At 42.6% G+C, this 238,925-nt stretch overlaps 1 protein-coding gene and 1 non-coding gene across 4 annotated transcripts; one reads left to right on the forward strand and one right to left on the reverse strand.

Moving 5' to 3' along the window:
* Positions 1–87,357: 87,357 nt before the first annotated feature.
* Positions 87,358–229,288, forward strand: NLK (nemo like kinase). 3 transcript variants are annotated; one of them, XR_192168.2, is made up of 12 exons: positions 87,434–89,009; positions 156,102–156,231; positions 167,680–167,735; positions 197,250–197,356; positions 198,676–198,761; positions 205,682–205,891; positions 208,629–208,730; positions 218,925–219,011; positions 224,034–224,232; positions 225,103–225,196; positions 227,480–227,606; positions 229,084–229,288. XR_192168.2 is itself a non-coding variant. In XM_004593899.2 (11 exons), the coding sequence occupies exons 1-11, from the start codon at positions 88,552–88,554 to the stop codon at positions 227,532–227,534; spliced, it is 1,584 nt and encodes a 527-aa protein (XP_004593956.1). In that variant the 5' UTR covers positions 87,358–88,551; the 3' UTR covers positions 227,535–229,288. The 3 variants fall into 3 exon arrangements, 2 of the variants coding, with proteins under 2 accessions (XP_004593956.1, XP_058531519.1); XM_004593899.2 differs by having other exon boundaries at positions 87,358–89,009; positions 227,480–229,288; XM_058675536.1 differs by lacking the exon at positions 218,925–219,011 and having other exon boundaries at positions 227,480–229,288.
* Positions 229,289–236,997: 7,709 nt separating this feature from the next.
* LOC131482457 (U6 spliceosomal RNA) lies at positions 236,998–237,101 on the reverse strand. The gene has a single exon (XR_009247013.1). It is a non-coding gene; the product is annotated as a U6 spliceosomal RNA (small nuclear RNA).
* Between the last annotated feature and the right edge of the window lie 1,824 nt (positions 237,102–238,925).

Consider the following 238,925-nt stretch of genomic DNA (forward strand, 5'->3'; position numbering starts at 1 on the left):
TGCTTGTTTTCCTGCCACCCACTCAAAAGACTTGGGCTGAGTTCAGGCTCCTGGCGTTCCATCCCTAGTCCCGGCGTTTCCTCTCTGGAGCTCTGCAGAGCTCTCTGGAGGGAAGCAACAGAAGGGAACACACCCCAATTGCACATTTGTCTCTCTGGCTCTCAAGTAAATACATAGACACAGTTAAAAAACGATCCTATTTAAATTTTGAAAACCTTTTAAAAAAAAGATTTATTTTTATTGGAAAGTCAGATATACAGAGAAAAGGAGAAAGGAGAGACAGAAAGGAAGATCTTCCATTTGCTGATTCACTCCCCAAGTGACTGCAATAGCCAGAACTGAGCTGATCTGAAGCAAGGAGCCTGGCGCCTCTTCCAGGTCTCCCATGCAGCTACAGGGTCCCAAGGCTTTGGGTTATTCTCCATTGCTTTCCCAGGACACAAACAGGAAGCTGGATGGGAAGTGGAGCAGCCGGGACACAAACCAGCACCCATATGGGATCCTGTTGTTAGATTCGCAAACCACCCATGAAGGAACATATCAGCAGAGTATCAAAAAGAATATAGATGACCTTTATTCAAAGAAACCCCAGTTCATGGACCTTTCTCCCTTGCAGCAGAGAGACAGACACGGAGAAGGGAGCGGCTAAAAGGGAACAGAAAGAAAGGCAAGGAAAGGAGTGTGCAGGGAGTTTTAAATCCCTGTTGCCACAGAAGTCACTTCAGTCCTTATTTGGTGTTGGATATTGGCCTATGTCCATCGTTGGTTCAACAGTGGCTCTGTTGCCTCAGAGATATGACGGATTTCTGCTGTCCTTTCTGGGTTTCAATTTGAGGTCAGAGTATGGGGTTCGAAGCAAGCTCTGCCATCCTCTGGTAACTGTGGCAACCATCTCCTAGTACATGCAAGGTGAGGATTTAGCCACTAGGCTATCATGCCTGGGCCCAAAAACTTTTTAAATAAGGAAGATTGTGAGGTGTCAGCTCGATTCCTTGTGCCCTTTCCATGGAAGCAGAGGGCTGAGGTCAATCTGGGGGAAAGACTGAGGACAGAGAGGACCCTCCTTGCCCAGGAGGTGCTGTCTTTCCTGGCCTGAATCACGAACCCTGCCCCTAGAGAGACAAACAGAACACCCCGGACAATAAACGAGCATGACCCCAACACTGGGAATTTCCTAGTTGATCTAATAGGACCTTATCGCGTTTTCTTCAGTAACAATAGAGCGCACCCACACCAGCAGCAGCCCTACAGCAAGGAGCTAGCTTGGTAAAGCTGTTCTCACACCAAGAGCGACAATGTCAAAAACATTAAGGTCACAAAACAGGCCTAGGAAGGCTTTCTTAGAATAGGACTCTCACTCCTTTCCTCCAATACAGACAACCTGTTCATAGAAGACCCTGGGTGTCTTCTGCTGGGTGCTAGGTTTTGGGAGCGATGGACAGCAGACCGCGGGGCCTTGGATGACGCGTTTCCCTGAACTTTCACTTACTTGTCTGACTGTGGGACTGGGAAGGCCCAGGCCAGCTTGGACAGTCTAGATCTATGTCTCCACATTAGGATAGCTTTCTGGAGACCTAAAGTGGTCCTGAACCTCACATGGATTCATGAGCTGCTGCCCCTCCATAGCCACTTTCAAAATCGTTATATCCACTTTTTACAAGTCCCAGTAGAGGGACTTGTTAGAGCTAAGGAAATAACAGCATCAATTATGAAAGCTAAAGGAACAGACGGGGGGATAAGTTTTCCAATCAAGAAAATCTACCCAAACAGTAGAGGCTCCCTCTGGACCACATCACAGGAGAACAACCGCTGCTTCCCCATGGGAAGGTCAGCCTCTTGGTCATTCCCACCCTGCTTACCTGCAGCAGCTCCTCATTATCATCAGGCAAACTCCTGTGCCAGGGGGCAGCAGGTGGCACTGCCAGCACCAGACTGTCACATACTTGGTGGGAGAAGCTTCCAGAATGGTTCTTTCCTCAGCTCCTCCAGACCAGCCATCACAGCCCTCCCACCTGTCACTTTCTCATGGGAGACTGGCATCCCAGTCTTCATTGATGGTGTTCTGTGCTTCTGATAACAAGTGGCCATTTTCACTGCCCCCTGACATTTCCATCTGCTGAGCATGAAACAGAAGCTCATCCTATCCTGTTTAGGCTTTCTTCACGATGCAAGTGTCCTTGGTGCCCAAAATTTAGTTTGTTATCCTTCATATCAATTTCTATTTTTTTTTAATTCTAAAATTTATTTGAAAGGCAGAGTTAGAGAGAACGAGAGAGAGACAAGGAAATCTTCCCTGGTTCACTCCCCAAATGTCTGCTAAGGTTGACGCTGGGCCTGGCTGAAGCCAGAAACGTGGAACTTAATCTGAGTTTCTCTTTGTGGGTGCAGGGGTTTAAGTACGTGGACTGTCTTCTGCAGCGTTCCCATGTGCAAGACTGAAAGCTAGATCAAAAGTGAAGCAACCAGGACTCCAGATGGCAATTTAACCTGTTATGCTACCACATTGACCCCTTCTGTGTTATTAGTAACATCAGAAATCAACCCTGAGTGATTTAAGGAGATGAATTTATTAAAGATCATTGGAGAGGCTGATATGTTGGCTCAACTAGCTAATTCTCCACCTTCAGGCACAGGCATCCCATATGGGCACCAGTTGTGCCCCAGCTGCTCAACTTCTCATCCAGCTGCCTGCCTGTAGTCTGGGAAAGCAGCAGAGAATTGCTGAAGTCCTTGGGACATGCACATTCATGTGGGAGACCCAGAGGAAGCTCCTGGCTTCAGATTAGCTTAGCTCCTGACTTTACAGCCATGTGGGGAGTAAACTAGCAGATAGAAGATCTTTGTCTCTTCTCTCTGTAAATCTGCCTTTCCAATAAAAATAAAAATAAAAATAAAAATAAATCCTTAAAAAACAAAGTCATGGGAATGTACCAGAATCTCAGGGTGGGAGGGCTTGAAAATCTGACTCTTTGAGACTTGTACCTGGTAGTTTGGGAAGGCAGTCCGTGGCAGCGTTAGCCACCAGGAGCCATTGGTGGCTAGGTGTCTGCTAACACACCAGAGCTGAGCAGAGGGAACAAAGCCACCCACTCAAGGGAAGAGAAACTGAAGGTGTGCGGGGCCCTGTGCCATAGGCATGAACTCCTTCCAACCCCCACCTAGCCATTCACAGATGCTTCGGCACTGTCTCCTTCTTCCATGACTGAGGTGAGTGGGAAAGGAGACTGCTCCCGGCCAGTTCGCAGGGCTGTGCTGGACTCTGAGCTGCACAAGGCCCTTTCCAGATCCTTCTGTTACTTCTGCAGCCATGATGCTCTGCACCGGTCAGAGATTGAGGGTAGTGCTGACAGCGACCCCTAGGACCCAGTTGTCCAGGGGAGATGAAGGGCAAATTGAGAGTGCAGACCCAGAACAGCAGCTGGGAGCAGAGCTGCGGCCTCCGGAGCAGGCCATGCACATTGGTGAGCAACAGGACTCTGCGATTTAAAACAGGATTTTGTAGTTTGTAAGGCCCCAGATTATAGGGAGGAAGGAACAGTGTGCTCACTGGGCACCATCCAATCAGCTGCCTTGATGCATTTGCTCAGCACAAGGCATCTGTCTCGGGTTCCCAGTATGCCTAGGATACCTGAGACCCTCCCCCACAGCATGCATACACCTTTTCAGGAATTGCTTTGTTATACACAGGGAAGAGAGGCATCAAAAAGAAGAGTTGGGGGAGTTGACAACTTGTGCCTACAAACGAGTCAAATAAACACACATTTGAAAACAAAAGGGAGGGGCTAGCCTTGTGGCACAGTAGATTAAGCTGTGGTCTGCAAAGCCAACATCCTAGATGAACAAGGTTTGGCATCCTGGCTTCTCTCCTTCCAGTCCAGCTCCCTGCTAATGGCCTGGGAAAGCTGTGGAAGATGGACCAAGTGCTTGGGACCCTGCACACCCATATAGGAGACCCAGATAAAGTTCCAGGCTCCTGGGTTCAGCCTGGCCTAGCCCTGGCTGTGAAGGCCATTTAGAAAATGAACCAGCGATGAAATATCTTTCTGTAGCTTCCTCTGTCTCTATCACTCTGCCTTCCAAGCAAATCAAATATTTGTAACAAGAAAAGAAACCAAGAGGAATTGGAATATTGGGTGAACACAAGGGAAACTTGACCCTGAAGACCTGGATGTGGTCATGAGGGTGGATCAGAGGAATCATTAAGGGTCATTTCTGTCAGTTTCATGTTTATATGTGTATTATTTATTTTGTAATGGTCAGAGAGACAGAAGACAGAGTGCTCTCTCATCCCTTGGCTCACTCATGAAATGCCCTCAATAGTCAGGGCTGGGCCGGGGCTGAATCCCGGAGCTTTAAGCTCAATCCATGTTCATGTGGCTCACAGGAACCCAATCATTTGCGCCATTCCCATGGCCTCCCAAGGTCTGCCTTGTCAGGAGGTTGAGAATCAGAGCTGAGGTCAATCCCAAGCACTCCGGTGTGGAAAGCAGGGATCAGAACCACTAGGCTGAACCTTGGGCCCCTGCTTGGGTTCTAACTGACTCTTGAACATGAATGTCTTCTGATTTGGGAAGGGTATCCTCCTAACTTGCCTGGATTCTGCATAAATGTGTCTGTTTACAGGCTGGCCACGGCAAAGGGTGAACCCCTAGAGGGGAGAGAGATACAAAAGGTGTCCCCCAGCATCCCCAGCTACAGCTACCATACAGGTAAAGGCAAACTGACAAACTTTTGGATAAATGCAGCAGCTGAGGGTAGCGCAGGCAAGCAGCCTTCCACAGGCAGCACGGGTGGATAGGTGGGTGGGTGGGTAGAGGAGGTGGATTACAGTTCTTTAAGTCTGAGCATGGACAAGTGAAGAAATAAGCACAGATTGCATCTTCACCCTTAAAGGGCTCCAGACAATCCAACGGGACTGAGGAGAGACCCCTGGCTGACCAGACCACTGCCTCAGCCCCTCTGGGCAGCGAGGACCTGCCACAGAACCGCTGGGAGGCCCAGCATTCCCAAGCTATAAATATGTATTACACGCCACATCTAGGTCTCGCTTCAGCGTGTGGGCTCTTTTCCCCTTAACAAATCCTTTTGCCACTTTCAAAAAGGTTCGTAGCTGCCAGGAGCCTCTACTGTTATAAATAGGCATCAGGTCCCAGGAATATACCTGATGTCCAGAGAGTCCAGACACTACTGGACAAACAGGGCAGACCCTGCATCGTGTCTCATGAGCACTGTCTTAACAAGATTCCACTGGCTTCTGTCTGTGTGCACCCTGCACATATACTCCACATTTTTCTCATGTATGCTTTGTCCCTGGTGTTTGTGTGCATGTATGCCCATTAGGAACCGTTCAGCACCCATAATAGAAAACTTCACTTAGTTTGGCTTTAACCCATAAATGAGCCTAAACACCATGGAGGACCCACCCTGGAGCTGGGGATGGGGCTGAATCTGTTCCAAACACCTATGGAGAGGCAAAGTCCTAGAAAAAGAAAAAGGCTGATACAGGCAGCAGAAGGGTGAGCAGCCTGGGAAGTGAGCAACAGATAGGCACCACTGCATATGGACACTCTCCCAGCTCTACAGGGAACCCTTCCCCTTGTCCCCTCTTCACTCCAGCAAGCCTAAGAGCGCACACTAGGTTGAAATCCCAGGCCCGTTATAGGGCATGCCACCTAGCCTGTCTGTGTCTGTTTCTTCATCGGCCAAGAGAAGCTGAGGATAGGAGTCAGTGAGTTCATGACATAACCAGTGACCACCCCAGGGCAAGCAGGCATTCAGCACTTGCTAAATAAATACATTTGGAATTCATGGGGAACTGGTCACCCTGTAGGGGTTACATAAATGCTTGCAGAGTAGAGGTAGGTGTAGAGTGACACCCCAGTCAACTCAGCTCTTGGGGTTACTCACTCTCCCTGGGCCACTGCTTTAAACTGTTTTCCCAGGCAGCTGGGCAAAACGAGAGTCAACCCTCACCCCAGGCAGATGGAACAGTTCTAGAAGGCAACATAGAAACAGATTTTTCCCCTCTACAAACCTACAAGAAATTTACAGGGGTGGAGCCTGGGGAGCCAGACTGGCTTGGAAGAAATGATTTCCATCAGCCAGGTTATCTGCATGGTGGTTTAGGGCTGGTTTCGCCCCAGCCTGTGACTTTTCACGCCTCTCAGACTATATGAAAATGAACTGCAATCAGGCTGATCTATAGATAGATGGTTCCTGTTTCTGAGCCTGCTGATGGAGGCTGGGTGTTTTGGAGAGATTTGCATAGAGCTGATAGGTGAGGAAGGCTATTTTTCCCTCCCCTAGGAGTTGGGGTATCTTCCTGGAAGTGGGAAGAAAGAGGGGGGGGTTGTGGAGTGAGAAAGGGGAGAATCATAGCTTTTCCAAATGAAAAGGAAGGGGACAGGAACTACAAGCTAGGTACTATTGATAAAGTTTATCAGTATTCCTCCTGCAAGCACAGAATGGGCTGGTTTGATAAAACCAGAACACCCTTGACCTGCAGAGGGCAGAGGAAGGGGTGTGTGGTCTTTTCTTCCTGTCCATCTCCTCCCTGCCCTTTTCCTATATATGCAGAAGGCTCTGTTTTCTGTGCACAGGGATATTAAGACATTCAAATGAGCATAGCATGTTAATGAGCTGAGGGTGATTACACCACAGGGAACTGCCAGCCCTACCCTGAGTTGAATAATAGGTGAGTCTCCAGGTGCCTCCAAACAAGGGGAGAGCCGCTGCCTGGACCCCACCGACCTGTCTGCAGAGAACAAATGTCTGGCCAAACTTTTACTTGTGTTCCTTCTAGCTTCAGGATTCTAAATCCCATGAGTCAGGATAAGAAGTGGGAGACCAAGTAAGTTGGACCCAGGACCCAGCGGGAACAGGAGAGGTAGATGCAACTACTAGGAACCACACAGCTGCCCCAAAGGCAGGAACCACCTGGCAAGTGCCATGGAGTCAGGGCACCCGTGGAGTAGGCGGGTCCCTGGGTACCTCATTAGGACACATTCCCAGCTGACCACTGGCATTCTGCTTGCTTTCTTGAAGTCAGGCAAAGTTGTATAGTGGGCAGCTACTAGTAAGGAGCCTGCTGAGCAGTCCCAGGCAGAGATGTTGCTTAGGAGGGGACTTTCAAAAAGTTCATGGAAAATTATGGGGTGACATGCCAAAATTTTTGCACCAAAATTGTTAGTTATTTAAAAAGATTTGGAGAGTTCTAGTTCATAGGATATTACGATATTATTACGCGCAGCTAATTCCCACAACCTGGTTCTTTACCGTGAGCTGAAACACACCATTACACGCAGCTAATTCCCACAACCTGGTTCTTTACCGTGAGCTGAAACACACCAGACGCAACGAGGTATCTTAGGAGGTTTATTCCAACGGAGCAGGAACAGCAAGAAAGAGGGGGAGAGAGGAGAGGGGGGTAAGAGAGGGATAAGAGCGGGAAAGAGCAGGGTAAGAGCCGGGATAAGAGTGGGGTAAGAGAGGGAGGGATAAGAGCCGGGAAACAGAGCCGGGATAAGAGAGCGAGCCGCACCTGGGGGAGCCTTTTTGTCGGCCAGGTATAGGGGGTGGGGATTGGGAGGGATTGAGGGCAGGCCCCCAGGGGATTGGCGCCTGCAGGTGAATGCCTAGGGATGATTGGCAAGTGGGCGGAGTTGGGGAGGGGGCTGGAAGATGGGGGGTGGGATTCAGGTGGAAAGCCAGGTTACATCCGATTGGTGGATAGCTAGGCCTGCGGGAACTTCATGAGCTGTGAGGAAGAAGGAATGGCGCCGTCCAGGGAAGGGTATTGGAATAACTCCTTACAAAAATAAACTTCCATTTCCACATATCTTTTAAAGTCCACTTGTGTTATTGAAAAGGGTACAGACTTTGGAGCTATGCATTCTTGAGTTAGTCTTTAGCTGTCTTAGATCTGTGAACACTGGCTGATAAAGTGCCAACAGCATAGCTAGACCCTGCCCTACTGATAAGATACAGAACTTGGCCTATCATGTATTTTGTTCCTGACAACCCCTGGAGGGCTCCCAAGAATAAAAAGCCATTGTAGAACATCCTTTTGGAAACCATATTGTTCAGCCAGATGCCTAGCCGGCCCTCTTGGGTCAAAAGGAGTGGTAAACCTCAGCTCAGACAGGAATACATCTTCTGGTTTGGGGTTTTGCTTATTTTTTGTAAGAAATTTTCTTTTTTTTTTTTTTAAGATTTATTCATTTTATTACAGCCAGATATACAGAGAGGAGGAGAGACAGAGAGGAAGATCTTCCGTCCGATGATTCACTCCCCAAGTGAGCCGCAACGGGCCGGTGCGCGCCGATCCGAAGCCGGGAACCTGGAACCTCTACCCGGGTCTCCCACGTGGGTGCAGGGTCCCAATGCGTTGGGCAATCCTCGACTGCTTTCCCAGGCCCTAAGCAGGGAGCTGGATGGGAAGTGGGGCTGCCGGGATTAGAACCGGTGCTGATATGGGATCCCGGGGCATTCAAGGCGAGGACTTTAGCCGCTAGGCCATGCCGCCGGGCCCCACTGGTTCATTCTTCAAATGTCTGCAATAGCCAGGGCTGGACCAAGCTGAATCCAGGGGCCAGGAATACCACCTGAGTCTCCTATGTGGGTGGCCATCACCACTACCTCTCAGGGCACACATTCACAAAAAACAGAATGGGAGGTAGAGAAACCTGAACTCAAATCATGTGGTGTACCAAGTGAAGTCTTTTTTTTTAATTTGTTTTCATTTGCAGGCACATTTACAGAGAGACAAAGATCTTCCATCCACTACTTTACTCTCCAAATGGCCACAACTGCCAGCGCTGAGTTGATCTTAAGCCAGGATCCAGGAGCTTCTTCTGGGTCTCCCATATGAACACAGGGTCCCAAGGCTTGAACCATCCTCTGCTGCCTTCTTTCTCTGCAAGAAATGGTGTAGCTGGGGCTAGAACCTGTGCCCACTATGGGATTCCAGCATCACAGACAGAAATTTAGCTTTCTATGCCACAGTGCTGGCCCCCTAAAGGCAGGTTTTTTAACTCCAGTGGTAGACCAAAAGAAGTGGCATTTTTCCTGGGCCAGCACCAATCAGCTAGTGTGTACAGACAAAATCAAGATGCAGTCAGTGGGCCTTGGAGGCTCCTCTTTGCAGAGCCAGCCATTCAGTTGCCTCAAGGACCCATCATTTCAGTTGCATTCACCATCTGCCTGTGTGCTCATTTTTCAAAAATAGCTCCCCATTCAAGGACAACATCATGGTGTAATAAGAGCTGGTCATGGAGGATCTAAAATACTCCAAGTTAGTTGTTATTCCTTCCTTCAGGAGGCAGAGCTTAAATTCCTCTTTCCTTAAAAGTGTATGGGTGTGGACCCGGTGCATTAGCCTAGTAGCTAAAGTCCTCACTTTGTAAGTGCAGGGATCCCATTTGGACACTGGTTCGTGTCCTAGCTGCCTACTTCCCATCCAGCTCCCCATTTGTGGCCTGGGAAAGCAATAGAGGGAGATGGTCCAAGGTCTTGGGACCCTGCACCCATGTAGAAGATCCAGAAGAGGCTCCTGGCTCCTGGTTCCTGGCTTCAGATAGGCTTAGCTCAGGCTGTTGTGGCCATTTCCATCAACAGATGTAAGATATTTTTCACTGTATCTACTTCTTTGCAAATCTGACTTCCATATATTTATATATATATATATATAGATAGATAGATAGATAGATTTTTTTTTTTAAGTGTATCGGAGTGAGCCTGGTGCGATGACTCAGTGGCTAAATCCCCACTGGGATCCCATATGGGCACCTGTTCATATCCCAGCAGCTCCACTTGCCATCCAGCTCTCTTGTGGCCTGGGAAAGCAGGGAAGGATGGAACCCTGCACCCATATGGGAGACCCAGAAGTTCCTAGCTCCTGGCTTCAGATCAGCTCAGGTCCAATCATGGCACCAGTTGAGGAGTGAACCAGTATATGGCAGATCTTTCTCTCTGTATCTCTTTCTGTAAATTTGCCTTTCTAATAAAAATTAAATATTAAAAAATAATAAAAATAAATACATACTTTTTTTAAAGATTTATTTTATTTTTATTACAAAGTCAGATATACTGAGAGGAGGAGAGACAGAGAGGAAGTGGAGCTGCCGGGATTAGAACCAGTGGCCATATGGGATCAAGGCGAGGACCTTAGCCACTAGGCCACGCTGCCGAGCCCCATAAATACATACTTTTAAAAGTGTGTGGGAATTAGTGGTTCCCCTCTAAATGATAATACACAAAAGAAGTATTATGATGTCCAGGAAAGATCTGAATGAAGCACCTAGCTTGGCTCCTGGCTTCAGCCTGGCCTAGCCATGACCATCACGGCCAACTGGGAAGTGAACCAGCAGATGGAAGATTTCTCCCTCTCTCTGTCACTTCTACTTCTCAACTAAACAAGCTGCATCGCTATGAATGTGACCTGCTTTGGAAACAGTCTTTGCAGAGGTGATTAAGGTAAGGATCTCAAGAGGAGAGATTAGCTGGATTTAGAGTGGACCCTAAATCCAGTGACTCATGTCCCTATAAGACAAAGGGACACACAGGGAAGCCGTAGGCAGGCACCTGTCCACTGACATCTTGCCCCTAGACTTCTGGCCTCCACAAGAGAAACAAGTTTCTGTTGTTTCCAGCTCCCCAAAGGGTGGGAATATGTGGGTGGGAATGCATTGAGACTTTGGGTCCCTCAGCTCCTGGCTTTTCTCAGCCCCAAATTCGGCAGCACTGTGGAGGGTGAAGGTGGGGGTGAGGTGAGCTGCAAGGTTTACTGAATACACCTTTATCTCACATGTGTCCAGTCACCACCTTGTTAACATCGTGTTTCATAGGTAAGGCAGTGCTATGATGCTTCTCTTTCTTTTTCTGTTTAAGATTTATGTATACATCTGAAAGGCAGAGCTACAAAGAGAGGGAGAGAGAGAGAGAAAGAGAGAGAGATCTTCCATTTGCTGTTTTACTCCCCAGACAGCCATAATGACCAGAGCAAGGCCAGGCTGAAACCAGGAACCAGGAGCTTCTTCCAAGTCTCCCATGTGCGTACAGGGGTACAAGAACTTGGGCCCTCCACTGCTGCTGTCCCATTATCAAGGAGTCAGACCAGAAGTGGAGCAGCCAGATCACTTACTGGTGCCTAAAAGTGATGCCAGTGTCAAAGGCAGTAGCTTTTGCACTATTCCACGTGCTAGCCTTCTAATCCCACTCTTTTTAACAGTTGCAGAAACAGTTGTCTCCAAGGTTGCCCAAGTAAAGGGCGCAATGGTATAGATGGTGTCGACCTTGGATCTCAGTATTCCAAACCTAGAGCTATATAGTCCAAGGGGAGACTGGCAGGAATGCAAAGATACTAGAATTTCTTCCTTTACTGTCTATAACTCATTTTTAAAAGATTTATTTTATTTATTTGAAAGGCAGAGTTAGAGAAAGGGTAGAAAAACAACTTTCATCTGCTGCTTCACTCCCCAAGTGACTGCAACAACTGGGGAACCTGGCTAAAGCCAGGAACCAGAAGTTTCTTCTGGGTCTTCCATGTGGCTACTTTCCTAGGTGCATTAGCAGGAAGCTGAATGGGAAGTGGATCAGCTGGAACCTTAACCAGTGTTCATACGGGATGCTGGTGCTGCAGGCAGTGCTTAATCTAGCAAATCACAACACCAGCCCCAACTCTTTATTTTCAAATGTAGACATAGAATAAGCAATTGGCACAGTTGTTGACATCCATTTGGGAGGCCTACATTCCATATCAGAGTTACTGCTTTTGTGCCCTGGCTTCAGCCTCAATTCCAGCTTCCTGTTAATGCATACCATGGGAGGCATCAGCTAATGGCTCAAGTGTTTGCGTCTCTGCTACCTACATGGGAAACATAGAGTTCCCAGCTCTTCAATTCAGCCTGGCTGTGACTTTTCAGTCACTTGGGAGCATGATGCCATGGATGGGAAGTTTCTGTCTCTGTCTTTCTGCATCTGAAACAAATAATCAATTAAGCATATTTTAAAAAGAGATTCTAGGGCCTCCATTTCAAAAGTAAATGTGGGGTGTAGTGGGACCAGGGAGGTGGGGTCTAGGTTATCATCCTTCTGCTCCTGCTGGCATATAATGTCTCCCATAAACTACACAGCAAAGTCCAACTCAAACATTTAAGTGACAAGTGATGCCTTCAGTTCTTTAATGATGCTGTAAATGCCATGCTGGTGTGAGTTATAAAGCTATTGAAATAAATGCTGCCACTAAAATGAACACTGCTACTTCTTAGCACGTGTTTGTCTGCATCATGTAAGCACAAACTCCCCAGAAGGGGCAAGACCTTGATGGTCTGAGTGCTACCCACCACTGAACTGGGTGTGTATGTGTCATGAAGTTATCTTCAACTTATTTATTTGAAAGGCAGAGAGAGAAAACGAAAGAGACACACAGACTCCAAATGCCTCCAGCAGCTGCTGCTGGGCCAGGCTGATGCCAGGTGCTGGGAATTCAATCTGGGTCTCCCATATAGATGTCGGAGGCTCAAGTACTGGAGCCATTCCCTGCTGTCTCCTAGGGTGAGCATTAGCAGGAAGCTGGAATTAGAAGCAGAGTCAGGACTCTTAGCTGCTGCACCCGACACCTGCCCCTGGACAGTGTCTTTTAAGGAAAGCTGATCTTCCTGTTGGACAAATGCTTCTGGCACCTGATTTGCAACTGGTGTTGCTCCATCTGTGAAGGCATGTGGTGTGCTTTTCAAATGCTACCTCCCCCTGCCTTGGCCCGTCTGTGTGTTGGGCTCAGGTGGAGAGTCCCACTTGGGTCTTTTCCATTCCCCATGCCCTAGAAATGTATGCAGGGTATGGGGCTGGGGAGAGAGTAGGATGCGCAGCATGATGAGGAGGAAAAGGGAGTCAAGAAAAGATGAGAAAAGGAGTTCTATAAAATTTAGGGCCTAAAAAATCCAGCTTTAAACCCGTGGTTCCCCTGCTGGGTGACTGTGGAGGTAACCTCTTAGTGTCTTGCGTTTCCATTTCCTTGCTCTGAACTGAGGACAACAGTATTTTCCGACTCTAAGGTTCTTACAAGTCTCACACGATGTAGTTTGTATAAAAACATCTAGAACAGAGCTGCACAGAATAGGCTCTCCAGAAGACTCACTGAATGAATGAACAAATGAGCAAGTGAATGAATGAAGCCTGGCTATTTCCCTGTGGCCGGATGGCCCCGGAGCTTGGGAGCGTTGAGCAGGGGGTACACAGACAAGCTGCTTCCCTCCCGAAGCCATCAGTGCAGGGCTGCCTGCCTGCTCATTCAGGTGCCAGGTTTTCATCATTTGCCATCCACACTTAGGGGATAAATTCCCTGGGAAGCTGTGCCAGCAACAAACCAGCCAGGCAGACGACAGACACAGATAACAGCAGCGAAGGTTGTAATTCCTATCCCACTGACAGCCCTTCATCGACTACAGAAAGACAGGAGCAGCTGAAAGTGCCCTTTCAAAGCCAGTGACAGTAAGTGACAAGTGCCTGTGTTTGTAAAGGGCAACAGAGCGGTGGGCAGCCAACCCAACTCTCTGTGCTGTCACAGAGTGAAGAATAGAGGGCCGCTTAGGAATGGAACCTCATTTTCCAATTTATGAAACAGACTGTAAGACTTTAATTTTCTCTTCTTTTGCACACAGTGCATTTGGAAATTTGAAACTGCCATAACTACATGGCACTGGCATTGTGGTGTAGCAGTTAAAGCCACCAACTGTGGGGCCAGCATCCCATACGGGTGGGTCTTCTGGACCTAGCTGCTCCACTTCCAATCCAGCTCCTTGCTAATAGCCTGGAAAAAGCAGCAGAGAACGACTCAAGTACTTGGTTGGGTCCCTGCACCCAAATAGGAGACCCAGATAAAACTCCTAGCTATTAATTTCAGCATGGCTCAGCTCTGGCCATTGTAGCCATTTGGAGAGTAAATCAGCAGATGGAAGATCTGTTTCTCCTTCTCTCTATGTAGCTCTGTGTTTCGAACAAATACATACATCTGTTAAAAAGAGATTGTCTTAACTATCATGTAAACCGGTCTAGCTGCTGTGGAAATAGGACTGTGATACTAGGTTAAAACTACCACTTGATCTAGCAATTCCATTAGTAGGTACATACTCAGCAGGATGGAAAACTGTACCCAGACCACATACTCAAGCCAGTATGTGGTCACGCAAGTTGATCACAATAGCCAAGAGGTGGAGGAAGCCAAATGTCCACCAACAGATGGACGCACAAATGATGGTATATCCAAATAACAGAATAGTACTCAGCTATGAACAAGCATGCTGCCGTGTGGATGAACCTTGAAGACACACAAAGTGAAAGAGGCCAGACACATAGGTTATGTGGTACCCAGTTCTATTGTTAGGACATACCCAAATACAAGCAAATCTATTAGGGATGTAAGGAAGAGTGGCAGCTGCCAGGGCCTAGGGTGAAGAAAATACAGGAAGAAATCCCTTAATGGGTAAGAAAATTTACTTTGGACTTATGGAAATGTTTTGAAACTTTATAGTGCTGGTAGTAGTTGTACATTTTGTATGAACCAAATGCTAGATGTCACTGAATCATCCCATTTAAAACTCTGAATGGTGGTGGGGGGAAAGGTGCTGGCTGAGATGTGTGCCTGGGCTCAGTACTCAGCTCTGACTCCTGACCAGCTTCCTGCTAAGGAGGGCCTTGGCAACTGCATGAATGGCTCAAGCATGCATTCCTGCCATCCATGTGGGAGACCTGGACTTGCCCCTGACTTCTCACATCAGTCCTGACCCTTGGCTGGCCCCTGTAGGTTTTATTTTGAAGGATTTACTTATTACCCTGTAGATTTTGAGGAATGGGCCAGTGAAAGGGAGCACACACTCTCTTTCTTTCTCTAAAATAATTTTTTAAAGGTTAATTAATATTGGGCCCAGCGGCGTGGCCTAGCAGCTAAAGTCCTCGCCTTGAACGCCCCGGGATCCCATGTGAGCACCAGTTCTAATCCCGGCAGCTCCACTTCCCATCCAGCTTGCTGCTTGTGGCCTGGCAAAGCAGTCGAGGACGGCCCAAAGCTTTGGGACCCTGCACCCGTGTGGGAGAGCTGGAGGAAGTTCCTGGCTCCTGGCTTCGGATTGGCACAGCACTGGCCTTTGCAGTCACTTGGGGAGTGAATCATCGGACGGAAGATCTTTTTCTCTATCTCTCCTCCTCTCCGTATATCTGACTTTGTAATAAAAATAAATTAATATTTTTAAAAAAGGTTAATTAATATTATATTCATTTCATTTCAATAAAAATTTTTAAATGTAGTTATTTCAGTACACATACATAATAAAGAAAATTCCAAGCCCAGGGCTGGATACAAATGTAAAATATTACAAAAACAAGGGCCTGGCACAGTAGCCTAATGGCTGAAGTCCTCACCTTGTATGCACTGGGATACTATATGGGAGCCAGTTCTAATCCTGGTGGCCCCACTTCCCATCCAGCTCCCTGCTTGTGACCTGAGAAAGCAGTCGAGGATGGTCCAAAGCCTTGGGACCCTGCACCTATATGAGAGACCCGGAAGAAGTTCCTGGATCATAGCTCCGAATTGGTGCAGCTCTGGCCGTTGTGGTCACTTGGGGAATGAATCATCGGACAGAAGATCTTTTTCTCTCCTCCTCTTTGTATATCCACCTTTCCAATAAAAATAAAATAATTCTTTAAAACAACAAAACAAAACAAAAAACTGCCTTCTTATTTGTCTCCAGTTCTTTGGATAGACAGTTACCGGAGTGTGTGTGTGTGTGTGTGTGTATGTGTGTGTGTGTAATACTTTATACATACACAAAATAGTAGTATATTATTCACAGTGTTATGGAAAAAAATTTTTAAGATGTATTTGCTTTTATTGGAAAAGCAGATGTACAAAGAAAAGAGAGAACTTCCATCCACTGGTTCATTCCCCAAGTAGCTGCAACAGCTGGAACTGAGCCGATCCGAAGCCAGGAGACAGGAACTTTTTCTGGGTCTCCCACGTGGGTTCAGGGGCCCAAGGCTTTGGGTCATCCTCCACTGCTTTTGAAGGGAACCAGCGCCCATATGGGATTCCAACACTCACAAAGTGGGGACTTTAGCTGCTAGGCTACCGCACCGGGCCCAGTAATTTTTGTTAAAGATTTATTTTATTTATTTGAAAGGCAGAGTTAGAGACAAAGAGAGAGAAAGATCTTTCATCTGCTGGTTTACACCCCAAATAACCAAAAAAGCTTGGGCTCGGCCAGGTCAAAGCCAGGAGATTCGTCCCAGTCTCTCATGTGGGTGCAGTAGTCCAAGGACTTGAACCATCTTCTACTGCTTTTCCCAGGCATATTAGCAAGAAGCTGGATTAGAAGTGGAATATTGGGTTCTTGAATTGGTGCCCATATGGGATGCCAGTGCTGTTGCCCACTATACATACAGTACTTGCCCCATGAATTTTCTTTACATACAATTTTGTGGACCTAAACGCAAATCTTTACAATCAAAAAAAAAATTTTTTTTTAAATGGTGGACCCTGGGATCTTGTTTTACACAGCTCTTCATGAAGAGAATGTGCAGGTGGTTTGTGGGGTCCCTGCCCTTTTTAAAGACTAAGGCCTCCCACCTTCAATTTGGTTGCTTCCTGGGGTCTTCTCAGAGCTGATGACTCAAAAGTCCCCTGCTTCTCAATCCTCAAATACTCCTCTCCTTCACCGTTCACTTTAACCCAGCGCCTGTCCCAAAGCCCCCTGGCCACCTAGGCCTACCAGGCCCATACTCCTGCAGAACCACACCGTATCCCACCTGGCTGTTCGCAAGGCATGCCCAAGGACCAGCATTTTGGCTCTAGATCCCTAGAATCTGATGGAAGTCTCCATTGCTATTTAAAAGGCCAACTTACAAATGAAAATGGCCAAGTGTTTTTAAATCTCTGCTGCTTGTGAAGTCCCTGCTGGGTGCCTGTGGAGAGCGGGACTTTGCCCCAAGATGGCGCTTGTTATTGTCTTCTCACGGCACAAAGGCAGTAAACAAGTTTTAGGAAGTTGCAGAAGATTGGTTCAAGGTCTCATGCAGTCTGCATGGTGTGCGCGTGATCAGAGTTGTGATTGGTGTGTGTGTGCATGATCAGGGCTGTGATTGGTGTGTTTGATGCGTGGCCAAGCAGCCCTGTTGCAATTGGCTGTTGATAGGGTTTTAACCTAAGTTTGAGAGAGAACAAAGAAGAGAAGAAGAACAAAGAGGAGTAGTGGTAGAGTAGTAGTAGAAGAGGAAGCCTGTAAATATGCTGTAGTTACTGCCCTTCTGTATTATACTTGGATTTCTTGTTTTGTTATGTTATGTAATTAGTTTGTCCTTCAATAAATCCTCATAAGAGCAAGCACCTGTGTCGGAGCTTCACTCGCTGGACGAGGGACCCCGTTAGGTGCCGGGTTCCACTGTTCCAGTCCATCAAGATAGGCCGTATTAGCCCCACCTTTTAGGTGGAGAAGGTCACTGTCACATAGAGAAATCAGGGACCTTCAGCACTAATGGACAGGTGGCCAGTCTGGCTGTGTAGTCCACTCGCTTCTGTCTGTGCCAGTTGCCACAGGGGCCTAAGCCTGTCATTCCTGAAGGGACTGGGGTCGCACCAGCATGTGAATCCAGGACAATTTTTCCTGCTAGCAAGGTCCAAAGGAATGATAATATAGACTGCAGATGAGCAAAGATTGAGAACGCAGCGGGTGGAGTTCACCAAGCCATGGGCCACAAACCTTGGCCCACAATACAATCTTCTCTAGTGCCCTTAGCACTGGCATCTTTCCAATCCTGGGAGCCGGACCACTGCAGAAGGCTGGAGAAACTTCCCTGGCAGATTTCCTGTTTTGTCCCTATTCCATCCAGGTACTGCCCCATCTGTGAGAGAAAAGCCGAGCTCTGAAATTCTCAAAGCTAGGATCAACTCCCAGCTCTTCCTGCTTGTTAGCCGTGTGGTTTCAAATTCAGGCACTTCCCTTCCGCTCCACCAAGCACGGAGAACACTCAGAGCCAGGGCCCATCCATGGTTCGTTCCCTCTGCCACCTGCCAGCGCCAAGTCCCCAGGCGCCCAGTCCACTCCTTTTTCACCACAGCCCAGTTTTGAGGGCTGGCTTCGTTCATGTTTACAGAACTTGGGTCATTCTCACTCCTCTCCCTCCCTGCCCCTGGCCCCTGTGCCCTCCGTCCATAGAAGCATATGATCAACGAGTGGCCCCAACGCAGGGGAGAGATACAAAAAAGACATTGTATCTGAGACCGGGAGCCCTGAGCGCCTCGGCTCAGATTTCTACCTCCCACGGCTCAATAATCAGGTTCTGGGCGTCACATGAGGACCCGTGACAACACCACCTCCCCCCAACACACACACCCGGCCCCAGCCCAGACGGTCTTTCATGGCGCCACGGACTGGACAAGCCGCTTGGAACAAAGCAGCTTTGCCCTGGCTGACCTCCGGCAGCCCTCATGTTGGCCTCCTCTCGCCTGCCTGAGAGCTGGCCCCCGAAAAGCTGGAGAGCTCGGGAAAATCATCAAGCAAACCCTCATGGTAGCTGTTAATTCTGGCACCCTTGCCTCTCTGTCTCAGCAAGTTGTTACATTCCATCCTCCTACCAATCTCCAGCCGGAAGACTATCCCCCTAGCTAACATGGACACAGCCCCAGGTAGCAAGTGCGGTGCTCTACGTGGCCTGTGATTAATTCATCCTGTCATCACTGCAATCCAAGGCAGAGATTCCATATTCCTCCCCAGCCTGCCCACCCCGCACCCACAGCTCCATTAAGTGAGACTTAGAAAGGTTGGACAAGTGACCCTGGGTCTCTGGTCCAGCCACGAATGACAGAAGCTGAGATGTAAGTCAGCCAGTCTTTGGCCCCCAAGGTTGCCAGCCATTCTGCTACAACAGCCTCCCATTATTACCGAAGCTGGTCCCGCATGCAGTTCCAGCAGCCCGAGGCTACCAGGGCAAATCGATCCAGTGTGCGCCAGACGAGGTCAGGCCCAGCCCCACGGACTCCCGAGGTGCTGAAGGACAGACCACACTGATTGATTTCTCCTCTGGGTGTTTAAATGTCAGAGTATGCGTGACCACCGCAGACCTTGGGCACCAAATAAAATGCGGAAGGAAAGGGCATGCTGATGTGGAGGATGAGAGTGGAGAGAGCAAAGGAAGAGACGTGGCCTAGAGAGCAGGCCGGGTGGGCTTCCTAGGCAGTGAGGAGGAGCCCCTTGTTGGTACTGGGGGATGAGATGGATGTGAGTATGTGACCTCAGATTGCCGTGACCATTTATGGCGTGACACCTGCCCAGGAGAGGGCAGCTTCTCTTGACACAGAGTAATGGAGCAGGCTTCAGGAATGGCAGTTAAGACACCACTTTGGAGACCTGTGTCCAGTATCAAAGTGTCTGACTCTGCTTCCAATTTCAGCTTTTTGCTGACGTCCATCCTAGCAAGCCACAGATGATGGCTCAAGTACTTGGGTCCCTGCCACCCACATGGGGAACCCAGATGGAATTCCAGTGTCCTTGCCTCAGCCTGGCCCAGCCTCAGCTGTGGCGAGCATTTGTGAAGTGAACCACCAGATGGATGATCTCTCCCTGCCTGTCTCTGTCTCTCTGCCTTTCTAATAAATAAATATTTTAAAAATAAAATAAAATGGAGGCAATAATCTCAGGAATGTTTATCAGGATTAGCCAATATCCGGGAAACTCCCAGCCCACGATAGGCACTTCCTGTGTGTTGCTGGCATGGGGATTGCTGTGGTTGCCACTGTGCCCTCTTCAGCATCCAGCGGGGGCTCTGGGCAGAGTGGATTCTCTAAAGCTCTGCTCCCCAACAGCTGTGCCAGCAACCTGGATTGATGGAGCTGCAGGGACACATCTCTCCATTCTGAAGCTCCTGGGCCACTGAAGCCATCTTTCCCTTGAGGACTGGGTATTTTTAACTCTGCCTGCACATCATAGTCACCTGAGAACTTGCAAAAAAAAAAAAAAAAAGAAAGAAAGAAAGAAAGAAAGAAAGAAAGAAAGAAAGAAAGAAAGAAAGAAAGAAAAGAAAGAAAGAAAGAAAACCTGGGTCCCACTCCCAAGGGGATGTGGTTTAATTGGTCTGGGATGACGGCTGGGCAGTCTGGGCTTATCACAGCTCCCCTGGAGGTTTACACAGTGCAGACTTGAGGATGAACCAAGAGCACAGGATTGGGGACCCACAGACATAGGATGTATTCATCCTGTTCCCCTTCGATCCATCCCAGTTCTTTCCTCTGCTACCTCCTTTGAGTTGCAGAGCCCTAGCTTCTGGGAAAGAGGCAGCTGGAGGCCCTAGGGAACAGAAGCCCTGTTGTCCCCTGCTCTAGAGGTCAACCCCCGCAACACACACCACACACGCACTTTTTGCTCCTGCCAACACATGTCCTCCCTGTCCAGTTCGCTCAGCTTTGTGTGCAGACTCTCCCTGAGTGTTCCCCCAATGCCACCCACTCAGAGAGGTGTGGGGTACAGGGATGCTGTAGTCTGTGCTGTCCCCCTCCCACGAGGACACCTGCTAGAAACCTGCTGATTGGATACTTGCTGTGCAGTGGGGAGGGGCAGTGCTTAGGAAAGGTTTGCTGGGCAGTCCTCCTGGGATTAGAGGGAGAGGAGGGGCTGCCATTTAAATGAGGATTGCAAGTCTCCAGGGAGTAGGCTAAACAATCTGAGAGCCATCATGATGTTCCAGGCCAGCCATGTGCCAGGACCCTGTAAGGGCTGATTTCATCTCATAGCACTCCTGTGAGGCAGGTGAGGAAATGGAGACTGGGGAAGGGGAAGTGGCTTGCCCAAGGTCATGCTTCGCGGGGAGCCAGGATCACGATCCAGGTCATCTGGAGCCTGAGCCTCCTGTCTCAGCCATCCCATTATCCTGCCTCACAACCATGCTCTTCGTGATCAGAGAAAGATCAGAGCAGTTGCACATGGGGGAAGCAATAGGCCATGCTTGGAGGCCTGGACTGCCTGCCTGCTTCTGACAGTCCCCAGTGCCTTTGCCCCAGACACTGCTGTGACCCATCCTTCTGGGTCACAGAAGCTTGTCCTGGTACATCCTCCCCCACTGAAGACTAGGTCTTACCTGCTTCCTGTTCAGCCTGGGTATGTCTCAGCCTCAGTGTGTGTATGTAGGGGGCAGAGGGAGGGGGAAGTCTCCCTGTTCTAGGCCCCTGTGGGTACTCACACGATCATTGTGTGTCCGGCCTAAGTGACACTGCCAGCACCTAGTGGTGAACCCCCAAGTATGGCCTGATGGAAGGTCTTGCATGTCCATTTCCTTATATTTGCAACCAGGGCTGTTGTAGCACCCAGGAAGTCTGTGCTTTGTGCCTGTATCTGGCACCTGACAGCTCCTTGGTACCCAATTGGACAGAAGCGGGAAACCACTCCTTTCAAAAAAGTCCAGGAAGGCTTCTCTCCACACTGAGAAAACGTGGTTGCCAACCCAAGGGCTTGTAATGAACCAAATTATGCTGAATTAACTGAATGTCACTAGCAGTGTCAGGGAATGGGTGGGGAGCAGCAACAGCCACCAAGTCTAAAGAAGGGAAGGCGGGTGAGGGGCAGCAAGACAGCTCACAGCTTTGTGAGAACACTCCTCACCCAGATCACCTGCACACTCACTCTCCTTTCAGATGAAACTGGACTCCTAAGTCTGCGGCTTTGAACTTTGTGCCATGATGATGAAGACAAGCCAGCATGGCCCCAGTTCTAATCCCAGTGGCCCCATTTCCCAACCAGCTCCCTGCTTGTGGCCTGGGAAAGCAGTTGAGAATGGGCCAAAGGCTTGGGATCCTGCACCCATGTGGGAGACCCAAAAGTAGCTCCTGGCTCCTGGCTTTGGATCAACTCAGCTCTGGCCATTGCAGCCATATGGGGAGTAAACCAGTGGATGGAAGATCTTCCCCTCTGTCTCTCCTTCTCTCTGTAAATCTGATTTTCAAGTAAAAATAAATAAATCTTTAAAAAGAGAGAGAGAAAGTATGTGAAGACCTTCTGTGACCAGTCCCTGGGAAGAGATAGAAAGTTCCTGACTTCCCAGAGCCACATCAATCATCACTACCTACACCGTGCAGTCAAGCTCTGCTTGACCTGACGTAAACAGCTCCATCTGCACTCTAAGCTCATTTCCCCTGGCTCTGTTCTCAGCAGAGGTCATCTTAAAGACTCTAAAGGTGAGCTGGGGAGCTCCAGCCAGCTGATCACAAGCAGGGACTAATCCTCTTTGTCAGGCCAAACACTCTCTATGCCTTTGTATACCTGCCCCTCTGATCTACATTACTTTAACACTAACACGGAGGTATCACAACTTCACTGTTGATTGTCTCTGACCCAGAACTTCTTGAGAACTGATGGCTTGCTATGCCCACCTTGGTACCGATTATATTCACGGAGCACCAAAAATATGTGTAAGGCAGTGCCTGGCACAAAGAAGGCATTGAAGAAGTCAACTGAATGGGTTGAGTTTTTAAGTAAACAGATGAAGGAGCCAGAAGCCCAGATTGACTAACGGGACAGGCTGAGGATCCAACAACACTGATCAGACTGGGAGTCACACCTGTCCCCCACTTTGGACCCACCCCACTTCCCTGGGCTGGCAACAGCCACACCATAAAACTTCCCATCTCTCCCTGGGAAGAGGTGGGTTTGATTTACATCAACTATCAGGCAGCAAAAATATGGGCCTTCCAACTTTTATGGCCTCTTTATTATTCTTGGTAAAGCACTGAAATATCATTTGAAACATTAGCAATGACTTTGAAAGTGCACGTTTCAAAGGTTTGCAGGTGGGGTGTTTTCCAAACGGGTAAGTCAGTGTTCACTGCCAAGCAGGTGCAGGGGCATCAGCTGGCTTGGAGCAGATTCAATGCCAGAATTGATCCTTCAAGCCTCATTTTCATTCCCATCAGCAGCCTACCAGACACCTTATCCCTGACCAGTTCCCATCCATGTATAATTTATACACTTGATTTCAACAGATTAATCTGCCTTGTGCACAGGGGTGGGGGCTGGGGCTGAAACAGGGAGAGCTTCCTCACTTGCTTTCTGTAAAGAGAATGATCAAGTTTAATTTCACTGTTTTAATTCTGTTTCCACATGGAACTTTTTTTTTAAAGATTTATTTATTTTTATTACAAAGCCAGATATACAGAGAGGAGGAGAGACAGAGAAGAAGATTTTCCGTCCGATGATTCACTCCCCAAGTGACCGTAATGGCCGGTACTGAGCCGTTCTGAAGCCAGGAGTCAGGAACTTCTTCCGGGTCTCCCACGCAGGTGCAGGAGCCCAAGGCTTTGGGCCATCCTCGACTGCTTTCCCAGGCCACAAGCAGGGAGCTGGATGGGAAGTGGAGCTGCCGGGATTAGAACTGGCGCCCATATGGGATACTGGCACATTCAAAGCAAAGAGTTAGCCGCTATGCCATGCCACTGGGCCTAACCTGGAACATTTTTTAAATTTCAATTTGAAACTCTTGTTCAGATTTACTTAATTTGAGGGAATGTGCGGAAGGGTGAGTTTCTATGGTGGTTTCTGTTTATGAAGGAAGTGGGCTTGTCCCCCAGGCAAGCCAGAAAGAAGGCCAGCCTAGCACTTCTAATGCTTAGTAAGGACTACCCAATTTGGGAGTGAACTAGGGATGGTGGACAATAATGGGTCACTCTCCGATGGTGCCAGGATCAGTACCCATTAACCTCGGACCCAAACACAGATTCTGAGACTGAGCTCTCAGGCATCTCTTCCAGTGGCTGGAGCAGGGCTTCTGGAAAAACACCAGCACATTGCCAGAGACATGAGATAGCCTTTCCTAAGCCTAGCCAATTCCCCAAATGCCAGGCTCTGTGTTCTGTTTCTTCATTTGTCTCCCCCTTTACCCCCTGGGACGGTCTAATTCAGTCGTAGACTCCCAAACTTGCAAGAACCATCTTTGCAGTGTCTGAATCCTTCCTCCCTCCCCCACCCCTTGCCCCACGCTAGCAGACCCGTGCTTCTCCACATGGGCGCTGCTTGCCGGGAGTCCAGCCACAGCCTTCTGGGATGGCCGGATGGTAGATTGCATGTTCCAAGATGGTTTGCATCCCATGTGTTCATACAACTTGACATTGACATTCCTCCACTTGAATTTAGGCAGACTTGTGGCTGAAATGAGACATTTGCTTCTGCCCAGCTTTTTGGCACTGTAACTTCTAGAGCCCAACTGCCTTGCTGAGGAAACCCAGGCCACCTGGAGAGTCCACGTATAGGTAACTGGGGCTAGGTCCTAGCCAGCAGTTGGATACTCTATCCAGGTCCTCCAAATGTGTGACAGGGGCCCAAGCTCTTGGCCATCATGCTCTGCTTTTGCAGACACATCAGTAAGGAGCTGAATGAGAAGCAGAGCAGTGGGAACTTGAACTGGCATTCTCATATGAGCAGCCAATGTCGTCAGCCACAGTACCAACCCCTCAACCCAATTCTGGTTCTTACCATTCACAGGACCTGTTACAATTTCAGCAACCTATCCTTGGTTCAGTTTCCCCATGTGCCAAATGGGGCTAATGAGAAAATCCACAGTATGACGTGGTAGGGACACAGCAAACCAGTGCTTGGAGAAGCTCCTGGTATTGTAAAGCAGCTATGGCTTTACTCTGATCTAGACCTGCCTGAGCCCACGTCCTTCCTGCATAGCTCCCTGCGCTGCAGACCAGACTCAGCAGCAGCCCTCCTGGCTCCCCACCCAGGAGTATGCTCCTGGAAATGAATCAGGTGTGGACTGGTTAAGTTCCACTTTGCATTGCACAAACTGCTGCACCACATTTAGAGTTCCTCTTGAACCCTCGGATTCCTCACATTGCTTGGCCTGGCCTGGAGGCGGTGAGTGGGTTGTAGTAGCCACAGCTCACAGTCTTGCCTCCTCCCCTCCATTATGATGTGATCCTCCCCCACTCCCTTCCCCTCCCCAAGAGCTGGGACTAGGCCGCCAGAGGCTAGGCAGGTGACTTCAGTGACCTCACTGCTCGGTTCACCAGGCTCCAGGCATCCCAGCATGCCGTTGACCTTTTCTTTCCCTGTGATGTGTTCATGCCAGATTTCCAGGGGTCTGAGACCCCCTCCTCCAGCCCCAGCCCAGCCCCAAGGCACGGGTTAGAGTTGGCTGTGGAGCACGGATTGTGGAGAACAAAAGCCAAGCCACAGAAGCAGAAATGGCATCTACATGATACATCTCTCCTTCCCAGAATCCACCCATCTGGAATGCACTAAGGGAACGCACTGTTTTCATCCCGTTAGGCTGGAGGCAAAAATCCTGTAGACGATGCTGTTTAACAGCAGAGATTCAGTCCTTGCAGCTCTGAAGCCTGAAAAGCCCTAGCTAGAAGGCTTGGAGGAGTCTCGAACGGGATTCATGGAGGAGGGGTTCTTTCTGTGTCCTCCCATGCTGGGAGCGCTGTGCTCCACCCTCTCAGCCTCTTCGATCAACACACTCATCCCTTCCAAAAGCCCTGGGCCACCCACAACCTCATCTCTCCCCAGGAGTCAGTGGTTAGGATTCCAGTGAATGAGGCTGAGGGGGACATAAATGTTGACCTAATCTATCCCAGAAATGGGTTCGAGGCAGACTCCTTGAAGCTTAGCAGTCTTTACGGCCATACAGCAAGATGCAGATTGACTACCTAACCTACAAAATGAAGGGGTTTTAATCGCTCAGACCACATTCTAGGTAGTAAGACAAACCAGATAAGGCAGTGAAAAACAGACACTGTTCATCAGATAAGGGCAGGTGGGAGTGGTAAGCAGTGTTATCAGGGTTGGGGTTACAGCCAAAAATAGTCTTTTAACCAGAATAAGCATGAGTCATGGGCCATATATCTGGGACTTGTCCTCTCAGCTGTTGTTCAAGGAGGTGGGAGCTTGGGTCATTAGGAGATTAAGATGGAGTCACAGTTGTTCACAGTCCAATCAAGCCCTATGATGGGGTGGGGGTTCAGGAAGGGGGTCTGTTACAATAAACACTCAGACCTTAGCGGTCGTTCCTTCCCTAGCCACCTGGCTTCTCCCAATAGGTCTGTCTTGGTGTCTGTAATCAAACTTTTAAAAAGACCTCGGCTGAGCCCCTGACCTGAGGCAGGTCATACAGTGCCTCAATTCCTCCATCCTGAGACGTGAGGGATACGGACACAGCTTCAGAACAGATCAGAAATTTGCCTGGATTCCACATCTGGGAAGCAGGATTTGTGTGAGGTCTATCCAACTCCAGAACCCAGTTATTATTATTATTTATTCAGATTTTCAAAATTTATTTATTTGAAAGACAGAGAGAGAGCTTCCATTCCTGGGTTTACTCTCCATGTGCCACAGCAGTCAGGACTGTGCCGGGTCAAAGCCAGGAGCCTGAATTCCATCTGTGTCTCTCATGTGGGTGGCAGGAAGCCGAGTCTTGAGTCATCTGCTGCCTCCCAGGTGCACATGAGCAAGGAGTCAGGTCTGAAGCAGGAGACTCTCAGAGTTGAACCTAGGCACGCTGCAGGGGTCCCAGGGGCAATCTCAGCTGCCATGCCAAATGGCGCCCCCTAGGGTCCAGTACTTTTATACTACACAGGATAGCTCCCTTCCCCTCCGCCTGTCAGGTTCCTCCGGCCTGCAAAGTCAGCCTCACACACATTGGACTGAAGTTAATCATCACCAGAATCTGCTCCAGGGCACCTCTTAGCTACTACTCCACTTCACCACCTGAAGTCCTTGTGTCATCCTGAAAACACTAGCTTAAGAACTGAGGTCTTGTTCTCACACCAGAAGGTTCACATCCATTGATTGTGTTACAGGAACCAAAGGTGAAAGGCCTTGAGTAGCCAGGTTCAAAATCCAAAGTTCTGGCATCAGTACTTGAGTGTCCAGCTTGGTTGTGTAAACCAATTGCGCAGTAGGGAAAGCATAGGGCAATGTTTTCCAAAGTACCCCAAAGTGTATTTTGTGGAACCATGATCCAAGAAAGCCTATTCCAAAAAGTTTCCATAGTCCAACAGGTTTGGGCAACACCATATACCTTACTCTGTCAAAACATTTATAGCACTGTGTAGCAAATTAGAAGTTTGAGTTCTTGAGGCCAGTGCCATGGCTCAACAGGCTAATCCTCTACCTTTGAGCACCAACATTCCATATGGGGTGCCTGTTCACGTTCTGGCTGCTCCACTTCCAATTCAGCTCCCTGCTTATGATATGGGAAAACAGTAGAGGATGGCCTAAAGCCTCGGAACCTTACACCCATGTGGAAGATCTGGATAAAGCTCCTGGCAACCTATTGGCTCAGCTCTGACTGTTGAGGCCACTTGGGGAGTGAACCAGCTGATGGAAGAGCTTTCCCTCTGTCTCTCTAGCTCTCTGTAGATCTGTATTTCCAAAAATAAATAAATCTTTTAAAAATAAGTTTGAGTTATTTCAGTAAAGAAATATGTTTTCCTAGGGCATGGCGCTGTAGCTTAGTGGCTAAATCCTTGCCTTGCATGCTTTGGATCCTGTATGGGCACTAGTTCCTATTCCAGCTACTCGCCTTTCTTTCCAGCTGCCTAATTGTGACCTGGGAAAGCAGTGGAAAACTGCCCAAAGTCTTGGGACCCGGCACCCAAGTGGGAAACCCAGAAGAAGCTCCTGGCTTCGGATCAGCTCAGCTCCAGTCATTGTGGTCACTTGAGGGGTGAACCAGCAGATGGGAGATCTTTCTAACAGTATCTCCGTCTATCTATACATCCTTTTCCAATTAAAAAAAAAAGTAAGATAAAATCTTGAAAAGAAAGAAAGAAGTTCCCTTCATTTGACTCAGTGTTTCTCTATTCCAAGAACTCGTTGATCCTTTTCAGCCTCTGTGAAAGTGACTTTGAAGAACCCTGTTCTGATATCTCCACCCTCCTCTGAATGCGGAACGGCAGCCTGCTCCTACTACCCACCCCTCAGGTGGGGCCGACAAGGCCAGTGGCCTGTGGCCTGGAATCATCGGTCAGCACAGTCAACACCCTACTGCCAGCAGAGCTCTTTGACCACCTCTCTGAACCCTGGACTCTGGAGCCAGCTGCCAGCTGCCAGCCCAGCTCGAAGCTGACCTCCCTGCACTTGATCCCTTGCATGCAGGCACTTCCTGCCTCCCCGCACTCCTGTAGCCCACTGGAAGGACACAGCCCCCGCAGACTGCGCCTACTCCCTTCCAGAGGGCAGGGGGCCAGCAGCGGCGATGGCTCAGCCGGGAGGAGAAGCACTGCCTAAGGCAGTGCCAGAGCAAGGCTGCATGATGCAAGTCAGAGCTGCTCAGCCAGGTGTCCAGCCGTTGCAAGTAAAGCAACACCCAAGCATCGTTCACTTTCATGTGAAAGAACCTGCCAGCCTCTCTCACACTCCATCCACCGAAGGATTCGACAGCAGCAGAACCACCGCTGTCTCCAGCCACAACAGGCACTAGCACGTGAAGGCCGTGCCACCAGCCTCACCCAGCAGACCCGGCGTAACTGATCCACCTGCCCAGCCCTGGACAAAAGAACAAGAAGTAGTCGCAATCACCAGAGGCCCAGGACAAGGGAAGGAAGGGGAGTGGAAGTCTGGGCAGAGGAAGGCCAGTAAAATCAGTTCAGCCTTCACTTCTTTGTGAAATGTACATGCTCAAGTCAGAACCTGGACCTACATTATCCATGATGGAGTTATCCTGTGTGCAACATGTGTCTACAACTAAGACCAGCCCAAGGCTTTGTGGACTGGCTCAATGTGTGTGTGTGTGTACTTTGTGGATGGAAGCATATATGAATATGTGAGTAGGGTGCGGGCGACAAGGGGGTTGCTGAGGGAGAGGAGCCAAGAACACAGGACAAAGTCGAAATGGCATTGCCTGAACAGGATATGAATTTCTCAGGACTGATCAAGACATTGGCACTGGTGACTGCTGGTCTTTCCCATATCCCACTCCACTCCTGAGTAGGTGCCCCCTGCCAAGAAATTCATCACCGCTTTCAGAATGCTCCACTCTGCCCTGCGCACAGAACCCAAACAGTAACTAGAGGGCAAACCAATTACCTATTTCCCTAGACTGAAGTGCCAACCTCTTATTACCTTGGCAATTTACTCTCTAAAGTGGCAGGCCCCTTGGCTCAGAGTCACTTTCCAAATCTATTTAAAAGTCCTTGAATTTTGCTGAGTCTGTTTTCACTCCATGCACAGGACAAAAAAACAATCAGGTCTTCAACACCCCATTGTTTGGTGCTGAATATCACCCTAGTGCTTATTCAAAGCGTGTAATTCTACCACTACTCAGGTTTCCCACAAAGTTTTAATTTCCTGGTATTAGCTAGGAGACAGAATTAGCGGATCTCATTGTTTCAGTGTAGGAAGACTTGGAGCAGTGAGCCAACAATGATACCCTGAACGTTGTTCTTTCTCTACCACGTCGTCCCATTTCTACTGGAACCTCAGAGCTCTAGGGCACAGCTGCTTGCAGAAGTGACGGAGGTTTCCAAGTTATCAGGGAAAATACAAGGAATGGGAATGCCAGGTCAGACAGGAGCCAAGATTATGTCACAATCCATCCAGTTCTGAAACTGTGAGTTCATCATCCGCCATCACATCTCCTTGCTCCTAACAGCTCCTCCCCCTACTTCCTGTGGAATGGTTATGAGCCATCTGCTCAAGGCACCAACAGGGGACTATGAGGAAGTGGCTCCTCCTCTCCCTCACCGCCACCCCCCTGCCAGGTCCCACAGTCTCCTCTGCCCCTCCGAGGTCGTCCTCTCCCATCCTCTCTTCTACTGTAGCCTGGCTTCTGAACACTGTCTTCTTCCCTCCCTCCTGTAACAGTCCCTTACACTGCCACCTGACTCCACTCTGTGGCCAGAAAGACCTTTCCAGAAGACACGATGATGTCCCCTCTTGAGTTTCAACCCTCCAGACACTGACTGTGTTCACCAAGACACAACCCAATTCCAGGCCAGGCATTTGGTGCAGTGGTGAAGGCAGTTGGGATCCCCACATCCCATCCGAGCCTGCTAGTATTTAAGTCTCAGCTCTACATTCTACCTAAGTCTACCTTCCTGCTAATGTGCACCCTAGGAAGCCATACTGATGGCTCAAGTACTTGAGTCCTTGGCACCCCATTGAGAGACCTGAACTGAGTTCCCGGCTCCTGGTTTCATGCTGGCTTAGCCTAGCCACAGCTGTTCCTGGCATTTGGGGAGTGAATCATTCAATGCAAGATGGCAAAAAAAAAAAAAGTTTCTTCTAAAATCAAGAGCCTGGAAATCCATCAGGAACCCCAGTGTGTAGGCCACCTCCTCTGCCTTCCCAGGCACATTACCAGGCAGCACAGTTGTCAGAATTCAAATGAGATGTGGAATGTGAGCATTCCAAGTAGCGACTGCACCTGCTTTGTCACCACACTCGTGTCCTTGTCTCTTTCAAGAAAGTCACCAGAGAGCGTGGCTACTCTTCTTCCACACCAAAACTTTTTACCTCTTTTTGGTTTTTTAGATTTTTGCTGTTGTTGTTTTGCTTTTTTTTAAAGATGTGTTTGTTTTTATTGAATAGGTAGATCTACAGAGAGAAGCAGAGACAGAGAGATCTTCTATCTGTTGGTTCACTCTCCAAATGACCACAATGACTGGAGTCGGTCTGAAACCAGGAGCCTCCTCTGGGTCTCCCAAGTGCATGCAGGGTCCCAAGGCTTTGGGCCGTCCTCGACTGCTTTCCCAGGCCACAAGCAGGGAGCTGGATGGGAAGTGGAGCAGTCCAGACAGGAACTAGTACCCATAGTGCTGGTGCTTGCAAGTGTAGGATTAGCCAGTTGAACCATCACGCTGCCCCCCATTTTTTGTTCTATTTTTGATTGCCATCCTTTATTTCACATTTCATTTTGAAAATATCCAAAAATATACACAAGTAGAGACCACAACAAACTTCCATTTTTGTACTGTTTCCTCCATTAATACTTGCCCATTGATCATCCATCCCCCTCTTAAATTTTTTTGCTTACAACAGGCCTTTTTTTTCTCCTCTATTTTGTTTTTACTTTTATGGTACAATTCTATTGGCTCTGGGATTTCCCCTACCCCTCCCCTCTTACCCTCCCCACATCTTATTTCCCCCATATTATTACAATAGTATAGTCCTTCATAAGCAGCCTCGGGATGCTGGTACAGACAATGGCAGACATTCCAGCATCCTGTTGTCAAGATATAGCCAACAATTTCATTGAGAGTCCATCTTTGATTTGGAAGTAGAGATGCATACTGCATTGTATCTTCACAACTGGATATGATAGTATGCTGGCCCCTGTTGTTTTGTTGACAATAGCACTTTGACAGGTCAAAGAAGGCACTTAGAAGAAAGTTTTTAAGTCAAATGTAAACAACTACAATGGATCACTTAGTCAAATATTAAAGCAACATATCTAAAATATAATAATATAGACACTACTTCACAAATACATCGAATATCAAACAGTAGTGGTGGGCCTAATAACTATGTTCACAGTTGCAACGTTACGTGAAAATACTTGTGATTGGCAGTGTGAAAACAGTATGATGCCAGTATGTTGCATGCCTGGTAATGGAAGGAAATGTCAGGTTTCACTTAAAGGTTGGTGATGTCATTGTCTTTCCCACTCAGGCTCACAGTTCCCTGAGATTGTCCTTGGCGCCCACATTAAAATTCCTGATCTGGACTGCGTGCCCCCTGGCTCTGATGTCTGGAACCACTGTAGCCATCCTATCAACAAACTGATGTAGATTAATGCCGTATGAACAATGAAAAGAACCCAGGCTCTTAATGCTTTTTCCCTAAAGCCTACCGACTTCAGTTACAATTTAAAAAAAAAAAAATCATAAAAGAGGGTATTCAGCCCATTTGACCTAGGACCAATTTACAGAAAAGGAAATACGCTTAACGCTATCAGAGTCAGGGTCACAGAATACACGGAAGCAGCTACAGCGAGTTCCAGATCCAAGCGGGAAGCCCCTCTCTTAACAACAATTTAAACGACCCCGCTGTGTTCACAGCGTAGAGAAAACGGTCCCTCAGCGCTTCTGTAAGCGCGCAGCCCCTGGGGGTCAGAGAGGCTGCGGGGAGAGTACCGCAGCTCCGCTCTGCTGCCTAGGCTTGGAACTCCTTTCCTAAGCACGGCACACCTGGGGGCTATCACGTGAGGGCGTTCTGCTCAGTAAAAACTGACACCCATCCCCCATAAGGAACACGGGGCAAGTAACAACGAGGGAACCACCAAAGACCGTGACTGCTGCAACGCTGGTTCGCAGAAAGGAACGTGGGGCCTGAGGATGCGGCAGGGATATCCTGAGCACGGCCCGGGACACAGCAGAAGCAGCCCAGGTGGCCTGAATCAGGAGTTATAGTAAACCGAAGGGGGAAATAAGATGTGAGGCTGGGTGTTCCGCATAGGCTGCCGCTGCAGGGACCACACTGTAAGAAGCACCAGCTGAGACCAGCCACCGTGTCTCAAAATAATGAGTCCCATGGCCATGCAGCGAATGACATCCCTTAGGGAAGAGAAACTGGCCTTAAAAGCACATTATGTGTTAAGCTGAGCAAGCTCTCTTTACCAAGTTTGGTTTGAGCCAGGTGCAACTATTTTTGACAAGGGAATGCTAGAGCCAACCTTCAACAGCTCATAAGAGCTAACGGCTATGTTTTCAGGAATTTTGCAAACCGATTGTTAAGCAAAGCTATTATTGCCAGTTAAAGGAGGGCGGGAAGCTGGTATTGAGGCATGGTAAGTTAGGCCTCCACCGCAGTACTAATAAACCATATGGTGCCGGTTCAGGTCCTGGATGCCCCACTTTCAATCGAGCTCCTTGCTAATGGCCTGGGAAAGCAAAGCAAGATGACCCAAGTGCTTGGACTCCTGCACCCACATGGGAGACTAAGAGGAACCTCCTGGCTCTTGGCTTCTGCTGGTCCAACTCCTGCTGTGGGAGCCATTTGAGGAGTAATTCTCTAATTCTGCCTTAATAATAACAACAACAACAACAACAAAAGTACTTGGGGGCTGGCACAGTAGTTCAATAGCACCGTCAGCGCTGGCATCCCATGTGGGTGCCAATTTTAGTCCTGGATGCTCCAGTTCTGACCAGTTCCCTGCTTGTGGACTGGGAAAGCAGTGGAGGACGGCTTAGATTCTTGGGCTGTGGCTCCAGGCTCCACATTTGTGGCTTCTGGCTTCCAATCAGCTCAGCTCCAGCCTGTTGAGGAGTGAACCAGCAAAAGGAAGATTCTTTTCTTCTTCTATGATTCTGCCTTTCAAATAAATAAATAAATCTTTAACAAATTTAATGATATATACTTAGAGTAAAAGAAATTCCATTAAAAACAAAGGTAGTAAAGACTAAAAAAAAAATCACTTCCTATTTGTTGCACTACATTTCATTATCAGCTATGCCCTGGAGGCTAATTACATCTATTATATCTGTATAGTGAAAGTAGGGTATAATGATGTATTAGGGGACTCTTAAAAAGTTCATGAAAAAGTGGAATTAGAGGATACATTTGGGGGATGGATGTTGTGGCACAGTTGTGGTACCTAACTCTCATATCAGAGTGCCAGTTCAAGTCCCAGTTGTTTCGCTAATGATTCAGTTTCCTGCTGATTGTCTGGGAGGCAGCAGATGATGGCCCAAGTTCTTGGGCTCCTATCACCCACATGAAAGACCAGTGTTAAATTCTTGGAAGATTGCTGTCTTTTCTCTCCATGTTACGCTGCCTTTCAAATAAATAAATACTAAAAAACAACACTTGGGGCTGGCTCCATGGTATTGTAGGCTTACTTAGCTTCAGCTTGCAAGCACCAGCATCCCATATAGGCTCCTGTTTGTGTCCTCGTTGCTTTCACTTCCGATCCAGTTCCCTGCTTGTGGCCTGAGAAAGCAGCAGAGGACGGCCCAAGTCCTTGGACCCCGGTGCCCATGTGGAAGACCTAGAGAAAGCTCCTGGCTCCTGGCTTCAGATTGACTCAGCTTTGGCTGTTGCAGCCACTTGGGGAGTGAACCAGTAAATGGAAGGTCTCTCTCTGTGTCTGTCCTTTCTGTAACTTTGCCTTTGAAATAAAAATAAGTCTTTTAGAAAAAAAACTTAAAAACAACCAAAAAGATACATTTGGGACAGACAGTAAGCTTATCAGTTAAGATGCTGTGTAAGATACCAGCGTCTTGTGTTGGAGTACTGAGTTTGAGTGCTGGTTTGATTTCTCTAATGTGCATCATGGAAAACAGCAGTCATGGCTCAAATAATTAGGTTCCTGCCAGCCATTAGGGAGGCCTGGATTGTGTCCCTTGCTCCTAGCTCCAGCCCTGACCCAGGGCCAGCAGTTATGGGGGTGAGCCAGTGGTTGAGATTATTTCTCTCTCTTCATCTCTGAAATGTTAATAAAAAATAAATGGCTTTTCTGATGCTAATTTTAAAAGATTTATTTGTTTTTATTGGAAAGGCAGATTTACAGAAAGAAGAAGAGACAGAGAAAAAGATCTTTCATCCACTGGTTCACTTTCCAAATGGCCACAATGGCCAGAGTTGAACTGGCTAGGAACCAAGAGCTTTTTCCTGATCTCCCATGTGGATGCAGGGTCCCAAAGCTTTGGGCAATCCTCCACTGCTTTCCCAGGCCCTAAGCAGGGAGCTGCATGGGAAGCAGGGCAGCCAAGACACAAACTAGAGCCAATATGGGATTGCTGGCACTTGCACGTTGAGGATTATCCTATTAAGCCACCACGCCAGCCCCTGGTGCAAAAATTTTTGAGATCAAACATGGATACTACCATGCATCTCTTCTGAACTCTTTATTTTTTAAAGAATGCATGCAAGTTTCTTAAAAGATTTATTTTATTTTTATTCCAAAGTCAGATATCCAGAGAGGAAGAAAGAGAGGAAGATCTTCCATTTGATGATTCACTCCCCAAGTGTCCGCAACAGCCGGTGCTATGCCGATCCAAAGCCAGGAGTCAGGAACTTCTTCCAGGTCTCCCACAGGGGTGCAGAGTCCCAAGGCTTTGGGCCGTCCTCAACTGCTTTCCCAGGCCACAAGCAGGGATCTGGATGGGAAGTGGAGCTACTGGGATTAGAACTGGCGCCCATATGGGATCCCAGGGCACGTTCAAGGCAAGGACTTTAGCCGCTAGGCCATACCACTGAGCCCATCTTCTGAACTCTTCACTTAGTAATTTAATATTGCTAGATTGAATCCAGCCACAGTAGGCCACCCTGGAAATTGTTAATTGTATACAAAATGATGGAGAAAATGTTAATAATGCAGATTAGACCAAAAGGCATGTGGTTTCTAGAACTGTGCACAAAAAAATTAAATATTCTTCCAGCATTTGGAAACCATTGCCTGGCTTAGAAAAGAATTCATTAGGTCTCTGTTGGACAAAGTTCTGATATATGTTGTCTATTATTTCTTACTCCTTATTGCAGATTAAGATATCAGCCAACATTCATGTTAGAATTACAGTGACTTATTAGTGACAAGCACACTTTCTTAATTGACTTGCCTAGCATTTTCACAAATTTGGTCTGATTGGGCTATGCACACCCTCAATGACGGTTAACATAATCCTTGTGAGCATCAACTGGCTATGTGGCATGTATAATAAAGCGAAGTGTATTGGATTCCTATTTATAAATTTGGTGCTACTCATGGGTGTTAGCTCAGGCTACCTTAGCAAAACACGAGGGATGAGAAGATCAAGCAGCAGAACTGTGTTTTCTCACACTTCTAGAGGAGACTCCAAGGGACTGGCCTACTTAGTTTCTGGGAGAGGGGCTTGTGGACAGACCACCTCTTCTGTGTGTACTCACAATGGCCTTTCCCTGGCATATGCGTGGAGAAAGAGGGGAGAGCTCTCTGAGTTCTCTTCTTTGCAAGGCTCTAATCCGATCAGAATAGAACCCATCCTTATGACTTCATTTAACCTTAACTAGTTTCTTCAAGTCTGCATCTCTGCAGAAGCCTCAGTGCAAGCTAAGGCTTCAATATAACATTTTTAGGAGGGTGAGGTGGAGTGGACAAAATTTTCAGCCAACAACAGCATCTTTTCTATCTGTGAAATGTATAAGCATTCATAATAAAGGTGCACAGATATGGGAAATGTGTGAAGAGCATATTTGTCCTGAAAGGCCAGTTTTCAATCACTTTCCAGCAACACTTGTTAGTCATCCTCAGTTCCTCAATGCTGTGAACTCATGTCGGTTAGGAAGCTGATGGTTCTTTTGCCCAGAGTGAGCAAAGCTGGAGGGAGCCACTGGCTTGCAGAGTACTGCCTCACCAGGTTGATTTCACAGAATGTGCTGCTCATAGCAACAATATCTTTGACACTTGTTATTGTCCTTCTGTGGGGACACTAGCTCTTTCGTTCTCCCCTGTGTAGGTCAGTGCGACTCCTTAGGCAGAGAGAGCCCATGAATGCAGCAAAACTTGCTGAGCCAGGGCTACAGGCAAGCTCCCCACAACTCAGCCTCTGTCGTTGCTTTCAGATTATCATAACACAAACACCAGACAACTCCCTCTCTCTGTAAGAACAGGGAAGGGGCATCCCATCCTTATCAGGGGCCGCAGGGCAGCAGAACCGTCCTTCAGCACAGAGTACCAGAGAAGGGTATTCTGGGTAATAGGGGTAGTGTGCGTAACACCAGATCTTTAGCTAGAGAAACAGAAGGTCTGATAGAGCAAAGGACCCGCAACAACTCTCAGACATGCCAGGGGAAAAGAGACTCAGACCTGCAGGTGCACAACTTAGGAGACCTCATTTGTGGGCTTTCTTCTCATTTTAGGGCTGAGAAACCCCAGCTCAGGGGCAGAGATGACTCAGACAAAATGGTTGTGGCATGGAGAGTCTTTCCAGTGCTCTGGGTTTGTCTTGGTTTCATTAGACCTCTGCGCTTGGCAAGCTTAAAGGTGTACATATACATGTGTGTGTACATATGTGTATATGTATATACATGTATGTGTAGATATACATACACAAAGACACATACATATATACATCTAAGTGTATTTCAGCAGCTGCACTATCCTAGGACAGAGCTGCAGGTTCCTGGTGTGGCTTGACTCTGGGAGATGAATGATGCTCTTGGGAACCAGTCTGCTCTCTCCATCTCTAGATGCCACTTTCTTTGTGTTGGCTGCAGTACTGTATGGGCTTTGAACTCAAAGTGGGAGAGGATTGTCCAAACTGAAGTCATACATACTCAGGTTTCCACTCAGCATAAACAAAACAAGCTCTTCTCAAAACAGCTCATGCAAATCATGTTGGACCCATCAGGGTCACATCCCTGAACCAATTTCAGTGGCTCAGTAAACATAGAGAACTGAGTGGCCACGTTTCAGTCATTTGCTTATCTGCTAGAACAAGCCATGAACCCTGGCCCAGAGCAAGTGAACTGTGAATGCAATAGGGTGTGGTTACCCTAAAAGAAATCCCTTTACCTACGGCAATGTGTTCCAGGATCTCCAGGGGATATCTGAGGCTACAGATAATACCAGACCCTACATACATACTCAGAACTTTCAACTTTTCACTGATAAGCACACTGGCATATCGTAAAGGCCAGTATCAGTACCTCTGCGCACTTGGGCCTCTGTTAGGTAAAATAAAGGCTCCTGAAGCACAAGCTTTGTGCTATTGCTACAGTTGAGGCTATGAGACTGTTAAATGACTAATGTGTATACAGCATGGGTACACTGGACAAAGGATGATTCACCTCACAGGCGGGAGGGAGCAGGGCATCCTGAGAGTTCAACAGATTACTCAGAACAGCCTACAGTCTGCAATGTATAAATAGTGTATTTCTAGAATCTTCCATTTCATATCTTTGGACTATGGCTAGCTGTGGGTAACTAAGACGATGGAAAAAAAAACCTTGAGTAAGGAGGATTGCTATAAAAGGACAGTTACTGAGTAAGGGGCAATGAGCTGTGGGCAGCCAAAGAGTCTTTTAAAAAAACCACTGTACCTACTACTTGTCAGGCTCTTGATCTGTTTCTTTTGCCGTTACACCAGAACAATATAACTTAGCTTTTCAGAACTTGCTTTTAAAAGAATCTTCTCCTTTTTAAAATGAGGATAGTGATACCTGATGATCAGGAGAGCTACCAGTTATTTAGTGCTTGTTGTGTACCAGGCACTGGGCTAAGTGCTTCATGGACTCCAACTCCAATAATTTATGACCTGGGATTAGCCTGGGCATAAATAAAAATAGATGACATTAAGTGTCCTGGGCATAATACCCAGCGTATAGCAGGGGATAGATTTTTAAATGCATTTTATTTTACCAGCCACTCATCTACTACAGTGTTAAGCACCGATCAGATGTTTATTTTAAAAGCTAAAATACGAATCCTTATATAAATTATTTCAGTGTTTATGTACTTATTCTTGTATAAAAGGGCTGATGTAACATACATGATATATATTCAATGCTACAGTACAACATAAATAGAAAAACATTCAGAACCAAGGGAATATGTAAATTAGGATAGAATGATGAAACAGGTGAGAAAACAGACGTTTGTAGAGATCCATGCCATTAGTTTGTGAATTTGGTCTGACTTTCCAATAAATTAAAGAGAAAAGGGGAAACCCATTAGTTGCCATCCCACACTTCAAAAATGAAAACAAAAATCATTCCTCAGGGCAAAGAGTTTATTGCTTCGGCTTTTGAAATAAAGGAATGCTTCCCGGGAAAGCTGCTGAGGGGGCAACAGAAGCAGACACTGAAAGCTCCTGTTGGGGAAAGAACCGTAACATCTCCAGCACAAGAGTAATCAGAAGATAGTGTTTCATCTTTTTCTTAAGAAATGCTCATTAATTAGAAAGGCAGAAGAGGGGGGGAAGGGGAGAGAGGAGAGAGAGAAAGAGATTTACCTACTGATTCACTTCCCAAATGCCTGTAACAACCAGGGCTGGGCCACAGTGGAGTCCCCACATGGATGACATGGGAGTCCACACATGGGAACCCACATACTGGAGCCATCACCTCTGCGCCTCACCCCTACCACCATTGTACATTAACAAGAAGCTGGCATCAGAGGCAGAGCCAGGACTCTGCCTAGGCATTCTGGTGCCAACAGAGAGTGCCTCAAGCAAGGTCTTAGTCACTGAGCCGAACACCCACAGCCCAGCGCTTCATCTTTCATAAGACAAATGCCAAAGGATGTTTGATAGCAGGATGAGGTAGCACTTTAGGCCTCTGACCAAACAGTTCAATTGCTAGAGGCAAAAGCCTGCCCCAGCTTTGGGCGGGTACACATTCAGAGGGAAGTCCAGAGAGGCTGACCCTGAGGGCCTGAGCTCCATCCTCCAGAATGGAGGCAGAAAATCCTCTCCCTGAAGCCTCAGGAGGACAAGCCAAGGCCAATTTCACCTTCACCTTTTCTGGCAGGACACCTGCTCTCAGCTGCCAGGCCCCCTGCCAGCCGCCAGGAAATAGTTAATTGTGGTGACCCAAATCTGCAGCCCCACTTTCAGCAGGCTGAAAATTACTTTATAATCCTGGCTTTCAAGGCTTGCCTGGGGAGCCATCTGCTGCACCCTCTCCCCCCCCCCCCCCCCCGCCACCCCCTCAGCCCCACCCTACTCCACCCCACCCCAGGCACACGGGATTACTCCCACCTGCCTGGCCTAACTGGCTTTTGTGGAGCCTCTTTCTGCCCCTGCCCTTCCAGACAATAGTCATCCGGAGGATGACAGTTTCATTTGTAGGCTTGGAAGAGAGCACGGATTTTCAAATGAAAAGCAAGGTCTTCTAGCCCAGATTAAATAGAAAGCACTGCAGAGAGGGTCAGACTCCTTAGAGGTGAGGGTCTAGGATCATCAGACATCCCAGCCTTGTTGTGCCATCTGCTGCAGGCGTCTGAGGCTGGGCACTGTGGTGGTTGGGGTTGTTTTTCCTGGTTCCAATATTTAGTGACCAGAGGACTGTAAAAGTAGGCAAGGCACCTATGACTGAGAGTTGCCCCACTCCAAGAAGCAGAGCTGCAGTCCCTGGGAACGAGAGCCAGAGGTAATAATACTCTGAGCATCTGGTTGGCCACCTACTGTGTGCCTCAAGGACCATCACTAACCAGGGAAAGAAAGAGAAATAAACAAACAGGACCCAGTGCTGCAATGGAGTTTTTCAGCTGAGCTTTAAAGCATAGGAGTAGACCTGAGGGACCAGGTGAGACGGGACGTGCCAGGGGAAGACAATCACACAGAAAGAGGCAGGAAGGGATTCTTGCTAGGCAGTTGGTGGTTGGGAACCATTGCGTGGGCATGGCCTCTAAGGACAATCTCACAGTAATCTTGGAAACTATAAATACTCACGTCCTTCCACCCGAAAATGCCACTTCCAAGAATTTATCTAGCAGATACACTCCCCCATGTGCCAGATGACATCCTTACAATGTTATTCAATGCAGCATTGTTTGCAATCACAAAAGGTTGCGAATGACCTAAATGTCCACCAACAGGAGACGGGTTAAATGGATTATAGTACATCCATGCAAAGAATACTTGGCCATGGGAAAAAGAATAAAGTAGTCCTTTATGTTCTAGTATGAAATGATCTCTGAGAGTATTGTTAGGTTTAAAAGAAAAGGAGAAATGTGTGGTACTTGCCTGAATTTTGATTAGAACAAGCAGCAGCTAAGGAAGGGAGAGGAAGAGGGGGAGGAGGAGGGGCAGAGAGAGCTGAATGTTAACAGGATAGTCTATGGTATTAAGTAATTATCCCTGTTATTTTGGCTTATGGTGATAGTTATGGTTACTTTTTTTTTCCAAATCATTTTTCTTTTAGAGATACATGTTGAAGAATTTACAGATGAAATGATGCAATATCTAGGATTTGCTTTAAAATAATCAGGGGGACAAGAACAGCAGTGGGGAGTATAGTTGCTACAAGATGGGCCATGTGTGGATAATTGAAGTATGTTGACAGCTACATGGGGGTTCACACTATTTTCTCTCTTTCTACATGTGTGTGAATATTTTCTAAGACCAAGTTTTTAGATGGAGTGGGTACAGCAGCTAAGATGTTACTTGGGATGCCACATCCTATATTAGCGTGCTTGGGTTCAATGCCTGGCTCCAGCTCCTGATTTCAGATTCTAGTTTCCTGCTACTGCACATCCTGGGAGACAGCGGCAATAACTTTAGTACTTGTAGGACCCTTGGAATCCACCCAGAGTGATAACTGGCCCAACCCCAGTTATTGAAGGCATTCCAGGGGTGAACCAACAGATTGAAGGTCTCTGTTTCTCCTCTGCCTCTGTCTCTTTGTCTCTCAAATATAGGTAAATAAGATAACAGAAGTTAAACATTTTTTAGAAAGTAAGGTATACTTAATATGCTTCCATTGGAACTACAAATAAGTCACATTCACACACCAAAAAAGTGTATATATAATGTATATCCTCAGAACCTATGAGTCTATTTCGGGAATGTACCCCATTATAGTTTAGAACAAATAACGTGGCGATACAACAAAAGAGAGGTATGAGCTTGAGAGTGGTAGTGGATGGTTAAGGGAGGTTTCCCAAGAGCAGGTGGCATGTGTGCCCCATCTAAAGGATGTGCAGGAGTTTGTTGGGAGAGGAATGTGAGTGAGGAGTCGGATTTTTAATGCTCAAGAGAAGTGGGAGCAAAAGACAGGAAAGCTAGGTGAATGCAGCATGTTTAACTTCAAACACAGCTTGGCCGACATCAGAGCTGTTCTGTTGTCTTGTATTCAGAAGTTGAATACAATTTCTTCAGTGAACAGATATTTGTGCACCACACACACAGATATGACATACCTGCCTATTTGCTCGTATGTACAAAGAGACTTCAAAGTTTGTGCAAAATGGTATTAAAAGATAATTTTATTTTCCTGCCACAATTTTTTGAAATCCATGTATAGGATTCTCCAAAAAGTTCATGGAAAATGCATATTCTGGGCTTCAAAACCTTCCTCACTAAAATACCTTTAAATTTTATTGTTTACATATTTATATTTATTTTTGGTTGAAGAGCCTAGTTGGAGAAAAGGAAGAGATGAACCTCCCATCTGCTGATTCAATCGCCAAATGCCTACAGTGGCCAAGGATGGACCAGGCAGAAGTCAGGGGTCTGAAACTCAATCTGGGTCTTCCAGGTGAGTGATAAGAACTCAGTCACTTGAGCCACCACCTGTCATGTTACCTTCCAGGGTACACATTTGTAGGATGCTGGAACTGGAAGTGGGGATGAGTATTGAAACCAAGTACTCCAATACAGCATACAGGCATCCTAACCAATGGCTTATTTGCTAAGACAAACATCAGCCCCTAAAATATTCTCTAATTCCATTTGCCATAAAGTTTTGAAAGTATATATATGCAGGCATGTACATGTATATACATGAAATCTCAGGAGAAAAAAACAGAGGAAGCTGATCAAGTCCAGGAAGGTGGACCCAGGCGTGGAGACAGGAACAGAAAGATCGCTCATTATTTCCTTCTTTGAACCTTTTGGATTTTGAACTAAGGAATTATATTGCCTATTTTTTTTAAAAAAGCTAAAATTTAAAAAAAAATATTGGAATCATAAAGAGGAAGCCTGTTAACTTGGGTCTGTTAATTTACCTTCTATCTCTAGTTTTTCTATCTGTGAAATAGGAACAGAAAGGTTAATGTCTGCTTCATGGGAGTGTTGTGGCATTAGATGGAATAATGTATTTGCTAAAGCACCAAATTAAGTTATGTAGCAAATTAAATCCTGCACGGAGGGCAATACCAGGGTGCAACCCATAACCATTTGACTCCACAGCCCACGTTCTTTGCACTCCCAAAGTTCATGATTGAATCAAGTTGAAGAGGGACTGGTCATAAAGAGAATTGCTGGCAAGTTAAAGCCAAAGCTTAGGAGTTACAGCCCCATGGAGTGTGTTTTTCCTTCCCTTCCCTTCCCTTCCCTTCCCTTCCCTTCCCTTCCCTTCCCTTCCCTTCCCTTCCCTTCCCTTCCCTTCCCTTCCCTTCTCTTCCCTCCCCTTCCCTTCCCTTCCGTTCCCTTCCCTTTCCTCTCCTCTCCTCTCCTCTCCTCTGCGCTCCTCTGCGTTCCTCTCCTCTTTTCCTTTCTGACTTGTTTACTTATTTGAAAGACAGAGTTATAGACAGAGAAAGAGAGACAGATACATCTTCTATTTACTGGTTCACTCCCTAAATAGCCACAATAGTCAGGGCTGAACTAGGCTGAAGCCAGGGGCCTGGAATGTTACAGCGTGAGAGGTTAAATAGCTGCCTGAGACTCCATCGTCCTATATAGCTGCTGGTTCAAGTCATGGCTACCCCATGTCCGATCCAGCTCCCTGCTAATATGACTGGGAAAGCAGCAGAAAATGCCCCAAGTGTTTGGGTCCCTGCACCCACATAGGATATCTAGAAGAAGCTTCAGACTCTTGACTTTGGCCTGGCCCAACCCTGGTCTTAGTGGCCATTTGGGGAATGAACCAGTGAATGGAAAATCAGTCTCTCTCTTCTTGTCTTTGCTGTAACTCTTCCAAATAAATAACTAAACCTTTTAAAAAAAATAATCTCTTCACCTTACCCAAGTATATTCTTTGGTTTCACCAACAGTTAAGTCTAAAAATATGACCAAAGGGACATTAGAAAGGCTGAAGCTGCATTAACAAGCCAGAGCTATAACCTTGATGCTCCTTGCAGCTCACACAGGTGGGTGGGGAGAGTGGCACGCCCCATAAACACATGTGGGCAGTATCTGTCCATGCCAAGTGTTTGTCCCCAGCAGGAGCTGCAGCTGTCTCTTGACGTGGCTGACTGAAGTATGGGAAAATCAGGAAAATGTAAATGAGATTCTTATTTTAGGCAAATCCATCTCAGCAATGCTCACATCTGATCAAGCTTATCTTTGGGATGATCATTAAGATAATGGATTAATGTGCAAGTTTATTTTTACCCCATCAGCTTTCTCTCCTTAAAACACTTCAAACCTCATCTTGCTTCTATCATACACCTCTGGAGGAAGGAGACCCTCCCCAGTCAGTTTGGGAACAATATTCCCAGCATGAGTGTTCACCAGGACCCAGCCAATCACAGTCCAGCTCACCACAGGGTCACACAGCACCACACTGTCCCCACCTCCATTCTGTGACAAGAGATAACTGCAGGCACTGTCAGACTCCGAGCATTTCCGCAGGAAGCCAGGTTGGGAAGAGCAAGATGCAGGGACTACCTTTACATGGAGGTCTTTGACAGGCAGCGCAGTGAGGAAACTGAAAGCATCAGCTTTGGAGTTGGACAGTCCTGGTTGCATTCTAGCATTCTCTCTCTCTCTCTTTCTCTCTCTTTCACTTGCTGTGAGACCCTAACTTCTGTGAGACTTGATTTCTTCATCTGGAAAATGGAGCTAATACTGACATGTATATAATAGGGTTGCTGCGTGATCTAAATGAGCATTGCATAGGTAAAGTGACTGAGAGTGGGAGATGCCAAAGACATAGAGATCTTCTATCCAGGAGCTGAATCCCTTGGTCCAACTTCTGCTGCTTTCCCAGGCACATTAGCAGGGAGCTGGATCAGAAACAGAGCAGCCAGGACTTGATCTGGCACCATGATGGATATGGGATGCCCGTGTTGCAGATGGTGGCTAAACTCTTTGTATCACACAATGGTCTCTCCCACAAAGCCTCTATAGTCCCTACGGAAGGGCCTGATTTTCTTTCTCCCTTTGAAGATTTATTTTAATTTTATTTAAAAGGTAAAGTTACGCAGAGAAGGAAGGCAGAGAAAGATCTGGCTCATACCCCATTTGGGTGCAATGACTGAAGTTGAACTGATCAGAAATCAGAGGCCAGGAGCTTCCCCCAGGTCTCCCACATGGATACAAAGGCCAAAAGACTTGGGCCATCCTCTGCTGCTTTCCCATACCATAAATAGGGAACTGAATCAGAAGTGGAGTGGCTGGACACAAACCAGCACCCTTATGGGCTGCCAGTGCTCCATGCAGAGGCTTAGCCCTCTATGCCATGGCATCAATCTAAGGGCTTGATTTTCACCTGAGGGGCTGTGTAGAAGCTAGCCTCAAACAAGGAAAGCACAGGTCGAGGTGCCAAAAAGGACAGACCCAGGTGTGGAGGGTGTGGACCAGTGTAGAAAAGCAGCTGGGACACAGTAAGAGTCCACAAAGGGAGGGAGGGCAGGCCTCCCTGCCCCACGGAGATCTCAGAGGGTCCCATTCCTCCCCCTCCCTCCATCAGCACGGCATTCCAATTTGTCTTGTACTCCGGGGCTGCACTCCATTACACATGGAAATTTAGCTTCATTGATATGAAGGGGCTAATTACTACATGAAACATAATTACAAGACAGGAAATGGATTTACAGACGCTGTCAGTGGGAGGGGAAGCTCGGCAAGCTGCTCCGATGCCTTCCTAAAGGCTACGGAGGCTCCCAGCACACTCGGCTCCTGCCCTGGGAGTTCTTAACCCCAGAGATGTACTTCTAGGGAGATAGGCAGTACTACAGATTTCTGGATCTCCCCCTGAAATCCATCCCCCACGCCCCTGGATCTTCTGACACAACAAAAATCCTATTTTAAGATACTGAAGGGAACATTCAAAGCAGCACATGATAATCTTATTATAAAGATTCAACAAAGAACCCAAAGGAGAGAGGTTGGCAAGGGCACTATTGGGCACTGGCACCTGCTCGTATGTGAAATCAGGTGATTCCTAAGAAAGGAATATGAGCCTGCTAACTTGCTTAATAAATGGTTCCTTTTAGATTCCTGATTATGAAGTTTCTTAGTGCTAGAATAATTAGGACTAATAATGTGGCACAGTAGGTTAAGCTGCTACATACAGTGTTGGCATCCTGTATCAGACAACCGATTTGAGTTCCCTCTGTTGCCTTTCTTTTTGTCTTTTATTTTTATTTTTTTTCCACTGATGCCTTTCTTTTCTTTTCTTTTCTTTTTTTTTTTTTTAGGATTTGTTTGTTTTTATTACAAAGTCAGATATACAGGGAGGAGGAGAGACAGAGAAAAAGATTTTCTGTCCAATGATTCACTCCCCAAGTGAGCGCAACAGCCGGTGCTGCGCCAGTCCAAAGCCGGGAACCTGGAACCTCTTCTGGGTCTCCCACACGGGTGCAGGATCCCAAAGCTCTGGGCTGTCCTTGACTGCTTTCCCAGGCCACAAGCAGGGAGCTGGATGGGAAGTGGAGCTGCCAGGATTAGAACCAGCACCCATATGGGATCCTGGCGCGTTCAAGGCAAGGACTTTAGCCGCTAGGCTATACCACTGAGCCCATCTTCTGAAGGCTCCCATGGGGAGGGAGACGCAAAGAGTAGCCATGTGTGGGCTCGGGAACCCAAGAAAAAGCTTTGCCTGCATAATGTTGGCTAAGTGTTTTCTAAATGTCTGAGTTAGCCGGACTGCCAGAGCAAAAGAGGTGACTCTTGTAAAGAGGCTATGTCCCAGGCCTAGGTATTTCAAGGGCTGCTTCTAGGAAAGCCAGGTGGCTCACACGTGGAGATTTTCTCTCACTTTAGAATCGTTAGATTCACATATGTAATGTCAATGCACATGCAATTTTCAAGACATAGTAGACCAGGAATGTAGGCCTTGCAAAGCTTAGAAGTGGCCATAAGGTTTTTCTTACTCAATTCATCCATCCTTAAAATCTTCACACCCCGCTGTGCTCAGTCATGTCCATCCTTTATAATTAAGGATTTCCTGTGTTGTTTTCAACAAAAACTTTCACATCATTTCTCTTCTACTATTATCTGGTTTTCCAACTCGTTAGTCTGATACTGTCTCCGCAGTGTGAAATTGCTGACATCAATGAGCTGTGAATTTACCCTCCTGGGTTGTGCTCCTGTGTGAATACTCTACAGACCCATGAGTCATGACTTTTAAATGAGAACTTTTACCCATTTTTGCTCACTGACTTCTTGGAGGATTGAAGTATAGTGGAAAGCTCACCCCATGTCCAGTAGGAGTTTCCATAAGAATTCTCTGAGGTTGCAATCATTCCTTTCTTAAGTAATTAGGTGGATTTTTTTTTCTTTTAGTATTTATTGATTAATTTGAAAGGCATTTACGGAGGAGGGAGCGGCAGAGAACATGCCCAGGAGATCTATCCACTGGTTCAATCACCAAATGACTACAACAGCTGGGCCTAGACTGAGCCAAGGCCAGGAACCAGAAACTCCATCCAGGTTTCCCATGTGGGTGGCAGGGGCCCAAAGACTTTACATTTTCTGTCATTTCCTGTTGATTTCAAAGGCAATTAGCAGGAAGCTGGATTGGAGGTAGAACAGGTGAGACTGGAACCAATGCTCACATGGGACTTCAGCATCAAAAGCAGTGGCTTACCCTGCTTGTCCAAAGTGCCAGCTCCCTGATTGCCTCTTTTTTTTCTTTTCAAAGATTTATTTTCTTTTTATTGGAAAGTCAGATACACAGAGAAGGAGAGACAGAGGAAAATCTTCTGTCCGATGGTTCACTCCCCAAGTGACTGCAATTGCCAGAGCTGTGCCAATTTATAAAGCCCGGAGCCCAGAGTCTCTTCCGGGTCTCCCACACGGGTACAGGGTTCCAAGACTTTGGGCCGTCCTCAACTGCTTTCTCAACCACAAGCAGGGAGCTGGATGGGAAGTAGGGCAGCCAGGATTAGAATCGGTATCTAAATGGATCCCGGTGTGTGCAAGACGAGGACTTCAGCTGCTACACTACTGAACCAGGACCCCTGATTGCCTTTTAAAGTGGTCTCTGGTTTCACAATTAGCCCTTTATTTGCTTGTGTATTTGTTTATTTATTTTTTAAGATTTGTCCATTTTTATTGGAAAGTTGGATATACAAAGAGGAGGAGAGACAGAGGGGAAGATCTTCTATCCAATGATTCACTCCCCAAGTGACCGCAATGGCTGGAGCTGAGCCAATCTGATGGGAGTCAGGAGCCTCTTCCAGGGTCCCCACGCAGGTGCAGGGTCCCAAGGCTTTGGCCCATCCTTCACTGCTTTCCCAGGTCATAAGCAGGGAACTGAATGGGAAGTGCAGCCACTGGGACTAGAACCCGCACCTATATGGGATCCTGGCACATGCAAGGCAAGGGCTTTTAGCCACTATGCCAATGTGCTGGACCCTGTACATCAGCTTTAAACTCCAAAAAAGCAACACTGAGACTAAGAGATTGGTGTTATGATGTAGCCGGTTACACCAGCATCACCACGTCCAAGTCCTTGGTGTTCTGCTTCCAGTCCAGCTTGCAGCAAATGCTCTTGGGAAGGCAACAGAGGACGGCCCAAGTACTTGGGTCCCTAGTATCCATGTTGGAGACAAGGGTAGAGCTCCTGACCTCAGCTCTACACAGCCCAAGTTGCTGTGGCCATCTGGGAGTAAGCCAATCAATGGAAGACCTTTTTTTCCTCTCTCTCTCTCTCATTCTCTCTCTCCCTTTCTGCTTTTCAAATAAATAAGTGAATAAATATCTTTTTGAAAACTGAAAGCAAGACACAAGGCCAGTGGATCAGGGTCAGAGCAGGGCAGGCACAAGCAGAAAGCCTGGGCAAGCACTGAGAGCAGAATAGGAGCTTTGAGGTCATGGCCCTGCGGTGCAGAGCTGGGTCTGGCCAGACTAACAGCTTTTTTTTGGTTGCTGTGCTCCTAAGAGGAGTGCTACCCTTGCCCACCACTTCCCCTGCTTTCACCTTCCTTGACTCTCACTCAGATTTGCTGAGATTGACAGAGCTGCCAGGGGAGCCAGCCCGGCTGTCTAGTGTGTGTAGTTAAAAATAATCTTGAGAGTTTGCTAAGCTTGCTTCTGAATATCAGTGGCTGTAACTGACGGACGATCTCCATGCCGTTCTATGAATTGAAAATACTGCTTCCAGAAGGCATGGTTGGCTCCTACCACTGTGTGCCAGGTTTCCCTGTGTTGCCCCTGTCACCTTCCAGACCCAGTGCACTGACTCCAAGAAGGGCCAGAACCCGTGCTTCCGACCAGTGTGTTGTGAGTCTCCATGGGTTTACCACAAGATACCCTGGAAAACAGCTTTGCATGTTGAGCATAACGAGAAAGCTTCGTCATAGTTTATTTTGCTTCTCGATTTTTCTTGCAGCTTTCTCTGCTTCAGCTGCCTCAGGGGGCAGGTACAACAAAATGACAGAAATGAAAACACTGAGCCACATTAAAATGCTCTACCAGCAACAGCCAAATCCCGAGCCTTCGGAGATTAAGCTGATGGCAAGCGCAGCTGGCCCTCTGCTAGCAATAGGGAGGGCACGCACAATTGGTGGTGCTGGGCTTAAGCCCAGGAGTTTAATGACAATGATGGTGGTGGTGATGGTAATTATTATAAGAACTAACTTTTGTTGAATTTTCTGTGTTGTGCCAGATACTGTTTTAGGCACTGTGTATATTTATACCTATGCCTCTCCATAAGGTAAATACAACTGTGTTCCTAAAACCTCCTTGAATGCTGACTATCATTCAGTAAGATAAGCAGTATCATCACCTCCATTTTATAGATGAGAAAGTTGAGGCACAGAGCATTTCAATACCTTGATAATGACTAATGGAGTGGCGATATAAATAGTTCAGCCTTCCCCCTTACTCAAATCTTCTGGGAAATGTGAGGGAATACATTGGAGTGAAAACCACTCTGAGGCCTGCTCTTTAAATTTATTCCTGGGTGGGCCCGGCGGCGTGGCCTAGCGGCTAAAGTCCTCGCCTTGAACGCCCTGGGATCCCATATGGGCGCCAGTTCTAATCCCGGCAGCTCCACTTCCCAACCAGCTCCCTGCTTGTGGCCTGGGAAAGCAGTTGAGTACGGCCCAATGCATTGGGACACTGCACCCACGTGGGAGACCTGGAAGAGGTTCCTGGTTCCCGGCTTCGGATCGGCGCGCACCGGCCCGTTGCGGCTCACTTGGGGAGTGAAAACATCGGATGGAAGATCTTCCTCTCTGTCTCTCCTCCTCTCTGTATATCCGGCTTTCCAATAATAATAAAAAATCTTTAAAAAAAAAAATTTATTCCTGGGTTCACATACTTATTCCAACATTTGCAAATAGTGTGACCCTGAGAATACTCTATGGCTTTATTTTTTTCAACCGTAAAATACCAAATGCCTTGCTTATTCTTTCCTGTAGTTCTTTGTGAATTACAGATTCATTCAACTTAATGGGATTTTTCGCTACAAAAATGGGACTTTTTTTTTTAAAGATTTATGTATTTTTATTGGAAAGGCAGATAAACAGAGAGGAGAGACAGAGAGGAAGATCTTCTGTCCGATGGTTCACTCCCCAAGTGAGCCACAACGGCTGGAGCTGAGCCAATCCGAAGCCAGCAGCCAGCAGTCCGGGTCTCCCATGCGGGTACAGGGTCCCAAAGCTTTGGGCCACCCTCTACTGTTTTCCCAGGTCACAAACAGGGAGCTGGATGAGTATTGGAACAGCTTGGACCTGAACCAGGACCCATATTGGATCCCAGTGCCTGCAAAGTGAGGATTTAGCCATTGAGGCATCATGACGGCTCAAAAATGGGAATTTATTGAAAAGATTATGCTGGCGCAAAGCACGATAGCATAACGGTTAAAGTCCTCGCATTGAATGTGCTTGGATCCCATATGGGCGCCGGTTCTAATCCTGGCAGCCCTGCCTCCCACCCAGCTCCCTGCCTGTGGCTGGTAAAGCAGTGGAGGACGGCCCAAAGCCTTGGGGTCCTACACCTGCATGGGAGACCCGGAAGAGGTTCCTGGTTTCTGGCTTCGGATTGGCTCAGCTTCAGCCATTGCCGCCACTTGGGGAGTAAACCATCAGATGGAAGATTTTCCTCGTTCTCTCCTCTCTGTATATCTGCCTTTCAAATGAAAATAAATAAATCTTGAAAGAAAGAAAGAAAGAAAGAAAGAAAGAAAGAAAGAAAGAAAGAAAGAAAGAAAGAAAGAAAGAAAGAAAGAATTATGCTTCCCTGACAAATCTGTAACGATTCCTCTAAGTGCCAGCAACCCCACTCGGAGCTACATAGTACAAAAAGGAGAGCGTGTCCATCAGCTCAGAAGCAGGGGATGGAGTGCTGCTTAGAGATAACTTCAGGTGCAGTTGGGTCCAGGAGCTCAGGGAATGGCTCCTAGTGATTCGGCTACTGTTCCCTGCTCTCTAGTCATCCTCCTTCTTGGCAGCTCTCATTGGGCTTCCTCCCTTGAGCCCACCAGATGATTATGAGCAACCATGGTTTTCGCAAGTAGAGAAGACATAATGAAAGATCTTAGCCAGAGCCTGAAGGGAAACATGACCCTGCTGACGCCTTACCTTTGGTCTTCCTGCCTTCAGAACTATGACACCATAACCACCTATTGTTTTAATCTCTCTGGTTTGGGATACTTTAATAGCAACCCTAGAAAGCAAACACGTTCCCCTCCTCTCTCCTCTTGGTCTCATCTCAGGAGGTAAGAACCGGCAGGTGATCAGGACCCTCTCTCAGTTGGGCTCCATGTATCCAACCACAGCCTCGTCTCCTTTTTGGGCTCTATGACCTCTGTTCCCAGACACCTGTATTGAAGGGAGTTCACAGCATGGACACAGGCCCAAACGTGCCTCCTCTCCTTTAAGTGAAGTCCTGATGTGACACAGCAGATTGCCACCCTGAGCTTGATTCTCGGCAAAAAAGCTGGATTTTCTTTCGTGAAGTGCAGTTCTCCTGTCCAACCTGGGCACAGGTCTGGAATCACCCTTCGCTCCTGGGAAGTCTGATGACTTTTACATTAATGGGCTTTAATGAAGCAAAAACATATGGTGACATCGAATGATGTCCAAGATAAACTGGGTTCCAGGACAAACACGCATGACCACATCCATGATTATATTAAACTGTACTTGAGAATTTCACCAACTTCTCATTCTTTCTGTGGCTTATTTTTTCAGCCACAATTTCCAGTTCCTGGCAATTCAGCTTCTCAACAAGGACTTCAGCAAATAATTACTGAAACTCATTGTGTGCCGGGACTGCTCTAGGTGTGGGAAACCCAGCTGGGAGTAAAACAGATAAATACTTGCTTGTCCCGCCTTCATGTTCTAGTGGCGGCATGGGGGAGAGAATGGGAAGTGGTTACATTTGTAACATGTCAAATGACTAGATGTTGTGAAGAAGAGTGAAATGAGGTAAAAGGGACAGGGGTGATGAGGATGTTTTTTAAATGCAGGACAGCCAAGGAAGGACTGTGGGATGAGGGGACATTTAAAACTGAACAAAGTTCAGAGCTGAACAAAGTTGAGGAGGCAGCTGGCAACACCAGAGAAAGAGCCTTCCAGACAGAGGGAAGGAAAAGTCTAAGAGCCCTGAAACCCAGACAAGCTTGATTGCTGGAATAACAGCAGGAAGCCAACATGGCTTCAATGTGAAGAATGAGAAGCCGGAGGTGGGGGGAGGGGAGAGAGACCTGAGAGGCAGCCAGGCCCCACAGCATTTAGGGCCTTGCAGACCATGGCACTTTGAGTTACCCTCCCCACCAAATGGGGAGCTCAGTTGCAAGCAGAGGAGCAAGACTCAGGGAGTTGGATGGGAAATGGAGCAGTCAGGACACAAACCAGCACCCAGGTAGGATCCTGGCACTTAGAGGTGCAGGATTAGCCTGTCTAGCCATGGTGCTGGCCTAGCAGTTTTTTTTCAAGGATCCCCCTGGCTGCCCTTTCCTGTAGAGCAATGAAGGAGCAGGGAGAAGAGTTAGGAGGTCACTGAAGCTGATGGCAGATTGGAGGGGAGGTCCCCCACCGATAATAGGATGGCTGAGATGTGGCCAAGGTCTTAACAGTTTGTTGAAGCTGGAGTCGATTAGATTTGATAATGGATAAAAAGAGTGGGAGGGAGAGTAGAGTTAGGGTAACTTAACATTTGGGGCCAGGGTGGAATTGGTATTCTTAACTTCTCTCATGTTTATTTCCTCTTGATTTGTTCCCTGTTGAGACTCCATAGAATCTGGCTTACTGGAGTGCTCTGCTAAGTCTCCTGGCTCCAGACTTGCTCCTTCAGCCCTTCCTCTCCTAGCAGCCAGATCCCCCAAGGCACCTCTCTCTCTCTCTCTCTCTCTCTCTCTCTCTCTCTCTCTCTCTCTCTCTCTCTCTCTCTCTCAGGTTGCATTTGTCAGAACTGAGAAATTAGCATGGTGCAGGCAATGAACTACAATTTTGACTCTTTGTTTAGCTTTCTCCTGTTTTGTTTTAACTTTATTTACTTGAAAAAGCTGAGAACCAGTCATCTTCCACCTGCTGGTTTACTCCTCAGATGCTTACATTAGCTGGGGCTAGGCCAAGCTGAAACCAGGAGGTAAGAACAGAAACCAGGCCTCCCTTGTGGGTGACAGAGACCTAAACACTTTAGTCATCAGGCTCTGAGTTGGGGAAAACTGGCATCGACAGTGGAGCTGGGGCCTCACACAAGCACCCCTAGGTGGGAAGTGGGAATCCCAAGCAGAGTCTCCTGCACCCAACACTGCCTCCACTTGCTCTCCCAGGAATGGTGCTTTTCTTCTGTTACAGCATGAAGTCTAAGACACTACACTGCCCAGACTGCAAGCCAGGATCAAAAGAGGAAGAAGTGAGAGGGAAATGAGGCGAGGAGATGGGGTAGAGATTGAAGGGAAGAGGAGATAGAGGGAGAAGAGGAACCCAGCTGTGCTGTGGGTGACCCTTGGGCTACTACCCACACTGCCCCATGCTCATGTGCATGCTGACAGGAAGAGTGTTCATGAAGGACCAGGAGGAAGCAATATGCTCAAGCTCCTGTCTGGAAAGGTCTAATGCAAAAGAGAGGCCACACAGGGAGGGCAGAGGAGCCTGGAGGGGATTTGGCTCTGGGAGGCCAAGTGCCCAGCCTGGAGGAGTTGTACCTGCACAGGCTGCAGGGACAGAGAGCAGCTACATCTTGAGGAATAGAGAGGCCACGAGCCGACAATTAGTGCTCTAAATGCTTCCTAAGAGTAATGTGTCTAATACAAAGATCCCTTCTGAAAGGGTATGACTTCTGAAAAGGTGTGACTCGCCCTTCAGCTGACTCTAGGATTAGGGAAGATGGTGCTCCTGTCTCAGGCCTCGTCAATTTCATTACCCACGAAGACTTCCCGCAAATCACATAAATTCACTGCCAAGCAAGTCTGCTCCTTGGATAAGGTGACAATGATTCGAATAATCTGTAGGTCCTCAGGTCCTAATAACAATGGGAGAAGATGAACAAGTTATGTCACAAGGGTAATAGTAACCATGATAATGGCCCCATACCTGCAGCTCTGAGCTTGTACAGTAAGATCTTGGCCTTCCCATCCCTTCTTCTCCCCTCTCCAAAGCCTGCCTCTGCATCCCTTCCTCTAAATCTTTCTAAATTCAGGGGTGACCCTGAGGAGGTCACAATCTCTCTCTGCTATAGAGGACTTATGCAGAAAATACTGCCCCAGGGGCCAAAACTAGAGACTGAGTTCCAGTCCCTTAGAGTCCGGTCCCTTAGAGTCCAGGACCCTAAGTCAGTCCCTGTCTCCTGGACTTGATAACCCCCCCACACACACTATGCCCTAGTTAGCTGCCATCTGATTCTTCCCCCCTGCCAAAGCAATTCCTCGGCTCTTGGTGGAGCTGGTAGAGCTGGTGAAGCTGGTGGAGCTCAGATTTAGAATAGAGAGAATTTCCCAGATGTCAACATTTTAGCCTGAACAAATTTATTTGAAAACACATTTCTTCAAAATAATTTATTCCTGAATAGTTAAAGCAGGGGGCAAGTCGGTTGTCAAAAGATGAATTAAACAGACAGGAGAACAGACAGGTTAAGGAGAATAATTAGAAGCTTTTATCTTGTTATTCAACAGCTTCTTTTCCAGGCCTGTCAATCACTGTTTATCACACTTCAAGCAAAACAATGATTTTTGCCTCCCCTTGGAGCCCAGGAGGACCTACTGGGGAGACAATGTGACAGAATCAGTGTACCACACTGGTCACAGCTCCATCAGCTCACACTGGTTCACAGAAGCCTGGAAACCAGGCAACCTGGGCACACGGGCAGGTCCTAGACTCAGACAATGTCTGAGGCCCTCCTGGGGGCCAGCATTCTTTTTCTCAGCTTCTCAATGATCCTGCCAACTGTATACTTTGATTCCCACTTCACATACAAAGACATTGAGGCTTGGAGCAATGAGAGAGCAGGTGCAACAATGAAAATACCCAAAGCTCTGGTGCTGTCCAGGTAGGAGGCTGAAGTGCAGGTAACTGCCTGCCCTCTGGGACCTTTGAGACCAATGCCAAGAAAGTAGCCCAGCTCCAGGTAAGGCAAAGGAAGAGCTACTGCTTGACACAGGAATAGCAGAGTAAGGAAAGGAGCTCATTTTCACAAAACAAATAGCCCACACGCAAGACTTTCTGGACCTTTGAATAAAGCTCAGCCCCAGATCCACTTCAAAAGAACAGAGCATCATGGTAGAAGAATGCTAAGCGAGTGTGGTAGGGAGGATCTGACCTGGGAAAAGTTAGAGAAGACTTCCTGGAGGAAGGGGCATCTGAATGGACTGGTAGCCACTCAAATAAGAGTGGAGAAAAGGAAAGAGATGAGAATTCTCAGCAGAGATGATAAGCAAAAGTGCACATACCAGGAACATCATGGGGAGGAAACTACAGTTGGATGTAACGTGAGTGTTAAACTTGAAACAAGAAATGGCCATTAATAAAGAGATAGCTGATAACAGCTAATATCTATTGAATACTTACTACATTCTGGGTACTTCTAAGAGATTTGCATATATTATTCATACTTTCTTTCCACAAATATTTCTTGAGGGTTAGCGAGATGATGTGCAGGTGAAATTTTTCTATGCACAGTGAAATTGTTGGGTCACCTGTTTGGAGCAGGAAGAAGCTTTTTGTTTTCTTCCACAGATTGTCATTCCACTAAGTCATGAAATGTTTTGTTTGTTATTTCATGCTGTGTTCCGGGAGCACAGTGATGCTGGCAAAGCAAGCACAGACTCCTCAGAACCACCTAGCTCCTGACCCTGAGAACATGCATATTCTACTCTGACCCTCTCTGATTCACACTCAGGGCCTATGAGGGCAGAGGATGGCAGCAGCTACTGACGAAGGCAAGGGATCAGACAGGTGAAAGCCCATTTGGAAGAGAGGGGAACGGCAGAGGTAGGATCTCATCTGTCTGGAGGTGCCAGGCCCCCAGAGAATGCACCGTTGTTTTGTCAAGCTTCTTTTATAAAAGGCAATGTCAAAGATAAAATCCTTGTGCCTTTCAAGAGTCTTAAACTCTGAGTGCAGGGTCTTCCTTCTGCAAGCAGGCCATGAAGCAGCTGCCCTGGTTGCAGTCCTTTAGAGCCAGCGCTGGAGTACCACCACATGTTAAGAACTGTTCTGGACTCCAGACTACAGCAGTAAACAAAGACAAAACCATGCTATGTCATAGTTTACACTCAAGTTGGGGAAGAAAACCAACAAAATCAATGAGACAAATATGCGGTATTCCCTCTGGGATGAAGTAGAGGAACTTGATGCAAGAGGGCGAGGGAGAGGCTGGTACTGTGCTGTAGTGGGCTAAGCATGCAGCACTGGCAACCCATATGGGTACCAGCTTGATCTGGCTGCTCTACTTCCAATCCAGTTCTCTGGACAGAAACCAAAGATGGTCAAAGTGCTCGAGTCCCTACACTCACATGTGGGAGACCTGGAAGAAACTTCTGGATTCTGGCTTTCACCTGGCCCAGCCCAGCTGTTGCAGCCATATAGGGAATGAGCCAGCAGAGAATTCTTTGGAGGATTTTGAGGAAAGAAAGAATAGGACCCTGGTGTATTTTAGATCACTCTGTCTGCCATGTGAGGAGGGGATGTATGAGCTGAATTTCTAACTTCAGTGGTAATGCCAGCAGAAGAGGAGTATAGGGACAGGGAAGAGAGAACAAGTGATAAATCTGGGTGAGAGATGGCAGGACCGTGTCTGGGATCAGGATGAGAGCAGTGGAAGGTATGAGAAATGTTCTTCTCCTGGATGTATTTTGAAGAGACAACACATTTGTTCACAAACTAGGTATGAATACAGAAAAAAAAAAGAGGACTCCAAAATTACTTCTTCAAAACTTTAAAAAAATAATAAGTTTTCCTTCTTATTTGAAAGAGTGACAGAGAAAGAGAGAGGGAGATCTTCTATCCGTTGGTTCACTCCCTAAATACTCTCCACTGCTTTTGCTGGGTCCAACTAAAGCCAGGAGGCAGGAACTCCAAGCACCGGAACCACCGTCTGCTGGCTCTCAGGGCACACATTGGCAGAGCAAATTAGAGGCAGAGAGAGGCGAGAGTGGATCCAAGGCACTGATATAAGATGTAAGCCTCTCAAGCATCAGTTTAGCCTACAGTGTCACAATCTCTGTCCCTAACATTTTTTTTATGCATTTAATTTTATTTACTTGAAAAAGAGAAATCTCATCTGCTGGTTCACTTGCCAAATGATGGTAAAAACTTGGGCCGGCCTAAGCCAAAGCCAGGAGTTTACAACTCAATCTGAATCTCCCACGTGAGTAGCAGGGACTCAAGTATAGAAGCCAATATCTGCTGCCTTCCAGTATGTGAATTACCAGAAAACTGGAATCAAGCGCAGAGCCAGGACACAAACCTGGGTCCTCCACTGTGGGATGGAGGCATCCCACATGGCAGCAGGTGACTACCCACTCACAGAATTTTAATCCAAGTAATTGGAAAGGTGTTGCCATTAACTAAAATAGGGAAGAATGGGGATAATCTGATTTTAGGGGGAAATTAGAAATTTGGTTTCACACATGATAAGTTTAGATAGAGACATCAAGCAGGCAGTTGTAGATGCAGATGGAATTTGGAGATGGTATTTGGGTTGGAGATATCAATATGAAAATAATTATCATAAGCGAGGTGTTTTAAAACAGTAAGACTGGAGGAGAAATTGAAAGTTGGGTTTAATCTAGAAACAAGAAATTTTAGGACAACTCCGGGATGCTGCACCATAAGAGTTGGAGGAGATGACAATTAGCATACAGGAAGGCTGAAAAAAAAAAGGGGGGAGTTAATCATATAAAATAAAAATTGGGAGACTCTGGCATCCTCCAAGACCAGTAAGGAAAGCTGCTTCAAGCAGAGGCTAACCCTCCACGTCCACGGCTGCTGCTGGGTCAGTATGAGGAATGAGAGATTAGCAGCATATAATTCACTGGTGATGCCAGGAAGAATAGTGGTGTGACAAGGTGAAATCTTGACGTCAGTGTGTTTAGAAGAAAATGGGTGTGAACCAATTGGTTGTCTTGAAAACTAGTAAATAAAGTGGAAAAATCAAGCATTTATTCTCCTTTTCTTCAAGTTAACCAAATGGTAGATGAGGAGAAAGTTCATCTTTCTAGAAGTATTCACTTTGTAAACAAGGAAGGAATAAGAGAATATCACTACTTTGCAACTCCCAGTGAATTAAATGAATCTCCACAAAGCTCACCAATGGCACCATGAAAAGACATTGTGTGCTCCTGAATACAAAGGAAGCTAAATCTGATTAGGCTTCCAGATCTAACTATCAATTTACAAAAACCACAGGGAGAGAAGAATCCATTTAGCCACACCACAGGGATGCAATCAGGAAATTCAGTCTATGGGAAACTCTCCAGGAAAAATGGTCTTTTTTTTTTTCAACAAAAACATTGCAAAAATGAAAAAGAGATGGAGAAAGAATCCTGTAGCCTAAAAGAGACTGAAAGATAAATTAACAAATTTCAGTAAAGATCCTTATTTATATCTTGATTCAGACAAGCAAATTGAACAAAAAAAGCATGAGGCTTAAAATAATTAAAAATTCACTGAAATTTTATTAGAGTCATTGTTATTTTTAGGATGTGATATAGCATTGTGGCTCTTTTTGGTTGAGTGTTCTTATCCTTTGGAAGTACATATTGAAATATCCACAAATGAAATTACATGTCTGGGATTTGTGGCAAAATCACATAAGACAGAGTTGGGAGGTTAAAAAAAAATTGGTCAATAAGTGATCATTGGTGAAACTTGGAAGACGAGCATATCGGAATGTAGTAAGCCATTTTGTCTTTGTGTGTGTAAGAATGTGGAAAAGAATTTTAAAAATTATTTTTGTTACTCTTATTTATTTTTATTTATTTGAAAATCAGAGAAAGAGAGATCATTCATTAATGGTTTGATTCCCAAATGTTTGTCCAGGTGGAAGCTGGGTTCTGAGAATTCGGTCTCCCACAGGAGTAACAGGCACACAAATACTGCCTCCTGCTGCCTCCCAGGGTACGCATTAGAAAAAGCTGAAATTGGAAACAAAACTGGGACTCCAATTTAGTTGTGAGCATACAAAGCACCAACTTAATCACTGTACCAAATCCTTGCCTCAGTAAAAAGATATTTTTTAATAAAAATTAAAATGAAGGCGGGGCTAGTATTGTGTCATAGAAGGTTAAGCCTCTGCCTGAAATGCTGGCATCCCATATAGTCACTGGTTCAAGTTCTGGCTGTTCTACTTCCAAACTAGGTCCCTGCTAATGCACTTAGGGAAATCAGTGGAGAATGGCCTAAGTGCTTGGGCCCCTGCACCCATGTAGGAGAAAGTTAGATAAATTTCATACACAAAGGTTGAACTTCAAAGAAAGTGACACATCATGTACTAACTGTATAACACTGGGTAAAATCTATTTAACTTTTATCTTTTTAAGATTTGTTTTTATTTGAAAGGCAGATTTACACAGAGAAGGAGAGACACAGAGAAAGATCTTCATTTATGCTGGTTTACTCTCCAAATGACCACAATGGCCAGAGCAGAGCTGATCTGAAGCCAGCGAAGAGTCTCTCCTGGGTCTCTCACTTGGGTGCAGAGTCCCAAGGATTGGGCCATCCTCCACTACTTTCCCAGACCTTAATCAAGGAACTGGATGAAAGTAGAGCAGCTAGGACAGAACGGGAGCCTGTTGGGGTTCAATGAATCCAAGCAAGACTCCAAGGCGAATGAGATGATTTTGTTGTCTAGTCCAAGGAGCAACCTCTTGCCATAAGCCAGAAGCACCCCGAATGAAATAATCGTGGGGTTTTTATAGTAAAAGAATCAAAAAAGATGGGTCTGGTGGCGTGGCCTAGCGGCTAAAGTCCTCATCTTGAACACCTCAGGATCCCATATGGGTGCCGGTTCTAATCCCAGCAGCTCCATTTCCCATCCAGATCCCTGCTTGTGGCCTGGGAAAGCAGTTGAGGACGGCCCAAAGCTTTGGGACACTGCACCCAAGTGGAAGACCTGGAAGAAGTTCCTGGTTCCTGGCTTCAGATTGGCTCAGCTCCGGCCGTTGCAATCACTTGGGGAGTGAATCATCAGACGAAAGATCTTCCTCTCTGTCTCTTCTCCTCTCTGTATATCTGAGTTTGTAATAAAAATAAATAGATCTTTGAAAAACAAAAGAATAAAAAACGTTACATGACAGTGAGCAAGTACATGATTAGGGGCTAGCAGTGACACAAAATAGAAAGCATGCGACAGGAATTTACAACGTATAGGCTTGGGGGTCCTGGTCATATCACTTCAACACAGACAGTAATAAAATAGCATGCCTCGAAGGTAGCTGTCTTTCCCACAAATCCAAAAGCTCCAAGACTATCCCTATCTCCTGCCTGCCTCCTGGTCTTTCAGGAAACAGGAGCTTTGCTCGTAACAGGATGCAGGTGTCTCTTTGGAGATTCCAGACTTTCAGGAGTACAGTCACTTTCACAATTAACCTGTACAGGAGCCCATATGGGATGTTGACACTTGAAGGTAGAAGATTAGTCTGTTGAGTCACTGTGCTGGCCCCCTCTGTTTAACTTTTCTAAGTCTAGTTTCCCCCAACTTCAAATGAGGATAATTATATGTGTCTCTCAAGATTAAATGAATGATGATGATTAAAGAGCCTACAGAAGCAATTGTGTGTTCAATGACTGGTAGTTTTAAGTCACATATTCTTTGTGGGATTCACGGGTTGTGATAACTCTAACCCTGAGGATGTCTGTGAGTTTTATTTTATATATGGGCAGAAGAAGGACAACAGGCTTTAACAGCCTTCCCTGATTCAGATACATTTCGTTCTTCTTTAGTATGCCCTCAACTCTATTCATCAGGTATGGCCCTCCTGGGCTTACTATTTCTTGTAGTCTGACAGTACTATCCTGTTGAGGTCATCAGCACCAGGTAAGTGGACAGCTCCTGCAGGCCTTCCTCAAATCTAATTTTGGACCCCATACTCTGGTTCTTTTTGTCACAGCTTTAAACACTTGAGTACAAGCCCTTAAGTCTGGCATACCAGATGGTAACTTATTCAAAAATAAGCCAGATTAGATAATATTTTTAAGGACCTGTTCAGATAAATACATTTCATCTTTTTCCAAGTCTCCCACGTGGGTCCAGGGCACAGCACTTGGATCATCTTCTGCCGCTTTTCCCAGGCACATTAGCAATAAGCTTGATTGGAAGTGGAGCAGCCAGGCAGGTCTTGAATCTGAAGCATTGACAGGATTGAGTCCATCTGAGAACCCCAAATCACCCCCAGGGTTTCCAGCATGGGTACAGCAGCCCAAGCACTTGGATCATCCTCCTCTGCTTTTCCTAGGCCATTAGGAGGGAGCTGGAGTAGAAGTAGAGCAGTCAGGACATGAACTGGTGCCCATATGAGATGCCAACATGTCAGGCAAATGCCCTGCCCACATTTTACGAAAGGTTGCTTTGTTATCTTACTGAGGCTTATCCTTACATGAAGTTTATGTTTTAAAAACAATATAACTTTTTAAAGTTCTTTAATGAGCTCCTCCTGGGTTGAAATTAATGTCTTTTATAATTGCATTCTCTTGATTTTTATTTCCATGTCTTAGAAAATGCTTACATAGCTACCTCAGCATTTCACAAATTATCAAGGGATTGCCAGCACATTTGGGAAAGTGGTTCAGTATTTGAGCCTTATTTTAAGGATATGTAGTTTAAGCAATTCTCTCTCTTTTCCCTCAAAGACAGATGTGGATGTGGAAGGAGGAGAATAACAACTGTTTACAGTGAAGTTGTTTTTGCTTTGTTGGAGGTAACTGAGCTAGCACAACAGAACAGAGTCCCACACATTATCAAATAAGGCCACAATATTAAAACGTTTAAATTGTCTTCAGCTATTTAAATTGTATCCTTTCGTCTCTAGATTGAGTCCTGACATTAGCCCATAGTATTCTACTGTCTGGGCTGAGAGTTCCTGGGAGTATTCAGCTGGGCCAACTCCTGCAGGGCCTAGAAGGGGAGCCAGCACACACAGCACAGCCTGCAGGTATGGGCGTCTCAGGTAGATACTTGAGCTGTGTTATCTCAAGGAGTCCACACAGCAATCCTAAAGGCCAGCTAGTATCATTTCCACTTCACAGATGGGGAAAGAGAAGTCTAAGAAGGGAGTCACTGCTTACTCTAGATCACCATGTCTGGACCAAGATTCAAATTCATGTCCATGTTAACACCACACTACCATGTGAAGCTATGATCTCTGGTTTCAGGAACCCCATGAAGGATGAGGTGAGGGGAGTGGAACTGCTGGTGTTAGGAAAAACGTGGAAGGTTCAGCATCCTCCTCATCTGTGAGCCAGAGCCTCTCCAAAGTCATCAAAGAAACAAAAGTTGGTATAGGATGACTGCACAAGAGTCAACTGTTGGATACCTTAAAGCAAAAACCTGGGGCCCATCCTCCAAGATTCCAGTTCAGAAAGTATGTAACAGTGCCCAGGAATTTCAATTTTTATTATTTTTTAAAGATTTATTTTATTTTTATTGCAAGTCAGATACACAGAGAGGAGGAGAAACAGAGAGCAAGATCTTCCGTCCAATGATTCACTCCCCAAGTGACTGCAATAGCTGGAGCTGCGCCGATCTGGAGCCAGGAGCCAGGAGCTTCCTCTTCCAGGTCTCCCATGCAATTGCAGAGCCCCCAAGGCTTTGGGCTGTCCTCGACTTCTTTCCCAGGCCACAGCAAGGATCTGGATGGGAAGCAGGGCTGCTAGGATTAAAACTGGCACCTATATTGGATCCCAACGCTTTCAAGGATAGGACTTTAGCCGCTAGGCCACCGCGCCAGGCCCAGGAATTTAAATTTTTGAAGACTTTTTTAGGTGGTTCTGATGCACAGTCAGGTTAGGAACTCCCACTGCTCCCCACAGCTTTAATCAGCCACAAGACCCACCTTTCTGCATTTAATTACCAAATCTTCAGGCATGGTTCTGAAGGCAGAGCTCTTGGCCCCAGGAAATTACCCCACAGCAGCAGTGACTGATTGGACTGAGGTTCTCAATCAGAAGGTGTGGTGGCATGTGGCAATATCAGGGACACTTTCTTATTTCAGTTAAGACCTGCTTTATATTAAGACTATTCATTCAATAAACCTAAAAATAAACTGATGGGGAGTAAGAGGTGACTGTTTGCTCGGGGGTCAAGGCTAACCACTTCTACATTATTACAGAGCAGCCCCTACGTTCTCCACCATCTGGTAGACAAGGATTTTCCAGAACGACTTCCAGTTTCTCTCCAGGGAACTTCCCATGTGTTTTGTCTATTACAACTGGAAGTGGTTTGTACTTGGGGGTTCTGTTTGGGCTTTTCTCTGTGCATGTTTAATGCGTCCTGCTTTGCGTTTTGAGTGGTCAAGAACATTCTGGCAGCTGCCTGTACACTTAAGGAGGTTTGAGGTAAGCTGATGCTGGTGTCAAAGCACATTTATGTGCGGTCTGAGCAGTGAGAACAAAGACAAATTGTCTAAGGGAGAAAAAGAACAGACACCAGGATTTATAAACATTGGTTCAAATTAAGTGTTTTAAAAATCACGTGGGCTAAACAAAAGGCTTCAGTAGGCCGCCTATGGCCAGTTTACAAATTCTGTTATGAATCAAATTGCAGCAAGAACAAACCCTTTCTGATTTGAGCCTGGCTTGAGAGCATGCTGCCTCACCTGGCCATGTCTGCCAAAGGAATCAGCCTCCTTTTGAGAGCTGCAGTTCTAAAGCACTTAATCACTCCACGCTGTGTTGATTTGGCCACCTGGCACAGTGACACTCTTGGTACAGTCTTGGCTTTGAGGGAGAGAGATTAAGGGAGAATGGCTGAGTCAGAACCAGTTCTTAACTGTCACCAGACATGCTCCGGTCAACTGCTCTGACGCATCTTCTTAACGTGCTGACAGACTTAAATTCCAGTGCTAAAACCTACTCATGTCCTACCTTTGTCCAGATTCAAAAAGCAAGCCAACTCAATGCTGTGAGAATACCAAAGTCATAGCAGTTTCTTTTCAACTCATATTCCAACTCTTCAATGGAAGAGGATAATCTTCAACTGACAAGCGATGATATCTACAATTGGAGTCATTTGAAGTTGGCATTGCATTTTGTTTATCTTGCCAACATAGGTTCCAAACAGGTTGGGGAATGTGACCATACCTAAAGGAGATTTAGCCTTTATTCTTCACCACCACAAAAGTGGTTGTGAACTCACTCAGCCTTTGCTTCCCATTTGAGAGTCCATTAGTGCCAGCCCTCGCTGTGCAAAGAAGGAGCATGAGAGCAGAATCAGTCAGCAGGTGACAGATACTCCTTCAGGCTTTGCAGCTCAGCTGCTACTTCTGTCAGTCCTCTTCTTCCCCACCCTCTGGTGGGTAAGTGCCTTTCCTGAGAAAGAAAACCTCAAGGAGGTGGGTGGTTCTGCAACAAAAATAGTGGCAAAGGCCTGCCTGATGGAGCAGGATCCACAGCAGTCTTGTGGAATCTTCCTATTTCTTCAAAAGCAGCAGCTGGACTCTGGAGCCGTAAGATGCAAGTCACAGTTCTTTTGCTAAGGACCTATAGATGTCAAGTTCGCACCCAGATTTGTTCTTGCTTTGAAGTACATGCTAGTTCTCACAAGCATGAATGAGGAGGAGAAAGGTTTTCAGAATCATCTGTGAAACATATCCAAAATATTCAGTCTTGTCCGGTCCGCCTACCCTAACCATCTGGTCTAACAGAATTGGCAGTGGGGTAGGAGGTCAACCATATAAAGTTCAGAAAACTCCTTGGCTGATTTTAATTCACTGCCCTTTTCATTTCTATAATATCCTTGCTTCTAGTTATAGCCAATAACCATTGAATTGAAAATTCAAGCATTTGGGTTGCCTTTGGAATATTGTGGCTACATGGAGTTTATAAACAAAGTACACACACACACACACACACACAAAACACTTGGATCATAGATGTGATAAAGGGGGCAGGAGTTTAGCCTAGCAGTTAAGATGTCCACATCCCAGATTGATGTGCTTGGGTTCAATACCTGGCTCTACTCCCGATTCCAACTCTCTGTTAAAACAGGCTCCGGGAGGCAGTGGTGATGGCTCCAGTAACTGCATTCCCACCTCTTATGTGGGAGTACTAAATTGAGTTAGCAGCTCCCAGCACCACACTCTAGCTCCTAAAAGCTCTCTCTGTCTTTCTGCCTCTCAAATACATAACAATTTTAAAAAATAAATAATCATTAGGCATATGAGTTATCACCTGATGAAAGTAAGAATAGCTCCTATGCATAACTGAAGGTACTATCAAACCTAAAGAATGTGTCAAGCTAAGTGGATGAGTGGTTCAGAGAAAAGAAAAGGTTGTTCAATTAAAAGAATATAGACAAAAGAGAGTCACTGAAGCAAGAGTTGGTAGTGCCCCTCCCTGAAGGAGCCTGGGCAATCAGCCCCTGAGCATCACAGACTTGGCAAAGCCATTGCTATCAACAAGGAGGAGTTGGAACACCTTATGCTGATGTCAGTAGGCATCCATCAACCTATTGTCCCAAGTGCCTATTCTGTGTTCTCTCAGGTTAGCTTTTAACCCCCTGTCTTATAGAAAGAAAAATGTCAGCTTACGTTTCTGGTTCATTCATAACAAACAGCTTTTGACCCTGGTTTGGCATCCCAGGAAGATAAGTTCCAAGGACTAGCCTGCTAGTCCTCATGCTGTCTCTTTAACTTTGTCTCAAACTACCAAAGGCGATAGCGTATGGTTTCCTTTTCAAAAGAATTCTTCATTATTTTTTAAGCAAAAATCAGTGGTATCTATTACATTCACAATGTTATAGAATCATTGCCTCTATCATCCAAACAATTCCCAGCAACTCCAAAGGAAATGCTCTGCTCCTTAAGGATTTTCTCCTTATCCTCTCTTCATTCTGTTCCTATAGATTTACCTATTTTGAAAATTTCATGTAAGCGGAATCAGGCATTGGACAATCTTTTGTGTCTGGCTTCTTTTATTTAGTGTAAGCTTTTCCAGACTCATTCACATTGTGATGTGAGTCAGTAATTCATTCCTTTTTAGGGCTGAATGATATTGTATGTGCATACCACAGTTTGACTATGCAGGCACCTGCTGATGGGCATTGGGCTGTTTCTAGATCTAGCTGTCAAGACGCCATTAGGGGTGTCCATATCCTATATTGGAGTGCTAGTTCAAGTCCTACTTTAATCTTGATCCACCTTCCTGTATCACACACTCTGGGAAGCAGCAAATAATAGCTTACGTGCTGTGTCCTTGTCACCCATGTGGGAAACCTAGATTGAGTTTTGCCTTTCAAATAAAATGAAGATGAGTAGATAGAAAAAGTCTAGGGCCTGGCACGGTGGCCTAGCGGCTAAAGTCCTGGCCTTGAATGCGCTGGGATTTCATACGGGTGCTAGTTCTAATCCTGGCAGCCCTGCTTCCCATCCAGCTCCCCGCTTGTGGTGTGGGAAAGCAGTTGAGGACAGCCCAAAGCCTTGGAGCCCTGCAACCCATGTGGGAGACACAGAAGAGCTCCTGGCTCCTAGCTTCAGATTGGCTCAGTACCGGCAGTTGAGGTCACTTGGGGAGTGAATAATCAGATGGAAGATCTTCCTCTCTGTCTCTCTTCCTCTCCATACATCTGACTTTGCAATAAAAATAAAATCAATCTATAAAAACTAAGTAAATAAATAAATATTTTAAAAATTTTTATAAGAGTTATTCTTTACACACAAGATAAACTTGGAATTCTTGTCAAAAATCAATTGTTCATGAGTATATAGATGTTTTCTGCACTCTGAAGTCTCTTGCATTGGACTAATCTTTGAGATCACTATACAGTTTTTTTTTTCACTATACAGTTTTAATGACTATACTTTTGTATTAAATCTTCAAGCTGAAAAGTATAAATCTTCCAATTTTGTTCTTCATTTTCAATATTGCTTTGGCTACATGGGTTCTTTTGCAATTCCATTTTAATTTGAAGATTAGATCTCCTGTTTCTGAAAAAACTAAAGATGAAAGAACTTATGATCAGGACTACATTGAAGGTGTAAATCACTTTATGTAGTATTGTCATATTAATAACACTGAGTTTCCAATTCATGAACAGGATTTGGGGCTTCCTCAGGTTTTTCAGCAATGCTTTATAGTTTTTAGTGTGCAAATCTTTCAACTTTTTGGCCAAATTTTTTTCTGTTTTTTTTTTTTCAATGTATTTATTTAATTTTGGAGACACACAGATGAGAGTTTTCAATTGTTAGTTCTCTCCCCAGATGCTTGCAAAAACAGATTGGCCAGGCCACAGCTGGAACCTGTGAACTCAGTCTGGATCTTCTGTGTGTGTGGCAGAGACTCCATTACTTGAACCACCCCATGTAGCCTCTCAGGGTCTGCAACAGTAGGAAGCTGGAAGAGAAAACAGAACTGAGACTCAACCCAGTCACTCCAATATGCGATCCAGATACAGTAAGTGGTATCTTTACTTTACTTTACAGTTGCAAATAACCATTCCTACTTTGTTCAGAACAAGCCTTATAGAGAAAGGGTAAAAGCAGGGAAATGTACTGGATATCTCTGGAAAGAGATGATGGTGACTTAGACAAAAGGGGCTGTAACGGGAATGGCCAGGAGATAACTTTAGATAACTTTAGAATGTAGAACCAAAAGACAAAATAAGCCTGACGAGGAAAAAGAGCTAAATCATGAAACTGTTTAAGGTTTTATACCTAAGTTATAAATGAATGGTGGTGGCATTAGCTGGAATAGACAACACTAGACAAGAAGCAAGAGAAAAACAATTCAATTTGGACAGTTAAGTTTGACTTGTCTTGAACACAGGTAATGTTTACAATAATTTGCAATTACATATTCATTGTCTAACTTCTTTATTAACCGCTGTGACCCCTAGTAAAGTGCATGAAGTTAGGGAACAGATCTGTTTTATTCATAGTTGCATCTCCAACAACTGAAACAGTTCTTGGCACAGATAAGATTGTCACACTGATTTTTTTTAAAAGATTTATTTTATTATTTTTATTGTAAAGTCAGATATGCAGAGAGGAGGAGAGATAGAGAGGAAGATTTTCCATCTGATGATTCACTCCCCAAGTGACCGCAACGGCTAGAGCTGAGTCAATCTGAAGCCAGGAGCCAGGAACTTCCTCCAGGTCTCCCACGCAGGTGCAGGGTCCCAAAGCTTTGGGCCATCCTCGACTGTTTTCCCACACCACAAGCAGCGAGCTGGATGGAAAGTGGAGCTGCTGGGATTAGAACCGGCACCCATATGGGATCCTGGCATGTTCAAGACGAGGACTTAAGCCACTAAGCCAACGTGCCGGGCCCCACACTGATTATTTTTAAGTAGATAAATCAAAAAGCCAGGTCCAGCTGATCTTTCCTGTATGCTAAATTTATGACACTACTTTCAGGCTCACCTTCTAGCACTTTTTCTTTTTTGAGAGAATTGAGGTTCTTGTTAATGAAAGTTAGTAATGAAGTGCCTCCCATTTCATTTCCTTATGCTCCCTTTACATTTCCATCCAGGGAATCTCTAGCACAATGTCACAACCTAACCAATTCCAAGAAAAAGGGCCTAGGAACTTTTCGATAACAAGGCTTACTATGAATTGAGTATTAACTAAGTGCCAGGCATATACAATGATCTATTATTAACTCATCTAATGTTCACCACAAATGGATCAATATAAAATCTGAAGCATCATTTTATTTTTTCACTAAAAGGGTCACCTGTTTTGAAATATGAGTTTATTCACATGGCCAAGAGGAACACTCAAGATGGATACACTAATTTATTTAAGTGAATATATATCAATGTCATTTTTTCAAATGGTGCTGGCTGTGCTAGCATAAACAAAGTCTTGGAGAATCCTCATTTGGGCAAGTGAAAACTGTCAAATTTTAAATCCATCAGACAATAAACTTTTATTGAGCCCTACAAATAGACAAGTTGCAGGAACTGAAGGGTTTTCAGCAGGGCTCTTCCTATTTAGGAAACCAAAGAGCAAAGAATGAAAAGAGGGAGGGAGGAAGAGAGGAAGAAAGAAGTAGCAAAGAAGGAAGATGGAAACTTAACTATACTTTAATCAAGGTGATTGACAAGTCACATATTCAGACATCCTTGGAGTAGGAGAAGGATATGAACTAAATCTGATGTGAAAATTACTCAGCCGGAAACCAGGTCCCTGAAAGCTTATGTCACCTTTCAGGTAGCCCCTCCCAAGCAGTGAGAACTGGTTCCTCACTCCTAGTGAGCACTTTGACACCTGTTGACCATTCCTGACTCTGATTTCTTTGGAACTTTCTTCCTCAAGTTTAAATGATAATGAAGAGACAATGATTAAGTCCCAGAGCCAATTACTCTACAGAGGCTTCAGGACCCCTGGATCTGGACTGCAGAAGGTCCATCAGCAAGATCCTGGTAAGCTGCCCATTGCACAATGGATTAACTGGCTTTGATTCCCAACTCCAGTTCCCGACTCCAGCTTCCTCCCAAGGCAAATCCTAAAAGACAGAAGTGGCACTTCAAATGCCAGCTACTCACAAAACAGACTGGATTGAATTCGTGGCTCCTGCCTGCAGCATTACAGACATTTTGGGAGAGAACCAATATCTAGGACTTCTATCTTTCTGTCTCTGAATGTGTTTCTGTCTCTCACAGTAATAATAATTATAATTTTAAAAACCGGTGTTTTATAAAATTACTCTAAAGCTTTATATTATTCCGGCATGGGGCTATTTGTAACTTACAAAATCAATCCCCCATTGTTAGACACTTATTCCAACTTTTCATTAGCTAATTTGCTCCAACGTCTGCTGATTCATCCATAATTTCCTAATTGATTGAAAAATGACACTTGAACAGAATAATGCTTAATCACACTTTTATTTATTCTGGGTTTTCTATTCTGTTTCAGTGGTTTGCCTGTTTACTCTATGCAATTAGCATACTACCATTTGTAGTTTTCTAACATATTTTCCCTAGTTGATAGTGCAAGTACTACAAGGGATTTTACTTTTTTATTTTCATTGTAATGTTTTCTAAAAGATAATTAGAGTAACTTTTGTGTGGAATGCTTCTATAAGCTTAGTAAAAGAGATACTAGAACTATAGAACACAATTATTGCAATCAGGGGTGGTGTATGTGTGTGAGTACATGAGTGTGCAAGTGTGAAAGAGAAATAGATTCTTCTGTTTGGCTATTCATTCTTCTTTAAATTATCTTTTTATTTGAAAAGCAGAGTTATGGGGAAAAGGTTGGGGTGATGCTGAGACAGAGTAAGAGAGAGAAATTCTTTTATGTGCTGGTTCATTCCTCAAATGGCAGGCCAGGAGCCTGAAATGCAATCAGGTCTCTGTGGGTAACAAAGGTCCAGGCATTTCTTCAATATGCTGCTTTCCCAGACATGTTATCATGGAATTGAACCAGAAGTGAAGTAGCTGGGACTCATGGAATGCCAGTGTCAATGTCACAGGCTGTGGCTTACCCTGATACGCCACAGAGCCCTTCCCTATTTGGTCATTCAGAAACACTTCATCAGTGCCATTCATTTATTCCAGTGTTTTGTGCAAACACGGGGTCTCGAGGGGTTATCAGTGTAGAGACAGAGACAGATAAAACAGTGACTGTGCCCAGTAGTCCTTTAGAATTCAAGGGAGCAGAGAAACAAAGAAGGGACAGAGGACCTGAGATGGGAAGGAGAAACCTGAGGTGGTGAAGCAGAAAGGAGGTGAGGGTGGGAGGTGTGCAGCGAGAAGCAGAGCAGAGTGTGTAAAGGTTTGTCAGCCTGAGGAAAAGTACAGCCCACTCAGTACGAGAAGTACTGACGTGGACAAGGATGTGCCCCTCGGACAGCTTTGATGCCCAAGCTTGGCTGATGCCTTCCTCTTCCTGAGGCTTTCCAGTGCTCTGCGTTCCAAGAAGGCCAAGTCAGTCCACATTAACCAGGAAGCATCCTCTGATATTTTTTGTCAGTTCTTGCTGATTCATGTTTCTTGTAGGTGATTTCTTCCCAGGTACTCTAGAGATCAAAGACCCTGGTCTTGTGTGGGTCGAATATGAAAAATAAGCAAGGAAATGGGTAGTTTGCTAGATGATATGAAAGGATGCTTTGGAGAAAAAGGAATCAGACAGTTAAGTGTGTCTCTTATTGGACTTGCTGTGTTGTGTTAGCTGTGCCACCTCCTTTCCCACAACAGTGACAATTTTTTGAGGGCATGAATTTGGTTTTATTAATCCCTATAGCTTACTGGCCCAGTGCAGAAACAGAAAATGGTTTAATAAACCTAGAAGAGGACTAGAGACTAAACGTGAGGTGAAGTTGTCTTGCCCCAACTCAATCTCTGTCACTTATTAAAAAACATGGCGTTGAATATTTCTCTCTGCCAGTTTCCTCATCTTAAAAATGTAAATCATGACAGAATCTTCCTCATAGGATTGTTGAAAGGATTAAATGAGACAATACGTGAAGGCACTCAAAAATTCCTGGGCATAGGTAGCACTCAGTGAAAACTGTTAAACAATCAGTTCATCTAGTGATTTGGACCTTAGCACCATGAAATAAGTGTTTGCTGGTTGAAAGTTCTGAATCTCCATTGGCGTATCACACAACCCAAATAAATACAGCCTGAGACATTCACCCAGCATGTGGAAAAAAGAGTGGCTGACACAGCCTCTGGCTGTCCTTCTGTGACTCTCAGACCCAAACATTTTAGATGCAAGTTAGAAGATTTGGGAACATGACATTAAAAATAGGCTTGTCTAGATGTGCATGGCGATAACATGTTCTGACGGTATTTAGCCTACAGGCCATGTACAATCCCATCATCTCTTCTTAGTGAAGGGCTTGCCTGCAGCGATAGCACGTGTCTAGAAGTATTGGCTTCTCAATTGTCAACAAAGAATGAGCCTCATTTCTCCAATCAGCCCCGGATGCTTCAGTTTGCAAAGCATTCTCCTTTCTATTATCATCCGATCTGCAAGCAAATGCCCCAGAGATGCAAGGCAGGGCTGCGACCTTTTCTACTTAGTGGCAATGAAAAGGGAGGCTTATGAAGTTAAGCTTCAGCCAAGTTTATGAATTTGCCTCTTTGCCCTACACCAGGCTTCCCACAAGCCCTGGGTTCCCCTAAAATATTCAACCAGTTGATGTAGGCTTTTTGTCTTTGTTTTTATGCATTGCAATATTTATTCAGCTTGTCCAATACTTGCCTACATTTTGAACCATAACATTTTTCTCTCTCCTTGTATTGTGGTTCAGTGAAGCTGGTCTTGATCCTCCAGAGGATCACACTCCTGCTGCATACAGTACCCTGCAGTTCTCTGTCATGGGAGCCAGCAATCCCTGGTCATGGGATGGAGGCTGGGATTCTGAAGTGACTCCAGCAGGTGGACAGGTCCCTGAGAAGTAAGACTGGAGAGGATCAATTCACGTGGCATAGGTTTAGGCACACTGAGATCCTCCGGGGAACACAAGATGAGTTCATTTAAAAAAAAAAATGTATGTTTTTCTATTGGAAAGTCAGATAGACAAAGAGAAGGAGAGACAGAGAGGAAGATCTTCCATCTGATGATTCACTCCCCAAGTGACTGCAATGGGTGGGGCTGCTCAAACCAAAGCCAGGAGCCAGGAACTTCCTCCAGGTCTCTCTCCCACGCAGGTGCAGGGTGCAAAGGCTTTGGGTCATCCTCGACTGTTTTCCCACACCACAAGCAGCGAGCTGGATGGGAAGCAGGGCTGCCAGGGATTAGAGTCAGTACTCATATGGGATCCCAGCACGTTCAAGGCGAGGACTTTAGCCACTAGGCAACCACGCTGGGGCCCTGATAAGCTCTTTTTTATGACGCAAAAACCACCTGAAATCAAGACATATTTTTGCATAAGATGCATTTTCCATGAACTTTCTGAGAGTACTCAGGCCAGTAATTTTTTTATAAATTGGTACAGTAGTATGAAGACAAATTGGCTAATTTATACTTAGGAAGGGTCATGAATAATTATCATTATAAAACAACAGTACAGGGATAGTCTCACACACAAGAGGTAGGCAAACTCGAAGTTCAAATCAGGGATGGTAGGTTTAGCTTCATAAAGAACTCACAAATCATCCTTTTTTTTTTTTTTTTTTTGCTCTACAGAAGTCTGTGTAAAACATTTCATCAGGTACTTGCTCTGGGGCTGGCATTTGGAATCACTGCTCTGGGAGTTATAACATCATCTTTACACTTTTGAGCCTGGTATTCTTGACTCCTGCTGTGTTCAAAGCTGGAGACTTCCAGGCCTAAGAAGAAGCGTGTATGGACTAACAATGAAGGTTCACTGGACTTAGGATTTAGAGCCATTCTTTCTGGGTGTATTAGTAAAGACAATGAACGTGTTCTAATTAGGTATCATTTGGAACAACGCACTTATTTTTGTAGTGGCTGGGATGACATGTTAACACCAGGAAGACTCAGCTGGGAATGATTATGAAATTGGTGGTCAGCAGAGGGAGACAGCTGATTCTGTGTCACATGTTACTGCAATCAATGAAGAAGTTGTTATTCAGAGATAATATGTTGATCTTCATATGTGATTATACCCATTTTTAAAAACACTCTATTATAGGGCAGATATTTGACCTAGCTGTTAAGATACCAGTTTAGATATCCACATTGGTGTGTCTGAGTTCAAAAGCCAGCTCCAGCTCCTGACTCTACCATCTTGCTAATTCACATGTGATGGTTCAAGTCATTGGGTTCTTGCCACTACATTGGACACTTGGACTGAGTTTCCAGTTCCCAGCTTTGTCCTACCATGGTCTTATTTGTTGTGGGCACCGGTGACCAGCCAGCAGATGGGCTCGCTTCTTTCTTCGTTTCCCTGACTCTCTCTTCCCTCTCTCTAACTCTGAAGTTTATTTTTAACAATAAATAATGAATCAATTTAAAAAATAAAATAAAATATCCACTTTATTGTGGATATTCTGGAAGATTAATAAATGTGTTGTAAGTGAAAGTTGTTTTTTAAATTTCCTTTTTTAAAGTTCTTAAAGGTTTATTTTTATTGGAAAGGGAGATCAGATTTACAAAGAGAAGGAGAGATAAAGAGAAAGATCTTCCATCCACTGGTTTACTCCCCAAATGACCTCTGCGGTCAGAGCCGAGCCGATCCAAGATCATGAGCCAAGAACTTTTTCCCATGTGGATGCAGGCTCTAAAGGTTTTTAGCCATCCTCCACTGATTTTCCAGGCCATTAACCAGAAAGCTGGATGGGAAGTGGAGCAACCGGGACACAAATCTGCACCTGTATGGGATCCTGGTGCTTGTAAGGTGAGGATTTAGCCATTGAACTATCATGATGAGCCCAATAATGTATTTTTTTCAATATTTTCTTAATTTGAAAGGCATATTTACAGAGAGATGGAGAGAGAGAAATCTCCCACATGTTGGTTCATTCCCCAAATGGCCACAGAACCAGAGCTAAGCTGATTGGAAACAAGAACAAGCCAGCTTCTTCCTTCCAGCTCTTCCACTTGGGTGCAGGGTCTCAAGAATTTGGATCGTTGGGCCCGGCGGCATGGCCTAGCGGCTAAAGTCCTCGCCTTGAAAGCCCCGGGATCCCATATGGGCGCCGGTTCTAATCCCGGCAGCTCCACTTCCCATCCAGCTCCCTGCTTGTGGCCTGGGAAAGCAGTTGAGGACGGCCCAAAGCTTTGGGACCCTGCACCCGTGTGGGAGACCCGGAAGAGGTTCCTGGTTCCCGGCATCGGATTGGCGCATACCGGCCCGTTGCGGCTCACTTGGGGAGTGAAACATCGGATGGAAGATCTTCCTCTCTGTCTCTCCTCCTCTCTGTATATCTGGCTTTCCAATAATAATAAAATCTTTAAAAATTAAAAAAAAAAAAAAAAAGAATTTGGATCGTCCTCTACTGCTTTCCCAGGCAACAAGCAGGGAGCTGGATGGGAAGTGGAGTGGCACTTGCAGGCAGAAGATTACCATGCTCTGCCACTGTATTGTCTTTACCTTCCCCAAACTCCCAAACTGCTCCACTTGTAATCCTCTCTGGACAAGCAGAAGAGGATGGCCCAAGTCCTTGGGCCTATGCATGCATGTATCAGATCCAAAAGAAGCCCCTGGCTCCTGGCTGCAGACCAACCCAGCTCCAAACCAACCCATCTCCAACCATTGTGGCCATTTGGAGAGGGAACTGGTGAATGGAAGATCTCTATGTCTCTCCCATTCTCTATCTGTAACTCTGAATTTGAAGCAAAATAAATTAAATTTAAAAAATTATTTATTGGTCCTGGCGTGGTAGCCTAGTGGCTAAAGTCCTGGCCTTGCAAGTGCCAGGATCCCATATGGGCGCTGGTTCTAATCCCAGTGGCCCTGTTTCCCATCCAGCTCCCTGCTTGTGGCCTGGGAAAGCAGTCAAGGATGTTCTAAAGCTTTGGGACCCTGCACCCACGTTGGGAGACCTGGAAGAGGCTCTGAGTTCCTGACTGGATCAGCTCAGCTCTGGCCATAATGGTCACTTAGGAAGTGAATCAATGGACTGAAGATCTTTCTGTCTCTGCTTCTCTTTGTAAATCTAACTTTCCAGTTAAAACAAATAAATCTTTAAAAATACATTATTAGTTTATTTTTATTGGAAAGGCAAATCTATAAACAGAAAGAGAGACAAAAAGAAACATCTTTCTGTTCATTCTGCAAGTGGCCACAATGGCCAGAGTGGAGCTGATTCGAAGCTAGGAGCCAGGAGTTTCTTCTGGGTCTCCCACGCGGGTGCAGGATCCCAAGTCTTTGGGCCGTGCTCTACTGTTCTCTTAGACCACAAGCAAGGAGCTGGATGGGAAGTAGAGCATCTGGGACAGAAACTGGCATCCATATGGGATTCCGGCGCTGGAAAGGGGAGGATTAGCTAATCAAATCATGTCACCAGACCTTCGAAATAAATAAATCTTTAAAAATATCTTTGGAAATTAAAGTAGTAATAGTTCCTTAGTTGTGTCCTTGTACTAACCACAGTATAAAAAGTCTTCATTTGCTGTGAATGCTGTTCATGTGGAAGTGATGGACCAGGCAGGTAAATAAAGATGAAGTATATGGTTAATAAGCCTGTGGCTTAGTAAGAAGTTTGATGTTTATTATTAGTCTGCAGCATTCCCTACACTCTGAATGTAGCACAGCAGCAGGTTTTGAAAGTAGGGACACCCATGAAGTCATAGGGGTGTGACTGAAGAGGCTGTGGGAATCTCATTTCCAGCACTATGATTCACTGAGTGTTCTTGTCAATCTTGGAAAATGTCTGAAAGGCTAAGACTGAAGGAGTGAGAAAAAGATGTTCACCCTCTGGTAGCCGGTTCAGAGGTCACAATACGGCATCCCTCAGCCCAGGGGAGAATCAGATAAAACTGTGTAACGAAGGGACGCACAGTAGCTGTTTATTCTAAAGAAATACATATTTGCCCATGTTCCTGAGAAGACACAGATGGGAACACCCGTTACAAATTGTTTGTCAATGCTGAAAAAATGTCAGCAATGTCAAAGGGAAATGATTGAATGCAGCAAGTCACATCCGTTCCACAGCGGACCTGGGGAGGGCCGCTCCCCTGTGAGACCCAACTTCCCGTGTCAACAGACTTCCAGTTGCATTTCCTTGACTGAAGGCTGTCGCAGGCCACCACAGCCCTGTCTGCTCAGGTTCATGGCCAGACAGGAAGGCTGGGAAGTGAATACTTTTCTGAAGCACATCTCCAGCTGTGGAATACAGGGCCTCCCAGCACTCCTCTGTGGCCTAGAGCCCTGACTCCTGCAATGACGATTTGCTCGATAAGATACCCTTTTTTTTTAGAAATGGAAGAATACAATGAATTTTTTTTTTTTAAAGATTTATTGTTATTGGAAAAAAAGATTTACAGAAAGAAGGAGAGAAACATCTTCTGTCTGCTGGTTCCTCAAGTGGCTGCAATGGCCAGAACTGAGCCGATCCAAAGCTGGGGGCCAGGAGTCTCTTCAGGTCTCCCATATGGGTGCAGGGTCCCAAGGCCTTGGGCCGTCCTTGACTGCTTTCCCAGGCCACAAGCAGGGAGCTGGATGGGAAGTAGAGCAGTTTGGACACGAACTAGTGCCCATGTAGGATCCCGGCGTGTGCAAGACGAGGCGTTCAGCCCCTGGGCTACCATGTGCTGGGCCACTTCACAGACTTCTTTTCCTTCCCTGTCTCCCTTCCTCAAGCCCTAGCAACAATTTTGGGATCACTTTCCACATTTGTTAATATATATAAAATGACTTATTTTTCACTTACTCAAAAGGCAGAGATAGAAAGAGGAAGAGAGAGAGGATGGTCTTTCATCTGCTAGTTCACTCCCCAGATGGTCACAATGGACAGGGCTAGGCCAGGCCGAAACCAGAAGTCAGAAGCTTTTTCTGGGTCTCTAACATAGGTGTAGAGTCCCAGGGACTTGGGCTTTTGGCTTCTGCTTTCCCAGGTACATCAGCAGGGAGCTGGATCAGCAGTACAGCAGCTAAGATTCAGCCAGTGCTGATATTGGATGCTGGTGCTACAGACAGTGGCTTAACTTACATCACCACAGCATTGGCACCTGAATTCAGCATTTTGAAAGAACAGAGATTTAGCCTAGAGTTTAAGAGCCCAGTTAAGATACCATTGTCCTATCCAAGAGGGCCTGGGTTCCACACCTAGCTCTGAGTCCTGCCTTCAGCATTCTGTGACGCATACTCAGGGAGACAGTGGTGCTAGCTCAAGTAATTGGGTTCCTGTCACATGTGTGGGGGATCTAGGTTGAGTTCCTGATTCGCAGCTTTGTCTTAATGCAGTTCAGGCCGAGGCTGTTCTGCATATTTGGGGAGTGAATTAGCAGAGGAGAGCGCTCTACCTTGGCCTCTGTCTCTCTCCCTGTCTCTCAAATACATAAAAACTTAAAAACAAATAGGATAGAAGTTTGCTGCAATGGTTAAGTTGCCACTTAGAGTGTCCACATCCCAACTGCCTGGTTCAAGTCGCAGCTCTTCTACTTCTAACCCAGCTTTCTGCTAATACATAGTTGGAAAGGCAGCAGAAGAGACCATGTACTTGGTCTCTGTCACCACCATGAGAGACCAAGATCGAGCTCTGGCCTTCCAGTTTCAGCCTGGCCCAGTCCTGGTTATTGTGAGCATTTGGGAAGTAAACCAATGACTATAAGATCTGCAGTTTTCTGCCTCCAAATGAAATTAAAATAAATCAATTACTTTTTCATGGTAGTTATTATTTTTTTTAAAAGTGAAGAATATAATAAAATTTTAAAATTCTTTATGATGTCATGTAGGTTTACTTCAGCTTCAGAACCAATACTGGGCACAATGGCACAGAAGCAAATAGGAGCTCAGTCCTTGTCCCTAGGGAGCTCCTAAAGTGTCAAAGGCAGCAAACAAGTAAACATCTGCGAGGCCCGATGTAAAGCAGGCACCTGTGGGAACCCAGAGCGAGGGCTTGACCCAGGTAGGAGAGATGGGCATTCCTCCCCCAGCTCCCCTGCAGGAACTTGGGTACACTTGAACCAAAATGACTAGAGCGCAATCAGCAAGGCTGAAGGCATAACGATTAAGAATGAAGCAAATCAAGCACTTGCCATGCAGCCAGAATGAAGACAGTTTTAATAGAAGGCTAATAACATCCCCATAGGAGCGTCCTGAAGCAGACATTTATCAGCCTTCCAGCAAGCCCAGAAAATTCTAATGAGACAATGAAATGGACCCAGTGACCCTGGCTCTTCACATATGCTCCCACTGACTTCTCCTTCAGAACCATCTGGGACCCATACTCTCTACTCTGAGACCTTGCCCATCAAGTGACCTCCTGATGACCTAGTTTCCCATGGAGCCTTACAAAAGGGAGAAAATGGACCCATTCAGGGAGACAAATGTGACAGCCCAACTGTCTCTGGAAGGCACTAACTGGGTCTGACTTTTGTGCTTGGGACTAACAAGGAGTCCCATAGGCCAATGCTTCCTGGCTTGGCTGCACACTGGAAGCCACTGAGGAGCTCTGGAAAACCTGGTGCCCAGGTCACACCCTATCCTCTGAAGCACTGCATGTGACCGTCAGGAGTCGCATGCAGTACTATGCTGTGAAGCTGGCTGCCACATGTCTTTGGGGAGCTCACTGAGGGAGTCTCTTGCCAGTGCTTCCTTCAGTGGTGTCACACCAGTAGCTTAAAGGTCAACCACAGTAGCAGTTTTTAAGCTGTAAACGTCATTTACCAGTATACTACCAAGGCCAAGCCATCCATGTATTTTAGAAGATCCCCAGCCGCCAGCAATGTGCAGCATGCACTTTGCCTACGCAGTGCTTGGTATAGTTTTGGAGAACTTAGTTTTCTCTACCAGTTCTAGAAATATCAATTTAAGGTTGCAGCTCTCTAGCCCACTACACCTTAGCCTGCAAGGATTTTCAGAGAAAGCAACCAGTGTTACCTTTTAGAAAACCTAAAGTCCTTGTAGCAAAAAAAACAATGGAAGTCCTGTGCATGATTCACTATTGCCCTTTGGATTAAAAAAATACCTTGTATTTGGAGTCCAGCCTGCAAATGGATCCACAAGACATTTCCTGTATCACAATATGAGATATCCCTGCATTTGTTGCTATATCCCATGCCATGTGAGTTACATTTTATTTAGCAAGACTCAAAAAGTTAGGCCTGGTAGGCTAATTCTCTACCTGCTAATGCCAGCATCCCATATGGGAGCCAGTTTGTGCCTCAACTGTTCTACTTCCCATCCATCTCCCTGATTGTGGCCTGGGAAGGCAGCAGAGGACGGGCCAAGTCCTTGGGACCCTGCACCCACAAGGGATATCCGGAAGAAGCTCCTGGCTCCCAGCTTTGGATCAGCTCAGCTCTGGCTGTTGCAGCTATTTGGGGAGTTGGGGAGTGAACTAGAATGTGGAAGATTTCTCTGCCACTCCTTTCTCTTTGTAAACTGCCCTTCAAAAAAAAAAAAAAAAAAAAAAAAAAGAAAGAAAGAAAAAGAAAGAAAAGGAAAAGAAGAAAAGAAAAAAAGGAAGAAGCCAACATCATAGCCACAAATGATAAGCAAATTGTTTGACAATATATTCAAACTTTAAAAAATCAATTTGCACTGATTCACCTGGGGAGGAGGAAAGTTTCAGGCACTGCCTAAATCACACCGCCAAGGACATAGGTCAGAGTTAAGGTTTGGTCCTGGAATTTGGAGCTGAGATGTGTATCTCACCCAGGGGCTAATGACAGAGAAGGGTAAGGTGAGGCCAGAGCCCTTGGACACATACTCAGGGAACTTCCCTGGGGCTCTGAGGCTGTGTTGTTGGGATGGGGAAGAAGGCCTAAGCAACACCTGAACTTAGACTTGTCTGGAGGACTCAGGTCCCTGGAGGTGCCCATGCCAAGACTGTCTTAAATGTTATTGACACCTGACAGTGTTGTACCCTACCCTGATTGATAGTTCCACTCTCCCGTTTGGCTTCTGTTGTCACGTCCTCTACAGGTGCTCTTGGCTATGCCATTTGTCCTACAGTACTACCAAAGCCTTCCAAGGTTTGCCATCTTGTCCACGCTCTCTTCTACCAAGCTTCCGGCTCCACGTTGGCACTGACAGCTTAATGCTCTGTCACCTAGCTGACAGAGGGCTCAGGAGCAAGGTTAGGGGCACAAACATTTTACAATTTTCAAAGACCCAAGTCTCACATGCCATCAGCTTCTCTGCTCCTCTTCCACCAACCGACTCTGCAAACGGTAAAGCAAGCACAGGAAATGGACACTGGGAGAGCACTGGCAGGTAAATGATGCACAGAATCAAAGGAAGACACTATATGGAGTGGCTGCCTGCTTGGGCATTCTGCTGCACGCTCCTTAGAGTACTTCACGGCCTTATTTCTTTCTCAGAAGGTTACTTTGTGCCTCAAAATTGTTGTCCCCCTTACAGAGAAGAAGAAGCTGAAAGTGTGAAGTGCCCAAACAGCTAGCAAGTTATTCATATCACAATTTTCAAATAAATGCTGTAGACCATTCCCTCCCCCCATGCCCTTTGCAAAGTTCCACCAGGGAGGGCAAGACTCAGAGGTCAAAAGCAGAGCCTTGACAAGTGGATAGAATTGGCTGGAAGAGGAAGTAGGAGAATGAGGCGGGCCTGCAGGGAGATGTCTCCACATTGGAGAAGCACAACCCACAGATAGGAATCTATTTTGAAATGTTTTGATCAGGCCCGGCATGATAACGTAATGATTAAGATCCTTGCCTTAAACGTGCCAGGATCCCATATGGGCACCAATTCTAATCCCGGCAGCTCCACTTCCCATCCAGCTCCCTGTTTGTGGCCTGGGAAGGCAGTTGAGGATGGCCCAAAGCCTTAGGACCCTGCACCCACGTGGCAGACCCGGGTAGAAGTTCCTGGTTCCTGGCTTGAGATTGGCACAGCACCGGCCGTTGCGGCCACTTGGGGAGTGAATCATTGGACGCAAGATCCTCCTCTCTGTACAGCTGCCTTTCCAATAAAATAAATAAATCTTTAAAAGAAAGAAATGTTTTGATCAGCCTGATGCTAAGGGTTTTGCATCTAAAATATTGTTACAAAAGCATCTTGCCCCAGTGAGGGAGGAGTCAGGCTACCAGCAGTGAAAGTCTGCTCTGCCTGCTCTGCCCTGTACTCTAAGACTTCAGAGCACCATTTCCCAGTCATTCCCTCCAGCTGGGGGGGTGCAGTGGGAAGAACCTACAGACACTGGGGAGCTGACAAGTTCTGGCTTTGTCCCTCACTAGCTGCATCAAGTTCAGCAAGTTACCCTGGCTTTGCAAAATGGTATGTTTTGTGGACTTCCCACACGATAACATGTGTCAGGCCCTTAGCACTGTTGAATATGAGGTGCTCCCTCTTCTGTGGTCCTTTAATTGCCCTGCACCTCGGGCCTGGCCTAAGAGTCACAAAGTGTCTGCAGACAACTGAGGGGCGAGTCAGTTCTTGGTAGAAAGGGAAGATCGCCTCCCACTTCCTGCACATATATTCCTACTTATGCATTCCGATGTCCTGCTTGCTTTTTTAGGCTGTAAGTGCTATCCTGCTGACTCACTTCCAACTTCTCGTTCATCATGCTCAGCTCCTGAAAATGGAACAGAATGGAAAGGGCCGGAAATTGTACTGTCTGGTGATATGTTTAGGGGCCAGTCACTTCACGTGGATAGAATGCTGGGCACATGAACTGAGACGACCCAAAGTGTATTTTGCATCTGACATCTGGGGCACTTGGTTGTAGATTATAATGCTAACAATAACCAGCCAACTTGCTGCCCCTGAAGAGGGGAGCCAGGAGACGCATGGCTGCGTGCCTGTCATGGATTGTCTCTGTAAATCATCACAATTGCAGAAGTTGGGGATCCCCTCTCACTGACAAGGATATTCACACTAAAATAGGTTAAGAAACTTATTCAAAGTCACGTGACTAGTGAGGGGCAGAGCGAGCATTCAAACATGACCTAGATCTTTCCTAAGATGGCAGCCACCAGTCCCACGTGGCTAATGAGCACTGATCAGTGAGCCTGAGAAAATGGAATATTTTATTTGAAGGAGTTTGTTGTACATACAGATTAAGTACACACATGTGACACACACATGACAGTCCTTAAAAAGTTCATGGAAAACAAAATTAAAAGTATGAGCTTCTTTTGGTGCAAAAATATATCTTATGTAAAAAACTATTATGGAGTTCAAAAAAATTTTTGATACCAAGATAAACATGCTTCTCATTTTTTCCATGAGCTTTTTTTTTTCAAGATTTTTAAATTTTTATTGGAAAGGCAGATGTACAGAGGGGAGGACTGACAGAAAGGAAGATCTTCCATCCGATGGTTCACTCCCCAAGTGAGCTGCAACGGCTGGAGCTAAGCCAATTCGAAGCCAGGAGCCAGGAGCTTCTTCTAAGTTTCCCATGTGGCTGAAGTGTCCCAAGTCTTGGGGCCATCCTCGACTGCTTTCCCAGGCCACAAGCAGGGAGCTGGATGGGAAGTGGAGCTGCAGGGACTAGAACCGGCGTCCATATGGGATCCTGGCACATTCAAAGTGAGGACTTTAACCACTATGTTATCATGCTGGGCCCTTCCATGATCTTTTGAAGTCCTTTGTATGAATATCTCTTAATATTGCTCATGTTAAAATTATAATGTTTCGTACATATGAGATTCAATAAAATGTAATTTTTTAAAGTTTTTCTTAGATTTTATTTGAAAAACAGACCCAGAAACAAGGACCGATTTTGTAGCTACTGGTTGATTCCCTTATTGCCCTCAACAGCCAGGACAAGCCTAGGCCAAAGTCAGGAACTCAGTACTCGATCCAGGTCTCCCGCTTGGGTGGCAGGGATTTCAGTACTTGAACCATCATGTGCTGCCTCCAGGATGTGTCTTAGCAGGAAGCTACATAGGAAGCAGAGGAGCTGGGACTTGGGCCAGGCACTCTGATACAGGATGCAGGCATTTCCTGCAGCAACTTAATTGCTGTGCCACACACCAATTCTAAAATCTATTTTAAAAATTCTGCTTCTTTTGGTTTTTAATGTAACTACTTGAACATCTACAATTTTATGGGCTCAGGACAGGTGCTTAAATAAAGATGCATTTATTTTTATTAGAAAGGAAGATCAGGTTATTAGAGAGAAGGAGAGACAGAGAGAAACATCTTCTATCTACTGGTTCACTCCCCAAATGGCTTCAATGGCCAGAGCTGAGTTGATCTGAAGCCAGGAGACAGGAGCTTTTCTTTTGTGTTTCCCATGCTAGTGCAGGGTCCCAGGGACTTGGGAATCTCAAGCAGAGCCAGGACTCAAGCAGAGGCCACTCTGCTAGGGGATGCTGGAGTTCCCACAGGCATCTTGTCTGCTGCACCAAACACTGCCCTGCAGGCACCTGCTATGTAGTAAGTACTACACAAGGCACCAAAAAGTAACCAGAGTCTTAGAACAAGCCTGTTTCCTCTACTTCAGTGTTTCTCAAACATCAGTGCCTATAGGAATCACCTGAAAGGTTTGTCAGATTCTTGGCCATCCTCCATTCTGAGTCAGTAGGTCTGAGCTGTAACAGTGATTGTTTCAGAAGCTTCTAGGAAACTTCACTTTGGAGGTGAGTGTTGTACACTGGAATATTGGAAAGGCATCTCAAATATTAAGTGATGGTAAGGGTAGAAGAGACTTAACCTATGTAGAATATCAACAATTTGCTAACCATCATTTTATTTAATCCTCATGTCAGTTTGACGAGGCACATATTACATCAGTTGAAGCTCCTGAGGCTGAGGATTAGTTAAAGTGCCTAAATTGTAGAATTAAAACTTCCAAATGGCATAACTCAGATTTGTATTCATTTCTCCTGCCCTGAGTAACTCATGCAAATTCAATTCACCTTTGTCAGACACTGCCCAAGGAAGCCGACACGCTACACTGAGCTAGACAAGCTCTCATTCCTGATCAAACTCAAGCAGCTATTAAAATACAGAGCCCTCAGTGTTGTGAGGGAGACGCCTAACAGAGATATATACTATAGAACATGGAAAATGCAAGCTTTTTTTTTTTTTTTTTTAAAGTGAGGTTTACAGCAAACACCAGAAAGATGAATTTGAGGAATGGAGGATGGACAGGAAGTGTTTGAGGCTGGAGATATGAATGAAAGCACAGAGGCAAAAAAAGCATTTGAGGAACTCTAAGAAGTTCAGAACATCTCGAGTATGAAAGTAGAGGTGAGGGATAAAGTCCTTGAGTTAGGCAGGAACCGGGTCATGGCAAGCTATTTAGATTTACTGATTTCATTTAAGAGTAGGGACAGGGTCAAGTTTGTACAGCAGATCCCCCAGTGTTCTATCTTGAAACTTTCGGCATAAACAAATGCTATTAATACCGTTTTCTTCCCCCATATATACATATCTATGATAAATTTCAACTTACAAATTTGGCAAGTAAGAGATTAATAATTATGTATAATATAGCATTGAATAATTATACACTAATAAATGTTACAAGAATGTGGTCTCAAAATACCTTCTGGACCATACTTAGTCTTCTTGTGATGATGGGCAAAAATGGGCAATAACACAATACCTATGTGGCAAGATATACAATGCCTACAAAATAAGATGAATGACAGGTGTGGCACATGATTTTCTGAAGGTTACTTGAAACCACACATTCTGCCATATGGATGCATCTAGAATCCAGACCGGGGTTACTGAGTGACTATTGGGTGGTGGTATCCACATTGTGTATATGTGGATACACTGAATGATTCACCTCTCTGGGCGGGTGAAGATTGGTTGGTGTGAGATTTCAACCTGCTACTCAAAAGAATGTGCATCTTAGAACTTACATTCATTTTGGGGACTTTCCATTCAATATTTTCAGACTGTGATTGACTGCAGGTAACTGGAGCCAGGAAAAATAAAATTGCAGGTAAGGGGAAATGTCTGTATTTTTAATATTATTAAACCCTTGGAGGAGGCTAGAGTAAAGGAGAGCTAGCCTACAGACAAGGAGCTGTGTTAAAGAGGTTACAGGTGTGAATCTGGATAACGCTGTGGTGGCTGGGGAGCTATTTTGAAATGTTTAAGACTTGTGGATTGGTTGGGAGGAAAAGAGTGAACAGAAAAGGAAGGAACCAGAGCTCACCTCCAGGTTTCTGAGAATAGTGTTTTCTTAATCAAAAGGTCCTGTAAGCTTATTATTATTATTTTTTTTTTTGGAGAGGCGGATATACAGAGAGGAGGAGAGACAGAGAGGAAGATCTTCCGTCCAATGGTTCACTCCTCAAGTAAGTGCAACGGCTGGTGCTGAGTCGATCCAAGCCAGGAGCCAGGGTCTCAAGTCTTTGGGCGGTCCTTGACTGCCTTCCCAGGCCACAAACGGGGAGCTGGATGGGGAGTAGGGCTGCCGGGATTAGAACCGGCGCCCATGGGATCCTGGCGCGTGCAAGGAGAGGACCTTAACCACTGTAAGTTTATTATGTCATATTTTCAAAAAAGTAAATTTAGAGAAGTCTTGAGGAAGATGATATTTCAGAAAGATGCAGTATCCTGAATTTACTTGAGAAAATTACTGTTGCTAGGTTTACCTTCTTTGTTTTAATTTGTAGCAACATCTTTATCTGTTGTTGGGAGGGAGTCCTGAATACTGGAGATAAAGCCATTTGCCAAGATCAGGATTAACCATGGGAGGACCGGCCAGCGGTTACGGGCTCTCAATCTACTCGGAGTTTCTTCTGTGACTGTCTTCTAGAGTCACCTTGGGTCCGGAGTTTCTCCTCTTATCTGTTCCCATCCTACACCTTTCAATGGGTTATGGATGGTTCTATCAATGGACCAGCCACGATGTGGACACCGCCTTCTCATCTCGGTGCCCGCCCCCTTTTTGACCACACCCCTTTGATCGGTGCCGCCCCTTGAAGAGGTCGTCCGCGATATGACAGAGAATTCTCCACATTTTTGCCCTATAGGAGATCTGTAGGGCGGGACCCAGATCAATCTTTTTTTCCATTTGCCAAATCAGGCGTCTATCTGGTCCCAGTCCCAACCCACTTCACTTTCAACTCAAGGATTGGTTAGTTGGGTCTTTGTCTCAGGCTCATGATTGGTTCTTTCGTGCCGGCCCTGTCTTCCAGCCTTTGCAGGCGGGATTAGCACGCAGCTTCCTGCTCTTGCCAAAAAAAATAAAAGAAGAAAAAGAAAAGAGAGAGGCGAAAGAAAATGTCACGGAGCTCTTTGGTTCTTAATTGGTCTCCAGCCTTGTCCGTCAGGGCCAACTCTGCCGTTTGATTGGTTTCTCTATCTGCCCATCCAGTATCGGGGCGGGATTTCCCCAGGAGACCCACACTTTGTTGCCACTGGTCCAACAGTGCGCCTGTCTGATGCTCCCGGGCCAGGATTGGAGGCCGGCGAGCACAGGTGGGCGTGGATTGGCTAGGGCAGCCGGTCAGCGCGAGGCGGGGGCGGGGCCTCGGCGGCTGGTTGCGCGTGTCCGCCGCTGGCTCCGCTCTATCCGGCTTTGCTAGGGGAGGTGAGTCCGGCCGCGGCGGTACCGGCGGCTGAGGAGGCGGCGGCGGCTGAGAAGGCGGCCGCGGCGGCTGAGGAGAAAGCGGCCGCAGGGACGGAAGCCGGGTGGGGGGGGAGGGGGGGAGACGGAGCAGCCTTGAGCCCTGCGGGGGCCGTCGCGCGGGGGGACCCACCCGCTCTCCCCCCCAACCCTCCTCACAGAAGCTGCCGGCGGCGGCGGGGGCAGGAGTCAGCTCGCTTCCGACCGTCCCCCGGCCGCCTCCCGGGGCTCCTATTCTTTGGCCCCGGGACCCTGACCTCCTCCCGGGGCGGTTCCCTGTGTCTGGGCGTCCGAGTGCTGCCCACTGCTCTTGGATTCCGCCCTGCGTCTCGTTGCCTTCACTTTTGCCCCGGTTCTTTTTCTCCTCTCCGTCCTGTCTGTCGCCTCCTCTCTTCACTCCGTCCCTCCAGCCTCCTCCCCTGGTTCTTTTCTGCCGAGGAAAGTTTGGTACCACCGCCCTCGCCCCCATCGTGTCCAGCCGGCCAGGACCAGGGGGAGATGTAGGAAGGGCCCGAGAGTTTGAGGTGGGGGAAGCAGTTTTCCCTGAACATTACACCCCACCCCCCATCCGTCTTATTTAGGGTGGTTGGATTCTTTTTTTTTTAAATACCAATTGTGTTTTTTTGAGGAGGTGGTAGGTGTTTAGAAAAGGATGTGGGAATGGAAGGGGTAGATGAGTCAACCCTCTTAGGAGATTCCAGGGGTGCTGTGTTACCTGATCCTTTCCGTGTGAGGAGTTCAGGAGGTCGGGAGGCTTGGCCTTTATTCCCACAGTCAAAGTTGGAACCGCCCCCAAATTAAGAATGGAGTTTTAGTACCCACTTGTGGCAGGAATCCTGGGGGGAAGGGGTCCTTTTTTCCTTTTTCTCCCCCCCTTTTTTTCTTTCTTTTTTTCTTTCTACTTTTTTTGGGGGGGGGCAACCCACACCGTTCCACTCAACACTCACCTCCAAAACTAAACACTCAAGATCTCCTTCTAACTTATTTGGATTGACTGATGAAGACATAAAGCCAGTTCCGCTCTGTTTTCTGAGGTGGAGTGAGTGGGGTTTTTTTTTCTTCCATTTTTTTTTTAAATGGCCAAATGACAGCTTGACCCAGTTTGCTTTCCAATCAAAGGGCATTTTTTTTTTTTAATGTCTCTTTGTGGCGCAAGAGCCAACGCAAAAATGATGGCGGCTTACAATGGCGGTACATCTGCGGCAGCAGCAGGTCACCACCACCCCCATCACCACCACCTTCCACACCTTCCTCCTCCTCACCTGCACCATCACCACCACCCTCAACACCATCTTCATCCGGGGTCGGCTGCTGCTGTCCACCCTGTACAGCAGCATACCTCTTCGGCAGCTGCGGCAGCCGCTGCAGCGGCCGCAGCCGCCGCCATGTTAAACCCTGGGCAACAACAGCCATATTTCCCATCACCGGCACCGGGACAGGCTCCTGGACCAGCCGCAGCAGCCCCAGCTCAGGTGCAGGCTGCTGCCGCTGCCACCGTGAAGGCGCACCATCATCAGCACTCGCATCACCCCCAGCAGCAGCTGGACATTGAGCCCGATAGACCCATCGGATATGGAGCCTTTGGCGTTGTCTGGTGAGTATCCGAAGACCACCACCGGCACTTCCTGTGCTCTTCAAGCTTGTGATTGGGCGAAGCCACTTGGGTTTTCTCCATATTGGCCAAAAGCAAAGCCAAGAGCGGCCTTGGCTCTTGGAAGGCACCCTCCATGCAGTGGAAAAGAGGCTTGGCCGCTCAGGTTGCTCAGGCATGTGCTTGTCCAGCTTTGGCAGCCTTGGGTAGAGCACCTTGTTCATGAGTTACACCCCTAAGTTTACTTAGGGGCAAGCAAACTTTCCTGCAGAGAACCTAAACAAGCCACTTATTAGTAGGGTCAAGAAGAATATATGAAATACTCATGCAAAGATGTCTTGATTCTCATTGTCCTCTTTCACGTGCTTCATTTTGTCGGGTTCCTTGCCCAGTTGCAACAAATGTCAATGACTGACCCAAACTTGAGGTTTTTTTGTTTTGTTTTTAAATAATGTTGCCATTAGGTTACACTTTGCCTATCTCTTCTTGATCCTTAGAAGGAAGGTGGGGTTCACAGAGGAGCCAGTTAAGACCATTGCTTGAGTGTTTTATTTTAAACCTTAAGGCTACAGTTGTATGTAGCTTTGAGCCTTTTGCTAAGAATGCATTAAATATAGTATCACACATGAGTACCACAAATGAGGTTAGTAGACTGTAGCTATGCAGTGGCCCACATTCAGGGTATGTTTTAGTGTCACTGCATCTTCAGTTGCTGGTGATCCCACTGTCAGTTGCTGTGATGGCTAGTATGCTTTTTAAGTTGCTTGGCCTTTGCCAGTTCTGGGGTATTTTGAAGTTTTCTGGGCTTCTTAAGTGCAGTGTAGGGGTTAACTTCCCCTCCTTGGAAAGTTACTGCTTAGTAATGAAATACACTCCTATCAGAACTAGAATGAACTTGAGTTTCCCCCCAGTGATGAAGCATTCTGCTGTGGTAGATGCATTGATATTTTCAGTACATTCAGAAAAAGATTCTTAGCAATGTCTAGAAAATCTTGTTGCTATAGAAAAGTGAACTCTTTGGAATCACTGTAGTAAATAACTCTTTTTGTCCTTGTTTTTGAGATTAGAATTGATAGGACTATCCTTCCTGTGTTATAATTGGCTGTTTTAGTGTTTGTGTTTCAAATTTTATAACTTAAGCAACTAGGTGAACTGGGCCCCACCTCTTAGTGGAGTCACCTTTGCGGTGCGTCTCTGCGAGGGAGGTTGCTGCTGTGTTCTCCCTTCTCCAAGCTGTGGGGGTCACTGGAGGGTTAGAACCTGACGGCGTTACCTCCCCAGCCACACTGCGTTCCCAAGTAGCTCTCCGGCTTTCCACAGCCTGTCCTCGGGGATTGCGCTGTGCACTGCTGTTCCCTGCCTAACCCTTGAGGATTTCCAGGCTATGAGGAGTGGTCAGGGGGACAGGAAAAACGGTTGTTCCTTGCTGTAGATTTTTCCACTGTTTTACTTTGAGAGTTTGGGTGGGGTTTTTGTTGTTGTTTCGCTCTGGATATGCGCTTTGATTTTGATGCTTTGCATTTAGGACTAAGAACTGGGGAGACTGAAAAGGAAATGAGTTGTACCATTTTTTAATATGAACATATGTTGTTACTTAAATTTCTGTCAAAAGGTGATATGACTGGTTGAAACTTTAACTTCAAGTTTATGGTAAGGAAAAGTTTTTTTTTTAAAAGGGAGAGCTGCAAAGAACTGTAGTGCTGAAACGTCTCACACAGCAGCCATTCTGGTGGTGGGTATTGTGAATCACCCATGACTGGAAATCCAGATGTGTTTGATTTGATTCCGTTGTGGATTTCAGTGACCCCTTCTGCCACCTGTGGGGTTTGCAACATCTGTTTGAAGTACTGCTCTGTGCACACCTTCTGTTGTACACCAGGTCTGTGTTTGCTGTCTCGCGGACTGTGTAAACCCCTGGGGGGAGGGTTAAGGACCGTCGGTGCTGGGGCATCGGTACTGCTTGGTTAATTGAGCTCCTGGTCAGGTCCTTCTATTTGGGCTTAAACAGCAAACTTTTTTCCAGCATGATTCTGGAGGATAGAAATCCAGAATCAAGATGTGAGCAGGTTTGGTTTCTTTGGAAGCCCGTCTGTGGCTGCCCTCTCATGGTGTCCTCACATGGCCGGTTATCCTCTGTTTTCTTTTTTAAAAAGATTTATTTATTTATTTATTTTTGTTGTTGTTGTTGTTGGAAAGACGAGTTGATAGAGAAGGAGAGACAGAGTGAAACATCTTCTGTTCCACTGGCTCACTCCCTATATGACTTCAACGGCCAGAGCTTAGTTGATTTGAAGACAGGAAACAGGAGCTTCTTCCAGGTCTCCCACACGGGTGCAGAGTCCCAAGGCTTTGGGCCATCCTCTGCTGCTTTGCCAGGCCACAAGCAGGGATCTGGATGGGAAGTGGAGCAGCTGGGACATGGACTGGTGCCCCTTATGGGATCCTGGCACTTACAAGGTGAGAATTAGCTAATTGAACTATCATACCAGGCCCTATTCTGTTTTCTAAGCATATTTTTCAGTTCCTACATTGAGTGTTTTTATCATCTGTAACAGGTGAATTCCAGTTTGATTTGGAAAGGGAAAATTCCAGGTGTGTGTTTTGGTATGCAAATACTTTCCTTTTTTTCTATTTCCATATTGATGACTTGCTGTCTGAGTTGCTGATTATGTTTGGAATATAACTGCTGGAGTTGCACCAGTCCTCTGAAATCCAAATATCCTCTGAAATCCAAATATCTTACAAAGATATTTGTAAGATTTTCAGCTTTTTTTTTTTTTAAGTTTTATTTATTTTATTACAGCCAGATATACACAGAGGAGGAGAGACAGAGAGGAAGATCCTCAGTCCGATGATTCAATCCCCAAGTGAGCCGCAACGGGCCGGTGCGCGCCTGTCCGAAGCCGGGAACCAGGAACCTCTTCCGGGTCTCCCACACGGGTGCAGGGTCCCAGTGCATTGGGCCGTCCTCGACTGGTTTTCCAGGCCACAAGCAGGGATGTGGATGGGAAGTGGAGCTGCCGGGATTAGAACTGGCGCCCATATGGGATCCCAGGGGCTTTCAAGGTGAGGACTTTAGCCGTTAGGCCACGCCGCCGGGCCCAAGATTTTCAGCTTTTTAACCAATCATGTTATGGGTCTGAAGTAAGTATATATTTCCCAAAATGGTTAATATGGTACATAAAAATGTTCTTCCAATGATAGTCATACCATATAACAACTTGGGATTTCTAAGATTTACATCTACTGAAATACGCTTTCATTAAATGTATTTTGCAAGTGCTCATCCTATTAACCTATGACAGGAAGCCCTCATTTTTTCCCCTGAACATTGACTCAGTTGTGCTAATGACTAAAAAAAGTGGCATGGAGGGGCCTACGTTTGAGGGCCTCTGATACTGGAATGTTGGTTTGAGTCCCAGGCTTCTCTGCCTCTGTCCAGCTCACTGCTAAAGCTCCTGGTAAAGCAGGAGATGGTGGCCCAAGTGTCTGAGCCTTGCCGCCATGCAGGTGACTGAGATTGAGTAACTGGATCCTGGCTTTGGCCTGGCGCAGCCCTGGCTGTTGTAGCCATGTGGGGAGTAAACCAGCAAGTGGAAAATCTGTCTCTTTTTCTGACACTCTGCCTTTCAAGCTAATTAATTAAAAAAAAAAAAAAAACCAGCATGTAATTTGAGGGACATTTTCCCTGCATGTGGACAAGGAGAAATGTTGTAGAAGTGATACTGCATTTTACCATTCAGATTTATTAATGAACAATTTATTCTACCTAACTTGATTTATCTTTCTGCTGAATTTAACTAGTGGAAAAACTTGTCAGTGTTGGACAGCTGTGTAAAAGTGGTGAATTACCCATTAGCTTGCCTGTAAAGGTGGTACTTTGACAGTTCAATTAAGGTTTCATTAACAGCTGTCTGTTGTGTTTTATCTCAGAGTAAAGGTTCCAGTTTACTTGGTAATATGATCGTAGGGTAACCAGAGATGCATTCATTGCCAGTAGTAGTATGTTCATGGGTTATCAAAACATTGTATATAATTTGACCTTCATTATCAGATGTCAAGGCTTCCAGAGGTTTATATGGATATTTTCATAATGCAAAAATAAAAAATCTGGTCATTTAATGAGAATAATAATAATAAGTTAATTTTGCCTGTAGTTCCCATTTGCAGAGGCAAATGAAGAGTGATTTTGAGTTAGAGAAAGTTGACTATATGAGAGTAAAGGACTGCTAAAATGAAGCCGTTTTTGACCTTGGTACCCTAAGACTGAATGAATGACACATTTTGCTGGCTAGATAAAGAGTCTTGGAGAAATGTGTACCTTATAACTTAGTGTTTTGGTTTTTGACTTGTCTGATTAATTAATTGATTAGAAATCCTAAGATTTATTTGTTTTTTTGTCTTTGTACTCTAAGTAAAATTGAAGAGCTTTGAATTTTCTTCTAATACCTAAGCTGGGTTACTTTCAACTGCCTTGCAAAACTGAAGTATCACTAATGAAACTTAGTTACCTGTTAGCTCTGTGATCTGGATTTAACCTTCCTGTACCTATTTATAAAAGGAGGGCCGCAGTAATACGTATTGTAGGCTTGGAGCAACCCAGTGAACATACTCTGCAGCACATAGTAAGCGCTCAATAAATGTTGGTCTTTAAAATTATAGTTGGTAGAAAAAATGCTGCTTTGTTAGTATGAAGTAACTTCAAGAATGGCAGACTGACCAGGTGAGCTCAACCTTCTGACTGCTTTTGGAGCTGTACCCACTAATTCCACAGAGGGGCCCTCAGTTAAAAGATGATTGAATCCAGAACTGAGGGGAAAGCACTCCGCCCTGTTCTCAGTGAATTGAAAGTAAGCAAATAAAAAGTAATACATGGTTGTATGTATTTGACAGGTGTTACACTTACATCATCTACACTGTTTTCCACTGTGGATCTCTGGGCTGGGAAGAAAATAAAATTTTTTCTTTGCATAACATAACAAATGAAAGTTATCTTTTTATGTTAAAGTTGAATTTAAGTTGAAGTTCATTTTACTTGTTTCTGGATGATACGTGAATTGTCAATAAAGATTCTGATAATATAGGGGAAATTTGTGTGACTAAGAAATTAAGTGTAAATGTTATACATGAAGGTGCTTGTCTAGCTTGCTCATCTTGTAAGCATTAGAGGCTTTTTTTTTTTTTGTCTTCTGATGTTGGCTCTGGTCCTCTTATCCACAAGTAGCAAACTTTAGTTTGGGAAAATGGAGAGTGATTTTGGATTATGTTTGGGGAAAATGCTTGATTTCGTTGGATTAGAAAAGAAAAAAAGTAAAAAAAAAATGTACAAAGTACAGTGTTAACTGTTTTTCAGGTTAAGAGTCTGTATGTAGTGTTGGGAAGTTCCCTGCTATCAGCTAAGATTAGCAGCCACAGCTGAATTCTTGGGTTGGGGGAGGTCTGCTTTGTCCACAGTGCTTTGAGGAAGCAGAATCTAAACCAGGAAAGGGAAATGGGTGCTCTTCTAGACACAACTGAGCATCCGTGTGAAACCAGCAGTGTGGAAATCTATATTGTTCGTTTTAACTAAAAAGAACTTTGAGAAACTATAGGTGACGGTGATAAGTGGAGAAAGCAAATGCAGAGTAAAAGATAACATGATGATATTGTACTAGTTTCTTGATGATGGAAACTCTGTAGCCCGTAACATTGAAAATCATTTTGTAGTTAGACTCCTGACCAGAATTCTTAAAATTATGTTAAAAAATCATAGCATGGGCCTAGTGAGGTAGCCTAGTGGCTAAAGTCCTCGCGTTGAACGCACCAGGATCCCATATGGTGGCTGATTCTAATCCTGGTGGCCCCACTTGCCATCCAGCTTCCTGCTTGTGGCCTGGGAAAGCAGTTGAGGACGGCCCTGGTTTTGGATCGGCTCAGCTCCGGCCATTGCGGCCGCTTGGAGAGTGAATCAACGGATGGAAGATCTTCCTCTCTGTCTCTCCTCTCTGTATATCTGACTTTGCAATAAATAATTAAAATAAATCCTTAAAAAATTATAACGGAAGAGGAAACTAGTTTTATTCTTGGGGGAGAGATTTCATATTGTACTGTTGAATATCAGCTTCGACAAAAGAACAAATTTTTCTTAAAAAAGAAATTTCAGAAACATCACCTTTTCTGAAAGTTAGAACAACTCTCTAAATTACATGACTTCTTTTTAGCCATCAGTTAGTAGCAGTGGATGTTTGTCTACAGAGAGAAGTGGCAGATACAGTGTACTTTTACATGCTATGCAAGACTAAGAATGCTTGTAAAATGTATAAGCTGAATATACATTTCAATCTAAGCTCTGGTTTCTACCCTTAAAGCATGGACAGCCGTAGAAATTTTCATTAATATCAAAATCTTTTAGTGGTAAGCTGGACTATTTCATCATCTTCACAATTCTGAGCATCGGGTTTTCACTGGTGGCTGTGATAATTTGATGCCTGTCCCTGGTGATTTTTATGAGTTGGTTGATGTCCTAGCGATTCAGGAATGAACTGGCATTGTGTTAAAGCAGATTGCCTTTGAATTTGGGCTACTCTGCTCCCTTGACTCCCTGCTGATGGGTAGCATGTGAGGGCCTGTGTCCCTGCGTTCCTGCTGCCCTGTGGGAGGTATGGACGGAGTTCTGACTCCTGGCTTCAGCCTGGCCCAGTGTTTGCCATAAAAACCATCTGGGGAATGAACCAGTACATGGAACGTCTGTGTTTGTGTCTATCTCTTTCTGTCACTCTTTCAAATAAAAAACATAAATCTAAAAAAAAAAAAAAGATTAAGAGAGAGCACCGTTCATATATTGTTTCTCTAATATTCTGGTTTGATTTCTTTTTTTTTTTTTAAAGATTTATTTATTTTATTACCAAGTCAGATATACAGAGAGAGGAGGAGAGACAGAGAGAAAGATCTTCCATCCAATGATTCACTCCCCAAGTGAGCCACAACGGGCTGATGCGCGCCGATCCAGTGCCAGGAGCCAGGAACCTCTTCGAGGTCTCCCACGCGGGTGCAGTGTCCCAAAGCATTGGGCCGTCCTCAACTGGTTTCCCAGGCCACAAGCAGGGATCTGGATGGGAAGTGGAGCTGCCGGGATTAGAACCGGCACCCATATGGGATCCCGGGGCTTTCAAGGCGAGGACTTTAGCCACTAGGCCATGCCGCCGGGCCGCTCTGTTTTGATTTCTTTGGTGGAAATTTTTAAGACCAGAGAAACTTCTCTGTTTGTCTTCTAACCAGTAAATGAAATAAGCTGTTGTGTAGATAGATACTCTGTCACGTTAAGATTATATTTGGGTTTTATTTATGCCCTATGTATTAAGGATACTCCAATGAATTATTTTGTTGGCTAGGCCATCTAATGCTGGTCAACAGTGATTTCCTAACTAAAATAGATTGTCAGTTTCATTCTATTGTTGCTTAGGGGTGACACCAGAGCATGCCTGAGGCAATAGTTGCATTACTGTCAATGAGCTCCTAACAAAGTCAGGATACATCCAGTCAGAAACTAGGTACTTAGCTAAAGAAAGAAGTATCAGAAAAGATTCTGAGGCTCTGGCATTATGAAAAGATGACTTCTGGGGGTACTATTTTGGGACTGAACTTTAACAGTTAGCTGTGGTGGTGTGAGTAGAGGGAGTTTGTAGAGGGGATGATTGGTGCTAGTTATGTAAACCCAGTCTCACATCTGTGTTTTGAATTAGTGTGGCTAATTGAATTGTATCTGCTGTTACACAGTAAAAGCTTTTGACACGTTGTAGCTCACTGGTCAATGTATTTTAATTGCCATCTGATTAAAGATCAGCACTTTTGTAGGCCTCAAATGAGGATATTGAGTTTTGTGGGTAATTTTTCAAACACCGAGCTTCTTCTGTTATCTGTTTTATGCATGTTACTGGGATAATAGGTATATTTGATTCTAATGTTGCCATGAAGTAAATAGTATAAAAATCAACACATTGTTACTCTAACCATGTAATGCATTGTTACACATAGCCATGATGGAAAGTTGGAATTAAAATTGAAGCCATTAAATAAAAATTTAAGGATATGTTTTCACTTGTTCTTACAATGCCTGTTTATTGTGTGTTGACTATTTGCCAGGCACTGTGCTGGATCATAGGGATTAAAGATTATGACCTCTTGGGAAGGTAGATTTGTAAATGGGTCATTAGAATTCAGTGCCATCAACATGAAATAATAATAACGGAGAATAAATAAATATATATATAAAATAAATAAATATATATAATATAAATATATACAATAAAATAAATATATATATAAAAGAATTCAGTGCCATAATGTAGCAATGTAGTCAGTCCCTGGATTTTATGGGAGCATAGAGGAGGGATTTCTACCGATGGCATGTGTGCTTTCTGGAATAGTAATACCTCAGCTAGGTTTGAAGAATGAGAAAGTCAAGCAATGAGAAAGGAAAGTGTAGACTGATAGGCTCATACTTTGGGAAACGGTAGTGAGGGCTGAGTTGGCTGATTAGTGCAGTTCACGAGGTGGGAGGATCTATACCAGAGTTAGATTATGAATTTGGGTTGTCAGCCTGAATTGTTGAGATGCTGTTGGGTGGGCATGCTCGTGTAGCAGTAACAGGCTAAGCCTCCAGCTGCAATACCAGCATGCCATAAGTGTACCAGTTTGTGTCCCAGCTGCTCCTTTTGCCATCCAGCTCCCTGCTTATGGCCTGGGACAGCAGTGGAAGACGGCCCAAGTCCTTGGGCTCCTGTACCCACCTGGGAGACCCGTGGAAGTAGCTCCTGGTTCCTGACTTCAGATAGGCCTAGTTCCAGCTGTTGCAGGCGTTTCGGGATGAACCAGTGGAAAAATGATCTATCTTTCCTCTCTGTAACTCTGTCTTTCAAATAAAAATTTAAAAAATAAATCTTAATGAATAAAATCTTCCTCCTTTTATGACATAAGAACATATTTGCAGCATATCTGTGATATTAAAAGTTCACAAGGAGTATGGTTAGAAAAATATCTTTAAACTCTACTTAGAGTGGGTGATAATGGAAAAAATATTGAAGCCTTGCTAATGGTAGCAATTGAGAAGTCTGAAGTGTGAGAGTGACTTAGATTTTGTTTGTTTGTTTGTTCGTTTTAGTATGTAAATAGAAGTGTAGAGGTACCTGAGGTCTGTTGAGCCTTAGCAAATGTTTGAATGTTCGCTGGTTGTAGGTGCAAGAAGCTGCTGGGAAGCAGAACTGAAGGACAGTCAGATAGGAAGATGTGTTCATAGTAACAACCTGAGTATGGCAAAGATTAGAAGATGGGAGTGATTGATGCGGATGAAAAGTTATAGAAAATGAGGGAGGAGAAAAGGCCCTTGCATTTAGCAAGTAGATTGTTACTGATATTTGAGAGAATGATTGCATTTGGTTCTCCCACTGCCCCCAATTTTATATATATATATATATATATACACATACATAGAAAATATGTGTATGTATAAACATAAAATGCACACATATGTATATATACACATGTGTGTATATATCACACGTATATATATGATTTTTGAAGAGTAACTTAAGTATTAACGCTTTGTTTTATTATTATTAATAAATATCTTTCTGAACCTGGTTTCTTCTATTTCGAAAATCTTGTTTCTTAAGATTTTGTTATAAAGAATCTTAATATTTTTCAGGTATTAGTGGTATTATTTGAAGTAAGTAGAGTCTGCTAGTGACCACAAAGTAACTTTTTCTCTTCCGGGCTACAGATGCTGAATAGCTTCTAAAATTGCTTGAAGGAAAGAATAAGATAAATGTCACTCTGTTCCAGTGTGTGATGACTTTCTATGTAATTTCAAAGTTGGAATCAGATTTTAAAGTGTCCAGTTTGTTCAAAAGAGACGTGTTCACTTCTTACTTTTTGGTGGTCTTCTGCAGGTTGGTTGTAGAGGAGTGCTTGCCTTTTGCAAACTTGTAGTTTTTTTCTGTCTGTAAATAAGATCCTGTTGTTTTCTCGACCTCCTTTTTAATGTTTTAAACTGCTTAAGTGTTTAGAATAATTTTAAAGATTTTTAAATATAAAATTTTTGTTGAGTAATTAGATAAAATGATTTGGGAGCCACTGTATACATTCATTTGCAAGTTGATTAACGCTTTGCCCCCAGAAATCTCTTTAATCCTGAATTTGAGTGGGAGACTTCTTAGTTTGCAGATGGATCTCCTGGTGTGCAGTCCATGTAGCGTATAGGCTGTCTAGTGGCTGAGGGCATACAGTGCCCAGGAGACATGGAGAGTGACTTTTGCAGCTCACAGCTCTTCTAGGAGAAGAAGGGGACACTTTTACTTGAGTTCTCAGTAAATAGTAAGCAGGAATACTACTGAGTATATAATGAAAGGCATGTATGTGATTTTTAAGGTTTATAATAACGACAATAAAAATGTGGAACAAAATATGACAATTTTAAATATATATTTCATTTAAATTATTAAAATATATCATTTCAACATGTAATTACTGTAAAATATTGAGATAGTTTCTTTTTTTTCGCACGGTGCCTATAAAAGTGGCTTAATGTCCTCAACACATCTCAGTTTAAACTAGCTGCGATTTAGGTGCTCAGCACGTGGACTATCTGACTGACCACCACCCCACAGTTCTAGAGTCACTTTGGCCTTTGTTGGTTGCATACTTACTTCTGAACCAATCACTGATGGCAGTTGGACACTCAGGCCCACCCCTTGACCCTGGAGATGAAGTCAGTTAAGTTTAGTTTTTGTCAGATTCACAAGAATCTGATTGGTTGCATTTATAGAAGATAATGGTCAATGTTCTCTGGAGAAGTCCTGTCCGCTTTACATTATTTGGTGTATTTTTACTTCTTTTTTACTTTTTTCCCTAAAGCCTTGTTTGCCTAAAGTAGCAGGAGGTAAAATTATTGCCGAATCCTTGTCATGTTTGCTTTCCTTACCAGTTAGAACATTGATTTTTTCTTTATTAATGCTTTTCCCCTCTTTTATTTATTTTCTAAAGATTTATTTATTTTTTATGGGAAAGACAGATTTACAGAGAGGAGAGAGAGAGAGCTTCTAACCGCTGGTCCACATTCCAAATGTTCCCAATGACTGGAGTTGAGCCAGTCTGAAGCCAGGAGCCAATAGCTTCTTCTGGGTCTTCCACATGGTTGCAGGGTCCCAAGGACATGGGGCCTGTTTTCCTCTGCTCTATGATGCTGTCCGTGTAAGATGCCTGCATTTGAAGGTGGATTAGCCAGTTCAGCCAAAGCACTGGTACCCTTGTGGGATGCCAACACAACAGGGCATGGCGGCCCTTTTTTCCTTTTTTACCAGATAAAATTATTTTCTTTTTTTAAATATTTATTTATTTTTTATTACAAAGTCAGATATTCAGAGAGGAGGAGAGATAGGAAGATCTTCCGTCCGATGATTCACTCCCCAAGTGAGCGCAACAGCCGGTGCTGTGCCGATCCGGAGCCAGGAGCCGGGAGCCTGGAGCCTGGAACCTCCTCCAAGTCTCCCACACGGGTGCAGGATCCCAAAGCAATGGGCCGTCCTCGACTGCTTTGCCAGGCTACAAGCAGGGAGCTAGATGGGAAGTGGAGCTGCCGGGATTAGAACCAGTGCTGATATGGGATCCTGGTGTGTTCAAGGCGAGGACTTTGGCTGCTAGGCCACCAGGTAAAATTCTTGAGCTCAGCAGGGTCACACAGCAGGCTTCTTACAGGGGAATGGACAACAGAGAAAGTTTGTTTATCCATTTCTTGACCTAAAATTCTTGCTCTGCTCCTTGAGAAAAGATGAAGAGAGACATTTACATAAATAGTCATTTGACCCAGATTGCTGCATTTTCTTTTCTTTTCTGTCTGCATAGATAAAAATCATCCTCCAATTTACATGAGCAGGTGATTTTTCTTACATGCTAATTTTCTTAATGTAGCATGGCAGAGAGCTATGGATTTGCAAATTGTGTAAGTAAATTGAAACAAGCCAGGTGACTTTATTTCACTGTATCATCTTACCAGAACAGAAGTACCCAAAGGGTGCAATTATCAGGTGATTGTCTCATTGCATATCTATGTAAGTTTGCAGGCAGCCTGGTGCAAAGGCTCCCCCCTGCTTTTTCTTCCCCCTCTTTTCTCATTTTTTTTTTTAAATAGGAAACTTAGTTTCTGTATACACTTTAGGAGGGATGGAAATTTAGTAACACAGATGTGGAGGAAATTTGAGTTTTATTGAAAGTAATACAGCAGTCATGAAAACTGGCAAGTAATGTGGGGGCTGTGCAGAAAAGGAGCACAGGTATACCTTCTTGGTTTGGGTTTGAATTGCCTTAGAGAATTACGTGACATGATTTAGCATTTTTAATTGGTTGGTTTTCCCTGCACTGGCTTTTCCAGGTTCTGGGTGTTACAAGAATTGGGGTTATTGTGCTGTTAACTGGCTTTGTACTATAGCCATAACTCAAAGTAAACATTTATGTGTATTTTTTAAAAACTAACACTAGAGTTGGTGTGGTGGTGTAGCATGCTATTTCTCCACTGCAGGCTAATCCTCTGCCCTGTGATGCTGGCATCCCATATGAACACCAGTTTGCGACTCAGCTGTGCCTCTTCTGATCTAGCTCTCTGCTTATGACCTAGGAAAGCCCAAGTCCTAGGTGGCCCAAGTCTTTGAGACCTTGTACTCCCACCCACTGTGGGAGACCTGAAAGAAGCTCCTGGTTCCCAGCTTCGGATCATCTCAGTTCCAGCCATTGTGGCCAGTTTGGGAGTGAACCAGCAGATGGAAGACCTATCTTTCCTGCTCTGTAAAATCTGCCTCTCAGATAAAAATAAGTTCTAAAAGAAACCTCAACCAATTAATTGCAAAACATTATTTCAGTAAAACAAATGTTAGAAAGGTACACTCATTTATGTTAGAAACTCTAGAAGATAGAGAACAAATAGCCATAAAGCACTCTCATTTAAAACATTTCAGTATTAAACTTAATTTGAATTGCTGTCTAATTCCTTAGATAATATGTATGGAGCTCAAATAATGTAATCCATGTAGCTTTGAGGTGATGATTTAGAATTTTTTTTTGTAATTTTATTTTTTTGATGATTTTTACATAATTGATTAGGGCTCAAAGGGTCAAGGGCTAGAGGAAAGTGGGTGAGACCATTGTTTCCACATTCTGTTTTTTCCTTCCTCTATCTGGGGGGAAAGGGGGACGATAAGGGGAGAAGCCACACCCAGCCTCCCAACCATCCCAGAGTTCCCGATGTGGAACATGCTCCAAGGATCCTGCTCAAGAGGTTTTGATAGTTCAGCAGTTCTGAATTGCTATAAATCCCAGCACTCCAAGCACAGTGAAATCTCCAGAATCCACTGGCTGACATAGTCCACTTGAGAGTTTTCGTTTGCCCCGATATTCACTGCCAGTGCTTGGCTGGGGTAATTGATTAATTTGTTCTGTCTTTCATCCTCTGTTGTGGTACCAGGTGTCCTCCGCAGACTCCAATGTACTGCTATAGCCTCCATGTGCATCTGGATTTGCTGTCCACTGCACCATCTAAGCCGTTGAGGAGGCTCAGCTCTGACACAATGCATTCCATGGTCAGACCATGGAACCTGCAATTCTCTCCATGGTTGGCATTTTGAGCTCAGTGGTTCAGTTGGGGAATAAGCGCCAAAGCAACTTCATCTGAGGTGATCGCTGACCTGATTCTTGTTTGTGCTTGCTAATACAGAGTCTGGTACAGTCTGTCACCCAAATCAGCCTACATACACACTGGCGGTTGAAATTGCTGGGTCAGTTCTGTCTCTAGCCCTGTCCTCTGCATAAATCAGTGGGTGTTGGAGTCCAGTCCGATCCTGCCCACCACACACTGGGCCTTCATGCAAACCAGTGGGAGCTGCATCCTAGTCGATGCAAACTGCAATAACCTCAACCAGGTCCAGCCCCTGCCCTGGTTCATGTACTTGCCAGCATTTACAGTAGACTGGTCCAGTCTGTCTCACATCCCATTCAATTCTTGTACATGTCAATGGGCATTGAAGCCTAGTTCATCCCAACCAGCCCCACTATCCAGTCCTCACTGGTGCTGGCATGTGCCACTCTCTGTCTAGCAATGCCTGTCCCTATTCCTGGTTTTTATGCTCACCAGTGGGAGTCGCAACCCCAGAGGAAGTTGCCCACTGTTTACCTAATGGGCCCACTCCCATTCCCAGATCTTGTACTCTCCAGGTGGTTCTGCTGTTTATCCTGACAGAATTTGCAACTTTCTCCTCCCCATGCCAGCATCTGCCAGCTGATGCTGCAAAGCCCAACCCACCCACACCCACTTTGGCTTATGCTTGCACCAGAAGGTACATAGTCAGCCCAGCCTGACTTTCTCCTGATCTAGCTCACATGGAGGCCAACAGGTATTGTAGCCCTGCCTGGCCTGGTCTGCCCCTGATCACAACTCTCACACTCACCAATGGGAGTAGTGGCTCAGTAGGGGGACCCTGGCCCCCAGGTCTCACATGTGCTGGTTGGGCACTATGGCCCAGTTTGGCATGATTTGCCTCACCTCGGCATTTGCCAGTGGCTGCTGTAGCCTGGCTAGGCTTGGCCCACTCTGAATTCCAGCTCCCACTGTTGGGGGCTACAGCCTAGTCCAGCCCTGTCAGCCCCCAATTCTGGCCCTAATTTGGACTGGCTGGTATTGTAGTCCAACCTGGCCTGACCCACACTCCATTCTGGTTCTTGGATTTGCCAGCAGGTGATACGAACTGGCCCAGCTTGGCTTGCCCCAGACCTGAGCCAAATGTATGTCAGTGGGTACTGTTACCTGGCCTGGTCTGAGCTGCTCCCTGTCTTGGTTCTTGCACTCACCTGCAGGGACTGTGTCCCAACAGAGGAGTTCCCCAAGCTCCTCTATCAGGATCTCTTCCAATGCCAGATCTTATGCACGCCGGTGGGTCCATGGCCAACCCTACTTAGTCCACATCCTCACCTAGCAGAAACAGTACCCTTTCCTGACTGGCCCTCACCCATTCCGGTTCTTGTTGTTGGGTACTACAGCCCAGCCAAGCCTGGTCCACACCCAGGCACAACTCATGCGTGGCCTCACAGGAGCAGAGACCTAACTCAGCCTGTCCTACATCCTCCTTGGTTCTCATAAGCACCAGTGGGTGCTGGAGTCTAACCCAGTCTGGCACCCCTAGACCCAGTCTACACTCATGCCAAAGGACACTGCAGCCATGTCCAGACCAGACTGCACCTCCCACTCGGGCACTCAGCATTCACCAGTGGGAATCAAAACCCAGCCAGGGTGTCTCTTTAGCTCCCTAAACAGGCCTGTTCCAAGCCACAGCTCTCATGTGTGCCAGTGGTTGTTCTGACCCAGTTTGGAATAGCCCCTTACCTGTTTTGGCCTTTGCCTTCAGATGCTGCAACCTGGCCTGACCCAGCCAGCCCCCAGTCCCAACTTTCACTTGTGGGTGCTGCAAACTGTTCCTGCTCTGTCTGTTCCCATTCCTGGCTCATTTAAACCAGTAGGTATGATAACCTGGCCCAGCATGACCTGCACTCCAGATTGATTTCTGCATTCACCAGTGGGCTATGATTTGCATGGCCCTGCCCCGTCTGCCCCCTTCCAAAACCAACCCACATACTTGCCAACGGGTAGGGCTACCTTGCCCAGCCTGCCCGACTCCCAGGCCTGGACCATGTGTTCACCTGTGGGAAGTATGTCCCACCAGGGGCGTTTCCTAGGTTCCCCCACTCAGCTCACTAGCAGACCCAAATCTTAGGCATGCCAGCGGGTGCTAGGCCCTTACCCGGCATAGCCTGTCCCCTCTGTCCCGGCCTTTGCATGGGCTGGTAGATGTTGCGACCCACCCCACCCCACATCCTATTTGTGGGTGCCCATATGGGTGCTACAGCCTGGACCTGCCCAGCCTGTTCCCAGCCCTAGTGCCTGTGAATGTCAGCAGGTTCCTTGGTCATGCCTGGCTTGGCCTATCACCACCCCAACTTTTTTTTAAAGATTTATTTTATTAGTATTGGAAAGTCAGATATACAGAGAGGAGGAGCAATAGAGAGGAAAATCTTCCATTTGTTGATTCACTCCCCAGCAGCTGCAGGGCCGGTACTAAGCCTTCTGAAACCAGGAGCCTGGAGCCTTTTTCTGAGTATCCCACACTGGTGCAGGGTCCCAAGGCTTTGGGCAGTCCTTGACTGCTTTCCCAGGCCACAAGCAGGGAGCTGGATGGGAAGCAGAGCTGCCTGGACATGAGCTGGTGCCCATATTGGATCTGGGTGCATGCAAGGTGAGGACTTCAGCTGCTAGGCTACCACACAGGGCTCTTAATTTTCATTTTTATTTGAAAGTATAAGATAAAACTTAGAGAAAGGTCTTACATCCACTGATTTACTCCCCAGATGGCTAAAACAACCAGGGCTAAAACCCAAATACTTGAGCTACCACTTTCTGCCTCCCAAGGTTTGTATTAGCAGGAAGCTGGGATTGAGAGTGGATCCAGAACGCGAGTCCAGGTACATGATATGGGGTGCTGGTGGTTGAAACAGCGTCTTCCTGCTGGTCTAAATGCCCAGCCCTAGGCAGTCTTTTATCCTGGTACTTACATATCATTTCTGTTTAGGAAAATAGTTTAGAAGGACTTTCAGAATAAAAGCATTTAAAGAATGACCTGAGGAGGAAAACCCTTAAATTCACAGGGGTGGTATGCTTAAGGAGTTAGGGGTATTTCCTGGTGGCAGCCTGCCTCAAGTCCTCACTTTGCCTTCATTTATTGTAGGCAGATTATTTTACCTCTGTGTCTCATGGTCTTCATCTCTAATCGTTATCTAGTGGAGGTAAGGTTGTTGTGAGGATTTAATGAGTTAATACTTGTGTGAAATCTTAGAACTGTTCCTGGCACTATGTATTTTCTGTCACCATTATCAGATTCCATATAAGTAGAAAATAAGACCCAAAAACTCATTTAGGGAAAAGAACCAACAGCTTTAGTATGATTGTAGAACGTATTAGAAGTGTAATTGCAGTAGGAGTGGTTTTTTTTTCTGAATAACTCCAGCTGTTTCTGAAAAATGTATTCAAATTCTGTAATGTTTTTCAAATGTAAAATTTCCTTTAATAATTAAAAAAGGATCTTTCCTACCTGAAATCATTGTACAATGATACATCCGTGGGTCAGCGTTCTGTGACTTTTACTTTATCTGTTTTGAAGCTGTTTCTGCAGAACTTGCTGAGATTGGATTTTCATGAAATTCTGAGTTAGAATTACTGTTCACTACAGCAACTCATTGTTCATGTGGTAAGTTTTGCAGGTTTTCCAACTAGACAAGGAACTAGAAAATTTTGAAGCTGTGACTGTTTGGGAATGTTATTTATTCCCTTAATACTTATAACAAAATTCAGTGTGAATCAAATGTGCAGTTGAAACAAGTAAGCTTTAGGCAGAAATATTCCTTTTTTTTCCTGTGGTATTTATCCTAGGTTGGGAGTTAAGGGAACATTTTCAAAATAAGAGCACTAAGATCTGATTTCATTTTTCTGTGACAGAGGACATGATTGAGCTATTACATTGTTCAGATTAAATTTTATGTTATTGTAGTTTTTTAATTTCCCTTATAAAAGAACGTGAAGTGATGATTCTATAATTTGTGTCACCCAATTCACTGCTCTGTACTTTTTAGCACCAAATAACTCCTTTGTTTAACTCATGTTCTATAAATGAGCCTTTGTTTTCCAAAGGGTAATGATTATCCTTATACATAATACTAAGCCCTAAGAAATAAATTTCAAAGTCTAAAATATTATTTAATGATTAGAAATGGTTGAAATAGTTACTGTGTGTATCAAGTTAGAGTTGTGTTTTATGAAAAGGGCAGTTGGCTCTGTTTGCTTCTGTATGCTGCAGTATGAGGGAATTATGTTTACAAGAAATAAATAACAAGCCTATAGAAGTGAAGTCTTTGGTTTACGTGTGAAAGGGTGATTCTGTTGTCAACCAAGATATTACTTTACCTGATTGTAAAATGTACATATCTAGAATGAAGTAGCTGATAGAAACCTTAAATGGCTTGTTGACATGTAAGAAAATGTGTAGGCAACAATTGCTGCTGTTATCTGTATCTACAATAAATTACTGGCTTAACTACCTCAGCAGGAAAACATTAAAATAAGGACAGCGGTGTTTAACTGGTTAAGTGCTCAAGAATCTAGTTAATACATTGGAGGATACAGAAAGGTGGTAGAAAATGGCATTAAGGGGTAGTCATTTAGCATGTAGGGCAACAGCTAAGATTCTGCCTAGGATAATCTTTCTGAGTAACTTTATTTTTTTTTTTAAATTTATATATTTTTATTGGAAAGGTAGATTTACAGAGAGAAGGAGATAAAGAGAGAAAAGATTTTCCTTACACTGGTTCACTCCCCAAGTGGCCACAACAGTCGGAGCTAAGCTGATCCGAAGCCAGGAACTTACTCTGAGTCTCTAGAAGAGCACAGGGTCCCAAGACTTTGGCCGTCCTCGACTGCTTTCCCAGACCACAAGCAGGGAGCTGGATGGGAAGTGAAGCAGCTGGGACACAAACCAGTACCCATTTGGAATCCTGGCACATGCAAGATGAGGATTTAGCCACTGAACCATTGTGCCAGGCCCTGTAAGTCTAAATTTCAAATAACGAATTTTTAAAAAGGAAAATTAAGTTAAAAGAGTTTATTTTGGTGCTCACGATTTTTAAATCGGTGTATCTGATATGTACATTATGAAGAAAATGATGTGTTGATTATTGGAATATTTTGTGCTGATGTAATCTTTTATTTCCATTTTCTGTAAGTTTTAAAAATTGTTTGTTTGAGGTAGAAAGAGACAGAGCTTACTTGGGGCTGTTGAAAGCTGAAAGCCAGGAATGCAGTCTAGGTATCCCACACAGCTGGGGGAGTCCCAGTTACTTGAGCCTTCATTGCTGCCTCCCAAGGTCTTCATAAACAAGGAACCCAGAGACAGGGCGGAGCCATTGGCTGAACCCAGACACTCTAAGACAGTTTTCCTAACCTTGAGGCTAAAGGCCTTCCTCTAGCAGCTTGTTTGTATACTTTGATTTTTTTTCCCTACCCATTCTTCAAAGACAAATCAGCCTGTTTGTGCCTCTTTATCTTTCAGTGATAATGAAAGTTAAGGCTTCAGACCCCTTGTTAGCTAGTCCATACCCACTGGTCCACTAAAAACGATAAGAGCTTCAGATGCTGGAGTTGTCTCATTTATCTCTAGAGCCTAACATAAACCGGGCTGGGGGCTTATTGTTGGCTGTGAAGGCGAAAGTGTCAGATGCTAAGCCTGCACGTGATGGTGGCAGAAAGAAGAGTACTGTCACTGGCTTTTTTTTTTTAAGAGGAAGAGCCCTAGCTAAAAATAGTATCAGCTATCTCCTGAAATAGTCTTTTATTTTTAAAAGAAGCTATTTTATTTATGCAACCTTCTAAATCTACATAAAGTTAAGACTGCTGTTGAATTGTTTGCCAACAAATTATCCTTTTCAATGCAGTGATGAAATCTCAAAGTTAAAAAGAATAGTGAGAATTAAATTTATTAGAAACTGTCCAAAATTTCATCAAATACATCAAAATATACCAAAACCATCAGTGATGCTAGCACAAAAAAAAAAAAAAAGGTCAACTCTGAACTCTATTCTGTTTTGTTTATTTTTTTAAGATTTATTTCTTTTTGTTGGAAAGGCAGATCCAAAGAGAAAGGGAGAGACAGAAAGATCTTCCGTCTGCTAGTTCACTCCCCAAGTGCCCACAATGGCCGGAACTGAGCCAGTCTGAAGCCAGGAGCTTCTTCCAGGTCTCCCACATGGGTGTGGGATCCCAAGGGTTTGGGCTGTCCTCTACAGCCTTCCCAGCCACCAGCAGGGAGCTGGATGGAAAGTGGAGCAGAACTGGCACCCCGTATGGGATACAAGTGCTTGCAAGGTGATTTAGCCATTGGGCCATGCTACCAGGCCCTCTATTCTGTTTTAAAAACTCTGGACAAATGGTACTGTCATTTATGCTAGAGATCTTACTTTAAAATTAATGAAGGAAGGGGCAGTATAGTAGCCACTGCTTGGAATGTCAGTTGATGCACCTGGGATGATATAAGGTAGCTAAAGTTTGTAAATCTATGTCATCCATGTGAGAAACCCAGGTAGAGTTCCTGGCTCCTGCTTTGGCCTTGCCTTGCTCTGCTGTTGCAGGCATTTGAGAGTGAACCAGCAGATGGAATCTCTCTCCTCTCTCTGTCTCATCCTCTGTCACTCTAGCTTTCAGTGAAATCTTTGAAAAAGTAAAAAAAAAAAAAAAGGTGTATTACATCGGTATGCTGGTGTATGTTTTAACAGCGATTTCTGAGAAATAAAAAAAAAAAGTGCCCTAATTTGTAGAGTGTGCTGATTTCTATGGTCTAAATTCTCATGATGGCTTTCTTCAAGCTGTTCATGTGAAATCACACAGTGCTCAGGCGGAAAAGGATATGCAGTAGCTAACTGTTACTGATAGGTAACCATTACCAGGCAGGTAAAATAGATGTTTAATAAACTTAAGAGTTTAAGTCAATAAGATATGAAGAGTAGGAACTTGAAATTTTGTTAGCTTTCTTTTAACTGTAGTTTAAAGTTTATGTAAAATGTTTTTTTATGGCTATGTTTCACAAATAAGCTTGAATTTTAGAAAATGTCAAATCTTTCTTCTTTTTTTAATGTCAGATCTTTCATGGGCAGTATAAACCAGTTCCATCACCCATTCTTTGGGGTATTAGTGGCAGGGAGAGGAGATATCTTAGACCGGTATTTGTCATGGACAAAAAAATGAAGTCCAAGTAATTAAAGATTTTAAATGTAATAAAATAAAGCCAAAAAAAACTAAGAAAAGATTGATAACTTTTTATCATCTTAGAGGGAAAGTGTCTCATGTTCAAACTAAAAAAAAAGAAATATCTTTTTCTCTAAAGAAATATGATATGTGTTTGGTAAAAAATACATCATTAAATCCGAGGGCCTGGCACAGTGTAGTAGCTAAATCCTTGCCTTGCGCACCCGGGATCCCATATGGGCACTCAGTTCATATTCTGGCTTCTCTACTTCCCTTCCTGCTCCCTGCACAGGTATTTAGGCCAGCCTGCACTCTTTCCTAAGCACATTAAGCCGGGAACTGCTTTGGGAATGGAGCATCTGGGACTCATGCGATGTTGGCATCACAGGAAATGGCTTAACCTACTATGGCACAATGCCAGCCCTACTTAGATTGTTTTGTTTTATTGTTTTTTAAGATTTATGTATTTGGAAGGCAGAGGTGGAGGGAAGGACAGGCGGAGATCTTCCATCTACTAGTTCATTCCTCAAATGACCATAATGGCTAAATTGGTCTGGTCCTCAACCAGGACGCAGGAGCTTCATCTGGGTCTCCCATTTAGGTGAATCTGCCCAAGCAGTTGGGTCCCTCCTCTGTTGCTTTCCCAGGCACATTAGCAGGAAGTTAAATGGGAAGTGGAGAAGCTGGGACTTGAACTAGTGCCCATGTTGGATGTTGGCACTGCAGGTGGCAACTTTACTCACCTCACCACGTTGCCAACCCCTTATTTTTGATGATCGTGTAGGTATAGGGAACCTTGGTGGGAGAGCAATTTCTCAAAATCAAAGGCACACACTGTTTGAAGAAGTCATTGAGTTTAGATACAAAAATCTGTTTATGATTATGTTCACTTAATGTTATTTATAATCTTCCCAGATTGAAAGCAGTCTAGGGCCCGGCGGCGTGGCCTAGCGGCTAAAGTCCTCGCTTTGAACGTGTACGACGTACTCAGGGATTCAGTTGGTACAATTGTAGCAGAGAGAGATGGCTGAAGCCTGGAACCCCGTCCAGGTCTTGCATATGGGTGGAAGGGGCCCAGGCACTTGAACCATATTCTGTCAGTAAAGACCCTTATCCTGTTGTTGCTCTCTGTAGAGTGAGGTTTTTTTTTTTTTTTTTCCTGTACCACTCACTGAAGATATAGCCTTTTAGGGGTCCTGGAATACTTAATTCAGTCTGCCTCTGTGGTAGATAACCCGGGTGATTTCCTGTCATTTCAACAAGTAGCCTATTAAAATATAGACTTTAGTTCCCCAAGGATTGATCAATAACTCCTGGGAAAACGCTGGTTGTATGTAATATTATCCTTGTAAATTTATTTTCTTTTCTTTGCTGTCCTTCAAGAATTCCTTTCTTCTCCCTAAGATTAGTTGTATATTTTAAAATGTCTTCTTCAGTATCTTAAAAAAATTTTTTTGAGGATTTGTTCACTTGAAAGGCAGTTATGGAGAGAGATAGGAAGAGACAGAGAGGTCTTCTATCGGTTGTACACTCTCCAAATGCCTACACCAGGCATCTGGAGTGATCTAAGGCCAGGATCCAGAAACTTCCTGCAGATCTCTGTATTGAGGGCTTAGGCTATCCTCCTCTGCCAGGTACATTAGTAGGGAGCTGGATTGGAAGTAGAGCAGCTGGAACTCAAACTAGTACCTATATGCGATACTGGCACCACAGGGTGTTAACTTTACCCACTATCCCATAGCTCTAGCCCCTGTGTTATCCAGTATCTTTAGAAATGTTTTCAACTTTCCTTTCCTTTAATTTTTTCAGATTTATTTATTTTTATTGAAAAGGTAGATTTACAGAGAGGAGAGACAGAAAGATCCATCTGCTGGTTTTACTCCCCACATAACTACATAGGTCAGAGCTGAGCCGACCTGAAGCCAGGCGCCAGGAGCTTCTTCTGGATTTCCCATGCAGGTGCAGGGTCCCAAGGCGTTGGGTCATCTTCCACTGCCTTCTCAGACCACAAGCAGGGAGCTGGAAAGAAAGTGGAGCATCCAGGTTACAAACTGGTGCCCGTATGGGATCCTGGTGCTTGTTAAGGTGAAAATTTAGCCACTGAGCCATTGCATTGGGCCCAGTTTGAAAGGCAGTTATGGGAGGCATGGTGGCAATGTGTAGGAAGAGATCTACTATCTGCTGGCTCACTTACCAGATGACCATATGGCTTTAACTGAGCCAGGATCAAAACCAGGATCCTGGAACTCCATCTTGGTCTCCCACATGCATTCAGAGACACAAACACTTGGGCCATTTTTAGCTGCTTTCCCAGGTGCATTAGCAGGGAGCTGATTCAGAAGTGGAGCAGCAGAGGCTTGAACTAGTGACTACAGGGGATCCTACATATCTCAGGCCACCACTAAACTTGTAATAAATACCATAATGCCAACCTCCTCCCATCCACTTTGCTTTTATTTTGCAGTCATTGGTCTTTCAGTATTATTATGATAATTATAAGGTGAAAGAATAAAGTCCAAATTTAGTCTTACCTCAAAGCTTGGAATATCCTTCCCTGATTTCAACTATGGGAAATTCATTTTCTTCATTCATTCAGACATGCTTCTTTTCTTGATATTTTTTTCCTCATTCTGGTCAATCTGTACCTCTGGTCAGAATGAGTTATTTTCATACACACACACATTATAATGAAAAATAGGTATTTGTTATAGGAGATATATCCCTGTATATACATATAAATTTTTTTTAAAGATTTATTTATTTTATTACAGCCAGATATACACAGAGGAGGAGAGACAGAGAGGAAGATCTTCCGTCCGATGATTCACTCCCCAAGTGAGCCGCAACGGCCGGTGCGCGCCGATCCGTTGCCGGGAGCCTGGAACCTCTTCCAGGTCTCCCACACGGGTGCAGGGTCCCAAAGCATTGGGCCGTCCTCAACTGGTTTCCCAGGCCACAAGCAGGGAGCTGGATGGGAAATGAGGCTGCCAGGATTAGAACTGGCGCCCATATGGGATCCCAGCGCGTTCAAGGCGAGGACTTTAGCTGCTAGGCCATGCCGCCGGGCCCTACATATAGATTTTTATTTAAAGGCGTATTTTATTTGAGAGGCAAGAGTTAGAGGGGGCGGGGAGAATCAGAGAGAGAGAGAGATCTTCAGATGTAGTCTACTCCCACATTACCACAATGGCTAGGGATAGAAACAAGAGCCTGATATTCTGTCCTGGACTCCCACATAGAGGGCAAGAGCTCAGGCACTTGGACCAGCCCGGGTGTGCAGGGTGAGGACTTTAGCCACTAGACTACCGTATCAGCCCCCCCCCTTTTTTTTCTTTTTTAAGATTTATCTATTTTTATTGGAAAAGGAGATTTACAGAGGGAAGTAGAGACAGAGCTGGATGGGAAGCAAATAGTCCAGATACACACCAGTGCCCAAAGAGACCTCGAACATTCAAGGTGAGGACTTTAGCCACCCAGCTACCGTGCCAGGGCATAATTTATCACTCTTAACTGACTTTAAAGTTACATACTTTATGTCTTCAAAATCAAGTTAAATTTTTATTTGGCGAATTATTGGGGTTTTTTGTTTTGTTTTGTTCTGCTTTTTTCTTTAAAAAAGTTTCATGTGGGCCCGGGGGCGTGGCCTAGCGGCTAAAGTCCTCGCCTTGAACGCCCTGGGATCCCATATGGGCGCCGGTTCTAATCCTGGCAGCTCCACTTCCCATCCAGCTCCCTGCTTGTGCCTTGGGAAAGCAGTCGAGGACAGTCCAAAGCCTTGGGACTCTGCACCTGCATGGGAGACCCAGAAGAGGCTATAGGCTCTTGGCTTTGGACTGGCTGAGCTCTGGCCGTTACGGTTAGTTGGGGAGTGAATAAACGGATGAAAGATCTTCTTTTTCCTCTCCTCCTCTATGTGTATCCCTCCCCCTGCTGGCAACACACATAAAGTAATCAAGATCTGAGAAACTTTTTTTTAAGATTTTATTATTATTGGAAAGCCGGATATACAGAGAGGAGGAGAGACAGAGAGGAAGATCTTCCGTCCGATGATTCACTCCCCAAGTGAGCCACAACGGGTCGATGCACGCCGAACCGATGTCAGGAACCTGGAACCTCTTTTAGGTCTCCCACGCGGGTGCAGTGTCCCAAAACTCTGGGCCGTCCTCGACTGCTTTCCCAGGCCACAAGCAGGGAACTGGATGGGATGCAGTGCTGCCAGGTTTAGAACTGGCGCCAATATGGGATCCTGGCATGCAAGGCAAGGACTTTAGCCACCAGGCTTTACCTTGCCGGATCCTTTTTCTGTCTTTCTGTTGCCTCTGAAGTAGCATGCTACCATGAAAGATTGAGAATGATAATCAGAGACATTAATAAAATTATAACAAAATGCTAATTTGATACCACATCAGTTTTTAAAATTCTCTTTTCTTGGTGCTTTTTTGTTTATTGGTACCTAGATTTCTTGCCTATTCTTTTTTGCTTTGCATTTCTGTCTTTCACACTAGGTAGAAGTCCCTTTTCCTTCCCTTTCTTTTTTCATTTGTCAACCCTTGAGCATAAAAGTCATTCCTGAGAATTAATTTTCTTGGCATACTTAAATTTTAACTATTTCTAAGTCTATTAGGCATCTGACACTATCAGTTAATCTAAAACATTAATGTAGAGATAAAATTAGGCATCTTAATAAATTCGATGCAGTGAGTGCGTAAACCTTGCATTCTTGCCAATTGGATTAATAATAAGCTTTTTTCATTTATATGAGAATTATAAAGTAATCTTAGATTTTAATGTTTTTATAATATTAAACTATCATTACATTATTATCATTGATCTCATAAACCTTAAAATAAATTTGATTCTTTTAAGATATATACATTTGCACCTGGCGTGATGACTCGGTAGTTAAATCTTTGCCTTGAACATTCTGTGATCCCATATAGTTTTTGGTTCGAGTCCTGGCTGCTCTACTTCCTGTATCTTCTCTGTGTAAATTTCCCTTTCCAACAGAAATAAATAAATCTTTTTTTAAAAAAATTTAAATCATCTTTAATGATTTTTCTGCACAGTGAAATTTCTAATAAGAATGTAGAGTGTGCTAAGTTTTGTTAAGTGTATTTCCTTGAATCACAGCATTCATAATAGATTTCCATCTGCCAAATAAAGCACATTTACAATTTTATGTTTTATCTCTCTAATCTGTTTTCCTGTTAACAACTGATGATTATTAATTTCTTTTTTATATATAATTTTCCTTTTTTTGATACAATTTAGTTGGCGGTGGGCTCTCCTGTCCCCCTCTCCAAATTCCCTCCCCTCCCCTCTGTTCTCTCTAGAGTCATAATTTGTGTCCATCTTGAATTTTCCCAAGTCCATCATGCTTCCACTGCAGTATCTCCCAGCCATGTAGAAGAATAACTTTTCATTGTAGGTTAACTCTTTTTTTTAATTTAAGATTTGTTTTATTTTTATTGGAAAGTCAAATATCCAGAGAGGAGGAGAGACAGAAAGGAAGATCTTCTGTTCGATGATTCACTCCCCAAGTGACCACAACAGCTGGTGCTGCGCCGATCCAGAGCCAGGAGCCAGGAGCTCTTCTGGGTCTCCCACGCTTGTGCAGGGTCCCAAGGCTTTGGGCCATCCTGGACTGCTTTCCCAGACCACAAGCAGGGAACTGGATAGGAAGTGGAGCTGCTGGGATTAGAACTGGGGCCCATTGGAATCCTGGAGTGTTCAAGGTGAAGACTTTAGCCACTAGGCCACTGCGCTGGGCCTTGTAGGTTAATTCTTGTACCTTGGGGCCCTAATATAGGTACAGTGAGGTTTAGGCCTTCGTTGTTTATGGGCCGTACCAATAATAGTTATATGTGGACACTGACAATCACAGGTGGTTATAAACAATCCACCTCTTGTAGATGGTTAATTAATGGATTACATCACAGGTTCTTGTTACACTATATACAAGTAAGTATGAAATAACATTGATTAAGATTCACATATAATATCTAGATTTGACATCATATTATATTAGAGCAAACATGATATCTAACCTTTTAGGATTGGCTCATTTCCCTTAGCATTCAAAAAAAGAAAAGAAATACATATTCAGAGAAGGTCCCATTTCTTTCTCAAGTATGTTATAATTAAAATTATTTAAAAAAAGTTTTTGTAAAGATGTTCTGGCTTAAAGTATATGTCTACTGTTTCAGTGGTAGAAAGCATAAATCAAAGGAAGTGATAGAGAGCGCACTGTTGGTGATCGGTTAACCTGTAACTGGCAGGTTCTATTCCGGTGGCACAAGACTGGCTAGTGCCTTTCAGTACAAACTGGAAAAGAAATAAAGTATTGGGTGAAGCTAATTATTGATGTCTTTACCCATTCAATTAACTAAAATATGAAAGTATGCAACTTTATTATACATCATTTTTTTTCTCCCTGAAAGTATATATGATTATTTTCAGTGAAATAGTAGTTTAGGTCTTTGCATATTCATTAGAAGGAAATAAAGGTTTAGTTATTAAAACATTTTGTGAAATACCATGCCTTTTTGGAATCACTGAAATAAAGTGAATATAAAATATCCTTTGATTATAAGATAATTATTATCACTATTTGTTTTAATCAGTAGAGTTTTACAGTTTGAAGCAGAGAGACAGGGAATGAAAGGTTCCATCTGCTGGTTCACTCCCCAAATGCATGGAACAGCCAGGGCTAGGTCAGACAAGCTGAAAGCAAGGAAACCAGTCCATGTCTTCCATGGGGATTACAAAGACTCAATGACTTGAGCCATGCTCTACTGCTTCCCAGGTCTGTATTAACAAGAAGCTGTAATCAGGAACTGGAGCTGGGACTTCCTAACCCAGCCTCTAGGGGATGCAGGTTTGTTGTTTTTGTTGTTTGAAGGAGGAAGGAAGAAAGAGAAATTATCCTTCCTAGTGGACATCCCTAAAGGCCATAACAGCCAGGGCAGGGCTAAGCTGAAGCCAGGAGCCTGAGCTCCTACCAGATCTACCATTTGGTAGCAGAATCCCAGCTACTGAGCTATCATCTACTGCTTTCCCAGACATATTAGCAAGGAGCAGAGTTGAAAGCAGAGCAACCTGGAGTAAACCACGCTGATGCGATGTGAAACTTAAAAAGGTTTCAAATTTTCATAGTAAAGTATATGTGAATATTTTAAACCCCCCAAATCTCAAAAATCTGAATAGCTTTTGGTTCTAAGCCTTTTAGGTAAGGGATACTCATATGGTAGGTTGGTTAGATTTTTTTTATTGCTTTTTTTTTTTTTTTTTTTAAAGATTTATTTGGAAGGCTGAGTTACAAAGAGGAGAATTTTCTGTCCACTGTTTCACTCCGCTGTTGGCCACAATGTCCAGGGCTGAGCTAGACTGAAGCCAGGATCCAGGAGCTTCTTCCAGGTCTCTTGGATGGGTACAAGGGCCCAAATATTTAGGCCATGTTCTGCTGCTTTCCCAGGACATTAGCAGGGAATTGGATATGAAGTGGAGTAGCCATGACTCAAACTGGCATCCATATGGGATGCTGGCACTGCAAGTGATAGCTTAATCCAGTTCAGCATAGTGCCAGCCCTCTTTTATTGGTACTAAGAAAAAGAAATGGGCTAGTGTTGTGGCATAATCAAAAGAGTGCCCGCTTGTGGTGCCAGCATCCCATTTGGGTGTCAATTGATGTCCCAGTTGTTTCATTTCTGATTCTGCTTCCTGCTAATGGTCTTAAAAAAAGTGGCAGAGGATGGCCCAAGCGTTTAGGCCCCTGCCCATGTGGAGAAGCAGGTGAAGCTCTTGGCTTTGGCCTGGCCCACCCTAGATGTTGCTGCCATTTGAGGAGTGAACCAGCTGGTAGAGGAGCTCTCTTTCTCTTTCTGTATAACTCCAAATTTGAAATAAGTATTTTAAAGGAAAAAAAACTATAAAACTTGCCACTTGAACTATTTTTAAAAGCACTGTAATGTTAAGTGTATGCAGTAGGTTGTATAACAGATCTATACAACTTTTTAATCTTGTAAAACTGAAAGTTAAACAATTAAAGAACAGCTTATGTTTTACCCCTGCTTAACTACATAAATATGGTATGTGAATGGACATACATGGTGCCTGCATTTTTAAATTGGATTATTAACATAGTGCCCTCAGGGTTCATCGTGATGTGTACAGTCTTATCCAGGATTTCCTTCTTTTGTCAGGCTAAGTACTATTCCATTGTGTGTATATTACATTTTGTTTACCCAGTCTTGTGTTGATGGATACATGCTTCTATTCTTAGCTATTGTAAATAATACTGCAGTAAACATACATATGCATATATCTTTCCAAGACTCTTGTTTTCAGTTTTTTGGATATATGCCAAAAAGTTGGGTTGCTGATTGATAGGGTAATTCTATGTATACTTTTTTGAGCAGCCAATCTGCTGTTTACTATCTAGGACAGTTTACAGTCCTAGTAACAGTGCACATGGGTTCTAATTTCTCCACATCTGTTCCACAGTGTAATATTTTTATGGAATAAGGATTATCATAGTTGGTGGGAGTATTTGTTACAGTCTTTTTTAAGATTTGTTTATTTTTATATTAGAAAGTCATTTTTTTTTTTTATAGAGAAGAGAGACAAAAAGATCTTTTGTCTGCTGGTTCACTCCCTAAGTGCAACAGCCATAGCTGAGTTGATGTGAAGCCCGGAGCCAGGAGCCTCTCCTGGATCTCCCACGCAGGTGCAGGGTCTCAAGGCTTTGGGAGCCGACCTTGACTGCTTTCCCAGGTCACAAGCAGGGAGCTGAATGGGAAGCGGGGTCACTGGGACACGAACCGGTGCCCTAATGGGATCCTGGCACATGCAAAGTGAGGACTTTAGCTAGTAGGCTGTCATGCTGGGTCCTTTCTATAGTTTTGATGTACATTTCTCTGACAATTTTTGATGTTGAACATCTTTTCCTATGCTTGCAGACAATTTGTAATGTCTTTCTAGGAGAAATGTCAAAGTCCTTTGCCCAGTTTTAATCTGGTAATTTTGTTTTTGTTGAGTTCCTTACATAGTCTAGAAATTAAGATCTTATTTTATGCCTTATGTGATCTAGAATTAGCATTGGGTTTGCCAATATTATCCTCATTGTGCTTTTTTTTTCTGGCGAGGTTCATCGATCTGCAAGGTAGTGGGCCACTGAATTTGCCTTTTTTTCATCCAGTTGCTTTAAGTTATTTGAAATCCAGAATGGCAGAGAGAGGGAGAAACAGAGAAAGAGATATTCCATTCCTGTCTCACTCCTCACTAGGCATCAACAGCCAAGGCTTTGGCCACCCGGAAGCCAAAAGCCTGTAACTCCATCAAGTCCTCCCTGTACTTAGGCTATCATTTGCTAAACCTTTGCAGCTACAATAGCAGGGATCTCTACCAGAATTGGAACAGTTGATATTCAAACCCACACTCATGATGCATTGCAGGCATTACCTTCTGTGCCATTATGTCATCCCCTTGATCGTTTTTGCTGCGCCAAAGTTTCTAAATTTGATGTAGTCCTGCAGTTGGTGTCCTGGTTCAACAGCCTAATCCTCTACCTTCAAGAATCAGCACCCCATATTGGCATTGGTTTGTGTCCTAGCTGTTCCACTTCTGATCCAGCTCTCTGCTTATGACCTAGGAAAGCAGCACAGAATGACCCAAGCCTTTAGGACTCTGCACCCATATGGGAGACCAGGTCTTCCTGACTTTGGATCATCTCAGCTCTGGCTGTTCCACCTGGGGAGTGATCTAACAAATGCATCTTACCCTCTGTTTCTCCTGTTGTGTTTAAATATGCCTTTCAAATAAAAATAAATAAATTTTATGTAGTCCTGTTTGTTTCCTATGTTTGTAGTGTAGCCCGGGAAGAAATGATTGCTAAACCAAATGTCATGAAGTTTTTTTCCTGTTTTCTTGTAAGAGAATTATTGTTTTAAATGTTACATTTATGTCTTTAGTCCATTTTGATATGGGATAAGATAAAGGTCCATTTTGCATAATGATATCTAAGTTCTGCAACATTTGTGTTTAAATAATTATTTAAAAGCAGCATCAGTCTGTGTGTATGTGTGTGTGTACTAGGGGTAGTTCTCTTCATGCACTCATGCTGCTTTTTAAGTAATTTTCAAAATATAAATATTGCATCCACAGTGTATCAAGATATCTTCTTTTGATAAACCTGGCCAAAAGAAGTTTTTTTTTTAATGTAATTGTTTAAAATATAATTAGTTCTTAAGGAGAGAGTAATAGGGTGAGTGGGTGCACACTAACGTAAGGTAAAAATTCATTTGAGTTACAGGAATTATAGGAAAATAAAGATTACAAAATATATATTTACAAGTTCCATGTGCCTAAGTAATCTTGAGTTTCTGCTAACATGTTCATCCCACTTTTATCAGTTTGTTTTGTCAAGAATCGGGATGCTTCCTGCCCTTGAAAATTGGAAGATAGAAAAAAGGGCAGGTGAGGTTAAAAGGAAAATACAGTCCTCTGTGTTTCCTGTAGCTCTTCTTATTGCAGGATCAGTTTGGATTGTGAACTGAATTTGAAGAGCAGAATTTGGTGTTAACCTATAAAGTTGATAGTCCAAAAGGTTTATTTGTCTTCACTAGAGCTCATCAGTTTTTTAATTCAGTTGAGAACTTTTGGTTGAAAAAGCTTTAATATGTAAACGTTGAGGAAATAACATGTTTGTAATGCATATCTAAGTAATATAACATATGCAGGTGCACACTTTAGAATTTTCTCATTTATCCTAAAAGTTATACCTAGTCATTTAGGAGGGAACATTTAGCCTTTCAGATAAGTTGTAGTTGAATGCCAGAGTTTCTATTGTGTCCCTTAGAAGTGTTTCAGTTGATTATATCTATGTTATATAGAGGGCTGGCTAACTGGAATTATTGTCACATAGATTATAAGTAAACAAAGGAAATGTCCATTGTTGTGTTGTTTTATTAAATTTGTCTTTTCTATCATTACTGTGTCGTCACTTTTGGGTGCTTGATGTGTAAAACATGGTATTGAAGTCTTAGATTTGTTTTCAGATATATATACACCAGTGGAAGCAGGCTAATTTCTGGAATCTCATTTGTGTATTAGATTAGAAAAGTTCTTGATGTTGGGATAGATGTCTGTACTCTGAATGTGTGATTGCACGATGCAGTGCACATTAGGTTCCTTGTAGGCGACTGGTAAATAACCACTGAATAAATTAACTGTTACCTATTTTTGACTAAATGCATGAGTTTACATGTGGAAATTTTACTTCTTAACCAAATGTTTTTGGAAAACAAAAATGATTCATATGCTATTTTTAGGAAGTTGCCTGTTTCTTATGTCACTTCAATCTAAAATATAGGAATTCAGCCTTTGTAGTGAATGCTAACAGGGAGTGTTATCACATGCCTAGTTCTCAACCTAGACCTTCATGATCCTAATCTGAGAATGTAGAGACAGGCAGAAACAGAGAAGATCTTCCTTCCGATGGTTCACTCCCCAAATGACCACAATGGCCAGAGCTAAGCAAATCTGAAGCCAGGAGCCAGGGGCTCTTCTAGGTCCCCCACGCGGGTGCAGGGTCCCAAGGATTTGGGCCATCCTCAACTGCTGTTCCAGGCCACAAGCAGGGAGCTGGATGGGAAGCAGGGCCGCTGGGATCAGAACCGGCGCCCATATGGGATCCCAGGGCATGCAAGGAGAAAACCTTAACCACTGTGCCACCGTGCCAGGCCCAGGTTAGCAAATATTATTAAATCTAACCCAAGTCTGCAGATAATGACTATGGAACCAGGAAGAGGATTCCAGCCTCATAATGCCAGTCAACAAAGAAGCATTAATGTGGCTGAAATTTTTGCCTGGACATGGCACAAAGGGCTCCGGGTCCTGTCTAACTGCTTTATGTACTTTGCAGTATGGTTCCATATTACAAAGAGCAGTTTCGGTGCAGTAAAGTTCCATATGTGTCTAATCAGAAAAGATGTTGCTGGGAAAATTAAATGCCTAAAACTTTTTGGTTTATTTAATTGTGTTAGAAGTATCACGTTTTGCAGCTTTTCTTTTGTCACTGTTTTGTTAGCAGTTTTTCCTGGCTGATGTACATGAAGGAAATAAGAATTTCTTTCAGCCTGTGGACAGGAGGTTCCTGTTATCCCCTCCCTTAAAGAGCTTATTTTCAAACCATCATTCATAAATAAGTAAATCAGCTTAAACTTAAGAAGGGAAAGGTTTTCCATTTGCTCAGTTTTCTGAACAAATACCCAAAATTTATATTATGTTCTATAGTCCCATGTACTTGTTTGTTAATGTGTTTGTTGTTGTTGTTATTGTTTTAAAGATTTGTTTATACAGAGAGGAGGAGAGACAGAGAGGAAGATCTTGCATCTGATGGTTCACTCCCCAAGTGACCACAACAGCTGGAGCTGAGCCAGTCCAAAGCCAGGAGCCGGGAGCTCTTCTGGGTCTCCTACGCAGGTGCAGGGTCTCAAGGCTTTGGGCTGTCCTCTACTGCTTTCCCAGGCCACAGGCAGGGAGCTAGATGGGAAGCAGGCCTGCCAGGATTAGAACCGGCACCCATATGGGATCCCGGTGCATTCAAGGCGAGGACTTTAGCTGCTAGGCCTCCAGGCCAGGCCCCAACAGTATCTTTTTTTTTTTAAAGATTTATTTTATTTTTATTACAAAGTCAGATATACTGAGAGGAGGAGAGATAGAGAGGAAGTGGAGGTGCTGGGATTAGAACCAGCGGCCATATGGGATCAAGGCGAGGACCTTAGCCACTAGGCCACGCTGCCGAGCCCCCCAACAGTATCTTTTAAAGAGCAGAAATTTGGGATTAGTATTGGCATACCATACTTGCAATCCAGCTTCCTTCATGTGCCTGGGAGGCAGCAGTGATAGCCCAAGAACTTGGCTCTAGAGTTCTTGGCTTCTGGCTCCTGGTCTTGTTCTGGCCTTCCTCTGTTAGGATCATTGGGGCGGGGAGGGGTGAATAAGTAGACAGAATATCTCTGCCTGTCTCTCCTGTCACTCTACCTTTCAAGTAAGACCTTGTTTTTAAGAGTCAAAATTGCTTATGGCTTCCAGTTTACCAAAATATTTTTGAGTATTTCTTATGATCTTAACTTTACTCTTCTTTTTGACTTTTTAGCTATAACTTTTGGCTGTATTGCTGTAGGGATTATGCTATATGTCCTGATTATCACAATGTGTCTTCAGTTGATATTGTACTACTTTATGCAAAGCATAAAACTTTACAGTAGTCTACATTCACTTCTTCTGGCCTAAAGTCCTGGTCTTGAATGTGCCAGGATCCCATTTGGGCGCTGGTTCTAATCCCAGTGACCCAGCTTCCCATCCAGCTCCCTGCTTGCAGACTGGGAAAGCAGTTGAGGATGGCCCCAAGTCTTGGGACCCTGCGTCCACATGGGAGACCCAGAAGAAGCTCCGGGCTCCTGGCTTTGAATCTGCTCAACTCCAGCCATTGTGGCTAGATCTCTCTCTGTCTCTCTTTCTGTTTAGAAATTTGCCCTTCAATAAAAATAAATAAATCTTAAAAAAACAGTTCAAGCAACTTCTGTTGCATAATTTTATTAGCTGTAAAATAATTTGTCACACATAAATCTCGTTTGCATTGTGAAAATTTCAGGTATCCTCCAAATAAAAGTTGTTCCCATAAATATAAAGGTTATTACCAGAATTTTCGTAGTATTGTCATCCTCTCTTCTCTGCAGGAGATACCTTAGAGACCTAAAGCCATGCGTACTGTTAAATACTCTACATGCTGTATTTTTTCCTGTGTGCCCTGCAGGATTTCAACATAATACCAGAGGTAATGTGTTCTGTGTTGTATGCCTGTTACCTCCTTTGTATCTATTGTGCTTTAGGTCCTTTATTAAGAGTCTTTTGAATACAAGCTGTGATACTTTCACAGTCAGGATGACTAAGTGACTAATGGGGTGCGTAGATTACACTCTCAGGGGTGATTCACATTGCAGGCTGGTTGGAGTGAGAAGGTGTGAGATTTCACCATACTAAAAATTGTGTGCCATTAAAAGTTGTAAATTGTTTATTCTAGAATTTTCCATTTAGTATTTTCAGACCATGATTGATTACAGGTAATGAAGAACTCCCAAAGTTAAACTATAGGCAGTAATGACTACTGTATTTTATGTCTTTTTTAGATTTGTTTGAAAATAAAGAATTTGAGGCAGACAGGGATTCTTTTTAAAGATTTATTTTTTTAACTTTTTTTTAAAGATTTATTTATTTATATTACAAAGTCAGATATACAGAGAGGAAAATCTTGTCCGATGATTCACTCCCCAAGTGAGCACAACATCCGGTGCTGTGCCAATACGGAGCCAGGAGCCAGGAACCTCTTCCTCCAGGTCTCCCACAGAGGTGCAGGGTCCCAAAGCATTGGGCCGTCCTCAACTGCTTTCCCAGGCCACAAGCAGGGATCTGGATAGGAAGTGGAGCTACCGGGATTAGAACCAGCGCCCCTATGGGATCCTGGTGCGTTCAAGGCGAGGACTTTAGCTGCTAGGTCATGCCGCTGGGCCCAGATTTATTTCTTTTTATTGGAAAGGCAGTTATACAGAGGAGGAGAAACAGAGAGGAAGATCTTCCGTCCGGTGGTTCACTCCCCAAGTGACCACAACGGCTGGAGCTGAAGCAATCTGAAGCTAGGAGCTCTTCTGGGTCTCCCACGCGGGTGCAGGGTCCCATGGCTTTGGGCCATCCTCGACTGCTTTCCCAGGCCACAACCAGGGAGCTGGATGGGAAGCAGGCCTGCCGGGATTAGAACTGGGGACCAAAACGGATCCTAATGTGGACTTTAGCCACTATGCTACCGTGCCAGGCCCGACAGAGAGAGATTTTGCATCTGCTGATTTCACTTCCCAAATGGCTGCAAGGTTAAGGCTAGACAGAAGCCAAGAGCCAGGAGCTTCTTCTGGTCTCAGCATTGGGGTAGCGGCCAAGCACTTGGGTGCATTAGCAGAGAACTACCTGGAGAAGGAGTAGCAGACACTCGAAACCCACACCCAAATGGCATGCTGACGTGGCAGGTGGTAGCTTTACCTGATTGTAACACCATGTACGCGTGTGCATACACACACACACTCTTAAAATTTATGATTTTTTAAAGAACTATTTATTTATTTGACAGAATTAGAAAAGGAAAGAGACAGAAATCTTTTATCTGCCGATTCACTTTCAAATGGTTGCAGTGACTGGGGCTGTACTAGGTCAAAGCTAGGAGCCAGGAGCTTCATCTTGTCTCTCATCCGGGTGCAGGATCCCAAGGGTCATTTCCCCTGTTTTTCCAAGCTCATTATCAGATAACTGAATTGGAAACTGAGCAGCTGGGGCCTCTATTAGGCTTTGGTCTGAGCTGCTAGCATCAGAGCCAGCAGATTAGCTCACTGTGCCACAGCTTCGGCCTTTTACTGTTTCTTTTTAGTAATACACCTGTTATAACTCCCCAAATGAAAAGGCTTTGTAATGCCAGCTGCTGGCATCTGTTTTTGTGTTTGTTTTGTTTTTGACTACCTGACTCTCTTCTGTTTCCTAAATTTCATGTTATCATCTTTTGAAATGTTACCACAGAGATACCCCTTGTGGAACAAGAAAAACAGATGTATATGAGTTTTTCTTAAATGTGTTGCTGAAGGATGTAAAACCTTTTTGGGCTGATGACACAGAGCACTTGCACAGCAACCTTGTCTTCCCATTTCTAGTGGCAAGCAGTAAAATATCTCTATAAGGGTCAACTTATCTTTGATCTCATGTTTCCAGTTTTAATGCTCAGATTAAAAAAAAAGATTTATTTATTTATTTAAAAGAGTAATGGGGGTGGAGGGAAACAGAGAGAGAGAGAGATCTTCATCCCCTGGTTCACTCCTTAAATGGCCACAATGGCCACAGCTTTGCCAGTCTTCCAGATCTCCATGTGGGTACAAGGACCCAAGTATTTGGTTCATCTTCCACTGCGTTCCCAGGCATATCAGCAGGGAGCTGGATCAGAAGTGGAGCAGCATGCCCCCCCAACTCCCATGCTAACTGGAGGCCCATGTGCGTCTGCAACTCCCTCATTATTTGTAATAAACATTAAAATAAAATAAAATTTCAAGTTAAAAACAGGAAGTGGAGCAGCTAGGACTCAAAATGAAGGCTAGCCCACATGTAAGGTCTGAATGCTGGCCCAGCTTTTTAAAAAATTACTTGAAAGAAATAAAAAAGAGCAGGAGTTAAGGAAAGGTTGCTGAACTTTTTGTCTTGCAAAAAAATTTGGATCATTCAAATATGTTAGAAGTTTCAAAAAAATGTAAATTCATGAGCTTCTTTACAACAAATAAGATATCTAGAGCATTTACATTCTTCCATTTTGGTGGTAATTTACTTTTTCTTTTGGAAGAAACTATGGACTGAAAATTTTCATGCTGCTTCCCTTCTTAATACCCAAAATAAAACATTTTGAAGTAGTGGTTTTGGAATTTGTTTCCCCTTAAGAAGATTGTTCTATCGTCAAACTCTACAGTAAATTTTATTTTATAAAGCTCCCTGTTTTCAACCCAGGTATAAGTTTAAAAAGCCCCTTTTCAACACATGTCTGTTGTATAACAAACCTTAGGGAGATAGAGTGAGGCAAAACAGACTGCGTGTCTTGCCTTCCTGTAGAAACAGCTAAGAAACTGAGTGGTTTATTTCTGTTGTTATATTTTTAAAGGTTTCCTAAACAAGAGATCTAAGAAATGCTGTTTCCCAACCATTACCGACTGGGAAAGGAGTTGAGACTGAGGGAAGGGACAAATGTTAATGAAACAAAGGACATTGGTTTCAAATATTTCTGTGACCAGATGCTGAAAAATAAACAGTGGATTTGTTTAAATATACTTACGACTTTAATGAAACTAAAATTGAGTGCTCTTAAAGTAAGCAGATCTTTGTATAATAGCATTTCCAAAAGTAGAGCTTTGTGAGCGGTTCTCATTAAGTCTCCTCTTTCCATGTCTTCGCTTCGTATTCCCCTTCGTTTATTACTTCATAGGCACACCAAGAGGAGCAGTTTATTATGAAAAAGGAAGAATTCTGTGAAATGTAATTGTGGCCAAAGGGGTCCTTGGACGGTATTAAAGGAAAACTTCTTAATTGCTGCTTCATTAAATTTCAGACTTCGGGGAGAGCTGTCCCATATAACAAGAAAGAACAAGCACTGTAGTGTTCAACAGACTGGTCCAATCCTTATTCTGCCACTTAGTGTCGGTGACCCCAGACAACTTGGTTAACTTCTCTGTATGTTGTTTTCCTGTTTGAAAAATGAAGGTAGCTGTTGTTTGCATAAAAATTGCACACCAAAGGCTCGCTCCAATCATTTATTTCATTTGTCCGACTAATTTATTGTCATTGTACTGGATTCGTTAAATGGTTTCTGCTCGTGTTAATAATTGATGAACTTCATGTCAGGTCTTATTCTGCTGTCAGACCAAGTCGATATGGTCTACATTATAACACATTAGAATTCCAATTCAACTCCTCTAAAAAGAGAATGACAAGAAGGATTACTGAAAAATGGTTATCAATTATAAGGGTGCAGAAAGACAGCACAATAATTTCAGTAGAATGTAAGTGATTCATAGGGGTTTGCCAGTTTTATTCTTATCAATTATTACTTAATTTATGAACAAGTAATATGATTTTATTTGTAGGAGGTGAGATTAAACTCTCTGGAAAGACTAATTACTCAGAACTTGCTAGGGCTTACTACACAGGGAATTCTTAAATTCTTCCTTCAAGTTTTTGAACAAAACACCCCGAAACTGAAACACAAAAGTGTTTGGAGAGTTTCTGTCAGATTATATCATAGGAGTGTAAAAGCAAAACTGGCATTTTAATAGGACTTTCTCTTTCGCACCTATAAAATGACTGTCATCAACATATTTACCACATTATTTACCTAGCTCTATAGCCACTTGCTTTGTGCTGATTTAAATTTTTTTTTTAATTATTTTTATTGTATTGTTGTTGACAATCTTTACATAGTTAATTGTGGTTAAAAAAAAAGGTTCAGGGGGTATAGGGAAGTGGGTAATACTATTATGTCCATATTGTTTCCATCATGTATCTGAGGTAAAGGGGGATATTGAGGGAGAAGCCCCACCCGGTTTCCCACCCACCCCAAGTCCCGGATGTGGGGCATGCTCTGAGATATTTGCTTAAGTGGTTTTAATAGTTCTCCAGTTATGAATTGCTGCCAGTTTTGCTCGATGAGGTCGTCCACTGATTGATATGGTCCATCATAAAGTCTCCGTTTGCCCCATATTTTGCTGCCAACATATAGCTGAGATGAATGATTGACCTGTTCTGTCTTCTGTCTTTTCTTGGTTAGAGTTCTGAGTCCAGCATTTCGATTGGGGAGATCTCCAAAGAAACTTCGAGGTATTCCCAGACCAGATTCTTGTATGTTCCCGCAAGCACAGGGCCCGGCACAGTCCATCACCCCAATCAGCTGGTGGTTTCAATTGCTGGGTTGGTTCTGTTTTCAGTCCCGAGTTGCACTGGAACAAATGGGTGTTGCAGTCTGGTTCTACCCAGCACATACTCGGCCGTTACATCAACCAGTGGGAGCTGCAGCCTAGTCAGAGCGACCCACAGTAACCCCCATCAGGCCCACCCCCTATCCTGGTTTGCCAGTATGTGTAGCAGTAGACCAGTCTGTCCCCCATCCCATTTGGCTCTTGTACTTGTCACTGGGTATTAAAGCTTAGTTCCATCTAACCAACTCAACCATCCAGCCCTCACGGATGTTGTTGAGTGCCTCTCTGTCTAGCCATCCCAGCCCCCGTCCTAGTTTTCATGCCCTCCCGCGGGACTAGTGACCCAGGAAGGGGGAACCCACTTTTTCCCTCCCAGGTCTCTCTCAGTCCCGGTTTATGCACTCTTTAGGTGGTTCTGTGATTTGACTTGACAGAATTAGTCCCCAGTGCCAGCTTCTGCCAGCTGATGCTGCGGCCAAGCCCAAACATCCCTCACCCACTCTAATTTATGCTTGCACCCACAGGAATAATCAGCCCAGCCTGGCTTCTCCCTGATCTAGACCACATGTAGCGCACAGGTGTTGTAGCCTTGCTTAGTCTGGTCTGTCCCCATCCCAGCCCACGCTCTCCAGTGGGAGTAGCTGTCTGGCAAGGGGACCAGCCCCTTAATCCCCCTGCCAGCTCTGTCCCTCCCTTCCTGGATCTCAGGTGTGCTGGTTGGGTGCTGCAGTCAAATCCAGTACAGGCAACCTCACCCTAGCATTCCATAATGTGTACTGGTTTTGTCGCAACCAAACCCAGCTCAACCCACACTCTGTTCTGGTGATCGGATTTGCCAGTGGATGACATGAACTGATTCAGCCTGGTCTGCCTCTGACCCATGCCGAATGTGTGCCAGTGGGAAACTTTCCATGGCCTATTCTGGGCTGTTTCCTATCATGCTTCTTGCGCTTACCTGCAGGGACTGTGTCCTGCCAGAGGAGTTGCCCAGGCTCCTCCATCAGAACCCCTCCCAATGCCAGATTTTGCACATACCAGGGGGTCCTTGAGCCAACCCTACTCAGTTCACCTCCTGTCCTAGCAGGAACAGTGGCTTTTCCCGGCTGGCTTTCACCCCATTCTGACTCTTGTTGTTGGATGTTTCAGCCCGGCCATGGCTCGTCAATACCCACATACAGCTCACACATGGCTCAGTAGGGGGTTGAGTCCCAGCCTAGTCAGTCCCACATCTACCCTCGTTCTCCATGACACCAGATGGTTTTGGGGTCTGAACTGGCCTGGTGCATCCAGTCCCAGCCCACACTAGTGCCTTGGGTGACTGCAACTGTTTCCTAGATAGAACGCAGCCCCCATTCCAGCACACGCGCCCCTTGGTGGGAACCTCAACCCTGTTAGGGTGTCCAACTAGGGGAACTTGTATTTCCACAGGGTTGGGCCCACACAACCCCATAGAGTCTACCCCCAGACCAAGTTCTCTCTCGTGCTGGATACAGTCTTGACCCTGCCAAATGTGACCACTCCACCACTCCACCAAACAGTTGGGTAATGGTACCCATCACTGCCAAAGAGGCCCCCATCCATAGTATTGGTGTGGGCTGGTGTGTGACGATCAGTGATGCTCTAGGCAAACAGGCCATTTCTGTATTCCGAATTGGGTTGGTGTGTCTGACTAACCGTAATTGTCTCCTGGGTACTTCCCTCCAAACCACCAGGTCTCAGTCCCCACTCATGCCTAAAACTTCCATGACCCTGTCACTGGAAATCACCCAAGATTCACTACTCACCTACACTAAAATTGGACTTAGTCATGGGTGTCCCCAGGCAGCAAACATATCTTTTAAAAACCCCTGAGCAGGCCGCCGGTGAGGCCGAGGACTCGTTCACTGCCTTGCGGCAGTGTCTTTGGCGTGAGCCCCCAGCATTGGGTCCGACCCGGCAGGGGCACCCCCCACAGCCGCCACACTGTGAGGAGCGGCACTTGCCCCCAAACCCAAGGCTCGAACCCATTTAAATTTTTTTAAAAGATTTATTTATTTTAATTGGAAAGTCAGATTCACAGAGAGGAGGAGAGACAGAAAGATCTTCATTCGCTGGTTTATTCCCCAAGTGGCTGTAATGACTGGAGCTGAGCTGATCCAAAGCCAGGAGCTTTTTCTAGGTCTCATGTAGGTGCAAGGTCCTCCTCTGTTTTCCCAGGCCACAAGCAGGGAGCTGGTTGGAAAGTATGAGATCCTGGATGTGCAAGCTGAGGACTTTAGCTATCAGGCTACTCTGCCGGGCCCTGTGCTGACTTAATTTTAACGGTTGCATACCAGAAAAAGAAGTATCAGGAGAGGTTTTTTTTTTTTTTTTTTTTTAAGATTATTTTTATTGGAAAACCAGATATACAGAGAGAAGAGATCCTCTCTCTGTTTTTCAATGAGTGAGCCAATCTGAAACCAGGAGCCAGGAGCCTCTTCCTGGTCTCCCACACAGGTACAGGGTCCCAAGGCTTTGGGCTGTCCTCGACTGCTTTCCAGGCCACAAGCAGGGAGCTGGATGGGAAGCAGGTACGCTGGGATTAATATCGGCACCCATATGGGGTACTGGCATGTGCAAGGTGAGGGTCTTTAGCCAATAGGCTACCTTGCTAGGCCCAGGAGAGAGGTATGACAAACGTCTACCAATTCATTATCTATTTTATAGAAGAAGTTTTTTGGAAAAGTTCATGAAACTTTATGACATAACTGTGCATAGAGATTAAAAACTTTTGTACAGAAATATACTTGTAATTTATTTTTTCAAGAACTTATTTAAGTACTCATAAAATGTAAGGTCATTATGTTAAATAGCGCCATCTCTAAGAACTGTGGAGGAGCAAAGTGCACTGTTTTTAATCTAAGCAGTGAAGCAGGAACAAGAGCTAGTATTTTTTTGTTTGTTTTTTAATTCTTTTTTTAATACATTTTATTATTATTATTATTTTATAGTACAGTTTCATATTCCCTTATCCCCTCCCCAGTTCCCTCCCCCCCCCAGTTCCTCTGTATCATTACTAACATATAGTTCTTCATACTCAGTCATATGTCCATCATTGCAGGCATGGACAATGGCAGAGAGTCCAGAATCCTATTGTCAAGATATAGTAAACAGTTTCATTGTAAATCCATCTTTGTCTGGAAGCAGAAATGCATACCATACTACATCCTCACATCTGAATGTTAGTCTCCATTTCACAGCTACTCTACATCCCCCTAAATAAAAAGTCATGTTTCAAAATCAACAATAGAAAGAAAAGAGGAAATTTACAATGCCATGAAGTTAAATGACATGTTACTAGATATGACAGTCTCCATTACACAACTACTGTACATCCCCTTAAATGAAAAGTCATGATACAAAATCAACAAATAGAAATTTACAATGCCTGAAGTTAAATGACATGTTACTAGATATGACAGTCTCTATTACACAACTACTATACATCCCCTTAAATGAAGAGCCACAGAACAAAATCAACAACAGGAAGAAAAAAGAAATTTACAACACCAAGAAGTTAAATAACATGCTATTAAATGACTAATGTGTAGCTGAAGAAATGAAAATCAAGAACCTTCTTGAGGAAAATGATGCTACCGTATGATATACGAGTTATTGAATGATTTAATCAGAAGGAAGTGTTTTGAAAAGATGAAACTAACAGAGAATAACAAAACCCATGTGATATAGTTTCTGCTAATCTTTGTTGAAGTGTGTCTCCTCCAGACAATAAGCAGATGGGTTTTGTTTTATAATCCAGTGTACTACTCTATGATGTTTGATTAAGCTTAAGCCATTTACATTCAGAGTTTAATATACATGGGAGTTACTTTGGTCCTGTCATTTTAGCAGTGGGTTGTTCATTGGTTTAGTCTTCTATTGTCATTTTACTGGAATGTTCTTCCCGTTTGCCTTTGGTTTTGGTAGGTGCTATTCCTTTTATCTGCAAAGAGAACATCTTGAAGTATCATTTGTAGGGCAGGTTTGGAAGAGGCAAATTCTTTTAGCTTTTCTTTACTGTGGAAGAATTTTATTTCATTTTCAAAGACAAAAGAAAGCTTTGCTGGATATGTTATCCTGGGCCATGTTGCTGTACCTGGCCCCAGCTCCTGGCTCCAGCTCCTGGCTCCAGCTTTCTGCTGATGTGAACCCTGTTAGGCAGCAGTGATGACACAAGCCATTGGGTTTCTGCTACCTACCTAGGGGCAGACCTAGATTGAAGTTTTTGCTCTTGGCTTTAGCCCAGCATGATCCCACGTTTGGCGAGTGAACCAAAGGATAGGAGCTTGATTTCTCGTTCTGCCTCTGAACGTAAAAAAACAAAAGGCAAAACAGCCAAATTGTAGTAGTTTTTAAAAATATCTGGCTCAAATAAACAACCATCTTTCCCCTAAGTATATACCTGTCATTTTCTCTTGGCTGTATGATGTAACTATTGCACCTATCTTAAAATCCAGTTCTCTATTCTAGAGAATTTGTTCCAAAATTTCCCATATATTTCTCCATTTCAGTTTCACTTTGTGATGCAACAACATGTGAAAACAAATTAAGTATAATTTTATATTCATGATGATGCCTTGTTAAGTAGTGACATTCAAGAAATTATGAGAACAGGCCTTCTTTATAGGTCAAGAATGTAGTTATTTTGAAGGAATTGGAAAAAGAATGATAACTGAGATTAGGAGAATCTAATTTAACATTCTGGATTTCATTCTTCCCAAAAATAGGGATTAATTTTTTTAAGAGAATTACAGTTATACATAGCTGATCCTGTGTAAAAGTATAGTATTACACATAGAAAAAAGTATTTCAGCATAATTTACTGTAACTAAGTTTACAAAATGTTGGCTGACCAAAATCTTGCAGAACTATTATTGTGATGTAGTTGGTATGGGCTTTATTTTTTCAAAGTGTAACTGTTTAAGATACTTTCAGAATAGTGTCTGATGTCTCAGCGTAAGGGAAGTATCATCAGAGGCGTATTCAAGGAAAGGGAAATGTCCATCTCCTGAACTGAGAAGGATATATAGGAGCCTTAATACTGGAATCCTGCTACCTGATACCCAGCTATCACCAGTGGGCCATTGATGTGAATCAGTCCAAAGCTGATGAGATCTTTTTTAGATTTATTTATTTTCATTGGAAAGGCAAATATACAGAGAGAAGATAGAGCGACCGTCTGTCCACTGGCTCACTCCCTAAGTGGCCACAGTGACTAGAACTGAGGCCAGTCGATGCCAGGAGCGTCTTCTGAATCTCCCATGCGGGTACAGAGTCCCAAGACTTTGAGCCATCCTCTGCTGGTCTCCCAGGCCACAAGCAGGGGAGCTGGATAGTAAATGTAGCAGCTGAGACTTGAATCACCATACTTATAGGATCCCAGGCGTGCAAAGCAAGGATTTAACCACTAGACTACGGCAACAGACCCAAACCCGTGGAAATCTAAAAGACATTTCTAGCTCCCCATTTCCACAGATATCCCCACATGGAAAGACAAGAAGATTTGAGGACATTTTTATTTTCTTCAATGAAGAAATAAGGCCCTAATGAAAATCTACTTTTACAGATCACTGGTGTCAGGGAAACTGTTTAGATATCCATTACTATTGGCAGATGAAGAATCGTTTCCTTTCTGTTAGGAAATAAGAGGCACATTCTTCTCCCAGCACTTGCTTTGCAGAATACTTAAGTGAGACGCTGAGGTCTAGGCTGTGATAGCTGGAATCGCTCCCTGTTTTTCTAGCCTTGTGTTGCCTGACTGTGGCATATATGTTACAGTTCTACATTCCTCCCCACTATCTATCTCTAGCCAGACTTAGTGATATAAAAGTTGTAGTGTTTTTCCACTTATGGAACTTTGAGCCAGTTGCTTGTATTTTAACTTAGTTTGGGCTATAATAATAGTAATGAGGGACCATTTTATTTCTGATTATGGAAAGTTTTAAATTATACTGTTGTTTTTAATTGGCCATTCTCAATGTAGTTATTAAATGGGTTTCATTTTCTTGTTGTGCCGTGTGTATTTAGCTTGGTGTCTGATTTGTCACTAAATTAATAAAATCTTCCTTTTCTACAAATACATTTTTTCATAGATGATTGGCTAGATATACTGTTTGGTAGTGAAACCCATGTTGTATTTCAGTCTTATAAATGAGTTATCCTTACTTTAATTGAATAATTGAACCTAGTTGGATTAGGAAACATTATTATTTGAAAGCAAATATATTAATTTTACCCTGAATAACTAATAGTAGTTTAGTTTTATTTGAAATTAGTTGTGGAAGTATTGGTCATGTTGCTTGATTCTGATATTTATAGTGTTAGACATTTGTATATTTTCACCGTCTTCAAGGTTAAATAAATAACTAAGTTTTAGCATCTAAGAAACCATTGAAGAAGTATCACTTTTTTGTTGTGATTACTGCCTTTGTTAATCTTGTCAGATTGAATTTCCATTTTATCTTATAGTATATGATCTCTGTGTTTCAATTTGCCAGGATTTAATAAACCCCATTCGTTCTCCCCTCAAATGAGTGTTTTTAAAGTATACTAAAGAAAAAACAAAAGTTTGTTTTTTCATACTATGCGTTTACTGATTCTATAATTGTTAATGTACTGACCTGGTTTTGGTCACCTTAGAGGTGGCAGTGATCAGATCTAGCACAGCACCCTTTTCCCATTGCATATAAAGAAATTGAGGCTCCGATAATACAACCCTGAACAGACTCTAGAACTTTTTATACCTTTATTTACTACAGGGCAGAGTGTGAGTAAATTATTAAATAACTTATTCAGTATGTAGCTAAGAACTCTGTTGAAATGAAATAGTTGCTCATGTCAGATCTTCTGTGACAGCAGTGCTAAAGTTCAAAGGCTTTTAAAAGATTATCACAAAATTTGGCATAAAATACAACTGTATCTGCAGAAGGTGGGATAAAGAAAGGCAGTAATGATTAATTATTTTTCTTCTATATTAGAAACCAATTAGGTCAGTTAATTATTTGCACATAACTCACACAAGTAGGGAGTTAAACATTTTTGTGAATGGTGTTAGTGTAAAATACAGGAAAGAGAAAGAATGTCAATGTTGAATACATCTACATTTGTGAATAGGACACACACATTGGCCACACGACTTTATTTGAATCAATATTTCATTGTATGATGAATCTGTTGTAACTGAGATACAAGATTTTTTCACAGTTGTTTATGAAAAGCTTCGAAACTGTTTTGTACAGTCTTATTAGTTTAATTGTTTGTAGTAAAAAAAAATCTCCAAAAAATAGAATTGCTAGGTCAACAGGTCTATTTTTCAAGGGTTTAGTTATACAAATGCCAATTTATTCTCCAGAAATACTACATTAATTAACACTTTTCAACATTTTTATACTTTTTGGCAACTCTACAGAAAAAAGTGAGGTTTTGATTTCATTCTTCTATTAAAACAGAGCACTATTTTTTTTTAAAGATTTATTCATTTTATTACAGCCAGATATACAGAGAGGAGGAGAGACAGAGAGGAAGATCCTCCGTCCGATGATTCACTCCCCAAGTGAGCCGCAACGGGCCGATGCGCGCTGATCCGATGCCGGGAACCTGGAACCTCTTCCAGGTCTCCCACACGGGTGCAGGGTCCCAATGCATTGGGCCGTCCTCAACTGCTTTCCCAGGCCACAAGCAGGGAGCTGGATGGGAAGTGGAGCTGCCGGGATTAGAACTGGCGCCCATATGGGATCCCAGGGCCTTCAAGGCAAGGACTCCAGCCGCTAGGCCATGCCGCCAGGCCCCAAGAGCACTATTTTTTTTAGTTTTCTGCTTTTTCTAGTTTAAAAGTTTGAACCCTGCGCAGTAACCTAGCAGCTAAAGTCCTTGCCTTGAACGCCCTGGAATCCCATATGGGCGCCGGGCGGAAGTCTAATATCCTCCTTAATTTAGCAGTACTTTCATATAAAACGATCTTAATGTCTGTAATTTAGAAATATAATATGTAGACTGTTTAGGCGATAGTCATAGGGAAGCAGTTTTAAGATTGATAAACTCTTTGACAAAATGATTCTGACCAGTTTACCTGATTATTTGACTCCTTTGTCATTTTGTTGTATACACTCACTCTATTTCAATTGTTGGTTTGATAAATGAAACATTTCAGAATTTTTCACCTCAAAATTCCCTGTTGACCCTTTATTAATGATACTTGCTTCCTGCCTGATGTGCACTGTGTTACATTATTCACTGAGACCAGTATATTTTCCTGAGAGCAGGCAGGGATTTTGAGATAAGGTCTTAGAATAGAGATATGTAAAGTTACTTTTCTAGCCTTTCTAGGTTATATCTTGACGGTTTCACTTGTTCTGTTGGGGATTTGTGACCTAACAAAAATGCTCGCTTGATCGATCGATCAATTGATCTATCTATCTATCTATAATCATTTTTCTTATCAAAGTGGGGCCTGTCAGTGGAAAGCATGAGCTAGTTATTCTTATTGGGTGTTGTAAGTAGTAGTTTTCAGATAGACTTTTTTGGGCAAGCACACTTGACATTTCTTGTCTTAATCACTTGGATGGTTTGTTTCATGCTTCTCAATGTAAAACCAGAAACAAACACAAAAAGGCTTTTGGGGACAGATTGAGGAATCAGGATCTACATGGAAGTAACTCCCAGTTACTTGGCAAGAAGGGGTAGTAATACTCTTGAAGTATTTTCACATGGGATCCTGTGGGTTCCAGAAAGCTTTTTCCCTTGTGGAATGGTGTGTTGGATATTATTAGCAAAAGAAAAGTAAGAACAAATTGATGTTGCCCTAGGGCTAAATTTCATTTTATGGTTTTCTTCTGTGGTGCACTTTCCGCTTAGTGCTACCACTCTTGTGTCATTGAATCCCACATTAGTTCTGTTTGAGTTGAGCAAAGCCTTGCATCCTTCAGGTGGTTTTCTGCTAGGTTTTCAGTTCAGTCAGATGCCAGGGCACAGACCGCTTTCTTGTGTTTAGCCATGTTCTGCATGACTGGTTGCTCCCTACCTTAAATCTTAAACTGAGTTAAAGATTTCTGTCAAAGCCAAAGAGAAATGAAACAAGCACCTCCTTTCACCTAATAGTGTCTTTCAAATTTGTATCCCAAAGGCAAATAAAAAATCTTTCCCTTGTGTAATACACATTTAAATTCTAGCTGTGGCATAGAGGGTTTTTTTTTTCTTTTAAGATTTATTTATTTTTATTAGAAAGTCAGATATGGGCCTGGCAGCGTGGCCTAGCGGCTAAAGTCCTTGCCTTGAACACGCCCTGGGATCCCATATGGGCGCAGGTCCTAATCGCAGCAGCCCCACTTCCCATCTAGCTCCCTGCTTGTGGCCTGGGAAAGCAGTTGAGGATGGCCCAAAGCTTTGGGACCCTGCACCCGTGTGGGAGACCCGGAAGAGGTTCTTGGCTCCTATCTTTGGATTGGCGCAGCACTGGCCATTGCAGTCACTTGTGCCGGGTGGAGGGGGGCTTTTTTTTTAGGATTTGTTTTATTGGAAAGTCAGATTTACAGGAAAAGGAGAGGCAGGGATAAAGATCTTCTGTCTGCTGGTTCACTCACCAAATGGCCGCTAAGGCCAGATCTGAGCTGATCTGGGACAAGATCCTTTTCCAGGTCTCCCTCGGAAGTGTGGGATCCCAAGGCTTTGGGTCATCCTCCCTGCTTTCCCAGGCCACAAGTAGGGAGCTGGATGGGAATTGGAGCAGCTAGGACACAAGTTAATACCCATTTGGGATGTCAGCGCTTGCAAGTTGAGTATTTAGCCATTGAGCTATTGTGCTGGTCCCTAACTTACTTTCTTATCCAAAGGCTGATATGTTTCAGACCTAAACCTTGGATGATGTTTTCTTCTCCTTCCTACTGTTCAATATCTTTTCACTTGGGAGAAAATTGGGATTTTCTTCAAAAGGTTGCAGTGTCATTTGAGGATAAATAGTGGATTTGGAAGGAAGTAAGGTTTCAGTTAGCAGGTAAATCTGCCAGATGTTTGGACAGCAAGATCCTTCCCACCCCTTCTTAAATGAGTCAGAGGTTGTCACAGAGAAAAGCCCTTGCCATCAATTGCTGTCAGCTTTTGAGCCTGCTCTGTATTCCCAGTTATGTCTGGAATAAGTAGGAATTGTTAGATAATCGTAATCATTTCACTCATTTAGAATCATTCCGTTACAATGCCAGCAGACTTTGGTGCCCAGAGCGAAGGCACAGCCCTGTGTCAAAAATTTATTTAAAAAGTTTGCAGTATTTGATATTGCTGTTGTTGAAATGTTATGTAACTATATTTAAAAATCATGAATGAATTACACTATTTACATATTCATGGGTTTGGTTTTTTGTTTTTCCTTCAGTATTTACATGACTCTGATGCCACCCATATTACGACTGGAAAACCTGGCATGAAATACCTAGAATAATGATTACTGCATCTCAGTGTACCTATATTTTTAAAACATACTTCAGACAGCATTTTAAAAAAATTTTCTAGAATATTTTTATGTAATCTGAATTTATCACCAATTGTATTATACAGTGTGCTTTAAATAAACAAAATAGTGTTTCCCTTTATTGTATCATTTTTTAATTCATGCATAATGAAAATACATGGAATAATTATCTCAAAATTCCTTTGTAAAATTGAGGCATGTGCTAGATATCACATTTATTTGCTACCAGATGATTTACAGATAACATAATAATAAGGGAAACATATGCAGTTCTGTTAGCCCAGTCAGATTTACTAGAACATTAAGTAGGAGATGCTGTCTACTAGAATTTCCTCTCATAAAATCCCCAAATTGGGACCAACACGGTGCCTAGCAGCTAAAGTCCTCATCTTACACATGCTGGGATCCCATATGGGCACCCGTTCTAATTCTGGTGGCTCCGCTTCCCTTCCAGCTCCCTGCTTGTGGCCTGGGAAAGCAGTCGAGGACAGCTCAAAGCCTTGAGACCCTGTACCCACATAGGAGACCTAGAAGAAGTTCTTGGCTCCTGGCTTCAGATTGACGCAGCTCTGGCCATTGTGGCTGCTTGTGGAGTGAACCAGTGGATTGAACATCTTCCTCTCTGTCTCTCCTCCTCTCTGTATAACTGACTTTCCAATAAAAAAAATTTTTTAAAAGCCCAAAATTAGTTGTCCTCATTAACTAAACCATAAATTTCTGAAAGAAATAATAGGCTCATATGCTTTAATTAACAGATATAAATACACTCTGTATTGTAGTAAATACATTCAGCAGATATGATATAATCAGTATCCTCAGATTATAGTATAATAAGATTAGAAATGAGTAACAATGAGCTTTTTAGCCAGGTGAAAAAAAAGGAAATACATACAACTATAAAAAGTGAGACTGTTTGAATGACATGAAAACTTCATCACCCATTGTGTATCTCCTAACGCTGGCAAAATTGTACAAAAAATATACAGTTTTTCTCATCTTTACCATATCTCTCTCTTTGGTCTGATTAGCCTCAGAAGGACTGGGGAAAAGAACAAGAGTAATAAGGTTGACAATTTTCTATCAAAACGGGCCTGGCGGCGTGGCCTAGCGGCTGTAGTCCTCACCTTGAAAGCCCCGGGATCCCATATGGGCGCCAGTTCTAATCCCGGCAGCTCCACTTCCCATCCAGCTCCCTACTTGTGGCCTGGGAAAGCAGTTGAGGACGGCCCAATGCTTTGGGACCCTGCACCCGCGTGGGAGACCTGGAAGAGGTTCTTGGTTCCCGGCTTCGGATTGGCGCGTACCGGCCCGTTGCGGCTCAGTTGGGGATTGAATCATCGGACGGAGGATCTTCCTCTCTGTCTCTCCTCCTCTCTGTATATCTGGCTGTAATAAAATGAATAAATCTTTAAAAAAAAATTTTTTTTTCTATCAAAACAACTGAAAAAGATGTTTTTGTTTTTTTAAAATCTTCCATTTGCTGGCTTATTCCCCAAGTAGCCGCAATGGTCAGTGCTGAGCCAATCTCAAGCCAGGAGCTTCTATTGGGCCTCCCGTATGAGTTTTGCCAGGCCACAAGCAGGGAGCTGGATGGGAAATGGAGCCGCTGGGATTAGAACCAGCGCCTGTAAGGGATCCCTGGTGTGCAAGGTGAGGACTTGTGCCACCAAGGCTTAAGCCCTGAGCTGCAGAAAAATGAGTTTAAGTAACAAATTGCATAGGAAACTACACAAATTTAGAGGCACTACACAGGTAGAGACTTTGAATAAACCAATTTTAATAGGAAACTAACTTGATGGAATATTGGTGAATGTTTTCAACATGTATGATCTATATCAAATGAATAGTTAGTGAATGGAAACCTACTTAGTTGTTTTATGAGACAGACAGATGAAAACAGAACATTGTGATTGAAGGCAATTTTATTAAAATGTACGTATACACACAGATCCTCTAAGAATGCTAGGAATAATGCAAAAACACATATTAGAAGATGTTCAACATGACAAACAAGGTTACTGTGAGCAAATTTAGTATAGCATTTCAAGATTCCATGTGAAGCTGCATGATTTTTTTAATTACTAGGAGAAATTTTACAGTTGTATCAATATCCACTGAATTGGGATGTGATGTTGGACTAGGCCCTGGGAGGATACAGAGAAGTAATAATAGAGTACTTGTGCCCCAGAGTTAATTATTTTGTTAGGTAAGTTTTAACTGTAAAGTCAACCAGTTGGAGCCAGCATTGTGGCATAGTGGGTAAAGCTGCCACCTGCGATACAATATAGGCATTCCATATGGATGCCTTCTTGTGTTCTGGCTACTCCTCTGGGCAGCCATCTCCTCGCTAATCACCTGGGAAAAGCCATGAAAGATGGCCCAGTTGTGTGAATTCCTGCCACCCATGTGGGAGAAACCATGAACCTTGTGGCTGAGGCCCGTTCCAGCCATTGACATTTAAGCTATCTGGGTTGTGAACCAGTGAATGGAAGATCTCTCTTTCTGCCTTGTACCCTCTCTGATTTTCAAATAAATAAATATTGAAAACAAAACAAACAAGAAAACCTAATGAGCCTTAGAACAAAATAGCAGTTCTAACAGTTGACTCCTGTTTTATATTGTTTTATATTATTATAAGCTAATAAAGTCATTCCATATATTATAGGGATTTCTAAATGAACTTAGAGTTAAAAAACTGATATTAAGATTGAGAGAAAGTTGGACCCGGCGGCGTGGCCTAGTGGCTAAAGTCCTCACCTTGAACGCCCTGGGATCTCATAGGGGCACCAGTTCTAATCCCGGCAACTCCACTTCCCATCCAGCTCCCTGCTTGTGGCCTGGGAAACCAGTCGAGGATGGCCCAATGCATTGGGACCCTGCACCCGCGTGGGAGACCTGGAAGAGGTTCCAGGTTCCCGGCTTCGGATCAGCGCGCATCGGCCCGTTGCGGCTCACTTGGGGAGTGAATCATCGGACGGAAGATCTTTCTCTCTGTCTCTCCTCTCTCTATATATCTGAGTTTGTAATAAAATAAATAAATCTTTAAAAAAAAAAAGATTGAGAGAAAGTTAAAGAAAGTAAAATTTTCTGTATTTATTTGAACAAGTGACCTATTTGAGAGCTTGTTTGGAGGTTCTAGCAGGGGAGCGCAGCTACTCGTATACCCTTGACCGAAGACTGGTCCTCCTCTAGCGGGGATGGTCGTCCTCTTCAAACCAGCGTGCAGCTTTGGGAGAAACGCACATGGAGCGGTGAGGGAGGAAGGGGACACCCGCCTAGCCAGCCAGATAGCCGAATCAACCCTGGCGATCAATGGGGTGACAGATGTCACAGCCAGATCGCCCTCACATCCCAAGTGACCTATTTGAATAAACAGAACATTTCCCAAGCAATTGCTAAGGTAAAATATCTTATTTCTAAATATTTGCCTTTTCCATAAATTTCATGTAAATGGTCATCTCTGCCTGAATACTTTGATTTATCATCATAAGCTTTTCCATCGGTGTTCATAAAATATATTGAGCTGTAGTTGTATTTAGTGTTTTATATAACTCTCTATTAAAGCCATCTGGCCCTGGATTATTCTTTGAGTGAATGTTTTGAATTACTGAATGAACTTTCTGTTGTAGGTTTAATCAGATTTTTTTTTCTTGAAATCAATTTTAGTAATTTTGTCCCTGCAGGAGTTTTTTTTTGGTTTCTTCTAAATTTTCAGAATTTTTGGCATAAAAAGTGTGCGTGCATGTGTGTGTGTTAATTTCTATTTGTAAGGCAGAGAGAGCTCTGCCATTCTCTGGTTCACTGGTCCAGTGTCCCAGCCAGCCGGGATTGTGGCAGGTCAAAGCCACCAGCTCCACTCCTTGTGATTAGCAGAGACCCAACTACTTGACGCATCGCCTGCTGTTTCCCAGGGAGTACACCAGCAGGAAGCCGGAGTCAGACGCAGGACTGGGACTTGAACCTAAACTCTCTGATGTGAGGTGTAGCTGTCTTAACTTGATGTCTTTGCTAGGCCAGACTCCAACCCCTGGATCTGTTCTTCATAGTCTCTGATAAAATGTTCTCAAATTCATGTATCATCAGTTGTAACATCCCGTTATTGTTTCTGAGTTTGTAATTCATGTCTTTTAGTTTTTCTTGATCCATCTAGCTAAAGATTTATAAAATAATATTTGATTCCTAAGCATGGTTTCCTTGAATTCTTTGAAACCTATTGTATAATAGCTGATTTTGAAGTCTTTTTCAGAATGTAACATCTGGGTCGGCTCAAAAGCAGCTTCTTCTATTGACTTCTGTTTTCCCGAGTATGGATGGCATTTCCCTCTTTACGTGTCCTGTAATGTTTTTGTTTACAACTGGGCAAATTGTCTTATATACCATAGCAACTCAGTATCTGATTCTTCCTGCCCCTGAGGGTTGTCATTATTGTTGTTATGGATATAAGTAATTTGTGTAGGCTTAATGTACAGAATCTGTCCTCTGTGGAGTGTAATTACTCAGGTATCTGTTCTTTAGTGTTATTATTATTGTTATTTTAAATTATAGCCTGACGTTCTTGGGAGTCTCCCTTGTGTCTGTAGGACAAAATAGTCAGCTGGTGATTAAAAGGGTTATGATTAAGCATCTTGAGCTAATTCATATTTGTGCATATGTTTGGGGTAACCCATCCAGTTTCTGTGTATGCTTTAGCTTTTATTTTCTTCTGAAACTTCACAGTTATTCTCATATACAAGAAACCTCCCAGTCAGCCAGGGAAGTAGTTTACTACACAGCACCTTATTTTTAGAATTTCTTTGTGATATCTGTATTTCTTCTGGTCTGCTCCTTTCTACCTGGGACAGTTGGTAATCTGACTAGGCCAGCAGAGCTGTATGCTTTCTTTTCTCCAGTACTGGTTTCGTTTTACCCTCAATGCTACTAGATGTGCATTTTTTGCCCTCTACTATGAAGTCTGTTGCCTCTGTTGGACAGTAGAGCTGCTGGTTTTCATGTCCATCCCTGCCTTGGTGGAATGTTGCGTGTACAGATGAGAGGGTAGGGAACAGCCACAGTCAGTAATGCCACTGACTTCTACTTTACTTTACTGGCATTTTGACTTTGGTCATTTTCTGTGTCCTTAAAATGGTTGTTTTTGTCACTTTTTTCTACCTAGAATTATCTTGACGGGAGATTTGCTGACCTCTTCACTTTACCACAGCTGAAAGTCTGGCCTCCTGTTTTGTTTTTGTAGTATTTCTGGTTTGGATTATTTTCAGCAGGCTAGCTAATTAAGAACCTGAAGCACATCTGTATGTTATGACTGCTTCAGCAGTTTGCTTCACAATGGCAGAAGTTAGGGGATTGTGATTGGATTAGGAGTGAGGCTGTACTCCTAGCTTTTGCTGATTGTGCTCTCCCATGAAATGCTCCTTAATAGTATATTTTATGTAATGATGGAAGAAAATGCTTATTTTTCTTTAGCAAGCAAATTCCTTTTGAATTCTACCAAAACATTTTTTTAAAAAAGTATAACATTCTTTTCTCAATAGAATGAACCTATGGCACAGGGAGGAAGTGACAGAATTTGTTGAACTTAGATAAACGTGTCTACTAAAAAAAAAAAGTGGAAACACTGGCACCGTGGTGTAGCAGGATAGGCCTCATCTGTGGTGCCAGCATCCCATATAGGAGCCAGTTCGAGTACCAGTGGCCCCTGTACCCACATGGGAGACCTGGTGGAAGATCCTGGTTCCTGGCTTTGGGCTAGCCCGCTCCAACCATTGCAGCCATTTAGATAGCGAGCCAGCTGATGGAAAATATACTCTCTGTCTCTCTTTGTATCTCTCTCTCTTCATCTCTTTCTGTCTTTCAAATAATAATATAATTATTTTTTTTTAAAGTGAAAATAATTGTCTTTATCCTGGAAAACTAAGCCAGTTTGCCTTTTAATTATCTAATAGCACCCATATAGAAACATACACAAAATAAAAAGGCTTATCAAAAAGCACACACCTCCATAGTCATCATTCAGGGAAAAAGAATACGTTAGCCCTGGAGGTCCTCTATGCTCCTGCCTATCAGTTTGCCTTGTTCTAGAGGTAAAACCTCTATCCTAACTTTGTTAATCACTTCTTCTCATAAAAGTTTTTCTCTCCTAAATGTATATCCCTAACCTTTACAGTTTATCGTTACTTATATTTTTTAATATTATGTAAATGAAATCTTGTAATATGTATTTATTGTGACTGGTTTCTTTTTTCAAAATTGTGTGAGATTTCTGTATATTGTCATATACAAATATCAGTAATTCCTTTAATTTACTATATAGTGTACCACTGTATGAATGTTCAACAATTTGTTTTTCTGTTCTTGTGTATTTGGGTTGTTTGCAGTATCATTGCTGTAAATGCCCACTTTTTTGTTTTTTTTACAGTGAATTTTGCTCATTTTTAAAAATATATGTATATATATGCATATATGTGTGTGTGTGTTATCGGAAAGTCAAATATACAGAGAGGAGGAGAGACAGAGAGGAAGATTTTCCATCCAGTGATTCTCTCCCCAAGCAGCTGCAGGGGCCAGAGCTGCGCCTGTCTGAAACTAGGAGCCCGCTGCTTCTTCCAGGTCTCTCACACGGGTGAAGGGTCCCAAAGCTTTGGGCCGTCCTCGACTGCTTTCCCGTCCTCGACTGCTTTCCCAGGCCACAAGCAGACAGCTGGATGGGAAGTAAGGCCACTAGGGCATGAATCGGCGCCCATAAGGGATCCAGGTGCGTGCAAGGCGAGGACTTTAGCTGCTAGGCTACTGTGCCTGGCCCAGCCCACTTGTTTTTAATGTGAATTGCTAAATTATAGATCTACAAGCAACCTGTAAGAATGCTTTTGTACCATATCTTCAGAAAGCATTTGCTATTGTCAGACTTAAAACAAAATAGTTTACAAGAGTTCTGTGTGTATACATGTATATGTTTCTTGTAAGTGTTGTAAGCGTCTTCTGTTATGTGACTTGCATTTTACTGTCTTCATATTATACAGATACAAAAAAGTTTTAAAGTGGTGAAATGCATTTTTTGCAGTATGATTTATGGATTTTGTATCTGATTGTCCCATTATCATGAAGAAATTTTTCTATATTTTACCTTTTTTTTTATTGTATTGTATTGTTGTTGACAAGCTTTACATAGTTAATCGCGGTTAAAACAAACAAAAGGTTCAGGGGGTATAGGGAAGTGGGTAATACTATTATGTCCATATTGTTTCCATCATGTATCTGAGGTAAAGGGGGATATTGAGGGAGAAACCCCACCCGGTTTCCCACCCACCCCAAGTCCCGGATGTGGGGCATGCTCTGAGATATTTGCTTAAGTGGTTTTAATAGTTCTCCAGTTATGAATTGCTGCCAGTTTTGCTCGATGAGGTCGTCCACTGATTAATATGGTCCATCATAAGGTCTCCGTTTGCCCCATATTTTGCTGCCAACATATAGCTGAGATGAATGATTGACCTGTTCTGTCTTCTGTCTTTTCTTGGTTAGAGTTCTGAGTCCAGCATTTCGATTGGGGAGATCTCCAAAGAAACTTCGAGGTATTCCCAGACCAGAATCTTGTATGTTCCCGCAAGCACAGGGCCCGGCACAGTCCATCACCCCAATCAGCTGGTGGTTTCAATTGCTGGGTTGGTTCTGTTTTCAGTCCCGAGTTGCACTGGAACCAATGGGTGTTGCAGTCCAGTCTGGTTCTGCCCAGCACATACTCGGCTCTTACATGTTACCTTTTTAAAGTCATGATTTTACTTTCCATATTTATGTCAGTATTTGCCCTAGAATTTCTTTCTGTGTATAGTACTAACTAGAAGTGCAGGTTCATTTGGTTTTCCAAATAGATATCCAGTTGTTCCTATATCATTCACTGAAAAGACTGCTGTATCTGTAGAGTAGAGTCAAAAGAAAGAAGTCACACCGCTGATTGATTGGTTAACTGAATGATTTGAAAGTCAGAGCTAAGAAGAGGGAGAGACTGAGGGAGAAGTCCTCTGCTGCTTCATTCCCCAAATGGCTACAGCTGAGCTGATCTGAAGCCAAATGCCAGCAGCTTCATTTGAATCCGGCAGGGGCCCAAACTATTGCACCATCTTGTGCAGGTTTTCCCAAGCCACCAGTAGGTACCTGGATGAGACTTCAAGCAGCTGGGACACAAATAGCATACCAACAGGTTATTTAAGCAGCTTTTAATATGGAGGGGAGCGATTGTTAGTTTGCTATAAAGTTAACTAGATAATTTAAAAGGCAGGAAGCTGTCATGGAAGTAGCAGTTTCCACCCTAGAACTGGGAGAACAAGGAAGAGATTAGAATTATTAAACCCTAGAATGCTGTGCAGCAAATTCTGGCAATTTGAGAAAAATGATAGTGGTTCACTAGTGTCCACTAGTGTTTGTATTGGGGTGAAGGATGCAGTGAGGCTAGTTCTGTAAATGCTAGGAAAACCAAATTAAATTGATCTGTTGCTGTAAGGAAGAGTCTACTGTTGTGGAAGTGAGGAACTGTTGCTGAGCTGGCCTGCAAGAGACAGAAAACCTGTAGTCAGGAACAAGACCCTTTTTCCCTCTAACCTTGCAAGTTCTATAATTTTCCCTTTTGGCAGAGCCTACCATAGAGCCCAGTGGCAAAACCAAAATGTGCTTTGCAGAATTTAGTCTCAGTGTTACAGAGCAGTGTTGCAATGGGTAGCTTAGTTATTGGCAGAATCTTCCTGTCTCTGCTGTGCTTTGCAGAGCTACCTTTTTGATAAGCCAAAAGTCAATAGATGCACTAATCTACATCTGTGTCATATTTCTTTTACAGCTCTATTATGCAAGAATTATATTGTATAAATTTCTGTAGCTTCATAAAAATCTTGATGGCTGGTAGAGCAAACTTTCCCATCTTCAAGAGATTTTTTTGTTTAATTGGAAAGTCAGGTTTACAGAGAAAAGGTGAGACAGAGAAAAAAACCTTCTATCCACTGGTTCACTCCCCAAGTGGCCGCAATCGCAGAGGCCAGGAGCTTCTTCTGCATCTCCTACACAGGTATAGGGTGCCAAGGCTTTGGGCCATTCTCTACTGCTTTCCCAGGCCACAAGTAGGGTGCTGGATGGGAAGTGGAACAGCCAGGACACAAACTGGCACCCATATGGGATCCCAGTGCACAGAAGGAGAGGACTTAAGCTACTAGGCTGTTGCACTTGGCCCAAAAGGTGTTTTTGTTTGTTTTTTTAAGATTTATTTATTTTATTACAAACTCAGATATACAGAGAGTAGGAAAGACAGAGAGGAAGATCTTCCGTCCGATGATTCACTCCTCAAGTGACCGCAATGGCTGGTGCTGTGCCAATCCGAAGCTGGGAACCAGGAACTTCTTCCAGGTCTCCAACATGGGTGCAGGGTCCCAAAGCTTTGGGCCGTCCTCGACTGCTTTCCCGTCCTCGACTGCTTTCTCAGGCCACAGGCAGGGAGCTGGATGGGAAGTGGGGCTGCCGCGATTAGAACCGGCACCCCTATGCGATCCCAGGGCGTGTTCAAGGCGAGGATTTTAGCCGCTAGGCCACGCCGACGGGCCCTTGTTTTGTGTTTTTAGAAGGTTTACAATTTGTCTAGGTCTATAAAAAGAAAAAACAGTGCTAGCATCCAGTTTGGGCACTGGTGGGTCTGTCTGGCTGCTACCGTGCCGGGCCCGAAATAAAGTCCCCACTTTGCATGCACCAGTCCCATTTGAGCACTGGTTCTTATCCTGACTGCTCCAATTCCCTTCCAGCTCCCTGATGTGGCCTAGGAAAGCAATAGAGGATGGCCCAAAGCCTTGGGACCTTGCACCCACATGGGAGACCCAGAAGAAGCTCCTGGCTCCTGGCTTCAGTTCAGCTCAGCTCCAGCCATTGTGGTTACCTGGGGAGTGAATCACTGGCAGATGGAGGATCTTTTTCTCATTATCTGCTTCTGTCTATATATCTGCCTTTCCAATAAAAATAAATAAATCTTTATGTATATTTTGACATTTGTAAAGCCATACTGTAGTAAGCCTATCATATTAATAGAACAGTCCTTTTCTTTCATGTGATGTGTTCTATCATTTAAAACCTAATATGCAGTAAAAATTGTCATTCTTCATTAAAAATAATTTTTTATTCATTGGTGTTGCTACTACGAAATATATGACTTTTGGAATTTATCAAAGGGATTAAATAAATGCATGTGCAGTTTTTGTGCTAAATGGTCTTCATTTCAGTTGCCCTTTGTAACCTCTTGCCAAAATTGTTGAAGTTCAAAGAGAAGATGCAGTTGTGAATTACTTTCCTTTGTGGCTTTGCACTGTTTTTTCCTCCCATGCAGTATTCATAAATCTGTTTGTAAGAAAAGCCTGTGGCACTGGGCCATGAAAACGTCCTAGACATGGCATACTGGATTAGATCATGTTCACCCTCTAACATAAGGAAATCCCAATGGAAAAGAAAGTGGCAACTCTCCTGAAGGCAGGTTTAACTCCTCATAGAAATGGTTGGCAGTGACAGAAAGACAACTCTGTATCTCCCTAGTATTTGTAGTCTAAAAAGAAGTCAAATGCACCCTGAGTCACAGAAATTAATATAAGTTGATTTTCAGGGAAGCCTCAGCTTCTCTGTATTATTTGCAGAGAGTTAAAGAACTCTTAGCAAATAAGGTCTTTACTTTTCAACATTTGAAAATCAGAATTACAGATGGGGAGGGAAAGACAGATCTTCTCTCTGTCATTTGTCTTCCCACAAATGCTGGGACTGGGCCAGGCCAAAGCCCGGGAGCCGGGAGCTTCTTCTACATGCCCTACGTGGGTGAAGGGGCTCAAGCATTTCGACCATCTTACATTGCTTTTTGCAAGCCACTAGCAGGGGCTGGATAAAAAAATGGAGCAGCTGGAACTTGAACTGATGTGTATAAGGGATGTCAGCATCCCAGGTAGAGGCTTTACCTGCTGTATACCACAGGCTGTCCCCAAATATGGTGTTATTCATTAATGACAATTATTTGAAAGCAAATATGACAGTAAGATATTGGATGACTTCCTTGTTGGCTGCTCCCTTCTTTGTCAGCACCCTGGGGTGCCTCCTTACAAGTCAGAATGACTTAGTAATGCTACGTACAGTCAGAGGATGTTTAACCTCATATTAAACTCTTGTAGTTAAATATAATTGTTTTTGCTTCATCTAATCAGTAACATTAGGAGGATACGAAAAGCAGAATGGACTGTTTTGCTGCCTTGGTCTAACCATAGTATAAGCAATAAAAGGCTTTTTTTCTCAGTAATGTAACTAATTTTGGGTCATTTTGTATATTTTTTTAAAAAGGCTTTTTTCTCAGTAATGTAACTAATTTGGGGTCATTTTGTGTATTTTTTTAAAAACAGCAAAATGATTTTTCTAATGCATATTGCAAATTGAACAAATACCAAATTTATATAGAAGAAAAAAAAAACTCCAATAATGGAACATATTACCAAAATATAGAAGATACAAATCCTTTCTTTGGATGAAGGCAAGAAGGGTTCTTCAAAATAAGGAACATTACAAGTAGATAATGTATTTTATGACAAACTGCACACAAGCAATAACCTTTTAAAATTCTGGTTAGGAAGAACCGTCATATAAAAACAAATCCCCTTTAATTATTCCCCCGATTTCTTGTGTATCCTTGAACATATGTAACAAGGACTAAGTAATGAACAGGATACATTTTTTTTTTTTAAAGATTTATTCATTTTATTACAGCCAGATATACACAGAGGAGGAGAGACAGAGTGAGCCGCAACAGGCCGATGCCGATCCAAAGCCGGGAACCTGAAACCTCTTCCAGGTCTCCCACGCGGGTGCAGGGTCCCAATGCATCGGGCCGTCCTCGACTGCTTTCCCAGGCCACAAGCAGGGAGCTGGATGGGAAGTGGAGCTGCCGGGATTAGAACCGGGGTCCATATGGGATCCCGGGGCTTTCAAGGCAAGGACTTTAGCCGCTAGGCCACGCCGCCGGGCCCACATGATACATTTTCTAGACATTTGTCATAAATTGTGCTTCAGAGTCTGTCCTTTTCTCAAGCAGACACATACTTAATCTAAATATGAGTAAAAATAACTTCTAATGAAATTGACTTCGAAATAAATGTGAAGGCAATAATCTAAATATTTGGAGTCTGGTTAGAAGGGTCTGTTATGAGATGTTTACAGTATTGGTGCTTTTGACATAGTGATTGTAGTATGCATAACAAAAGCAGAGGATTGCTGATTGTAGCTTGAAGTGAATGAAATTATAAAAACCTGGTTACCTTAATACAAGTTGAAGCATTTTATTGTAAGTTATTGTATTAAATAACTAAAATGTATCAGAAACATAAAACTAAAACATGTAAGGAAAAGATTCTTTAACATGAAAATTAATGGAGAACTTAACTGTGTTTTGAGATTGTTGCTAACTAGTTTGTAAATGTTTCAAATAACATTTTAGTATCTAGCAAAGTATCTCCAATATTGAGTTGCACTCTTGTTTCACTGTTTTTCTGTTTTCTGTTCACTTGTTTTTCTGCTTGGCAGTAGTTTAAGCAGATTTGTGGCAATGGTCACAGATTACTGGGATTAATAAAACTTCAGAGCCTGTGTTGGGGTGTAGTAGCTGTTGCCTGTGACAATGGCACCCTGTATGCATGCTGGTTTACAACCCAGCTGCTCCTTTTCTGATCCAGCTCTCTGCTTATGACCCAGGAAGGACAGCGGAGAATTGTCCAGTTGCTTAGGCTCCTGACAACCTTCTGCCTTCTGCCTTCTGCCTTCTGGCTTCAGTACATAATTGCCAAAACAGATTTAAAAGCATCACAATTTGTTATTGTATTCTTTCGGCAGACTTTGTGTATCTAAAGATTGGCTGTAGATTATTTGGGTTTTTTAAAAACCACTTGGGGGCCCAGCGTGGTACCCTAATAGCTAAAGTCCTCATCTTGCACACGCCTGAATCCTATATGGGCGCCAGTTCTAATCCCGGCAGCCCCACTTCCCATCCAGTTGTCTGCTTGTGGCCTGGGAAGGCAGTCGAGAACACCCCAAAGCCTTGGGACCCTGTACCCATGTGGGAGACCCAGAATAAGCACTGGGCTCCTGGCTTCGCATTGGCTCAGCCCCAGCCGTTGAGGTCTTGGGGAATGAAGAACAGATGATATTTCTTCCTCTCTGTGTCTCCTCCTCTCTGTTTATCTGACTTTTCAATGAAAAATAAATAAATCTTTTGAAAAAATAAAAACCACTTGGGCTTGTGTTCTATGTGCAGGGAAGAATGGATGCACTCTAGACAGGTAGAAGAAAAGAATTGTTACAGTTCTTAAAATTTTATTTTTAACATGGTGTTTGAAGTATAAAGTACTAATGGAAAACTTAAGTATTAGTTAAAAGTACAGTTAAGGCTGGGCATTTAGCCTGGTGTTTTTGATACATTCCGTATCAGAGTTCGTGGATTTGGTGCCTGTCTCCAGCCTGCTGGCTTCCTGCTGATGTGGATCTTGGAGAGGCAGTGAAGGGCTCCTACCACCCATGCCAGAGACTTGCATGGAGATCCTGACTCCTGGTTTCAGCTCATTCCCAACCAAATGTGGGCATTTTGGTAGTGGACAGGGGAGTTCTCTCTCAAATAATTTTAATGTTTTAATTAAAAGGGCTCAACACATATACTTAGTGGTGAAACCCTTACCTTGCAAGCACCAGGGTCCCATATGGGCACAGGTCTATTTCCCAGCTGCTCCACTTCCCATCCAGCTCCCTGCCTGTGGCCTAAGAAAGCAGTAAGAATGGCCCAAGAACTTTGGACCCAGCACCACACATGGGAGACCTGGAAGAAGCTCCTGGCTCCTGGCTCTGGACAGGCTCAACTCTGTCTATGTTGGCCACTTGGGGAGTGAACCAGCGGATGGAAGATCTTTCTCTGTCTTCTCTTCATAAATCTACCTTTCCAAGGAAAACAGATCTTTAAAACAAATTTTTTAGGGCCCGGCGGCGTGGCCTAGCAGCTAAAGTCCTCGCCTTGAAAGCCCTGGGATCCCATATGGGCGCCGGTTCTAATCCCGGCAGCTCCACTTCCCATCCAGCTCCCTGCTTGTGGCCTGGGAAAGCAGTCGAGGACGGCCCAAAGCTTTGGGACCCTGCACCCGCGTGGGAGACCTGGAGGAGGTTCCTGGTCCCGGCATCCGATTGGCGCGTACCGGCCCGTTGCGGCTCACTTGGGGAGTGAAACATCGGATGGAAGATCTTCCTCTCTGTCTCTCCTCCTCTGTGTATATCCGGCTTTCCAATAATAATAATAAAATCTTTAAAAAAAAAAAAAAAAAAAAACAAATTTTTTATTAAAGGGGTTCGTGTCGTGACTCAGTGGCTAAATAGTTGCCTTGCAAGCACCAGGATCACATGTGCAGGTTTGTGTCCTGGTTGCTCCACTTTCCACACAGCTCCCTGCTTGTAGCCTGGGAAAGCAGCTGAGTGTGGCCTAAGCCTTGGGACCAGGTGCCTATGTGAGAGACCCGGAAGAAGCTTTTGGCTCCTGGCTTCAGATCAGCTTAGCTTCGATAGTTACAGCCATTTAAGGAGTAAAACAGCAGATAGAAGAAGATCTTCCTCTGTTTCCTAGTGTCTATAAATCTGCTTTCCAGTGAAAATAAATACATCTTTAAAAAGTAAATTAAAGTAAAATGAAATTGAGAAATCCATTTGTGTAACTTTGAACACTTAAGAAGGTAATCAGATGAAATGACCGTTGCATTTCTATCTAGGGCATCTAGTATTTAACAGGGAAAGTAACTGGCTGGTATTAAAGTGTAGGCTAAAGACGGCTCCTTTTTTTTTTTTCCGCTTAAATGAGGAAAATTGTACCAAACGCTGTTCGTTATAGCTAGAACTTCATTAACCAGTGGCAGTGGGAATAAACAGGATGTTGCAGCGGTAGAGAAACTAAGCTTGGCAAGCTCTGAATAGCAAAAGAAATAAAACAGTTCTGGAGTAATATGTTTCTACCTTTATCAGCTTTCTGTAATACTTTTTGTGCTAAACTAAAGCATCTGTATCTTAAGAGAACAAACTCAACATGGCGTGAAATTAGTGCATTGCCATTCGTGTTCATTAGAGTAACATTGTTAGCAGCCACAGGCATTAATAATTATATAAAATATTATAATTATAATTTTACATCAATAATTATACAAAATGGTGCTCTGTGAATTTTAACTTAAAATGGTACAAAACGGAGTATTCACCTTGAGCCTGTGTCAAGTATTTTCAGGAGTAAGCTTATCTTAGAGCAACTTTCCTCTTGGTGATAGGGTGTCCATTAAGAAAAAGTCGGGTTGGGATGAAATGTTACTGTCTGAAACCTTTGGAAAGAACATTGTACTGATTTAATCTTTTGTTTGCTTGTTTGTTTGTTTTTGTGCCTGGCCAATGGTAAAGTTACGGAAGGTATTAAGGGGTTATTTAACAAGTGTTATTATTATTAGTTCAAGGGTGAGTGTTGTGGTACAGTGGAATAAGCTTAGGTTGCCCGCCTCCCATGTCTCAGTTTGTGTCAGGAGCCAATTCCTCTCCCTCTGATCCCGCTTCCTACTAAGACTTTCTGGTAGGCAGCAGGTGATGGCTGAAGTACTTGCACCCTGCTCGCCACGTTAGAGACCTGATCTGAGTTCTGGGACCCTGGCTATGGCTGCAGCTCTCACTGGTTAGTGGGAGGGCCGAGTAGGAATTGGGCAGTATCAGACTGGACTGCAACACCCATTGGTTCGCGTGGAAGACAGGGCTGGAAACAGAACTGACCCAGCAGTTGTCACCACCAGCATATGCATAAGCTGATTAGGGCGACAAACTGTCCCGGACCCTGTACTGGCAAGCACACACAACAATCAGGTCTAGGATCACCTCAGATGAAGTTTCTTTGGGGATCCCTCCAACTCAACTGCTGATCTCAGAACCCCTACCATGAAGAGACTATGTCAGCCAGTGGATTTTGAAAAGAATTCATCACGCTTGGAGCGGCGAGACTGGCAGCAATTCAGAACTGTTGAACTATCAAAACTGCATGAACAGGACCCTTGGAGCATGCCCTACCTCGGGGACCTGGGATGGGTAGGAGGCTGGGCGAGGCCTTTCCCTTTATCTCTTCCCTTACCCCAATATAGAAAAAAATATACGTAATAATATTAATGTGGAAACAATGGTCTTATCTACTTTCCTGTACCCCTTGACCCTTTGTGCCCTAATCAGCTATGTAAAGGTTATTAAAAGAATTTTTAAAAAAATTTTTTTAATAATGGTAATGAGAAAAAAAAGGTGATTAGAAGACTGAAGAAAGAGAACTCCGAAACTAATTTTTTAAAGATTTATCTATGTTTATTGGAAAGGCAAATTAGATTTATGGAAAGGAGAGACAGAAAAAAAGATCTTCCATTCATTGATTCATTCCCCAAGTGGCTGCGATAGTTGGAGCTGAGCCAGTCAGAAGCCAGGAGCCAAGAGCCTCTTCCAGGTTTCCCACGCGGGTGCAGGGCCCCAAAGCTTTGGGCCATTGTCGACTGCTTTCCCAGGCCACAAGCAGGGAGCTGGATGGGAAGTGGGGCTGCCGGGTTTAGGACTGGCGCTCATATGGGATTCCGATGTGTGCAAGGTGAGACCTTTAGCTACAAGGGTTTCACACCGGGCTCTAGTCAAGACTTCTGAGGAGGGAGCCTTGCTCAGCTGCTTAAGGTACTCAAGTCCGTATTCTAACATGTTTATTTATATATGAAGCCTGAATATTGAAGTTGTGTTGGGCCTCTCTCAATTTGAATATGGTTCTGAAAATAAAGCGTGAAAGTAATTCGGTCGTAATTGTTAATTTTCTGTACCGTTTGTTCTCCCTCTTATCATCTTCAAATGTTGGCACCACTAATACCTCCTCAGGTGTGTTAAACAACCGCTTCAGATGGGTGTTTATAGAAATCTACACAAGGGCATTGTTTTAAAGACATTGCAAATGAGCTGGGTTCCTAACTCTGCTCTTTGTTTACAAACATGTATTCTTTTCTTCCTTTCCTCTCATTGACACCTTAAGCATTAAAAAGTGGATTTAATGTTGAGTGCTTTAAGCTAGGAATTTGTTGTAATCTGAAATACTAGAGGACAAGATTTGGAATTAATTTGTCTTCTTTTTTTCTCCCCTTCCCCAAATATTGTTTCTGTAGGTCAGTAACAGATCCAAGAGATGGAAAGAGAGTAGCACTCAAAAAGATGCCCAACGTCTTCCAGAATCTGGTCTCTTGCAAAAGAGTCTTCCGGGAATTGAAGATGTTGTGTTTTTTTAAACATGATAATGTAAGTGAGATTGGTGTTTGGGGAAAAATATTTTCTAAACCTAATACATTGAAGTATAAATAGCAGAAAAGTTGTAAAGGAAACATGCAAGTAAAATTTGTGTCAAACTCTATGAACAGAAATAAGCCAACCAGTGAAGCTATAGAAGAGACTTTCAGTGCATACATTCTTAAAGGTGATATATACATTACTTTAAAAAGTTGTGTTCATTTGGTATTTTGCTTTCTTTTGCATATATTCTCTATGTCTCAATAACTTTCCAATTTTTATACAAAAATAATTGATTTTCAACCTTGATGACATACTGCAATCACTTGAGGAACTCATTTTATAAAAAATTTATTTAGCGGTTTGAAACTTACACTAAGAATTGTGTGACTTGCACAAGGCCCAATCTCCAAATTAAGAAATACTGAACCTGCTGAATTTCAGATTGTATTCTGAAGAGTGTGCCCCTGGTTTATCAATCCGAATGACTATAAATTATTAGTAACTAAATATGCTTAAAATTCATAGAAAAGGAACATGTGTTTTTAGGCAGAATTGGTTGAAAAAAAAAATAGGGTTGTTATTGTTGAGGGACTTAGAAGCCTGAGACAAATTTGACTTTCTCTATGATTGAGCAGTTAATAAGTATAAGGGATTCCAAGATTAGCTGATTGACAGCTATGGATTAATTGAGGCAAAGCAAATGTTGATATTAACTGAGGAGTAATACTAACATTTAACACAAAAATGAAACATAATATATTATAAGTGATGTAAGTAGAAATAATTATAGTTCTTGACTTCAAATGTTTTATATTGTAATAATCAGAGTTTAAATATGTGGAAAATAATTTCTCTTATAAAAATGACAACCCTACGGGGGGAGGGGTATGAGAAGGAGGGACGGGTAGTTCCAGAGCCTGTGGAACAGTATCATGCATTAAAAAAAAAAAATACCCTAGGTTAGTTTATTTAAGATTGGGTTTACAGACATGGTTACTTGTGAAAAGTAGGTTCATTCTGCCTTTTGAGAGAGATCTTAAATAATCCTGAATGAAAAGTTTGACATGTAACATTTACCTGGAGGCTATAGTCATTGGACTGTTTTCTCAATTTTATGTGAAAAGAAAAACTCTTACATTCTTCATATAGTCATCCTTTTGTGCTATTTTAGTTGCTATTGTAAAACCTATGTAAGAATAATAATTTCCTGTGATTCTTAGTACCTAGTGTTTGCTCATTTGGAAGTTTGCTCAAAATTTGAGTTAAGATTTACCAAAAAAACAACCATATCAAACTTGCTACAGGTTCACTTAAAGTTACTTATTTGACATGTTTCATTTGAATGATTACCCCCTCTTGAATCCCTTTACTTTTTTTTTACCTTTTTTTTTTAAGACTTACTTTATTTATTTGAAAAAAAAAAATGGCAGCAAAGGAGGAGTAAAGAAAAACATCTGCTGGTTCATTCCCCAAATGGCCATAGTGGTTTTGACTGGGCCAAGCTGAAGCCAGGTGCCTAGAACTCCATCAGGATCTCCCACAAGAATGGCAGGGACCAGGGCCATCATCCACTGCTTTCCTATGCACATTATTGGGGAGGTGGATTGGAAGCGCAGCAGCCAGACTCCAGTGAGTGCTCTGTTATGGGATGCCAGCATCATAGGCTGTGACTTAACCCATGTGCCCCAGTGCTGGCTTCTACCTTAATTTTACTTTGAAGATTTATTTATTACTATTAACGAGGCAGATCAGATTTATGGAAAGAACAAGAGACTGAAAGATTTTCCATTACTGGTTCACTCTCCAAATGGCCACAAATGCTGGAGCTGAACTGGTCAAGCCAGGAGTTTCTTCTAGATCTCCCACATGGGTGTAGGGTCCCAAGGCTTAGGGCCATCCTCTGCTGCTTTCCCAGGCCATTATGCAGAAAGCTGGATGGGAAATGGAGCAGCTGGGACATGAACCAGCACCTGTATGGACCCCAGCACTTGCAGGGTGAGGATTATTTAGCCATTGAGCCATCATGCCAGGCCCTCTATCTTATTTTTTTCAAGGAATATTTTAGTGTTTTAATCTATTTGAATTGCCTCATAATATGTTTGTTTTAATTAGTTTCAAAATACTACTCAAGGTGCTTTTTCATGACTGGTTCCTCAGATTTTTGGATATATAATATAGAATGATGTTTAGTACTCATTTAGTAACCAATTTGAACTAGTAGGCTAATACTCACTATTTAGTAATTTACTTCCTGATTCTTTTACTTAAGAAAGGATTTACTTATTTAATTGAAAGGCAGAGAGAGACACAAAACAAGATCTGCCATCTACTAACACTGGTTCACTCCCCAAATGTCCAAAATGAGCAGGGCTTCCCTGGTCCAAAGCCAGGAGCCAGGAACTCCATCCTGGTCTCTAACATGGGTGGCAGAGGCCCAGGCACCCAGGCCATCTGCTACTGCTTTCCAGGTATGTTAGCAGAGAGCTGAATTGAAGTGGAACAGCTAGGACTTGAACTGGCACTCATGTGAACCTATCAGCTTCACCTGCTTCACCTGCTGTGCCACAATACCAGCTCCCTCTTGATTTTGCCATAGTACTACCCCACCATCAGAAAGCACAGACTTTATGTACCTTTTCAGAGTTTCCAGTAAGAATATCTTTGGTGAGCTACAAAGCGAGTGTCAGTGAGTAGTGTAAGAAAAGAAGTAAACTGAGTTCTTGAAAATCATTCGTTAAAGCACATAACGAATTCTGATGTTTTTAAGGGCTGGGCTGTAGGGTCACAATTGTATTTAAATTGTAATTATACTGTTTCCTAAATGATGTGTCTTGAGCCTTAACTTCTGTAAGTTCTAAAATTTATCATTTGCAGAGCGGCCATGGTAAGAGGTTGCTGTAGAAATTAAATCAGGGCATCTGTTATGCTGCATCTCAGTCCCTGTTCAAGTCTCAGTTTGTATGCTTCCACGACAGCTTCCTGCTAACACACATCCTAGGAGGCAGCAGACGATGCCCCTGGCTCCCGTACGGGAGACTGAATTGGATTCTGACTCCTTGTGTGAGGCCTGATCCTGGCATTGCAGGCATTTGAGAGTGAACCAGTGAATGAAAGTTCTCAATCCCTGTCTGCCTTTCGAATAATAAAAACATTTTAAAAAATCTAAAAAGCAAACATACACAACCATTGCTTGGGGCTTCTGAGCTTCATCATAAATGTAATGCTCGGGGTGAATATTATGTCATAGTGGGTTAAGCCATCATTTGGTACACCTTCATTTCTTCTTTGAGTGTTGGTTTGAATCACCACAGCTGTGTTTCCAAGCCAGCTTTCTGTTAATGCTCCTGGAAAGCAGCAGATGACGGGCTAAGCATTCAAGTCCTGTCACCCAGGTAGGAAACCAGGATGGAGTTGCTGGCCCCTGGTTTCAGCCTTATCCAATTCCAGCTGTTATGATCATTTGGGAAGTGAATCATCAGATACATAATCTCTATCCTTCTTACTACAGTAAAACAATTAAACAAAGCTGTGATGTCCGTAGAGGTGTTCAAAAGTAAGGCAGATGGCTAGAGGTGAAAGTGATGTAGTACCACTATTTTATACATGATTGATTTCTGCTGTGCTTGAGATCTGCCCTCGAAAGCATCCAGGCCAGCATTCCTGCTATGTGTGGAATGTCTGTCTGAAATAGCAGTGGGCAATAAAAGCTTATTAATTGTATCCTGTGTAAAGAGTGCATTGCTAGGTCATGTGGAGAATCTCCCCTACCCAAAGAAATGCTTAAAAAGTATTCTTTTTGAAAGAGGTACACCAGATATTAGCAGGTATTGCTGTATGTCAGGAGGTGTATGTTATTGTTATTTTTTTTAAGATTTATTTATTTTTATTACAAAGTCAGATACACAGAGAGGAGGAGAGACAGAGAGGAAGATCTTCCGTCCGATGATTCACTCCCCAAGTGAGCCGCAACGCCCGGTGCTGCGCTGATCTGAAGCCGGGAACCAGGAACTTCCTCCAGGTCTCCTACGCAGGTGCAGGGTCCCAAAGCACTGGGCCGTCCTCAACTGCTTTCCCAGGCCACAAGCAAGGAGCTGGATGGGGAAGTGGAGCTGCCGGGATTAGAACCGGGGCCCATATGGGATCCTGAGGCGCACTCAAGGCAAGGACTTTAGCCGCTAGGCCACGCCGCCGGGCCCCTTGTTACTGTTTTTTTTTTTTTTTTTAAAGATTTATTTATTTGAAAGACAGAGTTTAAGATAGAATAAGGAGAGACTGAGATCTTCCATCTACCAGTTCACTCCCCAGGTGGCCATAGTTGCTGGAACTGGGCCAGGCCAAACCAGAGCTTCTTTCATGTGGGTGGCGGGGCCCCAAATACTTGGGCCGTCCTTTACTGCTTTCCCTGCTTTGATGCCTGGGAACTGCATCAAAAGTAGGGCAGCTAGGGCTCAAACTGGCATACATGTGGGACACTGGCACTACAGGCAATAGCTTCATCCACTGTACCACGGCACACAGTTTTCTCCCTGCCCTTTTTTTTTTTTCCTCTTAAAAGTCATGTTGGGTGGGTGTTTGGCCTAGTAGGTAAGATGCCATTTTTTAGCCTGTCTTCCTTATCAGAGTGCTTGGGTGCTGGTCTCTGCTCTGCTCCTGATTCCAGATTCATGCTACTGCATGCCCTTGAAAGGCAGCAGGTGATGGTCAAGTAGTTGAGTTCCTGCCACCCACTGCCAGGCTCTTCAGCCTGGCCCAATTCAAGGTGTTGTGGGCATGTAGGGTAGGAACCAGTACATGGGAACTCTGTATGTCTCTCTCTCTCTCTCAGTTTCTCAAATGGACAACTTTAAAACAAAAGTCTTTTCAGATACGGCTTGTTTAATCCTTGTTTATAGAGGAACAGCCAGAGGCCTAAAACTAAATAATGGGCCTGGCGCGGTAGCCTAGAGGATAAAGTCCTTGAACGCACTGGGATCCCATATAGGTATTCCACTTCCCATCCAGCTCACTGCTTGTGCCCTGGGAAAGTGGTAGAGGACAGCCCAAATTCTTAGGACTCTGTACCCACCTGGGAGACCAGGAAGAAGCTCCTGGCTTTGGATCAGCTCTGCTCTGGGTGTTGCAACCACTTGGGGAGTGAATCAGTGGACAGATCTTTATGTCTCTCCTGTGCTCTGTAAATCTGACTTTCCAATAAAAATAAATAAATCTTAGGGGAAAAAAAACTAGTAACTTATCCAAAGTTAGGGTGGCACAGATTGAAGTGCAAATTTATTTGGCCCCGAGCCAATATTCATTAATTCTGTAAACATTTATTCTATGTGTTTTTGATGCTAAATTACCTTCTGAAGCTTCAGAAACTTTAAATAATATTTTTGTAATGTGATAAATACTCTGTATAGTTACTATAGGAGAACTGCCTGAATGGTTAAACATTAATGCAAGGCAAACTGTGTTGTATGCATGGGTTGCAAAATGCATTGGGATCACCAGGGGAACCGTAAAACCCAGATTCTTGGGTCTTAACCTCTGACCTACTAAATTGGAATCTCTCAGGCTAAAGCGCAGGTATTTATAGATTTTAAAGCTTTGCTAGTTACTGATTATGGCCAAGTACCATTTTAAGGAAAAGAGAAAATTATTGTGGATTTAAACACTCAAAGATACTTGAAATGTAGGAAAGGTAAACCTTAAGATGAACCTTTTTGAAAATAGATTTTATTGAACAGAAGGAGAAGAAAGGAAGCTCATGTTTGAAATAGTATTCAGAAAGCTTAACCTGGTCATTATAAGAAGGTTAGATTTTAATTTGGTTGGCTTCTATCTTTTCATAGAATAGCTACAAAGCCATAAGAGGCTTTGGATTTTCTTCTAAAAGGATCCTTCGAAGTCAGTGTATTATTCATTGATTTCATGAGATCTGGCTGAATTTATATGTAAGTACACATATCTGAGTAGCTGCTTCACTGTCTTGAAAGATAGGTTCTCCTTAATCCAAGAACCCAGGGAAACAGAAATGGACTTACTTTCCTAAAGATTAATGTTGCTTACACTTATCACTAGCTTCTAGACAGAATCTGACCTGTGGTAAAACCTAACTAATGCCAATGTGCTTGCATGTTCATCTTTGTCAGATGATCAGCATAGAAGGGAGTGACTCGTTTTTTGTTTCGTTTTGTTTTTAATCTTGTACCCCTTTCATATTTGATCAAGTTAGGCTTTTGCTTGTCCTCTAAAGCCCTTTTATTGCCCCCTTAGGATTCTTGTAATAAAAGTCTTGGGGTTTTTCTTCTATTTAGGCAATAGTAGGCAGTAGGCAGTCAATTTGAAGAATGATATAAGTGAATAAAAATTATAGGAAAATACAGTATATTAGGGTCTACAATGATAACCTCAGTAATCTGTCTTAAGGTTGCTCTTTGCTGATCTTAGTTCTGGTGTACACCATAGATGAGTGGAATGAAGCAAAGAAGGATCATTTTATGTAGTCTGACCTAATTTAAGTAAGGGGCCTTTGGATTCAAAGTGGCTTATACTAAGATGGTACCAGTAGTCTTTGAATGCCAGCATACTGTTCAGCCATATACATTACTCATACTAGCTGTTAAGTAAAGCTAACAGTAATACTAACTCTTGTATAAAAAGGCAACCAATAGTGTAGAGGTAGGTTATTCTTCAGTGTGAAGTTGGCTTCTGCCACCGAGCCTAGTCCAGCCCGGACCATTGCAGCCTCTTAGAAAGTGGACCAGCAGATGGAAGATCTCTGCTTCTCTGTTTATCTGTCTTTCTAGTAACTCTGCCTTTCAAATAAATAAATCTTTTGAAAAGAGAGAGGAATGCACATATTCACCAGAAGATAGGTGTAAGAAGGTTGGGACTACATCCCATACACGTGCAAATTTGCATCTCAGCTGCTCCAGTTCTGATCTAGCTCACTGCTGATAGCCTGGGAAAGAGCAGAGAATGGCCCAAGTTCTTGAAACCCTGTACCCACATGGGAGACCCTGAAGACCCTCCTGGCTCCCAGCCTCAGATCAGCTCATCTCCAGGCATTGCAGCCGTTTGGGGAGTGAACCCAGTGGATGGAAGACCTTCTTTCTAGCTCTCCTTTCTGTAAAATTTGCCTTTCAAATATCCTTAAGCAACCAAAAAATAGCTGCTTTATTTCTAACAGCTGGAATTGGGGAAACAACACAATGTGTGCCAGTGGTACTCTGGACAAATTCATTATGGTGTATGCCTTTCTTACAATGGCATACTGCACATCAGTAAAAAGAATTGGACCACTACTGATCCACAGAGCAACATGGGTGAATTGTACAGGTATAACAGTAAATGAAAGAAGTCATTTTCTGAAGACTTAGCTCAAAGTGTTAAAACTCACCAGCTTACATTTTTAGGATTTGTGTACTTTATTTAAAAATGAGCAGTATAACCTATTTCCTGCCAGTAACAGTTGTTATCTGTTGAGAAGGAAAGTCAGTAAATATTCCATGAAAGTACAATTTATTTTCTTGTCTTTAAATTTTGGATTTGACATTCATATCAATTTGCTACTTGGCTGTTGTCACCAATTGAAACTAAGATTTTTTTTTCATCCTATAGTCAGTTTATGGTGAATCTTCTAACATCATGAAGGTTGAAATTCTAAAAAGTTAACATAAAGACCTTTTGTCAAATTCTTAGAAGATTTGAGGATATGCTGAGATACTATTTGGTAGTGATGACCATTAAAGAATATAACTTTAATATGTCAAGTCTACTTCCTTGAGAGGAAGTTTTTGAGATCCTTTGAAGAGTGATGATATTTTGAAATACTTTAAACACTTTTTTTTTTAAAGAAAAAGATTTATTTATTGGGCACAGTGCTATAGCCTGGTGGCTAAATCCTTGCCTTGCATGTGGTGGGATCCCATGGGGGGCTGGTTTGAATCCCTGCTGACCCACTTCCCATCTAGCTCCCTGCTTGTGGCCTGGGAAAGCAGTCAAGGACAGCCCCAAGGCCTTGGGACCCTGCACCCCAACGGGAGACCTGGAAGAAGCTCCTGGCTCCTGGCTTTAGATCGACTCAGTTCTGGCTGTTACTCCTTCTCTATAAATCTTTCTGATAAAAATAACTAAGTCTTTAAAAAAATAAACGAAAAACAGCAAAAGATTTATTTGCTGATACTTGGACACTATAAGTCTGAGTCTTTACAAATATGTTCTTATTTACATCAAAAGGCTGATGTATCAGAAGTTTATTCATTTAAATAACAGTGCAACTGTGGAGAAACTCTGGCTTTTAACAAGGGTTAGGCGTGAAGTGAGGAGTTCAGAACAGTCCTTGTTCTCAGTTTCTCATTTAAGTTACTGTTTTGATTCCTGGGTCATTTCTGCTGGGCTGAGTACTGTTTTTGACACCTAGATACGCTGGAATGCCATGCTCTGATAAGCATTTTAGTGTAGAAAGAGTACAAGGATAACCAGCAGACATTAAAAAAAAATCCAGGCAGATTTTAAAATATGATAACTTGGAAACTAGCAGTCACAGCTAAGTGCTGTAGTACAAATGTCTCACTCAGCCTGTCTTTTGAAGTTTTGCTACAGAAAACAGCCTCATCAGATAGGAAGTAGTAAAACCTCATTCTTCTCCATCAAGGTTCCAAATATGTGGTTGTCACTTTCCTCTAGATAACCTCTAATTATAGAAGAGAGATTTGAAGTGTAAAGTAGCTCTGGCTAATGGACACTGTCACTCATTGCATTCTGTTTTTCCCCAAAGCAGGGTGCATGTTGTTCAGATGGAATTTAGAGTCCAAAAGATGTCAAGTAAAACACTAATTCTAACTGCCTTTCCCAAGTGTCAAATATTCATGTGAGTTGGTAACACTAATTATAGGAGTTTTTTAAATATGAGAATTAAATAATTATTTTTCATATGATAAAATATATTTGGAGAAATTAGGAAATCTGTTTATTATTTATAACCAAAATTCTAAGTGTAACCATTTTGATTTATATAAGATATATATAAATTCCTGATTTAACTATTTGAAAACCTCTATATCTGACTTTTTTAAAGTCAGTGAAGAGTTTTTCACCAAAGGAAGTTTAAATTCAATAGAATAAATCCTAATTCACAACTGAAAGCCAGTATTGGACTAATAAAAGAATGATTATTAAGATGGGTAAAGTTCCTTCCACAAGTCAGTTGCAAGAGGAAAAGGGAAAGAAACAAAATAGGTAAATCATAATAATATAGTAATCTTTAACACTCCTGACTTGAACTGATTTTTGATTAAGAAAACTGAAAATTTGAGTACTGGATAGTTAATAATATTTTTAAATTAGATTTGATAATTGTATTTTCCTAAGTTTTTATCATCTGCTATAGATATTTAACTTTATTTAACTGTGTATGGCTGAAATATCTGACATACATATCAAAGTTACATGGAGAGACGTGGGTATTTGGCCTAGCAATTAAGCAAGTGTGTTCCATGTTGAAGTGGTCAGCCCACCATAACTCCAGCTTCCTGCTGATGCAGACCTTGGGTGGTAGTGATTATACTTCAAGTATGGGAGACCTGTATTGAGTTCCTTGTTGCCAATTTTTATATACATTTGGGAATAAACCAGTGGATGTGCGTTCTCTTTCTGTCTCTCTGTTTCTCTTTGTGTTTCTCAACCTCTCAAATAAATTATTTAAAACTTTCTTAAAAAGCAGGAAAAATTATATGAGCGAGTATATGGTATAGATGAAAGAAGAATGGACATTGTGAATAACTAAAGCCATGTATTGGTTACATGGATTTTACTTTACTCTCTACTTTAAAATTTTTTTAATTCTCCAAAATCAGAAAAAAAATGACAATTAGCTAAGGAAAAGTTTGAACTTTTATCAGATAGTTTTTATACTGTTAGTTATTTTCTATGTTCTTTAAGTCTCATGTTCTTCACTTGCAGCATAGGTTGGGTTGATGTCATATGTGAGCCTTAAAAGAATAGCTAGACAATTGGTAGGGAAAGTTAGCCTCTTAAGTTTTGATGGTAGAAGTTGCATTGGTAGTATGCTGTCTTTTTTTTTTTTTTTTTTTCAGGATCATAATGGACAAAGCGAGAATATTGTCCGCTTTATTTACATAGAAACTGTCACAAAGGCTGGCACAGACTTTTCACACCTGGTTAAGCGGGCATTCCTAAGGATAGTTCTGCCAATTGTTTCACCTTGAGGCAGGATATCAGCCATTCAGAAAGTTCTCAATAGATGGCATATATCAATCAGTAACAAATTTCCTATTACAATCCTCATTCTACAACTTAGTCTTGAATCAGTTAAGGGAGGAAGTACATCACAGAAGGAGGGACCTAAAGATCAAGGAAAGAAGGAAAAACACCAAAGCATAGATTCCCACTATATCCAGAGACTTAATGCCGTTGATTAGCATATGGTCAGTGGGGAAGGAAAACCCTAAACATAGGTTCCCACTACCCCTAGGGACTTATCAGCAACATCAACTTCCAAGCTCACATTGATAGTAAAGACCAGCTCCACAGTGGCAGACAATGCCTAAATAGATAACAGAAATCTCAATGGGGTTGTCCAGTGTCCATGCAAAGGGAGGTGGAAATGCCGTCAGGTGGATGTATGCTGTCTTTTTTTAAAGAATTTGAATTTCAGATGCCTTTAAGTCTTCCTGCCCCCAACTAGTGACTTCTTTTCATGTTCTTGTAATGAAATATAATAATAATATGCTGTCAAGAGACTTTAGGTGATCTATTTCCAGCCTTTTTATTCTACTTTATTTATTTTTCTCTCTTCCCACTCCATTCCATGAGCCCTGGCTTTTCTGTTTCTGGAATTTGCCTCATTGTCTTGATATTGTTCAGCTTTCACATTTTAATATACTTTGGAAAATGCTTTCCTCCCCAGTACTGCATTTTTCCTTCATAATAATGGATACCATTTTTATATATTTATGTAACTTTGCTTCATGTTTCTCTTTCGTAGTCATGAGAGCAGAAATAATTTCTGTTTTGTTCATGAGTTTAGCCTGATAGCTTTTCACTAGTACCTGGCAGACGGGATACACATAGTAAGCATGTATTTAAAAGAGGAACAAAGGAGTGATAGTCACAGCTCCTCTTAAGCTTGGAACAACACTAACTGTTCAAGATAAGTGGGATTTTTTTTTTTTTTACAGTACCCTCCTCAACAAGAAATTTGGTAGCACATGGTATAATCCAGTTGTTTTTCCTACTTTGGTTTGGATTGAATATCTTTTAGATGTAAAGTTTACAAACATATAAGCATATCTGTTTAGGACTGAGCTTCTTGACAGCTACGTTTAGTTTATCAATTGGCAGTTGTGACCAAGGTTTACATCATTAAAGAGTTAATATATATTTGAATTTATGTCAAATTTTGTTGCTTTTTTTAGTTCTCTAAATTTGGCTTTTTTTTCCCCCTTTTCTCAGGTACTCTCTGCCCTTGACATACTCCAACCTCCACACATTGACTATTTTGAAGAAATGTATCCTAACCAGGGGATATGAAAGATGGGGACAATTTATTATGATGATTATTAACTCATTCTAGCACCTTCTGGGGTTTAAGCCTTGAAGTATATTAAATTTCATCCTTACAGAAGTGGTTGAGTATCTGGAACGAGGTAATTTTGAAATTTAAATATCCGGCTGAGCTGCTATCAACAGGTTCTGAAAAGTGATGAACAGAACAGGACACATGGGCAGATATTTAATATCTACACATGCAAATGAGAACCATTGTTACTAAACCCATTTTGAGGGTGAAACCAGTGAGACAGCCATGTTATAGTGAAATCCAGAAAGTACTATTCAGTTATGGTGGTTGTAGTGGTGATGGTGATGATTATACCTATGAATTATTTAATCTTTATCAGATGCCAGGTGTAATTCTAAGTTTTTCATACTTATTAGTTTGTTAGTCACTGTAACAACCCTCTTGGGAAGGTATTGTGATTATCCCCATTTTGCAGAAGAGGGAATTGAGATACAAAAGGTAAGAAAATTGACCAAGATCACATAAAGTAAATGTTGAGATTGAACTTGAAAAATGTTGGTTCATAAAGTATTTCATGACAATAGCTCTTGTGACTGTGTATGAGAAATATTCGGACATAGGTTAACTTATCTCTCATTCCTAGCCAAAATGTCATGGGTTTCTGTTGTTCACTTTGTTTGGTAAAACTTTAAGTGAAGGATGGGTAATTCTAAATCATTGAATTTGGTGAGCTCATAATTACATAATTCACTCATGCTGTAGGCTTTTCATGAACACTTTAGGACTTTTACTGAAAACTGAAACCAGTATAATAATAAGGTTCTTTTTCTGGTTTAGCATTGAAATAAATTGAAATTTCATTCTTATATACAAGCGGTAGGTAATTCTATCTTAGTTATTTACCTTTTAAATTCTCTTAGAATTTTAAAACGATTAAGAGCTTTCCAGAGAGAAAGCAAACAGCTGAGCTGGCTAAGAAATTGGGAATTCAAACCCCTGGAATATTTGATTTGATAAATCAGAAATTCTTGAATGCTATAATCCTTGGTGATTTCTTAATCAGTGATGAAATTAACCCCTTTTTTGTGGTAAAGCTCAGTGGACTTGGGCTGTTCCAGTCCTAGAAAGGACTGTCTGTTGACCGGCTGCTGGAAGATGAGTGTCTGTACACCTGTTTCCTGTGGCCAGGCCAGATACTGCTGACTCATTCTATGTTAAAAAGTAAAAAATTAACCGAAGTGTGGATGAACTGTAAAAGTTACTTTTGCCTCAACCGTAGCTGTGTGTTAGTGACTAAGGAGAAGGCATTAGTGATTCCATAGACTCCCTGAAGATGACTGAATCTTCCTGAAGAAAAGGAAGGAGCTAGTGTAATTCAGCAAAATCCCTTGCTGCTGCTGGCCAGGAGCGATCGTCTTCATCCTTCTAGTTAGTGGAAAGGAAATCCACACACTGGAAAGCATTAGTACTGTTTCTGCCTCTTTGGAAATGAAGTTGCTAAAACCAAACGTTGAAGTTAGAATGAATTCCCTTTAATAATCTTAGTGTATCATACTTAATGTGTCAGCCCAGAGAGTCACTAGAAGGATTCAGGATACAGAAAATCTGTATTTTTCTGGTTACCCTTTATTCTAGCAGAAAGATGAAAAATTAAAATGAGCAAAGGAAAAAAACTCATAAGGCCTGTTGAAGTTTCTGTTGTCTTTTTCACAGTGGAGTTGTTAGGTCAGTGCTTAATTCTTCAACAGTGATTGATGTGACAACATGGGCAGATGTTGCCAATCAGTAAAGCCCACCTAGGCCTTGGCATCAAGAGGTTTTATTGTAGTTTGGTCACATGGGCATTGAACACCTGGGTGACTGACTTTAGTTAGGTACTCAGTCTCCATCCCTCCTCCCAGTTCCTCCCCGAGGCCCCAGGCAAACAAAAACAGGTGTTCACCATAAATCATACTGGTAGCATGAGCTGTCAATTGCAAATCCTCTGACACACAAAAACACGGTTATCAAGCAAGTATTCCAGTGGCATAGATTACTGCCCAGAAATAATTTAGAGACCAGTCCTGAAGACTTCTGGAATGTACAGGATTCAGGCTGCCCAGGTGTGCTGAAGTAATTCTTTACTGTCCATTAATGGCGTATCATGTTTTTATATAATATAATTGGTGAATATGGGTATGATAAATAAATGCCAAATATATATATGTAGGTTCTCCCCACTGAGCACATGGTTTTAGACAATGCTTTGTTTTTATTTTCTAATTTGCAATGTTATGGCTTTGCAGGTTTTAGAGTGGATAATATTTTAAGTTTTAAATATGTATCGCTGTATATTCATGGATTCAACCAATTGCAGATAGAAACAATTTGGAAAAAATATATATTTGTATTAAACATGAATGCTTTTGCAGTATAATAAACGATGCAATGTAATGACTACTTATAACATTTACATTGTATTAGATATTGAAAGTAATCTGCCAGTGGCATACCCATATAGGAGGAGATGTGTGCTTTATCATCAAAGAGATGGGAGAGGTCTTCCATCCAGTGATTCACTTCCCAGATGACTACAAGCTGGGACCTGTAGCTTCTTCCAGGTCTCCCACATGGGTGCAGGGACCTACATATTTGGGCCATCTTCTGCTGATTTCCCAGGCACATTATTGAAACTGGATCAGAAGTGGAACAGCTGGGATTTGAACCAAAGCACATATGGGATGCTGTAGCTTCAGGTCATGGCTTTACCAGCTAAGCCATAGCAGCAGCCCCATATATTCAACATTTTTTAAAAGATTTATTTATTTTTATTGCAAAATCAGATACACAGAGAGAGGAGGAAAGACAGAGAAAAATATCTTCCATCTGATTCAATCCCCAAGCGGCTGCAACAGCCAGAGCAGTGCCGATCCAAAGCCAGGAACCAGGAGCTCTTCTGGGTCTCCCATTGGGGTGCAGGGTGCCAGGCTTTGGGCCATCCTCCACTACTTTCCCAGGTCACAAGCAAGGGAGCAGGATGGGAAGCGGGGCTGATGGGGTATGAACTGGCGGCCATATGGGATCCCAGCGTGTTCAAGGAGAGGACTTTAGCCGGTAGGCTACCACACCGGGCCCTCAACATTTTTTTTTTTTAAAGATTTATTTTTGCTGGAAAGTCAGATTTATAGAGAGAAGAAGAGGCAGAGAGCAAGATCCTCATCTAGTGATTCACTCCCCAAGTGGATGCAACAGCCAGAGCTGAGCCGATCTGAAGCCAGAAGCCTCTTGTGCGTCTCCCACTCATGTGCAGGGTCCAAAGGCTTTGGGCTTTCCTCAACTGCTCTCCTAAGCCACGAGCAGGAGGCTAGATAGGAAAGTAGAGCAGCCAGGACACGAATCAGCACCCATATTCAAAATTTTTTTATTAATTATTACTTTTTAATTTCATATTCAACTTTTAATAGGCATTTTAATCTAGAAGATGTCTTAGAACAATTTAATTCTGATTGAATTACATTACATTAATGTGGTTTTAGAAATTCTGTGTTCCACATAATACAATGTAATCAATGAATAAAAAAAAATATAAAAAGTTTAAAAAAAAGAAATTCTGTGTTCTATGAACATTTTTATGTAGTAAAATCTACTTTTTAAAATGTTTGTTTATTTTCTATTGGAAAATCAAATATAGAGAGGAGGAGAGACAGAAAGATCTCCCGTCCAGTAATTTCACTCAGCTGAAACTGAGCTGATCTGAAGCCAGGAGCTTTTCCGGGTCTCCCACACGGGTGCAGGGTTTTATAAGATCTATCAATTTATTTGAAACAGAGTTAGAGAGGGAGAGACAGAAAGAGATCTTCCTGTTACTTCACTCTCCAAGTGGATGTAACAACCAAGACTGGGCCAAATGAAAGCCAGAAGGAGCCTTGAATTCCATCTAAATCTCACATGAATGGCAAGGGTCCAAGTACTTGGGCCATCTTCCTCTGCTTTTCCAGTAGCATTAGAAGGGACCTAGGTAGAGCAATTAAAACACAAACCAGTACCTATATGTGATACTGGCATCACTTGTGGCAGCTTAACCCACTGTGCAACAGTGCCAACCCCTCAAGAGTGTCAGCATATAGTGTCATACAGTTAATCATGAATATTTTTCAAAAGAACCACAGTAAGGAGTGTATATTAATGCCTACTAGAAATTTAGGCTGGATTTGGGAAAGCCATGCATCTTTCCTTAAGCAGGTTTTAAAAAGCTTTTTTTTTTTAAAAAAAAAAAAAAAAAGTAACCATCTCTTTCCTCGTCTCTGTAAAATCTGCCTTTCAAATATAAATAAATAAATCTTTAAAAAACAAAATAGGGGCCAGTTCAGTGGTTTAGGAACCTAATCCTCCACCTGCTAGCACAGGCATCCCACATGGATACCAGTTTGTGTCTCACCTACTCTACTTCTGATCCATCTCCCTGCTTACAACCTAGGAAAGCAGTGGAGGATGCTGCACCCACACAGGAGACCAGGAAGAAGCTCCTTGATCCCAGTTTTGGTTTAGCTCCACCCTGGTCATTGTGACTATTTGGGATATAAACCAGTGAATGGAAGACCTCTCTTTATCTTTCCCTCCCTATAAAATTCATTTTTCAAATAAGAATAAATAAACATTAAAAAAAGATGCCTAGATTATAACTGGTACTAATATACTCTTAGGGTTCAGCAAATGCAGCACAAGGAACAGCACATTCCACCATGACATCTTTATCTTCTGATTTGTGTGTGTGTTATAGTTAGTTATTAGTTAATATACCAGCCTTGTAAGTGTATTCTTTGATAATCTTAAAGGCTGTGCGTTTTTCTCAGCTGATATGTTAGCTTTTAAAGAGCTACAGTTTTCATTCATTTTGTGCTTTGAGTTTCCACTTGGAAATCCATATGAAAACAACTTGATACTTAATTACTTCGAACATGATGAAATGTAATCTAAAAGAAACCATTTCTGATTGTATGATTGGAAGATAGTATTTATTATACTTCAGTGAGGATTCTGGACTCAGTACAAATACAAACAGGCCCCTTCCCAGAAAGTACCATATGCTTCCTGAACTGGAAATAAGATCTTGGTTAGCTTTGGGAGAAACTTAGTTTCAACTTGAAACAGAATCTTAAGAATATGGGTGGTGCAGGTCTGCTTTGCTAGAAGCAGTTTTGTCCTAAATCAATGAAAATGAGAAGTCTAGTGCGGCAAGTAATCATATATTCCAGTTTTCTGGGACAATCCTGGACTTTGCTAGTCCTAGTACAATACTTAACAAGTCCCTACTTTCAGTGTTATTAGTACCCCTGTTTGGATGATAAGCTTTAGCAATACTTAAACCAAGAATAGATTGTCATACAGAAATTTGTATGTAAGGCCAAGAATAGATTGTCATACAGAAATTTGTATGTAAGGAAACCTTTGCATCCATTTCAGCCAGTTTGAGTCTTTTAATTCTATCAAAACAGTTTTACAATCTTCAGGGAATCCTAGGAATCAGTGAAGAGGTAAGAGTATTCAAAATGAAGCGCATGTACACATTTGTAAGGTTACTCTTTCACCACAGTATCGGCATAGACTTAAATCTCTATCATGGGAGCTTCAAAGATTCTCATATTGCTAGAATTTTCTGTTTATTTATTCCATAAACGTATGCATCAACTGTTCTCAGAACCAGGTATTTTTGTGTATTTTGTTTACAGTTGTATTAGTAGCATTTTTATACTTTATGATATGCATTAGGTATAAATTAATTTTTGTTAAATAAATGAATAAGATAGTCTCCACCTTTCAGGTTTATAGGCTAGTATAAGGCATAAGATAGAATTACATATATAATGGCTGGAAAGTAAAATAACAAGAACCAGTGATCTTGGGAATATGATTTCCATTCTGTTTCTTGTTATTTCCTATTTTAGATTCCATGGAAAGCATTTGATGATTTAAAACAGTCTTTCACTTATCCATTATCACCAGTACTGTTCCTCACCTCTAAAACCTAGCATGGAAATCCATAGAAAGGAAAAACAAAGGAACCTGACTACTGTTTACTTTCTTTTCTTTTTTCTTAAGAGATTTATTTATTTTACATGAAAAAGTTTCAAAGAGAGAGAGAAATCATCCTCTGGGTCACTACCCAAAAGATCACAACATCCGCAGCTGGGCCAGTCCAAACCTGGGAACCCAAGCTCCATATGGGGGCAGTGGCCCAAGTCGTTGGGCCATCTTCCAGTGCTTTCCCAAGCCACCATCGGGGAGCTAAATTGGAAGTGGAACAGCGAGGACTAGCCCCCAGCATCTGTGCAGGATGCTGGCTGCTGCTTAAACTGCCCTTCCTCAAAGAGAATACAGTCCATAGGAGAGAGAGAAGAAATCACTATCATATATGGTAGAGCATGCCAAAAGAATATAGACAAGTGGTGTGAAACTTTAAAAGGAAGGAAGAGTATTTCAGACAAAAACAATAATAAGGAAACTGGAGGGAAAGGGTAGAAGGATATGGACAGCAGCACTGAAGAGAATAATATTCCAGATTGAGTGTAAGAACCATCTTTAGAAGATGGTGAGTCATCCAAGGGGTTATGCTAGAATTCAGTATTCAAAAAATGAGAAATTGTGCTATGGGGCCTAGTCACAGAAGACCTTGAATGTTGAGTTAATTTTAATCAATAGGCATTTAGGACTCACTGAAAGCTTTTTATAATGAAAAAAGAGTTATAAATGTACTTTAAATTTCACCTACTTATATATTTATTTGAGAAACAGACAGTGTTCCCATTCACTGTTTACTCCCATAAATGAAAATAATAACTGGGACTGGGCCAGAGTCAGGATCCAGGAATACACATTTCCCACGTTGGTGGTAGAAACTCACTAAATTGAACCTTCACCACTGCCTTTCAGGTCTACACTGGTAGGATGCTGGAGTTAACAGCCAGAGCTGGCAATATAAGCTGTATATTCCCAAATGGAGCATAACTGTTAACTATAGGCTAAATGCCTGCTGCCAGATGTATGCTATGAAAATTTAACAGGCATTTTTCTGTTTCGTATAGTAAAGTTCTATAAATGGATAGTGATAGTGATTGTACAATACTGCAAATATAGTCAGTACCCAGAAATTTTTTGCTTAATGATGATTTAAAGTGGTTTTATGTAATGTATATTGTATCAAACTAAAAAAGTGATAAAGCAGTAAAACCCCATAACAAGAATTTCACTCCTTGGACAAAGAGGCAATGACTGTCGTGGAAGATTGTTGTAAATGGAGAGAACAGCAATACCTGGCAACTTCCTAGATAGTTTCTTAAAATATGCAGTGTTTCTTTTATGCCTTTACTTTCAAACTTTACCCTTCTCAAAGCTGTACCAGCAGGTAGAGTAAAATATAACAGCTACTGCCATTGTTTTTAAGGAACTCAGGGTTTAGTAGCAGTCACATTTTTCAGATAATAATAATATAATAGTGATAAATTTTACAGTAGACATGCAACCGAATTTTCCTGTAGATAAAAATACTGGGCTGAAAGCCTTGGGACCCCCTACCCGTGTGGGAGACCCACTAGAGGATCTGGGCTCCTGGCTTCAGACTGCCTCAGGTCCAGCTGTTGTAGCCACTTGGGGAGTGAATCATTGGATGGAAGATCTTCCTCTCAGTCTCTCCTCCTCTCTGTATCTGACTTTCCAATTAAAAAATTAGTAATAACAATAAATCTTAAAAAGGGGGGAGGGTGACCATTATCACTTTGGATAGATGCTAGTAGCCCAAAACATTAAAAAAAAATACACAAATAATTCCATGGCTGAGAACGAAATTGTAAGTACAGTCCCTTTTAAAATAGCAGAGAAGAATCTTAAATGCCTAGGAATTAAGCCAACTAAATTTGTAGAAGACCTCTATGATGAAAACTAAGACATTTAAAAAGGAAATAGAAAAAGATATTGAGAAATGGAAAAACTTACCATGTTCCTGGATTGGCAGGATCAACATCATCAAAATGTCCATCTTGCCAAAAGTAATATACAGATTCAATGCAATTCCAATCAACATCCCAGCAACATTTTTCTCAGAAATAGAGGATACAAAAATTCATCTGGAAACACAAGAAACCACGAATAGCCAAAGCTATCCTGAAGAATAAAAATCAAGCTGGAAGAATCACAATTCCAGACCTCTGACATATTACAGAGCAATGATCGTCAAAACAGTCTGGTACTGGTACAGAAACAAAGAAGAAGATCAATGGAACAGAATAGAAACACCAGAAGGGAGCCCACATGTGTATAGCGAACTAATCTTTCACAAGAAAACTGAAAACAATCCAGGCAAAAAGCCTGGTCTATTCAACAGATGCTGTTGGGACAACTGGATAGCAGCTTGCAGAATAAAGAAGCAAGACCCACACCTGTCACATTATATAAAAATCAGCTCTAAATGGATCAAGGACCTAAGTCTACACCCAGAAACCATCAAATTATCAAAGGAAAACATAGGAAATACTCTCCAAGAAATAGGAATGGGAAAAGTCTTCTTAGAGGAGATGCCAAAAACACAGGCAAAGCCAAAATAAACAAACAAGACTCTTGCCAAGCTAAAAAGCTTCTGTACAGCAAAGGAAACAATTAACAAAGTGAAAAAGCAACCAACAGAATGGGAGAAAATTTTTGCATACTATACAAGTGATAGGGGACTAATATCCAATATTTACAAAGAGCTTCAGAAACCCAGGGGCAGTTAAAAAAATGGGCAAAGGAAATGAACAGACATTTTTCAAAAGAACAGATTCAAATGGCTAACAAACGGGAAAAGATGCTCAGACTCCCTATCCATCAGGGAGATATAAATGAAAACCACATTGAGGTACTACCTAACTCCAGTCAGATTAGACTATATTCAGAACTCAACTAACAACACTTGCTGGCGTGAATGTGGTGAGAACGGTACCCTCCTTCACTGCTGGTGGGAGTGCAGGCTAGTACACCACTATGGAAATCAATATGGAGAGTGCTTAGAGAATTGCAGATAAACCTGCCATATGACCCAGCTATCCCACTCCTAGGAATATACCCAAAGGAAATGAAAACTACATATGAGAAGGGGATCTGTTGTCCTATATTTACAGCATCACAATCTTCAATAATAGACATGGAAACAATCCAGATGCCCATCCAAAGAGGAGTGCTTAAAGAAACTGGTACGACCACTCCATTGAATATTATTCAGCCATTAAAAAGAATGAAATTATGCCATTTGCAACTAGGTGGTCTCAACTAGAGACCATTATGCTCAGTGAAATAAGTCAATCCCAAAAAGACAAATACCCTATGTTCTCTCTAATATAAGGAAACCAGCATGCAAATTGGAGTGTATAGTGATGGAGTAATGGAGACTACTATATCCAAATGTGAGGACACAATGCAACATGTATCCCTACTTCCAAACAAAAGATGGACTCCCTATGTAAGTGTTGGACACACCCAGACAATGTCAGACATGACATTGACATTGTACCAGCAATGTCGGGGCACACTGAAATAACAGACTGATAGAATTGTAACTCCTTATGAAGAAATGTACTGTTGTGACAGTATGGGAAAAATCAGTTGAGGGGTGGAATGGGGGAGGAAATCCTAGACTATACAGAACTATATGATAAATTTCAAAATTTAAAATAAAAATTAAAAACACACCAGTGCTGCCTTCCCTTCCCCCTGCAACAGAGCTTGAAAGGAGCAGACATTAGTCCAGCAGTTTAGACACCCCCAGCCCGTGACAGAGTACCTGGGTTTGATTCTGAGAACAGCTCCCAACTGCGGCTTCCTGCTAGTGTAGGTGGCAGCAGGTATGGCTTAAGTAATTGGGTCCGTGCCACCCATGTGAGAGACGTGGATTGATTTCTCATCTCCTGGATTCAGCGTTAGCACACCCTAAACCATTGTATAAATGGATAGGAACATTTATATTCTCTCAAAATGTTTAAAATAAAGAAAATTCTAGTAGAGCTTCCTGTACACAGCCATTACATTATTAGTAGACTAAATATATTTTCTATATTTCTAGTCATTCTTACTATTTTTCCATAGAATTTTAATCCACATCTGATTCCTGCTTATGGGTTCGTGTATTTTGTTCTCTTTATTTTGAATCTTACCTGTCACAAAAACTGTGCCCTTTTTTTTCTTTGTTTTAATAACTTGGGCTTGAAATCTCTGGGCAAAACCACACGGGTGGGTAAGGAGACCTCATTGACTGGTGTGCAGTGAGACTTTACTTCAGGATGTGGCAGCGGGTATTATTACTGCTGATTGTAATGTGTGCTACACAGATCAGTTGAGTAAATGCTCTCAGATTGTATTAAGCAGAACATTTGAATCAGATTGGACATAAAAGGGTTTTTTTTGTTTTGTTTTTAATTGGAAAAGCAGGTATACAGAGAGGAGGAAAGACAGAGCGGAAGATTTTTGTCGGCTAATTCACTCCCCGAGTGGCCACAGCAGCTTGAACTGAGCCAATCCAAAGCCAGGAGCCTCTTCGGGGTCTCCCACACACTTTGGGCCATCCTTGACTGCTTTCCCAGGCCACAAGCATGGAGTTGGATGGGAAGTGGAGCAACTGGGACGTGAATGGTGCCCATATGGAATCGCAGTAGATGCAAGGCGAGGATTTAGCCACAAGGCTATCGTGCCAGGTCCAGAAATTTTTTCAGACTTGTTAAGGAAGGGTCTGAAAGGAAGGGTCTATGGTCTTAATTTGAAGAGCTGGGGTTTTGTTTTGTTTTGTTATGTTTTGTTATGTTTTGTTTTGTTTTGTTTGAAAAAGTATAACATTATTGACTTGTTGGCAGTGACAGTGATGTAATTTATTTGCCCTATGCATCTTTTACCATCTGAATGTGTTAAGAATTGAAAAAAAAATGCCTGTTCTCCGTATATGAAAAATTGCAGCAGCTATCCCTAATCTAGGTAAAGGCTTTTCTTTAAATCACAGGGTTTGTTTGCTTGTTTGTTTGTTTTTCTGTTCAGAGAAATAATCATTTTCCCAGTGCCTTTGGCTCTGAATCTTCAGATTGGAGGGTAATACTAGGGGGGAGTTAGTAATCATCAGGCTCTGTCATCTGCGTTTGACAGACCCAGAGTTTGCTTTGTCTTCTCCAGGGCACTTGGTGAGGAAGAGAGCTGAGGTTTGAAATAATGTCATTTTCTCTAGGATGTTTTTCCTCCTTTTTTTTTTTTTTTTTAAACTATACATGGTTACAGCCTCAGTAACAGCACCTCATCCGACAGAACCCTCTGGGCTATAACACAGTATGCAGAATGACAGCTTTCCAGCTGGTTTTCTTTTCCTCAGGTGTAGAATTGATTTTTTTTTTAAAGTCAGTTTTAAATTGGGATAGTTTTGATTTTTGGACATTCTGTGCAACAAATTAGTTGCTTTAAAAAGAAAAAGGATTTGCCTTTGCCTGGGAAAGAGGTTGTCGTATTCAGACATTTTAACAAGATGACCTTTTATTCCATTGATTTCTATAGAGAGACACAGGCATGCTTGAGAAAAGGTCAGTGATTCTAATTGAAGCGGCGCACCAGTTTTCCAGTTGCAAAAGCGCCCAAGCTTTTTGTTACAAAGATGATGAGATTTAGAGCTGACCATTTGTTGTGAGAGAACAAAATTCTCTGTGACACATTGCTGTTTTTCTTTCATGTGGAAAGCATTGTTTGAAATCCACAATATCTTCCAACCAAATTGTCATTATCCACACTGTTTTTATTCAGATTAGGCAGTTTTGTACTGAGATGTAGATTAAAATTCCTTTTCCTGCAGGCCTGATTTGTGGGATAAAAGATTTTGATGTGATAGAAGATTTTTGTTAAGTTTCACATATTTATGCTTATAGGATTTTCTTTCAAGCAAGACTAGCAGGTTCTCAACATTTATGTGTAAATTGAGGTTAAAGCCTGTTTTAATTGTTGTTCCTGTACTTGTCCAAAGCAGTCTATGGTTTGAGGAGCCACATGTGATATCTGTGGTCTACAGTTTAATAAGCCAAACATTTACTGTATCCTATGGAAAAGTCACCTGATTTTCATACCTGTTCTAATAGGTATTCTATGAGGGGGAAAAAAAGTTTAAGTCTTAGAACTGCTTACCAATATGAAACATATTTCATGAATATTACTATTATAAGATTTCCTTTTTATAATCTAGCTGAGTGTTGGTTTCTAATGTGAAGGGCAAAGGAATGATAATGTTATCTGTGATTAGTGAAGAATGGGGATTAAAATTGGGATTTTCAAAACTTTCCATATCCATCCTGTAAGAAGTAACTTGTTATAACAGGTTTTGAAATCTCCCAATGCAGATAATTCAGTTAAATATTCCGTTTTTTGTTATCTGAGAATTTTTCACACATCGTTAATAGTTTTTTTATGCAGCATCAGTTGCTTGCTGTACATAGAATATTAAATTTGCTCTGACTTTAGTTCATTTGAGTAGACAAGCCAGCTTGCCCTAATTTTGACCTCTAGATAGTAAAATTTTCAACCTAATAGGCAGCTTTTATTTTAACCTGAAACAGTGCTGTACCTTCTCACACATCTGCATAATTGGAGCTGTCCAAAATGCTTAACTCTGTTTAAAACTTTCTTTTTTCCTGGCTCCTGGCTTTGAATCAGTTCAGCTCTGCTCATTGCAGCTACTTGGGGAGTAAAGTAACAGATGGAAGATCTTTGTCTCCCTTCTCTCTAAAAATCTGCCTTTCCAATAAAAACAAATAAATCTTAAAAAAAAAATTGTTTCAAAAGAGAGGAACCAAGAAGATGGGGGATGGGCATCTTTACTGCTAGTCTAAATACCTGCCCACTTCTCTGTTATTGTTTAGCAGTATTTTATATGACATGTTTTACTTAGTAAACATTTGTGATAGTTTATAAATTTCCCTAGTTTTTACTTTCTGTCATGTGATGAGTGAATTTTACTCTTTGTGTGAGAGTTGGGAAAACTTTACTCTGTAGAATGGGTTGGCCAATTTGAGCATAAGAATGTGGAAATTGACCTTCATTAAGAAATTGCCCAGAAAAAAAGAAAAGAAATTGATTATCCAGGAGTCTCTCTTCTCCCTGTGAAGCCTTTGTGGCTCCTCCATTATATGTTCTTGGCATAGGAGATTAATTAGCAGCACTCTGTTACAACTGGTTCCCCTTCTCCATTCTTTCTGCCTGTCATGCTGTCATTACCTCTTAACTCTGTGGCCTGATGGCCATAGTCTTGAGTTCAGTGACTTACTATCAAATTATTAAACAGGAGCAAGATCTTCATTCTTTAGTCCAAAGTCCTTATAACCAATTTAAGGCCTGCCATATCAGCATTCTACTAGTTTGAGGTAATAGAATTGCCTCTATTGCAGTGGAGCTGGCATTGTGACCTAGTTAGCCACCCGCTACAGGGAGCCGAAGCCTGCTACCGCCGCCATTGTCCTGAGTTCCCCAAATGAATCACCAGGAGTCAAATGTCCATGCAAACGCACAGGGTGGTTTTTTTGAGCTAGCTGGTCCCCTGAGCGAGATCCCAAGGCCGAGAATTGCAAGGTTTTAAACAAACAGCCAGTCAGAATGATGGCTTTTCACAACCTCATTTACAATTGAGTTTACAATTCAAGACCTCACTGGCAATTGGTTAACAAGTTGGTGGGCTGTGTGGCAAGCAAGTCTTATCTAAAAGGCAATTAGCAGTGAGCCAATGGCTGAGATACTGATTCTGTGGTTCCTCACTTCTTACTGGTTTCTCCAGTGCCTTTACTGGACTGTTCTTACTAACTAGAAATTTTTTATGTAATTTCCTCCTACCACTTGATCCTAAGAACTACCATCACCTCATGCCCCGTGGTGATAGTCACATGTTCTTTTTTCTTTTGAAAGCCCTTCCAAGCTATGTTGTTTTTCCAAGGCCTAGTGCATGGCAAATACTAAGGTAGTTTTAAAGAACTGCTAGAAATTCAAACTCAGCTGAAATCTGCTAACTTAATGCTTTGAATAGAGTTACTGTAGTTGGAGTATCTTACATCAGCTCTTTGAAACACCTGTTTTCCAGGTGAAATCCCTGTCTTACCTTAAAAAAAAAAAAATGAAGCTTGATCCTAGTCTTTTCAGCTCTATTAAAAAATAAATATAATGGGCCCAGCGCAGTGCATAGCAGCTAAAGTTCTTGCTTTGAACACACCAGGATCCCATATGGGCACCGGTTCTAATCCTGGCAGCCCCACTTCCCATCTAGCTCCCTGCTTGTGGCCTGGGAAAGCAGTTGAGGATGGCCCAAAGCCTTGGGACCCTGTACCCAACTAGGAGACCCAGAAGAAGCTCCTGGATCCTGGCTCCTGGCTTCGGATATCCTCAGTTCTAGCCATTGCAGCCACTTGGGGAGCGAATCAGTGGATGGAAGATCTTCCTCTTTGTATCTCCTCCTCTCTGTATATTTAACTTTGCAATAAAAGTGAATAAGTCTTTAAAAATAAATATAATGGTTCCAACTTTTAGCAATGAAATGCTGTCAGGGCTTTCAACCCTTCGAGGATAATACTGAATAACAACAAAACCACACCTATTTTAAACTTCTGAAAAACCTCATAACTCCATTATCATTCTCCTAAACTGCTTAGCTTTCTGATTATTAGTCTCGTGATATACTTAATTCAGATGTGAGGATTTGAAGACACCCATGGGACTAAATCTTTTGTGGTTATATCCCACTGTTCTGATTTTAATTCTATTTTTAAAATTTGTTCGGCACCAGGAGACATGTATTATGTGAGGACCTAGAGTTTTTAAAGCCATTAAATGTATCAGATTAACCTGAACTGGAGGATATGGGGAATCATTGTGATTTTTGGTCATTTCATGGAACAGTCAGGTCTCCTACTATTAATTCCGTGTATTAAAGCAGTACCTCCAGAAACTTAATAGACGTACAATACACTAACACAAATCTCTATTTTAGTCAGAATGTAATTTATTTATCTGCCATTCACTGAACTGCTTTTTTCTACCACATGCATGCCATTCACTATTATTCAGTTGCAGTAACAGTCATAGATTTAATAATTATATGTTTAATTGAAGTTTTTCCTATTTTTGAAGAAAGATTTATTTGTTTGTTTATTTATTTTAAAGGCAGACTTACAGAAAGACATGGGAAGAGCCAGAGATCTTCTTTCTACTGGTTTGCAGCAGCTGCTGCTGCTGGACCAGTCAGGAGCCAGTAGTAGCTTTTTCCAGGTGTCCCATGTGGGTTGCAGGGGCCTAAGGAATTGAATCATCTTCTGCTGTTTTCTCAGATAATAAGGGAACTGGACTGAAAGTGAAGTGGCGGCTCTACCTACTAAACCAAAATACTGGCTCCCTCTTTCTGTTGCTTATAAATTGTTCAGAGGTGGCAGGAAAACTAGATGGAAAAAAAAAAAGGTTCAATTATTTGGGGGGGGGCGGCAAAACAATGGCTCAATTGTCTAATCCTCTATCTACATGCACCAGCTTCCCATGTGAGCACCAGATCATGTCTCAGTTGTCCACTTCCTGTCCAGATTCCTGCTTATGGCCTGAGAATGCAGCAGAGGATGGCTCAGTGTCTTGAGACACTGCACCCATGTGGGAAACCCAGAAAAATCTCTTGGCTCCTGGCTTCAGATCCGCTCAGTTCTGGCCATTGCAGCCATTTAGGGAGTGAACCAGCAGATGGAAGATCTTTGTCTCTCCTTCTCTGTAAAAATCTGCCTTTCCAATAAAAATAAATACGTTTTTTAAAAATAGGATCTACTTGAAATAGTATTTTTAGTATGATTTGCATGAGTAATCAGGGTTTGTTTGATTTTTAAAATTTGTTTCTTTGGGTTCATGAAATATTAGTTTAATTTGACAGCCAGTTTTTACAGCTTTTAGCTCAAAATTGAGAACCCTTTCAGTTTAGTACAACCCTCTCCCAGCATCGGGAGTGCTCTGTGCAGAGATTCTCTGAGGTCTCAGAGAGACTAGTACATTTTTCTTTGTTCCTTTGTGTTTCCAGTCTCACAGTTGCAGTGCCCAGCATTTAGGTCAGTTCGAACAAGATGCCCTGTAGGGATACATGTTGTGACACATAAGACACTTAAGCTGATCCCCATATTCTATATAAGAGTTACTAGTTAGAATTCCAGTTTTTCTACTTTACATTCAGCTTCTTGTGGATGCACTTAAGAGGAACAGATAATGGCCCAACTCCCTGGGTTCCTGGAACCCATGTGGGAGAACTGTGAGGAGTCCTGGCTTCTGGCTATTGCTACCCTTTAGAGAGCGCAAGATCTCTTCTCCCTTCTTTGTCACTGTGCCTTTCAGAAAGGCACAGTCACGCATTTTGGCAAGGTCATAGACTTTGATATTGGGCAGTCAGTCTTGAGTTCAAATGTAGTTTTCAAATCTGATTCTTCCCATGCATACTTTGTAGCTTTGAGAAAAGATTCCTCCCTAAACCTGTTTCCTCAGTGAAAAGGAAGATAATGTTCTTCCTCATAATGCTGTTGAAATGAATGAATGTTATGTATAGGACATTTGATACAGTGCCTTGCATGTTGGTATATAATAAACTCCCTCCTTCCTGAAGCGATGACAGTAATGATGATGATGGTAGTTGCCACCTGTGTACATAAATCATGCCAGTAGCCTTGTGTAGATGTCATTGTACCTGTTTCATAAATACAGAAACAGACTCAAAAAGTTTAATTTACCTAATGTCATAAAGCTAGTAAATAGCAGAGTAGAGATTCTAAGCCTACTCATTTTGTTTCCAAAGCCTATTCCACAATGTTTCCTACTGCTGAATTTATTTAATACCTCACTGAAGATACTTCCAGGTTTTCTCCCTTTTTTTTTTTTTAGGTTTATTTATTTTTATTGGAAAGGCAGATATACAGAGAGGAAGAGAGACAGAGGAAGATCTGTCCGATGGTTCACTCCCCGAGCAGCCGCAACTGCTGTAGCTAAGCTGACCTGAAGCCAGGAGCCTCTTCTGGGTCTCCCACATGGGTATGGGAGCCCAAAGCTTTGGGCCGTCCTCGACTGCATTCCCAGGCCACAGGCAGGGAACTACTGTTAAATTAGATGGGAAGCGGGGCCACCAGGATTAGAAATGGGACCCATATGGGATCCCGGCACATTCAAGGCAAGGACTTTAACCACTACGCTATTGTGCCGGGCCCAGTTTTCTCCTTTCTAAAGTAGAATCATTTTGTTCTTACCTTTTTCTGTTGTTTCATATTTCTGAGATTTACTTTGTCTTTTGGAGGGCAAAGTGCAGGTTAAGAACATGGTCCAGATTCTAATTCTTCTAAGCTGCATACTAGACAAGTGCCTTTACCTCTCTGTAACGTTCTTTGTTCATTTCTGTACCAGGAATTGTAATAGACTTACTGCTTACAGTAATGAAGAGTTAATGAGACAACATAATTTGAAAGGCAGTATTACAGAGAAAGAACAAGTTCTTTTATCTGCTGGTTCAGTCTCCACATAGCCACATCAACCAGGGCTGGACTGGGCCAAAGCCAGGAGCCAGTAGCTTCTTCAGGGTTTCCCATGTTGATGCAGGGGCCCAAGCATTTGGGGCATTCTCTGCTGCTTTCCCAGGCACATTAGCAGGGAACTGAGTTGGAAGTGTAGTAGCTGAGACTCCAAACTGATGCTCAGAAGGGATGCTGGCCCTGCAGGCAGCAACAACCTGCTACACCAAAGCACAGACCCCTAGAGGCAAAATTACTGTGAAGCTGGAAGTCTAGCACATCAGAAATACAATAGGTGTCTACTGTTAAAATCTTGTTGCTTGCTTTTTGTCTTCTATTTGAGTTTTAAGTGTCAGTGTTAGTCTTTTTCTAACCTCTGAAGTGTTGCTTTACATTTATCCTTTTTTTTTTTGTCTTGTCATTGAGTTGGCATGCTTTATGCACTCAGTTGGTACCCAGTCAGTATTTATTGATGCTAATGATGGTGGTTAATCAAAGGTGCTGTTGGCACTATTCCCAAAGATTTCTTGAGTAATCATGACTTCCAAAACACAGAAAAAGGACTCAATCATCTTACCCATAACTGAAGGCCACAGTTTGATGTCAGCATTGTGTCTGTGTAACTTTCTCTGCAGAATTACCTCTGACAGGATTCCTGGCATGAAGTTGATTATTCTGTATTCTAACATTATTTCTAAAATAGGAAAGTCATAAGAAGTAAATTAAACAACGGTTGATTATAATACAGTTAAAATTTGTGTTGATTGAAGCAAAAGGTCAGGGCAAGCTTACAGGTGAATTTTAGCTAGCTACAAAGCTATAGATTATTTTCCTAGTCATCTTACTCATAATTCTTTTTGCATCAGAGAAAATCATTCAAATCTGCTTTTAATTCAAACCAGCTCTTTTCTGCCCCTCCTCCCCCATATTAGTATCTCTAAAATGTTTCCACTTCATTTCCTTTGGTCCTGACAATATGCGTGTTTTTGCTTTTCCTGCTTCAAATTTTATCCTTCATGAAGACATTTTTTTTAACAACTTTCATGGAAATCTAGTAGAACGTTTTACTTACACTCTGATACTTCAAAAACGTTATGGACAGTGGAATTGAGTACTTTTATTCTGGTTTAGAACAGTTTCTGAATTCATGCATACTTCTGTTTGGGCACATTGTACTTACATCTCAGCTGTTTATAGTGGTGTGCATTGTTGTAAAGAATGTCATGTCGTTTTGGTTTTATTTATAACCCAGAAATGGTTGCATACTTTAGTGTGTTTAAATACCCAGATTTTTAACTGAAAAAGGGGTGAAAATTGAGTTAATTTGGGAACTAGCCTCCCGTCAGAGGTCTGTCCTATAATCCAGCAATCCAATTCGGACATTTTTCTCCATTCTCCGATAAGTGATTAATACCCCGTCATACACATATATACAACTGATCCTCGACTCCTGTAACCCATTTGTATACACACAGACACAAGCACATGTGAATATATTTTGTTTTGTTTTGTTTTAATGATTTATTTTTTGTATTGGAAAGTCAGATATACAGAGAGGAGGAGAGACAGAGAGGAAGATCTTCCGTCCGATGATTCACTCCTCAAGTGAGCCGCAACGGCCAGTGCTATGCCGACCAGAAGCCAGGAGCCAGGAACTTCCTCCAGGTCTCCCATGCGGGTGCAGGGTCCCAAAGCATTGGGCTGTCCTCGACTACTTTCCCAGGCCACAGGCGTGGAGCTGGATGGGGAAGTAGAGCCACCAGATTAGAACCGGTGCCCATATGGGACCTGGCGTGTTCAAGGTGAGGACCTTAGCCAGTAGGCCACGCCTACGGGCCCGTGAATATATTTTGAAACGGTTGTAGAAAGATAGAATTAAAAGATAGCAAAATTTTCTGCAAACTAAAGACTCCATACATGTATGTATTCATGTAAAATATTTTTTAAGATTGATTTATTTTTATTAGAAAGACACAGAGTGCAAGAGAGAGAGGAAGATCTTCCATCCATTGATTCACTCCCCAAGTGACCACAACAGCCGGTGCTGTGCCAATCCAAAACCTGGAGCCAGGAGCTTTTCCTGGGTCTCACACATGAGTGCAGGAATCAAATTGGGCTGTCCTCTTCTGCTTTCCCAACCCTCAAGCAAGGAGCTAGATGGGAAGTAGGCCACCAGGATTAGAGCCGGCGTCCATATAGGATCCCAGCACATGCGAGGCGAAAACTTCAGCTGATAGGCTACTGTGCCAAGCTCAAAATGTTTAATTTTTAAGTTTGTCATATTCATTTTTAAAAGTAATAGGACGGGCCAGATCAGCGCATCTCCGGCCATTACAGCCACTTGGGGAGTGAATCAGTGGACAAAAGATCTTCCTCTCTGTCTCTCCTCTTCTATGTGTATCTGACTTTCCAATAAAAATAAATTTTTTCAAAAAATTTTTATTAAAAATATTAGGTAAATATGGGCCTGGCACGACAGCCTATTAACTAAATCCTCACCTTTCATGCACTGGGTTCACATATGGGTATCAGTTTATATCCCTACTGCCCTGCTTCCCACCCAACTCCCTGCCTGTGGCCTGGGAAAGCAGCAGAGAACGGCCCAAAGCCTTGGGACCCTGCACCTATGTGGGAGACCTAGTAGAAGGTCCTGGCTCCTGGTTCGAATCAGCTCAGCTCCAGCCATTGGCCACCTGAACCAGCAGATGGAGAATCTTTCTGTAATCTCTATCTATATGCCTTTCAAATGAAATAACATTTAGAAATAATCTTTTTTTAAGTTAACAGGAAATATGAACTGATTTATAAGGGCAGAGAAAATATGTCTTGATTGTGAGATTCCAAATAATCTGGCTAAAGAAAGGTAAAAGAGAGCAAGGACTTGAGCAGAGTTATTATCTAGATAGAAGGAGGGAGGCAGGAAAAACTTGCGACTTGAGTTTATTTTCTTAATGGTTGTGTTTTTTAGTTATTGGCAAAAGGTTTATCAGTGTTTGGCTGCTCAATCTGATGGTTCTTCTGTGAAAATCGGGGTCATTACAACCTATGTTTGAATACACTGTTCAATAAAGTAGCTTAAACTGTCCTAGCTTCCATTGGGTTTTATTGGAATAGTTACAAATTATGGTATTATTAGCAGTAAATAAGATGATGCATTAAGTAGCACATAGCTTCAGAAGAGGCTAATGTCCATTTTACCTCGCATAGCCCATAAATTAAAGATTGTAATTCAACTGTCTAATTTTAAAATAATCCATGTGCTGTGATAGTTATTTGATGAATAACTGGGAAGAACAGACTTACAATGGGAAACAACTTGGTGGAATACAGAGACCACTGAACTAGCTAATCCCGACATTTCATTCACAAAAGTGACGGTGGGTAGATCACATCACTGCTCTTAAGTCCACGTTTGTATTTCTGCTAAATGATGTTTTCCAGTGACTAATATTAGAAAGCAGTGAAGAAACTTTAAATAAATTAACACAGATAATGTTGCTTCTCTTAGGCACCTTAAGCTAATTGTTCATTTGCATCATTTGTTTTTCTGAGGCAAATCAGTACATTTTGAAATTCATATTTTATAGAGCAACTTAACTAATTGCTGCAATCAGCAGTGATTTATCGGGTAGCGGTGCCGCGCAGATCACTCAGGCATACTGCATACGGTACATTTCAACCATCATGTTTGTAATCATAGTATTTAATAGGGGAAATGGTTAATTAAGTCCTGACTTTGGCTCTATAGTTTCTCTTTTCCAAGTGGTAACTTTAGAGGCCATCACAATGTCACTGGCCCCACTGTGTGGGTGCACCAGCTGTTGGAGAGGCTGTCTGATTTAGAAGGACCGGAAAAGCGGAAAAACTTCCTTTTCTTACTCTTGTGTGGAGACCCTCATTCAATTACTCAGAAATAGTAATCAGATAGATGCTGTTCAAGTTTATGGCACCTCCGAGTCCCTGTCAAAAGAGCTTTATTTAATGCCAGACAGACCTGGAGTGATGCAGGTGCTTTTTCAGACCTTCATTTAATTTAAGCTGCTTTAGTTGGCATGGTAACTAGTTGAGACATCTGGGAGACATTATGCTGGAGATTGAGACTTCAGAGAATTTCTGCTACAATAAAACAGAAAACTTATAAAGTAATATGTGTTGCTTCCAAATTTTTATAACTATATTTTTAAGTCTTCAAATTTGGGAATTATATATCAGAGAAAACTGTAACAGGTTTGCCTGTTTGTGAAGATGTTTCTATGAAAAAAAATGCTGTATTTGTAAACGGAAAAAAATGTATTTCCCCCTAAGAATTTTACTGTCCTAAACTAAAGCATGACAAAATAGATTATTTGAATGATGGTTGATTTAATCACTCGGTGAGGGTGTTTCAGTCTTTTATGTTTAAAAGATAATGGCTTTCTGCACAAAAGTAAGAGACAATGGTAGATGGGAACTTGGTGTTTTAGTCATGAACTTTGTGATTTAGAGTTTGCTAACCTGCCCCTATTTTGTGACCCAGCCTATCATCTCAAGAGACACAAATGAATGTTACAAAAGTAACATTCTTTCAAATGCCCATTTCTTAAATAATAGAAGTCTAAATAAAGATTTTGACATAATGATAAAATTATTTGTGTTTAACAAAGCAAATATCTACTGGTTAATACGTTGTGAGAAACTGCATGCATACGTACAGTATATGTGGTGCTAATGTGGAAAAATTGATTGCTTGTAATCATGAATTCATTTTGAAAGCCTTACTTTTTCAGTTGTTTTTACTGGGTAATACTTTCCTCTGTTAAGTTAAACCATATGAAATTGTTGGGTTTTTTGAGTCTGGTAGATTGAGGATAAACACCAACCACCTAGTAGTAGTGCTAAGTGTCACAGTTTCTTTCAAAAGTGAATAATTATTAAAAAAAAAAAAAAAAAAACTACTTAGAACAGTACCCATTCCATCTAGAAGTATTTTCATTTTTCTACTTTTCCTTGAAAATATAGTCTGTGTTTAAAAAGGCACATGACATTATTTCATACTTAATCTCTGTTTGGGGCTTTTGTATCAGTTTGTTCCTTTTGTAAGTCAAAGCAAATTTTCCAAGTGGCAGCACTCTGAATTCAACCGGATGACTGGAAAATTAAAATGTTTTCTCCCTGGTGCTTACTTTCATACCAGCTGTCACTTGGTTACCAGTTTTGTAAGCTTTTTGAAGCTCAGCAGAGGGTATCCTGCTCTTCATATCCGTGGAACACCTTTCTAGTCAGAGTGAATGCAAAAGAAGTTGTCAGTAAAGTCAGCTAAAATGAGTGACGTGACATACAGCTAAGTATTTCATACTGTTTCTTCAGCAATTTTTGGTGAGTAAAATCTCAGGTGGACAACTGTGTTTATTCATCTGGACTGCTATAACAAAAATGTCATAAATTGGGTAGTTGTAGCCCGGCGGCGTGGCCTAGTAGCTAAAGTCCTCACCTTGAATGCGCCGGGATCCATATGGACGCTGGTTCTGATCCCAGCGGCTCCACTTCCCATCTAGCTCCTTGCTTGTGGCCTGGGAAAGCAGTCGAGGATGGCCCAGTGCCTTGGGACCCTGCACTCATATGGGAGACCCAGAAGCAGCTCCTGGCTCCTGGCTTCTGATCGGCAAAGCACCGGCCGTTGTGGTCACTTGGGGAGTGAATCATCAGACAGAAGATCTTCCTCTCTGTCTCTCCTCCTCTCTGTATATCTGACTTTGCAATAAAAATAAATCTTTAAATAAATAAATTGGGTAGCTTACAAGCAGTATTTCTCAGTTTTAGAAGGCAGGATGGCTAAAATGAAGATCCCAACAGATTTCATGTGTGAGGGCGCACTTTCTGGTTTGTGTGTAAAACCACCAGTTTTCAACCACATGGTGAAAAGGATTGACAAGATTTCCATAAGCCCCCTTTTATAGGGAAGCTAATCCCATTCGTGGAATCTCTGCCCTAATGACTTCATCACCTCCTAATAGTATGGCCTTGGAGGGATTTTTTTTCTGTGTAACTTGCCACTTTTGGTTTTTTGTTTGGTTTATTTTTGGTCCTTGAGATTTCTGGAACCAGTACAGCTCAACAATATTTATATTTATGATTAAAAAGAAATACCATAACTTTTTTTCTAGCAGGAAAACATGTTCACTCTATACAAGAGGATAAGTAGGCTTAGTATAAGAAACAGTCTTTACAAATTTAAAATTATCACCCTAGCAGAAAATTGAGCAAAGGATACAAACAGTTTTTCTTACTCTTGTTTTTCTGCGATTTTTTATGTGAGAGGCTCTTCAAAAAGGTAATTCATGGAAAATGTGCATTGTCTTTGAATTCCATTCTTCAGGGCCAAGATTGCTATACACAGTGGGTTAAGTCACCACCTGCAGTCGTATCATCCCATATGGGCATGGGTCCATGTTCTGGTCATTATACTTCAGTTCCAACTCCCTGCTAATCACCTGGAGAAGCAGTTGAAAATGGCCCAGATGTTTAGGCCTCTGCTGTCCCCATGAAAGACCTGGAACAAATTGTTAGGGCTTCTTGGCTTCGGCCTGTCCCAACCCTAGCCATTGAGGCCTTTTGTGAGATTGAACCAGTGGTTGGAAGATATCTCTCTCTCTAACTTTGTCTTTCAAATAAATGAATGGCTCTTTATGCAAAAAAAAATCCATCTTCCGAGAACTTTTTAAAACTCTCTTATTTCTGGCAGATAAGCATGTAAACTAGTTTTTAGTCAAAAGGTAAAGTTGATAGAACATAAATCTCTACTACCATTCCTTTTCCCAGTCTTCCTAAAAACATCAATAAAGGGTTAGAATTTCAGGCTGGAAGAGGTAGACATCCAAGCGGGCAGTAACGAGACTGCAGAAACTGCTTGATTCTTGGTGTATAACATGAGAAAGACTCGGAAACTGAAGTATCAAGTGCCTCAGAAAGTAAGGATGCAGGTGGGCCAAAATACAGGATGGGTAGCAAGATGCTAGATTTTTAACCCTTCCCGTTCAAGGCACTACATGTTTATTTCCTGGAAACGAGGAGCTATGGTATCTCTGACTCATCAGAACCCTGGTAGCCTGTCTGTACTAAGATAGATTTGACATTCTCTCCCTACATCCCTCCAAGAGGAATGGATTACCCCGAAGGAGAGGACCTACATCTGCTCGGGGATCCTACATAAATCACTGCTGTACAGCTGGAAGCTCTTAAGAGTATGTTATTGTGGAACACTGCTAGGCTCTAAACCTCTAGGGATAGGGATCACTCAGTTCATGACACACTGCAAAAAGGAACACTGTTGGGCCCAGCGGCGTGGCCTAGTGGCTAAAGTCCTCGCCTTGAAAGCCCCAGGATCCCATATGGGCGCCGGTTCTAATCCCGGCAGCTCCACTTCCCATCCAGCTCCCTGCTTGTGGCCTGGGAAAGCAGTCAAGGACGGCCCAAAGCTTTGGGACACTGCACCCGCGTGGGAGACCCGGAAGAGGTTCCTGGTTCCCGGCTTCGGATTGGCGCGTACCGGCCCGTTGCGGCTCACTTGGGGAGTGAAACATCGGATGGAAGATCTTCCTGTCTGTCTCTCCTCCTCTCTGTATATCCGGCTTTCCAATAATAATAAAATCTTTAAAAAAAAAAAAAAAAGGAACACTGTTTAAACAGTATTGTGCCAAAGAATACATAATCCCATGGAAGTATGTTCATGGTATTTTAAATATTATACACACGTGCATATACACACAAAGGTAAATTCCTGCTTTGACCTTGTAATTCCATGTCAAGAAATCAGCTTTGAGGAATAATTAATAAAATATCTACATCATATTAAAATTAAAATATATTTCAGGGTTTTTTAAAAGTGGAAAAAAATCAGTATCTTGGATTTTCAACAATACTGGCTTTTCAACCCATGCATTAAAACACTGTACAGTCATAAAAATCTTGCTTTGTTAGACCATTTTTATTTATATGGTTATATTTTGTTAAAAGAGCAGGCTGAAAGTCATGTGTGCATTTTAATTCCAATATGTTTTAATATATAAAGGTGTAACATTTTCATCAAAAAGAACAGATCAATTTAAAGAAAGGATTCTAAGGGGTTTTTTGTTTGTTTTTAAGATTTATTTATTTTGATTGGAAAGTCAGATACAGAGAAGAAAAGAGACAGAGAGGAAGGTCTTCTGTGTGTTGATTCACTCCCCAAGTGGCCATAACAGCTGGAGCTGAGCCCATCTGAAGCCAGAAACCAGGAGCCTCTTGCGGCTTTGGGCCGTCCTCGACTGCTTTCCCAGGCCACAAGCAGGGAGCTGGGTGGGAAGTGGAGCTGCCGGGATTAGAACCGGCGCCCATATGGGATCCCTGCACGTTCATGGCGAGGACTTTAGCTACTAGTCTGCCACACCAGGCCTGGATCCAAGTTTTTGTATTCTATTCTTTCTATTTCCCTAGTTTTCTGTAATGAAATTAGACAAATACTACTACAGACATTTTTATACTGGAGAGAGGGAAGAGAGGGCTGGAGTAGTTTAAAATAGATCCCAAACATTTTACCTTTTAACACATAAGTATACATTTCTAACTGCTAAAGAACTTTAAATATATCATTATGCCATTATTGTACCCAACAAAGTTAGCTAATTTCTTAATACCTCAAACTCCCCTCTTTTATTTAGGATCTAAACAAAGTCCACAGATGTTGTATTCATAAAGAATGGACCACACTGTGCTTGACCAATTGTGGCTTTTTGTCTTGTTTTCTCATTCCCCATATTTCTAGTAAACTGGTAATTGAATATGGAGAATTGCTTATAATCAAATTGTTTTCTTGGGCATGAATACTTTGTAGGCAGTGGTGCATATTATCAGCTGTTTATAATGTCTTTTTCCACTTTGTGAAATGTTTAAGTTGATGTCAGACTCTTTCTTATTCTTTTTGGATGTTTTTATGAGGCATTGGTGGGCCTGGATCCTTGATTTCACAGACTGCAGAATGTCGATTTTTTTCCCCCCATCATTGCTTATGCATTTATTTGCTGAAATTTGTCTATAAAGGACACAGTGAGCATTTAGTGAACTTTCTTAGTTTTAAAAAATATTGCTCAAAAAGCAAATAGAAAGCGGAAAAACTAAAAATTATCTAAAATCATGGAATGCCATTGAAGCAATTTTAAGCGTGGTCAGATTTAAACTTCTGCTGGAGCTCAGGTTATGGGATAGCAAGTAAATGAGTAAATCTAACACCTCTGACACTACATCCATAAGGATGCTAGTTCGAATCCTGACTGCTTCACTTCTAATCCAGTTCCATATAATGGCCTGGTAAAAGCAGCAGAAAGTGGCTGAGGTATTTGGGCCTGTGCCACCCATATGGTAAGCCTGAAACAACTCCAGCTTCCTGGCTTTCTAGCTTCAGTCTGCCTGTTCTGGTTTTGTCATTTGCTGAATGAACCAGCAGATGGTAGATTGTGTAACTTTCAAATAGATAAATATTTTTAAAATAAACTTTGCCTCTGTGGAACTTTAGTCAGTTGGCTTGCTTTTTCTTGGCCTTGGTTTTCTCATGATAAACCGGTAGTGCCATCTTCTACATTATTACAGAGATGCTGTGAAAATTAGATGAACTGGTGTTTGTAAAATATTTGGTGGAGTGTAACTTCCTAGGTGCTTCAGTATATTAGTTCATTCATTCAGATATATATACTTTACTGAATGCAGGCACTGTAAGTAAGAGTAAACATTTAAAGATAAATTAGGATGGTATGGTTAGTACTAATGGAAGAAGAAAAAATGCGCTGGGGCTAGCATTTGGGTAAGGAATGCAAGATACAGCATTAGATAGTCAACATCTGCCTCAATTTGAAAGACAGTATTTCAGCAAAAATACAAAAGAAATGGAAGAGTTGACTTAATAGGTGTCTGGAAGTAAAATCCAAATAAAGGGACCAGTTGAAGTAGAAGCCTTTGACTTGGAGTGTGCCTGGCATTTTCAGCCAGGAGGAGAGTGATGGAAAAAAATGTTATTAAGGTAGGAAGGCCAGATTATATATGACCCTGTAAAGCTGTTGTAAGGAAATAAAATGAAAGTTTTTGCCCAGGAGTGACATAATTTGGCCTTCATCCTAAAAGATCATTCTGTGAAATGCCTCCAAAAATTAGATGAATCGATTTTATCATTTTATTAAACAGTTGTAACATGTGACCAAAAACTGACCATAAAGGAATCATGCATGCCAGTCCCAGTTCCTTACTTTTCATTATGAGGTAAAATGCATTTTTTTGGAAAGAAACTGTATGATAAAAACCAAGATTAAAATATCTAACCTTAAAGTTTTATTTTCTTTATAATAAATGTCAGTATATAAACACAAACCATTAAAGACATATGCCAGCTGCTCTCTTTTAGAAATCTAGGGTCTGGGACCAGACATGATAAGAATTACCCTAATTCTGAACTTTGAAGCTAAAACAGAAAGAAATGGGGCCTGGCGCAACGTCTCAGTGGCTACATCCTCACCTTGCAAACACCAGGATCCCAAATAGGCACCCTAGTGTCATGGTTGCTCCACTTCCTTTTTAGTTCCCTTGTGGTCTGGGAAAGCAATGGGCAGCCCATATGTAATGGATACAAAGAAGCAGCTTGGTATATAAATGGAATTGAGGCGGATTACCTAGAGATTAATACAAATTTCAGAGGCCCCAGCTTGGATTTTATTTAAATGTGTGAAACTGGATCCTGGCACTCAAGAAGAGCATGGAGAAGCAAGCCCTGGGGCATCTCAGCATTAAGTGCTGGAAAGGAGGGCCGTGCGGTTACCTAATGGCTAAAGTCCTCACCTTGCATGAGCCGGGATCCCATATGGGCATCAGTTTGTGTCCCAACTGTTCCACTTCCCATCCAGCTCCCTGCTGTGGCCTGGGAAGTTAGAGGACCACCCAAAGCCTTGGGACCCTGCACCCATGTGGGAGACCCAGAAGCTTCTGGCTCCTGACTTCAGATTGGCTCAGCTCAACCATTGTAGCCACTTGGGGAGTGAACCAGCAGATGGAAGATCTTCCTCTCTGTCTCTGCTTCTCTCTGTAATTCTGACTTTCAATAAAATCATTAAATATTTTTTTTAAAATGTGTTGGAAAGGAGCCAAGACCAACAGTGGAGACTTAGAGCAACCAATGAGGGAGAAAGAAGTGAGTCTACAGAAATGACAAGAAGTTTTCAACTATTGTGTTCCCCAGTTAGGTCTTTTTCTACTTGTTTTTGCTAGGACATTACATCAGAAATTGTCTTAAAGTTATATTACAATCAAAAAATTCACCCAAACTTAGTGAGGTTTTCATTGTTGGCCAGCTCAGATGTGAATCTCGTCCATTCTGCGTAGGTCAAAAACCGATTCTTTTCATGTCTCTTGACACTGTTGTAAACCTAGAGTCATCTCCCTGGCTCTCGGGCTCTAGCCTTGGTCTGCTGTGGGGATGCAAATAGTGGGAGTGGGAGACATAGCAACCTTGAACTGTATAAGAAAGTTTTAAAAATCTTGGCTTGATAAGATTATATAGAGGCTTGAATTTGAAGTGATCTTTTACGTGTTTGGAGATAGTACCACAGCTGATGAGTTGGTTGTGATCTTTGCTCTGAGTGTCATGGTATCCTAGGGTGAGATCACTAGCGCCTTTTGTTTGAATACTTCAGTAGCACCTCCAATTGTTTGGTCTTCACACTTTTCCTGCCTAGCTTATACTTAAAATGTTTACAATTGGTTTTCTTTTATAATGCTGACTATAAGAAAATCATTTGATTATTCTACTTTTAAATACGAACTTTATTTTGACAGTGTTTTACCTTGTGAGAGGTGTTATACTATGTATAAGGTTTATTTTCATAAACTTTTCCAGTCTTGAGAGTCAAGGTTACTCTTTAGAACTGGTAACTACTTTCAAAGAATTGCAGGCTGAATTCTCTGAACTCTCCTTAACTTAAAACCTCAAGATATGTTGTCACAGAATTGATGCAGAGTGACCTACATAAAATTATCGTGTCTCCTCAACCACTCAGCTCAGATCATGTCAAAGTTTTTCTTTATCAAATTTTGCGAGGTAAGATTTTTCTTTATGAAGCAAAAGTCAGTGTCATGATACAAGTGAAATGTTTTGTTTTTCATTTGATCTTTTAAGGTTCCTTTTTTGGTTTGCAAAGTGTATTTCATAATTGTTATATACCTGTTAGTAAATAAAACGTTTTTAAAGGGTGGCCAAATTTACTTATTTTCTGTGATAGAAGAGGAGACTCTCAAATTTGTTGGACAACTGAGTGAATTAATGTAGAAAGGTAAATAAGCAGAATAATTACACATCCACTAAACAGTGAATGCTTAACAGAATAGTAATTTGTCATGTTATAACTAAATGAAAAGCAGCTATATCCCATATGGATGTCATTCAGCCTAGAAGCCATGTAGACCTGTCACAATGTTGGCACCTGTAGCTGAGTCTAACTCTAGAGAAACAAAATGGTCCTTAAAACCAAAGCTGATGGGTAAGACTGATAGACAGTTAAATAACTCCAGAATTTCTGATTGAGAGCATGGACTTGACTAAGGAATTATTTGGGCCAACCTTATTGATGCCTCTTCTGGCCACCAGTGGGAGTGTTACAAATGGAGATTGTTGAAAGCTGACACAGTGACATATTTTGTATTAAAACATGTAAAATATTTTCAGCCCCCACAAAATTCATAGAATCAATAGATTAGTAGAGATATCAAAACATTTGAAAAAATAATTAAAGCACTTAGTATTATAGCTAGAATATTCACCTCCAACAGCTTTGTTAATACTCTATAGCAGAGGGAAATGGGGAAGGTACTGGCTTTTTTACAGTTGAGAAAAATATAATTTGTTACATTTTATTTAAAAAAAAAAAACGAACATGACACTGTGACCTTTAGCAGTGTTGAAACCTCTGGTCTTTCATGTCAAAAATATTTTAAAAGTGATTAATCTCTTGAATCTCCGTGATAAAGAATACTAGCAACAAACCTGGGCGTTTACTGAGTTGTGTCAGAGCAGGTAAGTATGTGCTGGGAACACCTCCCTGCTCATGGAAACTCAGAGGCAGTGACAGAGCTCTAGTAGGCACGGTGATGAGCAAGCCTAGGGCATCGGTGTGGTCCTTCTCAACGCTGGTGCCGGAGAAGCCTCTGCCTGCTTAAGCCTGTGTAACCCATTGAAATATAGACATCATCTCCAAGGTGTGCATACTTTCGATGATATTTTACTTGGCAGAATTGCAGTTTTCTGAGGTTTTAATAATCTTCATCCTACAGTTTAGGGAACAGTTTTAAATCCTGTTTGTTTCCAAACTGAGTAAATAGAAATAATTAAATATCTGCTATTAAATATTTTTATTATTTCAGGTTTGAAATATCTCCATTCAGCTGGCATTTTACATCGAGACATTAAGCCAGGGAATCTGCTTGTGAACAGCAACTGTGTTTTAAAGGTAGCTTTTTTAGTGTACTTACATGTGTGAGAAAAATAAGAATATCAAGCTTAAAGAAGGCTTTGTATTTCTTCTTTATAGAAGAAATAGTTTATTCTCATGACTACCACAAGTTCATGAACTCTCCTCTAGCAGTATCTAGTTAGCCTTCGCAACTTACCTATTATCTTGGCTCATGTTTTTTGTTTGTTTTTGGGTGTTTTAAAGATATTTTGCCTGTATTTTGGAAATGCAGTAATTGAAATTATGGGGGACCAGCACTGTGATATAGAATGTAAGTCCTCCACCGCCTTTTGGTGCTGGCATCGCAGGTGGCCAGTAGCTTGACTTCCTGCTCTCCACTTACAATGCCTGCTAATAAGCCCAGGAAAGCAGGAGAGATGACCCAAGTACTTGGGCCTCTGCACCCAAGACCTATTTCTTGGCTCCCAGCTTTGGGATGAATTTCTGTCTCTCTCTTTCTCTGAAAATCATTCAAATAAAATGAAATCTTTTTATTATTGGAATTAATGTCACTCAAAGAACAGACAAGGTCACTTCAGATTGTTTCATTATTCTAGGATATAGGAAATCAGAAAAAATATTCGAAGACTAGTCTGTGTGTTTCTTCTGTTTCTATGAAAATGAAGTATGGCTTTTGGGAAGACTTTACATTGTGCTGTTAACGTTCCTATGTGCTGTTTGAAATAGCAAAGGAGGAAGCAGAAACATTAAAAAGTGATGATGCTGGGCCCAGCGGCGTGGCCTAGCGGCTAAAGTCCTCGCCTTGAATGTGCCTCAGGATCCCATATGGGCGCCGGTTCTAATCCCGGCAGCTCCACTTCCCATCCAGCTCCCTGCTTGTGGCCTGGGAAAGCAGTTGAGGACGGCCCAGTGCTTTGGGACCCTGCACCCGTGTGGGAGACCCGGAAGAGGTTCCTGGTTCCCAGCTTCAGATCGGCGCGCACCGGCTGTTGCGGTCACTTGGGGAGTGAAACATCGGATGGAGGATCTTCCTCTCTGTCTCTCCTCCTCTCTGTATATCTGACTTTGTAATAAGAAATAAATAAATCTTAAAAAAAAAGTGATGATGCTAAGCATCTATCAAATGTATTTCCACAATATGTAGTAACTACTCTTCAGACACTTCCTGAAGAGGAATTGATATTAGGATTGATTATATTCAGTTGTCCCAAAATCTCAAGTCACCAATTTGACTTCTCTACCTAGCAACACCACCCGTTGTCTTTTGGTGGAATGCAGCAAAATCACTTACATGTAGTTCTCTGCCTCTGATGCACAACTGCAGAATAATGAGAGGTCCACCAATATTTTTCTTCATCATGAAAATTAGACATAAGGGCCTTCCTAAAGTGGTATCATCTCCAAATAGAAAAATAAAACAATCTGGTTACTCAAGAGTAACTACTGTGTTACATGATGTTTCAGTGCACAGTAAATATTCTTAGACTTCAACTGATATATTTGAAAGAAAATTTTCTTAAATGTTACCTCCTTTAGCAGTAATCAAAGCTATCATTATTACTTAGGTTGTGGCAGTTAAACTAAGTATTAAAGCCAAGTATGTAAATAAATTTCTTTTTTAATTTTAAAAACTTTGAACAAACCAATTCACTTTTAAAAAGCTGATAGGTTTATACTGCTTAGTAATGAAAATTCTCTCTTCATTATTACCTTGAAGAGCCATAACTTTTAAAAACCTGTTTTTCATATTTTCCATGAAATAGCTGATTATTACAATTTAGGTTTTTTTCCACAAAGAAAGTAATTGCTCCCAAAAACTATTCAAGCAAATATTACTTACACACATCTTTGATTTCATCCTCCTGTAACTTTTTACTTTTTTAAACTTTATTTTCTTTTTTTTTTTTTTTTTTTAATTTAAAAGGTGAAGACAGAGATCTTCCATCCGCTGGCTGACTCCATAGATGTCTACAACATCCAGAGTTGGACCAGGCTTAAGCTGGGACCCTAGTCTGGGTGTCATGTGGGTGGAAAACAAGGACTTGAGCTGCTTTAGAAGGTGCACATTAGCAGGAAGCTGACATCGGGATCCTGGCTGGGACCTGAACACAGGCATTCTGATATGGGAAGCAGGTTTCCCAAGCAGTTTCTTAACACCTGTGCCAAACACCTACCCCCACTTTTTACCTTTTTGAAAATGATGTGTTTATTTGAAAAGCAGACCATTCATGACATGGATGCAGTAAGCGGCACTGGTCCAGACAGAAACCAGGAGCCTGGACCTCCATCCAAGCGTCCCACAGGCAGGTGGCAGGAGCTCATGGAGCCGGGCTGTTACTCACTGCCTTCCCAGGCACATTAGTAAGAAACTGGATGGGAAGCCGGGCAACTGGGACTTTAACCAGCACTCCAACAGGAATGCCAGCTTTAAAATATGCTGTTTAACTTGCTGTGCCACAATGCTTGCCTCCATTTTTTCACTTTTAAAAAAGAGCTTGATAGGGTCCAGGTCTGTGATGTAGTAATTTAAGCCTCAACCTGTGCTGCCATCATCTCATTTTGGTACCAGTTCAAATCCCAGTTGCTCCACTTCTGATCCAGCTTCCTGTTAATGTGGCTGAGAAAGCAGCAAAAGCTGGCCCAGGTCCTTGGACCCCCCACTCACATGTGAAACCTGGAAGGAGCTCCAGGGTCCTTGCTTTAGACAGCCCAGCTTCAGATGTTGTGTAGCCATTTGAGGAGTAAACCAGTAGATAGATTTCTCTCTCTGTCACTCCTCTCTCTAAAAATCTGCCTTTCAAATAAAATGTCTTTTAGAAAAAGCTTTATAACTTATCCTTATTAGACTACAAAAGTAAAGAAAAATTAAACCATTAACTATTGGAATTTTTTGCTCTATTCATATCAGCTCAGTCTTATGATGATTCAAGCCAATGCTGTCTTATTTGACTGCTTAAAACTCATTTTCATGCTTCTATTATGGTACCGTAACTTCTGGCTATATGAATGGATAACTAAAAAAGAATTTCATTTATGAATACATAACACACAGATGAGAACAAATTGAAATTCTACTCTGCTGCTTTGATAGATCTTGGAAGGCTTACTTTTAAAAAGATAGTAAATCTTTAAATATTTATGTTAATGTGGAATGTGAACACTAGCCCTGAGGAGGACTTGATATATGCTTTTATTGTATAATTTTTCTCTGTGGTCTAGAATTTCCTTTATTGTTAAGTTTTAAAGATTTGGTTTCAGGGGTAGGCATTTCGCACAGTGGTTAAAAGCTCCTTGAAGCATCTTGGAGTGCCGGGATTTGAGCCCTGTCTGCTTCCAGTTCACTGGCTTCTGCTAATGTATACCTTGGAGGCAGCAAGTCATAGTTGAAGTACATTGGTTCCTGCCACTTAAATGGGAGAACCAGATTGAGTCCTAAGCTCCTGGCTTTGACCCGTTCCACCCCAGATGTTGTGAGTGAATCAATAGGTGGACAATCTCTTGGTATCTGTCTCTCTCCCTTTCAAATAAAGAAATGATAGTTTCTTCATACTGAGTTATCTGCACATGTATTCACATGAATTCATTTGCTACATCCAGATACAGGAAATTCTAGTCAGAAGGGTATTGCCAAAAGTTTATGGTAAATTTTTGTTTTCTTGAAAATAGTTTTCAAATTTCATTCTAAAGCTATCAAATAAATTTTTTTTAAGATTTATTTATTTTATTACAAAGTCAGATATACAGAGAGGAGGAGAGACAGAGAGGAAGATCTTCCGTCCAATGATTCACTCCCCAAGTGAGCTGCAATGGCCAGTGTGCACCGATCAGAAGCCGGGAACCAGGAACCTCTTCCTCCAGGTCTCCCACACGGGTGCAGGGTCCCAAATCTTTGGGCCATCCTCAACTGCTTTCCCAGGCCACAAGCAGGGAGCTGGATGGGAAGTGGAGCTGCCAGGATTAGAACCAGTGCCCATATGGGATCCTGGCAGGTTCAAGGCAAGGACTTTAGCCGTTAGGCCATGCCGCCGGGCCCATCAAATAAAATCTTTTAAAATAAAATCTTAACCTAGTACCTCAAGGTAATCTGGGAACTCTCATCATTTATATAACACTGACTTGTAAAGTTAATCAGTAAGAGAGCAATGGAGCTGAAAGATTTATTTATTTTTATTGCAAAGACAGATTTACAGAGAGAAGAGACAGAAAGGAAGATCTTCCGTCCTCTATTCACTCCCCAAATGGCTGCACTGGCCAGAGCAGAGCCAATCCGAAGCCAGGAGCTTCTTCTGGGTCTCCCACTTGTGTGCCGGGTCCCAAGAATTTGGGCCATTCTCCACTGCTTTCCCAGGCCACAAGCAGAGAGCGAGATAGGAAGTGGATCAGCCAGAACACAAACTGGTGCCCATATAGGATCCTGGCACTTGTAGGTGGGGGATTAGACAGCTGATTCATGGTACCCACCCAAGAGCTATGGAGCTTAAATGGCTGTTACTAACTGATCTTAATGCCAATACTATTAGTTTTTGTGTTTTGGTTGCCCAGTATCAATAAAATGCTAATTTTTAAAATAAACAATAGTTGTTCATGGTATGTATACTGTTAACTAATGGCTTGCCTGGCAAACTTAGTATTCTTTTCAGTTAAACAGAATTAGCTAGCGTTTTGTTTGTTTGTTTGTTTTTTAGTAGGTCTATATAAAGTTCACGTCTTTCTTATTGTTTCTCCAGGTTCTAACATACTGTAACAAGTTTTAGAAATATAGCAACTGCTCAATTAAATATTTTGTGGTATAAAAAAAATGACTATACCTAGTAGCTTCAGTGTTCTTTGTTGTGCTTCACTTTAACATGCACACATCAGGGTGTGAATATTGTGTGTACTTTGGATAAAATGTTTGTAGACCTTTTGAAGTACCTCATTAGCACTGGATTCAGCAAGACTTAGTTTGAAATCTAAACCTTAAAGAAATTGTACTATATTTAATGATGCTGGACATTGTGGCTGACATGGCATTGCCACTTGCAGTGCTGGCATTCTATATCGGGGTCCCAGTTCAAGTCCCAGCTACTCAGCCTCTTGCTAATGCATCCAGGAAGGTAGAAGAGAATGGCCTGATTATTTAAACACCTGCCACCAATATGGGAGATCCAGGTGGAGTTCCAGGCTGCTTACTTCAGCCTGGTCCTCCCTAGCTATTGTGACCACTTGGGGAATAAATAAAAGGATAGGACATCTCCCCAGTCCCTCCTCCCTCAGCATTCTTCCTTCAAATTAACTTAAAAAAAAAAAATAACATAGTGTCAGCCTAGGTCTTTAAAATACGCCTCCTTGGGCCCAGCATGGTGGTCTAGCAGCTAAAGTCCTCTCAGTGAACACACCAGGATCCCATATGGGCACCAGTTCTAACCCTGGTGGCTCCACTTCCCATCAAGCTCCCTGCTTGTGGCCTGCAAAAGCAGTTGAGGACGGCCCAAAGCCTTGGGACCCTGCACCAGTGTGGGAGACCTGGAGGAAGTTCCTGGCTCCTGTCTTCAGATCAATTCAGCTCCAGCCATTGCAGTCACTTGGGAAGTGAATCATCAGACAGAAGATCTTCCCCTTTCTCTTCCTCTCTCTATATATCTGACTTTGCAATAAAAATAAATAAATATATGACTCCTTTATCATATCTCCCTATATTAAAAAGTAGATTATTGGGCCCGGTGCAATAGCGCAGCCATTAAGGTCCTCGCCTTGAGCGTGCCAGATCCCATATGGGCGCTGGTTCTAATCCCAGCAGCTCCACTTCCCATCCAGCTCCCTGCTTGTGGCATGGGAAAGCAGTTGAGGATGGCCCAAAGCCTTGGGACCTTGCACCTGCGTGAGAGACCTGGAGGAGGCCCCTGGCGTCGGATTGGCTCAACTCCAAACTGTTGCGGCCACTTGGGGAGTGAACCATCGGACAGAAGATCTTCCTCTCTGTTTCTCCTCTCTGAATATCAGCCTTTCCAATAAAACTAAAAATTTTAAAGTAGATTATTGAACCTAGAAGTATGTTTTCAGCTAACTTTTTAAATTTAGTTGTCAATTGAAAACAGTGAAGTGTTTTTACAATTTTATTTATTTATGTGAAACAGCAGAGAGGAACTAACAAGAGGGAAGATCTTCTGTACTCTGGTTCTCTTCCCAAATGGCCACAGCAACCAAGACTGGACTAGGCCAAGCCAGGAACCCAGAGGTCCATCCAGATCGCCCACCTAGCTGCAGAGGCCCAAACACTCAAGTCATTTTCCACAGCTTTCCCATGCACATTAGCAGAGAGCTGGATCAGAAGCAGGCAGCCAATACTTGAACAGGTGTGTGTATGGGATGCCAGCATCAAAGGCAGTGGCTTAACCCCTGCATCACAGTACCTGACCTAAGACGAATATTTTTTTTTTTTTTAAGATTTATTCATTTTATTACAGCCAGATATACACAGAGGAGGAGAGACAGAGAGGAAGATCTTCCGTCCGATGATTCACTCCCCAAGTGAGCCGCAACGGGCCGATGCGCGCCGATCCATTGCCGGGAACCTGGAACCTCTTCCGGGTCTCCCACGCGGGTGCAGTGTCCCAAAGCATTGGGCCGTCCTCAACTGCTATCCCAGGCCACAAGCAGGGAGCTGGATGGGAAGTGGAGCTGCCGGGATTAGAACCGGCGCCCATATGGGATCCCGGGGCTTTCAAGGCGAGGACTTTAGCCGCTAGACCACGCCGCCGGGCCCAAGACGAATATTTTTAACAGGCATCTTTTTCTATGGAAATAGTGATGTTTATGACCAGATTTGTCATTTAAGGTAAAAGTGTACTCTACCTGTATCATTAAATGTTTCAAAGTTCAAAAGTCTGTCAGGTTTTGGTGCTTTGTTTTGTTTTACTGTTCATTTATGGTTGTATTTTCGGCTTGGTAATGTTTTTATTATCTTTCCCATTTAGATCTGTGATTTTGGATTGGCTAGAGTTGAAGAATTGGATGAATCCCGTCATATGACTCAGGAAGTTGTTACTCAGTATTACCGGGCTCCGGAAATCCTGATGGGCAGCCGTCATTACAGCAATGCTATTGACATCTGGTCTGTCGGATGTATCTTTGCAGAACTACTAGGACGAAGAATATTGTTTCAGGCACAGAGTCCCATTCAGCAGGTATGATTTCATTTTAATTTAGTAGTTTTTCATTCTATTAAAGATTTGAAAGAAAAACCCATCTTACACAAATGTCTTGGGCGCATTCATTATACTGTCAGATTCACTTAAAGTCTGGAAAGCTGATGATTACAGAGAGACTCATTTTGTAACTTGTAAGCCATTAAAAGAAATGTTGACTATATATGCAGCAAGCTCTACAGTAAAATTTGCACAGGTATAATCTTCAGTTGGCAGATGTCCTCTGTTCTTTCTAAGTGAATGTATTTGTTGACTTAATTTGCACTACAATTACTAAAAAAAAAAAAAGCTGTAAAGATTTATTTATTTGAAAGGCAGAGTTGTACAGAGAGGAAGGAAGAAACAGATCTTCTATCTGCTGGTTCATTCCCCAAATGGTCACAACAACCAAGGTTGTTCCCAATGAAATCCAGGAACTAGGAGCTTCTTCCAGGTCTTTTCCACTTTTTAGGGTGCAGCAAAAGGGAATTGGATCTAAAGTAGAGTATCTGGGACATGAGCCATACTCCTGTGGGATGCCGGCATCACAAGTGATAGCTGTACTGACTAAACCACAACTCCAGTCGGCTCCCAGATGTAAAATTGTTAATGCTGAGTTCCGCAAATCTGGTTAAATTTTTCTAACTTTTTTCTGGGCTAAATTATTATGGCAGAAAACATCAGGAGATAATTAAAATGTTGTTTAGGGCCCAGCCTGGTGGCCTAGTGGCTAATGTCCTAGCCTTGCACATGCTGGGATACCATACAGGCACCGGTTCATGTCCCAGTAGCTCCACTTCCCATCCAGCTCCCTGCTTATGGCCTGGAAAAGCAGTCGAGGACAGCCCAAAGCCTTGGGACACTGCACCCATGTGGGAGACCTGGAAGAAGCTCCTGGCTCCTGGCTTCAGATCAGTTCACCTCGGCCCTTGTGGCCACAAGAGGAGAGAATAGGTGGGCAAAAGATTTTTCTCTCTGTCTCTCCATCTCTGTAAATCTGACTTTTCAGTAAGAATAAATGAATCTTTAAAAAATAATAAAATAGGGCCCGGCGCAGTTGTCTAGCGGCTAAAGTCCTCGCCTTGAACGTTCTGGGATCCCTGATGGGCGCCAGTTCTAATCCCGGCAGCTCCACTTCCCATCCAGCTCCCTGCTTGTGGCCTGGGAAAGCAGTCGAGGACGGCCCAAACTTTGGGACCCTGCACCCCTGTGGGAGACCTGGAGGAAGTTCCTGGCTCCTGGCTTTGGATCGGCATAATACCAGCCATTGAGGTCACTTGGGGAGTTAATCATCAAATGAAAGATATTTCTCTCTGTCTCTCCTCCTCTGTATATATCTGATTTTACAATAAAAAAAAAAGGTAGATCTTTTAAAAAGAGCGAAATAAAAAGAGAAGGAAAGAAAGAGCAGCAACTGTAGTGGGATTCATTTGTAGAGAAAAGGATTGATGTTGAGCTTACCAGCCCTACATACCCACTGAGGAAGAGCTCTTGTATATTTTCCGTGTATTTGCAGATGAAAATAAAGATCTTAAATAGGAACAGGGTTTAATTTGGAAGTAATTATTTTTTGTTGCATTCTCTTTAAGAAGTGGATATGCTAAGTATTCATAAAATGATGTCTTGTCTGTGAGTTTGACACCTTGTAGATTTTATTTTTTTAATTTTTTTTTTTATTGTATTGTTGTTGACAATCTTTACATAGTTAATTACGGTTAAAAAAAAAAAGGTTCGGGGATTATAGGGAAGTGGGTAATACTGTTATGTCCATATTGTTTCCATCATGTATCTGAGGCACCTTGTAGACTTTATAAAAGTTGCTGTGAGGTAGACATTTGCTTATGCTTTTAGAGTCTGCTAAGTATCACCTACAATAGTACATTTATATGAAGAAGTCCTTTTCCCGAAAGGCAATGTATAGATTTTTACTCCTGTGGAAAGCAAGCCTATTAACTTTCATTATCTAGAAAAGTATCATAGTTCTTGTAAGAGCAAAAAATATAGTTTCCACTTCAGAATTTCCCTCCTGAATGATTTAAGTGAAGTATCATTGTTACTTAGGTTTGTGACATTAGAACAATTGTGGTACTACTGAAAGATGATGGGAGTTTGCTACCTACAATGATTTGTTTATGTGAAGAGCACTAGCCTCTCTCTTGTGCCCACTTGCTCAATGTGAGCTTACCCAGTGTCATTGTTATCTAAATACCACACTTCTCTGCCAGAGTAATAGGTCTCCACCATGGTTAGAATGTAAAGGATATATCTTAACCCAAACATTAAAAGTTAAGCTTTAAAATAAAAAAAAATAATAATAAAAAAAGAAGAAGAAAAACACACCAAAAAAAGTTTAGCTTTGATTTAAACTATGAATGTTTTTGAGTATTTGTTAAATCAAAAAGGACTGATTTGTGGATTGGCTTGTTAATGGACGTGAATTCATTGGAAACATCAGAATCCATTGAATAGTCAAAAGGAACAATTAACATCTAGACAACAGGCAAGAAGTACAGGCTCCTAAATTGTTTTACCCTGAGAACCCTGTTTGCCATACATTTGAGGGTCTTTTGTTGTTAGTAGGCAAAAAAGAGAAACTAGGGACTCCTGTCATTTTATGTGGGGCTTACTTTAATGTGTTAGCTATTCGTGATCCTCATTTCTAAGGCTGTGATTTATAAGTAGTATAAAGTTGTTTCCATGAGCTTACTATCCATCTGTGTCTCATGTTTCCTTATAGTTGGATTTGATCACAGATCTGTTGGGCACACCATCACTGGAAGCAATGAGGACGGCTTGTGAAGGCGCTAAGGCACACATACTCAGGGGTCCTCATAAGCAGGTAAAACAGGAGGGGATCTGTATCTGATTAACACCTGTCTGGGCAAAATTTCACTTCCAGTAGAAAAATGTATTGTGTTTATTTAATTTCTTTATTTGAAAAAATAGTATTTACAGGTTTTATTGTGGTTTTTTTGTTTGTTTGTTTCTTAATCATAGCCTTATATAAGAATATTGAGTATTTTTAAAACAAATTAGATATGGGACTGGTGAGATGATTCGATTAGTTGATCCTCTACTTGCAAGCACCTGTATCCTATATAGGCACTGGTTCATGTCCCTACTGCTCCACTTCCTGTCCAGCTCCCTACTTGTGGCCTAGGAAAGCAGTAGAGGATGGTCCAAAGTCTTGGGACCCTGCAGCCATGTGGGAAACCCAAAAGAGGCTCCTGGCTACTGATGAGCTCAACTCCAGCTTTTGCAACCACTTGGAGAGTAAATCAGGGATGGAAGATCTTTCTCTGCAACAACATAAGAATATGATCACTCCTATATCTTTGCATAACTTTGTAGCACCTTTGCTAGTTAATGGCCCTGATTTTGTGTGTCTTGATTTTTTGATACGTGTGGATCCTGGAGATAGAGCTTTGACCTCGTATTATAGCCTAATCCATTTATGCTGAGACGTTCTTTCCAAATTCTGAGCCAGAGTATTTTGTGCTGCATATTTCTGTGAGGAGTGAAATGTTTGCTGTTATACTCTTGGCATAAACACAAAATCAGATGTGAATGTTGTTAGAAAATAAGTATGAGGAGAGACTGCCAGATAAGCACTGATCATTATTACTTGACTTGGCTATGTCACTGCTGAGAAAGAGGATCCTTTTCATCTCAACCCTGTTACTTAGCAGAATTTTTCACACACATTTTCCTAATTTCTTTTGAATTAAAAGCTTAATGATATGAGGAGTGAGAAAGAAGAAACTTTTTCTTTGGAAAAACAAATGGAAATGGAACAGTTAAGACTTGGACAGGATGAACTAGCAACTAACTTTCCTGGGTTTTGCCCTTTTCCCCCTCCTCCCTCCCGCCCCCATTTGAGAAGCAGAGAGACCAGCGAGAGCAGAGGAGCAAGCGAGCAAGACAGCAGGAGCGCCCTTCTACTGGTTCACTCCCTAAATGCCCTGCAACAACTGGGCTGGGCTGGGCTAGAGCTGTGAAATGGGAACTCAGGCCAGGTCTGTCGTGGTGTGTGGTTGGCAGGGATAACCTAAGTTATCTCTGCTGCCTCCGTGGTTGCGCTCCAGCGAGAAGCTAGAGTTAGGCGCCAGAGCTGAATAGCTGAACCAGGGAGCTCCATTGTGGGATTTAGGCATCCTAACAGCTAGACTATATACCAACTCCTGTGGCTTCTTTTGAGTTGGAGCTTGAAAAAATCCAATTGATGGTACAAATGAGAGACTGAGTTTAACATTTTTCTTGAATCACTAGCCAGATATTTGGTCAAGCCCTAGCTTCCCACTTTGTAGTTCATGCTGTGTAATTCTTGTACTCCAGAGTGTATTCACAGATGTAAATGATAATAATGAAAAGTGTGTTTTGTCCTAAAAACAACGAGAAGTGTATATCTGTATTTTAAATAATCCCCTGATGGTCGTATCTTTTTTATTGTATCTAATTGAGAATCATTTGAGGCCCTGATGCCCTTAAAAGAACACTGTAAGTCTTGACCTACAAGATTTTCATTGTAGAAGGAACTAACAAAATCTGCTATGTTCTGCTTCTGGACCAGTGTCAGGAACATCCTCTGATTTATCAGTACCTCATGATAAATGTGTCCTTAGAAGCAAAAAAGTTTTCCTCTTCTACTGACCTTATTAGATTAGTGAAATTTAATCTTACCTGACTAAAGATAGCCAATAATGAAAAGTGATAAAGACCAGATATCTTGGTACCACACTTCCATCTCCAGAGGAATCCCAGCTGTTATTACTAATGGTTGCCAGCTAATTAGTCATCTGTGGAAAATGTTGCTATACAGCAACTGAAAGAACAGGTCTTCATGAGGAGTTTCCTACCTGCTGTCTAGAACAGCTCAAAAATGTAATTTGCTGCACCATAAGTCAGTGTGCAGTCCTTGGAGCAAATGAATTCTTTTACTTGACCCGATGCACATATGGGATGCCAGCAAGGCATGCAGTGTCTCGAGCCACCACACCACAATACCAGGCTCCTTATAAAAGTCTTGCATGGACTAAAAGTGATCCTCAACTACCACCCCCAAGCCAGGCCTCCTGTGGATTAATTTGAGACTGTCTTTCCAGACATGTTTCTGTTCACTTATCTTACATATACCTGTAAAAACAGATGTGTATGCTGTTGTTTGGGTCTTTTTTATAAAGTAAAGATAGAAGGAAAATCTAATTATCTTAAAGTCTGATTGCTGCCTCATTCATTTCCTTGTGTGTTAATATACATAATTGTGCATAGTATATTTGTCAAGGTTTTAAAACTAAAGCTCAGTTCTCATTGGTATAAGCAAAACAGGAGACTTCTGGGGTCAGGTAACTGAATAACCTTGAGCTCTAGCTGATTTGAAACCCTGAAAAGAATTCATCTTTTCATATGATTTTCTAGACTAAGAATTTGACTCCTGTCCTCTTCTGGGTCCCTATAATTGGCTTCATTTTTGGACAGACTTTCTTCATTTGTTCGCAAACATGAAACCACCAGGGGCTTGCATTCTGGCTTGGGTGGTAAAGCTACTGCCTTGATGCAGCATTCTATTTGGGCCCTAGTTTGTATTCAAGCTGTTCCACCTTTTTTTTTTTTTTTTTTAAGATTTATTTACTTTGGGCCCAGTGTCATAGGCTAGTGGCTAACATCCTCGCCTTGCATGCTCTGGGATCCCACATGGACACCTGTTCGTGTCCTGGCTGCACCATCTCCCTTCTAGCTTCCTGCTTGTGGCAGGGAAGCTCCTTCTTCTCTGTCTGTCCTTCTCTGTGTAAATCTGACTTTCCAACAAAAAAAATGAATTTTTTAAAATGATTTATTTATTTTTATTGGAAAGGTAGATTTACAGAGAGAAGAAGAGACCTAGATCTTCCAATTCCCAAATTCTGCAATGGCTGGAGCTTCTTGTGCAGGATCCCAAGGCTTTGGGCCATCCTCTGCTGCTTTCCCAGGTCACAAGCAGGGAGCTGGATGGGAAATGGAGTAGTGAGGACACAAACCAGCACCCAAATTGGATCCTGTTGCTTGCAGAGGGATAATTAGCCAACTGAGCCATCATGTAAGCCTCTGCTGCACCTCTGGTTCAGCTCCCTGCTGGTGGCCAGAGAAAAGCAGTAGAAGGTGGTCCAAGTGTTTGGGTCACTGCCATCCACATGGGAGACCCTGATGAAATTCCTAGCTTCCAAGTATCTCTAGGGAAAAAAAATGGAAGGTTTCTGAAATAGATAGGCATTTACTTGATTCAAATCCTGTCTACTCTGCGTTCCTTTCAGCTTCTTGCTGATGCACCAGGAAAGGCAGTACAGGATGGTGTAAGTGTGTGGACCTTTGATGCTACTTGTGTGTGGGAGACTGTGATGGAGTTCCTAGCTCCTAGCTTCACCCTGGCTGAGCAGCAGCTACATGCCCATTTGTGGGGTGATCTAATGCAGTAAATATCTCAACACATTCTATCTCTGCCTCTATGTTATTCTGCCTTTTAAGTAAGTAAATTTTAAAACAAAGAACAAAAAGAATAAAAGAAGCAAGAAGTTTCAAGGTGGTTTGGAGCTGCTATAGCAGCTGACTTGCTGCAGGAATCCACTCTTTCAGCCATACCATCACTGGAATGTTGACTTCCTATTCTAGCTTATCACTTCATGGTTCCAGTATAACTGTAGCTTGTCTAGAAGTCACATCCTTCTTCAAAGCAAGAAAATGAGGGCAACAGGGAGCTCTGGCGTTATCTGCCCTTTTTAGCAGGTAGGCAACAGCTTTTGCAGAAGCCTGCCTAGCAAATGTCCGCTTCCATACCAGCATCCAGAACTGTCATATGTGGCCTCTCAGCTGTAAGTCAGGCTAAAAAACATGAATATTTAGCTTTTTTCTCCTTTACCCATTATGTCCCATCATTCTCTATATAGGACACCTATACAGATGTAAGCTAAACAATAAATATACCACTTAAGCTAACTTTGGAATGAATAATAATGTTGAAATTTTTGCAAAATTGGAAAGTTGGGACTTAATGGGTTAAAAAAAGTCAGACATAGGAAAAAAAGAGTTGAAATTATTTGTTGGGCCAGCCATTCTGTGATGTGCCCCTTGACTGTTTTAGACTGTGTACCTGTCTATCCTGGAGTCAGTCATGATATTCAGGAGAATAATATCATTTGATTGGGCAGGCTTGGGTCAGATACCCATCCTTGTCACTGGGAGATTAAATGCAAAACTAACCAAACTATTTGGTTTCAGAGTGAAAAAGGAATGATCCGTAAAGGTTAGACAATTCTGATCAGACAAATACACTGTATATATTGTGTTGTCTGGTTTTACAGCTCTAAATCCTGAATGAAGGGAAGCTTAGATGCCAAGTATCCATGAATAGCATTGAAAAATTGTTTTCAGTCCTTTTGTTCATTCTTACAAGGTTTAGATCCCATGGTGTTACACTTGGTCCTAGCTAATTATATCAGAAAAATTCAGAATATTTCACCAAAGTGCAAAAAATATTGTCTCCTGTCAGGGACCATTTGTTAATAGACTAGGTAGGTGTTTTCTGTGTCACCTCACAGTGCTTACACTAGGGCACTGTGCATTGTGCATGCTCAGTGTTACTCTTTATCACAACTTTGCTGTCAGCTCTGTACATCTAAAGGTTATATGTAGCTGGGTGGAAAGGTAACAGGAATGCCTGCCCAGGACACTTGCACAGCCCATGGACTGAACTGGGCAATCATCACTCTGTCGTTAGCCACTAATGGCTGTAGCATATCATTTAGGGCCTCTTACCCAAGTCCATGGCTTACCCATGCTTCATTTCACTGACAAGTAATCACAGTCATTAACAGCGTACACTCTTATAAGCTCTCCTGTCCTCATGACTCAGCACCTGCACCCACTCACTCCCACATTGCTTAGTGACTTACAAACATGCAGCACAAACAGAAAGTGAACAGTGTAATTTCAAGAGGGAAAATTAACATGTGTGGCTGTTGAGATAATTGTCAAAACTTACTTCCAAATGAAATATTTAGGCTAATTTCTAATCCTTTTTTTCCCACATTCAAACTGATCTTGTTATACTCAAAAAATAGAAATTTCTTGCCTGTTGCTGATAATCCTGGGACAACTGATTTTAACTGTAATGACTGGTGAGTTCAAGGAAGAAAGGGCAACTAGAAATGCAGCAGCTGTAGCACACTTCTTTCCTGTGGAGCCAGTTTAAGGAACTAAATTATTAATGATTGTCTTTCTGAAGAAGTATTGGCATGAATGAACTGACTCACTCTCTCTGCCTCTTTTAAGCACAGAGAAAAATAAAGCATAAATTATTGCTGAAATTACACTTAACCCTATCTTTATATATGTTGGTCTGTACTTCGTGAAGATATAATCTGCAGGGGAAGGAGGCCCATTTAAAATTTAAGTATCCTTAACATCTTTAACATTTGATCTTCTCAAGCCCCCTGTCCCACACCCAGTCATGCTCAAGCCTTATAAATGGCACCTTACGATTTGTTCTCTACCCTCCAGTGACATCTGGAAAACTTTCCTGTCTATCTTTCCCCCAGAGAGGCATTATTCATCTTTGTTGCCCAGCTAAGGGCCTAGCATTTGATGAATGTTAATAATTGGTAGATAAGGATATCTGTATTTATTGGTGCAGTCTCACAGATGAGAAGTCAACCATCAAGTCATAGTTCTAAGGCTCATTATGGCAGTTAAGAATCTGAATACCTGCCTTGTAGTACTCACTCCAGTATTCCATTTCCTAAGCTATTACATGCCTCCACCACAAAAAATGAAGGGTAGATTCACTTTGAGAATGGAAAAGAAAAGAATTGCTTACAATGAGGTATTTTTATCAATTCAATAAGAATTGTCTAGAATTCGGCTGTAGACCTTCACAAGCCAGGGGGAAAAAAAGGAAAAGACAGCGACTTCCTTCCATAGTCAAACCAGAAATCTTTTCAAGAATGTCATTATTCACTTTAGAAACTAAGAAAGCCTTGGAGAAAACAGATATAAATTAAGCTGTACCTTAATGCTTCTACCCTATTATTCTTCCCAGTCCCCTTATCTTCACACAGATAATTTCAGAGCTGCTATAGCCAGCTGTATTATTAACCAAGCAATGTTGTTCTGTCTACCTGCCCATGGACTAGTATGTTGATCTGCAAATTTAAGAGATTACTAGTCTAACTTCATCATTTTATACTAGGATTAGAACCCATGTAATCTTCTGTTAACTCTATCCCTAAGAAAACTCCAGTATGATCAATTCCTCCTAATGACTCCAAGGTGCCCTCTTGTTCTTGTTGGATTCTCCTTTGTGCCTTTTCTGAAGAGGAGGTTTGTGTCATAAATGTGTGTTAATTCCTTGGTACTGGCGCTTGTCATAGCAGGGCTCTGAGGCAGTGATCAGGCAGTACCAACTGCTGTGTCTGATTTAGTATCCTTCTAATGTACCTGGGAAAACAGCAAATTATAGCCCAAATTCTTGGGTTCCTGCTACCTATGTGGGAGACCCATAAAGAACTCTTTATGAAGGGGCCTCTAGTGCCCAAATGACAGGAGCTTTCTGTTAGGTTTTGAATCTTCATCTATCAACAATCCAGAAATACAAAACTGAATCCCCATCAAAAATACAAGGGCTCTTCGGAAAGTCTGTAGAGAGAGAAAAGGTTGTCTCCCAACCACTAGTTCACTCCCCGCAAATGCCTACAACAACCAGAATTAGACCAGGCCAAAGCCAAGAACCACAACACAAACACAGCATATGCCACAGAAAGCACGCAAAAGAATTCTTTATGGGTCTCCCACATGGGTAGAAGGAACCTAAGAATTTGGGGTATAATTTGCTGCTTTTCCAGGCACATTAGAAGGATGCTAAATCAGAAGCAGCACTGGTACTCAAATCAGGCAATTTGATAAGTAATGCAGGTGTCCCAGGTAGCGGCTTAATGTGCCATGATGCCACCTGCCCATGTGATTTCAAAATGTTTTTGCACCAAAATAAAATCCTAACTAAAAAAAAAAAAAAAAAAAAAAAAAAAGTGCTGTTAATTTGAAAGGCAGAGAGATAGGGAGAGGCAGAAGATATCTTCCATTCACTGATTCACTCCCCAAATGTCCACAGCAGCCACAGCAACCAGAAGCCCCAGAGAACTATGAAGGCTCCATATGGTCTACAGTTGTTTTGTTGGTTTTTTTGGTTGGGTTTTTTTGTTTGTTGTTGTTTTTATTGTTGTTGTTAGGCAGATTTACAGAGAGAAGGAGAAAACAGAGAAAGATCTTCCATCCACTATTTTACTCCCCAGGTGGCCACAATGGCCAGAGCTAAGCTTATCTGGAGCCAGGAGCCTCCTCTGTGTCTCTCACACAGGGCCTCAAAGCTCTGGGCCATCCTCTACTGCTTTCCCAGGCCACAAGCAGGGAGCTGGATGGGAACTGGAGCATCCAGGACACCAACAATATGTGATCCAAGCACTTGCAAGGGGCAGATTAGCCATTGAGTGACAGTGCTAGACCCAATTTTTTTTTTAAAGTTCAGAACTTTTTATTCTGAACAAGCAGACAATACGACTAGTATTTAATGTTAACAAGAAGAGATCAGATTCAGATTAAGTGTTGTTTGTGCAAGAACCCTTTGACTATACAAAGTGAAGGTCAGAACACCTGAAGTTAATTTTCTTTAAACCAGGCTTTGACTTTGTTATTATTGAAGCTGATGTTTCATAGATTTTGGCATAGTAAACATAGCTGTCTCAGTGGTTATACATGGAAGCCAGTTTAGAAAACCTTTAGGAAAACCATTTACCTTGGGACCAGTGCAGTGGCTCAACTGGCTAATCCTCCACTTAAGAGCACCAGCATCCCTTATGGATACTGGTTTGTATCCCAGCTACTCCACTTCTGACCCAATTCCATGCTTGTGGCCTGAGAAACCATTAAAGATGGCCCAAGTTCTTTGGACCTTGTACCCTCATGAGAGACCCAGAAGAATCTCCTGGCTCCTGGCTTCAAATTGACTCAACTGTGACTGATGTAGCCATTTGAGGAGTAAACCAGTAGATAGAAGATCTTTCTGTCATTTCTTTGTGTAAACCTGCCTTTTCAATAAAAATAAAGAAGTCTTTAAAACATAGAAAATAATTTACCTTAAGGCTAGTTTCTTTAGAAAACTGTAAGAAATATTATGCAAGTGATAATTTGGCTACATTTAGAACTTTTGTACCTAGCAGTTAAATTCTGTCAATGGTTATCTTATTTTTGATACTTGTTTTTATTGAAAAATAGAGAACCCCATCCATTTGTTTATTTCCCAGATGCCTAAACCAGCTAGAGCTGGGCCAACCTTAAGCCAGCAACTAGAAACTCGATCCAGTCCCCCCTTGTGGGGAAGAGGTAATCAGGTGCTTGACCCACAGCCTGCTGCCTCCCTGGATGTGCATTTAGAGGAGTGGAGTTGGGAACATAGTCAAGACTCCAGCCTATGCACTCCTGATTGGGGATATGGGATTCCCAGCCCCCAGCCCAACTGCTAGGCCAAACACCCACCCCCAAAGGTTATATTAAACCACAAGAAGAAATGCGGTGTGTCATCTTCCTTAATTCTTCCTTGTTTAGGTTGAAGGATTTACTTGATCAGAGAGATAGTAATGATGCCATTCACCTTCCCTCTCTCTTCTGACACTTCCAGTAGTAACATGGAAACTTAATAAATTCTATGGCTTATTGGATCATCCAAGGCATCTCCCTTCCTCAGAGCAGAGGGGTCACACATGGCCATATGAATGTGCCTGCCACTTACAGATGATAATTACTGAGTGAAAAAGCAGTTGGTACAACCAATAAAAGCAGTGGTGTATTTTCTTAGATTTTACACATTTTTTTGAGTGTCCTATAGCTCAAAATATAGAGCTAGCATTTTGATAACACTACCAGTGTTAAAATAACATTAACAATGGTAAGTAACATTGTCATAGGGCACATTTATGTGCTTACTTTGCACAGTTCACATGCTTAACTTTCATGTGGCCAAGATTTGAAATCTTTTCCCAGTGCTGGCATTTTGGCGTAGCAAGTTAAATAGCCACCTGTAATGCTGGCATCCCCCATGAACACTGATTTGTCTTCACTGCCCCACTTTTAATCCAGCTCCCTACTTAATGTGCCTGGAACAGCAGTGCAGGATAGTCCAAGAACTTGGGCTCCTGCACCCATGAGAAAGTTTAGATGAAGCTCCTGGCTTTATTCTGGTGCAGCCCTGACCATTGTGGCTATTGGGGAGTTATGTCAGTAGGTAGAAGATCTTTCTTCCTCTCTGCTTTCCCCTCTCTTTATAACTCTGCCATTCAAATAAATAAAATAGGGTTCAGTGTTATGGTATAGTAGCTAAGCCTCTGCCTGCAGTGCCACCATCCCATATGGATGCTGGTTCATGTCCTGGCTGCTCCACTTCCAATCCATCTCCCTGCTGCTGGCCTGAGAAAAGCAGCAAAGGATGGCTCAAGTTCTTGGACCCTGCACCCACATGGAAGATCCAGAATAAGCTTCTGGCTCCAGCGTCAGATCAGCCTAGCTCCAGCCATTGCAGCCATTTGGATAGTGAACCAATGAATAGAAGATCTCTCTGTGTCTCACATTCTCTCTCCGTAACTCTGCCTTTTGAATAAAATTTTAAAAGTCTTCAATTAAAAGATACAAAAATCTTAATTTTTTTTCTTCCATTGCTAGGCATGGCTAACCTAACCTTATTGTCAAAACAAAACATGTAAGATACAAAACTAACAGGCATACGATTGGTTCTCGTGTTTTATCGACTTTTTACCTACAGTGAGTGACATGTACTAAAAATATGCTCCTGGAAGTCAGTGACAATTATTGCCTTTGAAGACTGGTTAATGACAGTCTTTGTATTTAAACTGACATATCTGTATAGTCCTTTGACCTTACCTTGTTACATATAGGCTGTATTTCCTGTGTCCTTCCATGAAGACTCAATCAAATGCCTGAATTTTTTATTTGTTCACAGCCATCTCTTCCTGTACTCTATACCCTGTCTAGCCAGGCTACACATGAAGCTGTTCATCTCCTTTGCAGGATGTTGGTCTTTGATCCAGTAAGTAGTATTTGTTCATATTTTTGTTAATGACCTTAAAATATAAGTGTGTTTTTTAATCCTGGTTTTGAATAGATTGGCAATGCAGATACCACCTTTTCAGACAATAAACTTTTCAGCACCCCAATCAACCCCCCCAGATTTATGTTTACCCGGATCACTCATGACATTAAAATTAAAGAGTAGGGGCAGAGTGAAAGGAACTGACCATTCTTATTTATATCTCTGTTTCTGAAAGGAGTTTGACATAAACAACAGGAAAAAAAGTTAAGATTATTTGAAACAAAAAAAAAAAAAAAAAGTTTACCCTTTCTATTGCATAAGAAAATGTTTACTCTGAGTTGTTGAAATGGTGCCTTTTCCAAATGCCCTTTCTGGACATGACTCTTAAACTTCATTTATTCATTAAATCCAAGGACATTTATTATTCACATCTGTGCCAATAACTATTTTCAAAGAGGACTCAAAAACAGAAGCTTTTAGACATTGAGCTCCTAAATCTCAGCGTCCTGACCCATTGTGGGCATTTGGGGACTGAACCAGGAAGTGAAACTTTTCTTTCTGTAGATGTGTGTTTCTGTCTAAGAATGATCCAAAAATTGGAAGTATTTAGTAAAAGTTTTCTTTTTGAAAAAATTGAGAATATATTTTAGTTTTCAGGGTTTTTGTTTTGTTTTGTTTTGTTTTTAGGATTTATTTCCATGGGAAAGCAGATTTTATATAGAGAAGAAGACACACAGAGAAAAATCTTCCATCCACTGGTTCACTCCCCAAGTGGCTGCTTCGGCCAGAGCTGGCTGATCTGAAGTCAGGAGCCAAGAGCTTCTTCCTAGTCTTCCATGTGGGTTCAGGGTCCCAAGGCTTTGGGCCGTCCTCGACTACTTTCCCAGGCCACATGTGGGGAGCTGGATGGGAAGCAGGGCTGCCGGGATTAGAACTGGCGCTCATATGGGATCCCAGTGCGTTCAAGGCAAGGACTTCAGTCGCTAGGCCACGGCACCGGGCCCCGAAACAATATAAATTTAACTATTGCACTTTTGTTGTTTTTGAATCCTTTAAATATCATTTGTATTTTGTATTTGTTGGCTTACTCATATTCTTGTCAAGAATACTTTTATGGGCCCAAGTGTGATAACTCAGTACCTAAATCCTCACCTTGCAAGCACTGGGATCCCATATGGGTGTCAGTTTGTATCCCAGCTGGTCCATTTCCCATCCAGCTCCCTGCTTGTGGCCTGGGAAAGCAGCAGAGCATGGCCCAAAGCCTTGGGACCCTTGCACCTGCATGTGAGACCTGAAAGAGGATCTGGGCTCCTGGCTTTGGATTGGCGCAGCACCAGCCGTTGTGGTCAGTTGGGGAGTGAATCATCAGACAGAAGATATTTCTCTCTGTCTCTCCTCCTCTCTGTATATATCTGACTTTCCAATAAAAAATAAATAAATCTTAAAAAAAATTTATATGGTACCATTTGTGTTAAAAAGGGGGCAACTTTATTTTTAAGATATATTTATTCAGAAGTCAAAGTTAAAGAGATATTTTTTATCACTGGCTTATTCCCCAAATGAATACACCAGTCAAGTTTTGCCCAGGCCAAAGCCAGGAGGTAGGAGCTTCCCATGGGTCTCCCATGTGGGAAACAGGGAACCAAGCACCTGGACCATCTTGTGCCACCTTACCAGGCTCACTAGCAGGGAGCTGGGTCAGAGGTAGAACAGCTGAGACTTGAACTGGCACCTATACGGGATGCTAGCATCACAGACGATGGCCCTACCTGACATGCCACAACAGCAGGCCTCAAAAAAGCCAACTTTTTGAATGCCGCATCCATAAAATTCAGAACTATCTAAAGATATCAACATAATAATGATTAGGGATAATGTGTTCTTTGAGGGAGTTCAACTGGTTCAACTTTTGTGAAATAACTAAGGTTTTACTGTTTGGGGTCCCTGAACTGGTCTGAGTTACTGAGTTATTTTTGTGATATTTCAAGCTACAGAACAGATTTTTAAAGCTCTGGCATTTATTTTTTGAGTTTTTACTTATGGTGTATGAAGGTTTTAGTGATATTGGAAGTAAGACACAGCAGCAGTTCTTGCTTTCACAGTGATAAAGTGTCTGCCATTCAGCACAAGTGTAGTGACACATAATCATATAACTTGTGATTCTGTATCATTGGTTTCGTATTTTAGGTTTTGGGGGCTTTTTATAAGTTTATCTAAATAATTCATAGAAGATGTTTATATGTAAAGAACCTACTTTTGTATGGTTAACAAAACTAGAGTCACCTCAGAGGTGATTTCTCTCGGCCCTTGGAGGACTTTATAAAGGTTCCAGGATTTATTTATTGGAGCTGGAATTTTGAGTTAGCTGGAAAAGTCCATTGCTTGTGGTGCTGACATCCTATATCAATGTTGGTTCATGTCTCAGATACTCCACTTTTTTTTTAAAGATATATTTTATTGATACAGCTCCCTGCTAATGGCTTGGGAAAGCAATGAAAGATGGTCCTTAGGCCCGGCATGGTAGCCTAGTGGCTAAAGTCCTCACCCTGAATGTGTCAGGATTTCATATGGGCGCTGAATCTAATCCCGGTGGCCCCGCTTCCCATCCAGCTCCCCACATGTGGCCTGGGAAAGTAGTCGAGGACAGTCCAAAGCCTTGGGACCCTGCATCCATGTGGGAAGCCCAGAAGAGGCTCCTGGCTCCTGGCTTTGGATCGACACAGCTGCAGCTGTTGTGGCCACTTGGAAGTGAATCAACAGATGGAAGATCTTCCTTTCAGTTTTTCCTCCTCTCTGTATATCTGACTTTCCAATAAAAATAAAATAAATCTTTGAAAAGAAAAATAAAGATATATAATATGCGATTAAATACCATTAGGTCTTTCAGAACACTATTATGAACCATCTTAGTAACTTTGTGAATTCCTTCTCAGTTTAACAGGTTAGTTTCTTCCTTTTATTATGCTTATAAAATAAGTGTCCTCTCTTAAGCCTTCAAAAGGTCTAAAGAAGTACTATTTTTTTAAAGATAAATTATAAGTTGATGATTGCAAAGCAGGGATTTGATTTATTTTTTTGTTGAAAATTTTCTCTTTGGTAGGAACCCATGTTGGTACATGTAGAACACACAGAGCATTGCTATCCATTGTCAAGGAAAACAATAAAAACTTTTCAGCCCTACAATCTTACATTTCAGGAAAGATCAATCTTCAGACAAAAGTGGCTAAGACAGGAATCAGACTCCAGCTGCTGTGCCAACTGACTGGCACTCAGGGTCTGACATCTGCTATCTTGTAGAAATGACTTGATGGTCAGATGATAAAAACCAGAGTTAATCACCATTGCTACCAGTGTGAACAACTGGCAGTTGGCCAAGGACCAGATTTAATGGAGAGGAACGTTGAAGAACTCACCAGCGAAGCCAAGGAGAAAGGGGAGCTGAAAACCAAAGGAGCTCAGATCAAGTCTGCTACTCTGTTAACCTCCTTGTTTCTTTGGGTTCAAATGAAAGAACTTCAAACCAGTAATCTTCTGTTTCTCTGGAAAGACATGGATTTTTTAAAATAGGAAAAATTAGCTCACAAGGAGTGCAGAGGAGTCAGACTTAGAAGAGCTGAATCACCAAACACATCCCCCACCTCCTGACACATTATTGGTAGTAAAGGAAAAATATCAAGGCTCCCCAGTTTACTTGGTGCATATCCAACTGCTTTTTTTTTTTAAAGATTTATTTATTTTTATTACAAAGTCAGATATACAGAAAGGAGGAGAGACAGAGAGGAAGATCTTCCGTCTGAAGGTTCACTCCCCAAGTGACCACAACAGCCGGAGTTAAGCCGATCCGAAGCCGGGAACCGGGAACTTCTTCCAGGTCTCCCACGCGGGTGCAGGGTCCCAATGCATTGGGCCATCCTCGACTGCTTTCCCAGGCCACAAGCAGGGAGCTGGATGGGAAGTGGAGCTGCCAGGATTAGAACCAGTGCCCATATGGGATCCCGGCGCTTTCAAGGTGAGGACTTTAGCCGCTAGGCCACACCGCCGGGCCCAACTGCTTTCTTTTAAAGGTCATGAGGTCAGCATCACAGAAATGCAGAATTACCTGACTTTAAACATTTTTAGAGAATGCAAGTTTATGAGAAATATTTAGTGTTTTTTATTATTTGGGGGCTAGAACTAGTCAAAATGTCTCAGTTGGTTTCTAGATAATTTTAATACAGAATAGTTTTCTTTTTAGAATTTTGTTGTCAAGTGTTTCATCATTTCAGAAGGGAAATTGTCAGTCTTTGTTCTATTGAATCTTAAATCTGTTAAAATCTACTTTCTCTTCAAATATGTCCACTGAGTACTGGATAAAAATGGTTTTTTAAGTCACGTTTTCAATGGAGTAATGAGCTTAAAAAATAAAAGCTTTTAAGCTTGAAACTAGGCTAGTAAGTGTTGTGATCTGAAGTACCACGAGCCGTGGAGTGGGCCAGGCTCCTGGTGTTTGGACAGGGCTGTGTCTCAACTGGGAATCAGTCCACTGTCCACTGTCCAGTTCCAGCAGCTTCTGCATGTGCTTTTGCCCTAGTCTGTTTAATATTCTAAGAGAATCAAAGTTTCCAGCCACTTTGTAAAATTGCTGCCTGGGTCACATCTGTTCCAAATGCTGACACATATTTAGAAAATATAGTCTGTTATTTAAAATGTAAATGTATCCACTTCAGAGCATTACATAATGGAATTATGATGTTTATAATCTTTGACCTTGCATTTGTCTGTTTCAAGGTAGGAACTCAGAATTTTAACAGAATACACTTGTGAGAGCCTTGTAGTGGTACATGCCAACAGTAGGTTGTTGTCTGAGCTACATGCCCTCTGTATTGCTCCAGTCACTTTTAAATCCAGTTATCCTTTCTTGTACAATGTGTACTGTAAACTAAGCAATGTAAAGCAGCTTCTGTGTCTTGTGAAAATCCTTTGTTGGATAGTCATATTTATCTGTAGTGTTGATGTGCTGGTCTCTAAATTTGATTTCAGTCTAAAAGAATATCCGCTAAGGATGCCTTAGCCCACCCCTACCTAGATGAAGGGCGACTACGATATCACACATGTATGTGTAAATGTTGCTTTTCCACCTCTACTGGAAGAGTTTATACCAGTGACTTTGAGCCCATCACCAATCCTAAATTTGATGACACTTTTGAGAAGAACCTCAGTTCTGTCAGACAGGTTAAAGGTGAGTGCCTTTTTTATACTTAAACCAAGTAAAATGACTGATAACATTTCCCATTATGTGCCTGTGAAGAGCTAAGATCTGGATGCTGACCAGCGCTCCCCCGTGTTTTGATTTTACAAGCTTACTTACACTTATATGTTTACTTCAGAAAAGCTATTAAAATGTGTGTTATAAAAATGGTGATTTAATACTGAATGCAGAGAGGGGCAAAAAAAATGACTGTTTTCTTATTTTTAAAGTTGTATTGAGTGTGACTCAAAATATGTTTAATATGTCATTAACTGAAGCACTTGTCTTCTTTTTTAAAAAGGGTTAAAATCCACTGAGGGAACTATTTCTGAAATAATTACTGGAGGAGGGATATCCTGGTCCTTTAAAATGACAGGGCCTAATGCATGCCCTTCTGTAGGGATGGAGTGGGCATAATTACATCCAGAATACTGAATGTGTGTCTCCTCTAGGGGATTTAGAAAAGAAAGTAGTTCCCAAAATAACCAACCCAAAAGTTGTACCTAAATACCAAATGAAGTTTTTAAATGATCTTGAAAAAGGCAATAATTATGAGCAGTTTAGAAGAGTTCACCCATTATACCAACCATGTGGAATCTCAGATTTCTAGGCCATTTTGCTTTTCACATTGACGGAGTTCTGGTCTGTGTAATGCCACCCTTGAGGCTTGTGCTCGTATTTAGCAACAGCTGTCATTTTGGTTTCAGAAAAGCTCAGTTGGGTCTGCTTGATGGATGACCTGTGTCTTTGAAGTAACTAAACCAGTGGACAGTGCCATTCAGATGCCAAAGTTAGATGAGAAGCCACTGCTCCCAGAACTGCAAATTGACATGGATTATATGATGCTTGTTTTCTCCACAGAAATTATCCACCAGTTTATTTTGGAACAGCAGAAAGGAAACAGAGTGCCTCTCTGCATCAACCCTCAGTCTGCTGCTTTTAAGAGCTTTATTAGGTAACTATATATGTTTCTGAAATTCTTAGAAGTTAAAGGATGCTGTTGTGATTGTTATTCAGCACATTTGTGTTTTGGTTAGCATAGATAAAAGATCTGACAAAACCGTTGTGAGCTTTGGCTTTAGTCAAAAGTATATTTAAAATAGAAGAATCAGTTTTCACATTAATGCCAACCCACTGTGGTTGCGTTGACAGCTTTTACCCAGATGCCCGTTGTGCTTGCTGCCTGATCATAATCATGGGGGGGTGTCCTGCTGCAGCAGCAGGATGGCTGGCCGCCACCTGCCCTGGCATTGATCATGTTCGTCTTAGTTCCCATGACCATTCCCACCCTGGTAGTAACCACAAGTAAGAAAATGACTTTTTTTTTTACATGTGACCTCCTCTCTCTTAGAGGAGCAGCCAAGAGGCTTCCGGTAGAGCTGTTAGCCTGTTTTGGAACTTAGCATGATTCCTTCTTCTTGTCTCTCTGTCCTTTCCTTCCCTTGGTCTCTTTCTCCTAACTTCTTATATTAATCAGAGTCCAGTCAAGAAAGAAACTGCTCCAGTAAATTATTCTAAGTATCATGTATTAGGAAAAGATAGCTAACTTCCAAAAGGCATAAAAAGAGGATTCTAAAGGTCTTGGAGCAGCATATACATGAAGGAGCTATAAACTGAGTGAACAAGGAAGAGATGCCTCTCTACCAGTGACCACTTCGAAGGGAGTGTGTCTGCTACAAGAGCCTACAGCAGGAGAGCAATGAAGAACATCCCAGAAGGTGTGGGCAGAGGACTGCTAGGTTGCAAAGCTGCCAGATAGTTTGGTAGATCAGAGTGGGCCTTGTACTTCGAGACAAAAAGAGAACACCAGAATCAAGCAGAAGGCTGCTTCCCTCCTGGTATTCAGCCTTTCAGTGCGCTTCCAGCGCCCTCTGTTGACAAAGCTGACAGGAAGCCTGGTGGGAAAGAGGAGCTAAGAAAGGATCTGGCTTTAGCCTCACCGAGTAGGACAAAGGGTGGGTTAGGATTGAGAGGCTACAGAATCTGCTTTTTCCCCACCTGCCTTTCTCCCTCTTTCTGCCCTCTTCCTGCCACTGCTTGCCTTTTCTTATGTAATGAAGTTATTTGAATTTGTTGAACTGAAGAATGTGTTTGAAAATTGTAGAGACTCAAGTGACTTTCATTTCTTCTACATATTTTTCTGTAGTAGGAATTAAGGTGCATTTTTACTTCTGTGAGACTTCCTTTTTTTTGGTTTTACTGTTTTCCCCTAAGAGTCAGAGATCCAGTCAAGTAGGTACAAAACATTTATCATCCTGGCCACCACACCCCACCCCCATCAAGTTTATAATTGAATTAACACCATACAGTCATAGGAAGTAACCAAAATCTAATCTGTGGATAACAAATGTTAAATTATTATACCTTCTATTCCATTTATAATTTGGTAAAAGAAATTTTAAGACACTCTTTCAAAGTAGGACTCCACCTGAAAGTCACTGTCTTTTGAGAGCTCATTTTTAAGTGGATAATTCTGCATTCTTTAAGATTATTTTCCTGAATGATAATAGACATCATTTAGAACAACTACAGTTTACATAATAACAGACATAATGGAAAATGTATATATTATATCAGTTATTCATCATTGTGTGACAGATAGCATTATCCTTTCTAAAGGAAAAAAGATAAAGGAACTTGCTCAGTGCCCAACTTTAAATAACATCTTGTCAGGCCTGGCGCAGTAGCCTAGTGGCTAAAGTCCTCACCTTGCTTGCGCTGGGATCCCATATGGGCACTGGTTCTAATCCCAGCAGCCCCGCTTCCCATCCAGCTCCCTGCTTGTGGCCTGGGAAAGCAGTGGAGGACAACCCAAAGTCTTGGGACCCTGCACCCGCCTGGGAGACCCAGAGGAGGATCCTGGTTTCAGATCAGCTCAGCTCTAGCCATTGCTGCTACTTAGGGAGTGAACCAGCAGATGGAAGATCTTTCTCTTTGTCTCTTCTTCTCTTTGTATATCTGACTTTCCAATAAAAAATAATAAATCTTTAAAGAATAGTAATAACATCTTGGCTTCATGCCCAGGGATTAATCACTATACCACAGCAACTCATTATAGATACCATTTTCTTAAACAGACGATTTGAAGCAAATTTAACTTTGTAAAAGTTAAAGCAAAAATCAAAATCTAGAAATGGGCTTGCTTAATTTTTTTTAAGGAAGAGACAGGTTTTTCTGACTTGCTCTGTTGCCCCCTGGAGTATTACAGCTAATTTCACCATTTCTGACTTTTTTTTAGTTCCACTGTTGCTCAGCCGTCTGAGATGCCTCCATCTCCACTGGTGTGGGAGTGACTGTGGATGATAATGTACTACTGAAGATATGATGTAGCTTTCCACTGGAGTCTGGGATTTGCAATTCTGGAGGTTAATCATGCTTGTACTGTAATTTTACTAATGAAGTTTTAAATTAACAACCACTACTTGTATGATATGAATAATATTTAGAAATGTTACTAGACTTTTAAATCTTGTAAAGTGGTTGTGCTTTTAGAAGAGAAATATTTTACCAGAGTTGCACATGTTTTATGAATTTAGTGCAGCTGTTATGGCTCACCTCAGAACAAAAAATTGAACCAAATTTGGGAGTTTGGGGTTCTGTGTTTTTGGTTGTTTTTTTTGTTTGTTTTGTTTTGTTTTTTTATGAAGTGAGATTGTTCACACACACACAAACGACAGTCATACATGATGATATCATTATGATATTTGAGCCATTCCTAAAGATTTGGGGTTTTCTAAAACTAAAAAAATCTAGAAGCCTTGCCTGCGACCAATCATGGAGCCACAGGAGCTGACTGTGGCTGCACCTGGGGGGGAGGGTCGGGAGGAGGGGCATGCCACCGAATCATCAAGCCCTATAATTAGCTTCTCGTTAGAGCTGTGATGGTGATGTGTGCTGTCTAAAATCCAATGTTGTGGGTAGAGAGAATGAGTTTGTGACTAGGCAAGACTAAACTTTTTGTTTTCCTTACCCAGTATAAATATATATATATATATTTAATCTATTTTTATTAGAACTTTTTCTGCTCTTTCTTACATAAAAAAAAAATCCAAGCATGCATCTTTCATGTGTGTAAATAATTCATTTCTGGGCTAATTTCAAAAGAATCCCAACATTGCTGTATAGAGAGAGAACTAGCTTGCACATTTTAGGTCTGTGAAATTTTGTGAGACTTTTCCTGCACTGGACAGTGAAAAATAATAAATAAAAGACAAAAACAAATTTTAAAAAATTTTAAAGCCACAAAAAAGGCACATAGGGGATTATGTCAAATGTGTTTGTGTCCTTAGGCAAAGCTGTGGGAGTCTTGAAATGTCACAGTAGTAAATAACTTATTACTTTTTGACAAAGTCTTTTTCCTGTTGGAACACTGAATTCTTCTGTGCATATGTATATAAGAATACAAATTGAAGGCCTCTACCTCCTGGAGCTATACAACTTGGCTTGTTTACCTCCACATGATGATGACTATTTTTTTTTTTTAAGTTCAATGTGGAGACTTGAAACTTGAATGTCCCTTCCAACTTTTATATTAAAAAATAAAAAGACAAGAAAATTGAAGATCGTTTTTCACCTGTACAAGGAGTACTAATGGATCGTCTTAAAATTGGTCTAGGAAAAAACCTTGGTGTGTGTTATGGACAATTAACTGTTAAAGTTATTGTAAGTTACCTGTATTTAGCAGAGTATTTTCATCTTGAGTGATCTGAGCTGAATTTGAAGACTATTAATAAGTTATGTTTGGAAGTTTTAACTTCAATGAAGTAATTATTTGCTGTGAAAGAAACAAACATTGAATTACTAAACAAAGATGGTGCAATATCTTTGTTTTTTTTTTATGAGGCTCCTGAGAATCAACCCAACTGAAGCATTTCAATTCACTTGAATGAGAAACGTGTTTAGTATCAAAAGAGCCCGAGAAGACACTGGTGTGAAAGGTACAATCTCAGAGGTTGGTCAATTACCGTGGCACACTTTCTGGTCACTTTGTACAATGTAGATTTGAAGTACAGTGGTGAAAACATTAAATGTGACATTTGAAAAAAAAGTGTCATCTGTTTTATTTCAATTTCTTCAGTACAAAACCTTGCTAAGTATTGAAACATTTCCTACTTACATTTCCACTTTAGTCTTTGAGGAAATTAGAACTTTTCTAAAATCTTCGCAGAAGCTGCATTGCCAAAAACATTGAAGATTTAGTTAACTAATGCCAAAAACACTGATTTAAATATATACAACATGGATAGCCAGTTCAAATTCTGTGGTTTTTCTTTATTTTCCATTCTGAAGCAAGGAACCCTATTTTCATATGAAATCCAATGTGTTTCAGTGTAACCTATTAAGCAAAAGTAGATTGCTTTCAATGGGTCACTGGCAAGGGACTTGACCCTGACCTGCTCCCTGCCACCCAGAGGCACTCACAGGTAAGAAAGATGTCTCAGTTTGGTGTAGGGATTAAGATCAGGAATCCGACTACCTGACCACAGAATGCATTCATTGAAGCTAGATGAAGTGACATTGCTCTTAAGTGTGTTGATGACATGAACTTTTCCTCCAGCCTTTTCTAATTTAGCAAAACGAATCAATGATTTTCCCTGATGTGGGAAAATTGACTGTTCAGTACAGACACATATGTTAATGTATTAACTCAGCAAACTTTGAACACGTAGTAAGTATAAGAGTTAGTTATAAGGAAGCAAGCTGCATTACTGTCAACAAATGCTTAATTAAGAAAACCAGTTCTCATAATTTAGAAGAAATCTTTTGAAACTGAAGTTCCTCACAGACTCAATTTTAGAGAAAAGGTATTGGTCGGCTTCCTGGATTTATCTAGTAAATCATGGAATTGTGTATTATTTACAATAAAGGATGGACAGGTAAGTTAGGGGTACCATCTGCAATTTGTTTGCTGCTTACATATAAGAGCCCAGGGTGGGTCTTCCCCCCCTAGTGGTTGACACTGGAAGATAGCTTAAGAGATTAGGGCCCTATCGCCTGCTTGGAACATTTAGGTTGAGTTCTCAGCTCTCAGCTTCAACCTGACCCAGCTATGGCCATTGAAGGCATAAGATACAAGACGCGAATGAATTGTGAGATTCAGGCAACTTGAGATGTTTTCATAAAACAAATGTATTTTGCTGTCAACAGAGCTTCACTGAAGGCAATTCTCAAATTCCTTCACAAAGAAGTAAACTCAGAGGTCCAGTGCAAAAATGGTGTACAAAGGAAGCTGCGAAAATGGCAGAGAACTTGGCAGAGACTGTGTGAAACAGTAATGCCTGGGGAGTTGGGGTGACAGACTGGGGCAGCACGTGTTAAATAAGGCCACACACACTCCTGAGGGCAAATGAGGCCTCTAGCAGCTTCTGGGCATTTGCTTTGTTTTCTTTTTTTTAAGACTTCTTTGAAAGGTGAGATTAGGGAGAGAGCCCTGCCATCTGTTGATTCATTCTCTGAATGGCCACAATGGCCAGTGCTGGACCAAGTAGAAGCCAGGAACCTGGAACTCCATCCTAGTCTCCCATGTAAATGATGAGGGCCCTGCTTTCCCAGCATGTTAGTAGAGAGTTGGATCAGAAGTGGAACAGTTTTTAAGAGAATCAACAATGTTTTCCTACTTCTCCATTCTTTCCCCTTGGGATTTCCTTTTCACTTCCTCTCCAAAGTCACTGGTCTCCAAATTACAACATAAAGACCAACACAGGATCAGTGTTACGGCACATCAGGTTAAGCCACCACTTGAAACACGGTGTCCACGTTGAAGTGTTGGAGTCCTGGTCACTCTATAATACAATTTCCTACTAATGTGCAAAAGCTGACCTCAATACTGGGACCTCAGTCATACATTTGAAAGGCCAGCATGGAGTTCTGGCTGTTAGCTTCAGCCTGGCCCCAGTCTGGCTTTTGAATGTTTTCAGGGAGTTCACACACACACAAAAAAAAAAAAGGACAAGAAGAATTTCTCATACATCTTGGCACAATAGTGCCATGTTCTGCGAATAAAGGGCAATATGAAGCAGTTCTTGTCTATAAACGTCTCACCTCGGGGCCAGCCTTGTGGCATAGCAGGCACTACTGCCTACAACACCAGCATGCCATGTGAGTGCTAACTGATGCAAGACTCTGCTGCTGTTCTTCAGATCCAGTTCCCTGCTAATGGCCTGAGAAAACCAGCAGATGACCAAAGTGCTTGGGTCGCCCATGTGTGAGACTGGACGACCTTGGTCCCTGGCTTCTACCTTGCCCAGCCTTGGCCCTGGGAGTAAATCAGCAGATGGAAGATACCTGTGTGTGCCCCCCTCTCTATAACTGTGATTCAGATAAGTAAATATTTGGGGGTGGGAGGATGAAAATTCAATCTCTCACCTGACTGCATCAATCCTGAGAACCCCTAGAAACCAAAGTAAAGGAAACATCAAGGACAGATACTGAGGCTGGCCAGGTAACAGATCGGTAACGTATGCCTGACTTAAAATTTGAGAAGTGTAATGTAATGCTTTTTATGGAAACACAAAATGAAGGCAGGCTTTTTGAAGAGAAGATAAATACATTTTGTCTGCTTGTTTTGCAAATGAGGATTTTTCCAGTTAGTTTACATGGCAGTCATTTTTCATAGTTGGAATTAGCCTGAATCTGCAGCTACAAGAAGCATATCTGCATCATATTTGAAGCAAAATATATATATATATATATATATTAATTTCAAAGTATTTTTGGCAAGGATTTGGAGAAATTGGAACCCTTGTGCACTGCTGACAAGGGTGTAAAATGATGCAACTGTATGGAAAACAGTCTGCTGGCTTCTCAGAGAATTTACTCTAGCAGGTCCATTTCTATATATAAAAGATGTAAATCAAAAATCACTAAGAAATAGAAGTCACTAAGGTCGGACGCCATGGCATTTCAACTATAGCCACTATCTGTGATAGCAATGTTCCATATAGGCACCAGTTAGAGTCCCTGCTGCTCCGCTTCTGATCCAGCCCCCTGCCCCTGTATCTGGGAGAGCAGCAAAAGGTGGCCCAAGTGCTTAGGACCCTGAATCCATATGGAATACCACAAAGAAGATCCTGGCTTCAGACCAGGAAAAACTACTGTCATGGACACTTGGGAAGCAAACCAGTGGATAGAAGATACCACTTGGTGCCTATCTCTTTCTGTAGCTGTCTTTGAAATGAATAAAATAAATTCTTAAATAAGAAGGAAAGGGACCTGTTGGATATGCTTACACCATTGTTCATAACAATTCAGTGGCCACATGGTAGAAACAACTAAAATGTCTGCCAAGGAGTAAATGGATATATACAGAGTAGTAAATGTAGGCATCCAGCAGAAAGTCCAGGCTTTGCACCTGTGGATGGAAGATCAATCTCTCTAACACTGACTTTCAAGTAAAATTAAATCATTTTTTAAAAAGGGAAAGAAGTTATGATACAATATGGTTGGACTCTTTTTACAAATTTATGCTTTTATTGGAAAGGCAGATCAGATCTATGGAGAGACATATTTTCCACCTGGTGGTTTACTCCCCAAATGGCCTCAACAGCTGGAGCTGAGCTGATCTGAAACCAGGAGCCAGGAGCTTCTTCCAGGTCTCCCACACGGGTGCAGGGTCCCAAGGCTTTGGACTGTCCTTGACTGCTTTCCCAGGCCACAAGCAGAGCTGGATGGGAAGTGGAGCAACCAGAACACAAACTGGCCCCAAATAGGGTCCTGAAACTTGGTGGAGAATTAGCCATTCACACTGGATCCAACCTTTTTTTTTTTAAGATGCTTTTATTTGAGGGCCTGGCGCAGAAGCCTAATGGCTAAAGTCCTTGCCTCATATGCGCCAGGATCCCATATGGACACCGATTCATGTCCCAACTGCTCCACCTCCCTTCCAGCTCCTGGCTTTGCACCAGCTCAGCTCCAATTATTGCAGCCACTTGAGTGAGCCAGTGGACAGTTCTTCCTGTTTCTTCTCTCTGTAAGCTGACTTTCCAATAAAATAAATCTTTTTTAAAAAAGTTTTCATTTGAGGGCGCGGCGGCGTGGCCTAGCGGCTAAAGTCCTCGCCTTGAACACACCAGGATCCCATATGGGCGCCGGTTCTAGTCCCGGCAGCTCCACTTCACATCCAGTTCCCTGCTTGTGGCCTGGGAAAGCAGTCAAGGACGGCCCAAGGCATTGGGACCCTGCACCGGCGTGGGAGACCCGGAAGAGGTTCCAGGTTCCCGGCTTCGGATCGGCGCGCATCGGCCCGTTGCAGCTCACTTGGGGAGTGAATCATCGGACGGAAGATCTTCCTCTCTGTCTCTCCTCCTGTGTATATCTGGCTGTAATAAAATGAATAAATCTTTAAAAAAAAAAGTTTTTATTTGAAAGGTAGAGTTAGATAGCTTCTATACTCTGATTTACTTCCCAAAGGCCACCAACCTCCAAATGCCCTTTTAAGACATGCCAAGTGAAATAAGCCAGACACAAGAGTTATATTCTAGATTCTAACTTCTATGAGGTACCTGGAATAGTCAGATTCATAGAGACAGAAGGATGGTTAACCAGGGCTTGCAGCAGATTGAGGAGTCGCTGTTTAATGGTTTTGGACCGTTTCTGAGATGATAAAATTCTGGAAAGGAATAATAGCATCTTATATATTTAATGCCACGGAACTCTGCCTTTATAGTGGTAAATGTTTATGTATATTTTGTTATAGTGTTGCAAGTAATCCTCTACCTGTGGTGCTGTGCTGGCATGCCATACAAGCACCAGTTCTAATCCTGGCTGCTCGTTCTTCGTACGGGAGCCCCTGAAGAAGCTCCTGGCTTCACCTTCGGATTAGCCCAGCTGCGGTCACTGAGGCCATTTGGGGAATGAACCTGTGGATGGAAGGTCAATCTCTCTAACACTGACTTTCAAGTAAAATTAAGTCATTTAAAAACACACACACATTGATCATAAAAGTGGGGGACTGTCTGTTCTGTTGTACTGCTTGTTTTTGTTTATGCCAAAGGCACTGTCGTGATTGCCGTAGTCTTGTGATAAGTTCCAGAACTGGGAAGTGTGAGCAGTCTTTGACTTTTCCAAAATAATTTAGGCTATTCTGGGTCCCTTGTGTATTTTCATATTTTAGGGACTATCCCTCCATTTAGTTTTTCATTGAACACTGTGTTGTACTTTACACTGTACAAGTCATGTGCTTCTTTGTTAAATATAAATTCCTAAGTATTTTATTCTGTTTTAAGGAAATTTTCAGCTTGTTCCTTGCTAGTATATTGTTTTAATATACAGATACTACAGTTTCAATAAGTAGGTGAACTTATCAGTGTAATTTTTTAAATTATTTGTATTTCTCTTTTTAAAAGATGTATTTATTTTTAATGGAAAGGCAGATCAGATTTACAGAGAGGAGAGACAGATCTTCCATCTGCTGGTTCACTCCCCATATGACCACAGTAGCTGAAAAAACAATCTAAAAATTTTATAAAAGCTTTTGTCTTTCCTTAGGAGGGTAATAATACTTAAATTTTTCCATTTGTTTAAAAAATCACTAGTAAAAATCAGTGACATCTCTGTCTCTCTGTTTTTGAGAGAACTATCTCTACTTGGGCTATCTCTATTCTGCCTATTGAAAAGCAATAATAAGGACCAGTCTTGAGGCATAATGGGTAACGCTGCTACCTGCAAAGACAGCATGCCATGGGTGTGGGTTCATATCCCAGCTGCTGCACTTTGATCTAGCTCTCTGCTAATAGCCACTGCACCCATGTGGGAGACCTGGAAAATGCTCCTGCCTTTGGCCTGGACATTGTAGCCATCTGAGGAGTAAACCTGCAAATGGAAGATAATGATCTCTCTCGAACTCCTTTAAATAAATAAATATTTAAAAAATAAAAATAATAGGGTCTGGGACAGTGGCTAAATCCTCACCGTATGATTGCTGGGATCTCATATGGGTGCTGCTTCGTGTCTCAGCTGCTCCATTTCCCATCTAGCTCCTTGCTTATGGCCTGAGAGAGCAGCAGAAGATAGTCCAGTGCCTTGGAATCCTGTACCTGCAGGGGAGACCCAGAGGAGCTTCTGACTCCTGACACTGGTTTCAGATAATTGGCCGCATTTGTGTTATTAATCCACTTACACAAACATGCCTGTGCGTGTCCATTTATGTATACATGTTTTTGCTGAAATATGAAACTTCATCCCAAATGTATCTTCTAGAAATGAGGATTTATCTTAAAACTAAATTTTATAATCTTAGTGTTCTAAGAAATGTAAGCATAGATATAGTACTTAAATATGCTCTACATTTTCTCGTTCCTCCCGTTGTCCCCAAATTTCATTTGTGGGGATTTTCCCCCAATTCAGGAGGCAGGCAGGGACCACATCTTTGGTGTGTCCGTGTAGTATCCGTTAATGTAAGGGAGGGCCTCTGCCTTTTTTTCATGCAGTTGGCATTTCTGCAGTATAAAGTTAGTGTAGAATGTCCCACAAAGATTTGTATTTGTCTAGTTGTTTTCATGTTTAAATTCAAATTCAACCTTTTTGGATTAACTGCTAACTAGGTGATGTCATCCACATCCCATTTCATCAAATCAGGAGCCACAAATGTCAACTTGTTCCACTTTCGGCCTCGGCTGTGAGTGCCGGTGGAGAAATGCTAGGGCCACAACTTCTCCAGCCATCAGTGGCACCCAGTTGTCATCTGCTGATCATCTTACTGTCGGTGATTTCCTCCTGTCATTCCTTCTGCAGTTTTGTATTTTTTTTCTTTTCCCAAATAGATCTGGCAATATGAGGAATCTTCAAAACTACACATAGAAACTGCTTGTTTTCAAGTTTCTAAGTATAGTGAAGGGCCCAGAATGTCTGCATGAAACCTAACTTCTGCGTATGTTCTGAACCTGCTGCTGCAGGAAGTGGGGGAAATGCTTGGGGACCTCAAGTGTCTCTTTCTTTCCAGGCGCAGAATGACTCGTCTGCTTCCCACGCCCCCTCGTGGTGAGATGAGGACAGACACAAGTTGCAAGTTCTCCACTGAAAAGGTAGAAAGGTGTGTCCAGGACCAAAGGGCCTTGCACACTATGACAGTGCCTTAGAGCAGGTATCAAACTGATGGCCTCAGGTCAAACCAGGCCCTCTCTCTGGTAAAGTACTACTGGAACAAGGCCACTTGGTTTATAGCTGCTTTCACACAGCAAAGGCAAAACTGAATAGCTGAGAGAGACCCTAAAAACAGATATTGGCTGTTTACAGAAAATACTTCCCAACCCTTGCTGCAGCCCAATAGCAGATTTCCCATAAATGATAAATGTTAGCACTTCTAGTTAGTACTTTACTGCAACCATATGCCATATAGTACATTCATGTAAGTGTAATCAAAGTAATTAAGATACATCTACTTGAAATCCTGACACTCCCAGACCCTCCTGTTTGAACCGCAAACTCTGGGAACACAGGATGTTATCCAAATGCCAGTGTCTTCCAGCCTTCCCTCACCAGCCCGCCTTGCCCATCAGCCAGATAAACCCTCCTAAAGAAAACATGGTTGTGATCCCAAACTGCCTTGCTCAAGAATCTCCACTGTCCGCTTGCTGCCCTGATGTCCGTTCTCTTGACTTAATTTTCCAGGCCCCGCCATCAGGCCCCTCTTTCCCCGAGTTACACTGCCTAACCAGCAGCTCAACAACACAGCAGCAGGCACAACACTCACTTCAGGCACAAAAGGCACTTCAAACTCAGCAATCAAGATAAACTTTTCTTCAATTTTAAATAGTTTTTAAAAATATGGAATGCTTCACAAATTTGCGTGTCATCCTTGCTCAGGGACCATGCTAATCTCTGTATCGTTCCAGTTTTAGTATATGTGCTGCCAAAGCGAGCACGACTTCTCTTTTTTAAGATTTCTTTATTATTTTTTTTTTAAGATTTTATTATTATTGGAAAGCCAGATATACAGAGAGGAGGAGAGACAGAGAGGAAGATCCTCCATCCGATGTTTCACTCCCCAAGTGAGCCGCAACGGGCCGATGCGCGCCGATCCGAAGCCGGGAACCAGGAACCTCTTCCGGGTCTCCCACGCGGGTGCAGAGTCCCAAAGCCCAAAGCCTTGGGCCGTCCTCCACTGCTTTCCCAGGCCACAAGCAGAGAGCTGGATGGGAAGTGGAGCTGCCGGGACTAGAACCGGCGCCCATATGGGATCCCGGGGCTTTGAAGGCGAGGACTTTAGCCGCTAGGCCACGCCACCGGGCCCAGATTTCTTTATTTTTATTGGAAAGGCAGAACTAGAGAGAGGAGGAGAGACAGAAAGATCTTCCATCTGATGGTTCACTCCCCAAGCGGCCACATCGGCTGGAGTTGAGCCAATCTGAAGCCAGAAGCCAGGGGCCTTTTCCGGGTCTCCCCATGTGGGTGCAGGGTCCCAAGGCTTTGGGCCATCCTCAACTGCTTTCCCAGGCCACAAGCAGGGAGCTGGATGGGAAGTGGAGCAGCCAGGACTAGAACCAGAGACCCTATGGGATCCCGGTGCGTTCAAGGTGAGGACTTGAGCTACTAGGCTATCAAGCCTCAAGCCCTCAAGCCGGGCCCAAAATAAACTTCTTTAATGTGTATTTTCAAATCTAAGGTAATGCCAAACAAAACACATTCTGTCTTATCTTTCACCATTAAGCTCCTCCTGCTCTGCCCAGTTTCACTGTTTAACATTGGTGACACCTGCCTCACAGAGGCCCCTTGCCGTTCCTCCAGCACTCACTGAATGTTAGCTTGTGTTAATAAGTGTCTAATGTTTTGGCTTTGACACATGTAGCCATCTGCTGATTGGAGGCACAACTGGTTTTCCTGGTCTTATAATTTTCCATAGCTACGGAACCTCTTGAAATTTGATAGAAAAACAGTGTGCCATTGGTTTGCCGTGCTTCACCTGGTGTTCCTTCAGTCACACAAGGGCAGTGCATGGACCCAGGGAATCTTTCACAGGTGGTTCACTTAGAAATGAGCCTAGGGCCTGGTGCGATAGCCTAGCAGCTAAAGTCCTTGCCTTGAATGCACCAGAATCCCATATGGGTGCCAGTTCTAATCCTGGCAGCCCTGCTTCCCATCCAGCTCCCTGCCTGTGGCCTGGGAAAGCAGTCGAGGATGGCCCAGAGCTTGGGAACCCTGTACCCTTATGGGAGACTTGGAAGAAGCTCCTGGCTTTGGATTGGCTCAGATAAAGCCGATGTGGCCGCTTGGGGAGTGAACCATCAGATGGAAGATCTTTCTGTCTCTCCTCCTCTCTCTAGTTCTGCCTTTCCAATAAAAATAAATAAATCTTTAAAAAAAAGAAAGAAATGAGCTTAGCTTACCTTGTGCATGCTAGGATCCCGTATGGGTACTGGTTTGTATCCTGGCTGCTCCACTTCCCATCCAGGAAGATTTTTTTTTTCCTAGATGGGGGGGGCAGTGAAAGTGGTTGGCCTTGAACATTTAACTATGGGGGCCTGATACAGTAATCTAGTGGCTAAAGACCTCACTGCAGGCCCGGCGGCGTGGCCTGGCGGCTAAAGTCCTCGCCTTCAAAGCCCCGGGGTCCCATATGGGCGCCGGTTCTAATCCCGGCAGCTCCACTTCACATCCAGTTCCCTGCTTGTGGCCTGGGAAAGCAGTTGAGGACGGCCCAAAGCCTTGGGACACTGCACCCGCGTGGGAGACCTGGAAGAGGTTCCTGG

The sequence above is a fragment of the Ochotona princeps genome, chromosome 17 (genome assembly GCF_030435755.1).
Source record: "Ochotona princeps isolate mOchPri1 chromosome 17, mOchPri1.hap1, whole genome shotgun sequence".
Taxonomy (NCBI): Eukaryota; Metazoa; Chordata; class Mammalia; order Lagomorpha; family Ochotonidae; genus Ochotona; species Ochotona princeps.

Excerpts from the sequence above, each read along its gene's own strand:
- NLK (XM_004593899.2), top strand. The coding sequence starts at position 88,552 with ATGTCTCTTTGTGGCGCAAGAGCCAACGCAAAAATGATGGCGGCTTAC. Across the intron at positions 156,232-167,679 it reads GTTTTTTTAAACATGATAAT|GTACTCTCTGCCCTTGACAT; the intron begins GTAAGTGAGATT and ends CCCTTTTCTCAG. Across the intron at positions 197,357-198,675 it reads TCTTTATCAAATTTTGCGAG|GTTTGAAATATCTCCATTCA; the intron begins GTAAGATTTTTC and ends TTATTATTTCAG.